At 39.8% G+C, this 248,713-nt stretch overlaps 7 protein-coding genes and 1 long non-coding RNA gene across 23 annotated transcripts; 3 read left to right on the forward strand and 5 right to left on the reverse strand.

Annotated features, from left to right (window-relative positions):
- The first annotated feature begins 316 nt into the window (after positions 1-316).
- TUBB6 (tubulin beta 6 class V) lies at positions 317-8,328 on the forward strand. The gene is made up of 4 exons (XM_068192717.1): positions 317-428; positions 1,037-1,145; positions 2,256-2,366; positions 6,720-8,328. Exons 1-4 carry the CDS (start codon positions 372-374, stop codon positions 7,781-7,783), a joined length of 1,341 nt encoding a protein of 446 aa, XP_068048818.1. The 5' UTR covers positions 317-371; the 3' UTR covers positions 7,784-8,328.
- Positions 8,329-13,437: 5,109 nt separating this feature from the next.
- AFG3L2 (AFG3 like matrix AAA peptidase subunit 2) lies at positions 13,438-37,058 on the reverse strand. Of its 2 annotated transcripts, none has more exons than XM_068192697.1 (17): positions 36,834-37,058; positions 31,654-31,753; positions 31,099-31,167; positions 30,529-30,644; positions 29,439-29,591; positions 27,213-27,287; positions 25,693-25,814; positions 23,075-23,348; positions 22,393-22,530; positions 20,504-20,657; positions 19,821-19,928; positions 19,574-19,699; positions 18,437-18,547; positions 17,849-17,964; positions 16,732-16,932; positions 14,943-15,137; positions 13,438-13,815 (listed from the first exon to the last, which is right to left on the reverse strand). In XM_068192697.1, exons 1-17 carry the CDS (start codon positions 36,957-36,959, stop codon positions 13,573-13,575), a joined length of 2,427 nt encoding a protein of 808 aa, XP_068048798.1. In that variant the 5' UTR covers positions 36,960-37,058; the 3' UTR covers positions 13,438-13,572. The 2 variants fall into 2 exon arrangements, with proteins under 2 accessions (XP_068048798.1, XP_068048806.1); XM_068192705.1 differs by lacking the exon at positions 36,834-37,058 and adding an exon at positions 32,763-32,840.
- Positions 37,059-39,791: 2,733 nt separating this feature from the next.
- On the forward strand, positions 39,792-50,761 carry PRELID3A (PRELI domain containing 3A). Of its 3 annotated transcripts, none has more exons than XR_010999937.1 (7): positions 39,802-39,949; positions 42,254-42,422; positions 42,725-42,814; positions 43,572-43,642; positions 43,737-43,839; positions 45,430-45,542; positions 49,109-50,761. XR_010999937.1 is itself a non-coding variant. In XM_068192886.1 (7 exons), the coding sequence occupies exons 1-6, from the start codon at positions 39,918-39,920 to the stop codon at positions 45,481-45,483; spliced, it is 519 nt and encodes a 172-aa protein (XP_068048987.1). In that variant the 5' UTR covers positions 39,802-39,917; the 3' UTR covers positions 45,484-45,518; positions 49,109-50,761. The 3 variants fall into 3 exon arrangements, 2 of the variants coding, with proteins under 2 accessions (XP_068048980.1, XP_068048987.1); XM_068192886.1 differs by having other exon boundaries at positions 45,430-45,518; XM_068192879.1 differs by lacking the exon at positions 45,430-45,542 and having other exon boundaries at positions 39,792-39,949.
- Positions 41,773-42,365, reverse strand: LOC137475528 (uncharacterized). The gene is made up of 2 exons (XR_010999938.1): positions 42,227-42,365; positions 41,773-42,040 (listed from the first exon to the last, which is right to left on the reverse strand). It is a non-coding gene; the product is annotated as an uncharacterized lncRNA (long non-coding RNA).
- Positions 50,762-53,299: 2,538 nt separating the features above from the next.
- Positions 53,300-181,820, reverse strand: SPIRE1 (spire type actin nucleation factor 1). Of its 8 annotated transcripts, none has more exons than XM_068192759.1 (18): positions 181,186-181,820; positions 169,252-169,286; positions 126,386-126,619; positions 103,494-103,619; positions 93,520-93,603; positions 91,857-92,021; positions 85,301-85,387; positions 84,799-84,928; positions 81,195-81,236; positions 74,101-74,264; positions 69,842-69,932; positions 69,007-69,104; positions 66,117-66,290; positions 62,671-62,808; positions 61,523-61,593; positions 60,754-60,781; positions 60,535-60,665; positions 53,300-59,732 (listed from the first exon to the last, which is right to left on the reverse strand). In XM_068192759.1, the coding sequence occupies exons 1-18, from the start codon at positions 181,490-181,492 to the stop codon at positions 59,480-59,482; spliced, it is 2,358 nt and encodes a 785-aa protein (XP_068048860.1). In that variant the 5' UTR covers positions 181,493-181,820; the 3' UTR covers positions 53,300-59,479. The 8 variants fall into 8 exon arrangements, with proteins under 8 accessions (XP_068048860.1, XP_068048843.1, XP_068048851.1 ...); XM_068192742.1 differs by having other exon boundaries at positions 68,962-69,104; XM_068192750.1 differs by lacking the exon at positions 81,195-81,236 and having other exon boundaries at positions 68,962-69,104; positions 181,186-181,819.
- Positions 181,821-183,993: 2,173 nt separating this feature from the next.
- On the reverse strand, positions 183,994-198,487 carry CEP76 (centrosomal protein 76). Of its 3 annotated transcripts, none has more exons than XM_068192804.1 (12): positions 198,328-198,487; positions 196,856-197,011; positions 196,451-196,532; positions 195,861-196,085; positions 195,165-195,350; positions 193,425-193,522; positions 192,203-192,331; positions 189,575-189,766; positions 187,438-187,604; positions 186,231-186,564; positions 184,800-185,017; positions 183,994-184,349 (listed from the first exon to the last, which is right to left on the reverse strand). In XM_068192804.1, the coding sequence occupies exons 1-12, from the start codon at positions 198,388-198,390 to the stop codon at positions 184,211-184,213; spliced, it is 1,989 nt and encodes a 662-aa protein (XP_068048905.1). In that variant the 5' UTR covers positions 198,391-198,487; the 3' UTR covers positions 183,994-184,210. The 3 variants fall into 3 exon arrangements, with proteins under 3 accessions (XP_068048905.1, XP_068048921.1, XP_068048913.1); XM_068192820.1 differs by lacking the exon at positions 198,328-198,487 and adding an exon at positions 198,095-198,221; XM_068192812.1 differs by lacking the exon at positions 189,575-189,766.
- Positions 198,481-205,711, forward strand: PSMG2 (proteasome assembly chaperone 2). Of its 2 annotated transcripts, none has more exons than XM_068192858.1 (7): positions 198,481-198,636; positions 200,239-200,410; positions 201,192-201,250; positions 202,092-202,210; positions 203,515-203,688; positions 204,882-205,002; positions 205,358-205,711. In XM_068192858.1, exons 1-7 carry the CDS (start codon positions 198,568-198,570, stop codon positions 205,448-205,450), a joined length of 807 nt encoding a protein of 268 aa, XP_068048959.1. In that variant the 5' UTR covers positions 198,481-198,567; the 3' UTR covers positions 205,451-205,711. The 2 variants fall into 2 exon arrangements, with proteins under 2 accessions (XP_068048959.1, XP_068048969.1); XM_068192868.1 differs by lacking the exon at positions 198,481-198,636 and adding an exon at positions 199,831-199,984.
- PTPN2 (protein tyrosine phosphatase non-receptor type 2) lies at positions 203,530-238,925 on the reverse strand. 3 transcript variants are annotated; one of them, XM_068192831.1, is made up of 10 exons: positions 238,704-238,914; positions 236,061-236,151; positions 228,513-228,613; positions 227,775-227,873; positions 226,495-226,632; positions 219,568-219,777; positions 218,069-218,227; positions 215,445-215,635; positions 213,832-213,933; positions 203,530-203,583 (listed from the first exon to the last, which is right to left on the reverse strand). In XM_068192831.1, the coding sequence occupies exons 1-10, from the start codon at positions 238,770-238,772 to the stop codon at positions 203,535-203,537; spliced, it is 1,209 nt and encodes a 402-aa protein (XP_068048932.1). In that variant the 5' UTR covers positions 238,773-238,914; the 3' UTR covers positions 203,530-203,534. The 3 variants fall into 3 exon arrangements, with proteins under 3 accessions (XP_068048932.1, XP_068048941.1, XP_068048950.1); XM_068192840.1 differs by lacking the exon at positions 203,530-203,583 and adding an exon at positions 208,945-209,307; XM_068192849.1 differs by lacking the exon at positions 203,530-203,583 and having other exon boundaries at positions 209,993-213,933; positions 238,704-238,925.
- Positions 238,926-248,713: the final 9,788 nt, after the last annotated feature.

A 248,713-nucleotide genomic window follows, 5' to 3' on the forward strand; every position in this document is an offset into this window, starting at 1 on the left:
GCAGGAGGACATGGAACAGGCGACAGAGACGGCGACGATGTCCGACCGCCACAGGGGGGTGAAGATGCCGCAGCCACGTTTGCTGAACTGCGTTTGGGGCGAGCAGCAGACCACGGACGGGAGCTGCCGCTGGTCCCCCAGGAGGACCCCCCAGGGACCCCCACTGCCGTCGGGGACAATGCGAGGGCTGGTGTCACACAGCGGGCGGCGTCGCGCCCCGGTGCCGAGGGCGGTGCCGGGCGGGGGCGGCCGCTGGGCGAGCGGCGGGGGGGTGCGGAGCCCATAAAGCACCGCCCGGTGGGACGGCGCCGCGCACAGCCGGGCTGGGCGGCGGGACAGCGGGAGCACGGCGGGGCGAGCGGGGTGCAGCCATGAGGGAGATCGTGCACATCCAGGCGGGACAGTGCGGAAACCAGATCGGGACCAAGGTGAGCCTGAAGGGGAGCCGCCGCCTGCCCGCCGCTTGCGGAGCCTCTGAGCGCCCGGAGGTCGCGCCCGGTGGTTCCCCGGGGCTGCCGGAACCCCCGGGGCTGCTGCACACCGGGGCTGGGCTTGGCTGGGCTGGGCTGTGCCGGCCGCCCCTGCTCCCTCTCCGTCGCCGGCCGCCCGTGCTTCGATGCCGCTGCCGAGCGGCGCCGGGCGCGCCCGGGCACCGCGCATCGCTCCGCTCCCCGTGACCATAAAAGGCCTTGGGAAGTACCGAAACCAAACGGGGACAGCTTTTTTAAAAGTGTTTTAAGAAGTATTTTTCTGTTTGAGTCGTGCAGGCTGCGGTCGAGAAGCGGGGGTGGGCGGCAGAGGCTGGGCGGCCCCTCCGGGCGCGGAGCCGCCGCAGCCCGTCGGGCGCGGAGCTGCGCGGGCGCCGCTCGTCCGTTGGGTTTGAATCCCGGTGCCCGCCCGGCTCCCGCTGCCGCGCGGGTTGGGAGGGGCGGCGGGCACGCCAGGAATCCGGCAGCTGCCACGGGACCGCCGCCGCCCCCGGCCCGGGCGCTGCGCAGAGAAGTTCCCATCCCACTTCTCGCTTTTCCTCCCTTAGTTTTGGGAAGTGATAAGTGATGAGCATGGCATTGACCCAGCCGGAGGCTATGTCGGTGACTCAGCGCTGCAGCTGGAAAGGATCAATGTCTACTATAATGAATCATCGTGTAAGTGTGGGACGGGGAGGGGTGCGGGACAGGGGACTCCGTGGGAAGGGGCACAGGAATCAGAAGACGACGGGCTCATAAAGCTATATTACACATCTGGCCACACTCCTCTCATGCCACCAGCCCCCCAGCTGTGCCCAGCTCAACAGAAAATATTATCTACTTCCTTACAAAGTATTAAGATGGCTGGGTGCTATCTCCCCAGACACAGAGAAGTGGCACAGGGGGCTGTCCTTAGGGTCTGGAGGTGGAGGTTTGTTTATTATTTAATATTACTGTAGGAGTTTGCTCTTCAAATGTGTGATTACGTCACCAAATGCATTTCTTCAATTACTCCAAATTAAACTGGTTGGCTATATGAGCCCGCATCAGTAGTACTCTCTCTTTAATTTTCATGAATGAGAGGGTTGGGCCACAGGTAATAGAAAACTGTTTCCTTGATGAGACGGCAAAAGGCATCCAACTCCTCAGAGTCCTCTGCTGTTGAAAGGTGCTAACAGTGTAAAATGGGGATCTGGAGTATTTTGCTCTGTGGATATGAACTTGCAAGTCTGAATGTTTCATCTTTTGTCCAGCTGGGATTAATTCATATTATTTACTGAGTTTTCTTGAACAAATTCAACTTGACACAGATTGTTTGTTTTGTGCTTTGTGGTAGATGTGCTGACTACTGTGTGCTGTTTGCCATGTACACCAAGTAGTTCTTTCAGTGGAGGAGAATCCTTCAAACATAAAAGCTTGTGGATAACTTGAACATAAGCACCTCACTCACCCTGATATTTACAGAAAAGATTACCTACTTTCTTAAAAAGAAGTAGTAAACCAATTTTTCTAATCAGAAACTCCCTAATATCTCTTGCTAATAAAGAGCTTACAAAATGTAAAATCTGTAGAGTCCAAATTATGTCAGGTCTGTTTTCGAAGCTGAATTGATTTATTCCTGTGGAGGTGGGTTTTTCACCACCATGACTTTCTGTATAGGAAGTACTTACATATGTATGAACTATATGTTAGACTAACAATATGAGATGTAATATATTTGTGTATTAAAAGCTGTAACCGTGTTAGCTTATTTCTGAACATTAAGGGCATGCTTACTTTGTGTTGTAGCCCACAAATTTGTACCAAGAGCAGTCTTACTGGACTTGGAGCCGGGAACCATGGATAGTGTGCGGTCTGGTCTTTTTGGTCAGCTCTTTCGGCCTGATAATTTCATCTTTGGTATGTGGATGTTTCTCTTTAAAAAACAGAGTTCTACAACAACTGTTTGATTACCAAGTGAATGGTCAAAGCATTCAGTCTCCCTGTTCCAAAGTGATCCTACTGAGAAATCCTTATAGCTAACAATGGAATTGCAATTATTATGCAAGCCAGTCAAAACATCCTGTTAAGTGAAAAAGTCATTCTTCTGTTGATCATTCCTTCGGTTAGCAAACTGCTGGAAGTCTCCTATAGAATTCAGAGAAAGTACATTTGCTTTCCATGTATATGGACTCCAGAGAAATCCTGAGGCCAATTCTTCACAACAAAATGCACAGAAATTCTGGAGAAAATGGAGGGGGGAGGGAAAACCTCAACCACAAACCAACCAGGCTACCCTTCACTTAAATTCACATTAAATGCTTGAGTATGGAATTGTTTTTAGTCTATGTAATTAAACTTCTTCCGTACATCCTTGCAATATGGTAACAGTGGAAGAAGATAATCTGTAATGTAGAAAACACATATGTAGCCAGTTACTGGGTTAGTTTCTAGCATAATGAGGAACAGTCTCAAAGTATGTGGGGACATTCTGGTTTTGCAGTGTTCTTTCAGAGGGTTGGTTTTTACTTTTACTGCTTTACTTTGGACTTCTGTAGTACTTTGCATCTAAGCTTAAAAATGCACATTACCCTTTCAGAGCATCCTTATAAAGTACTGAGGCATTATCAGTCACTTTGCACTAAAGGAGAAACAGCATGTGGAAGTTGAGTCACTTGCTGAAACTGGAAGTCTGAATGAAAGCTACCATGAGAACTTTCATGTCCTTTTGGTTTCCAAGTCTGCACTAGCCACAAACACATTTTCTCCTGACAAGGCATGCTTAGGTTGGAATTCAGTTTGGTACGCTGTGTTAACATAAAGAAGGAACAATGCCAGGGACAGACAGAGGAAAGATAAACATGATTTGGGTGGTATAAAACAAACTTAAATCTGGGTTGTTGGGTTGGAGAGGGGACTGAAAAAGTCATACAGAGTTCCTTTAAGTCTTTGACTTAAAACTTTTATGCTATCTATGTTGTTCTCCTGTAAACTCCATGGCAGTGATGTTAAGGGTCTCTTCCAAAGGAGCTGTAAGTTACAAGATGTAACTTGAGTAAGTTTAGGGAGAAAAGCCATAGACATAGGCAGCTTTATGAAGTCTGTTTCTGTGTTCAGGTTTTTCCTTTCATTCCCTTTCACCTGCACAAACCACACAAGCCCTCTAAAAGTGAATTCACCTGACCTATGGAAATACCTGAACTGGAGCTTTACAGTTTGGCGCAACACCAATAAAACCAGAGCAAAATCAATTCAGATTGTCTTCAACAATAGCCCAGTTTGCTGTACTCCCTTCCTGCCAAGATAACAATGAACCAACAGCATGTGATCGACTCGTATCTGTCAGAGGCCCCTGCCAGCATCAGGCACTGTCCTCCCAACCTGCTGAATAATGTAGAATGGCTGAGCGCTGAAGTAATGCTCTTCTGTGTCAAAAGCCAACAAAGCATTTTGTTTTCTCTTTTAACACTCTGGCCGGGGCCCACAAAGGATTTTGTGGCAGAAGTTGGCAGTCCCATACGTGCTGTAGCCCAGGCTGTATGAGCTTGTTCTGATGGGGATGTTTTCCACCTCTGCTTGTATAAACCTGCATGTGTCCACATCTCCACAGCAAGTAACCATGGACCATCTATCAGGATTTCATGCAGGTGTATTGAGCACATGGTCACACACTCCAGATACAGGAATTTTATATCAAACCAGCAAGAAATTTGAGATGGACACAAAAAAAAAAAAACTTATTCTTTAATGCCTGCATTGACAACGTAGTGATTTAAAAAGTGAAGAACTGCAGGTAGAACAATCTTGCTGTATGAGAGCAGTAGGCTTCCTGGCCTTCTGACTGCACACAATTGCCCACCAGGAGCTGCTGTGAACTCTGCTGTGTCTCCTCCTGTTAACCAGCTTTCATTTGTACATTTTTACATTTGTTGTTCTTTTCTTGTGTACACCCTTGCTAGATTTGCTACAGAGATACCACTCCAATTGAATTTGTATGAACTGATGGGGGCAACCACAAAATAGCTGTCTGGTGGTCAAAGGCAAGTTCTGCGGCAGGGCTGTTCACATCAGGCTCCTAAGTGTTAATGTGCAAGATACTGAGCTCTTTTACCAGGTTTATCTTCTATTTTGAGCAGTGGAGAGAGTAGAGGAGTGAAAGCAGATTGTAGGAAACAAGTGCCATTTTAGGGATTAGAAAATAAATTGACTGTTAGACAAATGGCTTCTCTGCATGTGCAGCTCAACCTGAACGTGTGTGATAACCCTACAATGTGTTGGAGAAAGAAATAGTGACAGAAGGACCTGGAGGTGCCAGGAGTGCAGCTAAGTTGTGGGATTGCTTCATGAAGGCTTCTTTAGATCCTGGCAAATGACAGATGCAGGATGCTGGAGATGGGCTTCCAGGATGGGCAAAAAATTTGCCTGGTCCTGAGTTTTGTGGGCACAGGCTCATTTTCCACCCAGAGAGTTTAGCCCTGGTGAAATTGGATCATTTCTGTGTTTGCATTAGATTTTCAGAGGTCAGGTAGGTAGGCACCTGGTAAGTGGAGGGCATCCGGTAGAGTTTCACAGGACCATGATAAGGATTTCCAGGTTCATGGCAGCCTTGTCAGGGTCATGGCACCTCCAGACTGTATTGTCATGGGGTAAGAAGGCTGGAGCTTCCAGGGCACGTTTATATGCTCTGTGTTGTGGTAGTCTTACAGTGCTGTAGAGCCAGTAATTTTGGAAATGTAAGATAACCAGGTGTAGAAGCAGGAAATCACCAGTGAGAATGCTGGAGACCCTAGGCACATGGCTGACTGGAGAATGGAGTGTAGTGTTGCCACAGGAGTAGTTGATAGTTATCCTGAAATCAGAATTTATGTCCATTAGGAGATAAATACCTTCTGCCTTTTGGAGTGATGTCTGCTTGTCTGTGTGCATCCTGATGTGCTTCCCTCTCTGTAATAGGGGATCTGCTCAAGCAGGGTGCAGGTGCTTACAAACATATTTAATTCTGGAAGGATATTACTTTGTGCTTTGCACAGCTGGACAGGAAGTGCTGAGCTCCCTAGGCTCAAAGAGAGAAAAATATAGCAACATACAGAACAATGCATAAAGTAACCACATACACCATGAGGAAACCAAGCATTTTTGCAGTGCAAAAAAGTACATAGGATTTCAGAAGTGTCCCAGCCAGCAGTTTCCCTGGTTCATATGTTTGGCACCAACATGGTGCTGTGGGAATTGAAATGAGAAATAGTAATAGGAAGGGAGGGGAAGGTCTTGGGGAACAGCACAGAATTTGCCAGCTCTATAATTAATTCTGAAACCATTGCTCTGTCTGAATACCACTCCCAGGAGTACCCTAAGTGGGTTCAGTGGCACAATGTATGTCTATAGTAGATGCTGTGAGGAGCAGAAGTACTAAAAAATTGATCGCTCAATTTAATCCTCCTCGTTATCTAACCAGTAACAAAACAGTGACAATAGCAAATGATCCACATTGTTTATCTTAATAAACTAAGTGGCACATAAAACAAGAAGGGGAGCCTTGGGAAGAAAAGAATGGACTCATCACTTTTCTGAAATATCAGTAATCCAATTTTCCAAGTAATTTTGCATATCCTGAAGAATAGTGAGTTGGTAAGGAAATCAGTGAAACCTAAAAGGCACTTAACTTCTAAGTTTTAGAAATAATGTCTCTGAAGCTTCTGTTGATCACTATTTTCATTCAGGCTAGGTAAACATGAATTTAAAAAGCTATTTTTCCTGCTATAACAAGTTAAATAGGATTTTGAAGCCCAGCTTTGTTCTTGAATGACAGTGTTTTCTCTTTGATTCACAAGAACAGTCCAAGAACCTCTCATTTTCATTGAGATACATGTATCTGTGATATAGCTTTGCATGCATCGTGGTCCTTACAGACAGAAAGCATTTAAATATCAAACAGTCATCTTGTGTTTACAGAATCATCAGGACTGGGAGTGTGAAAGTTTTCAAAACAAGGAGTTAAGGCCATCTTTGCATTTATGGAAGGTAAAATGACAAAAAAAAAAGAAAAAAAAAACTTAAAATCCACCCAAAGGCATTAATGAAAATTGCCAGAGACTATATAAAAAATTATGCTGATACTTTCAGAGATGTTTGTAGGCAAAACTGAAGAGCACAGTTATCTACCTGACAGATTTACAGCAGCTTTTGTTACAGATGTGAGTGCATTTAGCTTGCAAATACCAAACCTTGCCAATAATTTTGTGTATTTTCTTTCCCTGTTGTATCTTACTTTAGGACAAACTGGTGCAGGAAACAACTGGGCCAAAGGACACTATACAGAAGGGGCAGAGCTGGTTGACTCTGTGCTTGACGTAGTAAGAAAAGAGAGTGAACACTGCGATTGCTTGCAAGGATTTCAGCTCACTCACTCCCTGGGAGGAGGGACAGGGTCTGGCATGGGAACCCTACTCATCAGCAAGATCCGAGAGGAGTATCCGGACAGGATAATGAATACCTTTAGTGTCATGCCTTCTCCTAAGGTTTCTGACACAGTGGTGGAGCCGTACAACGCCACGCTTTCGGTCCACCAGCTGGTTGAAAACACCGATGAAACCTACTGCATCGACAATGAAGCTCTGTATGACATTTGCTTCCGCACCCTGAAGCTCACTACCCCCACCTACGGAGATTTAAACCACTTGGTCTCCGCCACCATGAGCGGGGTAACCACATCCCTGCGTTTTCCAGGCCAGCTCAATGCAGACCTCCGGAAGCTGGCAGTAAATATGGTCCCCTTCCCGCGCCTTCACTTTTTCATGCCAGGCTTTGCTCCTTTGACGGCGCGAGGCAGCCAACAATACCGAGCACTCACGGTCCCAGAGCTCACCCAGCAGATGTTTGATGCCAAAAACATGATGGCAGCCTGTGACCCGAGGCACGGCCGGTACTTGACGGTGGCCACCGTCTTCCGCGGCCCCATGTCCATGAAGGAGGTTGACGAGCAGATGTTGGCCATCCAGAACAAGAACAGCAGCTACTTCGTGGAGTGGATCCCAAACAATGTCAAGGTGGCAGTGTGTGACATACCTCCCCGTGGCCTCAAGATGGCCTCCACCTTCATTGGCAACAGCACTGCTATCCAGGAGCTCTTCAAAAGGATCTCGGAGCAGTTTTCTGCCATGTTCAGGAGAAAGGCCTTCCTCCACTGGTTCACAGGAGAGGGAATGGATGAAATGGAATTTACAGAAGCAGAAAGCAACATGAATGACCTGGTTTCAGAATATCAGCAATACCAGGAAGCAACAGCAAATGATGGAGAGGAAGCGTTTGAAGATGATGAAGAAGAGATCAATGAATAAAAGAATTAGGTGCGAGATTTTTCCAGGCCAAATTCTCAAATCTGGATTTCTGATAATTAGGCTTGTAAGTCCATACTTTAGTTTAAAAATAATAAAAAAGGGAGCATGAATTTCAGGTGTTAGAAGTGCTCTTCAGAGTCCATTTGGATCACTGAGGACATTCAGCATTTCTGGAAATTGGGCCATTTCTATTCATGAGACAAATGTAAGTTGTTCAGTTAAGACTTTGGCCTAAGAGTCTGAGTGGATCTAGTTTGGGATCTTTTTTCTTTAGGGCTGTCATCCCTAAAGCTGCAGAAGAGAATATGTAAAATAGGCATGAAAACCTACAAATTAGAGCCACACTATTTTCATCCAATTATGAGTAAGAAAATGTTGTGAGCTTGAAGTATTCTGTACCAAATGTACCATACTTAACTGCCAGAAACAAAATTTATTCATAATAAAAGAAAAAGTTTTTTAGATATTCTGTACAGTAACTGTTAACAGTGATATTTGATTCTAGTCCTCTAAAACTAAAATAAAAATTAATAGTACACTCTCAAGCAGAAGTGTTCTGGGCAGTCAATGCTACATAAATACCCAGTGAGCTGCAGGCTAGAGGCTGGATTTGTGTGATGTGACTTCATCTCTTGCTGCTGCTGAATAATCACAGATGATATCTGTGATATAGAGATGAATTTGATAGATGTATCTGATCTATAGATGAATCTGATAGATGTATCTGATATATAGATGAAATCCCTCCATTTGTGATGCGTTCATTATAAATCCCTGGGGTATAAAGGGATATCTTACCCTTTAATATCTTACTGGTAAGATATTAAATATCTTACTGGTTTTCCTGGCTATCACCAGCTGCTAATGCTATTCCTAACTCTATTTCACCCAGTCCATGTAGCTGAAATCCAGGTATTCCACAGATCATGGTGGGACAGGGGACATAGGCTATGTGCCAACAAATCTCACTACCTGGGTTTGTAAATTCACCACACCTACAGATTCTGTGCATGTCTTGCTACCAAGATAGATGGAAACAACTGGACAGGTAAAAGTTAAAGTACAAGAGCATTTATCCACTATACTCAAAACAGTTGGTAAAATGAAAGATGAACAACAGGTTTATCTGCCCCAACTGAAGCCAAGTAAGAAAGATCTCTGCCTAAGCCATCTGACAAAGTGACTGCTGGGCATTTGCCCTCCGTGCATGCTTTGTTTCTGCTCATATCAATTAAACAGCCCTTCTCCATTAGAGAGCCTCTACCAGAGAACACTGTCTACTTGGAGTCTCTTATTTAGATCAGTTCCTAGGCAACAAAACAAGCAAACAAAGGAGAAAACCTCTGGAAATCCAAACTTAAAATGTTTCAAGAACTCTTGCTTTTTCTTCTTGCTTACAGAAGCACTTCCCAAGCAAAACTGTTGCTCAATATTTAGAAAGGCACTTTACAAACATAGTGAAATTTCCAAAAGTCTGCTTCTCCTGACAAGATGATGCTTTGCTAGTTTGGGATTCAGGGAATGAGACAGTACTTTAGGAAGTACATAAACCAAGCAACTGTTAATCACATAACCTGAAGCTGTCTGCCCAATGCTATTCCACACAGAAATGGAACTAAACTAGCTTTAATCAGGTACAAGTTTTTCACAGAAAGTGATTTCAGAGGTTGAGACAGTTGCTGGAACTTGCCAGCCAGACTGGCTTTGGCACAGAGGCAGAGCTTGGGAGGGCCCAGCTGATTGTCTTTAGAAGGATCATAGAGGAGTCAGCAAATTCACAGGGCCATGTTCTTTGCTATGTCTAGTGATGCCTAAAGGATTTATGAATAGCCATAGAGCACCTTTAAATACGCATTTTATAAATGTGACATGTGGCTATGTATTAATTACAGCATGAGATAAAGTTATAACACAATATACATTGTGAAGAGAAGTTACTGTGCAGGACAGTACAAAGGAAAATCCATTGGGAGTAAAGCCATTAAACAAAGTGAAGTTGATTCTTTGTAAACGGTTGACTATTTGCTTTGAAAGGGAGAAGGATGCCTTACAGGCTCAGAGCCTGCCATCACACAGGTCTGGCATGGTCTTTCCAATAAAAGCACTAGCATAGTTTCTGCTGAATGAAATAGAATTAACCATCTTATTGTGTATGAAACTGCATTCTGTTATAACACAGATTTCATAACTAAGTCCAAGTCATAAATTCTGATATTTCTGTGAAAACAAAACAGAAAAAAAGTTAATACTTTAAAAATGCCAGAAATCTTGGCATTGCTAAATAATGGAGTTATTCACTTGGTGAACCAGCCTGTTCCTTATTGCATTTCATACACTTGATTCAAAATACAGAATGCAGACTCTGAGGCTGTGGAATTCAGGCCTCGCAATAATCCTGCTTTGACTCACCCATTCTTGCACATGTGTTTACTTGCAACTGTTTGATGTGAATTTCTAGAATGTGTGGAGGTGGAAGAGGAAAACTAATGCTCTCTTTAGAAAAAAGAGACTGGTTTTCCCTCTGATCCTAAGGGGAAAAAACCCCTCAGACCATAATGAACCCAGGATCCTGTAGTAGGAGGATCATCAGAGGACCAGCTTGTGCATAAGCAGTAACAGAGCCACGGGAAGCACAAACACTTCCTGTTTCTCTTCTGTCAACCAACTCTAATCACCTTCCTTTCCTGAGATACAACTGAAAATTGTTTTAGTAGCAAGTTTAGTGAGCAATTCCTTCAGTTGTACTTCCTTTCAAATAACTTCCCGCCTTTTCCTTGGAAGCTTCTCTCTTATTTTGCAATCTCCATGGTGAGTCCCACCTGGCTTTGTTACTCTTCTCAAAGTCCTCACCTGTCTGATTTTCATTTCCCCTTTAGTTTTTCAGCCTAGTCTCTGGCACCTTTTATTTCTCCCATCATATTTTTCTCTTTTTTAACTGCTTTGCACCTGGCCACAGAGCAGTATCTAGCAGAGGCTGCCAGGACAAGCCAGACCCCAGGAAGAAGTGCAGTTCCCACTGCTCAGACACAAACACGTGTCAACGCTAGGCTGGGGAGAAAAGATGGCAACCTACACCACTGACACCACTTGGAAACTGGGAGTGGGCGAGCTGTTGCCTGGGGAGAGGGTGTGGCATCAGGACAGAAATTGGAATCTAACTCCATAGGTCAGATCCTTTGCAAAGCCAGCAAGGAATGGGGCAGGCCCTCAGCTCACGGTCAGGAGAGTCCTTGCACATGTTGCCTTAACCAAACCACCTCAGGCTCTTGCTTTCTCTGCATCCCACAATTACTGCTCAGATTATGCTCTCCATTCCTTCTCTTGCACTTGTATCCCTCGGGGAAAATGTGGTCACCCCTTAGGAACAGAGTCAGCTTGGGAAAGAGGGTCTAGACCTGCTCCTTCTCCCAGCCTTGGGAGGAACAGGGAACTCAACAGCTCGCTTGGTGCTGCACAAGCCCCTGGTAGCTGAAGCAGCACTGCTCAGTGTGCTTGCAACAAAAATTAATCTGGCATTATTGGCAGCCACAGCACAGATTTAACTTGATTTTCCTGATTTACGTTCAACCATCTGACATCCTAAATTTGGAAGCTAAAGGAGGCTAACAATCCTCTTCAAAGAAGCAGGTTGGATAAACAGCTTTTTTTGTTTGTTTCTCTGTATCTTTGAATCCCAAATCCCAACACTGCCAAATTCTGCCATTTTTGGCACAAAATATTAAGACCTGCTAATGTAAGGCTAAGAAGCAAAACAGAGGCAGAGGTAAAGGAGAGGTAAGGCCATTTTCATACATCTATTGATTAAATGCTGCAACTGAACAGGAGTTGAATTTAGTAGTAGACACAAACAGGGAGTAAGAGAAACCATCTCCTGGAGATGATTTTTTTCAGTCTGGCAGTGCCATTGTGAAGAGTCAGGTTAAGGGTTTGGGGGTTGGGTGGTTGATTGCTGAGTTTTCTGTTGGGTTTTATTTAGCAAGGAATGAAGAAATGCAGAACTCTGACCTTTACTGAATAAGCACAGCTAGTCCTCAGCACTGGCTAAAACTGAGTATCCCAGACAAGAAGTCTAAGAAGTCTTCAGTTTAGAAGAAGCTAAACTGGAGGATGAGAAAAGAACAAACAAGGCATTAATGCATAATACATGTAAGGTACAACACTAGAGCATAAGCACAGAAATCAAGCACTGCTTTATCATGTGTGCAAGATTTGAGTTTTACAGAAGAATTTTGCTATTGCAATAAATCATTCTAAACTTCAATAATTAAGGAAATGAAGTTTAGTTTTTTTCAAGCTGCTGTCTTGTTTATCATTCATTCTTTAACAAAAGCAATAGGGATAAACAGAAGTGTTTAACAACTAAAAATGACCAGTAAATATGCCCAAAATAGCCATATTTGCTGTTTCCCTCATTCCACTGTAAAACCATGTAACATCACAGATGGAAGAAGTTCTGTCATGAAGAAAAAGAAAATCTAAAAGAATAATTTCCATAAATAATTAAAATACATTTAGAACCAAGGGTCTAAACTTTTAGATAAACTTTTTCCTTTGTCATCCCACTGGTTTTCAGTATGTTGTAACATACAGAAGGAATCAGTCACTAGTTATCCTTTTAACCTGCCCTCTGACTCATTACTCTTAAAGGATTTTTGGTCCAGCAGAGATCGGTTCATTTTCCTTCCCTCCCTTAACCACCACTCCACCCATGCTTCCCTGTCTTCTGCTGGGATGAGGAGAAAGGCCATGAATTTTTGAACAGCTGAATCCTCCAACTAATGAATCATTAGCAGGCAGCAGACAACGAGAAGCAGATTACTAAGACAACTGTATTCAACTAAGCAGGGAAAAATCCCCATAGCTTTTAATGAGCAAATGAGTATGAAACTCCGACAATCTGCTTTATCACCTTTGGTTTTGGTTGCTGCTTGTATTTGTGAACAGAATTTCCCCCTATATTAACAGATTGTTCTGAATTCTATACCCAGAAACCAGGAAAAAAAAAAAAAAAAAAAAGAAAGGGACAGCTTTGTTCAGAAAAGTACTGTTTTTATTGACTCAAATTGTATTTACACATCACATTCATATGTTCAATAGTTTACAGAACTCTGTAAAAAACTAACTGGTAAAACTGCAGGCGCCAAACAGTTTCAGACTTAATTTAAGACACTGAACCATGAGTACATTTTAAGATATTTAAGCAAGTGTTCAGTTTCACTGTCAATTTACATGGCAGTTCTTTGTAGACAAACTCTAAAATCAAAATGAGGCGAAGGTGAACGGGTCACATGAAAGAGAGATAGTTTTGCAAAGCTAGTACTTTGTACAACCAGACTTTCACATTTGACAATGCACTTTGTATGATTCTTTTTCTTTTTGGAAATAGGTCACATACAGGTATAGTTTAGATAAATAATCAAAAAACCCTTTGATTTTTGTAAGCTTACAGATGTTTGAAAAAAAACCCCAAAAAACAGTGCCACAAAATCTGTGCATGAATCTGAACTGTTCCAATGCTTGAGAGGCTCAGTTCTGGCGTTCCACTGCAGCTCAAATTCCTTGTATGCTTCTCCAGCTGGCAAACAAAAGATGATCACCTTTTACCAGGGAACTGATGATCTCACACACGTACATCAGAAGCAGAACATCTGTATCTTATCCCAAAAGATCACTCTTCCACCCATCCCTAATACAGTTTGGTTGAATAAATATTATTTGCTTTGAAGTACAAACTAGGTGAGTTTGTTTCTCTTCCAGAGTGCAAGTCACCATGGGCACACGCTTCACAGTTAAAATGGCATCCCTCCTCTGATCTGCCTAGCGACCTGTTCATCTGTTGTCTCCTCTTTTTCTTTTTCACGTTCTTTGTTCCAGTCTTTAAGGCCTTCTGGTAGTGAAGTGTCCTCATCCAAACTTCCTGTACCTTCCACAAATTCTTCATAAGTAGACTTTTCTGCAAACGGTCTTGGGCCAAGCAAGTCTAGCATGTCGCTTTTATCAAGCACTTCCTTCTCCAGAAGCCGCAGGGCAACCTGTAATAGCACAAGTTATGTCATACATATCAAATACCTAAGATGACTGCCCTATTTGGAAGAGTTTAAGGCAGTTTGTTAAGGCAGTTAGTTTGGCATCAATTCATTTTGATAGAAAAACCAGGTTGTTCAGAGTTCACCAGATACAAGATTCTTCTCCCCCTTGAGCATTTTTAGGGAGCACAAATACAATTTTATTTATAATCCTGCTTTTAAGATTAAGCAAAGTGCCCTCACTGTGGGTCACTGTTGCTTTTATTGTTGCTTCAGAACAGAAGCTTTTTGCTTCTGCCAAAAGGCTCCTGATGCAAGACAGTAAATGACAGATGAAAACAAGTGTTCCCTTCCAGTCAATGGGGATGGTTCAGTCAGGCTGCTGTTGCGTTACAAGCTTTTTTATAAATAAAATACCAAAGTGTGAACGCTGCACCAGGGTAGCTTGCAGCCTTGGGTCAGTGAGCTCATTGTTCAGCACAAACCACATTCAGTGATCTCTTTTGGGATGCTGACCTGCTACAACAGGATTTATGACGCACATACAAACTTGTCTCCTTGTCAGTAAGCCTACTGGATGCCTATCCTAGAAAATTACCCTGTTGCTGTATCAGGTTTTGTGGCATGAAGAAAGAGAATATGCACAAGCTGAATCTTGGCTGCAGTAAGGCAGATCACAAGTGGCCAAGGGAGAGGAATGGAAGAAGACAAAGATATTTTTATTAACGCTCAAAAGGAATTCAGAGAAAGGAAGTCATATGAACTTCCCTGCTTATAAGAGCTTCTTCAGCTCAAAAAATTGGGATCCTGGTATTTAATCTTTGGGTTTTTAAGTTTGCCTATCACATCTACTAAACCCTATGTTAGCAGTAAGATTCTTCCCCCCAACTTTGCAAATGAATATTGACCACATAAGCAGGGAGGGATGTTAAATCATGCTCGTGAGATGCTCAGAGGTGTTCCAACACAAAAAGAGGTTTCTCTTAAGTCTTGTGACACATTCTCAAGATTACATCAAAGGGGTTTTGAGCAAACTTCCTCATAAACTGTCTCTCTTTTAAATCTAATTCAGTTCAATTCAGATTTTGGCTTACCAGCTGGAACTTAGTGGCTAAAACCACTGTAATGCTCACCTTCTCCACTTCCGCTTTCTTCTCAGTCAGCAGATTTAATGTCCTTTCATAGGCAATGTTAATTAGTGACCGCACTTCTTCGTCTATCAACCTGGCAGTTGCCTCGCTGTAAGGTTTCTCCAAGACCATGTCTCCCTGACGAGGGAGATCAAAGGAAATCTGCCCCACTTTTTCATTCATACCAAACTGAACAATCTGAAGAAAAAAAAATCAAACAAAGGAGAGACAGCAAGAATTTAGGGTATGTTGATGTAAAATATGGCCAACAGAAAGGAAAGGAAGAAGTCCTTTTGCTATAATCTAATCTTTTCCTGTAACATCAACCTTTCCCTGAAAACTCTACTGAAGTAAACATACATGCATTGACTTTCACTTATTTCTTTTTACTAATTAAAGTGAAAGACACCAATAACAGCATTTTAAAGTGGGTACTAGTGGTATGCATAGTGCTTTGCTGTTTAAACTCTAAGATATTACAAAAAAAACACTTCAGCCTTCCTTAAGCAGTAGAACCCTTTACCAGAAATAGAAGTGTTTTGCCAATTCAAAATACTTCTAAAGTTTAGCATATTCTACTCACCCATAAAGATAAGCTGACTTAAGTACTAAAGTAGAGGGTCTTGAAGGTTTTTTCTATCAAGTCCAAAAATCATATGCTACCCCTCATCCCAAGACACTCCTCTACAAATGTGAAAACAATTCTTATCTTGCTTGACTCAGTACTGAATACTGACTTGTCCGGTTGCCAAATGTTGATGTTTTAAGTTGCATTTTGCTCCAGCAGAGGCAGAAGCCAGTTCAAACTGCTATTTATTTATTCACTCCATGGCTACTATCAATTTATAGTTACTAAAGCAGCACTTCTCAGTCTAGCAAGATGCACATAGGTATGACAGTGAATATTCAGAATTCAAAGAGATCTCGCCATTAGAACCAAGCATCTTGACCCGCTTTCTTAAGAGAAGTTTGATACTTTTTTTTTTTTGATTGACATGTACAAAAGTCTGTAAGTAGACTTATTTTATAAATTTAAAATTGAACAAGAGCCACTGAAGATCTCATAGAATTTACAGGATATCATTACACATTGCCTTCCAGAACCGAGGCAACAAGAAGCATGCCTGAGATCAGGAAGTAGGTGGGGGTTGGGGATAAGCGTACAGGGGAAGATAAGTGTACTCCAAAATGTCTCTTGCTCCTTGTGAGTGTCTTCTGAGATGACACCCTTTGTCCTGATGCAGGAAATGTAGTAACACACCTGTGTGTAACCCACAGCTACACTTAGGTGAGTCATTGCATTGATAAGATTTTAAGTTACTCATCTACATTAGTTAATAGGATACAAACACAAACCAATGTCTTAATTCACATAGCCTTAACAGACATCAAATAGTGCTTTCATACAAGGTTGTCTGGATTTCAAGTGTGAATCCAAATTGAATCTTCACACTGGGCAACTGTAAATCTAGGATGATATGATCAAATCTGAGCACTAAATTCCATTTTAAAATAAGTATAACAATTCCCACATGTAATTGAATCCAATGGGATCCAACTGCAACATGTATGTTCCTGTGGGCAGATGCAGGGCAGTAATTGAAGCCTAGTGCACAGACTGCTGTTGTGAGACTCAAATAAAATATCTGAGTCATCAGCATCTCTAAACAACACCACGACACTTATTCGTACAGTGTTTTCTGAAACAAAGTTTCTTAGGGATGCACCTGACGAAACTGCATCATAGCAAAATATGAGTTAAGTCAGAGAGAAATCTCACTGAAGCCCATACCTGAGCATATGCACTCTGGGTCACCTTCTTCAAGTCATCTTGGGCACCAGTTGTAATTCTTCCAAAGAAGATTTGCTCAGACACACGTCCTCCCAGAGTCATGCACATTCTGTCCAGTAGCTGCTCTTTGGTATAAAGATACTGTTCTTTGGGCAAATACTGAGCATAACCCAGTCCTTTACCACGTGGAATAATAGATACCTACAAACAAAAGTAACAGTGCTACAACTAACAGTGTTAAGAACCATAAAGCATTCTTCAGTTTGACTTACTTTTTAATACCACAACCTACACCATACTCACCCTTGAGGTTTAATTCAGACATTATTTCCGTTTACAGTTTTGCCCCCATTGTGTTTTATCCTTAAAAGCCCTAGCTAGCTCTAAACTGGGATAACAACTACTAGAATATCTGGAAAAGAAAGGTAAGACCACTGTCATATCTTCTCTAAAAACTGTATCAAAATTTTAAAAATACCATTTTAATTAAAATCCACAATTCCTCGAATGTTATGTATTGGGCATTATATACTCTGTAACAGAGCATTTTTCCACCTTTAGCATTCTGAACAGTTGAAGGAATTTCCACATTTACTAATGGCCTTTGTTCCAGCAGTAAACTGTACAATATTTTTAAGCCTGAGATGAGATTAAAAACACAACAATGCAAAACTATGAATGTTAAAGCAAGTTTGGGAGATTGGGGTGCTTTGTCTTCTATGTTCAACTTGTCACGCTGTGACCCCAAAAGAAAGCAAATTGAAACTGAAATTTAGCTTTCTATATTCCTGAAGTATACATGTGTAACCTGGTAAGAGCAATTTAAGCCACTGATCAGTACTGAAAGTCTCAGAGAAAAAGCAGCCATCAAGGCAGCAGACCCACGAAAAGATCAGGTCTCTCATTTTAAAGGGCATTTATACTACAAACTATGTAACAGTTAAGTCAGAAAACAGTTAAGAAAGTTACAAGACATGAACCAAAATGTACTCTAAAATTGACACACACTGCTTTTTAATATATTTTAGTATCTTCTTAACATTTGGGGGGGAACCAGAAAGAAAAAGATGTTGTCCATCCTAATGTTAAAATTAAAAGTTCAAATTAGCCTTCTTACCTTTAACAATGGGTCAGCATGTTCCAAAAACCACCCTGCAACTGCATGCCCTGCCTCGTGATATGCTACTGTCTTTTTCTCCTCTGGCTGGAGTACTTGAGTTTTCTTTTCCAAACCTTTGTAAAATAAATTTGATTAATAGTTTCAGACAACTTTCTCCTCTGAAATCCTTTACCTCATTTGCAAAGATGGTGAGCAATATTTAGAGGCCATACATGTGATCTATTGAAAAAACCTGCAAGTTTTAGAAATTCACATCTTCCAGGTTTCACTGTAACCTTTTACTTCCTTAGACTTTCCAGTTTCAATTGAAGTTCTTAGGAATATTCAAATATTTAAATAAAATATTTGAACTTTAAAAATCTTTTCTAGACTATTTCAGGGTAACAGCAGTTAAAAGCATCCATAAATCCAGTTTCTCCTCTTGCTGTTTTGAAGAAGAAATTAGAGATGTGTCCTGATGAAATTTCTCTTTGTACCCCTTCCTCTATTACAGAAGTCAGCAATATAGACAGGATACTTCTTTTCTAAATTTGAAAAAGACTGCCTATAATAATTTTTGAGAAACAATTGGTGCTATTCACCTACCTCCAATAACTCTTTCAATTGCTTGCTCAAAATGCTTTTGGTTTATAGCATCTGAGAGATGCCTTGCAGCAATTAAAGCAGCTTCATTACAAACATTAGCAATATCAGCACCTAAAAGAGAAGGCAAGAATTACTAATCCTTTTCAACACTTTTCTCTGAGTTTAGCATAAACATAGTCTTACCTATAACTAGTTTGCTATAAACTCTCACTGAGCTTGAAAATTAAAGGTAATGTGCTCTGAAATAGCTTAATTATTTAAGATGTATTTAAATACATGTATTATAGTTATAGGCTTTAGGATTTTTCTCATAGGTAGACAGCCAGCAAATAAAGTTTATTACCAGTGAAGTACTTGTTTGATACATCCCACCTTCCTTTTCTGTCTGCAACAGATTATACCTAAACTAGTATATATTTAGCTGCATGCATTTCCTACATGTGAATTCTGTTTAGCTCAGATATTGGCATATCTTTAGAAGATATCCTTTCACATTACTGATTTCATGCCATCCACTTTTTGTTAAAATTGTTTGCAGTGGTGCTACTGAGGTAACTTCAACATCATCACTGTAGCTGCCAGAAACATTGACAGTCAAATACCAGAAAACCAGTGAAGAATTCATAAGTGTTGAATTTGGAATAGATGTGAGAACTCTCATTACTGGCTTATAATTTAACTAATTTCAAATCTGTATTGACCAGTAGTTTAATTCTGCATTGTTTTTTGGTTTTTACATCCAGAAACAAAACCCCCTACAGAATATGCACAGAAACTCCACAAAACCCAGGTCTTCCCCAGAAGTGTTCAAGAATGAAACAAACAAAGGAAAGAACAAACAAGGGAAGAACACACACAAAAGTGATAGCAATCAGAAATCTCTGAATTGCTTGTCCTGAAGACAGAAAAAACTTCCTCTTCATGTCACCCTGACTGAAGCTGACAAAACTTGAGACCCTCAGAAATCTCCCACTTGCTCTAACAGGCAAAGAGAATTTCAGGCTGTGCCAGTAAATACAATGAAATCAAATGCCATCCAGAAGATCAGGTGCAAGAAACCCAGAATTAGTAGGGAAATCAAATATCTACGGCTTACATAGTAACTGGAGAATAACAGTGGCATTAGGAGTCACTTACCAGAAAACCCAGGTGTTAGTGATGCAAGCTTTCTTGCTAGGTTGTCTTTATTTAAGACTGTATCTAATTTCAGAGGTCTAAGGTGAACTTTGAAAATGGACGCTCTTCCTTTTATATCTGGGGGTCCTTTAAAATAGAAGACATATGGTTTTACTTTTCATACACATATATATTCAAACTGAGTGTGTGCAAGGAAGCTAAATATATAAATAGTTAGAGTGACTTCAGGCACCCAGGTAAAACTTACCAATGTAAATCTGCCTGTCAAAGCGTCCTGGTCTCATCAAAGCAGGGTCTAAAATATCTGGCCTGTTAGTACCTGCCAAAATGACTACATTTGTGGTTGTATTAAACCCTGTTAAAGAAAAGTGATAAAGAGAAAAGCTATGTAAATATAATTTCTGTGAAAAAAAAAACCACAAAAACAAATAAAAAGACCGCCCACTTTACAGGGTCATGTGAGAACTGACAGTTCAAACAAATTATCTTAAAGTTGAAAATATTTCTATTTATTGCTGCATTGTCCACTTTTCATAACAAGCAAGAAAATGGCCTTGGGCTCTGCTTTGTGAAGTACTGTATCAAATCCTGCTTTATCTTCAAAATACAATAATTGATTAACTGCTCAGGAAATCAGCATGGCTAGCTATATTTTTTTACAGACAGACTGGTCTCATTGTGAAGAATTTTTCTGCCTATTCAACTCTGACAAAGAATTAGGAGATACAGAATGAGGGTTCTTTTTCTCTGAATGAATTTTAGTAAAACATCAGGCTGCAGCAAAGTGAGTCACCATGACTTATTTTAGGAAACAAGGAAACAGAGAAAATTTGAATTTAAGCTAGAATCCAAATCTTAGCAGATCTGAACAAGCATATTCTTTCCAATATCCTTGTTATTATAACTTAGTATTAGGCATTAAATACTCACCATCCATTTCTACTAAAAGCTGATTGAGTGTGTTCTCTTGCTCACTTTGTCCTCCAAAGTTGCCCCTTCCTCTCTTCCTCCCTACTGCATCTATTTCATCAATGAAGAGAATGCACGGGGCATTTTTACGAGCCAGAGCAAATAAGTCTCTAACCTTAACAAAAGAACAGAGAATGTATCAGACTGGTTTGTAACTCTTTTGAGTTGGGGGATGGGCAGGGGTGGGAAGAGGCACATTAGTAACAGCATCCCTGTGTCTGGGTATAGTTCTGAACAAGCATTCATTCCAAAGCCATCAGCCAGCCCTCAGCATGGTAAGTTACTTAATTCCCCTCCAAATATTCATTTGGAAGTTAACTTCTAGAAGTCTGGAGAAAACATCTGGGACATGAGTAGATAGCTGAATTTTTTTAGACTTTCATATTTTAAGCAAAGTATTACATAACCACTGTGTTAGTTGCAGCACAATCTGACTTGAATTTTAGATGCAACATTGCAATGTTGCTCTGCTTACAAACCTATCAGAAGGGCCTCATTAAAACCAGTTCAGTGAGTTAACAGATCTACAACTGAGGAATCGAACTGGAGCAAACAGGAAATGAAAAATTAATGGAAGAATTTTGACCTGAGTGAGAATTAGAAGCAGCTCAGAACTTTACTACTCCATACATTAGTGATGCAATTACAGAACGTTTCTCTGATGACAAAAAATGTCCAGCATATGAAGAGATGCAAATTTTGGACAGTAGTCTGTACAACAGAAAGTCACCCCAATTTTTTTTTTTTTTAATTACAATGAAGGAACAAGATAAACACAAATCAGATGCTTGAAGTGAATTCTCTTTTCACTGGAATAAGCAGAAATCCAGAATCACACAACTATTTTTAGAGGATATGCATTGTGGAAACTAAAGATTTTCATACGCATATACACTAAAAAGTCACCAAGGAAATCAAGGCTGTGTAAGTAGTTTTAATTCTAGCACATTCAATTTACAAATGATCAATTTAGCATCACTAACAACTGCCTTATTTAATAAATTAATAGGAACTGAAAGTAAAACTCTCATGTTGTTTTCTATAGGCATCAGAAATTATCAGCTGTGTTGAAACCTCGATTCCCAGCCACAGTTATATCAACAGATTTCACTGGATAGTAAAAGTACTTTCATAGACCAGTACAGAAAAATTAAGTCACTGTGCTTTGGAGCATTTCACATATCTATTGACAAAAGAAGTCTGAGTATCAGTATTATTTTGGGTTACCTAATACTTTCCCAGACTTTAATTACCATAAAACACTATCAGTAACTTGTTTATACCACTTCACATGTTTTTAATGAGCTTTCTTAAGACAGTTAAGGCAGAAAAGTACAAAAAATATTAGACATATATTTGGTTATTTAAAACACCTGATCTCCAGAAATCAGTCATTGGACGCATATTTCAATCAGAAGCTTATCTGTGTGTCATAGACAACTCTTTACAACTAAAAGTGTCAAACTACAAAGAGAAAAAAGTTCTTCAAAGAAGCAGGATTTAGAGCAGGAGGAGGCATTCCCATAGCAGTAGTTCAATGAGCTACAGATTTCTGATCCAGATAGTAAATTTACTTCAGATGAGAGCTTAAAGAATGCTGTTATGTGTTCTCAAGCACCTGAAAAGAGGCACATCCTTAATGGGCTGAAACCAGCTAGTGAACTACCTTAGTAACTTTTACTAAAGCTACACTGATGGATTTTTGTGTTTAGATGTGCATCTGGCATCACTTGTAAGAAATCTGAATAGAAGAAAGAACTTCAGCTGTAATCAAACCATTTGTCTCCCAAACATGACAACATCCTTTCAACAGCCAATACTGAAAGAAAACAGCAAGGCCAAAGACTTACTCGAGCTGGACCCACACCAACAAACATCTCCAAGAACTCTGAGCCATTGACGGTGATAAATGGCACATTGGCTTCTCCAGCTGTAGCTTTAGCCAGAAGTGTTTTCCCAGTACCTGGAGGACCTGTCAGAATTGCCCCCTACAAGAGAAACAGGTATATTTTCCTCATGAAGAAAACATAATTAAGCCTATGAAATAACATGTCAATGATATTGAGTCCTCTGGCTTTTCTTTCACCACAGTCAAAATCATGCAAGGAAATAACTGAAGATTAATCCCTCCTTTAAAGGAGCAAAAGGAAAAACAAGTTAGATACAACACTACCATGCCGTCTTAAGAGTTGCAGGAACAGTGTTTTCTTTGACTGACATATTAAAAAAGAAAAAGGTATGTCATCAGCATGCCAACTGCCAGCACAGCCAAAAGGCAATTCTGTAATAACTACTTGCAAGATTGCTGTTATACCTATATGTGTATCACTTTTGGTCCATGTGAACAAATAATGTATTCCACAAGGCAAGTTTTCTGGCACCACAGTTACACTGCTGGCACTTAATGCTTACTTATTTTTTTTCTGATTGGAAGACAGAAGCTGGAAAGCATTGCATGCGTAAACAATCCTAGTACAGTTTAGTATACTGAGGACTACTAGAAGAACAAAGTCTAAGTCATCAATCCCCTACCTTTGGAATTTTTGCTCCCAGATCCTCATATTGTTTGGGATTTTTCAGGAAGTTCACAAACTCCATTATCTCTAATTTGGCCTCCTCACAGCCAGCTACATCTTTGAATTTAACATCTATTTCATCCTTAAGGACTTTGGCTGTAGTTTCGCCAACACTGAAAAGTCCACCCATTCCACGCCCTGCCCGACCTAAGCCTGCAGGACCTCTTCTTAATGTGTACAGCAATGAACCAATAATCAGAATTGTAGGCAGCAAACTGAGGAGAAATGATCTGTGGAGGAAAACAAACAAAAAAGGAGAAACCTATCACAAAAATCCATTACTGCAAATAAACATATAAGATGTTCCATCATAAGCAAATTATCATAAGCTAATGCTCTATTAACTTGTAATGTTTGTACTTCTGCAGGTTGTTCACACTGGGAAACACAAAATAAACTCGAGAACAAATTGTTATACTTATAGTTGCTTGTTTTTATACCAAGCAAATCAAGTAACATTGCTGAGTTTTGAAGAGGAAAAATTGCATTACCTAATAAACAGAAGTAGCTTGTTTTTCAAAGGTAAATTTACAGGACTAGTTATGTAAATGGTCATATTCTCAAAGTAAGTTGCATTAGGTAGCATATACAGTGTATCCTATTACTTCAAGTAGACATTTCTCTCCAAAACACACACTCTTCTTCCCTTAGGTCTTTCAGCTTTTTACATTTTTTTCCTCCTTTCAATGTTTCCATTTTCATTTTCAAGGATACAGATTTGCAGGGGGGAGGGGTGGTTTCTTGGGGTGGGGTTTTTGTTGCTGTTTTGTGCTTTTGGTTTTTTAAAATTATTATTCATTGTCCATTGTCCTCCAGCTTTCTAGCACAGCTCTGTAAAAGCCCAAAACCCTAACACAGTTCTCTTTATCATAGTATCTGAGCACTGTACAGATTTTTCTGTGAAAAGGAACAGCTTCAACGCACGGTACAAATTTTTCTGTGAAAAGGAACAGCTTCAACAAACAGGTCACAAGACGTTCCAGCCACACTCGGCAAAAAAAAAAAAAAAAAATGCAGAAAAGAAGGACAACCATAAAGCACAGGATTTCCAGGCTTTACAGATAACCCACATGCCTGGGATAAAGAGGAAAAAAAGGATTTTTCCCTCTACTGCAGTATTCAGCAGAGTCTGATCCAACAGGGAACAGCAGTACTTCGATTATATATAGCTGCTCTCTCCTGTTTTCTATGGCATTCCTGGGGCCGAGCAATATATATAAATATCTATATGAAGACCAGACACTGAGGAGGACAAGATCACAACTGTGGTCAGAAAGAGGGATTCAGGAAGTAAAGGTCTGTACAAGGCTGAAAAAGGCATAGGAACTGATCTACTTTTCCCAGTCTGTGGTGAGAAGCCTCAGGCCAACATACAGCCTTTTAACACAAGTGCTGCATTGCCCTGACCATCACTTTTCCCCAGGTTTGTTTAAATAAGGGCTCCACAGGTTAATTTAGGGACCTCAGCATGCTCCATTATAAAGAAACAGAGAAACGAGGCAGGCAGTGTGTGGAAGAGGGAAATGAAAACCTCTGTCTAAAGTTGCAGGATTACCCAGAGTTAAGACCACCATTCTTCTTGCTGCCACCAAGACCAACAGGCAGCAGCAGCTTGGTAACACACACTGCAGTAAAACCAAGACATTTTCCTCCATTCCCCCAAATCAAAACAAATACCCCCACGTACCAAGTATGTAAACACAAGAGAGGCAGTAAATGAGCCATTTTCATGAGCTACTACACCCAAAGTCGAACTTCCTGATGATAAAAAAACTGTTTGACAGACATCAGCAGGAGTAATTTCTAGACTGCTCACTTAGAACCAAAAATAAACTAGTCCTTGGGTTACAACATTACATTTGTCTTCTAAGCCATTTGGAAAAATACATCAGAGAAGCACTTTTACTGTCTTCTAAATAAGGTCAATAAAATTCAGCTACATAAGGCTAATACAAAGAACACAAATCTATTATCAGAGCCATTATTCCCTAATGGGAAGCAACAATGCTGTAAATCTAATATCAGTACAATTTTTCTTAACAATTAAGAGCATGATGCATCTTCCAGTTTCTGTTAACAGGCAGGTTAGTGTGATCTACTTAATCACCCATTTCTTGCTTTTTTCCAAGGCCCCAAAATTTGACTTATGCTTCGTTTTTGGCCAAAAATTGATGCCCGGAATATCTAAGCCAATATACTGTGGTTCTATGATATAATCTGTTTGTTCAGAAATCTACATGAGCATCATCTCTGGAGCCTTGCTGCTGTGCCCAGCTAACTCTTGCTCTAGTAAAAGTCACGGGGAGGAAGGGCTTAAATGAAGAAAGGAGTTACAGTATAACATTTATATAATAAGAAGCTATTTTTAGAGTAAGAGGATACGAATTTCTTCATAGACAAAGTACTGAACAGCTTCTCTTACACTTAACACTCAAAAATAAACCCGAGCTGATTGTTATTGTGATAATACCGCCACCTAGTGAAGCATAAGGTATGCATATTACAAATCGACTTCTCTACTGTAAACACAACCTTTTTTTTTTTTACCAGAGACTTTTTAAAGTAACTTCTTACCCATCACTCTCTGTTGAGTAGACTACAGGCAATCTGTTCTCCACTTCTATTCCCAGATCTTGCTGCACAGTCTCCAGATTGCGTTCAAAAGTGTCCACACTACCGATATTAAACCAGACGTACTGCGAGGAAAAAAGCAGAGATGACCAAGTGCCCTATCTTATTTCATCTTCACTACAAGCCAGCTTCTTCTAGTCTGGTAATTCCTTGTGCATGTGTTAGATTTGGACCATGTTTAAGTTGCCTTGTCAAGTGTTTAACTGGTATAAGAGGCACACAACAAATCTGAAGCTCCTAACCTGAATATACTTGTATCTATCACTGCTTCTGCAGAGATGATAAATCCCAATAGTTTTAGGGCACTTTAAACAGATGGAAATCCTGGCATTTTCTCCAGAAAAAAAAACAGAAGGGAGTAATAAACAGATCATTATAAGGGATCTATATAGTCAGAATAATACAGAGCACTGAACCTGGAAACACAGCAGTAATACAACTTACTGTTTCATTTGAAGGTCTCAACCCTTCTGATTAAGAAAGGTTTTTGCTTTTCTTAAGAAAAGCTTCTGCAGTTTATACTAGCTTTAAAGTCAGCTGTCACACAAAAAAAAAAAAAGAAGGCAAAAATTTATCACAGACCAGAAAGAAAAATCCAGCCATTACTTTCAAAATGCGTTGAGATCTTGTCAAGAAAATCTACCCTTTTGCACCATGACCTGCCTGACTTGTCCCTCCTGACTGTAACATTGAAAAAGAAAAAACAGAGCAGTTAACTGATTGGGAAACAAAGGCAACTGGTTGTATGTGGGCTAAAGAGTAGGTGTATAAATAAGCCACACTGAAACTCGCTGATTAAGTAATTGCTGCAGATTTCACTTTACCCAGGAGGTATGTGTCTTACTTTGTTTCAGAAACACAGTTAAGAAAAGCTCTACCACCTAAGAACAGGTAACCTGATAAAGCTTTTCTAATACTTCTTTGAATTTTCTATGGAAGTTTTATATATTTTTAATAGGTCTCTGCCACTGGGTATCATTCTTTGGAAAACTTTCACCTGCATCAAGCTATTCCTCACTGTGCTACTAGAAGACAACTCCCTGAAATAAAGTGTTTGGAAACAAACACTTATTTTTGTTTTCTCAAGTAACTGGCTAAAAGCAGTCTGGAACAGAAAAGATTGCTAAGTATGTGGACTTAAGTCTGGGATTTTCTTGAGCAGATGGAAAACAGCAGTTAAAAATACAGAACCTTCAGCAATTTCTTGCTCTTCCTGTTTAAGTTGTCTGTATTAAAGAGCATAGTACTGGAAAGGAACTACTTGTCATAGTTTAGAGGTATCTATGGCAAAACAACTGATACAGTAAAGTGAAAAACACATGATTTAGGATAACGTAACAAGAAAATATGTTTTTGATTAAGAAATTATTAATGATCCAGACCAAGTTTTTGTCTCAAACTTTACATAAAAAGACTGTTTTGCTGCTTCTAGTATCTCATGTACATGTATTAAAAGTATTTACCCATTCATGAGGAGACTTTCCAGGAACAAAGATGACTCTAACAAAGCGCTTGTTCACCACTTCAAGTCTGTCCACCTGTAGGAGGAGAAAAGAACAAAACCTGAGTGAAGAGTGTACAGTCATTGTGCTTCCACCACAGCTTCAGATAACAAATGTGAATCTTTCTGTTTTCCAGTTAGATGTACAATTAATCACGTACATCAGGACAGTTCCACAGTCTACAGTTTGCCATTAGGAATCATGTATGCAATAATGAAAAAAGGCACATCAGAATTTAGATTGAAAGACTGACATCATACCCTTTTCTGAAGGAAAAGCTCAATGCATGCCTCAGCAAAAATCAGTTACAGTAAAATAGTTAAATAGTTATTAATTGTCTCAGTGGTCAAACATCAAAAGCAGTAAGTTATATGATTCCAAACTCTTAGAGCAGCTTCCAAAACAAATCAAACTGAGCAAAATGAGGGAAATCTAAACTTTGTTCTTAAAACTGTTTTCCCTAATTATAAAGGGCATCCAGTGCTACAATATTAAATACAATAACATCAATTAGATAAAGAAGTATTTAGCTGAGGTAACAGATACCAGATAAACTTAGGAACTGTGCTATAGGTTAAGCAGATATATACCATTAAGATCTTTTTTACAGGTCTCCTCCAATGGTTAGTTTCTTGTATTTGACAGAGCCTTTTTACAAGTCAACTTAAATTTTTTCCATGTTTTCTCCCCCTTTCCATAAAATAACTGGTTTTGACATTTTTAAAGCATTTAAAACTAGCAATCTAGTTTTAGAAGTTGGGCCTAAACTGCACACAGGTTAGTAACACTGTTCTCTGAACTCACTAGATGTGGTCATTTCTGGTAGAATTGAAGACATGAGCTGAAAAGTCACTCTAGAACTAACCTGATTTCACACAACACTACCTGAACACCTTTGTTTTGAAAAGCACATGACTCCAGCAGTGCAGTCCAGTCTCCTCCCCACCACTAAGGCAGACAACAGCACTTGATAGCTACACATTTAGTCTGTCTGCATATCCACACTACATCTTACAAAGACACAAGAAACTTGCTTTTGTGCAACAGCCTACTTTCACAATGCTTTTCTGCAAGGAGGCTTCAGGCTTTGTTCACTGTAACAGCTAAACTAATATTTTTATAGAGTTAAGTGTCTTACTGCTTCAGAGATTTAATCAGTATGGGTTTTTTCCACATGATGTACAAAATCACCAATTTAGAACAGGACTGATTGTAAGACAGTCTAGGCAGAAGCATACAGAGGAGCTCTGCAGAGATCAGTTAGAAAAAAAGGTAAGAGACACCCTGTTCAGCAGCTTACCAAAGAAAGGTAATGGAAGGTTAATTTGTGTTAACAGAAAATCCCTCTAGGTCTGAAACCTAGAGGACAAACCAAACCAATGCTTCCCTAATCTATAGGGCAAAGCTACCAGCAGGGAGGAACAGAGCAAAGAATTAGTGGCTCCTGAAGTGGAAAAAGCCTGTGCAAGACACAATCTCCTGAACTTCAGGGCATCACCAACCTATTACTCCGAGTAGGGAAAGCTGCCAAGTTCTAATAGGATACTGATGATAAAATTGATTGCTCCAGTAGTGGCTCCAGGTAAGAAAAAATGAGAGGAGAAAACAAAGAGAGAAGGCTACTTTACAACACAGTCAGGCTGATGAAGGGATACCAATGTATTGTCCTTGAAAGGATTCTTCCATTCCCCACCCATCCCTTTCTGTTCTCACTGCTGCTTCTCAGACTCCCCAAGGAACTGATTTCAGGCACGAAACAAGCAGAAAACCTTTTATTTTCAGAGGGATGGGCTCATGCAAGTGATAAGGTTAGGAGTAAACTTCTTCCAAAGGCAGCTGGTATGTCTCTTTAAGCCATTATGTCAGCTTGCCTGACATAAAGCCATACCCAAAGAGAGTGTGGCCACACTGCCCCTTCATACCAGCACCCACATGAGATATCCAACCGAAGTTTTGTCCTGAGTTATTAATCCCTCTCCTCTCTTAAAATGACAAAAATCTTCACTCATCCATCCCAAACACCAGATCTAGGAACTGATTAAAATGAAAGCTACTTCCTTTCTCCCTCAAAAACTACACTGAGCCAATTCTCACTCTACAGACACACAAACACAAGCCTAACTGGGGAGGCAGAAATGAGCATCTTCAGCACTCTGATGTTTCACACTGATTCCCCTCCCCACTCACCAATCCTTTAGAAAGGTAGCTGTTGACAAAGTCTTTCCAGGTGATTTCTCTCCCAGGGACCCTGAAGAAGAAGTAGTACACAACCATTGTCCAGAAAAAAGAACTTCCCACTACATACATCCGAAACTCCCTGACATCCCATGGAATGTCACCCTAGGAAATGGAGAAGGAAAAAAATAATTTAGAGTCCGTAATAGAGTAAGTACATAGGAAACAGGTTCTGGTATTTCTTTGTAGTTTCTATTCCCTGCCCTCAAGGTTGCCACAGACAATGTTAAACAAAGGTCTGTTTTGTTGTATGAACACACTTCAGAATTTTCACATAGAACTGCGGAATTACAGCAATAGAAAATCTTTAAGTATTTTACAAACAGTAACTGAAAGTTTTGATCCATGAACTACTGATTTTAGAAAGAAAAAAAAAAAAAAATCACATGACCTTTCTGCCTCCATTCTAAAAATAATTATCCTTGGTCTCCAAGAGTGCATGGAAGACCAACAAAAAATAAAGGCAAAAACTAACAGAAGAAAAATAGCCAAGAACAAAAATAAGGAGGATGAAAAATGTGCACCAAAAACATTCTTTATATATATACAGGAATATTTTATACATTCCTGTACTGTCAGGTGCCATCATCTTTGTGTTACAGCTGGCAATAAATGGTAATAAATTTCAAAGGGAAACTCACATAAGTATTCCATCAAGGTCAGAACACGTAAGAGCAAACTACATTTAATGAGTATTGTGTGGTCAGAAAATTCTCCAAATTGCCACTGAAACAAAACACAAGGCCTTTAAAGGTCTGGGCTCCCCTCTAAGAATACTGACTACTAGCAACCACATTCACACAGCTTAAACTTCATTAATATTCCTGAACAGAAGTAGGTGCCTCTGGAGTTATGCACAAAATAGTTATTCATGAAAGGCACTGAGTGGGGAGCCACCTAGAGCCACTTGCCATGAAAGGTCTGGCACAGGAGGCTTGAGCAAGATTTGGGCAATCAGAATATGGCCTTAAAAAGCAAAATCATGCAAAGTTATTTAATGAAGACAAGATAGTGACATAAAGAAAGATTTTAAAGTCAAAACCTTCTGTAATCTGGCCCACCAGTTACTTTCTTCTTTCTTGCCTCCTTTTTTTCCACCACTCCCACCTCCTCCACTACTAGTTCCACTGGGTTGTCTGGAAGTAGCTTGCTTTGTTTCTAATAAAAAAAAAAAAAATTAAAACTTATGCTAATCTCACATTACCTTCTATTAATTATATTAAGGAGACGTTCTGAAAAATATACTAGTCTGCAATACTACAATAATTAGATGATGTGAAAAAAAACATTTTCCATAGAAAACCAGATATATAGTCCATTAAATGGGAGAGAGACAGTTATGACCAGAAGAGAAGTCTGTTAACTTATAATTGAGGGACAGAACTCCAACAGAAGCATAAAAATAAATACTATTCCAGAAAATGAAGATTATTTTGCTTTCATATCATGTGTAGAAAAACATCAGTTTGCACTTCTAAACTAATCTGGTACAAATATATCTTCCCCGAAAAATAAAGAAAAAACCTAAAACCCAAACTCACAATTGTTATGCCAAAATCTAATTTAATGATACACATTCCACAAAGAACTGAAGTGAAGCAGCTTTTTGTACCTTTTGTTTCTCCAGCTGTACCTTTAGTTCCATTCGATTTCTTCCCATTGGGAAAATACTTTTCAAATCCTATTGAGAAAGAGGAAAGGAGCTCACAATTGGTTTTTATTTTACAATTCTTTCATCACACTTCAGTCATCACAAGCTGAATATGTACACCAGCAAAGAAGCTAGGAACATACAGACTGTAAAATCAGCTTTGTTCTTGTCTTTTTGTTGAAAAGCTCTACCCGGTCTCCATAAATAAATCTACTGTGTTGACAAGAGAATGCCACATCTATTTAATAACCTGGAGTAAAGCAATATTTTAACCAGAGATAGAGAAACTTAGGTCAACAGAAAGCTCCACTGCACAGTGTGAAGTTGAGCAAACTACACTATTCTTTAATAGTTCCTAAAAATCCCATAAATCAAACGTTCCATCTCAAGATTACAGGCTGGTTAGTATAAGAACTGACTTCTCCACAAACAATAAAGCTAAATAGCACGTATGTGCAGTCCTCAGCAAGGTATATAAGTAGTCTGCTTCATTTCACAAATCAAAGTTACAGTCACCTTTGGGAGGTTGAGAGAAAAGCCTTCTGCAAGCAGCGATTACACTTGCCAAAACAGTGCTTCTATCAGCAGTAACGCCAGGGGTAACTTGGTCACAGAGCTGAAAGATGAAAAAGAAATATAAAGCAACAAGAACATGCCACAAAAATATTCAAGCTTACTAGTAGAGCCTTGCAGCTAGTCAGACACTGCTTCACAACTGGAACTGTACAACAGACCTTGTAGTAACTGCTGTGTGCCAGAAAGTAAGGCAACAATGAGAAAAGTTCACCAAATGAGTAATTTCTACAGCAAGGAGATTTCTATTCTCATTGTTAAGAACAGAGTTTCATCTTACACGCAAACAAAACATTCTTTATTAAAGGAGAAAAGTCAAGCAGAAAACACTACAAGCTATGAACATTAAATGCACATTGATTTCTATGGGACACGTTTCACCATACCAGCCGAATGACATTAAAGTGCAACATTAACTGTGACTATAAAAGCACTATCCACACAGTACTGAATCATGATTTGTCTGCAACCTTTTTTCAAACAGTTAAGAAGTTGTAGCTTCTGAACATGAGAGATCTGTGTGAATCCAAAAGAAAGGGATGTGGCAGACAACGCTTACGTCCAGCTAAGAAACTAAAACAGATGAGGAATCTCAGTTCAAAAAGTAGCTCTAAAGCCCTGTGTGGGTAAACATCCAGTTATAAAGCCACAACAAACCTAAGGCTATTGCTCCTTGTTCTAAGGCTGTTTACTGTTATTCATCCTTTAAGTGCAATGAGGGAAATTTAAATATTTAAACTCACTAATTCATAACAAAATTTTGCTACTACAGCTGAATATTTTAAAAAGTGTAAACTGCAATTTTATTCAAGAGAAATCATATCTGATTTCTTCAAGAAGGACATCTTTTAGAAAAAATCCCCTTCATAAGCTTTTCCAACACTTCTGAGAAATAAATTATTATCCATGCCAAGATTTCCCCACAGACTGACTTTCCTTTTGCTTCCACTCCCTCCGCCACATACAGGCACTCAGCTTCCTGTTCTTTTTGATTGGAAGCTATTGACCTTAATAGTCACAGAAAGAGTAAAATGCAAAAACCAAACACTAACTGAAAAGCAGTATGTCCTGAAAACATGACTCCCAAGTATCCTTGCAAGATAGCAAACATCCATCTGCGACTAACACCTCTAGGACTATTTCTGTGAAGGGAAGCTCAGTGCTACAGTCAAGGTAGAGCGGCTGTAAACAAAACCCATTTTTGCATATTAAATAAACTTTTGATTACTTGATTGCACACTACAACTTCCCTAGGCATGCTGCCATTCATTAACTGAATGCTGTAACTCTGCTGAAATCTTCTGTCTGGAGTTCCCCCTTCCATCCCTTATTAAATGATGAAATACATTAGACTTATTTCGAGCATCCCTGTAGTTCCATCTGCTGGAATCAAGAAGAATACCAAAATGTTCTCATTCCTTGCTTTTGCTGTAGACTGAGCTAAGAATTCTTGGGCTGCTTGATCAAGCCATTAGTTTTGTGCCACTGCATGTGTCTGAATAAAATCTGATACTGAAAATCCAAGAGGGTATTTCACTGATTATCAGTAGAATGTGCAGTGCAGATAGTCTGGAGAGAAGCTAGTGTAGAGAACAGCTACTAAGTCAAATACACTATGACTTCCAACATGAGTAATTCCATCTGTGCTCCTAGAAGAAGTTTTAGGACAAGTGGGATGCAGCCATGTGGGCAATACAATAAAAAGAGCTTGCCACAGATCATGTATAGTCCAAATACAGACAGGGAGTGAATGCCGCAGCAACTGACGAAACTCTAACAGCGGGGTTTCTTTCTTATGTCAGTGGTCCCCTACAACACACAAAAATTAGGGACTTAGTTCTTCTGCAAACTCAGATTACTTTTTATTTGCAAAGAGACTGGAATATTCTGAAAGCTTTACTCCAACTAAGACAAGACAACTGCTCATGTTTAAAAGAAAAGCTTAACTAAGCCAAATCAAATTGCCTGGCTCAGCTAGACTAGCAAAGATTTACTACAAAATTAAGTTATAGTTTAGGTGAAGGAGAGAGAAGGCTAAGCAGATAAAACTTTGGGGCAGACCTGAATAATGGCATTGCTTCCTGTCAGATTGTCTCTACAGATCCTAAATTCCATGAACACACACAGTCACCTGTCAAGTTAATATGCAGAGAGCTGAGTGCTTTGAAGCTGCATTGTGAGGAAAAGGAACAAGTGACTTCATGGCACGTTCAGAGTCACCTGACTGCCTTGAGAAGAGATGGCTGAGAGGGGACCTCATTATTGTTTTTAAGTATCTGAGGGGAGGGCGCCAGGAAGGTTGATCCAGGCTCTCCTCAGTGGTGCTGGGCAATAGGACAAGAGGCAACGGGCAGAAACTGATGCACAGGAAGCTCCACCTGAATAGGAGGAAGGACGTCTTTACTGCGTGGGTGACTAAGCACTGGAACAGGCTGCCCAGAGAAGCTGTAGAGTCTCCCTCACTGGAGATATTCAGGAACTCTCGAAAACATCAGCACAAAAACTGATCATCCTGATACAGGGCCTGTCCCCGGGGGTATCTGGCAAGGGGGATGCCACAGCAAGCTTAGCTGATATAAGCACACCCACTGCCTAAACAGAGAGAAAGCAAACAGCACATTTTGACTGGATGCTGCTTCGGGCTGTATACCAGGAAACTCTTGCCAAGTGTCTCCCAGTCAGAGGCAAAAAAAATCACCGCATGTAAAATAAAAAACAAAAACCCCCAAAAAACCAAAACAAAAACCTGATTTTTTTCTTTCAGGCAAACTTTGTGACACCATCCTAAAAATCAAGACTTTTTAAGATGTAAGGTCTAGATAAGCAAAACACACAAAGGTCAGTTTTAGAGTTAAAATAACCCATAAAATGTTACTAGTCCAGAGTGCCACATAAACCCAAGACCCCAAGCAGAACTACTTTAAAAGTTTACAAAACTAAGGCTACACAAAGCAGGAACAGAAAATCCATTTGTTTAGCTTTACAAATAGGATAGAGAATCCATTAATTCTAGAAAGCTGGAAGTTGACAGTTTTACCCATTATCAAGTTCCAAATCAAAGCAAAATTAAACCAAAAGTCTTAATTATCTAACAGCCACCAAAATATTACGTAAGAACATAATGGGAAGAGGGGACAACACACAACCAAAAGCTGGTAAAGAAATTTACCTTAATGCAAGTTACTTTCTAAATGGGCAAATAGTGATAGGACAAGGGGAATTGTTTTTAAATTAGAAGAACGGAGATTTGGATTAGAAATTAGGAAGAAATTATTTACTCCTAGAGGGTGGTGAGCCACTAGAACAGGTTGCTCAGAGAAGTTGTGGATGCCTGGAAGTATTCAGGGTCAGATGAGATGGTGCCCTGAGCAGCTTGGTCTGGTGGGAGGTGTCCCTGCTGATGGCAAAGGGGGGCTGTAACTGGATGATCTTAAAGATCCCTTCCAACCCAAGCCAAGGTTGGAATCATAAGGTTCTATGATTCCAAGCCACTCACTTTTTCTTAAAGAAGGATATTAATTAAAAAAAAAAAAAAGTAATGGCTTTTATGAAACAAAGATCCTCATTTTTTCTGCCTACACACACAGCCAAATGCTAGAATGAAGATAAAGTCCCTTCCTAAGATTGATTTCAAATAGGAACTCATTACATTTTGTTGAAAGAAACAAGAATTAGCCTCCTGAGACATCAGCAGCACTGCTGACAATGTTTTATTTATTGTTGAAATGATGTTTGGCACTGATCAAACAAAACCAAATTCACCATTAAAAACAAGCCACATATTCAAGCTGACAACAAAGCTACTAACATCCTTCTGTGTGTATTCCTCTGACAATCATCACTATCCTAGACATAACCTTCACAGCTACAAAGGTGTGGCTTTTCACCACTCTATGGTACAGGAAAACAAAGAAAAGCAAGTTGCCCATGAAAGAGAGAGAAATTAAGCATCTTCCTTCTCCCAAGCAGCCCCATAGGCTTGTCACTCCCCCACTGTGTTAGAGCTGTCAACAAGGGTAATACACATCTTGTAACAGCTGACAGTGAAGGCCATTTCACTAAGAATGAACACACAGACATCATGATTTATCAGTCAGTACCACAACTGTAGGTGCAGATTCATGGCACCATTGCACTGTGCAATCCTGGGATGCAAACAACCAGGCTCCTCTTTTCCAGAGCACTGACACCCAAAACAAACCGCTCAAGTCACTAAGCTTTAACATTTCAGTCTTCCACCCAACCACAAATCCACCTAACACAACTCATCACCCTAAGAAAGCAAGGGAAGAACTTTGGAATTAGGTGGGACAAAGCACCTGGGAAACCAGTGGGAACCTGGGAACCCTCCTCTATGAAGAGAAGCTGAGAAAGTTGGGGTTGCTCCACCTGGAGGAAAGGTGCATGCAGAGCTCACAGTTACCTTACAGTATCTGAAGTGTGTCTACAGAGAAGCCAGAGACTGATTCTGTATCAGGAACTGTAGTGATAGGACAAGGAGCAATGGGTACAAATTCAAGGAGGAGAAATTAAGTTAGATATTAGGAAGAAATTATTTACTGTGAGGGTGGTGAGACACTGAAAGATGTTGCCCAGAGAAGCTGCAGATGTAGTGTTCAAGGCCAGGCTGCATGGGGTTCTAAGCAACCTGGTGTAGTGGGAGGTGTCCCTGTCCATGGCACAGGAGTTGGGAAGAGAAAATCCTTAAGGTCCCTTCAACCTCCTAACATTCTAAGCTTCGATGAATACCGGCGAGATGCAGCACCCGCAGCAGCTCTGCGCTGTCGCCTCGTCTTCCTTCCGCAAGACAACTCTGCTGCGGCCGAGGGAGCCCGCAGGTTCTCCCGCACGGAGCCGGCTGCCACTTCCAGGCCGGGAGGCGCAGCACTGCAGCGCGCCCGCTCACCCATCCACGGGCCCTCGTTCGCCGCCGCCCGGAAGGGCCGGCACGGAGCAGGCCGGGGCTGCGTCCCCCGAACGGGGCGAGGACGAGCCGGGGAAGGCCGCGGGCAGCAGAGACGCGCCCGGCTCCGAGCAGCGGGGCGCCTCTCCCCGCCTCGGGGCCGCCCGCCACCGCCACCACGGCCCTCCCTCGACCCCCGGCCGCCGCGCTCGCTCCTCACCTGCGCCAGGCAGGGCCTTGCCCCCCCGAGCAGGCCCCTCCCGCAGAGCAGCTGCTGCAGCGGGGCGCCGGGCAGCCCCCGGCGGCAGCCGCCGCCCCGCGCCAGCAGCAGGTACCGGTGCGCCATGGCCGCCCGGAGCCGCCGTCACCACCGGCCCGCGCCGCCTGACGTCACCGCGCCGCCGCGTGCATCTCCTCTACGGCCGAAGGGCACCCCTGGCCCCGCCCCCTGGCAGAGGCCACGCCCCAGATGGTCACGCGCTCGCTCCTGACCACGCCCACTGCCGTCACCAGCGGGGCCCCGCCCTCACTGGGGCGGCCGCGTTTCGCAGAATCCCGGAACGCACCGGGTTGGAAAACACCTGCAGGATCGTCGTGTCTAGCCTGTGACCCAGCACCACCACGTCAACTAGACCATGGCATCGAGTGCCACGTCCGAGCTCTCCTTAAACACCTCCAGGCACTGTGACAACACCACCTCCCTGAGCAGCCCATTCCAATATTTAATCGCCCTTTCTGTGAGGAATTTCTTCCTAATGTCCAACTTGAACCTCCCCTGGCGCAGTTTGATGATACATGCTGTTGTCCTGCTTGCCCGGGAGAAGAGACCGACCCCCACCTGGCCAACACCTCCTTTCAGGCACTTGTAGAGAGCGATACGGTCACTCCTGAGCTGCGTCTCCTCCAGGCTAAACACCCTCAGCTCCCTCAGCTGCTCCTCACAGGACATGTGCTCCAGACCCTTCACCAGCTTCACTGCCCTGCTCTGGGCACCCTCCAGCACCTCAATGTCCTTCTGAACTGAGGGGCGCAGAACGGACCTCAGTATTTAAGGTGTGGCCCCACCAGTGCTGAATACAGGGGGGAAATCCCTGCCCTGGTCCTGCTGGCCACACTGTTTCTGATACAGGCCAGGGTACCACTGACCTTCTTGGCCACCTGGGCGCACTCTGGCTCACGTTCAGCTCTTGTTGACCAGCACCCCCAGGTCCTTTTCCACTGGGCCACTTTCTGGCCGCACTCTGACCGCAGCCTGTAATGCTGCATGGGGTTATTGTGGCCAAAGTGCAGGACCCAGCATTTGCTCTTGCTGAACCTCATGCCGTTGGTCCCAGCCCATCTTTCCAGCTTGTCCCAATCCCTTTGCTGACTCAAGGGTGCAGGTGAATCAGCGGGGCATGGCTCAGCCCAGCCCAGGCTAGACAGCATCACTGAGAAGGGTGGGTCTCCTTGCTGCCAGGGCTGGTTTAGCCTGCAGTAATGTTCTACAAAGCCTGGAGGCAGGAAATAAGGAAATCTGTCTCCCGTTTTTACCCCATTATGTAAGGCATTTCATAACAACGTGTTTGCTGTAGAATGAGCCCGTGCAAAGTCCTCTAGGTGAACGCAGGCATTTGGCGTTACCACTGTTAAGGAAACATCCCAGTCTGACCATTCACAAGACTCTCTGTCAGTCACATTCCCAAGGCCAGAGACTTTCACTGCTGGGACCACAGCCCCTTTCCAGCAAGCAGCTCCAGTGCACACACAGGGGCCCCACTTGACTCCTCTCACACAGTCAGGCCAAGTTTCCTTACTGGATCCACCCCACATTCCTTATGGCAGAATCTCAAATGTCTCATTCCATAAAGCAATTTATTCATGGTGCAGTAACACAGAAACAGCCCCAGCTCGTGCCTCTGAGAAGGGACCCCAACAAAGGAACCCCAGCTTTTATATCCCCACAGTCCAAGCCACATGCAAACCTCACTCTTACTCATGAGTCTTTGTCCCTGCTGTGTCTCCCAGTGTCTGTTCACCTGGCTGGCACCCCCAAAGGGTTGGCAGTTCACGGCCTCTTGTCTCAGGTTCCCACCAAGAGCTACATCTCAACCTGCAGCTTGCAAACCGAGCTACTGCCCCACATGCATGCCTCAACAATCACTTCACCCCTGGGCACAGCCCTGCACATGCTGTCCCTGGCTGTGTGTCACCCCCACGGCTGTTAGTAGGGTGTTTAATAAAAACTCCTGGTTTGATTAAACCAAAACGCTGGTAGCTCACAGAATCCCAAAATCACAAAATGGGAAAGGAAGGGACCACAGTGGGTGATCGGGTCCAACCTCCCTGTTCAATCAGGGTCATCCCAGAGCACGTGGCACAGAGCTGCATCCAGATGGTTCTTGAATATCTCCAAGTAAGAGAGAGTCCATAGCCTCTCTGGGCAATCTGTTCCAGTGCTCAGTCAACCACACAGTAAACCAGTTCTTCCTCATATTCAGTAGGACAGAGCTTCCTAAGCATCAGTTTCTGCCTGTTGCCTCTTGTCCTAATGCTTGGTACCACCGAGCAGAGCCTGGATCCATCCTCTGGGCACCCTCCGCTCTAAATATATTTACACAATGATGTGGTCCTCTCCCAACCGTCTCTTCTGGAGGCTAGGCCTAGGTCCCTCAGCCCTTCCTCCCTCGTGGCAGAGATGCTCCAACTCCATCATATTTGTAGCTCCCCACCAGACCTGCTCCGGGAGCTCCACGTCTCCTTTGGACTGAGGAGTTGGTGGTGAGGGTTTGTTTGTGAGGACCAGGGGGAACAGTCAGTCAGTGGTAATACAGAACTGCTTTCTCGGGGTGCGCCTTTCCAGCGCTAACTGTATCACGGGAGGTTTAGGTTGGATATCAGGAAAAGGTTCTTTATGCAGAGGCTGGTTGAGAACTGGAACAGGCCCCCAGGGAAACGGTCACAGCACCAAGCCTGACAGAGTTCGAGAAGCGTTTGGATAACGCTCTCGGGCACAGGGTTCCTGGGGCTGTCCTGTGCACGGCTACGAACTGGACTTGGATGATCCCTGGGAGTCGCTTCCAGCCCGGGACACAGCGACTCCGGGCCCGGCCGGCGCGCGCTCCTGCGCATGTGCGCTGCCCCGCCTCTTCCATGGGCGCGGGAGGGGCGGGGCGGTGACGCAGGCGCGTGACGCGCGCCGGCCCGGCGCGAGGCTGTCAGTCAGCCGGGCGCCGACCGGCACCGCGCGCCGACCGGCAGCGCGCGCCCTCCTTCCCGCCGTCCTTCTTCCCGCCGGGCTCTGAGGGACACACGGCGAGCGGCCATGAAGATCTGGAGCTCGGAGCACGTGTTCGGGTGAGCGGGCCGGGCGGGGAGGGCCGGAGGGCGCGGCGGGACCCCGGCGCTTCACGGAGCCGGGCCGTGCGGGGCGAGCCGGGTCTCGCTGGGGTGACGGCGGAAACGGGAATGCTGCGGGCACGGCCAGAGGAGGAGGAGGGAAGCCGGGAACGGGCCTCGGTGGTGCCGGTCCTGCATCGTCTCGAGCTGCTTCCTGCGCGGCCGGACCCCGCGCCTGGGCTTCTCCTGTCTCAGGAACAGCATTCCAGCAGGATGGAGTGGTAGAGCTGGCCCGACAGCCTGATGGCTTGATAAAGGGCTGGGGTTCAGGAAAAATAACTTTCACACTCTAAATAAAAATAAATCCCAAACTACTGGTGTAGCCTATGATATATTCCAAGAGGTGTGGACGGAGTGACGCTGTCCCTTAGCCTCAGGCGTGCCGCTGTGTGCCCGGCAGCCAGCTCCGAGTGTGCTTTCCATCAGTGCCTTTCTGCACGGAACGCGGTTCTGGCCACCCGGTTCCAGCTTCGCGAGAGGAAGCAACGGGGAAAAGTATGGGGAGCTGTGTGGCAAGCTGTCCCGGGGAGCTGGCGTGAGGGCTCCGCGGTGCCGGTGCAGCTCTGGGATGATTCCTCTGCTACAGGTGTTGCAAAAAGTCTCGAGGCCCGAAGAGCACCGGGGGTGATAGTTCTTAACACATTTACAAAATATCCCTGATGTGTTGCTCTGAATTTCTTTCATTTCCTCAACGCAACTGAATTCCTTGCGCTGATGCAGGTACTTGGTGCTCCACTTCAGCATTGGTCTGGTGTAAGTGAACTGTGGTTTCTAGCAGGAAATATCAGGCAGAGGCTGCTCGAGCATGACACAGCTCCCGAGTTTGAGATGAGTATTTGTCACCTAAGGAATGGAAAAGCTATTTTTATTTGACATTTTCTCATCAAGTTCTGTATTAGAACATCCCCATCTTATGGCGTAATGTGTGTGGGTGTAGGTAGTTCATTTGAATGGTTAATAAAATGTTGTGACTTATCAGATCTCTGACTCAATCCCTTAGGGACATTTAACAGAATTTTGTCATTTTCAGTTTGTGTATCTTCTGTTGATGGAGGTGTAAAGTCACCAAAGATGGAACAAGGAACGATCCAGCTCTCCTTCTGCTGCAGGAATTGAGGGCTTTTATTTCTCCTGCTTGCACCAGTAAAGCTTTCTGACACTTTTCTTGTTAGAAAAATAACTTATTTGTCCAACTTTCTATTTGTTCTTGTAGTGCTGTAGTGTCAGTGCCTTTCTGTACCAGTCTATTTTAAGACTAAAATAAAATCCATTTAGGGCCTCAAGTGCAACTCTTAAGTACAAGTTGGCATCCCTAAGCCTTCTTAGGTTAGATACCAATTGTTGAATTTTTAAACATACCTTTAAAGGCTATCATGTCAGGACAGTCAGTTATTCTGAATATAGAAATAATTAGGGACAGAATTCCTCTGTTGGATCAAGTCCATGGTTTCTGTAGCCTTCTCTGTTTCAGAAGGAAATATCTGAAGTACCTCAAGAGCTATGTGGACAGTCTGGACTTGAGTGACAGGACTGCTCCAATCCCAGGAATTTGAGGTTATCAAAATTTGTTTTGTAAAAACAGTTCTGAGAAGAGTATCCATAAGTGGAATTGATGCTACCAAATTGCTGGAGGCAGAGGTGTAGGTGCAAAAGTCAAGCTGTGAGGTCGTGGGGTTTCTAAAAATCTGTTTCTTTATTTTGAACTTCCCAATCATCCTTTTTTTAGTAGAATTTAATTTCTCTTTACCTTTTTTTTGGCTATAGGAAGGAGCAGAAGCTAGTGATGTCCTCTTTGGTTTATTTGGTATGCATAGAATTACAGAAAAATTTGTGGTGGAGTGGACTCCTGCAGGTCATGTAGTCTAGCCCTCTTCTCAAAGCAGGGCAAGCTTACATGTTAGGTGAGGTTTTCCTGCTGGAGTTCTGGAGTGAGCTGAGATTTCCACCATCTATGTGGGCACTACTTGGATTGTCACTTGTAACAGTGAGTGACTGTTGCCTCTTGCCTTCATTTTTCTTAGTCTTGCATTAATAGTTCCTTGCTTCAGTCTGGAGAAAAGAATTTCTTTTTACTTCTGTTTTTGTATCAGTACTCTCTTATTGCCTTTCCAAGCATAACTGTATTCCAAAGGGATTTCTGGGAGCTATGAAGCTGCACAGCCTGTACCACATGGCACAACCTATATCCTGATTTAGTATCATGTGATTACTTGCGATTCAGTACAAAATATTTACAAAAACTCTCACCTCTTCCTTTTGCAGGCATCCCTGGGATACCGTGATCAAAGCTGCTATGAGAAAGTACCCCAACCCCATGAATCCGTGTGTGGTAGGAGTAGATGTCCTCGACAGGAGCCTGGATAACCAGGGGAGGCTGCACAGTCACCGTCTTCTCAGCACGGAGTGGGGATTGCCCAGTATTGTCAAAGCGGTACATTTTTGCAGCCTTCTTTCTTTATTAAGGGTGTGATCCCTTTTATATCATCCTGTGAATTGGAGCTGACATCGAAGTAAAAGCTGAAATTTGTGTATGTCTGTAAATGCCTTCCAGGCTGGTCTGTGCCATGCTCTGTGGCTGATACATTCTAGACAATGAAATCTCGCCACTGATCACAATCCTCTGGTATCCATGAATTTGTATTTATTTGGGGTCACTGAGAACTTGGCATTTATGTGTTAAAAGGTTCTGTTTGTTTGTTGGATTTTGATGCTTAACCTTTTTTTCCCCCTCAGATATTAGGAACAAGTAGAACTCTGACTTACATAGAGGAACATTCTGTGGTAGATCCAGTGGAAAAGAAGATGGAGCTTTGCTCAACTAATGTAAGTGGTGGCTTAAGAAGTTTCTGATAATTAGTTCTGGAAGTTGGATATTTTGCTCTTAACGTTTAGATTAGAAATGTATCTGTGTCTTTCATTGGAGGCAACAATTTACATGTCTTAATCAGTGTCTTAGATGAATCTTTTTCCCTTCCCTTTTTCTTCTTCTCCAAATTTAAATACGTAATCATCAAACATTTGTGATTCTGCTTTTAATGTAAGATTAGTTCTTGGAATGCATGTAAAATAATTTGACTTTTAGATGAATGAGTTCTGTCATTTCCAACAAAAGTTTTAATGTGAAATGCCTTTTTTCATAGCATGTAAATGAAGTATTGTGCTATATTTTGGTATCCTGGTAACTTGTAACTCTCAGATTTAACGTGGGGTTGTCTGTAGGAGAGCCTTGTTTCTGTACAAGAGGCCTTGTCCTTCCTGAGTATTAATTTTCTGTCTAGTCCAGGTGGTGCTATGGGGGTCTGAAAGAGCCTCTCTTGATCGCTGGCCATAAATCAAACTTAACATTCAGAGAAAGCTGTTGTGCTCTGTCCTGTGAATGGGAACTTTGATATAATTAGATCAGGGATAGGAGAAGATGCATCACCCTTTATAGGTCTTTCTATTGACAGTGTTCTGGGTTTTATATTCTGTGTGCAGTATTTTGACACTAAATTGAGTGCTCTGCTATTGAGTAGTGCTGCTGATAAGAGAAAAATGAAAGGTGGGAAGTGAGGATTTCAGCTCTGTTTTTGTTCTTAAGATTACGCTCACAAACTTGGTGTCTGTTGATGAGAGACTGGTTTACACACCTCATCCAGAAAACCCAGAAAAGTAAGTAGGGAAATTTGTGTGCGTCTTTGTGTCTAGGAGACAATTTGTTAGTCCTTTTCAGCTTAGGTGTTAACCTTTCTTTATTCCCTTACAGGACTGTGCTAACCCAAGAAGCTATTATTACTGTTAAAGGCATTAGCTTGAGCAGTTATCTGGAAAGCTTGATGGCAAGCACAATATCTTCTAATGCCAGAAAGGTACATCTTTATTCTGTTTTCTCCCTCTCTTCCCCCACCCAATCACTCTTTTGAAATAGTAATTGTCAGTGATGTTTGTTGAATGTTATATTTAATTTCTCTAGATTTTGTGCACTGTTTCAATAGATTTTTTATAGAAGCTCAGCAACCTATTTCTAGGAGTTAGTGCTAGTAGAAAATGTAACTTCACTTTCAGCCTTTATAATGTGGATATAATATCAGTTAATACCAGCATATTTTCTATACTGCTTTTGTCAGTTGTTCCAGTTCATATCCATTATTGAGCTGTATCCTTGCCTTTGGCTAAAAGTAATTTAGTGTGAGCAGAAGCATATTCTTTGAGGAGATGAGACTGTGCTGGCTCACCTGGGTAGCACTGCACTGACTGCTCTGTACCATGCTTGCCTTTTCTATTTTGCCTGCAGCCGTGGAGCTGCTCTTCAGCACAAGCAGAACTATGCGAGTGCTTATTCTTGGGCACTTTGTCCTACAGTTTTTTGGGGAAGAAATGGAATTGCTAGAGAAGCATAGGCCTTACTGCTTAACAGCAGGATGATACCAAGCTGTTAGGAGTTTGAGATTGTGTTCTGCATTGGTGGAGGGGTTCAGCACAGGGGGAATCTGGCCCAGGTAACTCCTGCTATGCCATAAATCCTGTGCTTTGGCCACCCCTTCATCCTTGTGAGGGATGCTCCTTGACCAAGCCAGTGTGAGCCAACTTGGTAGGACCAACTAGATCAGAGAGGAGAAAGCCTCCTTTTCCACCCTTCTGTGTGCTTCTCCTAAGGTGAGAGGAAAACCTGTTAAAATCATGGGATGGGGAAGGAGTGATGGATTATTTCTAGACACTGAAGAGTACCTTTACCCAGCTGGGTGCTCTCTGTTTGTTTTAAATGGAAGGTATTTCAGTTAAATTACAGTTCTGCTCTGATCCATTTAGAAGTCTGTGTGGAGTGTATATTCTTGAAAGAGAGGAACAAACCCTGGCTCACAACCAAATTTCAGGCTGACCCAGAGGTAGCAAAGCATTGTCTTGTTGGCTGGTGTGCCAGATCAAGTTAGGCACACGTTAAAATGCTGGCAAAATTCCTCTTGAGGCATCAGTTAAATTTGCATGTCTCTTTTGAAATCAGAGAAACTGTAAATATTTCTTTGTACCTGTTGAGGTGTTGCCTGTGAGAGCGCTCAATTTCTTTTAAAGATTGTTCTGTTCTGCCATTTTCAAGGAAAGCACTGGCTTACAAGCTTCTTGCAAATCAGAAAGGTCTTCTTGTCTTATGTATTTCACTGGAAAGTCTCTACAGATTTTGAACTTGGCAGGAATTTGTAATTGCTGTTACCAGCCCTTTCCTTGCTAACCAGTACCTACTGTGCTACTACAAGCTCTTCTTACATGCTGTGCTGTGCCTCTGTGCTCTCAACACCCCTCTTAAACTTCATGACAGTTACTAAAAAATGTTTTGTTGTTCTGAAGAAATAGGAATTATTGAGACTGCTCTGAGGTAGCAGTGGCAGGTGATGCATTATTATTTTTAATGACAATGAAAAAATCATTTGCTGTTTGTTGTAAATCTTTTTGTGTTACTCTAGGGGTGGGATGCTATTGAGTGGATAATTCAAAATTCTGAAAGCGCTCTAAGCTAGCAGTTCTCCACACCTGCAGTTTGTACTACCTAGTGGTAATGCCAGCATTCTTCTTCTTGGTACAGCATTTCAGCTTTCTAGCGAATATCTGCATGGACTGTTGTCGCGTGGATTTCATAAACTACCTGCATGTCTGTTTTACACACCTTGCATACAGGAATGGCAGACCTGTTCCTTGCACTGCAGTTGTGGAGGGTGAGCGTAGCCCTGGTCCAGCCTGGATCCTTGAACCCGTGCTTGTGCCACTGGGCAGCCAACATGCTGCAGCCATGTCTTGTGCCACACAGTCTTGCTTATAGCTTGAAGGCTGCAGACAACTAGGGATGTGAAGGTGTCCCTCCACTGAGTGTTTGATCTGCTCCTAGTTTCTGTGATTTCAGTATATAAAGCTGGTGCCTAAAGAAATTAATAAAAATTGGCTAGTGAGTGGAATTGGATTTATAAAAATGAAACAGAGCTGTATTCTTAGGATATAAAATTGATTTCTTTAAACAGGTTGCCTAACAGGGGTAATGTTTTGTGTAGTGGAATTGTATTTGCTTTTCTTCTGCCTGAGGAATAATGTCGCCCTTCTGAGGAAATCTGTGCAAAGCTTGAAGCTGTCAGGATGCCAGACTGTTCCTGTTTTTCATTGGTCTTGTAGTTATATTCATTTTGGTAGTGACATGTCCCTGCAGTTATATAACTATGAACAAATCTGAGTTCAGCATTGAGAGAACTGAGTGTATGTGCCTCTCTGAGACCTCTCTGCAGATTGTTCTCCTTCCACTAGTCAGTGTAGCCTGTCCCTGTCATTCCTGTATTGGCTTCTGCTTCAGCCAATAAGATTTCTTAAAAAGAAAGAAATCCACGTTGCTGCTTCTCCTAGTCAAGAAAGTTGGGCTTTTTACGCTGCTTACTTTGAGATCTGTGTATGCCATGAGTGTTTGCTTTTACGTTCTCATTCCACTAAGCTTTTATGGCTGTTTTTCTGGAAAACATCAACTACAAAGGCTCAGCACTTATCAGTCATTAAGCTCTACCAACAAATCTTCATATGCAGCGCTTGTTCTGCCAGCCACGTCATGCTGCTGACACCTGCAATAATGAATAACACAACGTGCATGCCTGGGGATGAATGTGCTTGCTTAATGACTGACTGCAGAACTTGTTGTACAGTATGACACTTTATAGACAGTCCTCTGTCAGATTTTTTCTGATAACTGAGTAGTTTTCATGGCACTTGGAGGCTTTGGATCTGGTTGAGATTTCTAACTTAATTTCCTGTGCAGAATGTTCCTGAAGTCTTCCTTGCCAAAATCATGAGTTTATTCTTAGCTGCAAAATATGGCATAATGTAGGCAAGTCTAAGGAGATATACACAGACCTATGTGCTCTCAAAAACTGGAGGAAATATCTTGGTGTGCCAGTTGATTGTCATGGATTTTTAAAAATAATTTATCTCATCCACAAAGATATCAAGTAAAACACAATGATGTGATTATTTCAAGTCAGGGCCTGAAAAGAATCTGTGTTTTTCTACTGAGTGTTTTCTATGGCCAGGATGTTTGACCTTCTTACAAGTCATCTTTAAGCAATATAACAGATGTAACATCCAAGCTGTTGCTCTCTCAGTTCTGTGTACCTGTGTCACCTCAGAGAGGATATTTAGACTTGACTTTTAAAGGTCCAAATGCCTGCTTACTGAAAGATGATTCCCCCTCCCTGCCCCCCACTTTTTCCTTAATGAGCACTCATCTCAGTTAATTCATGGCTGGTTACAACTTGTTGCTGTGCAGTAGCTTGCCCGTGTGTGGGTGCTTTTATTTGTGCTTTGCTGGCATTCCCAGGTCTTGCACAGTCTGTGGAGAAGTTGGAAATTACTCCCTGCTGAAGAACAGTCACTTTGGTGCCCAAATGGAAGGAGCTCAGAAGTTAAATCATCCCTTCTAAGATCTTCTAACAGCAACCTATACTTAAAGTGGACAATTTCAATTGTGCTTTCTTGCATATTATTAATATCTTTTAAAGGCATGTCTTGAACTAATTAACTTAAACATCCTAGTTCTTGAGGTAATTTGGGGTGGAGCTTAATCTCCCTTTCTGAGTCTTGGCTAAAGCTGAACACTTTATTGTGATACCTGGATGACTTTTCTCAGTGCAGAAGTAGCAATTAGTGTTTATTCTGTGAGTCCTTGGAATATGGAAAACTGAAAGAGAAATCGAGTCGGCCCTTCACTGACCTTAGTGAGTCATCTCAACAGAGTCTTGAGATAACTGTGCTCCTATTCACAGTAAAACTTTTTTTCTTTTAATAGGTTACACTTTGCACTCTGGATGTGGGCTTATCATACTATTCCAGACTGATGTTTGTAGCCTGGCCAAAAATTCCTTGAAGTGTGTATGAGCTTTCTTCTGACATTCTTTTTTCCTTAGGTCTTCAAAGCTGCTTATGTGGATTCTTGTTCATGCTTAGTAGTCTATACAGGACAACAGCAGGTTCTGGACAGTGTGATGTTTCTGTGCACTTTATCACCTTTAATGAATACAACTAAATTAGCACATCACAGTTTGGAACAAAACTCTGTGTGCAGAGGAGGCCGTGCTTGTCCTTTCTGTCACTGTCTACAGAAGGCTTAAACACTGACAATGGCTGTCCTGAACATTTATGACTTTTCTGGCTCAACCTTTATCTCCAGAATTCTAAACTTGGCCAGAGCCATGTGGCTCCCACTTACTGCTCTCCATTGTTTGTATTTCTTATTCTTAGTAGAGTAATAGTGGTGAATATCTCTTGACTTCTCTCTTAGTGAAAAAAGGCCAGGTGTTCTCCTGGTCTGATGCCATCTGCTTGCTTTGACAAAAGCTGCTATTCTGAGCTTGCAGAGTTACAAAATCTTGACTTTTGTTTAGTTAAAGTCTTTATCTTTCTTGACTTCATTGTGCCGCTGGCTGCATCTTGTGGTCATTAGGGTGCAGCTGCTACAGAGTCTTCTTCAGGTAAAAGATTTTTGCCAGGCTTATTGCCCTGGATTCTCCAGCTCTTACTGAAGCACTGGCTGTCAGTTCTGAGCTTGAGACATTCCCATACCTTGATATAAAATGTGCAACTCTCAATTAGTCTGATTCAGCTGCTGAAAAGTTGCTGTGTACAAATGTAGAATTCAGTGTGAGTCTACTTCAGAACTCTTGATAGGTATCAGATCACTTAGCTGCTACTTTAAAGAGCACTGGAAGACTTTCACTGTCCTGGATCTTCTCAAAAACTCTCTGTATAACTTGGCTAATAAAGCTGAGAACAGTGCCTGGATTTTGCCATAATATTCTTTGGGTTGTGGGAGCAGCAAACAGCAGAAACAGCAATTCTCTTAGGTAAGGAAACTTGACTGCTGAATTAGGCCTTGTGCTACTGGGAGCTCACACCAGCATTGCATTTGCTTCTGGCTTAGGGGTGAAGCAAATGCCTTTGCAGTGAAGTTTCCATAAGAAGATGCTGAGAAATTATCAATATCATCTGGTATCAAACTATGCAGGGCATGGCATTGATTTTAAAACAAGTTTTATGTCTGACAGAGGAAGAACTATAGAAACATGAGCAGTGGTGGTGTGTCTGTTCTGATCCTAAATTCTGGTATTTTTCTGGCAGGGTCGGGATGCCCTGGAATGGGTGATCAGCAAACTAAACACAGAACTGGAAGAGCTGAAGTCCACGCGCGAGGGGATCAAACCAGCCATGGCAGCAGCGTCCACGGAAAAATAAAGCCAAAAATTTGGGTTCACCAAATAAAACCAAGTAACTGACAGAAAAGTCTTATTCTGCAGACTGCTCTGTAGAGCTCCCTCCCAAGGCTGATCTGCAGAAGTTTTGTCCATTTATAAGAATACCGGATCAGCGGAAGAGTAACCTCATCCATCGTCTCCACAGCAGCTCTTGTTGCCTACTGAAGTTTAAACTGACCTCCTGCAGATGCTCTTTTCATTTGAACAATTTTTGTTTAACACTGGAAACAAAACATTTAGCACATTCAAAACAGCCTAAATGTACCTTTTCAAACAAAGGTCGAGGGCATGTTATATTTACACCATCTCAAACTGAAAAGCTTGAAACAAACTTTTGCGTGGGATTAAGGTTTTTGTGCGTGAACTTCTGTTCTGTAAAGGGCTGATAGGTCCTAGAGCACTGAATTTTGTCTGGTTTGTAATCTGATAATGTCTTATGGCCAGTTAAAGGGAACTACATGAGTCAGAACATGATACTGCAGAATCTGATATTTATCTAGAGGATCATCTTGAAAGGCTACATCTTGTGTGGAACTTACTCTTCTTAGGTTGTTTAAATGTGCTGCCTGAACGTGACACACAGATACTTTACCTCTCAGATGTTTGTGTCCAAACAAAGATAAAGTTTCTATTGATATTAATAGGCTAAAATAGTTTTTCTGGTGGGGAGAAGGATATAATTTATTTTCTTATTTATTAATATGTCCTAGTTCCTCCCCTCCCTATGGGGACAGGGGTAGTGATTACTGGAAGGTGCTGGAAAATGCTGCTGGAATAAAGAGACTGTGCTGTTCCACTGGTCCTTGCTCTTCACATCACATCTTAACTGAGGGAGAAATTTATGCAATAACCAGAAGAATTGAAATGAGAAATGAGCAGAAAATTTTAAATCCAAATGATAAGGTTTCATAAAGAGAAACTTTTAATTTGCTGAATGGAGAAAACAAGAGTACAAGAACCACAAATGGATTCTCATTTCTAATTGCTTTCTGTTAACTACTGACTACCAGTGTAACCAAACCTTTTCAACTCTTTTCCACGTGGGTACAAAATGGTTTTAAAATCCTTTGAAATGCTTCTCATTATCTGGAAAAATACTCCAGTAACTGCAGAAACTTTCCTATTAAATATGCATAAATATATATTGGTAATGACTCTAGCCTTGTCTGATGTTTACAGAATTGTCATGTTTGGTCCAGATGTAGTATATGTTTCTCTGACAGAACCCTCTGTTAGGGCATTTAAACTTATTTTTTGGTGTGCATACAGTGAGACAAATGTTGCAAGGATGTTTACTTGTTCAAGTGGCAAGCATGTGCTCAGGAAGTTGTTAAAGAGCATGAGTAACTTCTGAAAAAATAGAAGACTAAAATGTTGGTCACTGTTTTGATCTGATAATTTTAAAGTGTTTGTAGCTTAAGGGAGTTTTCAGTATTCATATTCTGGTTAGTTTGAAAGTAAACTTTATTTGGGTGTAACTAAATTACATGATCCTAATGAATAAACCTACTTTTAAAAATATGTCTATTAGTTGAAAGCAATTAAATGAATAGCAGATATTTACATTGCTCTTTTTGTGTGGACCTAAAGCCCTTCCTATTTTGGAACAGAAACTTAGAGCTTAAAGCAGCCCATGTGTGGAAGATAAGATGGATGGCTTTGGTGCAGGTCAGTTGTTGTCCCCTTTTCAGGAGTGATGCCACTTCCTGAATGAGGAACAGAGAAGATGTTCTACCTCCTGGTCTTGTTCTGCTAGGCAGGGGAGTGCAGCTATGGCAGAGCTCTGCACAAAAAGAGGGAAAAGTTGGTGGCGTGTGTACATTTGAAAACCTGTGCTGCAGCATTTCCATACATGCCTGCTGGAGGGATGAAAACATGAGTGTCAGCAGGGGTAGGAAAGCCTTTGGAGAGGTTCATGTATTGCTTAGGTATGGGAGAAGAGTTGTCTAAAGCTGCTCCTTACATCAGAAATGAAATACTTAGTGTTGTCTTACGGCTGGCTGACTTGTGCATAGCACTTCCAGCCCTGGTTTCCACAAAAGTCACCACAGGCTCTCTGGAGCCCAACTCCTCTGCCGCACCCTCAGGTCAGCACCAATGACACATCAGGTTCCTGTATTACTTTCTTGGCACTTTGTTTCCTTCTTGCAGGAACTAATCCCTATCTGCTTCTGTTGCAGCATCTCCTTTCTGTTTCCTTTCTCCCTGGTTTTGGGCTGCTTTCACACCACCATTTCCTGCCGTGTGGCTAAATGCTTGGTTTTCCAATCTGCTGCTCCACTTGCCATGCATCAGCACCTTTCCTCCTTGTGCTCAGTCCTCAGTGCTTGTAACCGTGTTGATTAATAGGCAACAAGTGCCATCTTGAGTAAGAATTCTGCACTTTGAGAGCTGAAAGGGGAACTGAAGTTGGGTTTTGTGAGTTGTGAGAGGGAGGTTGTTTGCAGCAGTTGTTCAAGCTGCAGTTTGGTGTTTCTCAGCTGCTGGGTTGCAATTCAAGGGTGTGATGTAGGAAGGTGGTTGGATTTTAAGAATTTGGTGCCAGCACATCAGGTCTCCACGCTGGATAGAAGTGTGGCTGCTCTCCCCATCCCTACAGCTGTGTCACACACACCTGCTGTGGAGGGAAGGAGCTGGTTCCTCACTGCAGGGGAAGCAGTGAGAAAAGACAGCAGAAGTGGTTCCCAGAGCGTGGCAAACCTGGCACATTGGTTCTTGGCCCTGAAGGATTTTAAGATGTTGAAGATGCCACAACCCAAATAGACTGGCTTCTGGTTGATGTCTAGTTTTTGTGCTGGTGCAGGCTCATGTTAGCAACAAAAGTAATAATTTAAAACAGTGTAGTCAAATGATCTGGTGTGTAATTAATTTGGTTTGTTTAGACTAACCTTTCTTTTTCTTAATTTGGCCTTATGCCAGTGTGAGTCTTCCATGCTCCCCCATGCTTCTTATTTCTTTTCCTCCATCAGGTCAGCAGGCATGCTGGAGGAGGGTTATATTTGTTGGGACAAAAGGCAGTCCTAGTGAAAGCTCCCATATTCTTGAAAGTTTTGCTTAAAGTAAGCAAAAGCATTGAGCTGCAGCGGGTGGTGTCAGGAACTGCTGCAGAGCACAAACTGGGCACTGATGTACTGACAATGTGATAACCTAGCACTGAGTAAATGACCAGCCATGCTCCTCGATGAGAAACTTTTCATTCAAATCCTCAGGTGGAGCAGTGGTGGGTAAGGCAACACCATTCCTGCTGCTGCACCTCCCTAGACTTAGATCCATGAAGGCCAGGGCTGTAAAGTACCTATGTACCCTGCAGTGCTATCCAAAATAAATGCCATGTGCAGTTTAAAAAAACACTTCTGGGTGCGACTGTGGTAATATCTAATGCACTGCTGATTTTCTGAGAAAGCTGCAGAAATACAATTTCCATTGGTCTGTGCTGGGTAGGCAGCAGGATCCAGTACCAGTCTCCCTGGAGCTTGCTGTAAGCCACACACAGCTCAAAAGCTCTGCAGGGGTCCTCTGGGCCTGCACTGGTAACTGCATTTGGGACTCGCAGCTGCTTCATTTTGCATTAGAACAGGAAAGACTCATCAAAAATCACTAGCCTTGACTTGTAAATAAGACCTTATTTATCTAATAAACTTCCTTCTCACCCCACCAACACTACTTGCCACCTGTCAGAATCATGCAGGTTATGGGCTAAGACTTTAAATGGCAGCTCCAGGGAGCAGGTCATGCTTTCATTATGGATTTCTTCAGTGAGAAGGCATTTCTGTGAAACACAAGCCCTGTCCTTATAATTTTTCCACAACTGAGGTGACTGATTCTCGTTTTACTGGAATGCACCTGCAAGTGAAATGATCAGTAAGTGCTCCTAATGTGGGGCCCTGCTGGTACAATACCTTCTCTTTTACTTTACTGTAATTTTATTTCTGACCTTGCTAAAGCTCAGAGCTCTGCCTGGTCAAACAAATGTGGAACATGGCCTTGCCAGCTGTGCTCTGTAGGAAATGGTGCCCATGGTCTTTACAGTTCCCTTAAGAAAGTGAGATCAATGCAGTAATTTTAAAGAGCTTTTAATTAATAACGCATGAACAAGAAATTGCATTTCAGTACCACATAACATGGAAACAAGCAGAAGACAATTCTGTGGCCTTTTGCTGTTAGAGCTGATGCCCCTGGTGTCCCTGAAGATGCGCAGATGGTACATGCACAGTGACAGCACAGAAGCACGGGAAGCTCGAAGGGGGAGGGTTTGTGCTTTAGGCCCGTCCATCTCCAAAAAGTGCGCCTCCTCTTTGGGAATTTTTTTCCTTTATTAAAGAAGGGTGTGAGGGAGATGGAACCAGCTTTAACAGAAATACAGCTCGAAAGCCCTTCTCATTATCTTCATTTTGCTTTTGATTCACAGGTAGTGAAAGACCAGCCCTTCAATAGGAGCATGCCCTCCTTAAATGTCTCAGCTGAAGCTGGGCCTTGGGCTCCGTCTCTCCTGAAAGCTGGGCCCTGAGAGTGCTGCCTCTCTAGAGATCTGTGCCAGCTGAACTGGTGCTTATTTCCACCAAACTTTGGAAGCCCACCTCCTGCAGAACTTACATCAACTCATGCCCATGTCCTTTAATTCTAAATTTAGCAGATTTCTGAACTCAGATTTCTGAAATCCAGTTTAAAAAATCCCACACTGCACTGTCTGGCCCAGGGCCCATCTTGCAAAAGCCAAAGCATTGCTGCCTCCCATTTCTAAGTACTGGTGTCACTGGTTAGAGAAATGCAGAGAGGACCTGCAGCTTAGTGGAAACGCCTTCAGCTGCATCGGAGGGACCAAGAATATTTTTTTCATACTGAATGCTCTTATGGGTTGGTTTTTTTAAAAATCAAATATATCAATAATCTAACAGGTCCTTTTCAGCTGTGAGTTTACAGTAGCAGTCTGGCACCTTGAAAGATGATCTGCTTACAAGTGTATTTTTTAATTAGCTATAGTAATGCCTGTTCTGAAGGGTCTGTTCCAAAGGGTTGTTCCAAACATCTACAGAATGGGTTCTACAGAACCCATCTCGCTGCCCTCTGCAGACAGCAGCAGCTCCCGTTACCTCAGGACACAGTGCCTGCGCTACCTCTCATCTGACACTCAGTTCAGCCAGGCACTGCTGCTGCAAAATAGCCTGACCAGGGAACAAACTGGAACGTTACTGAATTGATTTATTGCAAATAAACAAACCAAGCTACTACTGTGTAAAATTTGATACCTGTTTAGCTCCATCTCCTGATTACACCCCATGACATTTGTTGAGTGCAGACCTACCACAGAAAAGTTAATTCACAAGTCTTTGCTTGTCAGAATATTGTCAAGTTTCACCTCTCTGGAATTTGTTTCACCTGGAAGTAGGGCTAATTGTTTTCAAGTACTGAACGCAGATGGAAACTTGCACTGCAGGATCCTTTCAGCTCTGACATTGAGCACTCAGCTCTTCAGCAGCAGCTCTCAAAATTCTTTAAACAGTTTGTAACCACTTAGAAGTGTCTTTTTGCAGCTGGGGACTGGGACACAGAGCAGCTCACAGCTTATGCCAGGGCAGCTGAGCAGCATGGGCAGCTCTCGGATTTTTCAATGTCAAGGTGAGGGAACAGGGAAGGCCCCAGGCTGCCTCTGCTCTGGGCTGCTGGAGCTCACAGGTGCCACTCAGCACAGGGGTTCTGTGCTCTGTGTATCACATCAGGCTGAGCTAATGCCCCTCTGTCATGGTTCTCCTACAAGGAAGTTCTGGGGAATAGTAATTTCAGGTACCCAAAAAATCTGAAACACAGTAGTAAAAATCAGACAGAAAGAACAAAAGAGGTTTCTATAGCTGGAATCAGTATTCATAAACATTCTCAGACTCGCCTTAAGATACACATATACAAAAGAAGAAATAAACCAGAGCAGCTCCAAGTTATCAACATGGCAACAGTATAAAATTTTCTAGTAACATGAACATAATCCATGTGCTGTAGCACCAGAGTCTAGAGTTGCAGCACCTTTCTCTCATGCCTGTGTGCTGTCACTGTTTCACAGATGAGACTGAGCTGTAAGACAGACATTCATTCCTAAGAGTTGTGCAGAGCTGCTGGATGAAAGTAAAGCAGGAAGGTAGCAATCAGGAGTTTAAAGCTGGAGGTTCTAAATAAGTTTTAACCTACAGAGCATGCAGCCAGTAATGAACCAGGGAAGCTGATGCTGAACTAGACTGGGGGAAAAGGGATGCTCAGGAGAGAAGAGAGAACAATGTAAGAATTGTGATAATAATGTTCTCTCTACTTCTGGTTTAAAAACTAAACCAAATCCATCAAAAACCTCTCCAAAAGAGTGTCAGAATTTCTCTCCCAATGATGAGGGAGGGATGGAGATTTCCCAAAGCCTGTGTGACATGCAGGACAAATGTGCTGCCTCCGGTACAGCCTGCCAGTGTTGGAAGAAGCAGCACACTGGTAACAGAGGGAGTTGTCTGCAGATGATGACAAGGAGCTAATCACATCACTGGGGTTACACAAGCAGTTTTTATTGCTGTTCTAAAGGTACTTTGACAGGTTTACATCCCTTCATGCAGCCCAGCCAGTGTTCAGCTGTTATGCAATCATTTTTGTTAATTCTTTGCCAAAAGAAACATCTGACTGATCTTAGAAAACTATAAAAGCAAGAAAAAGAGAGAGACAGAACCTTTAAATCAGCTTCCCCATGAATAATTAACACAGACAAGGGTTATAATGGAAAGGCATTTTATTTTTACCAGGTAACACCCCTCCCTGTATAAAGGAAGTAATTGGAGAAAGGGAAAAAAAAAACCCCAACAACCCCTCAAAACACTACTGTCACCATGAACACTTGAAAGGTCAGGTCTGAGAGCTGCAGCAAAAGCCTGCTCACATCTTCCATCACCGCCATGAGGCAGAGCTGGTTTTGCATTCCCCACAACCAGGTTCACATACAAAACAAGACCGATGGGCCAGAGGCATTTTTAGCACCTTGGGTCTCCTATGATATATTTTAACAGACCTTGGGCATACTAATAAAGCTAAAAAAAAACAAAATAAAATAATTTTAAAATTCGTGGAACGGAGTTCACCGTGCTAGTGCCGCATTGTTTTCAGCAGTAATTCACTCTAAGATGTGCAAACTGTATTAGGGGGCTGAAAGCGTTAACTCTAATAAAAGATAACAGCCAACACACATATAAATAAGACTCATTTCCTTTTTAAAACATCATGGGAAAATCAATTCCCATTGCATGATTGATGGAGACTTCCTAAATATTAATAAATATATTACAGATATTTACAAGCTTCTGATTTCCCCCTCTGATGCTGACATGAAGTTCAGCCCGTAACTAGGACATGCTGGGCAGCACCACGAGGTGCTGGGCCAATGGCTGCAGTGGATTTGGGATGCTGGTGCTGGCAGGGAGGAGATGGAAAGCTAAAAATAGCCCACTCTGCAGAGCCAGGCAACCAGCAAGCTGAGCTCCTCCAGGCTTCCCGCGACGGACCAACCCGTTGCTTCTCGGCTTGTGGAATGAAATGCCGGGATAATGCGGGGCGACTGTGCCAGGGAGGAAGGGATGGAGCGAAGGGGAGAGGCAGCCCTCCACACCGTGTCTTCTGGAGCCTGCCACAGCATGTGTCAGCAGCTTGGAGGCTTTTTGCCAGGGAAAAAGGGAGGTTATCCAGGCCCTGGCCCATGGCAGCTCTGTGTGGGCAACAGGGAGCCATCTGTACAGCCACTGCATTGTTTTTCAGTGTTTGTACCCTGCCCAGCACAGCAGAGCCTGCCCTGAGCCAAGGACTTGTGGGAATTCTGGGAAGGCACAGGCTGGATCACAAGTCTCTGCCACTGCCCCAGAGCCACCCCCGGACACTGCCAGAGTGGAGCAGGGCACAGGCATGAAAGACTTGTTTCCCTTCGCACGCTCAGGACTTACTTAGTCCTTCACCCTGCCTGCATCCCAAATTCCTCTCCAAGAGGAAGATAAATGTGCTGGATGCCCTGAACCTCGGTGGCTTGAGGACACCAGGGAAGCAGACTGTGAGCAGAGGACTGCAAAACTGTAACATGGCCGGGGCATCTCCATGAAAAAAATTGTGACAACAACAGGGCAGATGCAAAGTGAGATTTCCTGCATTTGTTTCTGTCTGGTTCCCCCGGTGCACTGTGCAGCAAACACACGGCCTGGTTTTGGCACAGAAATAAGAAAAAGTGCTGATGTGACTGAGATCAGGCGACCCTTCCAGCAAGAGCAGAACCTTTCCCACCAGCCAGCCTGTGCTGCTCCCTGCAATCCTACATCCCTATCCCATGCCAATACTCCAGGTGCCTTAACATGCAAGACACTTTTCCAGAGATACCATGAGGAGAGAGCTGTGACACCTGACCTTAAATGGGACAGCAAGGAGGGAGAGTTAGCACTGAGCCCTGCGTTTCCTGTTTGCACTGGTTCAGAAGAAAATAGAAAACATTTCAATAAGCCCTACATATGCAAAAATTCTCATTTTCTAAGGGGGCTTTTAAGAAAAAAATAAGGATGGCTGACTCCCTGGGAAGGTTTACAGAGGCTTTTGCATGTGCTTTTCAAATCAGCCTAAAAGAGACGATATGGATGGCTGCTCCAAAGACTGCCAAATGGGAGCCAAGCAGCCCTGGTGCCTCCCAGCCTGGGCACTGTGCCTTGCCAGGGCCAGAGGGGCAGTCTGTCTCTTGGGCTTTTTGGACAGAGGAAGCTGTTTTGTTTAATACACCTTTAAAATTATTTTATGGAAGTCCAGTCCCAGCTACTTTGGAGCAGTTCTGAGGTATCTCTCATTAACTCGAAGAATAGAAATGTTAATAAATAGATCTGAAACTTTTCTGCTATGTCATTCTATAATACACTGATATATAGATATTAAATATGACTCAGGGTATTAAAAATTTATGAAAAAAGTTACAGTAGTTGGTTTTCAAGTATTAATAACTTGGCTATGTTAGCTTGTTTTTAAATACCATAAAGATCTGGCCCCAAATTATTGACTAAACTCTGGCTATGACTGAATTTAAAAAAAAAAGTATTTTGAATATTAAAAAAAGTGCAAAAAAGCACGACATGTTAGTTAACGCTGTAAAATTGTTGGAACTTCTACACAATTAGTCTAGCATTCCCTTGTGAGTGAATTAAAAAGGGGGAAAGAATGAAAAAAAGATTAAAGAGAAAAAAGAGATTGCTCCCAATCTGAGAGAGCACTGTCCCAAATTTCAGCAGAACAGGAATTTTTACAGCCAAGTTACAAACCCCAAAAAAATGGGGTTACTAGTGGATATCCTGTCAGACAGAACTATAGCAGTATCTGTGTGCTCCATTATAATACAAATTTACACCTTACTCACTGCTTTCTCTGAGTAACCATGAGAACAATTTTACAGGTATTCAGTTAAAATTAGAAGCCTCCCTTATTTCCCATCCTCCCCACAAACTGTACAACTTTGTCTACTACTAAAATTCACTGCTACTAGTAGCCATTATCATACATTCAAGATAGAAAGTACTAAAACCTGCTCAGGAGTCACTCAGAAGGACACTAAGGCTTAAGAAGTACAGCAGCTCAGGGGTATGACCGACCGCAGGGGCAAAGAGCTTTGTCACCTGCTTTGCCCCAGGACACTGACATTGTAGAGTCCTGTGCTGAACCCTGATCTCAGAGCAACCAAAATGGGTCAAAGGAAGATGGATTTGACCGGAGCTGCTCACGCTGGGTGCCTGCTGTGCGACGCAGCCCTTGGCTGCCTCAACAAGGGCGTGAGCATTCCGAGGGTGGGAATGCAGCAGGACCTACTGTTTGCTAGTGTGCTAACGCTGACACTGTGCTCGATCTGGTTCTCCATCAGACACCTGATCTCAGCTCATCTCCTGAAAAATGATTCAAAGCATGGTTAAAAACAGATCGAAAGCGAGAAAAGGCTTTCTCATTTCAACGCACATGTACAAAAGAGGCAACAATTTCAAACTATCGATTTTCTCCCAGTGCGAGCAGCTGACCTGTCGTGTATCACCCTGCACAGATCCAAACACAGCGCTCTGTGTCTCTGGGAGCTGCTGGAGGAGGAAATCCTGTGATCGAATGCAAACCCAAGCCAGTCAAGTGGAACGAAGCAACGGGGTGACAATCTGGATCCAGTGACCTCGCTGATGGATGATGACTTCATGGAGATGAAGCAGAGCAGAAGGCACATGGTTCAGATCTCATTGATCGTCCTTTCTGAGGGGCAGTACTCCGAGGTTCCTGGTGAGGACATGTAGAAGGACTGTGTTTTCCTTTTTAACCTGGCTCTCTTGTTGGCCAGAGACAGGCTGCGCCGGCTTGAGTTGATGATTTCTGAGATGAACTTCTTGCAGTCCACACAAACCTCCATAGTGCTCCAGTCCTCCATTAATTCTTTGGGAAACTCTTCATGTGACTTATCCACAGACTTGGACCTTGAGGTCAACCTGAAAGGCAAAAGAGCAGGATCTGTCATGTTATTTGTCAGCTTGTAGGCCCCAGGAAAAATCCCATCAGAAAGGTCTGGATTTAAATTTTCTTTCGTCCTGTCCCAAATTACTCCAAACACTGAAGAGGACAGCTTCTGCCTGGATGGGCAAGATTGAGGGGTCACTGCCTGAGGGCGTGTGTAACATTTACATCCTGGCATAAACAACCTTACTAGTAACTAAAAATAACTGATGTCTTTGGCTAATCTACACAGCACCATAGCAATGGTGATCTATGCAGAGGGTTTATGCAGCAGATTCCCTCAAAAAGGAGCATGTCTTTTATATTTAATTTCTTGGATTAGCTTTGACAACCCTCTGTGTATAAGATATAAAACCAACAGATAACTTCATAATATTAAAGTGGAAAAATTATGAAAAGTGGAGTAAGAAAAACTAGGGGAAAAGAAAATAAATCTGTGCACTAGACATCATTGAATTCCCATTCAGTGGGTGACTTCAGTCTGTAAGATTTATCTCCTAGGAGTCCATTCACACTAGAAAAAGACATGTTAAGAATATTTTCACAGAGGTCCTACAGAAATATAGTTGTCCCAGACTCTCATTATTTTTTGACTGTAATGTGAAAAAGGTTTAAGACACTGTTAGGACACTGTTAGGCTTTAGGAAAGTTACTACAGGCATGAAAAATATGGCCAACTACAAAACAGGTGAGCAGCATCTTCATGATTGATAACCCAGCATGAAACATTTGGGGAACATCTGCAACAGACACAAGCGGGGCCGGGTTGTCTCTCACCTGCTCCGCAGGGAATGGTGGTGACTGGTAGAGGGTTTCTCTGGCCTCATGAAGCTTTCTCCCCTTTGCAAGGTTGAAGGTCCCAGGGAGAAGATGGGGAGGGTGGAGTATGGCTTAGATGGCAGCCGCATCTGTTGGCAACAGCACAAGGCACATGCGGCATCATTACAAAGACTGCAGCTTTTTAGAAGGGCTTGAAACATAAGTTTCCTTACTTACCTTTTTGCAACACTGTGAGCATACAGGCCTGTGTAAAAAAACAAGAGCATGAATCAGTCCATTGGGAAAAATTATGTTTAAATCAAGAATAAGAGATTTCAGGAGTTAGAAACCTGCCCCCCTCCATCCTCCCCTTAAATAAACTTTTTTTAATTTTAAAGCTTCTTCAACATAGTAACTTCAATCAGAATGAAGCCAGAAGCAAGGAGAAATGCAGAACAAGAATGGCACCTAAATTAAAAAACAGAGAAAAATAATAAAAACAAGCTGGCTTTGCTCTAAAGAAACCTATTCTGGTAAGTGAGACCAAAACTCAGTGATTACATAGATCTTCTGACTTATTGGCTCACTGTTAACTTGAAATTTATCATTTTGCCTGCAAATATTCCTTCTTGCATTTCCCCTGCCCCAATATTCAAAAAATAGCCCAAAAAGTAAATTGCCTTGAAATGTTTTCCCCAAACACAGAGGTTGTAGAAGGTTGTTGAGTGGGAAGCCTGACTAAATTCCATGTTGCTTTCTCATAAGCATAAAAAAAAGAACGTTTTTCTCACTTTTAGTCAAGAGTTTCAGTCCAAGGAAGCTCTTCAGTCACTTACAAATGAAATGTTTCTGCATACTTTTTTTTAACACAGACTGTTACAGAAATAAACACAACCAACAGTAAGGAGCAGAAATTTTTGAGTGTTTCTAATGTATAAATCAATCATTTTCCCTATGAAATTGTACTCATTTATTAACATTTACCTCTTAAAATTAAAATATTTACCTCTTGCAGAACTGACAAGTGTAAGACCAGGTAAAGAAAGAAAACCTTCTTGTTCGACAGCAAAAGCAGAGCTAGAGGAAGAAGAACAGAGGAATCCACAGTGTTAAGCAAAGTCCCACACAATGATGACTTCAGTGACCGGTTGCTGTTGGCAAGGTCACAGTGGCAGTGCTACATCCAGTTCTGGGGTCTGTACTTCTAAGATGATATTGAGAACAAGGTCCAGAATTGTATCTTCATATATTTAGAACTAAGCCTTTAATTGTTTTGCCTAAATTAAATACTTGCTCATTAACTAGATAACTTTGGTTAGAAATAAAAGCAAACAATTTTAATAGTGGGGTAAATTAATTAAATCCTCAACCTACTTTGAGATCTGATAAAAGCTCATTACTAAGCTTTATATATCATGACAACAGGTAACAGCTGAATCTAATGAATGACATTGTAAGATTCTTGATCCTCTGCCTTAAATGTATTAAACCCTTAAAATAAATCTGCACACTAGACACACTTAGGCCTGTAGATAAAATACACAGTGAAGTCAAAATAGGCTTTCTGGAGGTGTCCAAGAAGCACAAATTAAAAGTGGGAGAAAATTAAAAGTGGGAGAAAAGGATGCTCCTTCTACTGGGAAGTATCAATCTCCAATCTGCAGTTTGCAGAAAAATGCATTAGTTAAGGGGTCTCTAAAATTAAACCTCCTTCTGGTTGCATCATTTCTCTGAAGGCTTTAATTCCCTCTGTGCTAGATAGCAAGGGTTTATATATGAAGAACCTGTAGTTTTCTGTTGCTACCTGTAATTCTGTAATTGGGACAGAAAAGGTAACCAAACCTGCAGAAGGCATGGGGACAGAAATCACCTCAGTCAATGAAGTTCAAACCAGACACATACAGATGCACTCTGATAATTGTAAATGCTACTGCATTTTTATAAGCAATCTGAACAAACAAGGTGTTTCCATGAAATGTTTTGATGTTTCTGGACATCATTCAAGGAAGTTGACCCTTGTGTCACACATTTAGGGGGCTGTTTGGTAGATGACTCTTCTTTCTCTCCAATAGAGGGTAACAAATGTGTAAATGGGAGGCTTGTGCAACTGGCCTCCCTCAGCACCCTTCAGAGCCTCCCTAGACTCAGCCGTACCTTTCCTTTCTTAAGAGCAGTGTAGACATCTTTATATTGCTGGTACTTCTCCAGCTCCGCCTTCACAAGCACCTGACGGATGTGCATGACCTCCTCCACTGTCAGAGCCAGACATTCCACGGGGTAACAGAATTCCTCCTGGAAGCCAAAACCCCCATATTATTTCAGAGACAAATGGCTTCTTCCAGAGTTCAACCTTGACAACCAGCCACCTGGTTAGTAACTCCAGAAACAGGGGATTTCTCCCATCAAACTGGAATAGCACTGGCTCATTCATGGGCATCACATGAGTGCCAAACCATTGGAAGCTGCATAAATGTGATGTAAATGATGTTATGTTCAACCTTCACAACGATGACAGTTTTCTTCATCTTTCCTCCTCAAATCACTTGACCCTTCTCTCCATTTGTCTTTTATTGCAAACATTTGTTTCAAGCCAATCAACATTCAGATTTATAATTTGAAAGGGAAAATGTCATATGGTAGATGGCATTATTTTATGTATGCTGTTTGAAGTATACATCAAATAATTTCTCTGAGACTTTGTGATGCCCAGAGTGGCCAAGGAAAGTTGTTAGTAGCCCATTCTAGCAAAAATTTTTATTCAGTGGTACCACATCTTGGTGTTCACGTGATCAGAATCACACCAAGACTACAAAAAGTTATATCAGCTCAGGCAGAAAAGTTCTCCTTTCTGCCCCAGAAAGTAACACCAGCAATTTAAGCTTTACAGAATAATGTTCCAGTATCAAGCAGGTGAATTAGTTACCCAGTGTTGCATTATGAATGGTAGAGACTCAAATAAAGAATTAACAGCACAACTTTCCACTTAAAAATTTTTCCATCTGTTCTGTGTTGCAGCATTTAGGAGAATATTGAGTGCAGAACTCCTGAATTTGGTACCACGGAATAAAAAGCAACAAACCAATTTGTAATCCAGCCCAGTAGTTGATTATACATTTCCAAAAGAAAGACAGAAACCTCTGTGGGAACTCCCATTGCTTAATGCTTAGTGAACCTTTTCAGTCAGCCCAGAGGGGCTACTGTGCAGTAATGACAATGACAGGCAATGCTCTCTGAATAAACGAAGGAAATTTCTCCTGCATACACAAAGACGTGGCTGACAGTTTGGAGATCTCGTTTACAAATTGAAGTGATGAATCGGATTGGTACGGAAACGCTCCATTTCCATGTACTCAGAGTTCTGTCTTTCCATCAGATTAAAAAGAAAATCCTTCTACATTAAAGACCTGGCAAACATTAGCATTTAGGAACCACCACATTTTTAAAAACTGTTGTCTTACCTATCTAGAAAGGGAACACAAAGAAACTTCACTCTGTTTAGGGTACCCCACAAAAGACTAGAATTGAGTTAACTTTGTTGGATTTGCCACCTAAACCTTTGAGGTATGGAAAACTAGTTTTCTGGAAAAAAAAAAAACTACGTCAAAAGCAGCTGCAATTTGCTCTGAGGTGTAAAACTGCACAGCCAAAACAAAGTATCTTCTGTTCCTTATGAGCAACTTTACAGCTAACCAGCAGCTCTCAGCATTTCGTTCTGGGTTCTTCCCATAGCAACTGCCTTGCTATGGGGAAGGCACGGCTGAAGGCTGGGGCAGCACGACAGGAAGTGGGTGGGAAAGCGGGATGCACACAATGCCAGCAAAACCCCCCAAGTCTGCATCGTGGGAGACTGAGGGAAACTATCCGAGGTGAATGAGGCTGACTGAATGCTTGCAGTCAACCAGAGCTTTACGTCCTTTAGAAATACATTTCTTACTTGAAGCTCTTCCTTCCCCCTCATGAACGTCCATTCCTTTAATTTACAGAACGATGACGTTGGGGAATATTGCTCCTTTGAAGAAATTCTGCAGATCTGCTATAGGTGTAGAGCACGTACTAGGGGAATAGTGTGGGCCTGTTGTCGTCCCAATCGAAAATGAATACCAATAAAATAGAAATAGCCAGCAGGCAGCAGGGGAAACATAGAAAATATTCACATGCTTAAATGCTAATGTTTTAATTCCAGTGGTTACACAAGGACAACAAAATGTTAATGCAACATTAAATGAAAGATAAAGAATCCGTTTTCAGAAAACTGCTTGGGTTTTTTTTTTCCCTTTCCAGAATATAAATAAGTACACAAGAAAATATTTTTTTTCTACACTACCTCTAAGGCATTGAAATTAATTAAATTTTGCTAAGCACTAGCTAAACTTTATTGAACAATGATGCTTTCGAGTTACTGCTCAAACGTCCAAACCTGCACCCAAATTCGGCAGCTCCAAGTGAGAGTACTCTCTGCAATACTTGCGTATGACAGAACATGGTAAAGACAAAATGTGGTTTGAATGGTCTTCATTTTCCAGAATTACACTCAATACTTTTTTTTTTAGTATTAAACACAAGCCAATATGCTTATTTTTAAAGGGGAAAAATATTATTTGCAAATACTATTTGGAACTTGAAGTGTCTGTGATCCTCTTGGGGACTGGATTAACTCTGACTATGCAGTCATTTTATAAACACTATACCTTTAAAAGTGTATGTATAATTTTTTTATGCAAGTAGTAAGAACTGAATACCCATAATGTGCTTTGTAGGTCATTCTCAGTGTACACACACCTAATAGGTTCTTATGACTAACACATTTTTACTCTAATATATTCCTTCTTCTCATTAAAGGATGTCACTAGACATTCAAATGAGTTGCATTAGTAAATTGCAAAATGAATGAGCGCCAGAGTGGCCTCTAAATTCTGCAATTCACAATTAGTCAGGCACTCTAAGCTCTTGCTCCTTTTGCAGACTAAAAGTTTCTAAAAGGTCAGCTGTGTATCTCAACTATAAACTCTCCTGCAAGAGGTTTCACCCTTCCACTTATTGGTTGGGACAACAAAAAGAAGGGAAAATGAAATAATTAATGTTCAGTTAACATAGGGGTAAATTAATTACTTTTTATTTTCAGTGGATTTGCCGTCCCTGATAGATGGATATGAGCTATTCTGCAAGTTCTGATACATAAGTGTGCTGAGGACCAAAACAATAGATGGGTTTTCAAGTAAAGCAGGTTGCAAATGCCCTCCCATTCTACATAGTATACCCTGGGAGAAACATAAAACCTTATTCTTTTCAACATAGTCCAAGGATCACAATAATTTTGCTGGATTTTTGCTGCAGGATCTTCATGTGCTGTAATATTTAAGGTCTGTCCCACTGATAATCTGGTGATGTTGCATTTTTAGTTTGCTGTCCTTTCAGAACTGATTTCTTTTCCCCGTGAGGTGATTGAAGACACACGGATATCCTACACACATTGAAATCAAAGTCAATCAGGTGCAATGTCCCAGCCTAAGCTGTAATTCTTGCCACAGCTGAGGAAGTGCTCCCCTAGGAGGGAACATGCTGGTGAAGGTGATTTCCAAAGCCAGCAAAAAGAGGCAAACCTTTGCGGGTTTCCACCTGCTGGCAAAAGCTCTCTCACAGAGATAGTACATAGCCCCTGCCACCCCACACATGGCTGCTTCAACGGGATGAGAGCTGAGCAGAGAAGCTGTTTGCATAGTTGAAAAAAGTGGTCTGAAAGTCATCCTTGGAAATAAACTGGTTATCCTAGGAACCTGAACAATAGATAGGAAGCAGAGAAGCGAATGCTGTGTATAAATGAAACCATTAGCTTTGGTCCTCTGGGTCATGAAAAAAAATAATGATAATAAAAATAATAATTAAAAAAGCAAACAGACTGCAAAGGCCCCCACATGTAAATTTCAGGACACTGACTTGATCTCACTGATTATGCACCAAATCAGCTCACCACAGCAACCACCAGGGCTGACCCCCACAAAATCACTGAGCCACCCTGCCTTTCCATGTACCAGTGGCAGGGTGACATGTCAAAAGGACTGTTAGGCACTTTTCCAAGTTTGTTTCCCCTCCCCACCTACTCAGGCCTAACTACCTCTGTCTGATGAGATGCCAGTTCACAAAACCATCGTTAGTATGCAAGACATTCTTGCTAATCCTGCTAAGAGACTGTAGCAAACCCCTGCCTGGTTTCACTGGCATTGACAGCTATTTGCTGACAAGGCCTCTTTCACCTTGGAGAGAAACCAGGGTCACAGGAGCTGGTGATAAGAAATGAAACTCCATCAGTCCTGGAGGAAGGGATAAAGAAGTGTGAGGTCAAATAAAAAAATAAATAATACTCTGCACTTATTGAGAAGCATTCACTCTGGGAATGGAAATTTCACAGGTGCAACATCTGGTGCAGCCACTGGAAGAGGTTGGCATCCCTCTGGGAAGGAGAGAGCTGCAGAAAACCAAAGTGTGGAATTGGGCCAGTGCCAGCATACCAGAACACATCTCCCAGAATGAAAAACAAGAGTGTTGAGGGAGGTGTCTGTTACACCCTAGAGGGCACTATTGCCAAGTTAAAGAATTAGCTCTCAAGGCGTCAAATAAAATAGGTTCTTATTAACAGAACGTCATTTCACTACCAGTTTCCTTATTTTTCACTTCAAAGCCAAAACCAAGCTAGGTGACAGTTCTTTAGAGATAAAAAAAAAAAAAAAAAGACAGAACAAACAAAAAAATCCCCCTAAGCACAAAAGAAACTAGTAAAACCCTTCCCATCTGTTTCCAAATTAGCCTGACTTATCTAATAGCTTTTTCTCCCTTTTGCTTTAGTATTTTTCAAGGGGAATGGAATAATTGAATTAGTTTTTCTGCAATGGTTTTATTTTTAATGTATTTTTTCTAGGCATATGTCAATGAACAGACTGACAGAGGGAGAGTATGTATGTGGTCAAGAAGATCCTGGTAAGAACTTGGTTGACCTATTTAAAATAACAGCCTCATGTAAGATTTTAAGTTGCATGATCCTCTGAAATACACAAGATCACTCAGATACACTAAAAGTGTGATGGAGCAAATGTCTCAGTATAACACAGGATGCTTTCTCCCATCGTCCCTTTGATCTATTTGTCTGTGAATGACACTGGGCTTACCAGAAAATAAACTCTGGGTTTCCACATACAGTGAATGCAGCAGGAGGTGACAGTGCAACCCATTTTATGTGACAGTGACTTCAAACACATGCTGAAGGAGCTCTCCAGTATGGGTCTGCTGCAATACATCCTGCTTAAAGTTCACTTTGGCAGGAGATGTCCACTTGGGCCGTGCATTTATCAACATGTTACTACCTGACCTGCATCTGGAATGAGAAACTACATTCTACTTGGAAGGATGTCATAAAATCCAGCAGACCTCTGAAAAGGAAAAGCCCATTGTGGGAATATTTGGAGTTATTTTCCCTAGAACTGATCAGCTTAATCATCTAATGGTAAAAGCCCACTGTGGGACTATTTGGAGGTATTTTCCCTAGAACTGATCAGTTTCATCATCTAATAGGTTTGGAACCCAGCTGTCATCTCTTGGGCCAACAGAAATGCTCTTCAAAGCCCTTTAATACCACTGCACTACAAGACAGGGCAAGTGAATATTCCCTTCCTTTCGAAACTCGGATGTGTTTATTGATTTCTCTATTCACCAGCACCTCATGGGGCACACTTTGAAACCCTGCTGGTAGAAAAGAGACAAGGAACATACCCTGCATGAAATTACAATGCACTAATCAGTATGTCAGCATAAATGAACCAGGATTTCATACCCTTTGCTGTTTGTACTCTGCTGGAAAACAGTTCTCAATTAAAGCTAATTGATCAAATGCACTGTACTTTCTTTTCAAGCAGTAATACAGGTTTTTGCCTCAGTAACTTCAACAAAGCAACACAGATGAACCTTGATTTGGATTATTGAAAGAGCTTTCATATGTATAAACATTACCAGGCAAGTTCTTAAGGTGGGAAGAAAATAAATCATTCCATTCATCCAGTTTTTAGCTGCAATACTTCCAACAACTGAAAAAATTCCCCCAAATCCCAAAATAGATCCACTGCTTTGGAATTGTCTCTATTCAAGTGGAATATCAGTAAGGTGAAGTTCATCTGTTTTGGTAACATTCTGAAACAAAAATCAAGACACGTGGTTTACCCAGAGTCCTAATCATAGTGCAAATGTTTTCTGAGGCACCTGTACCTGGGATTTTGGATAAATATGTTAGAGAGACGAAGTTCAAATCTTGATTTCAAAACACCTTTAGTAGCCAAGAGCTGTTTGTGAATTGAGGAATTTTCTTTGAGTCATGTTCTAATCATACTGAAGCCAAGTTTTAATTTTCATTATACTCTTAGCATTCCTCTTTTTCTCTCTCCTACCACCCACTCCACTTACAAGTGACCTGGAGCTCTGTTTTGAAGGGGGTAGGAACTGTCTCACATTGGTTGGTGTTTCCTTTTCAATGGAGTGTCGTCTCTGAGGCGGCTGCCGTCTCTCGGGCTGCGGTGTAGACGATATGGGCAAGAACTTTGGAGGCACTAAGGATTCAATCAGTACAAAAAAATTAGTTCTTCTATGAGAGACTGTTGGATAACATTGCTCAGTACTTAATCCAGCCACTGATTTGCTAGAATTCCTACTACTCGTGGCTGAAGTTACATATCCATACTGAGGTGCTTCAGGATATTATTATTTCACCATCATACACAGAAAACACATGCACAGATTACACAGCTCATTACAAAACCTTCCCAATGAAACGGAAACACTTCAAACAAATAAAAAATATTGTTACACAGTAAAACCTGCAATAACTGTGCCCGGGAAAAAAAAAATCAGATTTTGCCCTTTTCCCAGTAAGTATTTTTGAGAAATACTGCTGATTGTTAAGTGTCTTTCAAACACAGCCAAAGTAGCAGAGATGGAGGAAACTTTTAAATTGGTCTTAGGTTAAAACATGCTTCCATAGCAAAAAATTATTTTATGAGATGAGCATAGCTAAGCTATCCTCTCCATTCACTTATGACTTCCTCTATAGTCCTACATAAACTTCAAGGATGAAACTTTCTGTTTCACAAAGATACCACCCCAAAGTGGAGGCTGATGCCTTCCAAATGATTATCACATTTGACCCACCCAGCAGGCCTCAGCTTTAGAAGTTTATTCCATTAACAACACTCAGCTTTAGCCTTCCATGTAAGTTTGAGACAAAGTTCATAGCACAGAAGACAACAGAGGTGAGTAAAAGCAGCCACTGGGCTCTCTCATAACTCACTCTTTCTGCTGCTGGTGCCTTCTTGAGAGGGGTCTTCCACTTGTGAAGGGGAGATGCTGCTGCTGCTTCCTGATTGGTGCACTGATTCCTCCTGTGTGGCAAGAGGGAAAGAAACAGAAATCCTCAGAGACTGTTTTTAGTTCTTCTATTGCTTTTTAGCACACAGAAAACACAAGCTATCAAAGATATTTTGGACCATTCAGTCACTCAAAGTTCTAGAAGTCTCGAGAAAAACATTGACTCTGCACAGTACTGAGCAAACAGAATTTTCAGGGCTCAGTTTTTTTAGAAAGTTAAATAAATCGTAGATAATTTGAATTCAGTGTGTTTAACTACTGCATGAAATAACAAGATCAGGAGAGAGGTGCATGAATCCACTGTAAACTGTTAATTTCCCTTGTTGTATTTAAAGACTTCTAGGGCTTTGCAGCTACAGCAGGCATATTAACACAGCTTTATATCTCACACTAACAAGGAATTAGCACTTAGATTTCTCTGGCCTCCAAAGGAATGAGCCACTCACACATGTGACTCAGGTGAAGAGAAATTAAACTGAAATTGACTGCACTGTTCCCTAATTCCCAATCCTGGTGTGTTTTTCCTTTCTTCTGTATTTAAAAGAAATCTCATTCACTGTATCTGCATGCTTCTCAACAGCCAAGGGCAACTCCTGTAAGATGAAGGTAAGTGAAATGGGCTTTGACTAAACACCCCTCAGCTATCTAAAGCTTTATGCCACCCAAATTATCAAATCCTTTGCTGTCACCTCAATCCTTCCTTCAGCCACCTGCTACCAGCAAAGAAACAGATCACCACAGAAGCCTCCCAAATGAAGAGTGCTGAAGGACTGAGCTTGAATGCTCTTTACCTCTAATGTGAATGCTTTCAACCAAAAAGACTTAACATCATTTAGGCTGTCAAGATTTACAGATCAAACAAGTGACCTGCCCTAAAATCCAGCAAGTGGCTAAGCTTCTCTCTCACAGATTTCCTTAGCTGAAAATCTCCACTGGCTGAAAGATTGCCTTCTTTGGTAACAGCAAGTCGGAAAGCACAGCTGGCAGGATCACCTCAATGAGCACCACGCATCACAGGACACAGGTCTCTACGAATTCCCATCAGGTGATCTGTCCTTTAGGCTTAGCCCAAGGGTAGGTGTTGTATTTGAGGAAACTGTTCCCATCTATTTGCCACAACACAGTACTCTGCAAGGGCTCTCAAACCAGCTCACACCCCAAAACATTATATTCACTTTAACATTTCAGTTGTAACCCCACAAAACACTTGTGATGGGAAGCTTGTAAGGAAGCTTGAGCAGCACATTGAGCTACATCAGCTGTTTTACTTGCAGAAACCAGTCCAGTTCAGCTACAGAGCTGGCTAAGACACTGCTGCATATTGCTGCATGGTTGCCTTAAAAGACCGATAAGGAACTTCCATGGCAATTGGATGCACTGTTCTTTAGAAGGGGTGCAAGAGTGTTTGCAAGTCTAGAGTAAAATATTTACTTTTTGGGAAAGAGAACAGCCCTATAAAAAGGGAACTACTCAACTTTTCACATTGTAGAAGTCAGATTGTTCTCTATGGATGACAAGTTTACCATTGTCAGAGAAGCTGACAATGAGCTAAGATGAAGCACTCAGTAAGCTCTTCTGCTGTTCTAAAGAATGAACTGTTGGAGCCAGTAGCTAAGTATAAAAAATATTAAGTATAAACCAAGACATGGAAAATGAAGCCAGGAGGAAATGAAATTGGACATAAAATCCTACTTAGACAACACATATCCCAGGTCAGTAATTTCAAATTACTACTTCTGTGCACAAACACGTGCACTGACAATGCTATATTTGCCCTACAATTTCTCAAAAATAGAGGGCATTCTTTTGAGAATGAAATCTTGTGTAGGAAGTCCTGATGAACCACTGCATGAATTCCTCCATATCTATAGAGCAACTGTTGACCGCTATAGACTATCTGACATTTTACATTTGAGGTTGGATCAACCCAACATCCAGGACTCTGCACTTCTCCGGAGTGCCAAACAATTAGAATTTTACAGTTACTGAAAAAGAGGCAGCTTAAAACATCTAAATATATTACAGACACAATTTTTGGCCAGATAGCTGTAGCTTCATTAGGAAGAGACAAATTTTTAATCTGTATCAAAAGTGACTATTAGATTGCTACTTAGCCACACAAAGCAAAATGGCACTTCCTGTTCCACGCCCCATGGAATCTGTGGTTTTAGTGGTGATGCAGAAAAAGCAAGGACAGAAAGAAGGAAGAATTTATATAATATTCCTCCTTGACAGAAAATGGGCATAGGGCTGTATCAGACCTTGCCTTTCACCTCTGCCTGGCTACACGGAGTATTAGGACATAGCCTGCATTGCAACACTGATGAAAGAACAAAGGGGACGCATGGGGAAGAAAATGCATCTGCATCACAGCTCATTTGTAGGTCCACAGCTCAGCAGTGCAGGTATTTCCAGCCTGTAATTTAGGGCACAACACAGTAATAATTTCACTCCCAGTGAGTAACTCCGAATAGGTTAAACCCAATTCAAACTGCAGACAAAGAGGTGGCCAAGTCATATACAGGCAATCAGAACAACACACGGACTCTTCTCTGTGTTACATACAAAGTAAAAGTCAGGGAAGAAATAAAACATTTGGACAGAGTGATCTCCACTCTTCAAATGTTCTACATCCTTCACCACCTTGAAAAACTTCACCCAATCTCCCTACAGTTTATTTTCACTACGTTAGCACTCTTCCTGAGCCTAACCAGTATTCTGCTGAGCATCTTTATCATCTCAGCCGCTTCACCAGCTATTTCTATTGACCCAAATTAGTCCAGCATCTGTTCTCTGTGACAGCTCAATGTGCTTGATTTATTTTCAATTTATCTTTTGCTGTATGTTCCAGAGCTTGTTCCATACCACTTTGCTTGCCTACACAGTATTCCCTAATCAATAGTCATGTTCAGATGTTTTATTTTTCCCTTCTACAAGAAGCATTTTACATTTTTCTTTACATAGTTTTCTTTTACTCACTTCTGCTCATTTTCCTGTGTGAAATAGCATGATGCTTCAGGATACACAGAGGTAGAGGCTGTAAGACCCAACTCTCACTGCGAGATCTTAGTATTCCTGAATCCTGCCCAGCTTCATTCATATTAACAAACCACATATAGCCTCTATTGTAATTTTAAAGACTGATGAGTGATCTCAGAATGCAAATCTCTTCTGTTTTCAGAACAGATGCATCAAATTATGCACCCACACAAGTCACCCACAGGATAACCCCAAAGAGGGCCAACCTTTCACAGATCAGAAAGTATGCAAAGAGATAAATTTCTCCCCACATATATTTCTTCCCAGCCTCCTATCTTTCAGCATAGATGCCTTTGTAACCACCCTGTCAGGAAACCCCTCCTTTCCCATTTACAAAAGAGAAAAAGAGTCAGGGAAGACTGCTTTCCCCAGGCTAAAATTATCCTCTGTGAATAAAGCCTGCCTGCATGTGCTTTCCAGATAGCTTAACTTTCAGAAAGGTCCAAACTCAATTAATAACACTACTGGTCCAGAAGACAAAGCTCATTCTTGAGAATGTAATGTTGGTACTTCCTGAGGGTCATATATAATGCAGCTTTGAAGCTAAAAAGCTTTCTAAGGTTTTCTCCTTCTAATGCTTTTAAAAATCTTTAACTTTTCATTTAGAGTAGATGAATTCAAAATTATTTCTCCATCTGAGTGGTATTTGCTTGTCCCTATCTGTGATACATTTTTGGGGTGTTCGTTCCCAATCTTATATAGCAAATTAATGCACTGACATTTGCACCAAACTGCAACCCCTGTGGCACAGCTGCTGCTCTTTATTTAACAGCTTTTATGGTGAGGCTAGCCCCACATCTGAGTCCTTTAGCAGCTACTTCATGAGTGCCAGAAGGGTGCTATGTACTTTCCTAAATTCCCAAAAGCATAATTTCTAAACACACACTGTGGACAGATATTGGGCATTTAGGAAAGTAAGTAAATGTGGGTTTAAGGCCAAAATTACCATTTAATCTTTCAAAAGAGTATTCTCCTTTTTGGGGTCTGCTCTAATATTTTTGAAGTTCTGTGGGCTGACAAAGCAGCCATGGAAAATTTGGATTGTAATTTGCACAGTCACTTCTCATCTGATCAGTTCAGCAAACTAAGAAGCAAGACTCAGTACTGACAAACCGAGAATCAAGTTGTGTCCTGATTTTTTACCTCTGAATCTGAGCTGTCAAGTTCAGCCAGTGTGGGAGCCTTAAGGAGCCTCTTGCGTTGCACTGTCACTTGTGTGGCCCCGTTCTGCTTTCCTTGTGGTGCCGGACTGCCGTTCACTACAGAGGCATCCACTAATTTTCTTCCTGCCTCTGGCGTCGGTACATCTACCAAAAGAAACAGAACAATTGGTGCTTGCACCTGAAATGTATTTTGCCTTCTCAAATCTTACTGTTAAGGCAATATACACAAAAGTAAAAAAAAATATTGCGATAGTTGTATCTGTGCAATTATTTTACTTTTAGTGATTCACTGCTCAGACAATCACAGGCAATGGCTTGCAGTACAGAAGCAGTATGAAAGAATGAAAGCAGTGCAAAAAGCAGCATTGCATAATGCTAAAACCCAACCTCACACCAACACCAATCAGCTTTAAAAAAATTGCCTGTGTTAAACCCGAAAATATTCTTCCTTCATCATATAGTCTGTAATTAACTATGTAACAAGGACCAGAAGAATGCACAACCATATCTGGGCAAGTGGGTTTCCAGTGAATCTGAAGACAACACCACACAGAAATTGGGAGGTTTAGCATGGAGTAAACCCAGTTTTTCCTGCAAGGACAGAATTGCACTTTACTCTGCAGGATACAGAGAAGGAATGAAAATTAGGTAAATAATGAGTGTTCATCAAACACATGCACAACTCTTAGGCTTGCTTGGCTGTTTGTATTAAGAACAGGTCTGTGAGGTCAGACCTTCATGGAACAGCAGAAACATGAGGCTCCAGCTCTATTTTCATCTACATAACTTTTACAAGGATGTAACTCCACTAAGTAAATTACTCAGGATTTCTGCCAGTGTGCAATGAAGATGCATCTTGGATAATGTAAGCTTTGGGTCTGCTGTGCTTAGCCTAGCTTAGCTTCAGACATTAAGATAATGACCTAGCCTTTGATATTTTAGAAGAGCTTAGAGTTTGGTCTGATAAATCAGTTTTATCCCTGTTAAAGTACAATGTACAGTATTCCAGTCTGAAGAAAATTATGTCGGAGGGACAAGGAAGAGAAGCTTTTAATCTCCCATCTGCATGTATGTCTAAGCAGCTGGTCTTTCTACAAATGTGTTTTTCTACTCATGTAATTATAGGACTCCTTCCTCAGCCTTGTAATAACAAGGTACCTCCAGGTATTATAAGGCTAGGGTAATGATGAGTAATTATTCCCATTTTTATACATGGTGAAAAGAGGCACAGAAGGTCAAGTGACTTGTACCTTAGGTTACTGGGAGGACTATGACAGGGAAATTATATCACCCAGATATTCACAGTGCCAACAATGCAAGTACTCACACATCATTTGGAGTTACTTACACAGTTGCCCAGGTATAAACAGACACAGCCACTCCTGCTACAACACCATTTGCATGGATAAAGCCATCCTTGTACCAGGTAAATCAAAGCTACACACTACACAAAGCACAGCTACATAGTAGGTCTCTTTAACAACATTCTCACCACAGCACCTATTGAAATAAACTAAGAAAAGGAATAAATTAAATCAATAGATATTTTAAAGAATTATCCAGGTTATTGCTAAATGCTGGAAACAGACCTAAAAAGGAGAGAGGGTGCATTATAGTTGCTATATAAATCATAAATTTAACTGGGAGTATAAGAAAAGGCAAATATTTGGGCTACTGAAGTCATGGTGACATTCCAGGCCTATGAATCCGTGTACTACAGTGTTATTACTGCTTTCAGGTCCTTCCTACAAAGAGCTGCAATCAAAGACTTAGACTCTCTAACCCTTACTTCCTATCTTCAAAGGCTTTGCTAATGGCTGTCCTGACTACCACAATGGCTTATAGGTCATGGGTTTTCTTCCTCCTAGATTTCTGTGGGTACAGCATGGGCGTCCCCCACATCAAATGCATTCCTGCTCTAACAGGAGCTCAACGCAATTCCAGAAAGGAACAGCAGGGAAACAAAACCCAAACCGCCTTCCCTCCCTACTGCCAGCGACACTTCTTGAGACCTCATAACTAGCTGGCATGTAGCTGATTGAAGAACTTCTGGGTTTCCCAAATGAGCAAGAAAAACCTTTGATTTGTCTTTGGATGGAACAAGGCGGTTTCTGAGCAGACCATCCAAGGAAACAACCCCAGCACCACCCACACAACAGCCAAAGGTGGTTCCCCTTTTCCCCTAAACCTCCTGGGTGGGGACTTCCCTCCCTGATGGTAGGGAGGGTGAAGAATGGCCTTGTAAGCACTGCTGGACTCACAGGGAGATAAATGCTGGGAAGGCAAACAGCACTGCTCTCCTGCCAAAAATAAGACACACAGTAAACTTGGGGAAAGGAAAAAGGGGGAGCACCACTAGACACCCCCTATGGCAGGTGATGGAACGTGTTTTCACATAAAATATTGTTTTCAGTTGGTTTTTGTTTGTTTGCTTACTTTTTTTTCCCCTCGCTTTTCTTTTTTTTAGGCCAAATTTCTTTAGGCCTCCGGAATGGAACTCTCTAGTCCATTTTGAAAGTAATTTATGTAGCCAATAATGACCTAGGAAGCTAAAACCAGCTGTTATTTAAAGTCAGGCATATATGAGTTGTTCATAGATATTGCTGAGTTATTTATATGTTGATTCAAGTCTTCCTGAAATATCAAAGAAATTTTAGGTGAATCAAGAAGACAATCCAACATAGTGCTTTGTTTTCAAGGTTTCTTCAGTAGGAAATGTGATTTATCACCATTCTTTCCTCTAGAGAAAATAAACCCAAAAAACCAGGGAGTTTTTGCAACTTGCAAGCACTAAAGAATAATAATTTAAAAAATATAAAATTAGAAAACAGTCCAATCTATAAAATTCATTTGATCAATCAAGTTCAATTTATCATTCTTGCACTTACAGTACTGGATTCATGTGAATAAATGGATTATCATAATTTAAGGAAAAGATCGTGACATTTGAGTTTCAACAAACAGATTACAAGTAAAAAGACTTGTTCTACAATTAAAACCAGAATCTGTTAGCAGACATAGACCAAAAAATGATTAGTTTGTTTTAGCTGTTTTAGTGATCTGTTCGGACAACAGAAACATTAAAGGGTGACAAATAATCATACACTGTCATAAACAAGATAAAATTATTTAGGATAAACAAGTCAGAAGCAACAAATAGACTAAATCTTATAAATATGAACATGAGAGAAGAAATCAATGGACAATTCTTAGAAACAAAACCTAGATTTATTTTAAAAAAAATGGATAGTAGTTTACAATCTCTGGGTGCATAAAACACTTAAAGGTTTTGAAGATTATTTCAATGATATTTAAAAATGCTTGTATGAGTAATATCCTGGGGTTAAGAATTTATTAGAGAGTCAGACAAGCTGGGGAAGTGTCATTTCTCTGTGTTTTCAGGCAGCAAGTACAATGAACAGTACCTGAAAATTGGATGATTGTGTTTGGTTTCTTTTGAGATTTTCTCTAAGCTTTCATTACAACAGGCAAATGAAAGAAGGCAAGGTGTTGATTTGATTACTTGATTGTTGTGTTGGGCTTCCCTGACCAGCCTTAGGAAGGGGGAGACAAAAAAAAAAAAAACACTGAAGGATAATATGAAATGTGCCTTTATTTACATGTAAGATTATGTCTCGTGAAACAAAGAATTAAGCAGACCACAAATTACATGCAAACCTCAGCAGTCATATAACCATATGCTGTCTGCTTCCTAAGCAGCTCTCCTCAGCCAAGAGTGATGACAGAAACCTGACTTTTTCTTCTCTACAGGAAATGTACTCCTTGGGATTATAATTTTTTACACTGAGTTTAAAAGAAGGCTAAAATGGATTTGCAGAATTATTACACGTTTGCTTTTTGCTGGCTATTATGTCAATAATATGTTGGGACATATTATATAATGAGTAAAAGTAACAGAGATGTGCTCATTTCAGTGGACTTCAGATGCTGAATTCAAACCTGAGAACTAACAGATCAGTCTTTTGCTGTGTTTGCATCCCATGTATCACTGTATTATGTAAACTAAAGAGTTTACAAAGACCTGGTGGAGCTCCTGCCTCCCACTGGTCTGAGACAGACATAATCTAAAAGTCATAATCCCCATGACATTTGGTGTTAAATGCTTCAGTTTCCTCTTCTCTCCTTGCACACCTCCCAGTTCCCCCCTTCTCCCAAAATGTACAAACTGTTTCTGAAATAACAACTTCAAAGCAACAATGCACACAGCTTTGAGGTAAGAACTCGAGTATTAAGATGGCAATGACTGATCTTTTGAGCTGCATTCAGCACTGCATTGAAATGAAGCTGCTTTTCAGCTATTTTTCTATTAGGGGAAGTGGGTAGTGACTGCCCTGGTCCCCAATTGTTATCTGAGTACCTCTCAGGTAACTCACTACAGGTGGCTACCACTTGCTCCTTCTATTCTACCAGAAGGAAAAAGGAGTGTAAAAGGAGACCCCAGGAGCCCCTCCTCTCCTCTTCAGGAGAACAGCAGGCAGATGTGTGGAGCTGGGCACTGTGACACACCAACTACACTGGCTTGGTGCCAGCAGAAGTATTCTCAGGATTCTGCATCCTCCCCATCGCAGCAAGTATGAATAATATAAAATTGCACACGTCCTTTAGCACTTAGCAGGAAACACTTCTCTTTTTCAGCTGGTTTGTGGGGTTTTTGTGACAGCAATTCCATCAAGCAGAGTGCAATGAAAGCAGTGAAAAAGCAAGTGTGTGCAAGCAATGGTGAAAGCACAGTACAGCCTCTCTGCCTCTAAAAGAATGGAAAAAGTAAAAGCACGCAAAGCAACAGCATCCAAAATTACTGCTTATCTGCTTACTATCAATATGCCAACCCATCTAATTAACTTGTACTGCTCATCTGGTGTCTCACATCTACCTAACTGGAATGTTTTAATCATCCTGAATTTACTTCTAAGGACACTTTATCAGATCACTCAGTCACACCATATGATGCTACTAGCTGAGAACCACATGACTTGCAAAAACAAAACCAATCACATTTGGGAGATGGATAAAGAAACCAGGAAGAGTTCTTCGGTGGTCAGTCAAAAAACAGCAAATCCAAGTACGGTACAGATTTTTAAAGCTACTTCTTCAAAATAAAAATATTATGGTTATGAATTAATGGATTACAAAATATTGTTTGGATTTAAACAAATGAGGATGACACAGAATTCTTAGAAATGAAAGCCAAAAGAAGAAGCAGACAGACATACACAGAAAGACAGATCTGAACATTTCCCTTTAGCTGGACACAGGCACATTCAGTTTTACCTTCTTAAAACTAGAACTTGCAGCATATCTGAAAGTAGCAATACTTTTTGAAAACATAAGTTTGACTGTATATGCTTCTATCTGAGGCCCTGGGGACCCTGCAGCTTTCAGTGAAGTCAAATATGATGCCATGTACATATGTAATCTGAATCCCAGCAGACAGCTGTAGTAGCTGCACCATACACCACGAGTGTAAGGTTTCACAAAAAGGCTTGAGCTGCATTAACAGCTTGTCACCACCTCTGACAGCAGAGCCTGTTCCTTCCTCCCTTCCACCCCTGCTTATCAGCTGCCCTCCTCAGCCAGCTCTCTGATCATCTGATCAGATAGTAGGCAGGTTTCAATCACTAAAAGAGCAGAAGAACAACCTGGTAAAAAATATTGTAAGTATTTGTTACTGGGTTACAGGAGTTAAAGACAGTCCTCTTGTGAATTAATGAGCAGGACTGACACAGAGAAGGGAGAGAATCACATGCTTAGAGGAGAGCCTGGGGAGGAAAGGGAGCAAATAAGAGTCCCTCCTCCCCTTTCAACAGTGGCAAGCTGTTTTCTTGGCTCAGTCAGAACAGGGAGCCACGTTCACAGATATGTCACTTGTGAACTGTGTTCCCATATTACATAAATGCTGTATTTTTTAGATTATAGTAATCAAAAAACTTCTACATGGTCTTCCTAGTTCACAATATGCCAGCATTTCAGTCAGATGATGCCTTTCTGTGGGGAAAATAACCAGATGAGGCTAAAGGATGCATGGAAAAACTGAAGATGTGAACTCTGCTGAAGTCCTAGATGAGATGTTTCTATCTGTAACTCAGAGGAAGAAGGGGAGGTGGTACAAAGAGCATGGATTTATTTGAAGAGTTTTTTGATAGTCACCTAGGGGAAATTAGATAAGAGCTAGCTATCTCTGCCAACAAACCTTTAAGGCTGATGTTGAATATTTCCAATATCAATGATGGAAATTTTGGGCCTGATCATCCTGGAAAGTTAATGTATAATGAGGAAGGAATGAATTATTTTCTGGCTACTGGGCTATCTGACATTGCAGTATCCAAAGGGCAACAGGTTCACACAGCTGCTGCATGTCCTAACTAATGGCTCACCAACTATATTAGATAGTTGATGAAGGGTCACCTTTTGGATCCTCTGTACCAGCTATTACCAGCAAACCTTATTTTTCTAACAAGTAAAGAAGGAAAGTTTAACCTTTTTGTTGGTGAATGTCTTTGATTTCATACCTCACAAAGCTTTCACCACAAAGACACTGGAGAACTGACAGCTTCTTTCTATATCAATATACATAGGTATATTTCATTTAATCTAGAAAGGTAGATGAGTTCAAAGCTAGTTTTAGGATCCTGGTGAGAAATGAAGCACTGCAAAAGATGGTCTAGTCAAAAAGTGAGTGCAAAGACACAGAAGTCAGATTTATAAATAAATAAATCAGATTTGAAGGTGATGCTGAACTCTGCAATCATATTAAGAATCTGGAATAGCTCTGGACCACCTTATTTTTTAAATTATTTAAGCAGAATTGCAGCACTCTGATGAATACACTCTGCATTTCAGGTGAAATGCAGATGTTTCCTGAACCTAGGCATCCTTTTGTGGCAAGGGAAATGTAAGTATTAATAACTAATTGATCTAATTTTTTTTATTTTCACTGACCATATCTTGGAAGAATCCCTTCAAGTTTCTTTCTTAGATGGGAATTCAACAAACAGATAGAACAAATTTCACAATAAGCACAACAACCGCAACAGGTGGTGCAGCACATTTTACCTGACAAGTCAAAACTGTAAGACATGCTAAGTGGCCGTATTGCTGTAAAAAAAGAAACAAACACAACAAAAAAAGAAAATGATTCAGCTCTTAGAAAAGCAGAGGGATAACGAAAACAAAATATTAACTCCTTTTGAGACATTTTGGACTCTCTTGCTTAAATCCAAAATGTGTCAGACATACTACTGCTTTACTGTATAAAGCTCAAAGCCTGAAAACTACAGTAGCATAAACAGGACTTGCAAACAGACCAATTATATTACTAGTAAATTAAGATTTTTGGAATTCAATAAATCAAATATCAAAACAAGAGACAAATATCTAAAAATTAATACTTTAAAATAAAATCACCATGAAAGAGGAACAGGAAAAGGGGAAAGAGAGAGAGAGAGGAGAGAGAAAGAGCTGGAAAAAAAATTGAAAGCACAAAGCCACATTTCACACAAGTTTCAGTGACCTGAAATAAAGATATTTCTAATTTTTTTAAGCATAATCTCCAATGATTATAATTAAACTAATAAAGAGAGACACCCAAGCTAAGCTTGTGCAGTAGAGCAATCCTCCTTGAAGAGGATGGAAAAAAACACCAAACAAATTCTGATTTGTGCTGATTCCTGCTCTTTTTAAAAACCTTAGGTGGACTTAGCCTTTAAAATGCATCCATAATATTATTCTTTTCTTCCTGGGCCTCTGATGATTTTATTATTAGATAGGAAAGTGGTCAGATGTTCTTCATTTCTGGAAAGACCTATTCATATTTCAAACTAAACAGTGTATTCAGGGAGCAGACCCTCAACATATTCTTCAACTGAAAACAAAATATCAGTGCGTTAATCCAGATATGCAGGCAAAGCCCAGTGACGAGAATGTGCAAAAATCCATCAAAATTGAAATCACCTTATGTGTCTTACTTGACAGATGAATAGCTTGCGAGCTGGCAGAAAGGGCCTGTCAGACACACATACCAATGCCCCAAAAGATGTTTATAAAAAGGTTGTACTGGGACAAGTTTTGCTCTTGAGAAGAATTTAAAGTGCTGCATGCAGTAGGTGGCTGACTCAGAGATAAATTTAGGAGTCAGGGAATTTTTTCTGCATTCATTAACTAGAAATTATGCATAGATAATAGCTACAGGAACGGCATCAAAATTTCTGTCCAAACTTAGCATAAAGGCACATACTTCTTAAAGCAGAAGGGTGTTTATCACCTGATGCTGAGACATTGATAAAACCTGCACATGAAACAAAGTTTTCTCCAAGCCCCATTAGCTCCACTTGCTTGAGTCACAAATCCACGCTTTTAATTAAAAGCACATGTACCTCAAGGCTCTGTTTGTCTCGATGGCTTACGCTGATGATTTTATGAGGTCATTTGAAAGCTCACTCCAACTCCTCTACTCAAACCTCTCCCTTTATGAGCACAGTTCAACTCCATTTCCAAAGAAGGTTTAGACTGAGACTGGCCAGGGTAGAGAAGATCTTACTTGTACTATGTGCTGTGTAGAGAGAGGGACAAAGCCTGTGGTTGCTGGGGAACACATGCCATAGGCACAGCCTTATCACAGAGGAGGAACTGCAAGAGTACAGCCCCCACTCATCCCAACAGCCAAGTGTAGTTGTGCTCTTGACTGTATAAACTGAGCAAAAAGGAGTAGCTCTGGGATATGTGAAACACACCTTATACTCCTGAATACATCACTGTAATGTGCTGGGCTTTTTTCTCCTTTTTAATAGCAACAAATAGTTCTGTCCAGATGGTGCAAGTGTCCCACATGGTGTTTCTACTTAGATTTATAATCCTTAAACCTCATTGCCTTACATGTGGTTACACTGAATTACATTCAGTGGTCATTTCAGCTGTATGGCAGATCTATTTGTGCCATACTGAACGCCACTAACGTTACTCTGTTCTGAAACTGCACAAGCACATTCTTTTTTACGAGGAACTTTAGGCATTACAATCATTCAAATTGTGAGAAAGAATGAAACCTCATATGTCAGCATAAGGAATACTATCTTAAAGGCCTTTGGTCTTTTTAGTTCTTCATGCCAGCAGCTAATATATACTTGGAAAAAAGCTTGCATGCATCCACTTTTACACTTTCATCAATGTGGCATTTAATCCAGTCTATTCACTGGACTTAAGAGGAATTGCCCCAGTTCCAAAACACAAAAATGTAATGCTTTAACAAAAAGGGAAGAATAAGTGGTAGATAGGTATCACTCATTGAAGGCAATGCCTTGAAATCAGTCCAGAAGTCCTAAGCAGTAGTGGTTCAAAATTTAACATCAATTTTAGAAACTGTTTACTAACTGGGTTGGATGCCATTTATATCAGTTAGAAATTGTAAAGATTTATTAGATCAGGTTTGCTGCCCCTGAGACAACATGGTAGTTCCCAGATGGACAACATTTAAAACACTGAAACTGAATATTTGTAAGAAAAGTAAGGAGTCATTCCACATTTCGGCAAGCATCCTACATTTGGAAAAAAGTCTAGGACTGTGAGAAATGTTAATTGATACAGCAAACATAAACTGAATCCAAACCAGAAACTGGAAGGCCCAAAAAAACAATATTCGAAGTATTGTTCTTTTACAAACACATGCAAGCATTCCCCAAACTCCATCAAGCACTTTGAAAACAATGCAACAAATCAAGACTGATGAAATTGTTTTTCTCCAGAAACAACGGGTTGTCACAACCCACTTGAATCTGGACCAGTGCCTTTGGGCACGTGTGGCAAGCACAAATATCTTTCAAAAAGCAGTGACAGAGAGTACGTATGTGGATTTTTGTACGTACGTACAGTTTTCAGCCACAAGATTGCACATTTGCTCTTTAAAAATTCAGCTACTTGAGTTTTTCTGATACAGATAAATACAGTACACTTAAAGCAACCTAAGTCACTATGTAGGCCTGTATTTGTCATGCTGTTGCCATCTGAACTACTGAACTAATGCAAATGGGTGACTGCTGCATCGCATTGTATTTGCACCATTTCATAGTGGTTTGCTGAAAATACACTGCAGAAATGAAATGCTTTGCAGTGCAAGTAGGAATTATTTTCCCATGAAAAGACCTACAAACACGTTTTCCATAACTTGGAAAAGGAAGCAAAGATTTAGATTCAAAATAAATGCAACAGATTCAGTAAACAAAATAAAAGCTGATTTTAAATTAAAATAAAGAAATTGATGATGCCAATAACAGGAAACAAGGAGAATAAATTAATTAAAAATCAACATGTAAAGAATACTTGCAGATAGTCAAGGTATACTGTATTAGAGACAAGCAATACCTGTTCCATTCTCAGCAAATCTAACATAAACTTTTATGTACAACGAGCAATATAATACCATTCCACTTATCTAATACACTAAAAACTTGAATGGAATCAAGCTGAACCATTCCATTTCATATTCTAAAATATAACTAAGCACAAAGATTGCACAGCCCTAGAAAAGCCTGTGGGCTATTTCTTTTTCTGAAGGAGTAATTTTATCTTTGGTGACATCTGGACAGATGTGGCTAAAATTGCTGCTTCCTATGTGTGTGGGAAGTTTTCTGTGGATGCTGCAGGTAAAACTTGGCCACGTGCTTACCCAGCCTGCTCCGCCTTATCTCATCAGGGGAGACTGGACGTAACTTCCTCTCTGCCTTGATCTCCTCCAGGATCCTCTCATGGAGGCTGCGCGGCCGTGGCGGGGTTGGTTTCAGTTTCCTTGCCGAGGCCTTGGGATACAGAGATAATCATATTTACATTAAAAAGTGCATCCTTGAAAGTAGATTTCACACTTTTTTTGAGAAAATGTGGAATGTCGTGATATGATTTTACATACACTCAATTTCAAACCTCAGCATAAATTGAAAGAGAGTTTTATGCATCGTGGTTTCCTAGAGATAAAGGGCTGCTGGCAAAAACAGCTGTTAATTGGTATGTGCAACACATTACACACTGTTCTTTTAAGGGATCCTGTTCTATGTACAGAAGACAATATTTTTGAAAGCCTTAGCAGAAAATATGATGTTTACATATTTGCTGGAACCGAACATGCTTTGAAAAGCCACTATTGTGTTAGGAATGAAGGCCACTGGATTACATACAGGATTTAATGGAGGTCGCGATCGGATGAAATCCAGGATTATTTCATGAGCGCTCTTTTTTAATCGAGGTGGGATGTCACCGTTGACCTGGAAAGGAGAAAGTGAAATATACATTGCTGTGTTTCACATTTGTAGTCATGCAGATGAGATCAACTGAAAACTCACAATAACCCTGAGAGAGCTGCAGCGTTCTGACACCTGCACCAGACATAAAACCCCACCAGTCCAGAGTGGAGCAACAATCCATATGCAGAGCACAGGCAAGCAAAAAAAGGTGCTTAGCAGCTTTTCAGTTTTGCTGATGGCTGCAAAATAACTCCAACTGCAGCAGCTTTAAGCAGCAATGTTTAGGATTTTGAAGTAATGAAATCAAATGTCAAGGATGCAATTGTGTCTATGGGAGAAGTACGTTTCCTCGCTGTAAATCACATATTTCTGTAGCAGAGGGGCTGGGTGAGGACTGTTTGCTTTTTTTGTTTGGTTTTCTCCAGAGACACTTAGACATTTAGATGTAAGACCATATACAAGACATCACGGGAAGAGTCATCAATTCACTGTATGTACAGGATTTAAAGAAGGCAATGGAAGTTTTCCTATCATATGAAGAAGGTATAAATTGTAAGCTGGGAATAAGTGTATGGATTTCCTTAAAAATAACCACCTGTCAGGTTCAGTCTTCACAGAGCACAGTGCCCAAACATGCTGTCAGGGACAAGAGATCAACCTATGTCACATATATCCTTCTGCTACCTCCTTTTCTTGCACAGTAGCTGGCTATCAGCCCTGTCCTCCAATTTGACAGAAATTTTCATGACACTGTATTGCTTAGACCATATTTCAGGCTTCTTTTTTAAGGGTCAGTTGCCTCATTTTATTTTTGTGGGACTGCATTCACACAAGCTCTGTAGCCAGAAAACCTATGTAAAGACACATCTGGTTTGCCAAATAACATGTCTTTCTGCTAACTAGAAGGACTGCTGCCATCACAAAAAGGGGTTTAAATGTCCATAAGGTCACCTGAATATGATCCCTAACAGAACTTCACCAATGCCATGCAGCTTCCATACAAGCTTTGCTCACCTCAGGCATGCCCTGTGTCCAGGCTGAGGCTGAGTGACAGCCTCCTTGAGAAGATTCATCCCTTTCCCTCTAAGAAATCAGACGCAGAGTCCCTCCTGAAGAGCATTTAATTGCTTTCCTGAGGACTCTTTCTGGAGATATCCTACCCCAGACACAGTCCAAACTCTTTTTGTTCCACCCTCCTAAGTTTCCTTAGAGTGAATTTCATGTTGCTCAGCAAAGAATTCCTAGCTGCTAAACCCTGCAAAATGCATCATCTTCTTAAAAATAGTGCAGAAAAATTAAAATGGAAAAGGTTTATACTAAACCATGATTTGACATTTCCTGATGAGGAGAATACTATTTTAAGGAGTGTGATTGATTTCTTCTGTTCAAAGACTGAGCAGTTTTTTGAGGCCAGCATGCCCTGGAAGATGGTTAATGAAATGAGAAGTCTTTCTTCCCTGAGCTGCTGTTCATCAGATGTCAAAGTTGATAGCTGAAGATGAGAATTATTACCATCAGAACAGCCGTTTTGTAAACCGATAATCTTTGCTGGAGCCTTGGGGAACGACCCTCTGCGTGACAATACTCAATAAATAATACATGGCTCTGAGCCTTTCACCTCAGGGCACTCTAGGCCCTGACTTAATGCCACCAGGGTATAATTAGTATCAGTATTACCATCTGATTGGAAAAAGAGAAATGTAGGATTTGCTTAAGTGATTTTCCACAGGATACATGGGGAGCTGGTGGCCAAGCAAGTGGATGTTTTGCAGCCAACAAGCCAAGAGCAGGAGCATCAATGGCAGAACCCACCTTTTCGTACTTGGTGCCCAAACAAGATACTGACATGAAAGATACTGCAGGGAAACTTTTATCCTCTCTGTTCAGACTAGATTTATTTATTTATTTACTTAAACTAACTCTCTCTGTAGTGAGCAACTTCAAATGCATCCTTTATGTTTACTTAATTAAAATTCATGGCTCTTGATTAAAGTCTCAGTCAGAGACATTGCACAGATGCAGCCATGATACCCAGGCTGCAGGGGAAAAAAAACACCAAGGAAAAAGTTTGGGGTTTTTTTTTTCCTCTCCACATAACAGGCTGGCCCCAACTACAAACCTGTATTTGAATAAATACCTCAAAACATGATAAAGCTACCCTAAATCTTCATGTGTGTTAAACAGCTTTTGTACAGTAGTGTGCATTAAAACAGACAGTGTGAAGAAAGCTTAACCAATTATTATAAAAATCCAACATAAATGTAGAGATCTAAACAGCTAATGAGCAGAAAAATTAGCATGTCATCATCTACCAACAACCTGTTACCATCACATTTTAATATATAAATATGGATTTGCAATTTAAAAAATAATGGCAAATGGTACTTGGTTACCTTTGGCTGAAGCCCAAAGTTTTAAAAATGGTGATCCTAAACAAGAAGTACATTGCTGATAACTTTCACAAAAAATAACATCACCTATCATTGACAGTCAAATATCATAACCATTTATTTGCTCAGCTATAAAAGGTGTCAGCAATAAGTAGGAGAGTGCTATCTTTAAATAATAGTCAATGGGAAACTGATATGATTTTGTACTATCTAGAAATTTTCATGTGAAAGGAAATTGCATGGACACTGAAACAGACAGAGGGGACACACTACATCATTTCCAGAACAGCTCACGATGAAATTCATTGGTGAATTAAATTATTATAAGTAGATATCTATTTATCATCTTGCATTATGCAGACAGTATAGTGCTTTAGGGGTATTTAAGTTAACACAGTTGTTACACAGTATTTTGACACCCCACAGCAAGCTCAAGCAGCAATGTCCAAGAACGAAGTGCTCTGGTATTTCCCATCACGAGGCACTGTACTCACACTTCCGTTCCTGCGCATCTATTGCAGAAACAAGTTTATGATACCACACGGTAACCACAGAGTCCCTCCTCTGAATACCCCTAAAGCACGGTTAAGCACTGTAAAGCTCCCTGCTCTACCTAGGATGACTCCTATACTTCTATAGAAACATTATGATGAAGGTGTAAAATGAAAAGTACAGCTCCCCTGCTGAAAGCAGCTCACCGCAACCGAGTCAGACTTGTGTATAAGGGAACAACAAACTCTACTATGTCCAGCTGGATAAAGTGGTCAAAGTCCTTTGCACAGCAAAGCTCACATTCTCTATGTCCTGCTTGAAGCATATGAAATCATGCTTATGAAAATACTGTCCATGCACAGCTGTTACTGCAAGTAACCTAAGTACTCTAAGATGATAAATACTTCAAAGAAGTAAATTTAAAAAAAACCCAACAACCAAAAGCAAAAAAAAAAAACCCACGCCACAGGATTCTCAGCTTGGACATTCAAATTACTGGATATTTTTGATAATAATGGCTTCAACCTGTATGTTTAAATTTCCCTTCTGCAACATGGCCAAGCCAATACCACTGCATGACGGGTACTTGTGAAGAGCTTGAATATGATGACAAGAGTGCTGTTACCTACAGAGAGTGTAACTGTTACAGAACATAATGCTGAGTTTGGATAGGGCATAAAAGTACCTGTCAGGCATGTATTGAGTAGGTAACACAAGAGATATCAGTTACTGTTCAATAAGCACTGCTCAAGAAATACAGGGAATGGTGCATATCTTGGAGGGAAGTGGAGATGGGCAGAAAGCAGAGCAAATTGTGTAGCACTCTGAAATTAAAAACGGTAGCTCAACACATACAAATAAGAAAGAAAAATTAAACCTAAAAGTGTAATTTAATTCTTACATTTCTTCATTTCCAAGTGTTGATTTTACCAATGACCACAGCTTTTAGCTTTTGTGGGAGTGGGTGCTCCATAGATGAGGAAAGCTATTAAATCTCTCTAAGGTAGATACTTAAAGTGTATAAGATTCCAGAATGAAAGCTATTTTGCTCCCACAACAATTGCAGCAATGAGGAGTCTTGCCTCAGGATAGAAAGATGACAAATCTGAAATTATTTTCAGATGTACTGAAATAGAAATGCCAACGTCACCGAAACAAATGAAACCAGTTATTTACCAAAAGCCAAGAATTTGACATTTTAGATCTTCAAAACATTTTGAATATTTGCACTATAACAATGGGTGAGAACAGGAAGCTCCAGTTACTGCTGTCTGTTAGCACAACAGTCTGAAACACTAAAATATGGCCTAACAGGAACATCTGTTCCTTCCTTAATTTCTATGCAGAACACTGAGCAGTCAGCGACAGATCAAGCTACTCTTTTAAACATAGCATCACATAAAAGGAACAGTAAAGATTTCATGCTGCATTTCATTTATTTAAATAAATTACGTATTATGTTGGAAATTTACTTAACCTCTTGGTATCCTTAGTAGGATACGTGTCCTCACAAGCTACCAAGTCTAAAACTACCACCCATAAATTTAAAGCAAATATTACTTAAAATACCAATTTTTCTGAACATCCATTTTGAATGATAGAAAGAAACATAATCCATCTTTCCTAGACTGCCTTAAAATTCAGATTTGGGATCCTTTTCTCCTCTTCTCAAGAACAACAAGGGTTTCCACTGATGGGAATCCATACAATGAGCTTCAACATGTGATAGCTAGTTAGAAGATGCATCTATGCAATCCAGCTAAACTTGTAATTCTGTGTGAATCCTTCAGGTTCCACACGTTCCATGTCAAGCTGCACTCTTATTGCTGAACATGCTTTGCACAATCTTCAAGCAGACCCTGCAGCAGAATCCAAGTTACTGAGTTTAAGGTTTCCAGTAAGAAAGAAGTGATTTTTCTAACACAGTGTCATCAGCAGTTGTCAGACTAAGCCAGCAATTGCATCACAGACAGCCTTACAGGTACTGCACCTGCAGCTGATTGCAATCATATTTATTCCCAGAGTTCACTTTGGATAATCTATCTAGAAGACAAGATAGCAGGCCAAAAATAGATGCTTCCAGGGATTTTGTACAGAGTCAGAGTCTGGATAAGCAGAGCAGCAGCTGTGCCCCCAAGATGTACTACATAATGAAGGAAATCTCTTCTGAAGAAGCAGGAGCTTGCTTAGCAGCAGCTGAATTAAAAGCTAGTCTGACAAAAGCAAAATTAGATGACCCAGGGGTTCCCATTCAAACAAAACTACTGTTCTGATTGCGTACAGTAATCGAGGTCCTGAGGGGACTGGTCCTCTTTTGCATAGGGTAGTAGGAACACTCAGACAGTTCTCTGAATTGTTAGGGAAAGAGAGATAACATCATTACCTGCGTATGTATTTTACCCTATTGATTTAACATTTAAGCAACATCTGCAGCAGAAAATAAATACAACTGGATAGTCTAAATCCAGATCTCAATTAGGAAAGTATTTTCAGCTCAAACATAAAAAGCATTTATACCACACACTTTCTGCCTCTCTCATCTGTCTCCCTCACCCCCCATCTTCCCCTCTGATTTTTTTTTTTTTGGTGGAATCACAGCTCTGTCACTGTGTGAAGATTTGTCAGGAAAGTAAATACATCTGAATACGGAATATTCTAAGACAATGCTTCCATTGTAACTAATGAAAGGTGAAGATAAGCAAGTGTAAGGTATAAATATTGATGTTGACCAAATACATGCCCCTGACAAAGGGATTTACAATTTCTTACGAGGGATAATACACCCTTTAGATCAGTTGCTAGGCGATCAGGAAAAAAATCTTAATATTGAAAAAAAAATATAACCCGAAAGTACGGAAAGAACAGGGAGACATGAGTAAATTAGTTCTGATAAAAAGAGTGCCTCCAGTCAATTTTACAAGCACCTTTATGAGGATCTAGGGGGAGGAGACCCACGAACATTCTCTAGCTTGCTGTGGCATATCATCTTGATTTGAAAGCAACAAGAAAACATGCTGAAAATAACTGAGCTCAACTTCTATGAACGGAAGATTTAATATTTTTTTTTACATAGACTATTCCTTGAAAATTCATAACAGATCATGGCAGTGTAAGTTTTCAAACACTGTGATCCAGGCAGTTTTCAACCACTGTAGGTTTTCCTTTCCCATCACAGTATCATTCATGGTAGCACTTTATATTCTGGAACTCCAAAAACTATGTTGTAGCTCAAGATAAATGTACTGCCAATAAGAAAAGTCTAAAACAATCTCTCGTTGGAAAGCATGACACGACTTCTGAGATGACTCTAAAAGTTACCACAAACCCAACACAAGTAATTTGTTCAAGCTTATGATAGGTAGGCATGTCTTTCAAAATTTTAAATGCCTCCCACATGGAAAACAAAGTACACTACATATGTTGGTTTCATGTTCTCTACCTCAATGCACTGCACAAATTTATGATGCCATATAAACCCCATGAACATTAGTTTGTATAAGAAATAATAATTTCAAGATTCTCAGAAGAAAAAAAAAAGACAAAAATAAGATAAAAAAAGGAAAATAACATTTCAGGTTTGAAAAACTCTGGTAATTCTCTTGACTTACCATGACCTTCCTTAAGGTATAGCGCTTGGATCTGATATCATCCATCAGCATCTCATAGGGTGTGAGCTGATATTCTATGGGCAGTGGGTTGTACTGACGCTCTTGAACTTTCTTAAGTTTAACACCATTCCGTAAATCTCTCATCACTTGCACCCAAAAACGGGCCTGAAGACAAAAGAGATAGAAATTTTACTTCATACCTTACCCTTGAATACCACCTCACATTAAACAAAAGTTTCCTTCCAGGACACCACCAAATATTTACAGCTGTACTATTTTTTTTTTAATCACATCAACCAAATCCCATTTTATTTTACACAAGCTTATTTTTAACACTTGTGAACATAACAAAACTGTTGCAACTCAGCAGGACTGCTGGGTCTCACCTCAAATATGGAAAGAGGATTCAAAATTCTCATACCTTACATCTAAATTCCCGCTTCAAGTATACTGCAAGCACAAAATCAAAGTTTTTAGACTCATAGCTAATACAATCTGAATTAAAACAGTGACTGAATCTGAAACTTTGTTACCCAGGACTCCCCTGTAAAATTTTCTCAAAAGGTGTTCTTCAAATATAAATTTTGGAATGGACTCCCAAGTCCTAAGATCTTGCAATAGAAAAACTCAACTTCTTTTGCTCTGCCTGTAAGAGCACCACACACTAACACCTCCCTTTCATTTTCTGTGAAGCAGAATGGCTGGGGAGAAGAAAGAACAGGTGGTGAATTGAAGATTGGAAGTTAAAATCAAGTACTTTTTAAGAACCTCGTAATATTCCTCTATGAACCGGCAAGAACGGTAGCTAGAAAATAAAGTTACTTCCTGCTTAAGAGTTGCCCTGCTGCCTTTTTCTTTCATCACTGGAGAAATTCAGAGCTGGTGTCTCTGTCTACTGCCTGACTGCCCCTCTGAAGGGCAGTCAGCATGGTACCTGTCTAAATGTCCAGTCTGCAAACTGCAAAAGCTTCTCCATGAAAACAGCCTAAGGAAAAACATATTGCTTGGATACTCGTACAGTTTTATCTGTCTGCCAAGGGAAGTTGAGGCTTCATTTAGTTCTAACTTGTAGTGGGTTACTATTAATACATATACTTAAAAAAACAGAGACTGATTTGAACACAGTATCATAGAATGGTTTGGGTAGAAAATACCTTAAAGCTCCTCTAGTTCCAACCCTCCTGCACTGGGCAGGGACACTTTTTACTAGGTTGCTGAAACCTGTTCCTGTACCTCACCACCCCCATTGTAAAGAATTTTTCCTAATATCTAATCTAAACCTCTTTCACTTTAAAGCCATTCCATTTTCTCCTGTCACTAAATATCCTTATTAAAAAACCCTCTCCAGCTCTCTCGGAGGCTTCCTTTAGGTACTGGAAGGCTGCTCGAAGGTCTCCCTGGAGCCTTCTCTTCTCTGGGCCAAACAATCCCAGCTCTCTCAGCCTGTTTCCATAGGAGAGGTGCTTCAGCCCTCTGAGCATTTTGGCCTCCTCTGGACTTAGTCCAACGGGTCCACAGCCTTCTTATGTTGGGAGCTACAGAGATGGAGACTGTTTCAGGTGGGGTCTCATGAGGGCAGAGGTAATAATGCCTTAGTTAAGCTTTATAAAGAAAAATAAACTACCAATAGTGATGCTGAATCACTATTCCACTGTTGTCTTACCCAGTCAGCATTTTTCAGTTCATCAAGATCCGTGCTGGATTCATCACTTGCCTCTTTGTCCATTTCCTGAATCTTCTTCAGGTTCTGCCAATGAAAAGGAAATGAGTGAATAAATGAACAGTGACATTAACTCTCAAGTAAAATTGAAGCTTAATTTTTACTCTCTTGTATTGTTTGGGTATTCTACTGAATGTTTGATGCCTTGAATAGCAATACTGTAAAAGTAACTTGAAAGAATATTTGAATATATTTCTCCTCCTTGGAAAGTTAACCTTAAATGCTGGGAACAAATGTTACATTTTGAGTATGAAAGTACTTCAGATAATAACATGCTGGAGGAAAAACTACACATTAAAATGTTTATATCCCTAAATTTTTATATGCACAGAGACAAAAACCTTAACCACCTATCAGGTCTGTTAAGCTACAACACAAAAAATATTACCAGCTTGATAGGGATCCATTCATACCAAAATTAATGCTTGTTGAATTCAGGGCAGCTCATTTTTGTCAAAGGAGAAATAAACTATGAGAAACATTGAATACTGGCAGAATTGCATATCTATATTATAATTAATTAGTCTGTATAACATGGGTATAGATTCTAAAATATCCATAATAAAATCATGTGAGGAAGAGAAACAGATCTTTCAAAGATGAAAACTGCTACTTATTAACAAAATCAGATCATGCAAATATGGAAAAGATGGAATGCAAAGGGGCAAAAAAAAAGCTTTCATGCCAACAAGAATATGAAAGACAATTAAAAGTTACAGTAGACCAAATAACAGGCAAGCTTGAACACAGAAGGCTGTGGCTTTACACAAATTTCCTCATACATATCAACACCTGTATATTCAAAAGGCTTTTTTTTGTTTTCTTCTGTACTGAAATGTTTTGGAATCAGCAGTACAAGCCATTTCTCAGTAATCCACTTTGTTTTCTACGAAATCTTTAACAATGTTTAATTTGATCTATTTTCTAATTACTCACTAATATATCTGAAATGGATATTTAAGTCCTCTGCTAGCAACTTTTTTTATTTTTATGAGACATAAATGACAGGTCAGAGATCTGACAGATCTATCTACCAAAGTATTTATATCTTTAAATACACTTAAGCTCTTTTAATGGAATTGAACAATTATACACTTAAGCTCTTTTAATGGAATTGAACAATCACTCTCAATTCAGCTTCTGAGCTTTCCAGAAAAAATAAAAATAAGCATACTTTTAAAATGCCAACATTTCAGTGTAAGAAATGGAAGCACTGGAAGAGTGCTCAAATTGCACATCCAACAGTGCAAGCATCTACCAAACCTGGCTGCAGAGATAGGACATGTGAGTCAGCTACCACAGAGGTTTTGGAAAGACACCAGATGGGTTCTTTATTGTCTTATTTATGTAAGTAACACAATTGCTTTAGTATCAAAGAAGAACTACTACCATTGCCCTATCAAAATAAAATACATAATTTACAAGGAGACTCCAAAAAAGCATAAATCACCCACACTAACAAAAGCAGATACATCATGGGACAATGTGGGAACATTTTAGCATGACTTGCAGCATCACAACAGGATACCCAACTGGGAAAAAATGTCTTCATGGAAACTTCTGTTGGTCCTGGCACTGTGGTCAGTCTGACACTTACGGGTAATTGCCCTTTCCAAGGGAAAAACAGAAATATGGAAAGAACGGGTAACATAAAGATCTTGCTTATGTGTATTCTGCTATCTAGGATTCTTCTTTTCTGAATCATACAGTGGAAGTAATAATTTCAAATGCAGTACCTATGAACTGTAAATTACTTTCTTTCTTGCAATCTGCTAACATCTACTGGCAAACTGCAAAATAAAACATCTGATATTTTTTCCTTTATCTCTTTGTAATCAAAAGGATAACTTCAGTAAATGGGCTCACAACTGTCAGATCTGCTCCTCCTTCCCATACTATTTAACAGGAAGCTAAACTTTATTTTTTTTTTTAAATAATGTGTTCCAGCTGCTTAAACAATGCTTCAGCTATTCAGCAAGACTGGTGACAATCACCCATCTCAGCAACTGTGTTCCCTACCACACAGTTTATGGGGCTGGTTTATGCCCAAAGGCTGGTGCTTTTGACTGACATAAATATTTCATGAAGCTAGAAGAGATTACAACCTGTTTTTCTCAACAGCAGAAAATAAGGGGGGAAAAAACCCACCCTGAGCAGCTGAAAGACCTTCCAAATAAGGCAACCATCTAATTAGTTTCTCTGGAACATAGCTAGAGGGGCAGTTCCTACCCAAGAAAGCACAAGTGTAAGTGATGCACCAGAGAGCTGCAGGAGCAAAACCTGCCAGCCAAGAGATGAAGTGTCTCCAAGTGCAGTTTATGATACAAATGAGCTGGTACAAGCACAGGCTACTGCCAAAGTTGGGCTTCTTTTACTCCCCATCCCTGTGCTCAGTGTTTGGCTGCAGCCCTGGAAACACAGACACCCACTTTGTAGGGATAGTTCATTCCCTTCCCTGGCACCTGGCTCTGGCCCTTAAATGCAGCTCACCATGCAATCAGTGGAGAAGAGTAGAAGATAAAGGAATTTCCATCATTATAGAACTAGCAAAGCTTTGGAAGAAAGCAGCAAGCGCTCTGTGCTTGCAGGAAGTGTTTAGGAAGGCTTCTTTAGCTCTTCTACACTGTCAGGCACTGCTTGGGAAGGAATAAATTCACTGTGACAAATGATTATATTTAAACTTGTAGACTAAATGGAACATTAGGGTTTCCCTCCAGCATCCTCAGCCAGCATCAGTGGGTTTCTGCCTCTGTTTCAACCGTAAATAATAGAAACCAACACATTTAAAATATAATAGACCCTCTGTCAGAATTCAGCTGTGTTCCAAAACCTGCAAGTAACCTCAGCTGCTGCTGCTGTAGCCACTTGCACTTACCCTTGGGACAATGGCTTAAGAAAAGCTATTACAGTACAATAAATACATGGCCTAAATGCATTTCCATTCCAGAAAGCAGAAATGTTTTAAAAGGGTTTTTCTAAAGGATCCCAGAACCTCAGACCCAATTCACCTATTACAGCCTGGGCATTCGTTCAGGCAATAAAGGTTGGATGTGTAGGAAATTACTGTTTCAAGAGCTTTCACCTTTTTTAAAAACCTTTACAGCATTTGGCCATTTTTTTAGAAGACTGCATTTTGTGGCAAAAGCTAGTAATAAAAATATCAAATGTCTTCAAATCTCTTGCTGTACTATTAAAAGCAGGCAGCTGATTTGCTGCTGCTGTGTGGCCCACATTTGAGATGTGCTCCTCTGTGCTCAGTGACAGATGGGAATTTATGTAAGACTCTTGTCAGCACAGTGTCAAAGACTCCCTTCCATAAAATGCTTTCTAAAAACACAGTGCTTTAATGAATGTGGTATTCTAGGGAATCCAGACCTGGACTTGACTTTCACCAACTGCAGAGCACAGTCTACTGCAGCTCCCAGTTCATACTCTAAATTAGGAATCATTTGTTCACTGATGAAATTGATTTTTACACTGCTATCTGTAAAACTAGTAAAACATTCTTGCACATCTAGGGTCAATTTAAAAATACATAACATTCACATATGGGAGAAACTCCTTTTATATACCTTCAGCTATTCAACATGGGTTTAAATTCCAAGGGCTTAGGTAGTAGCATTGCCCTAGGTCTTTGAAAAAACCCAAACCCTATTTAATTCAAACTGGGAATATGATCAGTTAAATCAGTCCCTGAAAACCTTGAGCTGATAGCAGACAAAGTTCTTCATGTACAGAGGTATGGGCTGATGCACTTTGCTCAGCTCTGGAGAGGGCAATAGTCACCATGCTGCTCAACATCTGTGTAAGGAGAGGCAAAAAACCCAAACCAAAGACATGTATCACTGATTGAGTGACAGTGGCTGCATCACTCAAGAAAATAAAATCAAACCCTCCCCTGCCAAACACAAACCAGCAGTATTTTCCTTTATTAAAGGTCCTAAATTGAAGGATCAAACTAATCAGAATGGAGCCACAAGCTTGATGAAAACACAGCTGCAAAGGTGGAGTCACTGGAGACTTGGAAGTGTAGGCAAAAGTGAAGTTATGAGCTGAAAAGTTTGGGAATTAATTTATTTCTACAGCTGTGCTCTCTGAAAATCCAAGCAGCAGAGTATTTGACAACTTTTACAGTCACAAGACTTTTGAGCGTAACTTGGCTAATGACTCTATTTCCAAAATAAGTTAGCCATTAACATTGTTTAGGTACCTATTAACTACCTCCATTATCATATTTTGTACAAATAATACAGCAGTATAGCCACCTGACCTTTTTCATTAGCTCTTTTGCACCTGAATCTTTGTATGGCATGAAACTAGGAATAAAAGAGATGAACAACTTCATTTCATGTGTGTACTTAAATAGAATTTGTATGTTTGCATGTCATACAGATTGGATTGAAATATATTCAGGCAGACTGAAAGAATTGTTTTTACATCAGAAAGGACAGAAATGCAAGGCAACATGTTTAAAAGAACAGTACAAAGGTGACAGACTGGGAGCTTTCTCTATTTTCTACCGAAAGCCTAATTACAAGGCACACTGTGGATAATGAAATTATGGATGAGTCTTTGATGAGCATGGATTTTCACTGCAGTTAGAGATGTAGGCAATTATATAAATATACAAAGTCTTAATTAGTTTTGGAAGGAACACTAATTTTGATGCTCTAGGGTATACATCAATGTCTAAAACTTTTTGAGGTTTAAGTCAAACCTACTGCAACAGATCTGCCTACTGGACACTCATCTCCTATGCTGGCCAGCATCACATGGTGTTTTTAGCACCTCCTGTGTCAGCTGAGGAGTTTATCACCCACAGGTCTACATCCCACATGCCAGTATCACCTTTATAGGTACGACCCACAGAGTCACAAAGTGTTTGAGAGCGGAAGAGCTCTCTGGAAGTCAGCTGGTCCAAGCCCCCTGCTAAAGCAGGGCCACCCAGAGCCAATTGTCCAGCATCATGTTCAAGCAGCTTTTGAATATCTCCAAGGACAGAGAATCCACAGCCTCCCCAGAAAATCTTTGACACCCTCACAGTAAAAAACAGTATTTCTGGCTGCTTAGAGGAATCTCCTGAGTTTCAGTTTGTGTCCGCTACCTCCGGTCCTGTCACTGAGCACCACTGAAAAGCGCCTGATGCTGTTGTCTTCACACCCTTCCCTCAGGTATTGAGAGACATTGATGAGCCTTCTCATTTCCAGACTGAACAGCCCTGGGTCTTTCTGCCTTTCCTCACAGGAGAGCTGTTTCAGTCCTTCATCATCTTCCTGGCCCTTCCCTGGACTCTCTCCATGGTGTCAATGTCTCTCCTGCTCTGGGGAGCCCAGAGCTGGACCCAGCACTCCAGCTGTGGCCTCACGAGTGCTGAGCAGAGGGGGAGGATCACCTCCCTCAACCTGCTGGCAACATTCCTCCGAATGCAGCCTGGGACACCACTGGCCTTCTTTGTAGCAAGGGCACTTTGCTGGTTTGCTCAGCCATGAAGTGCATGTGGAACATTAACTCCAGGAGAAGGCAAGACTGGGCAGTAACAGGGAGCCAGAGGAGGACTAGGGCAGATATCCCTTCAAAAAAGCATGTTCACAATGTGGATACAGCCCTGCTGAATCCCCTGTCTGATCCAGAGCACCAATTTTGCATTCCTTTGCTTGCATAGTCTCTCCTGTCTCTCTCAGTCACACTTGATGCCATTTCTGAGCGATGTGTGTGACCTTTTCAGATACTTCACAGCAGGAACAGTTGCTTTATCCTATGGACATCACTTATTTGTGCCTACAGTTCTGTCTATGGCCAGGTGTCACAAAAGGTTATGTCAATGACTTTTGGATGATCCTGAAAAAGATGTATCTTTTCTTTTACATGGGTCAATTTTTAGCAGATATTCAAATTACCTTGCCCCCTGCCATACATTTGTGCATTTCCTTCATCTTGTGGACGATTTTCCCCCCAAAACAATGGCAGGGGGGGAAAGAGAAAGAGAAAGAAAGAGAGAGAGAGAGAATCCCTTTCTGTGGGATTTTCGTACTGTAATTTTGAAAGCTCACTTCTTGACATGAAAAACAAGCTGTACTCTACCTTTGTTATCAGCTGTAAAAGCTTAAACAGCAGGTCACAAGTACTAGGAGGTCTTGGCCCATCAGAAAACCACTCCTGGATACCAGCAGATGGTACCCAGGGTGAGTCTGCAGGAAGGGCAGCTTTCACAGACCCTGAGCAGCATGCAGGTGCTGCCAGCAAGCTGGAAAACACCCCTGTAAACTTGCTAAAAAAACTTCACCTTGCAAAAAGAAAACTTTTAGTTGTTTACTTTCTTAAACTATTGCAACAGTGCTATCACATCTTTCTCAACTCTGCCCATCCTGAGCATCCACTACATTAAACATTTCACACTTTTCAAGAATGGGAGCAACATCTCCCTGTCTGCCAGTCAGCTTTGCTGCTGACCTTTCATACACAGGGAATTAGACTGGAAATAATCATATGGCATCAAGTATGTGACAAAGTGCCTTAAACCTTCTATTTGACATCCATTGAGATGATACGAACAGCTCACTCATCGCTTCATCATCTCAGATTAATACACTCCCCCAGAATCATGCCAGTCCAACCCTTTGTGAATCTATGCTCTATTTGTTATATGACAGATGATGACTGGGGAACACGTGACTCCTCAGGATATAAATTAGTATTAAAACATATTACAACCTATAAACCTACCCCTCCTACCTACCAATCTATCCCTCTTGAAATCCTGGATTTTCAAAGTTCTGCTAAGTTTTTATAGAGCCAAATTGAAAACAGCATCACAGCAATATTATTTTTCCTGACTCTTTCACAGTTTATTTCTCATCTAAACCTCTTCTAGGGTGCAGCATAATATAGGTCAGATTTAGTTCACTCCAAGCAAGTGAATTTTTACTGATAAAAATTCTCCCTCTTTCACTACAGTGAAGCTGACCAAAGCATTTACTGACCAAAGAATATGAACCTCATATACCTGGGAAACAGATACCCAGATGCCACTCAGTGGCCCTAGAAGGAATCCAATTAATTTCAAAGTAATTTTTATCCACAGGAAAGTTACTTTGAATAATTCCAGAGGATTCTTTCCCTTTTTTGGTGTTTTTAATTTCATTTTGATCTCACATCCACAACAGCATCTAGGTCTGAGGGAATCTAAAGGATGATCTCCAAATTAGGCTGTTATTTTTTGAAACAAACTAACAATTTAAAATTCCTGGCATTGTTAGCATCAAACCCACAATATTATACAGTATATTTTTTTTTTAATTGGAACTGATGTGTGTAACTTGGTTCTTTTCCCCCAGTTCTATGCCAATGAAATCACCACAAATCCATGACGACAAAATTTCCTTATTGAAGTATTCAGTGTTTATCTCCTTTATACCCATTACTTATATGACAACAACAACAGGAAAAGAAAAAAGGAATTCACTAGAAGAGTATTTAACTGTACTCCTCATGACTTAAGATTCTGCTGTGTATTTGCAAGACAGAAGAGCATGTAAACAATAGCACAGCTTTTACTGGCACAAACCTAATGTGATCATATGATCCCTGCTTGCCTCAAGTATAAACTATAAAGGTCATTTTAAAATGGTGCAACAAGATTTATAGCATTGCACCTCATATTTTCTTCATACCAATTTTTTATTTTGTACACCGTATTATTTTCAAAATAAAATATCTTCCAAATCTATAGTTAGATAAAAGCTATGACCAAGGACCAAGCACATAATAAACCCAAAGTATTCAGATTCCAAAAGCTGCTTCCAAGATAATTTTCTCGGTAATTGAAATTACCTAATCATGCCTGCTCAGGGACTGATCCAGAGTAAAATGAAATCAAAAGGTCAAAATCCTGGCCCTGGTTAGGTGCAGCAATAAAAGTCTTACTGATTCAGTAGGGCCAAAATTCCATCCACAAGGATTACTTCCTTTGACCTAAATGTGCTTTGAATCAATGCCTAATAGTCTGTGAGAGGCAAATGGCTTCTTTCATTTGGGATTAACTCATAGTATTCTTTATGGGGTGATCAGATGTTGTTGGGGTTTTATGCCCAATGATAAAATGTGATTAAGTAATTTACAAATTCAAAATGCCTTTCCACTTTTAAAAATATTTTTAAAATATTATTGTTAAGACATGATTTTACATGGCTACAGGCCACAATGTTTTATTTTGACATTGACAACAAAGATGCCTTATTACTGCTCACTGTGGCCAAGGTGTTTGAGAACTATTGGAAACAATTCCTCTCTGAGCAGAAAGAAGAACTCTGAAGGGTGTTATCTTTGGGCCTCAACATGGGCTTTGCAATAGCTGTTGAGTGAGGTGTTTCCAGCACAGGTCCCTCAGTCAATATAGCCAGTAGTTAAAAGCCAAGATGTGAAATCAATGATGTCAAGGTTTGGGAGACAGCTTTAGCATGGAGATCTTGTATCCTGGCTGCTTCCTGTATCAGGGACATTGGATGCAGATGTGCCATAACACAGGCACTTCAGAAAACAAGTGGCTCTTTAGCCATGCTGACACTGCTAAAATTATCCTTGTATGACATTGCTTTAGTTTAAAAATTGCTTTCCGTTTGAATAGGACTGGAGAAGAAGTGGAGATGAAATGTGACCTGTGCAGCAGAAAAACATCTCAGAAGGATTCACCCTCCTGGATGATGCATCTCACTCAGGAAGGAAAGAGCAGCAGCCCCTTATGTCTCTGACTAGTTTGCATCTTCCACCACCAGTGTGCTAAAAGCTCTCTTGTACTCATCTGAGGCTCATCTGACCCTTTAATGAGCTGATTCAGCCCATTAACCTGATAAGGAGTAACTCCTTTACTTTTTGTTTTGCTTGATATTTACTGCATTTGCTCCCTAGAACCAGAAGAAGGAAAACAGTGGGAGTACATGTGCGTGGGTGGAACAGATCTGCCTTTTTCAGCAGCAAAATTTTTAGGTCAGCCTGTAAAATCTTATCCTGCTTTTCAAAGGTACTGTAGATCTTGACTTACAAAAGAAAAGAAAATCCTTGAGGGATTTATTAAGAAAAAAAAATTATGAAAGCGTTGCTACTGGGTAGGTTTGCTTTGGTGAAGAAACCAGCTTTGAGAAATGAGTTTCCCTTCCTGCCCTTCCCCTCACCCACCAGTTTTCCAATGTTACCAGCACCCAGACTGTTTTAATACAATTGTTCACAGGGCCACTCTGCAGGCCAGATCACTGAAACTATTTGCAGTATCAACCTTAAAATCACTCCTCAGCCAGACCTGTTAATTGCAATGTTTCACAGGATGGCCTTTCAGCCAACAATAACAGCCAAACAAGCAGTGAACATAAGCATTGTGACCTGAAGGGGAAAATTTTTCTATTTTTAAAGTTGGCTCTGCTGTGAAACCAATGTGACAGACAACAAACCAATCATACAGCAGAAGGTAAGAGAAGCTGCTGACTGGGGACAAAACACAAACAAGAAGAATCTCAGATAATTCTCAGCAAAAAGAATCCCCTCATGGGAAGGAGCTGAGGAAGAACAGGCAAAGCTCTGACACTTCATAACATCCCAAAAACACCAGAGAAGATTTTAGACTCAAATATATTGCATACACGCATACAGGAATGGGTACATGTATGCAATGTATTACCCTCCAAGAAAATACTCTGCTTTACTCCCAAATAGACTAATCACAATTAATAACAAATTCTGAAGGATGGAAATGGTTACAGGCCAAAATTTAAAAAAAAACCCTCTGCTGAAGGAGTGTACTCCCTGAAAACTACAGATACCTCCTCAAGCATCTGACATTCCCTATTGTCTGGGTACAGAAGTGATTTTGTAAGCCAAATTCACACGGTGATGAGCTCAAAAGCAAATAACATTCTCAGACCGCTTACCTCTTTTGCACTTTTAATTTTGGCCAGGAAAGTGTAGAGCTCCATTGTTTCGGCAAACAGAGCCCGACACACTGCTTGGTAGTGGTTGGGCGCCTCCGATCGGGTTGGCAGGTGGGCAGCACACAGCTAGGGAGAAAAACAACAGGATCAAAACAATGCCCCGTTGCTTTCATTAATGCTACAGAGCATGAGATAACATTAAAGTGAATGCAACCAAACATCAAGGGCACAAGCATCCATGAGACATTTCAGTATAGTCAGGAATTGGGGTCTATTTTATATACCTTCTGTTCCTATGTTTTATGAGAAGAGTACTATAGGAATGGTAAAGGTACTGGTAGACCATGTTCTGGAAAACCAAGACACTGTTTTTTCATAACAAAAAAGAAAAAAAGGGGGCGGACAATATAATTCAACGTAATTGTCATAATTGTGAAAACAAGCCATCTTGCAGTAACAAATTTTGGGAAAACATACTTAATTCAAACTGGCCTTACCAGTAAGCGTTAAGTATGCCTATGAACGTGGAAGAGAACTGTATCCCTACCAGTTTATGAAAGGATGGAAGGTGAAGCAAGGAAAAAAGTACAGTGTAATCATCAAGCTGAAACTCCGATCAGATTTATTTCAAGCAGCACAAAGATTTTAAAAATCAGCAAGAGCTATGGAAGCACAGGCTTATTTATTGCTTTACCTCAGACATTCATGAACATTTCCAAACACAGGCATAGCTAATGCAAGGGAACCCTGCAGGTGTTTCCATATACACTAAACTTGCAAAACTCTGAAAACCTATTCAAATCACTAAGAATTATTCACAATTACTGATGAACAGTCAGTCCAGCATTGCTTTTAGAGTAAAACATGTAGCTCCCGTTTGCAACAAGAGAAGATTCACTGAAACCATTTCATTTACATGTCAAACTGAGAACCTGAGTGGTTTGAGTGACGTCCAGCTTCATGAACATATCATGTTCATGGAAATATTGGCTGAAAACAGACAGAATAAAATAACATCTGTAATTTGTTTCCTAAACACTTTTAAATTTAAAAAAATCACAAAGCTGAAACTTGAGTATGGCTGGCTGTATACTGGTGTATATGTAAAAAAAAAGTCTTAATCAAGGTCATTAAATTCGTTTTTTTAATGAGATTATATAGTAACTATTATATATAAATATATATATAGCTACATTCAGATCTCCAGAACTAAAGCTTGAGACAAAAGCCTCTTTAGCAGAAGAGCCCTTAATTAGCCTAGTGGCATACTTGTCTAAATCTCTCCTGTTATTACAGTGAATGCTGTGGTTACAAGGGGCACGATGCATGTAAAGCTCAGGCTGCTTTTCCATATTGCTTTCCATTTGATTTAAATCCATGCTGCCACTAAAAGGTGTGGTCCTGTGGCCTCCAGCTATAGGAATCCACGGATACCCTTATGCTGGCACAGGAGTTCATGCCCTAACTCAGAGATGATTACTCACCCAGACAAAAATTATCAATGTGAAGGAAGTGGAGCAGGAGACAATTACTCTTCATGGCAGGGACACACTCACAGAACTGAAGGCAAAACGGAGCAAGGAGAACGTGCTGCCAGGGTGGGAAAAGGGAGGAAGGGCTGAGCAATTGTGTTTGGGTACAGTCAGATTTAGACTGCCTCAATCCCATTGACAAGTTGCTCTCTGAGGCCATAGGCCCCTTGCTATCTTTTATTTCTTCTCATTAGAATAACAATACAGAGCCCAGTGGTCAGATTTGGTCAACTCCTTTGATAAACCTTTACAGGCACAATTTGGACTCCTGCAATATCCTCTTCTGATTATGTACCCCTATGTATTTATCTCCTTTTAGTTGTAAAAAAGAATGTACATACAGAAAGTTTATATATATATATGTGTGTGTGTGTGTGTGTGTGTGTATATATTTATTCCTTTCAAATATTATTCTTCCACGTAGGAAATTCAAGGCAGCTATGTTCATGAAATTGCCCTTGATCCCTACACTTCGCTTTTTATGTTTTTTTACAGTGGATGGCCAAAATTTTCTTACACTCTTCAAATTTATTTCTGGATAATCACAAATACATAGTTGACATATGTCTCCCCTTTTCTCCCCACTCCAACTCCCTCCTTTTTTTCCTTTTTTCCTTCCTTTTTTTTAATTTTCTTTTTTTCCTTTTTCCCTTTTTAACAAATCAGATCATCTCCTTGGCAGATAAAGGGAGAAAAACCAAAACAGATGCACGCCTAATGTGTGCAATAGTGATAACACATATCAAAAAGATAGAAATCTACTAAGCATTTCCCTTAATGAAAATACTAGAACATTAGACCAGTTCTGAGTATGGTTGTGCACTTTTTCTCAATAATGAATCATGTCCATACTTGCCTTATTATTTTTCATTTTCTAGTTATTAATTATAGTACAGAAAAAAGGGTTTCTAAAATACACTACTTACAAAAATAAAAATAATAGCAACAGCGATTTTGAAAGAGGTCATAAAATGTTATAAGTCTTCATAGCTGAGAATACATTTTTATTATTATACAGACTGCACACATGTTTTTAAGAATCCTTTTTTTCTTTATTCAGAGGCATGTAAGTTAGGAACATTTTGCATCAAACGTTGAGAAAGTTAATGAAATGCAGTGGTGACAAGTTCAAGCAGGGAATGCTTGTAATATTGATTCCATTAGTGAACACAAAGTAAAGCAAAAAAAAAAAAAAAAAAAGCCTGCTGCTGATCTGAAGTTACAAAAGCAATCACATAAAACCTGACCATTTGCTTTGCAAAGGTTAGGCTGCAGGTATTAAAAGAGGGCCAGCAGCTTCTACTAACTTTCATGTTCTGAGAAATCAGTCTCTGAGTGATCTTACATTATGTGAAGACACATTACATAATAAAACTCCTTGTGGTAATATTAAGTCAAACGACTCAACATGATGTTTTTGGATTAGGGAAGGTAAGCCTGAAGAAAAAGGAAAATGTAAATAGGACAGGCTGATTTTTTACCCCTCTTCATTGTAATATATTGTACTTGCACATTGGTTCAGAATGCCTGACAAGCTGTAACTTCTGCATGAAAAAATACTACAAAATCTAAGCAGGCAAGGCAAATCAAGCATGAAATGTCACTTCTAGCCTGAGTTCAGGATATTTATCCACTTAAAAAAACTTAAATGTTTAAGTTTATGGTAGTAGTGTTTGAAAGGCTATGTTACTGTAATACACAACAAAAATCCCAGTCAGTATGTTTTAATAACGGAGATATGAAAGGAAAGGTACCTAATAAAAATCCTCCTCTTACTGTGTCATAGTGGTAGTACTGTAAGAAGGATTAAGATCATATATGCAGTCTTTTCCAGTCATTTTGAGGGTGTATGCTTATTCTGACACTTGCCTTTTCATCCCTCATGATACAACTTAAAACTACCCTAAGGGGAAGGAACTCAAACAGTGCCCAGAGCTTAATACAAGGCCTGTTTGTTCTGCTTCCAAGAAGTCTCAAAAAGTATGGTTCAAAACAGATTATGTGGTCTTTGCAAACTGGTGAAATAATAAAAATATTATCAACTACTAAAACATTAACTAGCTCAGTCTGTAAATATTTCCATTTGCAATCATTATGAAGAGCTGGGATTTCTGAATATTTTTTTTTTCCTAACTGAGCCTATCCGAAACCCCAGCTTGACCCAAAGCATTCAATTTTTGCTTAGATCACTAAGAAGATTAGAGGCTGTTTCCATCCACATTCAGGGTTCACAGGAAAAAAAGGCATTATGTAAATATCATAGCCTTGCCAGCTCCTCCAACTTCATCCTCAGTTGACTAAGAAACAGGGTGCACCAAGCCAAAGCGGTGCTAACAGGAATCACAATTTAACCATCTGAAGAGATCAAACAGCATTTCGTGCATTTGTTTGAATATATTCCAGCAAGGCCTCCATAAAGTTACAAGAAATACAACTGACTCTCCCACTAAAATGCAGCTAAGTTTTGCAAAACCTTTTGGCTAGATATATACTGGAAGCTTCATCAAAACACCTGGGCTGCTGGAATTAAGATTTCAGAAGACAAAGAGTGTTTCCACTTGTAATTATCTTGGGGAATGCACCACAAAGAAGAAAAAGATTTCTTTTTCCCATGGGCCACAAAGACAGGCCATTGATATTATGCAAAACATATTACCAGCCTGCAAATGCCAGGCTTGTTAAGCATTTTGAAAGCCCTGGAGTATTAACAAAGACTTAAAAGATGCACTTTTTCTTAAGCAAAAAGAAGTTATTTTAACCAACAGATCACTGAACATGCAAGTGTACTAGGTATTTGCCTCATCCTTTCCAGTATGGTACTGCAACATGTTCACAAAATAAAACTCAGCTTGAGATGCCTTTTCAAGTCAAGGCTATTTTTTGAAATATTTTATCTCCATGAAAATAAACTACAGTTTATGATTTGGCTTTTGTTTTCATATATATCCTTCTTAATATGAATATGAACTTCAAGAAGCCACATACCTTACCAGAGAAATCTTACCAGGACAGTACCTGCATATATGTAAAATTCAACCAAGCATTTTGCTCTGCTTTATTATCCAGAATAATGTTGAGGGATGGGCTGTTGACAGGAATAAGTGTTTTGCCATGAGTTTGTAAGATGTTTCTGCCTGCTAGGACCACCCCTGTGCACAGTACCCACAACTTAGGCACAGTACAAGTTTTGAGGTAGCTTTCATGACACCTGGAGCCATTTCACCTGCTTCCCAGCACTTCAGAGCTGCTCTCTCAAACATCCCAGGCAGCCATGTGCCCCTGGCTCTGCTGCTTGTAACTGCAGTGGGCCAAGGACTGCCTGGTCCCTCTGATAAGGATTCTAGGGGAACACTACTGAGGAAACACTGCAGTAGGATAAAAGGGATGGGAGTTGAGTTAGCTATTAATCCACAAAATAAATTAAGAGAAAATATAGAAAGTATTCACAGAAAGTTACTCTTCACCTGCAAAAATGTGGTAACTTTTTAATTGATATTTTAAATCATCTTTTGCAAGTGCCACGGAATGTCCGATTGCTTGTGAGCTCCTAGTCCATTTGGCACACCTCAAGGGAAAGGTAGGTTTTCTGGAAATTGAAGCAAATTGCTAGTATCAAGAACATCTACCTGAGTATTTAAGTGTTCTCCACCACTCTGGTAAGGCCTTCTCTTGTGCTGGTATTTGTTGTTTTGATCATTGCTTTGGGGTGGACAAGGCAAGTACTACACAGTTCCCTGCTTTCACAATTTCCAAATTTAATGTTTTGAGTGATCCTCCCCATAAAATCCTTTAGTAAATACAGTCTTTCTTTACTGATTTTCCTTTCTAGTATGAACCTGCAAATGCAGCAGCAGAGCTACTGCATTTAGCAATAACAGGTATAATTTGAAGAAATAGTGGCCTTCGTTGGTTCTCTCTTTCAAGACTGTGTAAAGGACACAACAAGGTAGCTGCTGAAATTAAAGCCAAATCTGCAAATGGAAATTGGGTGATGCAAGGATTGAAAACACTGCTTTGCATAGGATCCTGATCCTTAAAGAAATGTCCACTTGTCTGTATCAGATAATCGTCATTGCCATCGCTAACTACCCTCTGCTTTGCAAAGCATAAGGATTAAAGGCTTTGAGCAAATTATTTATATATATGCTGAAATGTCAAACAGGAATGGACTCACAAATGTTTACATATGCCTTCCTGAGTCAAAACTTAAGTCAGCCTGCAAGTAAAATTGAAAGACACTCGTCATGAGGGTAGACTGTGCTGGGAAATGCTGCTGTGAGGTTTTGGATGCTGCTGCTGTTTTCGAAACACAAAGCAAAACACACAGCTTCAAAATGTTGAGGATGAAACTGGTTCATAGTTAAGGACTCCCTTCCACTATTTTTTCCTGAACAGAATATCTGTCCCGACACTGTTTCCTTCAGGTACCAATTGCATTGAGGTGCTGAGCACCATGACTCATTTTCTTTCTTAAGATCTTAACACTACACAGCTATTTGATGAGTCTTAACTACTTTTCCATGCTATTAGACTGAATTTAAGCAGTGATGAGAATCTTGATAAAACTGCAGCAGACAGCATCTACAAGACTAACACCTCACTGAACTGTCTCACCTATAAACTTGAACCTTACCCAACAACAGACAATTAAAGGTGAAGATAATTTGTAATCTGTTACATTTATATGATACTATCTTTAGGTAAATGAGTCTTACAAATATTTAACATAATTACAAACATTTTTGAAAGTACTTAAAACTTACACTGGTGTCAGGAAGAGAAAAGCAAACTCTACTATACGTTACTGACTACATCTCAATTTTTAAGCCAAATCCTGTATTTTTCATGCTCAGTGAACCCTATTCTCACTCTTTATTAGGTTTCTAAGAATGACTATCAAAATAGACTTTAAATGAAAGTCAACCTATGTTTTTTTTGAGACAATTATTATTTCCACTGGACATTTTGATATTAAGTTTTCAATGACTGACTAATTTTCTGTGCTAGTGCAGACTTCTTGACAAAGTTGCATTTGTATAAATTCTCATTTCTACTTGAAAGCTACGAGGATATTTTTACCCCTGAAATACAGCCCCCTGCATACAGCTGTTTCTGGACTATGTGTTAGGTGTATTGTTACACTGTCTTTACACAGTGGACTAACAACATCCTGCTTCTCAAAGAGACTTGTCTCAAAAGAGCCAATTAAGTGAAAACCAATTCTGCATTCTCTCTTAGTTTCAGGGAAACTGTGCTCTGTTGTTTCTTAGCAGAATAATGGAGGAATTAATAATATAAATATGCAGTAATCTGAATTTGCTAGCTCTCGTTCTTTGACTATTCAGTGGAACATCAATGGGATTATTCATGGGCAAGGGAGAAAACCTACCATTTCTATTTTTCCCTTTTTTTAACATGAAATGTCAATCTCTGCAACACTTAGCAAAACCACTAGGTAGCCTGCCAGCAGCAACTGCTTTCTAAAGCTCCCTGCTTCACAGGCAGACAACAGCTTATTGCAACTCTCATCTGTACCACTCACACATCTGCATTTCACGCTGGAGGAGCAGAGTGAAGGATGAGACGGAGGCATCTGGGTAAGAAAACCAGCTTCAAAAGCAGAGTAGAGGCGTAGATGGGAAAACATGATAAAACTGGATAATTAAAGGAGAAGGGGAGTGGCTGTGCATATTCACATGGCTACTTGTAGTTATTTAGCTAACAGCCCATTAAGCTGTGGAACCACCCTTCACATTATTAAATAACTTAGACCTGAACAACTGCTAGCAAAGAGCTGCACCCTTATAATGCCATTTGGTATGTTTGTCTGCCATGTTACTCAGGCCCCTCTGAGGGTTGAAGGGTGCCTTCTACCACTACTGAATTACTGCTTCTGTTCAGGAGAAGAGAGGAGAGTTAGTTTTGTACCAGGATGCTTGGCATATGCAGCAGAGAATGAGGGCAGGATGGAAGCCCTTCTTTCTTCCCCTCTCCCCAAGACCTCACACAAGCAGATAAAGCAGTGATTACACCCAGGCTGCTGCTTGGAAAAAGAAAAAAAAACAAAAAATAAAACAAAAGAAGCGTATCTAAGGAAAAACAGTAGAATAGTGAAGTTTGTAAAACAGTTTAAATGAGAAAGCAATTTTATCAAAAGGTACAATAAAATGTTGGGAAATGACCCGTAAATCAGAAACCACATCACAGTGACACACGTAGAAAAGGAAAGGGAGAATACTGCAGAGGAGAGGCTATATCTCTGTTTTTGAATAATGCCCATCAGTCTCGTCACTACACAGTTCAGATGTTTGTGTACATTCTGAGAGACAATATATCAATGTAAGGCAGTTTATTCATGAGCCACTTAAAATCCAATTAAAATATATCAACTAAAATAAAAACATGCACTTTCCTTGGCAGCAATTTACAGTTCACATACAAAGCTTTAAAGTGTATGTGTGTGTGGGAAGCTTGTTTGTTTTTATGTAAAGTGCTGAAACTTCTCTCAGTAGGCATAATAATAATAATAATAATAATTTGCTTTCATGTTTTGTCCTGAAGCATGACTTTTTTATTCTTATCCAAAAAACAGCTTTCCAGCCACATAACCAAATAGACAGCATTACTAAGCATAACAAGCTTTTAAACTTCACTCCCAATGAAAAAATCAAGTCACTTCTAACCAGTCTCATTTTGCTTTCATTAGACCTCAGTGTATGGAAAGCTTTTCTACTCGTTCATGTATGCCTACTCCTTATTTGTACTACCTTTGTCAGGGAAACCAGGTCTTGGAACCCTGATTGCATGAAAAAGGCTTACAGAAAAATTCTTTCTCTTCTTCTTCCAGGCAAGTATGCTTAACACTTTTCTCTTAAAATTTATAGCCACTGAATCTACATTTTAATTGTCTTATCAAGCATTTCAGTTACATAAATGTTAAATATGCCACTCTAAGATAGGTATGAACAAAATTATTTAACCCACAATTTATTGATTAAATTGATTAAGTAATTTTGATTCAAATATATATCCTTGCTTATTCAAAGAGAATCGATACCAAATAAATCAGAACTTTAAATGTGTTTAAAAGTGTTATTTTCTCCTCAGTTCCCTCTGTTTGTAGTGGTGGTGCCCTTTTTTGTCCTTTTCCTTACACACACTTCATTCCTGGAAATTGTCTCCAGCATGGTAATTACTAGAAATTGAACTACCTGGAGCCAATGGCCTTGAAATACTCCCAGAACACAGGTGGGATTAACCACCTGTAGGGACTGCAGATGGTGTTTATACTGCCCAGAATGCTCAGAGGCTTGAGGGAAAGACAACTCTGCTGCTTCACTTTGCCTCCACACGCTTCTTGCCATTGGCAGTAACAGCAGTCAAAGCACCTCTCTGTCAAGGATTCAAAGCCAGTTCATGTACCCCAAACTGTGCTGAGTCTGCACTGTGGGGACTGTAGTTGTGCTGCTGGGGCTCTGTCAGAGCCTTGAAGTCCATGCCCACACACATTCATTCTCCCTTATGATATTAGGAATTACAAATTTTATTTTTGTCAGTGCAGCTGAGGTTAATGCAAAGACCAGTGGGAATCTTTTTTGATATGGGAAACAAAAAAATTCTGGATCAAAGCCATCACTGACCAAATCACATATGATGCTACAGCATATTCTTCCCTGCTGTGTTGGTCCATTTGCACTTCTCTCTGCTCAAAAGATCTTGGTCTCCATATGAACATTTAGGATGGACAGCTGTAGTGAATTATTGAGCATCTTGCAGTAATTTATAGTTTTCTTGAAATCTTAGGTCCTGAACTCATAGGAATATATATGAAATATAACCTTTATTATTTCTAACTAAAATTGTGATTATTCTAGTATCTTTTAAAGACTGATCTCTTGCTGCAATCCTAAAATATATTCGTTTCCTCACATCATGACTTCTTGGAGGAGAAAGCAATGAGTCTCTGCTTCCAAAAGAGATGAACACAGACCCCAACACAAGATGGGAACCCAAAGATGGAGAGCAAGAGAGATTGTCTCTTGCTAATAAACTGAACACAAGAACATTTCTTCCTCTTCCTTAGGGCTTGGCTGTTCTTTCTAACAGCTATCTTGTTTATTTCAAAATATGCTACTTGTAAAAGTAGGCCAACCCATGCACCTGGGCCAATCTCTGACTGCAAAACCAAAAGCACAGTTTGTTTTATTTTCAAATAAACTTCCCTGTACTTTCAAATGCTGACCATTCTTTTGGAAATGAATTTACTTGCACACTCAGAAAAAGATGCATTGGAAAACATATACTTAGTTTAAAGTATTTGAAGAATCTTTCCAACCTTTATTACCTTGCTTTTAATTAGCATAAAATAATTTTGCACTTTAGGTTATTTCAACCATATCAGATAAGTCTTACCATTCTTATCTGAGAAGGACCTTGTAGAAACAGGTATGTTCCTCACTAAAAGGGATGTGGCCCTCAACAGAGAATAATTCAGGGAACAAAAAACAAACAGCAAAAAACCCCAAAAATTAAAAAAAACCTCACACGCCACAACCCAGCTACCAGCCACCTCTTCATCAAAATCTTATTATCTGAAGGGAAAAAGAGAAAATGGAGGTAGGCAAACCATTTTTCTAGTTCTCCAGTCAAGTGCTGCATGACTGCTTTGTTTTCAAACACAGCCCTTGAAATAATTGAACAATTTTGTGCCAAGTACTCTAAGGACCTACACCATAGGTAATTATTTACCTGTTCTCAGTTACACATCATGAAAGATATATCTCTACAAGTCAGGCAGGAACTCCCAGCTCAGTTCTTCAACTTCAAAGCTACCTTTAAAACCCCTGGCACTTGCAGAGGCATCTACTACATGTCCATTGAAATTGATGCTTTTACATGATAAGTCTATCAATGTCTTCTAAAGCAGAAATATAAAGGGAAATATATCTCTGGAAGGTAATTAATACTCTAGTGACCTCAATCCACAGAGAGTAAGGTTATCAAAGGGGTGATCATGGTAGAGCAGTCTCCTGCATGTACTCAAAGACCAATTGTTACTCTTGGACAACTCTTTTCTATACTAACATTTTTCATAATAAAACCACTTTTGAAGGCTGGAATTCAGAGCAGTTATATTTCTAGAAACCAGGACTTCAGAGCAAAGTACAGTAACTAGAAATGCAAGTATATACATCTATTTCAAATATTGCTACCTTCAGAAAGATGAAAGGCAGTTTAACATCAATTTCATACTGAGCTTTATAGCAATGGACAAAGGGACATAACTATGACATTGGCAAAGTGCCTCAACTGGAGTTAGTCAACAGCTCTGAACCAAATTTCATATGTACCATCACATCTACCAAAAGACTGGTGTAAAACTGATGAGTGTTAAAGCTCACAGATGGTTCTGTCAGCAAAGATAACTTAAAACATCACTTTCTTGTCAAAAAGCCCAAAACTGTTTCTAAAGGACTTTTTGCCAGTATCCTGAAGTACACCTCAGTGTCCCACAAGAAAGACGGCTTCAAGAGGAACCTGGGGGAGGCAGGGAAGGCAAGGGGGATCAGTCCCCTCAAACTCTGCACAACACCAACAAGGAGCTGCCAAGAAACCACTCTGCTTGCAGCACCTTCATTAAAAGGCCTAGATAGCTGCCAAATTACCTTCAAAGAGAGGTTATCTTTATCTGCCAGAGTGGTAAAGAAAATTAATAATCCTTTTATTGTGGTAGGCATGCAAGACAAAAGAGGCTGGTGGGGGGTGTCTAGTTATCTTGCTGGTTATCTGCCCTCAGCTGCTCGCTGCCCTGCACCCAGGCACAAGCAATACCTGCCCAGAGATTACAAACCTCCTGAGTTTCACCTTCACAGCAGCAAGTGTCCTGAACACAACAGAAAAGCCTGTCCTGCTTTACCTGCTTGCTTGACCATAGAGCCAGGCTGAGGGCAGGTGGGTGCCATCCATCCCCAGGCCACCAGGAGAGCACCTGGAAGGAGCAGGCATGTTCCCTCTCTCCCTCTCCAAGGTAGGAAAGCAAGCCCAACTCGTAGCGTTCTGAGGTAAGTTTTTTTGGGTTTTTTTTGAAGTAAGGACAGATTTCAGCACTTCTGCTGAAGGTGACACCATGAGGCCAAGTGTCTCTAGCAACCAGACTTCACTGGAAAGTCCCCAGCAAAGTGCCTTGGCTCCAAACACAGTAGGCACCATTACCAGGGCAAGAAATTGCAATAAGCACCCTCCTTTGCTCACCAGCACACTCAAATGTGAAAAGGACTGACATCACCCTTTTAAAAGGAGCACAGTGGTTACTTTCAAAGTAAAGCTGACCACATGTTGACCTCCAGTTACACTGCCCCAGATGAAAAATCAGGACAACTGTTTGAGACACCAAATGACATCACTTTAATTAATGAAACCTGTCTATCAACATAATTCACTTAAACACTTGTCACGTTCAAAGCGGCTTTAAATTTACTTTGAAGGGATTTATGTGAACTGTCCCCAGCTTTCTTCATCAAGCTAAGGTACAAGAATCCCTTCACTTTCTATATGGGTTTATAAGAAATTAAACACAAGGGCAAACACAAGGACAAAATTAACTCACTGAGTATTTTTATTTCCAAACGTGTGTTGCCTAGAAAACATATTCCTTATGTTTTTTACTTCTGGGCCATTAAAAATAGTTCTAAGTGTGACATGCTGCTTCTGCCCAGATATGAAAGACTTAATAAATCTTGCTAATACTGGTCTGAACTTCAGTTTTTTCACTTGTTTTTTTAATATCACATGCTACCACAGAAGATTTTTAAAAAACAAACCCTATAACTCACTTTCTTCACTTAACACTATCATGTTTTTAAACACCACCTTACAATCTTTCTTTTTCAAAAGCTGGATTGAGGGTAGTGATATCTTACACTAACTTATGTAAGTATATGTGACTGTATAAAATACATAAATGGGGGCTTGTTGCATACAGTATGATATAATGGACTGGTAGATGTGAATTGATTAGAAGAGACTAGTTTATAAAGACATTTGGCTTCATGAGAATTTGCTGATTTAAAGCAAGTGTTGGTCTTAATGCTCACATCAAGAAATCTTGGCATGCCAAAAAGAAAATACAATACAATTCCTCAATAGGACCTTCTTGTCCCAACTCCAAGCCTGCTTTGTCCTAAGAGAAGGCGAAAAACCCCAAACCTAGCCAACTTGCTCCAAAAACCCCAACCATACAGCTCTCTTTTGGCTTAAATCACCCAAAGTATCATGTTCTTCCCTGCCAATATGAGTGCAATAACTACAAAAGGAATGCCTGTTTTTTCTAGTGCTTGAAATCAAGTTTCTAGCCTCTTTCTCGGAGATCTATAGATAAATAACAACAAAACAAAGGGTTTTGTTCTCTCTTCAGTGCAGAGGCAATAAAATGCCTGTTTTCCATTCACCCAAGCTTCCGAGAAGAATCTTCCTAGTGCCTTCTTTACAGCCTTTACACAAAGCCAGCCGAGAGCAGCGTGTGAAGCTCTGCCACTGCGTGCAGCTGCCTGCCCTTAGCACAATCCCTGAGCTCTCTGTCCTTGTCAATCCCCCAGCTAAATATTCCTCCTGAGAGGGTCTAGTATGAGTCTCCAAACAACAACTACTCATGGTTGCTACTAAGTGCTGCCAGTTTGCTTTGCCTCCTCTCATAAAATCCCCAAATTGCCATGCCTTTCTATAACAACCAGGCTGCCCTACACCTTCCCCTTCAGTAAAAGCTCTGCCAAGCCTAGTAGATTCAAGGAACTTATCTCCTGGGACCACTTGATTCACTTGCACAGATTAGTGTGAGTTATCTGAAAGGCTGCTCGGTTAAAACATTCAAATCATTCTCCACAATTCCGCATACCCGACCCACGTATGAAGAAGCTTTGGAATGCATGGCCCAAAGTTTGCAGTGAGGCAAACCTGAAAATACATGAGAAGTGCCCTGAAGCCATCACCCAGAGGAATACTGCTTTTCCCATTGTGTTATTTCATTAAAAATATTTACAAATCTATCACTTAAAAACACACTCAGGGCCATGCGTCCTGCAGACAAGAATCTTTTGAAAGCTACCTCTCAGGAGAGCTTCAGTTACAATGCTATTTAGGGATGTTGGAAGTGAATGTTTTAAACAAAAACCTACTGTAAAAAACCTTTTACTAAGCAATGCAAAACATGCCCTGTCTTCAGACTAGTCTTTGGGATAAATACGATATCCTGCCTTTTAGATGTGGATCTTCAGGGGTCAACACAGTCTAGCAGACACTGTTTATTTCTTCGTATCAAATGGCCTTATCTCACTTAAATATTTTTCTAAAATACAGCATGCAACAGTACACTAAGCAAAAGGGAGCAGAAAATAGTATAATAGGAGCACAGTAGTCAAGAGAATACTAAAAACAATCACACAGATAAAAGAGAGCGATTATTATTTTTGACAATTAATGGTACTTTTAAATAAATTCTGTGACCTTTCCTCCAAATGTTTAATTTCTTTTTATACTGTTACTGGCACTGAAATAAATGTGCCAAAAGAAATTTTGCCTCAAGCCCAAGGCTCCCTCTTGAATAATTCAAAAGCAAGAAGATCACAGTGGCTTAATTAAAGGGCCCTCCCTCAGTTTCTTTATTTTTCCCATGTTGCTGTTACAGGACAATATGCCTCTGTAAGGAGTTAAGTAATTTTGCAGCATCTATGCTGCTTCTATTTTCTTTCGCAATGCAATTACACCATTATAAGTGACTCTGGACTAGCAATATTGACAACTGAAATGCCCATAGTTTTTTACATAATTGCTATCAGCAAGATAGTTTTCTTAGCATACTCATATTCAGTGATTTATTTCCTGGCAAGATCTAAAAAAGGCAAAACTTCCACAGCCACTTTTCCTCTTAACTTCTCTCCTGAATAGGCTGATGGATTGTGAGGCTCTAACACCTCAGAGAAGTTAGGGACTCCACAATTTATAGAGGACAAGCACCTGTAGACTCTGCTATTGGACTTTTTCTTTCAGCCTGGAAGGTGTGACATATTTTACCCCAGCTAAATCAGTCAGACTAATTAAGAAGTTCTCCCCCATCCCACAAATCCCGCTTCTCTCATGCCTGTAGAGCACTAGAGCTACAAGAACACCCACAGTGCCTATTTCAAATGAGCTGCAGATGGACAACTTAAAAACTGCAGAAATAAGTTCATCTGCTGTTTTGAACATGGTCAGTGAGCACAGTGACTGGGAAACTGCAGCATGTAATACTACATGAGAAAACTGCCCATCGGTTTTGCGTGTCACCATTAGTTTACCTGTCTACTGAAACATGTATCCCACACATAATGGATGTAATACAGGGGGTCCTGGGAAGCTACACTGGAAATTCCTCATGGGTTATCCTCTGTTGGATGCTGGCATTACACGGAATGCAAATCAAACACTTGCACCTTACAGGCATGATAGAAGACGTCATGAGAGCTTGTGTAAGAATGGCCTTCACTTTTAAAGTATCTGAAGGAGCCTGCAGAGATAAAAAGCTACCAGCAACACCACAAACATCCAAGTCTGCCAAGCCTACATGGGCAGAAAGGATTCTGACAAGATGAATCTTTGCCAAATCCTAACATAAGACAAGCTGCTGTCCTGGCTAATTTTTCTGAGCAGATCTACTGCCTTTACCAGGCTGACAGCGAATCTGAAAAACCCATCATGGCCTTCTGTGCACTTATCAGTTTTAACACCTGGAGAAGAGAGGAGGTTAAGAGTCGGAGAGGAAGACTCAGGCAGATCCCTCCAGCTTTGGCCAGGTCAGGCAGCACTGACTAACAGGCAGCTGAGTGCTGCAGTTAATCTGTAGGGCAGAGAAGATATGAGTCCTTTTTGTAATAGTGGCCCTGCTCTTTTCCTGCTTTGTTATGGGTCTCTACAGCTTTACTGTGTTAATTGACCATTACCCTGATTTCCAGTCATTACTTAGAATTTCAAATTAATCTGATCAAGCAGAACATATCTTGTGAAAGTAAACACTCATTGATCTACTTTAGTCTCCAGTATATATTTTAGGCAGCGCAGGCCCACTCAGATTCTTTGATACTTCAGATGCATTATTTCTTACAGAATGCTTTGCACATTTTTGAACTTGTATCTTTTATGGGATAACTGGAGCTCTGTCATGACAAATTCTGCCTTTTATGCATTATGGGCCACCATTCTTGCCACCAAAGAATCCTTCCACCTGCACTAAAATATGGACCTTTATTTTACCCGTGTATAAATGATTTATATAAAGTACAGCATAAAAGGCTCAGAGGAAAAAAAGTCCCTGCCCTACTGTGCCTCTTTTAGATGCATAATGGCCACACACAAATTTCAGGTGTATTCTAACCTTCTGATACATAAAAATAATCTGAACACCCCATCTGTGTTTCCTGTTTTTGTTGGACAACTCCTTGGATTCCTCTGACTATTTTATACCTTAGACAGGTTATACCAGTATAATTATGTGAATTATGGGTACAGGGGTTTTTAACCAGTGTAGATGTGCTACTGTGAGCCATAAATCATTGCAGGAAAGGTCATTTGGTTTTGTCTCCCAGCTTGGAGTAAGACACTCCCATCTATCTAAGCCCATACTGATGGAAGGAATGTTTCCAAGAATAATTAAAGCAAGGAAGACAAAAAGTTCTTTTTAAATTGAAAGACTAAGGTCTTGAGGGACAACTTCCTTGCAAGTAGACCAGGTAGAAGCCCTTCATATCAAAGCCCTATTATTATTGTTAAATACTTTTATTTTAATATCAGCAACATGGAGATATTGCTCATATCTTACAAACACTCAAACATGCAGAGAGACACTCCTGCTTAATTTTGCACAGTCTATCTTCAGCTCAGCTCTGTGGGCCTGCACAGTACAGGAGTTTCCAACACTGGCTCCAACCATGACTCAGCCAGGAATGCTGTTTACTCTGCACCTGCACAACTGTTTGTGGCACAAAATAGATGAAGGAACTGAATAAAGAAAAAAGGCAAACAAATAAGCTTTTAGGATGCTGTGGCAACACGTAGGTGACAAAGGTCCCAGCAAAGGTGACAACACAGACATGAGAAACACACTGTGTTTCCTATGAGGAACGTTTGAAGGAGCTGGGGTTGTGTAGCCTGGAGAAGAGGAGGCTTAGAGGTGACCTTATTGCTCTCTACAACTTCCTGAAGGGAGGTTGTAGACAGGTGGGGGTCGGTCTCTTCCACCGGGCAGCAACTGACAGAACAAGGGGACACAGTCTTGAGCTATGTCAGGGAAGGCATAGGTTGGATATTAGGAAGAAATTTTTCACCGAAAGAATAATAAAGTACTGGAATTGTCTTCCCAGGGAGGTGGTATTATCACCATCTCTGGACATGTTTAAAAAAAGACTGGACACGGCACTTGGTGCTATAGTCTAGTTGAGGTGTTAGGGCATAGGTTGGACTTGATGATCTTAGAAGTCTCTTCCAACCTCTTTATTCTGTGATTCTCTGATTCTGTTTTGAATGAATAACCATGATGCACAAGGCTTGCTTGGACAAGAGAAAAGCAGCAGGTTTACTGCATTTCTAAGACAACTCCAAGTTCTCTCAAAGCATGGTGAAAGAATAAGGAAAGGCCTGTAGATGGGTCCCATTCAGCCAAGATTCCTTTGCTAGTCCAATCTCAGTGATTGTTTTGTAGGAGTCCCAAAGGGAATGCTTGAGCACATGCTCACCTCTTGCGCATAGGAGATGAGCCCTGGTCCTTGTGACTTCACTGCTGAACTCAGAGCTCCCACTTCTGTCAATGCAGCAGGGAGAAAGGGTGGCCAGGACATGTGCTGACACAAGCTGTCTACCTGCTCAGAGCAGCACCATGAAACTCCACCTTCAGAGGCCCACACTGCCCAGGGGCATCCACCTGATGGTGTCCTGTCATTGCAGTATGATATGGGGCTGTGTTTACAAAGTCACTTTGGGAGATTTGGGGGTTTCTTTCTAGCTGACAGTCCCCAAAGAGTTAAACTGCAAAAAAGGAACAGCCAAAGGAGAAGCCTTCCTCAGAACTTAAGAGGTACAAAAACTAGAAGGCTGCACTTTCAGAGACCCAAACAGATGGGACGGGAGGTTTCCCAGTATTACAAAAGGGGTCTCAGACAGCAGGTCTATGTAACTGAAGATCCTCAAGTGGAATATGATAAATTTTTGTTCAAGCCAGCAAGTACTATGAGAAAAAAAGTGAACTGAGGACTTCCAACCCACTGTAATTTCAATGTCTCTCCATGCACATTAGACAAAAAATAATGTTTTTCTAAAATGAGATCCACCAAGATAAAGACTAGCACATAAACATGTGAGTACAGGATTCAAGAGAAAGGATTCAATTGTTGTCTTTTTTGAGCATTTTCACAAATGGCCAACGTTGCTGCGTTCCTTTTTAATATAAAATGAATTGGCAACTTCTGGGACTTTCTTTACCATCTCAGTAAGTTTGCAAATTTTCACCAGCTTCACACAGAGTTACAGCATACACTTCAAATTGCTTGTTTGGAAAAGAAGCATAAATACTGTTTTGAAGGCTCATACAAAAATGCTTAAGCCAGCCCAGCCTTAAACTGAATTACACTCACAGAAAGCTGCACCTTACTAAGCTTGGACTAGACAAAATTATGGGCTTTTGAATTCCAGTAACATGAACTCTTTAACTGTCTGTCATAAACAAATACTCTGACTTGTTTTTAACTGCATTTTCTGGTTTCTCTCATATTATACTTATATGGGGTCACAGCATCTATATGATAATAGTCCTCAGACTCAGAAGGGAGTTTCCAAAATACTTAGATCTAAATGTAGATCTTCTTATCCTGCCTATAATTACATTGAGACAGGACATACTTTTCTTTTCCCCTATAATCCTACACATGCCATAGATGGTAGACCTGTACTGCTATCACAGTACTCAAAATAAAACAGAGGCAGATCAATATCACCACAGTAAATTTCAGTTCCTTCCAGCTGAAAGGAGTCAGCCATATCCTTGAACTACCAAGACGTATGAGTCACCTAGACATACAAGTTTCTCATCTCATGACCATGCCAATGATTAAAAAAACTGAAATAGGAGAGGAGGAGTGTTTGAACTTCACGGAAACAATTTATTCTTCCTCTTTGCAAGGCACAAACATCATTTTCTACCAATAAAAATATTGCAAACTGCATCCTTGTTTACATTTCTTATAGCAAGATAACACGATACTGACCATGCTCTCTGAAAAAAAAAATCATGCAAATTAAGTCAGCATGGAGATTTTCTATGTATGAGTTTTGTTTACTATGGGACCTGGGCCACTCATTCACCTTTGTGAAGCAGCACTTGCATGACAGTTAATTTTTGGTCAGAATTAACAAACACTATTACTGAACTTCTTAAAAGCAATTAGGTAAGACCTGGGACCCGAAACCATTGAGCACCAGAGGCCATCCACCTGTATTTGTGTTCTAGACAAGAAGGTGTGGCTTAGCTACAGATAAGGTTCTTGTTAAAAGCTGAATTAACTTTTGGGATGAAAGGTGAACATAAGAAAGATACTGGTTCAGGAAGGGCCTCCTTTCTGTACTTTCTACAAGACCTGCAGAAAAAGGTAGCAAGGCAGTGACAAAGGTTAGTGTCGTGACTTGCACACCTGACAACACTCTACAACACCTCTGCTATGCAGAAGGGCTGAGGTAAAGTCTAGTACTGGCAGTAGCAATTTGGCTACAATGACATCCAAATCTGGAAGAAATTATAGGCTAGGATGGCAGTTCAGCCCAGCAAATACCAGCACAGAATAAAACCTGCTATCAAAGCCTTAAGAGGTTACCTTTACATCCAGAATTAGAAAGGGGTGTTGACCTAGAATGAAGTATAATACTGTAACTGGGTTTAGGGTTGGGGCTCAAGACAACAGATATTGATAAATTGCAGCTTAGAAAGTGCCTCCGGGTTAACATGAAAAATGTTGTTGGTTTAAACCATCTGACTGCAGAGATCTGTGGGATAAGGAGTGTGATAATGTTAAGATTAGGAGTGGAATTAGGGTTTGAGCATACTCTGGAAGAGGTTGATAAACTGCATCATCTTGTCTCAGTATCAGGGAGGGCCTCGTGCTGTGATAAAGGTGCCACATGACAGGACTTCCCACACCCTTAGCAAGCCCAACGCTGCCCAGCATGCCAGGCCTTCCCTGTCTATTCTCCAAGGGGGATGTGTGCTGTCAGCCTGCTGGGTTCCCGATCCCTGGGGATTACTGTGCCTTGTGTGCACGCAGAGCCAACCTGGCACTCCCCACATGCAGAGATTTCCTGAACCACAGAGCACGGTGTGTACACACAGTGGATGGGGTGGGGAGAGGGACTCAAACAAGGAAAGCATCTGTCTGAAAATGTCCAGTCTTTGCTGTCTCCGTTTCCCCCTTCATTTGCAGCAGGGCTGGCAAATCAGAAATATATCAAAGACTAAAAGCTTCTGGCAACCAATGTCTCCTCTCTTCACAGATGCATTTTTAAAAACAGTAGGTCAAGTCTGGCCAGCAGGTTGGTCCTGCCAAGCAAATCAGAAGCTAAATCAGCCAAATATACCAAGAAGCAGCACAAAAGCTTGTCTGTGTCTTCCCCACTGGCTTTGCCAATGATAATCTTGGCAGTACTATTTAGCACTTACCCTTTTCCCAGTTCTTGGGAATCAGTGTTTGCCATATTACTCAGCATTTTCCAGGCTAGGGGGAGGGTGCAGGATTGACCTTGCTTACTTCACATTACACAAAAACCTGACACATATCTTAACTACCTCTGTGTTTTAATCACAAAATATGCTCACCCAAGTTAGTGATTAATGGTGAAAAGTTTCATTTTACTGGCCAGACAAAGACAGTTTTTGGAGGAGGAACCATACAATCATTTCTCAAGGACAAAATAATTTCCAGAGGGGAGACTACATATTTAAAATCCTTAAAAATCAGTATTAGTAGCACACAGGCCATCTCTACCATTTTCCAAGCTTGTGATGTAGAGAATGCAGGGGAGGCAAGAACAACAGTTCTCAATTCAACGAGCAAACTTGCTTCAGCATTCACTACAAACTGTGGAGGAAAAAGCTTCACAGTGAGTCTTGCCAAGAGGATCTTAAAATAATTGAACCACATGGTCACAAGACCACACACTACTGTTCTGAAACAGTCACTGGGTAAATAAGGGTGTAGCCTCTGTAGTTTACCACTACTGGGGGAGGGGGGGAAAGAAGAGAAAGCCACATGCAGAATATGGTCTTACCCCTAAAATGGTATTAAGTCAAGAAAAAAAGATCTTGCAAATCTGCACTCATGACAAAAATACGGCAGAACAATGCTGCCATTCTAGTCCTCTCAATGCAGGAACAACACTGAGTAGGGAATAAAGGTAATTTTCAGAGATAAGCCTGCAGCACATAATTTAGGCAAAAATAACAACAGAAATAAAAGAATTCCAAGGGATGGAGGAGTAAAAGTTAGGATGATATATAAATGACAGCTGACCTTCAGTTTACTAAGATGAAGTCACAGAAGCAGTACATGTCCAGGATGATATAAGATTATTAACAAAATATGATGAAGAAATAAAATGAAAGATGCTGACTTTAAAACATAGAAACAAGCAGATACCTCAGACTAGCAGAGATATTAACAAAGCCAAATGAAGAGGATGCCATTCCATGCCCTTAACCTTTGAAACCTGTTGAATTTTCTTATTGCTTTTGATTTCAGGGATGTCTACATCAGTGTACCTAAAGGAGTTCAGCAAAGTTTTCCAAATTTATCTTTCATTGTTTGCAGAAATCAAGCAAAGAACTTCCAAAATAATCACTTCCACAAAGCCACTGTCTTCAGCTCTGTGTACACAAAGGTCTTGTCTGCCTCTGCACTAAGTGAAACTTTCACTTAACAATCTAACTTCAGCTGTCACCAATTCACAGCATTTTGCCAAACTGGGGGAAAAGGAGGAATGTATCCCATCAATCTTCTACATTTCCTCTAGACTGTCTGGAGCAGCTTGCACGGGGGCTTAGCAGGGTGCAACTGGCCCCCTCTGGGGTAGGAGTCAGGGAGAGGCAGAGGGAGGAGAGAGCAAAGCACCTGCATGCAGCAACTCAGCACGGCTGGCAGGGACAGGGGCTTGAAGGGCAGAGCACTTCAGCCAGCCAGGCCCTCCCCATCCCAGGGAGCAAAAGCACATTTCATTCATTTCTCCCTCTGGCCTCTGCTTCTCTGAGGGAGGGAGGAAAAACAAAGGCACTAAGCACTTAGCATTACTTCTGACTCAAGGAGGATGCAAAAGAATCTTAAAGTTACTTCCTCTCCAGTCTCCTAATAGTTTCTCTCTTCTGTTAACCCAGCAGAACTGAAGGGTTTTAGTGGGGTCTTTTTCCTGTGTCAGTGTGTTCTGATGGGCTATTTGGGACATTCCTATGGTCTCAGCTTCCACCATGACACTTAATATACGCGGTGCACTTAGCTCCTGCTCCTTAGATATGACTTGTATTTGTGAAGAATCACTATAAATGGCTCAGTCCTCTGGTACAAGTGAGCATAATGTTTTCCAACCTGTTTTTATATTAGATTTTTTATGAGTTAAACCAATTACACTGGTTTTTTTCAGCCACGCTTATTAATACCTCTCTCTGTAATAAGAGCTCACTAGGCTCTAAACCATGCACAGATTACTCTTTAGAAAACAGAAGGTAATACTTTTAAACGATTATTCACAGTTGTCCAGATAACATTAAAGAACTTGTCACAATTAAAAATCATAAGCTATATTTCTGAATTTCACAACTCAGGTCAAGAACTGCAACCATAATGATCACCACTGAAATACTGTGTCCTGACTCACTCCTATCATACAAATAAGCTACTTGTACAAAAGCACTGCTGTGCTTCAGGAGGGGAGGGTGGCAAGCAAAGGAACTGATAAGAAATAATTGCACTAATAACCTGCTAATGAAAAGGCGAATTAATTGAAATGCACCATGAAGTATCCAAGAGTAAATGAAGTAATTCAACAGATGTTTACACTGGAAGGCTGACTATCCAGTGCAGGGATTAAATCAGATTGTGATATTAATGGCACATCCAATGCTAAAGTTGATAATGGATTTTCTGTTGCCTACTGTCAAACTTGAAATAATACTGCATGCCATTTTCACAAGCAAACCTGATAAAAGGATCAGGGAAATCAGAAAATGACACAGCCAGTAACACACAGAATAATGACATAGAAAACAGTTTTCTCACTGACAGAACAATAAACTGCACACTACTGTACCTTCATGACATCTCTATAGGAGTGAATGGCCTCAACTTCCTCTTTGTCATCATCGTCATCCTCCACTCCTTCATCCAGAGCATCATATCCTTCATCCCTACTCCCATCTGTTTCTGTGGCATTAGTCATGTAGTCAATAAGCTGCTCCAGTGGAGGACTTAATTCCCTCTCCTCATTTTCCTTCAAACCATAGTCCAGGGCTTTATATATAATAATCCCTAGTGATTCAATAACCTGTAAAAAACAAAAAAGAAATATATATTAATGCTATTTACATGAATTAATAGGTCAAGTGAGGAACTTTTCTGGTGTTTGTATAACAAACCCGGCAACTGAGAGGGCAATAAACATCAAAATCAAAATGATCCGCTAATACCCATAGTAGCACTTGAGTAAGCACTTAAATAATACAGCATAGAACAATCAAGAGCAGCTCATACCACATACCTACAGCTTTCTTATTTCAATATTTGAAATAAAAATTCATCATTTAAAAACAAGGCAGGACCTTTTAACGTTATTTTCCCTTTTCCCTTCTGATACTGCAAACCTCAAAGTAAAATTACTCTACCTTGTAAGACTATCTTGCACACACACGATCTTTTTTTGTGGGGCAGGTAGGAAGAAATTTAAAGAAAGAATAAACTAACATGAGATGCCTTCTTCCTCCCACAGCTTAATGACACTTGGAAACTTCCCTTCAGTTTATGTCTCTTCATTGACCTGAGAGGTGTCTGGACACAGCGGTGGATGTCCAGTATTACTCACTGAGCACTGGGACAGCAGCCCACAAGAACTCCTTTGCCTGGTGCACAGCTGTGCTGTGGAGGCACACAGGCCGCTGAAACTACCAACAACTGTATGCCATAGCGATGAGGTCGTACCTCAATTTTTCATTTACTTGAGGCTTCTTATTTGTGCCCTGTCAAGAGCAAAGCATACCAATGACCTCTTACTCATTGAGTAAGGTGAGCTAGGAGAAGACTGTCGTGAACGTCCCACAATGATAAATGCACATTTTCTCTCTTGACATTAATTATTTTCCTTATGAGCAATATCGAAGCCTCTGGAATTTTAAAGATGTAAATAGATGGCATTTCAAACTGAGGAGTTTGAAAATAGATATTAATACAGAGGGAAGGGAAAATGGGATTGCAATAGTAAACCACAAGAAGTAATGTCATTGCTGGGAGATCCTTGTCTGACAGCGGAAGTAGGACTGGAGTTATTGCATGTAATCTCTGATCTTCCTTGGGTGTTGGGATAGATAGCATGTCACACAAATCAGCAGACTCCAGTGTAGGAGTAGTTGGCACAGCAGCAACTTTAATAACAGGAGCATTTCTAAATATACCAAACCTTGTCATCAAATGACATTTTTTCTAATATGCCTTTCGGTACGATCCTGGTTGACACACTTTTTACTCCAGAGTTTTGAAATTCTTTTTGAGGAAATAGGACAACACAAAGAGATTATTAAAGCATTACATTTTACTCTATCTGCTTACTTACTTCAGCACAACAAAGTATTTTTGGTCTGAGAGGCTGGAGGTTAGCAAAACTTAAAATCCTTTCCCATTAGTTTATCTAGACAGATGATTTAATGATTGCTGTAGTCTGACAGCTTTGCATTTATGTACTTCATTCTTCTGTTGGGATTACCTTGCAGTGCAAATTCACTTTGCAGACAGTGGCTAATAAACAAAAACAAATTTAAAACCCAATACATAAAACACTTTATATTATAATTTATTTCCAATAATTTTGGTAACTTGGTTGAATATAAAAATTTTGCACATGCTATTCCCTTGAAATGTGTTTATATATATTTATTAAAAAATGCAGTTAGGGAAAGTGATTAGGCAAATTAGAAGAAGAAAAACCTGTATTTTTTTTCCGTTCAAAGAACAGCTTCTGTCTTGGGAAGTGCTATTGAGGCAGGAAAGTCAGGGAAGCATCACTGCTTTCTTGCTCAGCTCTCCTACCCTTCTCCTGACTTCTGCCATAACTCACTTTGGAGACAGGACACTGCACCATACAGACCTTAAAAACAGCTCTAAAAGGTTACACTTATATTTGTAGTATATCTTTCTAACTTCTTAAGGAGGCTATTTTGTAGTAACTGTCTTCTAAAACTTGTATTGTTAAAAATATAATCTGAAAATATGGAATCACACTAAGTAAAATATATTAATTCCAGTGGTAGATGTGTTTCCTGTAACTCAGGTTATGAGTACAATCCCAACATACACCGCTTCAGCAACTGAAAGGGAACAAAGAATACCAGTTTGAAGGAAACTGCAATGAAAATGAAGTATAACTGAATAACCACTTTGATACTTCCAGCACCTGGAATAAATACTTCTAAATTTAATAAAAAGTACATTTGAAAGGGCTTAGCATGCATGAAGACTAAAATGTCCAGATCAGATGCAAAGAAAATTATGTCTTGTGCCATGCAGTGATGGCTGCTGAACACAGCTTCTGGATTTTGCTACCAAAACTTCAAAAAAATAGAAGAGGGGGTGGATAAAGAAAGTACACGCTCTCTGCCTTCTTCAGTTTGGGAAGAGGATTAAGGCATTCAAAAGCACCGTGGCTAAAACTGGATGACAGCTGCTGCTTTCTTTGATGTATCAGCAGCAGGGCTTCTGCAGCTCAGTAATATGGTCTGTGCGTTTTTATGTGCTATGAACAGATTTCATAATGCATGCAAAGCTGACACAAGCCGAAAGCCTGTAACAGCACCAAATCAGAGCTGTAATTCAGTCTCTCAGCTCCTTATTTAGGACACATGATCAAAACCCTATTTACTCATTGTCTGTATCACAGATTCTTCTTCCTAAAAGACAAAGCAGCAAACAACTTAACTAAGTAACTTTGCTTTGACTTGCATTGAAGCAGAAATGTTCGGCGCTTTCAGGAGTATCAGTTTACCAAGGATCCCGTAAACCACACAATTGCCATGTGACTATCAAGCAAAAGTCACAGAATTGTCAATGCTTCTTCCCATGGATAAAACTACTAATGCAACTTCCTAAAAGTAAAACTTTTAGGTCTATATAACTAGAAGCAAAATATACAAGTCAACTGATTGGTGCTTCAGCATATGAGTGCTGTCACTTTACCTGTAATACAAATCAAATACAAACAAAGAAAAGAAAAGCTTTTCACAGTTCACTGGATGAATTGATAAATAAGAGGGGTTTTTGAGTTGGATAATCAGGGATTATCACTTGTAAATTTTTTTTTTAAAGCATCAATTATTTACAGTCACACATTCTAAACTATACTGTTGGACAATTTAGCAGAAAATAAAAACCTCTGGCACCTAGCAAGTGACAAGTACCGATATAGTTTTCAATTATATGTGAAAACAGAAATATATTAAGAAAAACAAGGGTAAAAATGGACCTAGCAAAGCTTTTTTAAAACACAAAGTTGCACATTTACACCTCAAAACAACTGCATAACACTGAAATAAGTGTCATCACTAACAGTAAATAATGCTGCTCATCTCAGGTAAAAAAAAAAAAAATAAAGACGTACACCTTGAATTTTAGAACATTTTTGTTCCTGATTGATTTAAATTTCAGCAAAGACCTGATCTCTGGAAACCAATCAGTGGATGAATAAATTTTAAAAATAAACAAGAAAGCCTGCATTATTAAGCTTTACACCATCTCATCAAGTTCTTTTGAAAGTCATGGCTTCAGACCAAAAAAAACCCCAACACACAAGCATTTCCCACAGACTGAACTTGTACTTTGTTGTGCTGAAATCATTAGTGAAAAGGCAATTTTGTCCCACCTTGAGCATTCCTGCAGTTTCTACACCAGTCTGGACTCACACAGTGTTTTTCTAATAGACTGTGATGAAGTGACTGGAACACTTTGACTTTAAAAACAATGTAAAAACAATATCCACAAACACTCCTTTTACACACATGGCAAAAACAAAACCCAAATTATTTAGATTCCTTTAATGCACAAACACTGCCCATATTTCCATTCCATATACCTTACTCCAACACCTTAAGGAATACCTCTTGCACAGGGATTCATTGGTGTTTTAGGTTTTTCATATGGCCCAAATTATGCTCTTCCAATGAACTCTGCCAATTTAATGTTCTTGAGTTCTTCAAATATACAGCCTTTGTACAGGAACCAAAGAGGTTTGATACTTGCAAAAGTGCAATTATTGCAAGTACTTCTCTTTGAGGAAAAGCCTTTTTTCCCCTCAACATACACATCTCCCTGATTCTTGCTGAAGCTAGATGAGACCAGGCAGAATCCACATCTCACAATGGGGCACTGTCTGAGCTTTAATCCCCCTCCTAGGCCTGCCTCAATTTTTAAATAAACAAAGCCTAAGGATAGGCTTGTACTTAACAGCAGCAAAGGATTGTTTTTCAGCTCAAATGCCTGTCCCTCCCTAATTTTCTCCCTTCGTTCAAAAGCCACTCAGGTTTTGCCTCCCTAAACATGGATTAAAGATGCTGTAAAGCTCCAGTCCTAAGGTGAGTTAACTAACTTTGAATTTTCCCACAGGGACCTCAGATATGGCCACCAGCCACAACAATATTTGCATTACTACTGCACTTTTATGAATTCCAATTGTTTTTTATTTAAAATGTGCAGTACAATAATTATTTTTAAGTGCTTCCATATTTTACCCAGATGTCCAACACACTTAATGAAGGAGAATCATTCTGCCTCATGGTAAGAGTGCTGAGAGTTCAGGGCTGGCACTTCTTAGGGCAGAGCTCCTCTCCACCACCAACTCTGCTATCACCCATCGTATTAGGCAGCAGCTAGTCAATCTGTAAAAAACTAACCTGCCCTAATGCTGACTTTAAATTACTCTGCCAGGAGCGCCACATGATGCTTCTGACACCATAACATGCGGTATAAACATAGACACAGACACCCTTGAAGTCAAGAGTTAGGTATCTTAAATTTTCTATGACATATTAGAAGACACACACAAGTTTTTGTGTTCAATTTCTGTAATATGGTCCAAAGCACTGGCATGTAAAAATGTTATGCAAAATCAACTTGCTAGCTAGAGGACAGAGGGCGAAAGTTTTTGCTCTGGCTCCCATTTCCATTTGTAACAAAGTAATTTGTTGTTTCTTCAGCATTCAATACTGGGACTGAAAAAGACCAGGCTTTTTGGAAAAGTGAACAAATAAAAGGGTTAGGATAACCCCATGCACAATTTTTGGGTTATTTAGCTCATCTTGAGGTGGCCTACATAACTCTCAGGAGCACCTCGTGGAAAAGCGTGTCTGACTAGGATGCTATGAGAGCTGTGCCACTGTCACTGCACACCGCGGGTACATTAATGTAGTTTTCACCAGAGCATTCCCAAGTGGAAACGGGGTAGCATTACCCAAGTTTTAATGGTAGGGGACACTGCTAAATTTAAATGTGACCTTCAATAAATTAGAGCAACGTGCAACCGACTGGCAAATGAGAACAGTGAAAAAACTTCCAAGTGCTTCCAGGAAAGCAGCAAGGATTTGGTCTACTTCCAAAGAATCAAATGAATCATTCATTTCCAAAGACTATAGATAATTTACAGAATTATTTAACTACTGGGTGATGCTGGTTTGCTACTGAAACATTATATTGCTTTCTGCAATACAATGAGCCTTGCCTTTTAAGTCAAAGCAGTAATGAAAGCAAAGAAAAAGAAAACCAGAGTATGTCAGGTCTAACTGAAAATAAATATTAGATAAAATTAAATAAATCCTTTTAATGATAATCAGTCGGTTTAGATACATTCAGAGCTTGGAAAATTTCTCTACCATATTCAGAGATCTTTTTCAAAATGGTTTTTTATCCCAAGTCTGAATGCACTAAGTGGGCAGACAGACCTACTTACTGAATTCTTTGTACTATTCAGGTGTGTGTTAAAGAGATTCAGTGCAAGAGCTTTGGATCAAAGACACAGAACAAGCCTAAAACATACAAAGGGGATACTAGGGGGTTTTTTTTGTTTGTTTGGTTTATTCCCCTCAAAGTGAATATGTGAAAACTGAAGCAGTTAAATGTTGTTGAACACAGTTGCCTCTAGGAGTGTAGCACTAATGTAACTCTAAATTTATTAATGATCAAGTATAATACAACTCTTCCACTTATTCAAAGGTTCTGATAATTACAAACGTGGTTTTTAGTTGTTAAAGTCGCACTATAGATATTATCTCAGCAGAACTATAATTTATTAGCATAAATCAAAGCAGAATTTTTTCTATTGTATCAGTCTCAATTTATATTTTATCTGCAGTGTTTCACTTTAAACACTGAAACAAACTTCCAATTTTCTTCTAGCTTTTGTTCAGATATTATAATCCCCAAGATAACGACAAATCATTACTCTGTTACAACAGACTTTATTCAACCTGAAGGAATTTCACCATAGTGACAGTCCATACCCAGAGAAAAAATAAAATTAAGCTCTCTAATTTAAATGTGGAGACTCTAGCAATGGCTGAAGCTTCAGTAAAAGAATTAGATGCAATATTTAAGTAACCTAGGTGGTGAAAGTCATTTGAAAGTTCTGAAATACTCCTCTGTTCATATCAGGCTTCACAAATACGGGTCATTTTATCCTGATGCCATTTAAATAAGGAGAATATGTTTTTTTTATCCTAAGTTAAAGACAGAAAACCCAATCATGTCACAAACTTCTGTTCTAGTTCTGTTGTCTTTTTTTTTCATTTTATTTGATAAAACATAGCTAAACATATACATATTGTTTTTTATAGAAATAGAAAGCAATTAGGTGAACACCCCAGGTGAGGAAACAGAAGGGGCAAAGACTTCAGCTGACTTCCAAAAACATAACCAGGCCCCAGAAATGCCAGTGGGTTCAAATTGTGTAAGAGACGGAAATTGCCATTTATCACATCAGCCTTTTGAATAAAGCTTTATCTAGATTACATGAGAGTACCAGATTAACTGCAGCAAAAGATTTTGCAGTGAGGGAGAGAAGTAAGCAGCTCAAGGAAAACTGGTACAAAGGAGAGTGAGACTAGTTCAGTAGCTCTGATGCTGAGAATTCGTGTACAACTGGTTTAAGTTTGGCTGACTTTGCACACCTGCCTATGGTCTGTCAGACAAGATATAGAAGATAGATAATAAAGAGCTTACCAGAACTTTGATTCAGTTGAATTTACAGTAGTCATAAAGCAATGCAAAATCAATGCCACTTTTATTCAAAACATCTACACAGTTCAACTACTCTATTCAAAGAGTCAGTTTGCATGATTTTTTCAGCCTTCCCTGTGGCTTTTATGTCAACCATTACAGCTGCCTGCAATAGGCTTGGCCCTCATTTAATTAATCCAAAAATTAAAGTGAGTAAACACCTGCTGCAATACAAACCATTTGTTCTCCTCTGAATTAAGAATTTTCTCACACTATTTTCACCAAACAAAATACCAGTACAATGAAAGCTATTCTTTTAAATACAAATTCTTGATTAGTTAAAGTTTTACATTTCCATGTAAATGTAGAAGCTTTCCAGCAGCAGCTCACACAGACTCTATAAAAATTAGGCTGGCTTCACCATATTTGTCAGAGCTATGCCTGCATTTCAAGTGTTTCACAGCTGATGAACTTCACAGAGACAGATGAAGCACCTGAACAAGTTTACAGAGAGTGGGGAACATGACAACTCTTCTCGTTTGGCTTTAGCTTTCCTCCAATCCATCTTCCTCCATTGCTGAAAAAATATGTCTTTCTGCCTCCTAATAGACTTCTCTTGTCGGTCAAAAATTATGTCAAGAAAGAAGCCCAAATGACAAGAAAGGAGCCCAAAAGACTCAGCAGGTCCTTTTCAAAGTGATGTGCCACAAAAGAAGGCTGGTATGTGCTGCTCCTTTCTAGTGACTGCAGTATTCATTAACCCCACACAAAGCAGTCGCTAGAAACGAGCAGCACATACCCGCTTGTCTTGGAGGTACCGCATATGCATGGCAAGTCACAACCCACAGGAAGGTTGTCCTTTCCATCCATGCCAAAGGAGAAACTTCAAAGATGTTTATGGGATGTTGCATTTATCACATAGCCACCTAAGACAAACCATGCACAGCTACCTCCACTGTCTTGTGGAAGGTCACTCAGCCATACCCAGGCTTCTTTCCTAAAGAAGCTGATGGGAATTCACACATACAGCCTGTGAGACTCTTACTGAGAGTTTTTTTGCTAGTCATAAATGTAAGGAAACATCATCCTGACATAAGAATATGCCTTGATTACGAAGCATGTGAATTTTCACATAGACTATCATGATAGTCCAAGGAATTACTAATGGGCCAGACACATTAATTATTTAGGTCACGTATGATCTCTGAGTACGTCATGCAAAATATTACTGCAGGCTGACAAAGCCTCTGCAAATCTCCTGATTTTATGAATATTCTCCCAGGCCCTCTTCCCCATAAAAAGCAACACTGGACACAGGCATTTGGATCTCTCAAATATTCATCCAAAACTGAATGTCTAAGTGAACATAAAATATTTGAGTAACATGTGAAGAGAGCTACTGCAAAATTACCTTGAAATTCTCATAATGGCCTTATTGGAAAAACTGGTATTTGCTAAAATAGTTCAAAAAAAGCACAAGTAGGCATTGATGACAAATTATCTACCTATAAAAAGACATTAGTTTGACATTATTTTTTTCAGGTCTAAAATTCATACAATCATAGCATGGAAGGCTGACTTATCCTACACCAAAAAGCAATAGAATGTGTGGCTGAAACTCAGCAAAAAGCTCAGCACCTGCTCTTAGGGCCACAAAACCCCAGAGAATCTGTTTATGAAATGTCACTCACAGATTTCTATTTCTATTTCCTTCTGAACAATGAAATCACCACAGAAGAAATACATATTAAGACACACCTCTATCAGAGATAACAGCTACTGATACATAAAGCATACAGTTTAAATTATCAGGCATGAAGTACCTTAGCACAAGATATTCCAGCACCTGCCAGCTGTCGAAGTCATCAAAGTGCTGAACGGTGACAGTTTATTATCCTTAATGGAACAGCCATATTCCTGGATTACAAATTGCTGAGCACTGTTTTACTGCTCTCTGCCAGTAATGACAATATCTATGTATTCCAGTACAGTGATGATAACATAGATTTGCCTCCAGTCACAGGTCAAAAGTGTTATGCTCTTTTAAAAAAAATTTATATGGATTTTATGCTTAGATTTGGAAAAAAAAACCTGAACCAACAACAACAACAAAACCAACCTTCAAAAACTATAACAAAACCAAAACATTCCTGACTCTGGATGTTTGCAGAAACCTCCATCACAGCCAAATTTTCTACAATGCTCAGCACCTTTGAATAGAATACGGATATTATCCAGATAACTTCTTTAGCTGCTTAGGTGGCAGCCAAGTTACTAGATATCCAACGATTGGTGGAGAGGGATTAATTCCAACATTTCCATCTATGTAATACACTCAGGTACTTAGGAACAAAACCACACACCAAAACAAGCTATATGCATATCATCTAAATAGATTAACTACCTCAAAAAACTATAATAACATTATCTGCTCCATTCAGTGCATTTTACACTGCCTGGGAAACTTGAGAGTCTCATAAATTTAGGCCTAAAAGAGGCAGTCCTGATTTTCTCCCATGCTGAGACCTTGTTAATGGATGTGCTAAAGTTCCTGTATAAGCCACTCTCCTGTGCTCAGCCCGAGGAAAAGAGAGGCAGGTAAAGATGTGTATCCAAAGTTACATGGTAACAAGGGGCAGGGAGAACACCAGGACAGAGTGACCTGTCACATCCATAGGAGCTCTAATGCAGTCCTACACAATTCACCCCTGGATCAAGGATTCACAACAAGCTCCCCAAAGCTTCCTCAATGACTTGTAAAGAACAAGGTGTGCAGGGATTATAAATCCCTTTTGGCCTCTTATGCTTTGGAAACTAAACTAATGCTGCAATATTACTCTGTCTTTCTAACCACATTATTACCCTTTAAATGACAAAAAGAGATCCTACCCAGAAAAAGTAAGTCAAGGAATTATATTCATATTGTGGTGAGTTTCCTGATTTTTTGAAAATTCCTGATTTTTTGAAAATTTTGGGGTAAAATATAAACTAAAATTAAGGGTTTATAATGCCCAGGTAAGTGTTGTCACAGCACCTTGAAGTCAGAATACAATTGCCCCTGCAATTTTCTTGACACAAAAGTGATAAAGACTTCAAATCCTATATTTACTCCCATCTTTACACCCCCAACCTCCCCAGCAAAATAAGCTGCACTGCCCTTCCTAAGTACATGGAAAAGCACAGGCATAACCTCTTCTGGAGTACTGGGGCTAGTTTCAAATATAGGAACTGTATGAGGCTGAAGGTCGGTCCGGGGGGGGTTTTCCTCATCACTCTTCCCTGTGAAACCTCCCACTGGTCATTTCCTCTCTCCTATAATAATTTTGCTACCTGCTATATGAGGATATTAGCCCATTTTCAAAGCTTTGGATAAGAAGCGCTGTGCAAGTCTAAATTGTATTTCTGCATGACATGCACACAGACTTAAACACAGCTGGAAGTGCTTCTAATCATCCAGTTTTCCATATGACTTTTGTTCCCAATAAACTAGAGGAAGGAAAAATTAAGAAAAGTACATGCCTGAGGCTAATGGTTAAGCTTATCAGCTGGATGCAATGCAGCACATAAAGCTGCTATTATTTGAGAATATAAAGCAAGATGTAAGAATGGTTTATTTAAATGTAAGTAGCAGAGGTAGCCAGAGAAAACAGTTACTAAGGTTAGAATATCAGATTGTTCTAAACTTCACAGGAAATAAATTCTGACAGCATCATCCCTTTGTCTTGTTATACCAATGTAATTATACCTACCAGGCTGCACTCTAGAGAATTAATGTCTTGAAGCTTAAGAAATGGGGAAAAAAGCAAAGTTGTAATGATTTTTGACACTGTGGCTTTAAATTTTGCTCCTTAATTTAATTAAGTATCCCTAATTATTTTTAATATCCTTTAAGACTTTAACATTTACCATCTCTACCACATACCCTTTTGGGAATACCTTTTCAACAGTTCATATTACAGTTCAAACAGAAATTGTCTGGCAATTCCTACATCGATAAAAATGAAAAAATGGTTGTTTTTTCAGGTAGTTCTCTAACAAGTGGAAAATTTTTCCTAGAGGGAATAAAAAAAATGTAGTTAATTAAAACCAAAATGAAACAAAAACATTCCCAACAACAACAAGAAAACAACAAAAAAACCAAAACACCACAAAAAACCCAACTACCAAACAACAATGTAACAGTCAGAAGGTCCATTAAAGATAGAACATTGAATTCTGCTGGACTTTCATAGGAACCCCAGTTTTGGAATAGCAAAACCATTCCTGCTGAGCCAAGAAAGAAGTTACTTAAAAATAATGTCCTTAGATTGGAGAGATATCAATTTGATTCCAAAATAAGAGAGAATATTTTTCCCTTGTTCTCTTATTTAGTTGGCTCCAAAAAGTTTAAGAAATTAAAAATAAAAGAAAAATATCACCGAATTACAAACACATGCCTAATTTCTATGACTAAATGAGCACAGTCATCAATACTCTTGAAGGAGTTAAAGGCCTTCAATTAAATCAGTTTGAAAGAGCATCTACTCGACTACCTCCAGAGACTCAAACATTCAGTATTTCAAGTGCCACTGAACAATTTATATCTGTGAATTCTGAAGAAGAGAGTGACAGCAAAATCTGGTTTTCTTTTCTTTTCATTCAGCCCTTTGCAGGGATTATTTGCACCAAACAGGCAGAGACACGTAAATGTGATGTTACACAAAGGCAACAGCTCCCAAGGGAGAGGAGCCTTTGCTGAGGATCAGCACCAGGAGACAAACTGCAATGGCACAATTTCAGAAAATGCTGTTGTAAGGAACACCTATTTCTTGCCAAACCAGAGGAGGGGGTGGATGTCATCCTCCCTGCCCCGTGTACCCCTGCTAACATCACAGGGCTGGTGCTGCAGTGTGGTCTGACAGCTCAGAAAACTGATCTAGCTGGGAAAAATCACATTTCCCTCAGCAGCTTAGGGAAAAAAAGCTCAACCAAAAAGCCCAACAAACCCAAACCCCCACTCTCTGTGCTTGTACAGATGCATCCTGTGCTACCAAACATCAGTGCTGGCTTTAGGGCAAAAGAAAGCACAGCACAGCAGAAACCTCAGATCTATTCCTACCCATGAAAGAAATAAATGTCTGCTTTAACTGCAAGAGCTGCAATTAGCCTTAACAAGGAGTGACTGCATGATTGTTTGCCATAACAATTTAATGTATTTTGATAAAATGCTTGGTGTAATGCAATCCTTCCTCTAACAATTTTTCTGTGTTTTTCCAATGTTTGTAGTCTTCCCTAATCTCCATTTTAACCCATGAACAATAGTTTTTTACCAAATACTTGTTATGATAGGTATAGCTAGGATAGGTATAGCTAGGATGGGTATGTTGAGCTACCTAGGAAAAAGTAGGAGGGTTTGCTTTGTATAGTTAAGATTAAAAACAAAAAAGGGAAATTAAAAGTTGAAACATTTGGTTCTTTTTAAAATATGATATTAAGATGAATCATGTCACCTAATAGCTAAACACAATAAAATAAAAATGTCTAACTCAAATAATAATATTTTAAAATAAGATTTTAACGTTAAAGAGATTTCAAAGTGGAGTAAAACACTCCAAGTACAATCTTCTTTAGATTTTTCTTTGAACTGAATTAAATAAAAACCCTTAAAATCAAGTTTCTAAGGATTTTTCCATTACACTTAAAGGTGTTTTTATGGAGTAATATGCGGCATTCCAGCAAAGCCCAGGTGCAAAGGAACAAGCAGACTACAAAGATAACCTTCCCTGCTCACTGCCCTTATCTAATTAAGCCAATAAAAGCATTCTACCAGAAGAAATTAAGCTTTTCTCTGTCCTAGAAAGCTCTCTATTTTTAGATGGGAATGAATAATGTTTATAATAATTTTAAACACATCCCCCAGCTAAAACACCATGAACTGACCAACCAGTGGGACTGTGTATCTGACCTAGAAACTTGCACCAAATTTTTTTTTCCCTTATGCATAAGGTACACCTCAAACTGTGCATTACTGCTCACTAGAAAGCATGGCCTCAGGGAGAAACTTCCTCCAGTGAGCAGAGACTGCTGCTCTTATGGGAACACTACATGAAATTTGTGTTAGGCAGAATTGCCAGCAGCCATCACAGATACAGAGAGCAACAATTCTGAAGGAATTTTTTACTGAAGGCAAGCCTTAATATTCTTAGAGCATATGTGATATTTGCCCACATCTCTCTAGTCATTTGACTGCAGCTAATTTTTCTGGACTGATTTACAGATGCTTCCTCCAAACATACCTCATCCTGCTATGAAATTTCCAGTTAAATCTCTACTGGAATATTTTATTCTTTTCCAAAGTGTTTTTTTTTTTTTTTAAAGATGGTTGAATGTTACTATTAAGCTGTTCACAACAGATCACTTGTCACTGTTTTCTAAGGAACAGCAGCCATTAAACCTAGGAAAGGAAACTTATGATGACTACCAGACCTACCAGGTGTGCTACCAATTTACCAATTTTGCAATATTTGCTCATTTTTACGTGTCTTGCTCAGTCACATTTTTGGGCTACAGCATTAAAAAATATAGTGGATCTATTAAAAAAAAAAATCTTTCTCTTCTGTAACTCAGTAACTAAGAAGTAACTGCATACAAATTGTGACTGCATAGAAACCACCCTGTTCCTGCATTCATCATTCATCTTATGATGAATGTGCTACCAAGCCAAATGATACTTTCAGGCTTACTGTAGGTTGCTAAAGTGAGGAAGCACATGCTTAGATAAAGCAGCCCCAGTTGCTAGTGGGTAATGCAGCACTTCATTTTTCAAGCAAAATGGGCTTTTGTTAACCTTAATAAAACAGATTTTTGACTGACCTTCTCCCTTGGGACTCTCACCTTAATGTTTACACTGAATGATCAGAACAGACCTTTTGAAATTAACCTCCCCATCATCCCTCCCTGAGCTTCTGGCTTTCAGCATGGGGTGCTGTGCAGAATGGGGATCCTTTTGGATGAAGCTAAAACATTAGATGAAATCCAAAAGCTCACCTAAGGTACTCATTTTGCTGATGGCACTCTCAGCCTGAGGCTCTCAGAAGAGAGCTCAGCTGAAATAAAACAACTGGGATATGTATTCCATGGACATGGGGTCCTTGACACAAACTTTGCTGCTCTACAGACTTGTAAAATGCTATTTGTTGATGCAAAAGACCGAGTTGAGACTGAGATGTCATAAATACCCTGAATGTAAGACTAAAAAACACCTGAAAAGTTGTAAAATAACTGTTGTAAAATAACTGAAAACTATTAAGCCGGTACAGAAAGAATAACAGCAGCCATTTTCTTGGGCCAAATTCTCTAACAAAAAAGCTGTGGTTTTACTTGGGCAGCTCAGATACACTTAGATTTTTTTTCTTGCTGCTACAATATTGTGAAACTGCAAGTAATTACCGTCAGTGTAGAATTCCCAGGGGAATGTAATAACCACCTTAATGTATATTTTAGATCCAAAATATAATTTGGAGCTTTGGATATTAAAATGTGAAATAATACACCTATACTGCAGTTCAAACTTACACCTGCTACCCACTTTTCTTTACCCTTTGTGAAAAAAATCCTATGTAGATTAGGCCATGGATACGTTAATGTAAGTTAAATAAAAGAAACTAAAACCTAATGGGTAGTCGAACACTCATGACAAGTGTTGTGGGTTTTTTAAAATAAATACCAGTATATATACACATTGCTCAGCACTCTATTTGTCTTTTAGGACATTTATGTTTCTCACTTCAAGTCCAATTTAAATGGGACTTTAGATAATGAAATATGGATGAAAAAAAGCTGTAGTTAAATGCTCAACATTTACAACATCCTGTGAATAAGGTACTAAAATTTTAATCTCCCAAGTCATACCATCCCTATATAACATTCTTTTCACCTGTGTAGTACCCAGCTTGCCAAGCAGGGATGTCCTCTCTGCTTACTCCCTGTCTGCTGGGCAGGGACTGTGAGATGGGAGAGAAACAGGAGAATAGATTCACTGTGACTTGGACATTTCTACAACCAGAAGGTGCTTACATCTTCTAGTACCTCAAAAGAGGGATTTGGGAAGGCCAGAGAGATTCTGGATTCTCTGAACTCACCAAATCTATTCCATCTTTCCACCCCAAGGATAAATTACTTAACACTTTGTAACTGGCAACTGAGAGAACGGCAACTTCTCAAGGAAAGCTAAACAAGGACTGCAGTTAAATTCTCAAAGTTTTTCCTTTGTCCTCTGCAAAATGAAACCACGATACTCACAGCCTTATAAAGGCAGGAAAGGAGGCATATGGAAAGAGCTATTAAGACAAAGTGACATGCTTGATTAAAACACATTAGTTATTAAATGATATAATATGATCTGATATATGATAGTGAGGCAAAAATATTCAAACAATAATAAGGACTTGCTTCATGACAACAAATACCAGATTAATCCGGACATGAGATAGTATTTTTCAATGTCATCTCACAGTGTTTGATCACTCTGCTTTTCAAAAATACTCTGCTTTATACCACAGATGTTGCAATAGGTTAAAATCCCATAGAGACAAAACGCCCACATTTTTACCTGTATGACCCTCACCTGAAATAACCTGCATGCTATAGGAAATGTGTCATCTCAAAAAACCTGCACATGTGGTAACGAGTAAGGGAGCTTTGGAGGGATCAGAATCAGGGGTGGGAAAGGGGAGGGGAACTGCAAAGAAACAGGATGCTTAAGATGCTTAAGACTAGCTTACACCTCATATAACCACTCACACCTATGTGAAACTGCACTGTTGAGTCTCTGTGGGAAAAGAAAGGATCAAAAAACCAAGTGACAACTGATAACTTTTGTGAAATGCACCTGAAAATACAGCTATTAATTGTGATACATGGTTCCTAAAACAAATGGCATTGGGAACATAAGTGGATGTAGTACCTTAAGCCATCTTATCACACAGATCTTTACCAAGGAGACCCCTCTCAAATGAGCATTTATTCCAAAGGGGAGATAACTTGTGAGCAGATCAGCATTTGTCCAGCATCACCTTGAACAGTTTGCCAGGCCGAATCTGCATTACAAGATACTATAAAGGCTTCTAATGAGGACAACTCACAAAGCAGCATTGATGTACAAATCTACATTACAAGTAGTTATTGTCCATATTTCACAATGCCCAGCCTGTGAGATGCAATCTCAGGTGGGCTACACCTGTTCTGCAGAGCTTAGGGCTGTCAAGGTCAGATATCTCGAGCTGGTTGTAACTTGAACTCTGGCAGAGTTCAGATAAATGCAGTTAAAGAGAAGAGAAAGCTTCAGTGTCTCCCAAGTATCCTATTCCAACAAAGAGCAAAGGGAAACAGAAAGAAAGTTTGTGTTGGCTACACAGGCTGGTCTCTGTCTTTTTTCCTTCCCTCTTGGGTCCTCACAGGCATTGTTAGATGTCTAATTTTAGTTTCAGATAGCAGATGTCTTTTTCATAGCTACTCCCAGAAAAAATAAATAAAAAAGGGGGCTTCTGAAAATTTTAAGGGCAGAAAATTTTGAAAGTCTGTTGAATCTCTTGCTGTTGCTGTTAATTATAGACACTGAACAGATTTAATTAGAACCAACCAAACAGAAAAACATATGTAATCTATGCCTTTGGCATAGTGTGAACCAGGCAAGGGGCAATGAAGCAACCCCCATGCCAGAACACTTTAATTAATTTTATTTTAAAAAGCATACACAGCTCAAGATTCAGCAAGGGTATTTCTAGTAACTGATATAATTCATTGTTATGAAGGCTAAGTTTTCAGACAGCAGAATGCCTTGTCATGACACATGAAAATCTTGCTATACAAGCAGAAGAGATTTCCTATTGTGATGGAAGGGGTAACACTGATTTTGCCATTTCCCAACTGTCACATGCATGAGATCATAGGTTTTATTTTGGCAAAGCAAGAAGTAAGAAAGGATGGTTTGGGTGCTAACAAAAATGACCTCTGTCAAAGCATTACTATAAAGACACCTGTAAAATTGCAAGCTTCAACCCTAAAAAAAGGTTGAAGCCCTAATCCAATATGAGGCTGCTGCTTTCCACATGGACTGGTTTATCGTTAGCAGTCTCCCTGATATTTCTACCCAAAAACACTTCAGAAGTGTATGGCCTGTCTTTCATTTACGCCTGTGCTTTCCAACACATTCTTCACCCTGTTTCATTCCCTAAAGGGAAAAACAAAAATGTATTGTGTTAGGCAACTTTTTGCTGGTAAAACTTCAGTCTTCACTGATTGGAAAACTGGCTTAAAACACATCTAGGTGTCCATGGCTTTGGTCTCAGAAATGACTTATCTTAGCTTTAATAAAATCTTCTACCATCTAGTCACAGTAGACCTTTATAAGTATCCACAAGACCCACTGCACATACTTAGTACAGTTAATCCCTAAATTTTATACCCCTCTTTTCCAATAAGCCTCAGTTTCACTTAGGTCAGAACGACAGAGGCACTGAACCCCCAGAGCTGAAATGAAAGAAAACAGTGAAAGCTGCATGCTCAGAACTTCAAGTGCTGTATAGTGTTAAGTACTCTGAGAATTGGGTTCTAGGTATTCAAAATGGGACACCTAAAATTAGATTATCTGTACAATAAAATGAAAGCATATTATGAAAATACATTTGTAAAACCTTTTTAAATTACAGTAATTAATATAATGGCAAAGCCCATGACAGAGCCAGCCCTTCTTTGAAATTTGATTTGAATGCTGCAATTATAACATAGGATGACTCTGTAAAAAATTCTGGGGAAAACCTGCAGGATGATGCAAACACTGAAAGGAACCAAACTGCTCTTGCAAAGCCGTCACCGTCAATTATGGGCATTCTCAGTTTGTGAACTTCTGAATGTACATCCTTAATAAGCTTTTCCTTTCTCAAACATGTGTGTGTGAAGAAATACTAGCACACTAAGATATTCCTCAAAAATTATAATATATGAGTGCATAGCCCACCTCACTGATGTTTTTACTGTGCCCACACAGTGTGCACGTGTGTGAGAGCACATGCACACAGGCACACACAAGTCTACACAACAACCTACAGCACTAAACCACTTTCCTGTCTATCCCCTCCTATGGCTTTGAAGCTAAGCTGCTTATTTTAAGAGTTGAACCTATTCTATTTACTCTGGAAGCTTATTACAAGAAGCAATTTAACAGCATAACTGTTAGGAGAATAATTGCTTTAACAAACAAACCCAGACATTAAATAGGTTTGTCTTTTTCTGAAGACCATAAGATGTTCAACCTTCCATCTAGTGCCTGGGTATTTCACAAAGTAGAGACCAAAGGTGTACTTCAGTAGTTTTATTTCTTTGGGAGAAGCTACTGTGCAGGAGACAGGCAGCCTTTGTGATAACGCTGTCTGAGCCCATTTAAGGCTTTGAACACAGGAGCCCCATTTGGAGCCGCACCCAGGATGCCACAGGAGGCCAGCACAGCACAGGGCGTGGGCATGGCACTAAGTACTCCTTCCACAAAGGACAACTGGCATTTGTCCCCTTCATGTGGCCTCTCAGTCATGCAGCAGTGAGCTGCAGGCACCATGCTTCAGTCCTCCTCACCAAGACCATTAACCAGAGCAGCCGAAGGAGCAGTCAAGTGGAAGGGGTTGGGAGCCCCAACAGTACAAGGTATCAGATGTTAACCATCGCCACTTGTTAGCACCTTGCTTTAAATTAAAACTAATTAATTTAAAGAAATTATGCAAGCTTTTCTTGACTACCAACTGCTAGTACCACCTACAAATTTCAAGCATTAGGTCAGTTGCACAGAGCTTGTGAAAATCAGCTTAAGTTTTTTTAATGCTTAATTAGAGTAAGTCCTCTTTACAAGTGTTTTACAGTGTCATTACGCAAATTGTAAGTTCAACCATAGTTTGAACATAAATAAGTTCCATTTATGAAAAGTGACTTGCAAAGGTATTACATGAAATTAATTGGGAAAAATAATCACCTCGACACAGTAATTACATTTTAGAAATGAAACCCTTAGCCAATTCATAGGTCTCTAGAATTAGGGAGCTCATAGCTAATATATCTAATATACTGCTGTTCTTGGTGTTTCTTTTTTTGCTTGGGTTTTTAAAAGGAACAGTCATAAGGTCTGTAAAAATATGAACCTTTAAAATTCTATTGCTCTTTCAAGTTAATGATATCATACAGGGAACAAAGGAGCAATTATTTCTAAGCACTTAAGAGAAGTATTTTTTTTAAAATCAGCTGTTAGTAAGATCATGGATGCACATGACCTTTGATACCTCTCTGTAGATATATGAGGAGAAAGATATGCATTTCAGTCAATAGGAGCATTAGTAGCAAGATGAAATTATGTTTGTTACAGCAGAATGGCTAATTTTTTTGCACATGCTTTTACTGTGTACCTATTCAGGTCAAAATGTTCTGCAGTAATCCATTTCAACATGATTTCCAATACTTTTGCCAGCAATTGCTAGGAAAAAAAGTCAGGGATGATTTGGTATGTCCTTTTCCATTCAGAGCTGTTTAAAATATTTAAAATACTACAGAATTTTGTACAATTAGAGTGCACGATAGTAGGAGAAAGTAATTTTGTGTGTATATATATATATATATGCAAATATTCTGCCTGATAAAAAATAATATCACTTGAACATTAATGTTATGAGTATACAGAACCGACAGCACCAAAGAGGATTTCTTGGAGGCTTTCAATGAGACAGTTTGTTAGTAAACACACTGAGCACAGGAATTTTGCTCTGTGCCTGCAAGGGCAGAAAGGTCAAGAATACAAAGCTCCATTTTTACAATCAGGAAGAAAGAAAGTTAAAGAAAGCATCACAAAAGGATTTTTCGCCCTCCTTGCTTTCAAAAAAATAAAGGATCAGAGAAAAGCTTCATTAATTTTTAACCAGCACCAAGGACTTTTTGTTCATGTGAAGAAGAATTTTTGGTATCTTAAGTACCACTACTATTATGCCTCTATACTAAAAACCAGGAGATCCCAAGAACATCTTGAACATTATCAGTTTAAAGAATTCAAAACAAAGGATGAACACAATACTAGAATAACTGCCAGCAAAATGAATTATAAAGAGCTTTCATTTTTAAAAGCACACAGACCTTCCTGTAGAATTTGTTCCTTTCAAACATTCTGCTTTCACAACATGACATACCGTTTCCATGAGCATTAATTCAAAACTTTTGATTTATCTCAGATGTCTCCACTTCTCAGAGCTCATTTAAACAAAACCTTGACAAAGCAACCCAAGAAAGTCTACAGGAAAAAAAATTACATGCCTGCTTACAACAGTTAATCAGATAATATGGGACAGCCTATTATACTGAACAGTTCAAAAGCTTAAAACACCTCCTCATTCTGATTTCACTTTTAATCATTAAAATACCCTGTATCTGTATCATAATAAGGTTCTTATGTCTCCGTAAGGCCATATTTCAAAGCAGTTTTTTCCTTAGACAGGGTTTGGCTGTGAATAGGCTGTTTCTGCTCAACTTCACAAAGTTCTTAGGTGTTCCTTTCTGATGGTTCTCTCACATCCTCTACTCTAATTAGCCCTTCAGGGTTATTTGACAATCCCTTAAAACACAATTTATTGAAAAGCATGTTTAAAAAAATCATAAAAACCCAAGAATTAAAAAGACAAGGAAAATAATGCCTGGATGAGACTGTCCTTGTTTCCTTTATTTTATATGGTTGGGTACCAGAGCACTTGCCATTAGAAGACAGGCAGATGGGCCTGGCCTTCTTCAAGGTTGGAAGAGAGGAAATGTTGCTGTGGGAGTGAAGCACAGCCTGCAAAGTAGTCATGGAGAAGACAGAGCCTTCATTGCACTGCACAGTGTGGGAACAAAAGACCATGAAAATAAAGAGGAACAGGAAAAGTTCAGATTAGATATAATAAAAATAAAAATTTAAAACAAACAAACCCCCCCCCAAAAAAACCAAACCAAACCAAACCAAACCAAAACAAAAAAAAAAAAAAAAAAAAAAAAAAAAAAAAAAAAAAAAAAAAAACAAAAAAAACAAACAACCAAAAAACACCTGGAGGACAACGAAGCCCTGGAACTGGCTATCTGGAGATGTTATGGAACCACTGTCCTTGGAGGTTTTTAAAACCCAACTAGACAAAATCCTTGAGTAACTTAGTCTCCACTGAAAGCTGAACAGAGGCCCCTTCCAACCTAATGGCTCTGTTAGGAAATTTTTAAGCAAACATTTCTCTTTAAATTTTCATGTTGTAGTTGCAAAGGAAGCGGCAGTTTGCATAAAGCAGTCATACTGATGGCCACAACCTCAACAGCAGCAGATACAGAAATAAGGAATTTCCTTTTTCTAGAATTACAGTTATTAATTGTCACACATTTATGATTAAAAGAAAATAAAGACTGTCACTTAAAACCCAAGTCTTAGAGGCTTTATTTATGTGACAGTATGTATTAGGTTTTATCTTTTAAGATGGTATCTTGCCATGGACACAAGTTCATGCACATGTATGTAGTATTATTATCTCTTTTATGGCATAGATGCTATTGTTATGCGTTATTTTAATGAAAATATAAAAGTCATTACATACTTATGTATGGATATTTTGGAATAAAGCTGTTTATGGGATTCGTGTTTAGTCTGGCTAACAGAGAATAAAGAATTCTCCTGGCAAGCTGATTTAAAATTTACACATGACAATTCATAATTTATGAATTGATAATTTATACAGTCTTAAAAGTACATTTTTTATCAAATCATGCGAAAATAATCACCTATAAGAAGCCTCCCTCTTTTTTTTTAATAATGAATATAAGAAGCTAATCCCTGTATATTTTTCTGCTAGTATTTCAGTTGTCCAGATGACAGCAATGTACTATGCAGACACTGTGCTAAATTATAATTTGGTCTTTGGAAAGACCGAACATAACAAAGAACGAAAAGTCAATAAAAATCTGTAAGATCCAGAACCCACTCCTGCCACAGTAACTCTTTTTGTCCCATGTGATTCAGCTGCTTGCTGGGCACTACCAAACACAAATGCATCCTTCTTGATCCCAAAGGGAGAAGACCGACTTGAAAACATTCAACTTCAGTGGAAGATGGGATGGCACTGTTATCATATTTGAAGGACAGCAACTAGAAATAAACTAGCTATAAAGAGAAACACAGCTAGGAAGTCTCTGGTATATTCTGAATTCCTGACTTTAACAAAAAGATTAGAATTTACTAATTTGGTAATGTTTTCTTCATCTGAACTATTAAAATACTTTAATTGACTAACAGAAGTGCTGCTGTTTGACAGAGCTGACTTTCTGAAATACATAAATTCATGTTGTAAAATCCAGGTCACCCTCTCTTCTCAGTAATTAAGGAATGCATTAGATGTTCCCACCAGAACACCCAGACTGTACCAGCATCACAAAAATACTATTTGTTAAAAGTAGAAATCATGCCAGTATATTCTGACTTCACCAGATGAAGATTGAGTTTCTGGATATGACCCAGATGTGGTTAATAAAAAACCCCTTGATTTCTGTGCCCTCAAGAAGATGAGGCTTCATCACAAACACATTATTTTGCTGTTCTTTATGCCAATTTTTGTAGCATAAAACAGCTACCTCTTCTCCCTTTTTTCCCCTAAAATATTATGTTTACTTATTATATATGGTATATTTTAGTTGCAGCAGATGAATATATGTTCTAGGCATTCCTTGGGATTTTAACAAAACTTGCATTGAAAACTTTTTAGCGTAAATCTAAAGACAAACCCTTAAAATCCACTGATAGTGGTTTAAGACAAATGATGAGGACTGTAGCACAGCAGGTAGAAAATTATCTGGTCATATTTCTACTAAAACCTGTTCTGTCTTGAGACATGTTTGTAATTGCACTTGAAATATTAGCTACTAGTTTTTATGATTTCAGCAAAAGACTCATGCAATTTAGTCTGTTCCTTACAATTACAATTCCTGAGTTGTGCAAAAAAGTTTAGGGATTTTTGCTTGTTCATTTTAACATGGAGATTTTTTTAGCCTTTAAATTCCAGTAAATAAAAATCAAAACTCAAACCTAGGAATCCTAAAAGGCTTGGGGCTTTAGGGAAGAAATTAAAGAATTCAAACTCAAGAATTTCTGAGGGGGAAAATTTTTTTTTTCTAAAGCCTGACCCAATTTTAAATGCTTTTATTTTATACTACTGCTTTGCTTCATTTCATATTTATTATTCCCATAGTAATCATTATGTAACTTCTACTTTAACAACTGCAGATTTTCTAGGGAGGCTTAGGATACACAGCTTCTATATGCATTTTACAGCAGAATTATAAGTGCAAGGGAGGAAAATAACAAAGAAGTAAAAAGCCAAACTCACACTATCCCACTATCAACTTTCTCACTCCTAGAAACATTAAGCCATCAAATCCTACCCAAAATGAGCAGATTTAGTAGCCATTACCACTATAATACTTTCCCAGTAATTAACTAAGCAAGGTCAAAACATTCAATAGTACAAAAACCAGGCTTGCTGCACCCTGTGTTCTAATGACATGCAGTAAATTCACAAACTTTCAAGCAATTTACCTGATGTAGCATACAAAATAAAAGCAGAAATAGAAAGAGAAATACACTATTCTTCCGAAAGCATTAATCATTCCAGTTTTTACATTAAACCTCTCCTAAACTTAATCTTAGTTTTTCGCTTTGTTTCCTCAGACAGAGACCAGCTAGCTCTTTATTGCATCCAAAGGATTTCAAGAACTAGAAAATATTATCAACAGGAGAGAATATTTACAGCTGAGATGGTTGATCTATTGCATTATGTTTACCCAAAGGCATGAAAGGCACCACCTAGAAAGCAAAAGATAAGGATTCACATTCCTTATTACTGCTCTTTTTTTTAAACTATGAGCATTAATCTTCTTCCTTGGTAGGAAGAGCAAGAACAAAGAGGCAGCACAGGAATAAACAAGCAAGTAGACAGGAATAAACAAGTAAATCAACTACTTTTCTATGAAGAAACCATCTAGTGGGTGAAAGATGATGGCAAAAATTACATGGACCTTTTTCCTGCTTTTATGTAGAATGGAGAATTATACAAGATTTTTAAAACATGTTTATGATTCTGTGCTTAGTAGAGCTTCCGGCAGTTATAATGACCAAAGTCTCCACACTGAGTGTGCAAGATGTCATGAGACCTAAGAAATAGAATGTTTCTATTGTTCTGAGGAGACAGCAATATTCTAAAAAATATTTCTGCCAGTCCTCCTAAAAGGCAGACAAAATTTCTTTATAGCAGGCCATAATTCTCTTAAAAGTTTATTTATCATGCAGAATTTCAGGTAAGACATGCAGTATGGTGAAATTTCCCAATTTCACATTCTGCTGCTAACAGAAGAAAAAGAAGTTTCATGCTTGGTGTGACAATTTTTGACTTATATGCCATTAGTTTTGGGCATGTCTGTCAGCTCGGGCAGGCTGAAACAGAGAGTCAGGTACTCCCTGTGGTGACAAGTTCTTTTGTGTTTTCTGTTGGAAACTATGGCAATCATACTCTTTTAGCATGACAGAACTGCTGCTCAAACACTGAAACACACTGCAAGACACTCGTTGAACCAAGAGTTAGTTATATTCTAGACTGAGATTTCAAGCATTTATATACAGCTAAGGTGGTCCTTTTATATTACATATTACTATACATACACACATACATACACACTCTGTATAGATGGTAGCATCAGATACATAGATTTTAATTTTCTAAAATGTATGTATAATTGAGGCTTTTCTAAGTAAAAAGAACCTCCTTTCTGGAAAAACTGCATGCTCAAATCCAAAGCATTGCAATCTCTGCTTCACTGCCTTGAAGGCAGCCCAAATACATCAGTCAGCTCAGGAGGAAGAATGTCAGCTACAACTCATTGGCTGGGGAACTTCTGCCCACTCCACATCAATTAGGAAATTATTCAGTTATGGTGAAGAGATGTACCCCTTGTAAAATAGCTGCTGAAAAAATATCTGTATGTCAATTCATACCCTTCCCAATCTCCCTGGTTCACAGCTTCAGTCAGTGTATAATCTGTAGATACTTTGGTCCAAAAAAATTTTTTATGTAATAAATTGATATATTAGGTTCTTGTTTTTAATGAAATTTCTGTATTTGCAACATAGCAGCATCTAGTCATAGGAGCCAGAATGGCACAGAAATGTGAAAAAGCTGGCATCAGATGATTATGGGATGCTCACTTTGTAGGATTTCTTAAACATAAACAGTTGACTAAGTAACAGATTCTTAATTTTTCACATTCATTCAATAAGATTCTTTTATTCATAGAGCAGCCATAGCTCAGACAGACACTGCCATTTTCTTTGCTGGGCTTTTCTGAAATACTGTCTTAGTAATTTAGAAAAGGAAGATTTCTGATGTGCTCTGTTCCCTTACCACTTTAACAACAGTATCATAACATAAGCTATCTGACAAATATTTCTAACTGAAGAGCTCCACAGATACGTGAAGTATGTGTCCATTCCTCTTTGGGGTGCAATGAAAATGGGCAAAGAATTTCTTTGTTCTGTAGGGTCCAAAGTCAACTCTGGTATTAAAGTACACCTAGTTTTAACTAAAACATAAACACTATGGAAGTTAAAAAACAGGTTTCTTGAAAACAGCTCTCAGTTTAGATGCTGCAAGAGGAGAAAGGACATAGGATTGACTTTGTTATGCATCCTTGGAAAGGTCAGGCTTTTACTGTTCCTCTTTAAAGCAAGTGAAGCTCCCGCTTTACATGCAATATCTTTGAGAGAGAAGGGACACAAAATGTATTAGCTTGCTTTAAAACTGTGTTTACAGCAGTGTGTGGTAGTAACACTGCTAATGAAAGCAAGTGGAGGGCACTTGGAGTATCACAGGAGATCTAGTATTTATTGTATTGTTTTCTGTTGGCCTGAAAGTTTAAGCCTGCTCATTTCTGACTCATAAAGTAAGAAGACTTATTTAAAGTAAGTCATAATTTCTCTCCTCAGAAGTTACAGTAAAAATATTTCTTTCTAAATATAATTTGCTATGAAACAATTGAGATGCTTGACTTTCCACACAGGAATTTCTCTCAATCACAAATAAGTCTTTGACCTTCAAGCAAACAGGCACAATGATCCCAGTAACAATCTAAATTTATACTTTGACTAGCTCACAATGGCCACATAAATCACACATCAAGGGTGGGAAGATCAACAAAATGGATAGGCCACAGACACCCAATTGGCTGGTTGGTGGCTCTTCTGTGGATATTGTCTCTTTCATCATGGCATCTTCACTGGCCTGGGAGGGGATGCAGATGTAAAATACTGAAACAAACCTGGAATTAATTTCTCAGGCATTGGGGCATGCTGATTCCTGCCAGTAGTAGGGTATGGTAATCACTGGGACAAACAAAGAACAACTCCTCAATATTTAAACTGATACCCCACTATGACACTCAAAGATGAGGCAGTAGAGGTATGCGTTTTCCAGATCATTCATAGGTTTACCTAAAAAACTTCTGTATTCTGTGTAAACCTGTACTCACATGATGTGTTGGCAGCCACTGCTACAGGGAGAGAAAAAAAGTGCATGCATATCCACCTCCAAAGTTCAGCATTTGTGTGTGTCTGTATTTTCTGTACTGGTTTTTCATGCTGTGATCAGGGAAAGGAAACACGCTTCCCTGTTCCTGAATGAGTAAAGGAACTCATGTGAGGAAGCATTTAAGGGCAGCCACCTCCGCAAGAGGAGGCGAGTCAGGAGCAGAGGGTGACCACAACAGAGGCAGGGGCAGTGCCCTCACTGACCAGGGATGAAGGCACAGATCCTCAAACAGGAAAAGCAGAGCAGGTCTGGTCAGAGAAACCAGGGTCAGCCGCAGTCCATGATGACCGAAGTCATCCCACAGTGACAAGGCAGGTCTGAGGCTTGGCCAGGAAGGCAAGCCAGTGGGTCAGGTCCAGCGAGGGATGTGGCTGGGCACAGGACAAGCTGCAGCACAGTTCAAGAGACAAAATGCAAAGGCTCGGCTTAAATGTTCCTCCTAGCAAGAAGGTGGAATGCCTGCAACAAGGCTTCTTCACAGCTCTGACATGGCTGTTTCCACAGCCACCTGATCCAAGGCTACTATACCACAGCAGAACCAGCTTTGGCATGGGAAACCCATCCCTATACCAGAGGCGTGTGCAGAGCATCCTGGCACAGGGCACTGTGCTTTGGTACCAGGAAATACTGAAACATGGGGCAAAAAGTGTGAATTATTCTATTAAACATCTGTGGCAACTATATACTACTGAAAAATCAGATGTCTGAAGTCAAGAAAAAGAACAATCTAGTGCTCAGACATAACCTAGGATATATAAGACATAACTGAAATATATATGGACCTGGAAAGTTCACTTGTGAGAAAGCTGCATCAGATTCTTAATTGAGTTTTTCTGACCTATGAGAGAAAATAGTCATGTTCTTCAGGAAAAGAGAAACTTCATCCTACAGAATAAAGATTTGGCAATTTGCTCACTACACTTGTTTCACAGCTGTCGCTGAGACTACTCACAAGCCCACGTTGCTCTTTTTTTGTTCTGTTCATTTTTTAATTAAATGAAGTCTATTGTATTTGGGAATATCCTGGAAAATGTTTGCGATCAAGTCATTAATGGGTTTGTGGGAGCAAACAATGGCCTTTTTAATCCAATATTGTTTATGAAACTAACACCAGTTAGGTCCATCAACAGTAACAAATAAACAAGACCTTCCTTTAAAAGAAATGACACCAACTATTGCAGAAAATACTGAAAATGAACATGCATGTGATTTTCACACCCACAAACCAGTTTGGTTATCATGTGACTGTGATTCCTGCACTGGCAGACTCATTTTGGGTGGTACAATCCTCCCCAGTGCACACAGGAAGGCTTCAGCAGCAGGATCCTCCTCCTATTTGTTCTTTGTAAGGACCTCTGGCTCTCTTGAGAGACACTAACATGGTTTAAGCCAACATGATGGCTCATTCCTCCTAGCCACCTGACCATCCTACACGCCCAGTGACACTCTGTGAGTCAGCTGGCAGTCTGTGAGGCCAGGGCAACAATTCCACCTCCTCCCTGAAACCTCCCGGTGCTGTCTCTGACACCTCATCTCCCTGCGTGAGGTCAGCGTGGGTGTTCCAAGCTATTTAAATATTTTAGGACTCCCATGTGTTAGACTCCCTTTCTCTCCTCTCTGAACCTGGAAAACAACCAAACTTTCTTTCCATCAAACACTTGAAGAGGCACAGTTAAAATAACCCTGACACAGAGCTTTTAAGGAGCAATAAAAAGGATTGATTTACACACGGGGATTTAGTCTTTTTTACATAAATCATTTCATTATGACAAATGAGCAAACAAACCACCAGTGTTTGAAACAGCATATGTTTAAGCTGGTTTAACAAAATGAGCAGCTAAGAAAACATTACTAATATCTGGGAAATACTTGCTTATCCTGAAGCCTTCTTATTTTAAAACTGAATTATTTGTATAGGCATATATATGAGCAAAATGTTTATAGCACATTACTTGTTGGGCAGCTGCATAAGAAACATTAAATAATCTCAGGTATATAAAATCTGCACAAATAATCCCTGTCAAAGATCTATCTAATTTGAGACATCCAGGTGGGAAGAAAAAAAAGGATGTATACAACAAAGGGAAAAAGATCCAGGATATACAAAGAGCTCTTAGTTTATGTAGAAACTGTCCAGGCTCATATGTTCAGAAAACATTTCATTGCTGGCTTCACTGCAGGTAAACAGTGATACAATCTAAATCAGAAAATGAAATCTATCCAGCTGCCTAATAACAATGACAGCCTAACCATCTTTTTAAGATCATTTAATAACATTTTAAAATGGCTACATTATGGTAACATGTGTTGGGTATTTTAAACATTACAATCCATAAGACTCATTAAGTAACAACAAACTTTATGTAAGTAACATTAGGTTCAGTGAACTGAAGTTTCTTCTAAAACTGGTGATCAGTCACAAGGTTCTATGACTCTTGAAATCATCATTTCACTTAAAGAGGAATTGTTTCATCCCACCCCAGATATTTACATATTCAAAATGAGCACATATCTGCTTACCATACCTACTTAACAAAAAGCTACCAAGCCTCACTTCATTTTCTACTTGTGCAACCCACAGTAATTCCTGATGTTGTTCTACATGCCTGCAAAGTAAGCAATGCCATACTGCTCCTCACAGGATACACCGATGTGTCTGCTCTGCTTTCTTTTGTGTGCTATTTCACCATGACAAAAATAAATATAAATAAATACATACAAAGACTCCTATGTGTTTTTGCTTGCTGTGCATAATAAAATATGATCTTTGTATCCAGAAAATAATAATAATAATGCAAAGTTTAAATAAGATCTCTCATTGTCTCTAGCTTCAACAGTACTCCAAGATGGAGCTCATGCCTTTGTCTCTTATGTTGTGCTGCCACATTAATGCTCTACTCTGAGCACTAACCTCCATGCCCTCAGTATTTCCCAACATGCAATTCAAAACAAGTGGTGGTAGATTAAAGACAAGACAGAAAGAATGTACTCATACCCATGAATTACATTTTCAAGTAAATACAGCTACCACTAAGAAGTTATTTTTCTATGTTTGGGTGGGTGGCTGTCTGCCTATGTGTTCTCCACAGGAGGGTGGTGAAAGAGGAGCAGATTTCCTGAAGAGGTTGTGGGATGTCCAACCCTGAAATGCAGCTAGGCAAGGTCCATATCAACCACATTTAACTTGAAGTTGGTATTGTTTTCAGCATGTTAGCCATCTACCCCAGATGACCAGAGGTCATTTCAAACGTCCCTTCTAAATATATTATTCTGTGATTCCATAACATTGTAACTTTGGCTGATTTCAAGCCCTGACTCACAAACAATACACAGGCATTAAAATGTAGAGGCCTTCATGGATGCAAGGACCCAGAGCCCTGCACAGCCCCTGGCAAACACCACTGCTGCCAGAGTCGTCAGCAATGCCACAGTTAATGAAGCTGCAGAGCTCCTGGTGCTCCTGGTGCCCAGGCTGAAGAAGTCAGTGCTGGATACCTTCCCAACATCAACTCTAATGCAGCTAAGGCTCATGAAATAAATGGCAATCAGCAATGCCAACATGACCACAGCTAATAGAATTTGTCTTGGCACAACACACTAGCCATGTGAAAAAGATTTGAGTAAGGATGGGCAACCCCCATAGTTACTCACTCCACAGTGGAAACAAAAAATCTCAGAGATAATATGAAGGGCTCAGACCCATGAATGTTAAAAGACAATTCTTCACATTCGGAGCAAGTTATAAAACTCATTAATTTTATGCATCCACAAGAAAAACACATATTGTCTGTATAGGAACAGTTGTCATAGGATCTTCAATGTCTTTTCATAAATAATATTGTGATTAACAGGAAAACCAACTTAATTGAAAGAAACACTAGTGAATATTGCCAAAGGTACAAATTCAGTAAGATTCAGTTGCATCGTTCAGTCTCATGATACAAGAATCAGATTGTTTAGCATCTTATGACCTAGGAGTATTCTCTGCAGGCTGGAAAAGGACAATGCCTGTTTTTCTTGACCCTAGAAATTCTGCAAGACATTCTTAAGTCAGCCACTGTAATGGAAGAAGCCGTGGAAATCAGAGACTTTTTGCAGTAGTTACATCTCTAAAATGGACTGCGGCAGCATGAGTTACTCCTCCACTTCAGTGTCAAGAGGACGCAGTGCCCACAGTCCAGGACACAGCCCTCCAGTCCTGGAGGTCAGAGGCCAAGGACAAGGGATAGGCCCAAGGAGGTAAGGGAGATACAGCACCTGTAAGAGTCAGCTGTACACTCAGAACCCTGACTCTCTGCAGCTGTAGGTGCCGTCAGAAGGTGCAGTGGCAGCACTTGCGAGGCTTAGGGCAACCAGAATTTAGCAGGATTTGCGGCTGAGGACAACTATTTGCTGTATCTACTAATATCTGATTCTTTTGCTCAGAATTTTTTAGCTCAGGACCTCATAAGATCTGCAGATGAAATCCTGCACTACAATGCTCAGCACTCCTGCCATTTGCAGCCCCTGGGGCCACGGCAGAACTGGGTTAAGACAGAGACAACAAAGGAATTGGCCTGGAACACAAACAGGGCCAACATGGTTTAAATAGCCACCCATCACCTTTACAAGGAAGGATTCTGCAGATGTGGGCTTTGATTCCTCTGTTTGTGGGATTTGAATCCACTGACAACTCTACATTTAGTTACTGGAACTCTCTGGAGCAGCAGAGATACTCCATGTGTGGGTGGATGACAAGAAGAATGCTTTGAGGAGACTGTTCTCTGGAGGCAGATTGCAGCAATTTAAAAGAAATTTAAAAAAAAAAACAAAACAAAACAAAAAAGGGCAGACTGGAATCGTCATTCATGGAGGAGCTAAAGAGATCTGGCACTAAGAGGTGACAAGCAAAGTAATTAGAAAATAATTATTTTAAGGGAGAAAGGGATGTAAAAGAGTAGAAGTGAGTCATGATGATTTCAACAGAATGAATCATAAAAAAGTAATATATAGTTCCTGTTTTACTGGGTGACTGAGAGGGACGGGCATGCTCCTAACAAGACATTAGCAAGACCTTAACTAGATCTTTGCTCCTGCAGCCATTAAACAGGGGGAAAGCACAGCAACCAACATTTTTCTATCTTCTATTCAGAAAGCTTTTTGAAAACTTGCTTTCACAGTCACTTTATAAAACCTGTAATAGGCCATGTCAAACAAAAACCCCAGTGTCACACAGATTCAATTAGTGGTAAACAACCACACAACAAAAATACAAATGCAATTGTCTGTTAATCCATGTTCAAATTTTCATGCCAGGAAATGCAAGGCACTGTATATGTGTATCTGCTACAGTGTCCACTGTCTGCTAAAATCCATTTATCTAGATATTCACACAGACATAAGATTAAAGAAACAAGATCTCCATACATATACAATCCATTTTTTCCAAAAACAAAAGGTCAAGCCACTGACAGGAAAGTGCATGGAATCTTATTAGTCTGACACTTTGTGTTTCCATATGACATTTCAAATGCTAGAACAATTCAAAAATGCTATTATACACTATCTATTCACAGTGAGGTTCCGGCTAGATTTAATGATCATATCTTTGTTCGTTATACAAGTGCAAGAAAAAAATGATACCAGTCCTCTGAAGCAGATTTTGTGAAATGAAATTCTGTTTTTAGGACCCAGAGCTTGCTCACTTCTAACAGAATTTTTTGTCCAAGTTCTTTGTCCTACTACTTACTATTATAGTAATACCACACAGCAAAGCCAAATATTATTTAATCCCCATTTAAATGACAATAGGCCTAATTTGTTTCACTACCATTCCAAATGCTGCAGTAAAGAAGTTTCCTTATTTTGTATTAGTTCTTCATGCTTCTATCCTTTATTACTGGAATAATTTCCCTTTATTCACACTTAAATATCACTTCTAATTCAAATTCCCCACATTTGCTTTTTTCCTTCTATGAAACTGTTCATTTTCCAAACATTCTATATGTCTTTTAAAATGCTTTTTCTGACTGAAATGTATACAAGAAATCTAGTTGTAAGCTTGTCTTCCGTGTAGGAACAAAGCTCAGTTTATCTATTTCCAGAAAGGGAACAATAGAAAGTAAAGTCTGATTTTATACTAGGATGGCAACATCTACATGTATAAACCTGAAAGATAAGAAATTTATTTTTAAAGAGAATGGGCTATTACTTCTATAGAATTTTAAAGTATTTAAGAAGTTGATACAAGAAATAAAGAATAGACTAGCCTGAAAGTAAATTCCTAGTTATCTTGATGAAATGTCTCTCCAGGGAATTAGTAATTTCTTGGCAGGTTAAGTAATGAGCTTGTTATTTTGGGTAGTTTTTTAAATCTGAAGGAAGATCTTGGGGTTTGTGATTAAGGCTTAACAATCTAGATTCTATGCTGGCTCCACCATGTAGTCCAAATGTCACACCAGACAATCCGCCTGATGTCATCAAACTTAAATTTTCTTTCTCTAAAATGACAATGTTTATTTTCTCCCAGCAAAACATTCATCTAGTCTGCTTTAGTGTCTATATACATAAGTCCCTGGAGCAACGCATAGAACCAAAAGTTCATCATGCACTTGTTTACTCCTGGTCTGAGTTTTAAACTGTGAAGTCTGCTACTACATCTGCGTATATAACAAGCATAACAAGATGTAGAAATCATCTGAAGGATCTGAGAGCTGTAGGCAGGCAGCACTCCAGGAAGCTAGGAGTGCAGGAATAAGAGATCTTAACTTTTAAACAAACATTTTCCTTCTGTAAGAGAATTAAGTACTTTAAATTGAAAAATAATTTTGCTATAATGTCTCTAAATAAGTGGCAAAACTCTCCCCATCACAATGGGATGTTTTTCTTCCTTTGTCTCAACCCTTATATATATATATATATATATATATATATATATATATATATATAAAAAACAACCCTTACCTATGTTTTTCAGATTAACTTTTTATTTCTCATTCAACAATAAGTCCAAAACATGAAAAACAAATAGCATTCCAGCACATTTTTCCCAGTGCCAGTGGTTTAAATGTTACAGGTATAGCCATGCAGCTGACTCTCCATAAACACGCAGTGTTACTGTTCAAATGCCCTTTATGCTGTGCAATGGAAGCACCAGACTCTGCATAAAGAAAGCCAGGTTCAGGTTCAGCACTGGTTCTCTATCAGATCAAAATGACAGCTCACAAAATTTTGAAACTAGTAGAATTTTGAAGAAAAATTCACTATAACAAAATATCTGTGTATTAAATAAAATCAAAAGTCCTTGAGTATAATCAGTTGGTCAATGAAAGCTAAAACTATTATGATAAAGTAATGCTGGATGTTATTATTCTGGCCAATAAAGTTCATTAAGGACATTATTTCTGTTACTGTACAGACAGATAAAAAAAGAAAGAAGAAAAGGGAAAATAACTATTTTTCTACATGCCTTACTAGTTGTAGATTTAAAGCAAACACCAACACCAAGCAACACAAAATTATAAAGAACAGCTCTTTGGAAAATTACAAGGCAAAAAGGTGGTCAAGGACCAGAGACCAGAATTACTTGACTGTTTTCATGCAGTTTCAACCGTATTTATTTTCTCCATGCCCAGTGACATGAAACATTTCAGGAAGACTTAGGAATTGCATGGAGCTTTCACTCTGAGAATATAGGTGAAACACTCAAATATTCAAGGACAGGCAACATGCTCAGAAAAACAAGGTCATTTAAGATTCTAGAAAGTACATTCAAAAGATAGTGTTGATTCACAATCACCAAATAGTGAAGGAGTTTGAGATATGTAGTCGAAGGATACATGCATGCTTTTCTCATCTATGTTCCCTGAACCACTTGCAAGAGCTTCCCTTCAAAGCAAACAACGCATGGCACATCTTCCTAACAAACAGACCAGATGGAGCAACTTGTTTACTATGCAGTGAGTGTTTGCTTCAGATCTACAACAGCAGAAAGAAGACAGCCTGAATGTGTAGGCCACAGGTGAAGCAAAATGCAACATATGGCAATCCCAAAGCCACAACGCAAAAACTTTGAAGAAATTATTCCTATCATTGCTAAGAAAGGAGTAGGTGGCAGGCATTTTGCATTAGCCAAGACAGCCCAATACAAAAACCACAAAGCCTGAATTACCATCTTGGCAACAGAGAAGAGAGGGCTGCTTTTAGCAGACAGCAATTAAGGATTTGGCAAGCATCTGGAGGAAAGGAAAGGGTGCAAGTCGAAGATAATGCCAGTATCATGGGTCCAGATAACAGAGGAAGATAAAGACACAATGAGAAATACACAGCAGAAAAATAATGAATTCAGATAGCAGTAAATCATCCACTAGGACCAACAGAAGAAACAAGCAGAAGAGCAGAGATCTGTGAAAGCACACATTTGGAGCAGAGAGTCATCTCAGCAACACTGACAATCATCACATATGCTGCAGAGGCAGTAACACACACCTGCAAAAGCAGATGATTAACTTTTTGATTAAGGAGAAACAGAAATAAAGGAAGTTAATGAATTAATTATAAAAGATTTTGGAAGAAAGCAAGAGAGGAACACTTGGAAGTAAAGGTACAATACAGGTGAGAAACGGTGACAGGAGACTTGGACAAAGATGTTTCAGGGACTAATAGGTGGAAGAGAAACATTTGTCAAGTTAACAGAGTACCTCTATTTTCTTAAATGAAGCAGGAGTAAATCTACTAAGTGTGAACAGCTTGCCTTGTCCTAGTTAATTATTTAACCTTTACTGAGGGTGAAGTACTAAAAGCATTACAGGTGCTTCATAATTGCCACTGGTTAATAGAAGAAAGGGACATGATGAAATACACACTTAGAATTTAGTCTAATTTTATATGTGTGTTTAATTTACCCTCTGCATTTCCTCTTGGTAAATACAAGTGTTTTGCTTCACCTGCTACAGCTCACAGCAACACTAAAGGCTAATCCAACAGTTCAGCATGGAACATCTTTCTTTCCTTCATGCTATTAAGAAGAAATCTTGGAGCTTGCTTTGTCTTCCCATGATTGACATTACAGACATGTAACTGGCAGACAAAATCAAACAGCTTAAGATGAAAATGTTCACACTGGTAGGTCATGGGGAGCACAGAAACTTACCAGTTGCTATAAAGTTCACTTGGGAACAAAAGCTCAAATGAATTGCACTGTGTCGAGTCAAACAAAAGAAAGCACAAAACTAACAAAACCCCCTTTTGCCTCAGTGAGCCCCAAGACCAACTCAGGATCCTCTCTGCCAAAGAAAGCATGCAGTGCTGCACACTCTCACGACTCGACTGCAAATCTTGCTTTGTTCAATGCCTCAACTTCTCAGGTCAAGGGATTTAGATAAAAAGCTGTATGATAAATGTTCGTGTGAAGAAGAACATTTAGTCACAGAAGTGCAAAGAAAAAAATATAGTTATTTGGATATGTATTAACTAAAACGTAGAAACTAATTTAAAAAACCCCATGTTATTTTCAACAGATTGTTTTCTGCTGATCTCGCTGCGTGCAAGAATAAGCCTTATGGTATTTGAGTCCTGGAAGACAGTGTAACAGTGAATTTCTGAAGCAACCATGACCTATCCTGTTATTGACCTACTGAAAATGCATATCTTACTAAAATTCCAATTACGCTTTACTCTTAATAACCCTTCCCTAAGCTTTTCCCTAAGTAATCTTTAGAAATCCTGTGATGGACATCACATTTCTCCTCCCTTCTCTGGCAATAAATGCAGCTTCTTCATGTCCACAAGCACAGGATAGCAGTTCTTCTTGCTTCCAGCAGAGAGACAAAATAACAGAAGGCAGCAAGAGAGATTGAAGACCAAATAAAGATTAACAGCACTGTCTATTTGTTCATTAAAAATTCCCTGTGTTCATCTGCATTAGGTCAGCTAAAGCTGCATTTTAAAAAAAGCCTTTCATAAGGATTTGATATTTTCCCAAGTATAAACATAGCAGGTTGGAGCACTCTGAATTCACCTTGTTCATAAACAACTATTTTTCTCACTTTAAATCTCTTCACATTTTGAAAACAAACTTACTGATACTGTCTTTCAATCCTTACCTCATGTTCCTAATGGCTGAATTTAAAACAACATTTGCTTTTAAATTGGGAAACTGGTGCCTGGTAACTGAACTGCTGAAGTGAAATAAAGTGTTTAGCTCCCTTGAGTTCCTGTCTTCTTTGACCACTGACCAAATTCAAAACTGATTAACAAGCAGCTAGGCTACCTTAGCTATGTTAAAATTAGGCATGCCTAAAATTAGGCATGCATGTTATTGTTGAAATAATGCTGCTTAGATTTTCAAGGAACTTTATGTTAGAGAGCCTCTAAACCCAGTCATACAGAAATGTAAAAATATTAGGCATCAGTTAGAAACACACAGACACAAAAGGTCTGTTTGAACAACTTTCTATCTTAAGATGATTTAATAATCCAGAAAGACTGTAACATTTTACAAAAGCAAAAAAATCTAATGTTCTTCATTAACACTGTGAATATCTACTTCAGTCAAAAGAAGTTACTCGTGTCCTACAACATCAAATGTAAAATATGGAAGCAAAAAATGCAGCACAAAATGAATGCAATATTATATTAAGGTACTTAACCAGCCCACTAAAGTGCTCCTTGTTCATCTGAAAAAACAAAAAAAGAAAATGCACTAAAGTCTCATTTTCCTTGGCTTTCCAAAAATCAAATACCAAACTGAATCTATTCAGTACTCCAAAATTCATCACTGCAAGTAAGCACTGTATGGACTGAAGTGGTGCAAGGAAAGAAGAGCTGTAAACAACAGGAAATCTTCAGAGACTGAACTGCTTTGTTTGCTTTTCATCTGTCATTTAACATACATTTTATGTATTTTATTCTCATCACCTGTGTATGTCCTGCACTTCTTATATTGCGGATGTTGAATTTCTGAGTAAATAGAGACATTCAGGAATAGGGGTTGAGTTAGAGTTTGTCCCCTACAGATCCAAAAGCTAATGGTATCAGGTCAAACTTATCACTGAAACTGAACTTACTGAACTCCAGGGTGTATTTTACCTCAGTTTCAGCACTGCCCTAGGCAAAGTCCTTCAAGCAATAACAAAGAACTCCCACCATGCAACCACACAGTTATCCTCTTTTATTCATCCACAGAATGCATAGTCCTTATGTTATTGTGCTCTGACTATTAACTTTTTGGAAATTAGCAAAGAGGTAGGAAAACACAGCATCTCTAACAGAAAATTAATAAGTAGCAGAGTTCATAGAAAAATGTCATATAATCTCAGGAGGCTTCAAGAGATTTAGCAGAAAAAAAAGATATGAGACACAGCATTATTATTTCATACTGATACTCTAAATTTGTATTTTATTATACAGAACAACAAAGAAGGACAACACAAAGGGCTGTTAAATTGTTGGTATGCAAACATCTAAAGCTTATTTTTTTCTTCCAGTTTGAATGAGCAATCAAATTAGTCCCTTGGTCTGAACAGACAGCCAAACATGTCCACCAGCACTGGCTTACTCAAAAAATAGCACTTTAAAGCTAATTGATATGATAACTATCAATGAGTACATATGATTGCTGCCATAGGTATGCGAGCATGCTTCTGATTAGATGAGTATCTTCTCAAGCACAATTTAATAGAATTTATATAGAAAACATTCTGCAAAAACTAAAGAGCTGTAAAAATTATGTTACTCTTCCAAAACTCTGAGCCCTCTTTCAGATTCATGTAATCTATAGTTGCAGACTTTTCCATCTCATCCCATGAAAAAAAGGGAATTCTGTAGTTACCAAAAGCCAAAAAAAAAAACCACAGGAAAAAACCCCCAAAACCAAGAAAACCCCCAAAACATCAAATAAACATCAACACTACTTAACTTTATGTTCTATTATTTGTGGTTTTTGCAGGCAAAATGTTCCCTGGAAGGGCCCAAGTTACTGCAAGACCTAGTTTTCCACCAGCCATTATCTGAAATTGTCAGAAGACCAAAGGTTGAAACTGCCTGTGGATTCTTCCCCAGTTGATTGAAAGGTTTATCAGTGGTATCACTGGAATGGAGATTTCATCATAAATCCTGTGTGACTTCAGGGCGTGTAGATTAATAAAGGCACATCATATACTGCAAAATTACAAAGCCTTTACAAGGAACAGCCAAATTCTCTTCGAGAGCTCTGGACAGATGGCAGGATTTGACTATCACTAAATCAGCTTAGTCAAATACATTATTAGTTCTCCAACCCAATATTTGCTGTGTATTCCCAATGAATGAAAAATGCAATGTGTCAAGCTTATAACACGTAAACATCAGAAATACATTTTTCTCCAAGATCAATCTCCTCCTGATGTGCTAGAAACTTATACAAATTACAAAATAACAAAACTCCTCTTGCAAAAGCAGCTCATTACAAAACACTAAAGATCAAAACCTAAACTCTACTTCTTTGTGCAATTGCTATTTAATTGTCTGTTAAGCTGCTTCTTTGCCACTATGGAGTATTTCAGGAAAATCTGAAGGTCAGACTGACTGCCAGAGAACCCCCACATCAGTGAACAAGCATAATGGACTTTCAGGTATCTAAAATAACAGGTCCCTCAAAGGCTAGAGTGCAGCTTCTCTGCGAGATAATTCCATCAGCAAGGGATGAGTGCTTCACTTATCAAAACTGCCACACAATGCTCAAGCACATATTAATGCTTGAGAGAAAAGACGCATGATTCTGCTTTGGTTTCTGGAAGGCAATTCAGAGCTCTTGTTAATTTTCCTCTTAAAAGCACAAGGAATCAAAAGCTTTCATAGAATTACCAGATTTGTAACCAAGCATTCACAGAGAAATTTATTTTTTCAGTACATAACAAAAACTTATTTTGATGGAAGTCACACGCATTCATATTTTACTAAAAGAAATAATTCTCAAACATTTTTGCCTTTCCTCTGTGCAGTGACATTTCTCCTCCCTTGTCACCATAAGGTTAATGCTCAGGAAGGAGAACAAAGTGACTATTACTGTACACGACAAGGATTGTTTGCTGCAGCAATTACTCTTCAATCAGAATGTTACTTTTGTTTACACTCAACAAAGATAAAAATATGAACCCTAGATATTGCCATATGCTAAATACACATTTTACACTGCTTGAATTATGAGCAGGCAACACACTTTAATACAGGTGTGGCATGGCTTTTAATGTAAAATTATGACACCTCTTTTGAAATCCTAACATTCTGTGCTATTAAATACCTGTTCTCATTTTCATCTGCATGAGAGAGGTAGTTAATTTTATTTGCATCAATACACTGAACTAACAGGTATATTCTCATTTGTACGACAGTGAAAGCTGTATTCTTATAAGCTGCATATTTATTCTCCTGAATTATTATCTAAAATACAGTCAATGCTTCAAGTTTCCAATGAAAAGGTTAAAAAAAATTAGGTCCATAGATGAGTACTGTGATTTTCAATGTATGTTAAGATTTTTAATAGTGATACCAGGAGCTCATGAATAGAATTTGCATAGACAGCGCACAGTCCCCCCAAAACATTTCTACAATTGATTCCTTCTGTGATTTGACTTGGACTGAATGGTGTTGAGTAATTTATTCACCATTGTTTAGGACAGGCTATTTAATTCACTTCTGGCTCTTAAACAGCGTGAGAGGTTGCGTGTGTCTCTGTGTTAGCGCACGTCCTGGTTAACTGCATTAATCCCACACAACAGGCCTGTGCTCACTTAGGTGGGTAATTTCAAATAGATGGCAATTAAACCCTCCTACATATGAATCACTTTGCATTCACAGAATACTTTCTATGTGAGCACTAAATATTTACAAATGAGGCTGGCATATTTTATATAATTTCACCACCTCGACTGAGATGACTAAGGAACGCTATCATTATGTACAGAACAGAGTTATAGGTAGGTGCAGATTAAACAAGGTCACCTTATTCCTTACTCCCATCTTCCTATTATGGCTATGGCACTTGGACTCTGAACTTAACACACCACTCATAATGCGGGCTTGAAATAAAAGGTGTCCCAATTCTGGATACTTTACATATTTTGTAAAAAAAAAAAAGTTATGATTGTTATTCGTTAAGATTTTAAGACGTTTCCCACATATCCTAGTATGTTCATTTAGGCCACACTCTCTTCCACAGGAATCAAAAAGATGAGATGAGCTGTCTCTGCTGAATTCCTAGTTCTGAAAAACACAAACATCATCAACTTCAAGTCTAATGCTGCAACCCCAAAGGAATTTTGAAGGAGGAAGAAAGTTACTGACTCCTTCACAGCCTCCTTCAAAATGACAAAGATAAAGAAAAGAGTTAATATGGTAATGGTCACAGTGCTGCTTATTAGAGACATTCTAAAGTGAAATCTCTGTCTCATGGGAAGCTCCAATCTGCTTTTCAACTATCAACAAATACACTTTTAGAAGATCAAAATTAGAAAACTCTTTTCCCATGGAAGATGAAATATAGCATATTGAACTGACTCTCCCTAGGCATTTTCATTTGAAGCAACAGCACTACTACTTTCCCAAAATGAAGTACTTTATGTTTTGTTAAAAACATTTTAAGAGTGCTTTATTTTCTGTATTTTTAGTGTTAGGGCCTTTGATTACTTTCCTTTTAAAAAACACAATACAAAATTGCAAACATATTTACTATGCAAAGCATATGACACACTAGATTATAATTTGTAAATAAGGCACTAGATTTGTGAACTGAGATTTTGCAAATCCTGAAACAAATGCAGGATGCATTTGTTTAAACCAAACCACACAAAGCAATAAAGCATGCCTACTTCCAATTTCTGTACTTCCATCTGTTATGAATTACTCCTTACACTGTATCCTGCAAAAAGAATATTTCTAGTTTATTATTATTAATAAAACTTGAAATAAACCTGAATAGCCTTAGCATTTTACAATCTGTTGTTGAATTAGCTGGTCTTTCATTTTGTCTTTATAGCCAGCCATCATCCTGCACAGTTTATCTACGAATAAACCGCTTGGTAACAGTACTTTGTCACCTTCACATATATTATTGATGAGAAAGCTGACAAGCTGCCAATTAAGATGCTCCACCGCTTGTCCCATCTCCAGGTTCATCCTGAGGTACGGATGGAACAGTTGCAGTGAAAACTCAGTTTTACATTTCAAAGAAAGTTCAAAAGCAGTGAGAAAAGGCTGCCCTGTAAAGGACACAGAAATTGTATTTATTGCTGGAAAAGTTTATTTGATTAGACTGCATTTTTTACTCTGTATGATAATAAAAATTAGACTGTGAGTCCACATCTTGTTCAATTAGATGTTCTACTTAGTTTTGCATTCAGTCCTGGATTAAATCTAAGAATCTGACATATAAAAAAATTACAACACGAATCACAGTTTAGTAACAAATATACAGATTTAAATAACGGTCAAGATATAAATCAAGCAGATTTAAGTGGATTTGTGTTTCTATTGTTAGCCCAGCAAGACATACAACAATATTTCTTGGACCCCAAAACATTGCCAAGTGATAAATTAAAGGGCATAACAAAAGTATATGAAATCAGGCTGCTTTTAAATGAACAAGCAACCCTGAGATCACTTGTATTCTCTGCTTCCACCCAAATTCTCAGGTTGTGAAAAATCACCAAGCCATTCCATAAACACTAAGTATTTATTCCATGACCGATTAGTCCTTTCTAAAGTAAGTATAACAGAATAATTCATCCAACAGAAATTACCTACATTAAATATTCTTTAAAATACACATATGTTTTTAAGAGATTAATATCAAATGAGATTACACTGGCTGCATCACAAATCTTTAATCTTGGTTTTGAAAAACCACACAGCCTTTTTTTCCTGTATTTTTGAACATGAGACTAAATATCCCATGTTAAAACACACTTCTCAGCTGCCAGTGAAAGTCATAAATAAACACTACAACTTTGCAATGATAACTCCACACTGTAAGAAAACTACATCTATACTATAAGTGAGAAAGAGCTGAGCTAAATCACCACTAAGAGAGAATACAAAATACTTCTCTTACCTCCATTTCTGTGCAGTGTAAACGGCCTGATTTATCTGTAAGAGAAAAAAAAAAAGTTTTCAGGTAAAGAGACGATGGAAGAACAAAACTAAAAAGTTGAATCACTTCTCTTTTTTTGAGTAATTGCCAAATATTCCTTGTCTTACCTGAATCACACATTTCAATAATGTTTTTATTATATATGCATCTTGGTATTAACAACAAGAAGGCCCTACCCTTTTTATTTGGATCCTTTACAATACTGGCTTTTAAAAAGATGTGTCTTTAATGTCTAGCTTCATTATTTAAATCATATGATTGATGTTTAGCCATGGAGGGAATATGAAAACATGTTGGCTTAAATTAAGCAGTAGCAAATAGTTATTTCAAAAGAATAAGCAGCATTAATTCATAAACTAGGGAAAAGCCACTGTTTCATCTGATACTTCTGGGATTTCAAAGAGTTCAACAGAAATATGAAGTTCAAGTAAATTAAAGTTAAAACATTACTATACTATTTTTGTAAGACCCACTTGTCAATTTTTGCTTTTCCTCTGAGTTCAGAAACATCACTTTGGAATTGTATAATAAAGAAAAATTAAGTTTCTGAACTGTTTCATTAAACTGAAATCTCAGTTTTCTGAAACACAAAACAGTTTTATACCAAAGTGGCTTGACAGCTTAGCAAAAAGAAGACTGAATTTTCACAGTGCATTAGGAAAGCATCATGTCACTAAAAGCAGCAAGTTTATCATTTTGTATTAATAATCCTTATCAAAGTAGGGTCAAGGAATCCTGACAGGATGATTTCCTGCTGGAAAAAAATTATTCAAGGAATTTGATTGCTCCACAGAAATCTATCCATTTGAAAGGGGATCTACTCAAAACTTTAATTTCAAAACACATGGGTATAAAATTTTACATTTTTTGTTTTTAGTTTTTCAGCTTCATTGCATTCACACTGCTGGTTTAGAATTTGCAGCTTTGGACCCAATAGCATAGAACCTACAAAATGCATGGCATAATTCTGAGATCTTGTGTACTCAAAAACTAGAACAAGATGCATTTTCTTGACTGTGCATGCGTATTCTAAGAGCACATGTTCAGGTGATGATTAGGAAGGATTTACTGCAGTAGTTTGGAAAAGCCTGTGATTTGTACCCATAACTGGAAGGACTATTTTATCAGACTGGCTGACAAGCCCAAGGAAGCTCAACCAACTGGCTGGCACAAGGCTTGCACAGAGGAGTGGTCCCACTGACTTCATATGACAAATGTGAACAGCATGCAAAACACTCAGCTCTGGGAAGAGTCACCTGCACAGAAAAACCTAATTTTTCATACTGAACTGGTCACCTTCCCTTTGAAACTAAAGGTTAAACACATCCTGAATTAATAGGGAACACCCACCTAACAGAGGGAAAGTTGTTTACTTTCCTTTTGAACTGTTGCCAAAGCAAGCTAACGCTTAGCACTGGTGTCTGACTTCAAAACCAAGAGCAAAGAGTGACCTGAAAAGGCTTTTGCATCACATATTATCTTTTCAAAAGGACTGGTACCTCCACATAATAATTTTTTTGTGTGTAAAATGGTAGCATTCACATGATTGTTAGAAACTATAAACAGGGGAAATTTGCTGAGAATGTTTTTTAACTGCTAGGATTATTAGCAGATTTATTAATATTAGGGGCTACTTTTGTGAAGTCATATGACAGGTGACCAAAACAATGTATCTTTATGATACAAGATGATACAAGATTAATTCAGAGAAATGTAGTCAAGACAGGGGAAGAAAAAAAGCACATGCTGTCTTTAAAAAGACATTACTTTTTAAAAAAATTATTACTTCATTTAAAAGTACTAATTTTAAACCTATAGCAATGCAGTGCATACACTAGGCCACCAATGTTTGCAATCACTGATAGCTTAAAATATTCAGACTTGCATGTCCTACTGTCTAAGGGAACAGGAGCCAAGCTGTCCACTAGATCCTCTGAGTAGCACCAAGCACTCATTGCTGCACCTCACAGCAGAGCTGAGATCATATGAACATCCTTTTAGCAGAAGTCCCAGACAAGTCCTGAAGCACAGGAAAAAAATAAATCACCCTGGGCCAAAACAAGAATGATACAATTTTAATTTCTGAAAGTAACAGCAAGAAGCTCATCTTGCAGCTCCTTTGATAAACTTCCATGAAAGCTGTTCCTCAAGGAAAAGCACTCAAACTCTGGAGTGATTTTTTTTTTTTTTTTTTTTACAATTAAACTCAACTATCTATTCCTATTTACACCACTATTTAAACCCCAATAGTACTGTCATGAGTGCACGTGCTGGGGCAGGAAGGGGGAATAACAAGTCTTTCATGCACCCAGACAGTATCCTAGCTGGTGCAAGTGACTGACAACATTTTAATATTCACTGCATTGTGGGAATTATTAACCATTCCATATGCCTCTGTACCATGAGACCGGCTACACACTTAGCAGATTTCCCAAAGCTGTTCACAGTCACTTGTGGACTCTCTCCATTGGGAATTTACTACATTTCTGAAAAGATCATTAACAATACTGTTGATGCATGCCCATGCATCTATCAAGACTGAAATGAATTTGCTTTTATATGGCCCCTGCAAGCCAATTTATTTATACTGGCTTTATCTATAGTGGCTGGGAATAGAAATTTCTTCTCTCTTCAGCTGACATGACTGAAAAGCAGTAACTCATAAATGTAGCCTAAGGGTCACACTCCCTTCATTAGCACTGGAGAAAAAAAATTCCCCATAAGTCATAGAACAGTCTCTGTCTGCAAGCAGGATGAAGTGCTTTTCTGGTAAACAGGTGAAGCCTTAAAAAACTATTTCAGCTGTTGATTCTTAACATAAATGCAGACTTTTCCAGACTTCAGAACCATTCAACTACATATTCATCTGTGCAGCATTTTTACCACTCTTACTGCCAAAAAATATTCAACAGTAATTTTCCATTACAGTTTTCAAAAAAAAGCTAATGCATTCTTTACTAGTAAACAGCACAACTTTAACTGTCAACTGCAGTTTATAAACAAACTACAGTTTGGAAACTTCGATCATTTTTCACTCTCAGTTTGTTGAAATGCAAATACTGAATTGTTTTTGAAAGAAGGAAGGTGACTTATATTGGAGGTTTCCTGTATTTCTAAAAACAGTCTTCAGAGGGACATATTGACAGGAAAAAAAATTCAAAATAAACTGCAAGCCGTCACATTCATTTTCTATTCTTCAAAATTTCTATTTGAAAAGTATTCTTCTGTCAAATCCTGAGCAAGAGGAGTCATGACAAACTTTCCTCAAGTACTAGGGAAGACTATCTCATCCCTTCAGGCAGGAGCTCCCTGTACTCCTACCAATGGTAAGAAGCACACATTTAAGACCGAGTTTTAAAAGCAACACAGATAACTCAGTATGCTAGAATGGACTGACCCAGGGACAGCATGTGGGATGTGGGATGACCCAGGACAGCATGTGGGATGTGCCAACCCATCTGCACTCCTCTATTTGAAGAAAAATCAAGCTACTGAGTTGACTTTAGTGATGTGACACCACAATCACACAGCCACCAATTTGGCTATAATCAGCTGGTCTAAGAGCCCTGCAGCTCAGAGCATCTCCCTAGCCTTCCTCTAGTGTCTCAGACTCCTCTGCTCACATCCACAGGCAGTTCCTTCAAGACAGCTTCTTCCAGAATTGAAAGGATAAGCACTGATTTTTCTGGCAACACTGTGCCTGATGCACATATGGGCAACAAACTCATTTTGTATTAAAGATTACTATTATAATTAAATGTCACAGCCTACTTCTGCAGGTTTGGAGTGAAATCAAGCTGGTATTGCTAAAACAACAGAACTTAAGTTGCCCTCAGGAATGACAGATACTGCCTGTATGTACTGGAGGACAGTGGAAGAAGAGGATGAAGAAAGAACATAAGGGCTAGCCTAGGGAAAGGGAGCAAGGAAGAACATGAGTGTCAGTAACTCAAGTTCCTTGAGCTGAACAGTCTTTACTCATGCCCCCCAAATTAACAATAAACTGAATTTGTATTTGCTTTCTAGCTTTTACATCTTCAAGAGGCACCATAGCTACAATAGTGAGCTTTTCTTTGCCCTTAAGAGAATGAAGATTCCTCAAGTAAGAAAATAAAAAGAAGTTCAGACTCATGTTTAAACATCCAGAAAACTGAGTTTTGGTAACTTTGGAATTACCAAAAACTGGAGATTTGGTAACTAATCTGAAACTGGTCAGATTAGTTACCAAAAATGACAAGTTCATCAATACAAGAGTCAAGATGAACACAAATAAAAGGAATGGGAATGAAAGAAGAAAGCAAAGGCAAATGTGCCACAGAAGGAAAAAAGATAAACATGCAAAGAATGGGATTTGTAATTAAATGAAGGGAGAAGAAAACATCGATGTAGAAGAAGTGAGCCAGGTTGAGGACAGACATTGAAAGCTTGTAAGATAAAAAGAAACAGGAAGAAAAAGTGAAAATATAAAGACAAATATAGGCAAAGGATATCTTAGGAGTAAGATGCATCAGGATGCAGGAAAGAAGGTCAAAAAGAGCGAGAACATGAGGAAGTAGAAGGAAGCAGACTGGGTTAGAAGAGGTAGAGACCCCCTCAAAGCAGGAAGCACAGAGACCCAAGTTCTTAAGAAAAATACTTAGGCTTTGAGGACCAACAAATCCTTCCTTTAAACTGTAATTAGAAGATAATAAGAAATGGGATGACGTTTTAGAGCTTGTGGCTTTTTGGATATGACTCCTGATTTCTGTATCAGACTACAGCTGATGACTTAGTAATTACATGCCTCATTTTTCTGTTTAGGAAAAGAAAGAGAAAACTAAAAATTTTAGGAGAATACAAGGAAAATTATTAGAGATGTTTCTAGATCAATGGCAATCAGGACTTTCCTTACCTGTGCCAAACTTTTTTCATGCCTTCTTTTTTCTCCATTCAACACTTCATGGAAGTTACTCCTAATTTTGAACAGTCATAAGCACTTTTTGTCTATTGCACAAAGTAAAGGTAATGACTAAGAGGTCTTCTGTTTTAATACCCTGCTAAATTTTGAAAACAAAATATTTTAAATTGCAAATTAACAAATCCATGCTACCTTAGTGCTACCTCCTAAGACACAATTACATGGTCGTTGTCTTGTCTCCTTTCTATTCTGCCTAAGGCTGTGATCAGCATATGAAGTTTTCCTTGGGATCACATCAATTTTTGTTACTCTAAGATAAATACTTTGGCAGTTCTGCATCTCCAAGTAGTGCTGAACTCCAGTCATAGCTGTGAATCTCTTCTGTAGATGCTTAAATAAATACAGATACTGCACTCATCTTCCTCTGGCCTGTACAGGTATCAACTCTTCCCCAAAAAAAGTGTGAATTCACAGAGTTCACGGGTCTTGATTTTTATTTTTTAAAATTTCTGTTACTCTGATCATATTCTATTTTTTCTCGGAGCTACCCAATTGCCTGCTCATTCAATAAGTATGTGTGCTCCTGGCAGACCTGTGACTCCATTCAAGTCATCAGCAGTTTCTCCCATTATTTTTGATGGATCCAGAGCTTCAAGCAGGTTTTCTAAACTGATAACTCAGCACTACTGGATCTGTTAAAAACTGTCACCAGCTGTTAATAAACTCTCTCAAGTAAATGAAAAAGGAGTTCTCTTAATTCTTCTCTACCTCAGCTATATCTTTGCACTATACAAAACGACTCATCTCCTTTTGTTCCTCTTAAAGTGCACAGCAATAAAATACAGTAATGCAACCATAGTTGCGTGTGTCATGCAAGCTGTTTTAAAGTTTTATCAGGAATAAAACAATATTGTCTCCTTATTGGATCTGATGCTGTAATGTGATAAACTAATTCAGAAACAAAGAGTAAACACTCCTCAGTTTCCTTTTAACAGTTATTATGAAAAAGCTTCTCCACTTTCATGAAAATATGTTCATTGCCAACTTGGATGCAGGATGTTACATATCATTAATCCTCTTGTTACCTGCAACATTCCTACTGCACACTTGGCAATCACATTCAGGCTTGGGTAAGACTGATCCACAGCTCTGCTGCCAGGCGGGGTTGTTACACTGCCTGGTTGTTTGTAACTCTGATCCTGTCCTGCTCTGAATCATCCTGTTCAATGCTCTCTCTCCCCTTCTCTCTTCCCCTTTGTCACATCATACACTGCTACGGTCTTCATTTTCAAAGCTCTGCTTGTGCTCCCCCAGTCCCACCCCTCATCTCTCACTGGGCACTGTGGGGTAAACTATCACCTCCAGCCAACCCTGAAGCTGGACTCCATTATCCATTACCTTTTCTGCACCCCCCCCCCCCCCAAAAAAGCATCTTTGTTCTTTCTCCAGCAATGCCCCACGGGGACATGATATTAACTCTCCACAGCAACATGGCAGATGTCTCATTTTTCATTCTTCTCTTCAACTGCCATTAACAATGAGAACTAAAATTCCATTTTCCTATCTAAAGCAACATTTCTTATGCATTAGAGAAGAAAATCTCTGTTAAATCTAATCTTTCACTTTAAGTCATTATTAATGCCAGGGGCCCACCCTTCCTCCAAGTTCTTCTTTCTAAGTTCAAATGTCAATGTTTTCCTTAGGAATAAATGCAGTTTTCAAACAACACCAAAACAGAGTTCATTCGTTCACAGGATACTTACCATCTTCAGTAATTCTCCATACAAATATTGGCAACTAAGGTCACTTACCCCTGTTGGCAATTTCCTTCCATTTCTTTTATGCAGCCATTTGAAATATGCACCATTTTTTTAATCAAATACATTATTTTGTTATGCTGAGATCTTTTCTTTGCTTATTTTGTCCTCCCCTACAAGAACTGCCGACAATAGGACGCCCAGCATCTGCTGATATTCACGGAGAGCCCACTTAACCCCCAGTGCACGGGATGCATATATATATACGCCATGACTGGAAGCCTTCCAGTTCATGCTTACGTGCTGGGAACCACACTGATGACAGAAAGCCTGCATAAATAAGGCCAAAGATTTCTCTCCCACAGATCAGTAAAACAAGAAGAGATAAAAGCAGCAATCCACCAAGACTCCTCTCTGCTGTCTAGTACTAATTTCTTCCTACTTGACATTCAATATTAAAATACCTCTATAGCCATGTATCTTAAAACTCTTGCACAAGAAAGTGAGACTCAATACATCAGACCTTACTATTCTTAAATGCAGATGTTTCTGAATATCCTTGAATTAGATTTGAATTCCGAACACAATTATGTCTTCATCCTAAAGGTACTATTTATTTTAGCACTATTCATAGCAACACCTCTTTCAAAACTTCAACATCAAGAAAGGCTACTCCCACCCATCATCTTTAAAAAAGGTCAACAAAATTAGAAAAAAAATGGTAGTACGTTCATTTTCCACTAAAAATCATGCATATTTTTTTCAGTAATCCACCAAGGACTGACAGATAAGAACATCTTCATGCACACAATTTGCATTTATTCATCCTGTTTCTCTATTCTTGCCTTCCAAAACCTAAGCACACAAGGATGTAAGAGGGACATGGAAGTCATTAAAACTGCCAAGACAACATAAACTATTCTTCTCCAGCATGTCTCACCCTGAGCCCTCCAAGTCCCATGAAAGCCACCATGCAGTCAACTTTTCTGTGATCTTTTTGATTCAAAGCCAGAATACTCCATGCATTATGCCCTCCTGCTGAACACCTGGCAGATTTCCAAGAGAAAAATCTGCATGGTACTCACTTCTAGTAAGACCAGCAGTAATTTCCTTGTGTGCTTTCTCTCCTAGGGCTGGAGGATGAGGCAAAAGGGCCACTGACACTACCCACAGTTCAGGGTCTCAGGAGGGAGATGAAGACCAAGGAGCACCACATTCATACCAGCCCTGAATAGCCAACAGCTGGAAGTGAGCCCAACTCGGTGTTCATAATATCCTTCTTTGCCCCTTTCCAAGATCCTCATGGCTGTTCACACTCTTCAGGAGCTCAGTGTAATGCCCAAAGTCGGTGGCCACCTCTGCTAAACCAGTGATCTGGCACTTACAAAACATGCAGAGAAAACTCTCATTTTACTAAACCGACTCACCCCCAAAACTGTTCAGTTTCCCACCTCTGAGAAGGAGGTGGCACAGCCTCTGTGCTGAAATGCAAGAGCTCCTTATCCAGCTTGCAGCAATGACACAACCCCAGTGAAACAGCCTCCTCCACACCCTACAGTATCCTGGTGCCCCTAGATCCTGGGCATGATGTCGACTGCCAGCTCTTGTGCTTGTTTTCTGCTCCGCTATCTATCATTTCATTATTGCTTCAACTTTATAAAAACATGTGTAAATGCTGTTCTGCAAGAAGAGAGCTTGGAGAATAAACCACATGTTTATCCCAAATGTTTTAGCTCATTCAGAAGTTTTTTTTTATTGCATCTCGCACTTTACTGGATGCACTGTTAGCTCTTTTCATATAAATTGCAAGTAACAAAGACTGCTAAAGCACCCATTACTTAAAATAAATTCCACACTTTATCTCAAATTTCACCATGGGTATTTCGAAGCAATCCACACTTCTGTGGTACTTAGATGTCACTAAGACAACCACTGTGAGCTTTACATTTATTTTGCATATTCATGCAAAATCTTCTTTATTTTTTACTTTGGTTCTGGAAAAATAAAAAGGTTCACACTGCTCTGTAAAAATATGCCTTCATGCGCATCTCTAGAGCAAACTCCATGACACAACTGCGTTTGCTCCTGACGTTGCTCGAGCCCCACTGACAGGCGTGACTGATCACATCGTTTACCACAATCCTGGACAAAGCCCGAATGTTCACTACCCAAAGACACCATTCTTCAGGGATTCCTTTATTTGCCCACACAGGATTCTGTTGTTTACTAAAATAGAAACTAACAGCTAATATTTTTTCCTGTGAATTATCTAAACCTATGCACCAACCTACACCTATACATTTTTTTTATGTATTACTAGAACAAAGCAGCTTTACAACTCAGAGCATGAACCCACAGAACCCCTATTGCTCTAACAAACCTCCTGACACAGGCATTTAAATCTAAATTGTCTGAAATAAAAGGCAGGAATCCTTCCTGATCCTCCTCTTGTCAGGGATTCAGGTGATATCAATGGTGACATGAAAATGAAAACTGGGCAGCATTTTCATCCTTCATCTTTTTACTTCTTTTTAACCAAAATCTTGTATTTTTTTAAGATAATGAAATATTAATAGATCACACAGATGAAACTGGAAAGATTTGAAAATCAGTTTCTGGTTTTATTTAAGGATGGGATTCAACTCCAAGGGCATTTTTCTGCCCCACTATCAGCGAAACTCATCTCATTCCTATCTCAAGGACATTTTTCTTCAATTTCTATGCATTGTTACTTGGAATTTCAAGTATTGAGCATGAACTGGCAAACTGTTTCACAAGAAACTGCTTTGGAAAAATACCATCAGTTTCTTCATAATCTGTACTTCTTCTAAGAGAACTTTAATTTCGTATCTTGAAAGTAAAATTACTGTGACCATACAGCTTCAGGGTCTGTTACACTGTACTGCTCTCCAGGCCACAGAGCCAGGGCACTGGTTCTTCCTAAGCTTTCACTGGTGTGAAGAGAATACAGGAGCCTACAAACACACACCTATTCCAGAGGCTCAAGCTGTAACTGGCTGAGGAAGCACATTAATCATCACCCAAAGAGAATGCAGCAAGCAATAAGGAAAAGAATAAGGATAGTTCAAAAGATACCAACGACAAGCAAGCCTTCTGTCAGACCTTCAATATTCAGTATAGTGAACTCCCAACATTCAATGTATCACATATATAACAATTGCCAGTGAAAACCTGCTCCAGATTTCACAAATCAAAGAACACACAAAATCCCTTGTGAAAGCTTGGAGGCTGAGCGGCCTCTGTTTCCAAAGTCCATTCAAAGTTAGGTAGATGAGGAAGGCCAGGGACAGGGAGATGACCCCAGGAGGAATTCTGCCTCTTTTCAAGCCCAGGCACCTACCAGCCTGCAGCTGATGGAAAAGCGAGTTCACCGAGGATGCTTTAGGAATGGACAGCTGGCAGAAAAATCCCTGCCTCTCCTTTCCTATTATACACACTGGAGGGGGTACTCTCCCTGGGACAGCTCCTGCCTCCTGCTTTCCTGGGAGGTCTTCAAAGACTGCTTATCTTTGTTTAGGTACATATACACACTCTCTTAAGAGTCTCAAGGTATAAGGACACACATGTGGTGTTATACAAAATAATACATACACTAATAAGGTGGAAAAAAGAAAAATAGGGCTGGAATATTTAAAAAACCCTCATCTATTCAAAAATTTAGATGTGGTATCAACATACACAGGTTAGCACATGTTGACTAAAACATTTTCACAGTAAAGCTTTAATGTAAAATAAACATGCTGGATATCAGTGAGGGGCCTGAACTTTATATCCAAGTATATTCAACACCCTCCTACAGCCAGTAATGATAAGAGCAAAGCTAAGTAATGGTAAGAGGAAATAGGGTAAGTCCACCAATAGCAAGAAAAAAGCCACAAAAGAAATACATAGTAAACTAATGTATTTCCTGCAATAGGAAAAGAGAAAAGAAAAAGTCTTGATGTCATCTCAAAAGACTGCAAGCAAAAGCAGCACACGACATGCAACACAAAACTCTTCAATACACTTGCGACATGCAGATGCCTTGGTCAGGAGAGCATTTTCCTGGAATTTCTGGGTGTTGGTCTGGCATTTAATTAACGTTAATTAACAAAGACCTATTTTTTTAAAACAATTTTAAAAGCACACCAGATCATATTTAAATGAAAGTCATTATTAGAATCATTATAATTGCAGAACTAAATTATGTCCTTTCTTCCGCTAAATATATTTTGATATTTGCATGTACCACTAGCTCCAAACTGGATTACTGCATGTCTCTGCCAAAAGACTTTTCAGGCACTGTATCAAAAGGCTTCATTAAATTGTAACACCAGGCATAATATTCGTGCTCTAAATGCTGAGGGCTCCATTAATCCCATTTTGTGAATTTTCCACTGCCTTCTGATTCACACAACTTTAAAATGCTGAAACCTCTGTCTCCTCGGAAAATTCTGTGACGTTAAACGTGGACTAAGCTGATACCAGGGAATACCATCATGTGTTGGCCACATCCTTCTGCTGCCCATCTTTGATTTCTTTTCAGAAATTGATCTTTACTTGCAACAAAAAAATACTGCTTTCCACATTTAAAATCAGAAGCTTTGAAAGGCTGAGAAACAGACATGCGCCCTCAATTTCCTTTCCAATGCAAAATACGCTTTTCTGGGCATTTTAACGAAACAGATGGTAGGTGCTAAGCCCCTGTACACGGCTTTCTCACTCACTTAGTGTCAGCACACAGCTAAATGGATATATTTCTAATAGGTGCCTTTTGATGCCAAACTGTTCGGGAGCCCCTGCGGGATGCACACGGCCCGGCCGGAGGAGCCCAAAGAGCAGGGAGCCCGCAAGAGCGGCGCTCCCGGTGTGCGGATGACACGGGATTGATTACGCACCAGGAGAGACGACGCAATTATAAAACACTGGACCCGCATTCGCCTGCCCGTGCCCGCACGCAGGCGACCGCATCCCAGGAGAGGGGTTCTACCTTTCCACGCACGACACCGAGATGCCGCAGGGACGCACACACACAGGCACACACATACATGCACGCAGACCCCCCACATCCCCGGCAGGACCGAGGAGCCAAGCGCTCGCCCACCGCGACCCTCGGGCGGGAAGGACCGTCACGTCCCGGACAAAGGCTGATGGAGACGGGCAGCCGCCCGCGCCCGACCCCGGGCTGCTGCCGCCGGAGGCTGCGCGGGGTCGGCGGCGGCGGCGGCCCCCCGGCCTTACCTGCGGCGGGCGGGGGCGGCCGGTCGGGCTCGTCCTGCTCCAGGGTGACGGCGCCGTCCCGCCAGACGCGGAGGTGCGCGGCCGCCGCCCCCAGCCTGGCGGCGGGGGTCTCTCCGCGGCGGGCGCGGGCGCGCAGCGAGGCGCAGCACTGGTAACACACGGCCCACGCCTGCTCCTCGTTGATGGGCTGGTTGTAGAGCCGGAGGATCTCCTCCAGCGACAGCGCCTCCGGCTGCCCGCCGGACCCGCCGCCGCCGTCCTCCTCCTCCTCGGCGGCCGGGCGGGAGGCGCCGGGCTGGGGCTCCATGCCCTGCGTCCGCCGCGGTGCTCCTCGCTCAGTGACCGGCCCCGCCGCCGCGGCAGCGGCTGCTGATGCTGCTGCTTGCGCTGATGCTGCTGCTTGCGCTGATGCTGCTGCCGCCCGGTCCCGCCGTGCTCATCCTCTCCGCCCCGCTAGTACCACCAGGCCGCCGGACGGACAGCCCGGCCCGCGCGGCAGGCAGCAGGAGCCAGGAAACAGGCAGGAGTCAGGAGGAAGGCAGGCACAGGATCGGCGCCCGGTCCGCCCGCTGCCGCCGCCGCAGGGGGAGCGACAGCTCATAGCAACGCAATGGCGTCCTCGTCCTCGCCCGCCCCCGCCGCGCGGCGCCGCCCGCCGCCGCAGCGCCCCCTGCCGGCACGGCCGCCATGGCGGGCGCGGGGAGGATTCACTCGGGGCTGCCACGGCAACCGGCGCCTGCATCGCCGGCCGAGCCGCTCGGCTTCCAGCTCTGCCGGAGACACCGACAGACGCGGTGCACTCGGCCCACAGCCCTCGGGCCGCGGTTTCTGCGCCGGGTGTTGGTAACCAGCACCCCCAGAAACAAGCAACTCCCGGCGGGACGTGGGATGGCACGCCCTGCACCCCCAAGTGTTAAACACTTGACACCAACCCGCGCCATCGCGGCTACAGCGAAACATATTAGCAGGGCCCCGCTTTCATAGCGGGAGAGCGAGTGCCTTTGAATTACAGGGTCTGCCCTCCCAAAGCAAACCCTTCCTCCGGGAAAGCTCCATCCTCGGCAGCAGCAAGGCTGGAAACGTCCAGGGTACACAGAGAGGCTAGCAGAGTTAAACCAGCCCAGTCGGGAAAGGGAACAACAAGGGAATCGTCTTCCAAGCCGCTGGGAACTGACGTCCCTGCCCCTGAACACACCTGAGCACCAGAAGGGCACAGCCCTTCACGCCAGATTCGCCCAGGCAAACGAGCACTTTCGCGCAGAAAAGCTGCAGCTCACCCCGAACACTCGGTGTTTCTCTCTTTAGTGTTGTACCTCTCAGATGTGAGAGGAAACCAAAAATCTCCCGCTCGCACCTGATCCACCCGGAGCCGCGAGGGTGTGGGGGACAGCGCCGGGAGCGCCCCCTGCCGCACAGGAGCGGTGCTGCACCTGGACAAGGTCCCCGCCACCGGCTTCGACCAGCCAGCTCCTCTCTTGCCATTCCTCTTCCAGCTCCTCTCTCCCCTTTCACTTCCAGCTGCTCTGAGCGCCGCTGCTTTTTTCCTCTTTCCTCTTGTGTTACATACAGTGGTGCATACAAGATGCAAGTGGTACTTAAATAATGCTGTTGAATTTGGCGATATTCACCATGCAATATGATCCAGCCTTTCAGGCTACATTTAGATACAAGGAAATCCGGGGAGAAATTGTACTTGTGAAGCTTTTATCGGCATCCTATATGCTGTATAACAGGCAAACGAATGCATTTTGATCTTTCAGATATAAAAAGAAAGATAACACAAAACCAGACTCGTAAAGTTAGCAGCAGGGCCAGTAAGTAAACAGTGTACTATTAGAGTCCTAAATTTAAAAAACCTCAGTGCTGCCATAGGAAGTGTCTAACACCACTTGAAATAAAAAGATAAAAATGGTGCCACACTGCCACGCTGCTGATTAAATGTACATGCCAAATGCCAACATTCACTCTTGCTGTATGTGTTTTAAGATTCTCTAGTATCAGGCAATTTTTTTGGTCCAGCACCAGCAGAAAGAGTTGTCTCCTTCTTACTAGGACAACCAAAGGAGCTGGTTAGGGTTAGGGTTATCACTGACCCAGAATGGCTTCTACAGAAGAAACCAAACAGTTTCAGATTTTCCAGCTGCAAGAAGAGATTCCTGGAGTCCACATGGGGAAAAACCTGAGAAGTATGGTACGGAAAATTCAGTAAGCCCAACAGCTTGCCATTTTGCAAAGCATAAAGACTTAAAGATATTCAGCATAATCATCACCCACAGGTTTAAGACAGACAAAATCACAGATGGCTAATTAAGTACAGATCTGAGCATCAGAATTAGACAAAATCATGAATGGCTGTCAAGCAAAATGGCCTGGCTACAACTTCTACCCCAGAAACTTCTTAAGCTAACAAGAGGCAAAAGGCATCAGGTTTAACTACTTTATCTTACCCATCATAGCTATTCACATTTTCAGGTATTCATGTCTTAATGTGTATTTTTGAAATTAATCCATATATTACTAAATTCACAGATTAACAAGTTTACCTTTATCCAACTGTTCTCAGAAGCTGAATGTAGAAGTTACTGTTAGATCCACAAGAGGCAGAAATAAATTTTGTTGTCTCAAGGATACATGCCTAAACACCAGTATTTCTGGATCTCAGTCATTCACAAAGTACACCCTGTAGACTACAGGGAAAGGTGAGGTAGAAAAGAGTCTCTTACCCTGTAGAGGTAAAGCAGACCTAAACAAACTCTTAAACTGATTCAGAAGATATTTTTTGACACATTTTAGTAACTTGACTCACACTTCTATAAATATAAAAAGTAACTTTTATTACAAAGAATAAATTTTCTTTATAAATACAATCATTACTGTGTACACAATCCCCTTCAATACACACACTGTGGTGTTCAAAATCAGTGGCATTTATATAAAATACTATATTCATTTTTAATTGAATAATTTTACACCCACATATATTATTTTGAAGGGCTAAAAAGGTATGAACAATCTGGGATCTTTTTCAAAGGACAGAGCGGTATTTACAAGCAAACATGATCCAAACAGCACACGCAGATTCAGGGTATGCAAACACTCGTACACGAACTGCAAGTCGCACTTGGTCTCCCCTACAACAGATTATTTCTTCACAAAAAGGAGACCTGTATGACAAAAAGAAACACAGGGGTAACAGACAATCCTAAGATATTGTTTAAGCTTTTAATTACATAGTGCATTTTTTTTTAAGTGTGACTAGCATTTAAGTAAAAATGAATATCTTAAGTCTGTCATTACAAATAATAATATTGTTCTGTAGTGCAAGGGCTGTTGCCTTGGAGGAAAATGACATGACCACAAGTACAAAGAAATGAAATTAACTCCTTGTTCTTCAATTTAATACACAAGAAATCTACCACCACTGAATCACCAATGTAACCTAAAAGCTCTATACCTCATGATCCATTACACACACCACACCACTCTTCCTCCAGTTCTAACCTAAGGAAATTAATTTTCTTTAAAATTCATTATTAAAAAATGAGTTGCAATTAGCAATTAAGGATTACTATTTCGTTTGAACATATACCTGTATCTTTACCCTTAAGACTTACCGAAGACACGTGGCAAATGCTCTCCTGGCATTTCTGTGCACAAAATGGATGGGAAACCCTTTGAAGGTGTGACCATCGGGTACTGCTCTCCTTACAGCATCCTGAAACTCTTCATTTCCTGCAGAAAGACCTGTTGTGCGTTCGAGCTCATAGGCTGCTAATGCTGGTGACAACAGATAGGAGAGCTGGTCATCCCAAACAGTCGAAAGGCCAAGATCCTGGGAAGCAAGTCACAGAACGATGACAACTGTGCAGAAGGTACATCAGGATATGCCTAAACTCACCTACTGTACAGATTCAAATAAATCCAAGAATCTTTATATTGGCAGTTAATGGCAGTGCACTCACAAAGCAGTGAGATTCGTGTATTGACTCATACACCAACTGGGAGAAGCAAACATCATTACCAGAAGCAAGTGACACCACAAGTATCAAACATTTATCAAGGAATGAAATTAAACTATTAGACTAAAACAAAAGGCCGTCAGAGTTGAAACCAGACGTTTCAGCTACAGTAACTCTGCACAAAATATAAGAAGATATGCATAAATACACAGCAAAAATATGGAAAATACCAATTAAGAGTCACCTGACATTTTTTCAAATGTCTCATGGAAAACCCTTTCTGAAAAAATGATGCACAACAGCTCCCTGAAACACAAAGGCACCTTCTTTCTACCATCTATCTTCCCACCATGCACATGAACCTTCCTCCCAGCATCCCAAATGCAAAGAAGGAGAAAAATCTTCTATGTATGTATTCAACACTGCATGAGACTCATACTCTGAGAATTACTTTGCCACCCTAAAGGCTGAGCATCATGTGGGGAAATAAAACAGAATCAATCAAAAAACCTCATTAAAAACAGACATAAGCTAACAGGGACTTAAAATACCACTGTCTTCATGTTCAGCACAGGAAGTACAATTTCTGGCACATTATCCCTGGTAAAAATCCTGATAAAGGACAAAACTAACTTCTAAATATTTCTCCGATTTTGTAAAGCAGTAAGAGTAAGATCACGAAAGCTGAAAGCCTGCTTTTACCTAGGACCCAGAAACATTTGTGCTGGATTGGCAAAGCCCACTAACATCCAGATTTCATCTTCCTGGTGTTTTTAGAGACCCCCTCATGGGTGGTCTGCGGGTGCAAGTAACCTGAAAGTCACAGACCTAGAACAAGGGGCAAAGGCAGGGTGGGGGGAAAAGCCCACATATGAGGCTGTGAACCACCACTGCAAATAATAGTCTAAAACAGCTCATTAGAGTCTTCCCAAACATTTTTTTCAGTTGTTTCACCTTTCCCATATCACATTTCTGCAAAAGCTGATGGAAAACACATTGCAAACTAACAAATTGCTATCTAAAACAAGTATATAATTAACACAAGAACTTCTATTACCATGACATGTCACTGCCAATCTTTCTCACCTTTCTGTGTTCAGAGACCAGTATCCTCAGCTGCACTTCTATCTCGTTGCTTGCTACAGCAGCATCTATTGTAGAAGCACACAGAGGAGGAGAAGGGGGAACTGAAGACGTTGCTCCAGGAGCACATACAGATTTTATTGCTTCTCCACTCATGGGTTTCCATTTGGATTCATCATGCAGGTCAAACATACACACCTCCACAGCATCAGAGGGCTGACAATTTCCAAGGAACTTTTCATGGTTGAAGATACAACCTATTGTGCGATATGGATACAGAGGCTTGGGTTGTTCAGCTAGGGGAGGGTCATCAGGGTTGATAGGTCTGTGGATATACCTAGCCAAAAAGATTCAATTTTTTATTAATACAACTTCTTTCAAGGCAAGGTAAAAATATTTAGATGGGACAGATATAATCATTTTTCCTTTAAAAATACAAGCCAAGTTTGTCATCAACTTTTCCCCCAAAATGGCATTAATTTGTTTACAGAAATGTAATTGTACACGCTTTGGAGGCATAATATACAATCAAATAATACATCATTTTTAGTCTTTAAATCTAGAAAAATAAGCTGTTTAAAGAAGCAGTTAAATTTTGCAACTATAAGAACATGCTCATACAGTTTCCCTGCTGTTGATTACCTTTAGATAAATACACTTGCAAATGCTAATCACAGGATACACAAACAGTGACAAAAGAGAATCGCTTGTTTTGAACACCGGAAAGAACATGTTCCAGAAGCTTTAGTACACCAAGCAACTACATGCGCCCTTCTCAAATTACTCAAGACAAGAGAAAATCTCAAGAGAATTTAGAGAGATTTCTTCGGGGGGAAAAAAAGTAATGCAACACTGATTTCACTGATGAAATCGAGCAAAAAATACGGGTTCCTAAACAATCATGTCAGATTTCATCGCCTTTACAAATGATGCCAGCAGTAACATCGAGGGCAATCAGCTGCCATAAGACACAAGACAATTACCATACAGTATTAAAGACACCGATATATTACAAACTGATGAAATACTTCCCCTCACACTGAATCAGTTATTTTCCAAGCAAAAGCAGTAGATGGAAAAAAGAATCAAAGACAAACATCACCTGGATTATATGACAGGGTATGAAGATTAAAAAAAACCACAAGAGCAGAAGTATCCTACACAAACCTCAAGATACACTGTTCTGTTTTCTTTTATTCTTTTTACTCACCTATGTCCTGTTAAGCTCTCCCAAAAAGTAATTGTTCCATCAGATCCACAAGTCATTACCCAAGTATGAGGGACTCCTTTTGCTTTTGTTCCAACACACACAAAGGCTTCCAATCCAAACCCAAGAAGTAGACTGCACAGAAGATTAGCATGGTCTTCACAGTCACCCTAGACATTAAATATTAATATATGTTATTAATAATAATAAAACCCTAAAGAAAGAAAACAGTGCTATTTCTTAAACCACCATTTAACAAGTTATGTTACTCTCCTATTTATCTAAAGTATGTATCAAAAGACAGGATTTTACCATTTAAACTAGACAAGTTTTAGTTTTCTGTAATAGAATAAATGAGTTAAAAATGCATGTGGTAATGATAGACTGTTGATATTGTTTGTTGAAGTATAGTGTATGATTAACACTGGGAAACATTTCTTATGTTTATAGAGAAACATTCAAGAAACCCTAAACCAGAATCTATTGACCATGACAACAAAAACAATGTTCTAATTAAATGTAAACATATATATAAGGCAAACACCTGAGGCAAGAATACAAATCATGCAGTATTTTCACATAGTCAGAAATTTTTTCACTTAATAAAATGTAATTCTACTGGTATTTCACTTTCTTGAATGTGCTGTCAATCTTCAGTAACTAGACAAAGATAAAACAAGGTCCTCCACAGATCTAACTGTAAAACAGCTGGGAATCATGTGCAGTTTTTTTTTTTTTCCTTCAGTCAGAAAAACATTTATCTCATAAACACATTACTACCACTGATAATTCACAGAAAACAATTTCCAAATGCAATGTCTAATATCCTTTGTCTCTTGAGTTCTTTACAAATGTTAGCTGCAAAGTAAGAACAAAAATTGCTCAAACAATGAAGGCTTCATAACACAAAGTACAGCATTCAGAAGCAGAACAGTAAGGCTCTTTAGACAAATAACTATTCAGAACGCTGCAAATGTAAAATTCAGAGTTCTTGGATGTATCAAAACAACACAATCTTGCCCTACCACAGCATAAAAGGGAAATATACAGAAAGGTAGGTTTAAATAAGTTTGTAGTGAACCTGTGTTATTTTAATAATACTATACCACTTTCCACAAGAAAAATAATGATCCAGCTGGTGTCTCGGGGGCTAAATTCAGTTATTTTCCATACAGCTTTTCATTTTTGCCTTGAAAATGAAGGCCACACCTTTCTCTGTGCCTCCAAACACCGTGGTCCTTAAAGTCCCTATTGCCATCTCCATCTGAAAGCCAGTGGGCAGCCAGAGCTGCCTTTATGCAGCATCTATGCATCATCTGATATTCAGAGACAACAGCCAATGCCTGTTCTATGTGGTCTTGGAGGCAGATCTAAAATCTGGGATACAGCTCGTGCTGCCCTGAACACATCTTTTAAATGCAAACATAGCAGTGATGTTATTTTTGAAGGCAGAAGTATCTCCATGGCAATGAAAAGCACTGACCACTCCAAAGAGGTATCAGAAGTGATCACTGTTACTTCTGCTCATAAAAGAGAAGAGCTATAAACCAGAACCAGTTACAATTTGTTTTGCTTATTACAGTCATATGATATGAATGTCAGACCACCAAGAACTAAGCTGAAACTTCTAGTGGAAAATACCTATCTTGCAAAAATGGAACATAAAAACCATCAGTGTATTTCAGCCCATCTGTTGAAAAAAAACACCAAAACCCCAAGAAAAAACAAAAACCAACAAAAAAACCCCCATCAAATCAGCAGAAGAGACAAGAGACTAAAGAGACTTTTTCTACTCTTCCTGGATTAGTCCAGAATTTTAACTAGTGTCCTGCACAGTAGCAAGGATTCATTGGATGACAATAAGTGTTCTTAGAAATGCAACAGAAGAGAAGCAATTTCAGTGTCAAAGACACGCATTGACAAATGGACCCCAAGTACAGTAGTGAAGGAAGTCTGCTCCAAAGCCTTCTTGCCTACTACTTAGCACCTGTTTCTCTTTAAAAACACCTCAAGCACGCCTGTAACTGAACCTTCCAAATCTGACTTTAATGCATGTATTTGCAGCCTGTTTTAATTTCCTGACTTCGGTTAGAGCAGGCCACCTAGCCCGCAGTGGCACACAAGGGGCACTGTCACGCACCTTGCTCCTGCTCAAGAAGGCGAGGAGGGTGCACCACTGCTCCTGCTTGCCGCCGCCGCCGCCGATGACCGGGGCTCTCTCGTAGCCCAGGACGCTGACGAAGCGCGCTGCCTGCCTGGCCGTGTCCAGCAGCCGCCCGGCACGCAGAGGTCTCACGTAGGAACACACCGGCCGGTTCACCCCGTTTTCATCCTGAACATGACAAACGCGGTTATTTGCCAGCCGCGCAAGCGTCCCAAAATGTTCATCTTAGCGTAGGCTTTTTTCCTCTGGGATGTATCCTCCCTGGAATAAGTACCGCTCGGAAACAGTAAGACACGAAAATACCCCCAGAATTAGGACACAAAACCATTAAGATCACCAATTTAGAGACATCACAGATTTCAGTCTGGCTCTGTCACTCACAGGGCATTCTGGACTAAATATCTGAACACCAGGAACAGCACAGGCTGCAATTAATTTTCTCAAATGGGTGAGGAACTGTTTATGCTCTACCTACTATCAATTTCCACATTATCATCAAGTATTAAAACAAGCCACAACAAATCTCACACACCAAATTCCACAACGACCCCAAAAAAACCCTCCCCAGAAAACATTAAATATTCAGTAACTGATTCTAGGGTTTAAAAGGTGTCTATTTGCTTCTAACTTTGAATATCCCTTTTTGTAACAGCAAACAATAAAAATTGCTCAAAATGAAGTAACTACATCTATTAAGCAACTAGATCTAGCAACTAGACCTAAACTAAGCAATAATACTAAGAATTCCTAAGTTCTTGTAAAAATGAAAAAAATAAGACTTTAAAAAATCTGTTTTCTTACATGCTGCAGGCAAATAGTATGATTATCATCTATTAAATCTATTTCAGGGAACATAGAGGTCTTCTGTTCCTCACTGGGCTAAATTGGTACTTTTATGCTCACACATGTTTTAAAAGGGATCAAAGCTTTTTGAATCTCTGCAGCTTCAGGAGATTATGGTCTCATATTTTTACTGTAGTCACAAATTGTCCTCATTAAGGTTTTATCATGCTTTCCCAGCAAGCTGGTGGAAAAAAAACAGCATTTATTTGAGGCTGACTGGAATCCTGTTGAAAACTATTTCACAGCTCAAAAGCAATTTTAAAAAAACCCACAGGCAGGATTTATTTTTAAATTTTGTCTCATATATATAATGCCTGTTTCTGCATTACTCATCTGAAACTTCACAGTAACTAAATTATCAAACTAATCTAATAAACTCATTTCTGTTCCCAGAAAGTTTTACTAAGATTTGCTATGGCCAATGGGAAACTCAAGATAAGCCCCACATAGGTCCTAATCTAGCAGGGGCCAAGTTCCTATCCTATTTAATTATAGACTTGTTTCTCTTTATACCCTGCCCTGAAACCCTTAAGCCTTTGTATTGGGTCTATTTGGAAGGGAGTTTGTTTTCTCCACAGCAGCCCTCACAGTGCTGTGTTTTAGGTTTTGACCAAAACAGTGCTGTGAACACACCAGTGTTTTAGCTGCTGCTGAGCAGGGCTTGTCTAGGATCATTCTGCCACCACACAGGTGTAGGTTCAGGGTTGACACAAAACTGGAAGAGGACACAGCCAGGACAGCTGACCTGATCTGACCAAAGAGATATTCTATGCCATACAGTGTTATGCTCAGCAATAAAAACAGTGAGGGTGGGGAACAGACTTTTTCTAAACTTGGCCCTGCTTGGAGACTACCAGGGCATCTGTCTGCTCTGGGAGGAGGGGAGTGACTGTCTTTGCATCACTGCTTTCCCTTCCTTCCTTCCTTCCTTGCATGCTTTCTGTTATTAAACCACCTTTATCCCAACCCATGAACTTTTCCTCACTTTTGCAGTTTTTATTCTTGCCCCCATCCCGCTGATGAGGAGTGAAAGACTGACGGAGTGGGGGCTCAGCTGCTGGCTGGGATTTGGAAGTTCCCATCACTCCTGCGCACTCAGGGCACAGCCAGAAGGGACGCTGTTGCCTCACCAAAGAGGAGGCACAGATGGCTTCAGGACACCGCTTTGAGATAAGAAGTTACTGTGGTAGGAAAATTGCTACTATGCAAGGGAAATTCATAGCATGAAAAATGCAAGGATCATACCATTCCTTTTACTGAGGAACAGTTACTGAGGAGTAACTGATAAAGTAATTTATCAGACTCAAGTAATTTTGACTGTAGCCGTCCTGTGACATAAACCAGAGAGATTGCATTGCAGACAACAGAGTTCAAATATTTTGAGGATCTGTTCTAATACAGGAAGTCAATTTTTTTAACTGTTTTATCTGGTACAAAACTTATCTGAAATAGTTTGTACAGATCACCTAAGTCTCTGCCATTTGTGAGTATTCAAGGACAAGACTGAGCAGGCTTTTTCACTTGGTACATCAGAGGCAGTCACAGCAATCCTCCTGTCTGCATCATTCTCTCAAGCTTCAATAGATAAACAGAAATTCAGTCCTTACAAATTTAATTTTTTGGCATGATAAAGCACATTTAGCCCTGACTTGAACATAACCACATCATAAATCTACAGAGATTCCACATACACATAAAATTCAAAATAAAATAAAAAGATAACTTAAAGAAAGGATCGGTCTATTTGTAAAATTTACAAACCTGTGCAAAGATCTTTACCAGCCTTGCATTGTGGGTAGGCCTGATCTGCAGGTATTCTCTCCACCACTGCTTAGCATACACAAGAAATAAACGTTCTTTTTCTGCTGTTTTCTGACGTTCCAAAGTGAACTGTAAGTAGGAAAAACAAAACCAATCCTACACATACTAATTCCAAACAGGAGGAAAAAAACCCATGAATGATGCCTTAAGTTTTAGCTTTCCTATTTTCCAGATTCTGTACAGCATTAGTATATAATGGTGAACTTCATATAAAGTGTTAGCAAGTTCTCTTCCGGTTTAGTTGGACAAAACAATCCTTTTCCAGCCTGAGAGCCAAGGTCATCATTGCAGCTTCAGGCCCAAGAAGTATAAACAACAGTAAACTGAGGAAAGCAATCCGAGAAGATGGGACTTCATCACGTGAAGCTGGAATTGGACAATCGATCCCAACATGTAAATGGACCAGAACTTACAAAAGTGTGAGAACTCGTGACCCAGTATCCATCCTGGGTGTAGCCACGGCTGGGCTCTTGTACTGCCCAAGGTGTATCCTTTGAAGGCCTTTTAATAAATACCTACTTTATTCCTTTTAACACTGTCTAGCCTTTGTTCTAGGCAGCCTCTCAAAGCATCATAACCAGTAAGTACATTAACACCACATCCTGGCATATGTAAAATAAAGCTTTTTTTAAGTGTGCCGTGTGAATTGAATGGAAATCCAATTAAGAAAAACTTCAAGCTGTATTTCTTGTTTGTAGGTTCATATATCAGGCTTGACTGAAGTACTGTTCATTTTAAGTAATGCATTTCTGCACAGAAGGACTGCTTGGATTTTAATGTGCAGAAAAGTATCTGCGTGCACCTTCAGGCCAACATTTACTGGCTTTCCAAGCAGAATAGCTAACTTGAATTTACTGTTTCACATGGGAAAGAGCAAGAAAACATATATGCTACTTGAAGAAAATTAGATATATTGCATCCTTCTTTTTTCTTCAGAGGTTTTGACACAAAGTAATTAGAAAAATCTATGACAGTAATATTTTGAGTTATGTTCAGTATAGACAAAATAGTTTCAAAAAGGTAATTATATTTAAATTCAATAGAAAAAAAAAAGTATTATTAAACATTCAAAAACTCCACAGTCCTCAACATCTACAATTCTATACTGAGCTTCCCCCACCACCAACAAAAGAATAAGTTAGCCCGCCCCAAAATTACTTACTTGAGTACTAGTTATTTCTGAAGAAAGTGTCTTATTAAGCTGGGGATACATTTCCAGTCTAATGCTTAAAACACCAACAGAAACCTTTGATTCTGTACCTTTGAAAGAAAATAAATTTTCATCAGTTCTCTCATATTCATTTTGCTTAGATTATTTCAGCCAGGCAGGGGCAAACCATTACAATATGTACGTTAGCCTTATATAATCACAAAAAGTAACTAAACTTCTTTCAACATAGGCAAAGTAGGAATTTTTATTGAAATTTCAAACTCAAATGAGGCTGTAAGAAAGCATAATATACAAAAGCACAGGTGTCTACACCCAAGAAAATTATCCAAGGCCCTATTTGCAGCCAGTACTGGGACATATGAGATTAATTCTAGAACGGTATTCTAGAAATGTCTAGAATAGGCATCTAAAATAAAGTCAGAGAATCACACACTGTAAATGTGCCTATTTCTACTGATTACACAAGTAGCTTCAATTTAAATAGGTAGAAATAAGTGAAGCTCATCTTCCCCCAGGACACAGTTCATTATGAAGGACTATGGCTGCATACAAAGAGATTTATCAACTTAGAAAAAACTCCCCAAAACAACAAACAAACAAACAACAATCCCCCTGGACTTAATGTTGTTGCCTAATGCTGAAAATTTTAAATTACATAAACAACAATAAGCATTACAAGACAGATTACAGATGGGTTCATAAGCAATACAAGCAATTGAAACCTCAGATAATAGTTTATCTGTTTATCTGAGATGGCAACATCCTTTGATGTTCTTGATGCATTTTGTACAATAGCAGGATTTTGAAGAGGAGAAAAAGCACTGGGTTTATTGGATTGATACTTTATTACTTGGAAAAAAGCTAATGAGAATTAAATTTAACTTGCTCCATAACCCATCAGAGAATTAAACCCAAATTTTTTGTTATGCATTTCCAAGTCATTATAGAATATTATTTCAAGTCATTATAGAATATTAAAATCAGAATGGCCTGGGTTGGATGGGATCTTAGAGATCACCTATTTCCAATCCCCCTGCCATGGGCAGGGACACCTTCCAAAAAATCACGTTGCTCAGAGTTCCATCCAAGCTGACCTTGAACATTTCTCAGGATGTGGCATCCACAGCTTCTCTGGGCAACTTGTTCCAGTGCCTCACCACCCTAGTCTTTATTCACTAAATCATATCCTAAAAACTTGGGTTGGAAGTCCTGAGAAGAGGACTGGGGACAAGTGACACACAAAAATACACACGTGTACTAACTGCTAAGCACCTAAACCAAGCCATTCAGAAAACACTTCCAGCTACTGGGATAAATGGGAACAAAGCAGAGATCCCTTTCTCCAGCAATTGTTAGTTTGCTATGAAAGGCACACAAGCTGGACTTTACTCCCCAGTGCACTGACCAGATATATTCCTGGAGATGAACTACTGGATTTCTGGTTGCTTGGTTTGATTCTGGTAACTTAACCAGATTTTGCAGATATTCAATAGTGGGAATTCCCAGACACAAGGACCATTATTACATGGGATCTGGAATACTCATTTTTAGCAGCTTGGTAACAGAAAAATCCGACCATTAAGTCTTCTAGGCATTTTCTAAGGATACTTTACAGTTACATCTGAATTGAAGAAAAAAAATTAACTAGATCAAAAAAACTGCTTAAGCTTGTAAGCAAGCTCAGTACCCAATATTTTAAGTCATCATAACATGCTTATTTTCCATCCTTACCTACACCCAGGAGTTCCACAGCAACATTTGTTATGCCGTTCTCTGCAGCCAAGACAGACCTCCACTCCAAGAAATAGGATGCTACCAGTGTGGTCTCACCGGATGTGTCGGTTTTGATCAGAACCATATGCACTGGGTCACATATAGATAACATAGTGGTTGCATCCACCATCTTGCTTCCATCACCTGCCATTATTAAACCAAAATAAGACAACAAGAATATTATCATCCCAAATTCTCCTCAGAATTTTAAAACAGTATGTAACAAAATGCAATGTCTGTAATAAGTATAAAGAAAGATCCTGAGTCTAGAACTGTAAGCAATGGTCTCATCTCTAAAACCATACTCCTTTTAGGACAGAGCTACAGAGAGATTACAGAGAGGATAAAATGATTTCTGTAGTTGAGTACTGCAGTGCAACTAGTTCAGATACACAAAAAACAAAAACGGAATGAACATTTAAGAATTTATAAAACTGGTCAATTTCAAGTTATTTTAGAGTGAAAAAGAAGGAAAATAGTAACAGCAGAGAAAGATCTACAAGGGGCATAACCCAATACAGTAATCAGCTTCCTCAGGAAAACATGACAGAAAACAGGAAAGAAATCCACTATAATATCAAACATATTTCACAATAACTCTCAGGTCAGAAAAACTCCCAACAGCATCAGCTTTAAACCCACAATATTCCTTACCTAGGCTATCCTTGTGTATTTCAAGTAGAAAACCATCCTGAAAATCTGGCTCACAGGCACAGGGTACAGGTTTGGAACGGAAGCGCTGGTTTCGAAAATGTAAACACAGAGTGAAGGTAGAACAGATCTGGCCAGGCAGAGGCTCTGGTTCCTGAAGATGTTCCAGAAAAGCTTTTCCACCCAAAACCTGAAGGTAAAGATACCTCCGTGTTGGGTCAATGTTAGCTGTAAAGCGTAGCAATAAAAATGAAGAGACTACAAACAGATCTTAGAAAGCTTAATTTGTTAAATATCAGCCAACTAACATGAGACTAGCAGAAAAATAAACTTCTTTGAAACATGCTTAGGAGAAAGTGATTTTAAAATATATGGAAGTTATCTTAGTGTAAAGCAAATTAAATAATAATAAATCATATTAATATAACACTGATTGCTGCTGCTTATATGAGTTTACTCCCTGTGGATAAGCAGAGGAAACATCCACCTTTATGCCAGTTCATACTAGATTACTAATTCAGAGTGCAAAAATCATAGACTTCAAATTTGTTTCAAAACAATGATCCAAACATTTAAATAAACAAGAAACATACTTTTTTTCAAAACTAGTGGGTCTCTGTCAACAAAATGTGTTGATGGTTTTGGAGCCGAAGTCCTCTCTGTTTCATTCACATCCTGGAATTACAATTGAGACGTTTTAAGGACTCAAGGGATGCAACAGTGCTCTTACCACAGCCTTCTAAAAATTAAAGGATCCTCCATTTCATCTGAATGCCATTCCTTAGGTATGCTCCCTTCTAAAACTGAACAAATATTTTCAGTGCAGTATTATCACTAAACCAATTTCAGCATATGCATTAATCTTCTCTGCTCCTATAATGTCTTAAATCAGTAAGGTCATTACAAACCTCCAGAAGCAGCACAGTTTCACTTTGTCAAAACACCACGTCAGTAAGAGGAATAAGCAGAAGTACTTCCCCTCTTAAAAAGGTACTCACAGTTACAAATTTAATTTCCTTCATAACATCATCAATGATTCCCCGCTGTCTTAGGGCTCTTATCAGATCTTCTGTGGACACCTGCTGATGCTCAGGTGCCAGCTCTTCTCGTATAGTCTCAGCAAGAACTTCTCGTATCCTCCCATGGACATCCATCTGAAAGAAAATTCATTATGTGTTACAAACAGCAGCCTTCTGTACGGCAGCAGGCACAACTTACCAATTTAGTCTGTAAGGCTAATGGTGTTTTCCCAAGAACACAGAAATAACTACATCAGAATATTGATCCTTGCAGAACTAATCAAATCAGCCACTATCTCGCAAAAGCAACTCTCCCAGTAAAAAAAATTACAAGCATACAAAACCTAGGTGTTTTCACTGCTCTTTGACAGCAACTCATCTTGAACTTCCCTCCTTACAAAAAGGTCTGCAAATCCATCAATTACAAAATGGTCACTGTTCCAATTTCTCATCTCCCTCAAAATTCAAGCTTAACATAATACTTCCTTATTTTTAAGGGGAAAAAATACGCTTTTGTATAGGTAAGGCACAAAAGTAGTAGATCTCCCTTGCAAGCTTTCCTTATGCTCAAAGGGAAGTCTGAGGATGTCTGCCCATCATCTGAGCTGTGAAAGCAGATGGATTTATAGAGCTGACTCTCACACTGGGAAGGATGTTAAAGACACAGTCACCGGGACTTGAAACAGAATCACAAATGACCTTGCTGGAAAACAGCTTAAAGATCATGTCATTCGAAACCCCCGGCCATGGGCAGGGGCATCTTCCACTAGATCCGGTCACTCAGAACCCCACCTAGCCTGGCCTTGAACACTTCCAGGGATGGGGCATCCCCAACTTGTCTGGGCAACCTGTTCCAGTCCCTCAGCACCCATCACAGAGAAAAATTCTTCTTAATATCTAATCTAAACCTGCTGTCTTTCAATTTGAATCCATCTCCCCTTGTGCTGTCACTGCACGCTCTGGTAGAAGTCTGTCTCCTTTCCTGCCGGCTCCCTGCAGGTACTGGAAGGCTGCTATGAAGTCTCCACTGAGCCTTGTCTTCTCCAGGCTGCACAATCCCAGTTCTCTCAGCCTTTCCTCGAAGCAGAGCCGCTGCCTCCCTCTAATCATCTTTCTGGCCTCCTCTGGACTCGCTCCAAGATCCCCGTTCCCCTGCCTGACAGGCAGGAATATTCACCAGTGCACTATCAAGCGATATAGGAGTTACAGCCTCCTTACTTATTTTCCGGCCAGTTCAAGACCCTCGCTCAAAAAGCAACAAGAAAGCGACCAAGCGGCGCCTGGAAACCACCCGCAGCCACCCAAGTTGGGAAAACAAAGCGGGGCGCCGGAGCGCGCGGCCCGCCACCGCCTCAGCGGGCGCTGCCGCCACCCGCGGCCGGGTGACGCCGGCGCGGAGGGCAGCACAGCTCCCTGAGGGCCAGGGGAAGTCTCTCCGGCGCCGGTCCCACCTTGAGCAGCTGCTGGTGGATGATCTGCTTCAGCTCCGAGGCTTTCTCCGGCGGCAGCGACATGGCGGAGCCGCCAGGGAGCGAGCCCCAACCGCCTCGCAGCCGGCTCGGGCAGCGCCGCCACCGCCCCCTGGCGGCGGCACTTGGGTGCGGCGTCCGCCCTGCTTCCTTCCCTCCTCCTTTCCCTCCTGCCTTCCTTCCTTTCTTCGCTGCCTGCTTTCTCATCCCTTCTCGGCCGGCATGTTCATTCCGTGCGACCGCGGCGGGGGCTCCGCCGCCCCCGACTTTAAAGGCTTCACGCTGCTCATGGTGAGTCACGCTCCTGTTTCCCCTTTCCCCCGCCCTCGCTGGGTTTGAGGGGTCGCTGCCCGCGGTCCCTGTGCTGAGGGCTCCGCTCCGTTCCTGTGGGACGGGACACGGGGGGTGCTGGTGTCTCTCCCTGCCCTGCCCGAGGGTTGTCCCTGGGTACTTGGCTACGGGATAAACGGAGAAGGCTCAGGGCAGGCGGTGTGTGTGGAATCTGTGGGGGGTTCTGCCGGGGAAAGGAGGGTTTGGAGGGCTCTGCCTGCATCAGAGCTTAGCGCGGTCTTCTCCGTTTCTGTCAACTTCTCCCTCCTCAGAACCCCGGGTTTGCCCCTGTCAAGACGATCCGTGCCGAGCTGCAACAGCTATATTTTAATTTAGAGCAATAGCTATATGCTATTTCGGAGCTATAGCTATATGCTGTTGCTCTAAAAATTAATGCACCCTATGTGCTTTTCCTGTATTTGCAGCACCCGTGGGTTGTCACTGCATTAAAAGCTTGGGATTTTTTTTTTTATTCAGATGCGATATATAAATGTCCCCAGTGTTAAAAAAAAACCAAAAAAATCATTCTGCTACATTTAAATCTTGGGTTAGGATTGTTTTAGGAAGTGTTTTTATTGCCTTCACACATGGTGTGACATCAGTGTCGGGTCACGGCCCGAGGTGACGATGCCGGTGTGGGACGAGAGCTGCAGCGCAGGCTGCGGAGGGGCACACGCCGTCATTTCTGCCCTTGCTGGGTTAGCTGCAGGGAGCGCCATGGCTTCCCAGGCAGGGCTGCAGAGCCCGGCATGGCTGCGCAGGAAGTCATTCCCGGTCAGCTGCCAAGCAGCAGGAAACGCATCACTGCCGAGCTCCTCGCCTGCGGCGGCGGGGGCTGCCTACCAGCCCGGACGCGGGGACACTTCGGCGCTGCGCTGACACTTCTTTCACCTTCTGTCAGCCTCAAATCCGGTCTCTTTTCCCAGTGGGCAGCAGCAGCAGCAATTCTTAGATTCGATTATAAATTAAAAGAAAGCAACGGAACGTTTTATGGTTGTCTTCCTGTAATAGTTTCTTTGGGAGGACACAGACTCTTGACTTTCTTTTTCTGTCCCATCATATTAAGTCAGTATCTGCCCCGATTGATGATAGCCCGCAGCAATTCCTATGAAATTAAGTGCACCCTTATAATTTTCATCCTTAAAAAATATGTAAAACAACCTACTCTTGTCTATGAGTCAGTCTGAGATTTAGAGGCTTAATATGTAATACTAGAGCTGCCTTTTGGCATCATGTGAGCTTTGCCAGTCTCACATCAGTCGCTTGAGTGGCTTTTACCTACTCTCAATCCAAAAATGTGGGGAAGGAGGTAAGTTTCCAAGCTGTTCTTTCAGTTTACAATGAGACAGGGTTACTCACAAAAGTGGCCAGGATGTTTTTTGTCAGACAGAGACCAAATCCTGTATTTACCAATTCTTCTGGTAGGAAATAGTCACCTTTGCCAGAGGATGAGCAGTCACTTTTAGAAATCACGTTTGACCAGATTTTAAGCTTTCACTATTTGAAGAGCACCTTACGCCATCCATGAAGCACACTGTAATTCGGTGCATTCTGTTACTTCAGCCAGCAGTGTCCGTGGGGAATGTCGGTCAGTTGGCAATAGATCTGGTGATTTCCACACTTGACATGACTAAAGTTGGTTACTTCTACACCGATTGCCTGGTGCCAATGGTTGGAAATAACCCATATGCAACAGCAGAGGAAAACTCAGTGGAGCTGAGTATAAATGCTGAAGGTGGGTATTGAATGCTGAAAGCATTTGCAAGGGGCATAAGATGCAATAGCATCACATTTACTTTTTTGTTGTTGTTAAATTTTGCTGATGTGCTTCAATTAAGGACAGTAATAACAGCTGCAGAAACCTACAGATAGGAATGTATTCACACTTCAAAAAGGAAACTGTTCATGTTGTTATTTTGGAAAACCAAATTGACATTTAGAACCAGTAAGAAATGTTTAATTTGAGCCATACTGCAGTGCAGCCAAAACTCTCTGTGGTGTTAATCCAAATCAATATCAAGTGTGCACATACTTAGAATAAATTATTGGAATACAAGGTGAATTTCTGATTTATAAGGATACTTATCCACTCTTCTTCTTTCCTACATACCTCTGCCTTTTTCCCTGTGTAATGTTTCTCCCACTCCCTCTACAAATTCTTAATTTCTTTCCTTACATTGATCATTGTATCTCTTTTTTTACCCTCTTAAATCATAGAAATCTCAGAATAATATGGCAGTCTTTGCAAAGATGCATACATTATCTGAATCATTACAGGAGGCAAACCCTCATACACGTTTCATAATTCAGTCCTTAAATTTAGTACAACTGAAAGTACAATGCACATAAATATGTGTTTTTAACACAGTGGATGTTGTCAGGCTTTCTCATATGAAATTATAGCTGAAAGGTTTACTTACTATCCTAAAGTTTGTAAGTGGAGTAATTCTTGATATATTTAAACCCAGATCTCTTTCTCAGTTTCTGCTTAATAAGACAACGATTTGTTCTTGTAGTGTACTCCTTACCTTCAAAGAAACTTGTCGTTCTGCAAATCAGATCACCTTTTATAAAGGTATGTGTGTTCATTGATTGTTTTTACTTCACTATTTGGTTTGAATAGGTCTGCTGGCAAATACTAAGTGGCCTGGCAGAAGTATTTTTCTACGTCATGCTGTAACATCTGCAGTTGGTAAAGTTCTACTGATTTCTGCATTCGCTGAGGCTTTTTGCATCATCAGTTTCAGCATTTTGTTTCTCCAAGCCCCACAACAGCTGCCTGTGTTGGTAGATTTTAGTGTAAATATCTCCTTAGTTATTAAGAGTCATGAAAATACAAAATGATCTGGGTTTTGTTTATTTTTTTTCCTTTACATTTATAATTTTTCTGTGTTCTTTGTAATAGCTTTATTCTTTTTTGTGTTACGCCAATTTAATTATTTCATAGTATTCTGTATTCATTTAAACAACGTTCATTTGGTAAAAATGAGGAATTTAGTATTACTCATTTTTGAGTAATAGTGCCATGGGCAGTGGCTGTAATTTAAAATTAGCAGAATGCCATCACAGAAAAGAAAATTGTGGTGCAGTATTTTAGCAGTTCAAAGTGTGGAAGAATACTGTGTGATCCTGCCATCCCATCTTGCTCTAAAGCTTTTTCCTTTGCTATTAATGGCACACAAAACAGGTGGTACCGTTGTTCTTGACATGGTCTTAATGATAATTCTTGTAATTCTACGTGTAGTTTTGCTTAAGTAAGCAACCAGGGCAGTTCTCTGCTTTCTAATATATCTGGGGCTGAAGACTAAGTGGATATGAAGAATAATGTACGTCGCCGCTAAACATTATATGTAACACCTAGTATTGTTAAGGACACATTAAATTTTTCACTTTTTTGTCTGTGCCTTTGCATGAAGAACAAGTATAGGCCATTCTGTGAAACCCTGCTTTCTTGGGTGAAGAGCAGCAAATGTGCCAGGGTTGTCCTTCTGTCCAGCAGCCATGCGTACCAGCGTGATGATGAGCAGCTTTTGGGGTATGTTTGTGTCCTTAAAAGACCTAACTGATGTTTCTGGGTTTTTCTGACTGACATATTTCCCTCTATTTCCATGTCCTCAGTACTTTTGGCAGGTGCTTTTGCTTGCATGTGTGCATTGGTTATAAAATGCTTAGTTTACTTTTAAAACATGATGTATTACAGGGTAAGTCACTGAATTTTCTGGGTTACTACTGTCAGAAGTACTGATCAAATGAAAAGCTGTAAGCAAATTGCTCTTAGTGTGCATTGCCTCAGTTTTAACTTCCTGTGGCTGCAGGCAATGTCAGGGATTAACTGCTGACATACAGGCCACAGGTTAGATTTTTAATAGTTGATGGCAGTAATGGTTTGTTTCTGACCTCTTTGTCATCATTCTACATTTGAAAGGTTTTCTTTTTGATACAGTAAGTTGTCTTTTTTTTTTTTTTAATAGGAAGTTATTTGTTGGGAGGCAACTGCAAGGATGCAATTGTAGTATTTTTTTACTATATATTACCCATCCAAAAACCAGGCATTTCTTGATGATTGAGGGCATCCTAATTGGTGATTTAATGAGAAATAAATAAAATCAGGACTTCTACAAATAAGACCAGCATTTCTGCAGTTGTTATCCTCAGGCATAAATGTATAGGGCCTCAAAGGAGGCTTAGATCTATGCATGTCTCAGATATAGCGGTAGATCCATACAATTGCAGGATGGCCAGCTAACATGGAATGAAATGAGAGGGACTGATGGTTATTTGATGAGGTCTAACTCATAAGTTGTGATTTAAACCCTCCCAGCTCTCTCAGCACCACAGAACAAGTCCCTTATAGCAGATTTACTAAAGAGTGAGGGTAGTGCATTCAGAAAATACTTTTAACTTGACTAAAGTCTGAATGTATTAGTAGTGTGATCTTACTAAAAATACTGTATCATGGTGAAGTCCAAGTTTACCTTAACAGATTTTGAATTAATCACCTCTTATCTGAAGGAAGAAAAAGCACATTTTATTTGTAAATTATTTTAGCAACCATAAGCAGTTTCCCTATTTAGGTGCTTATGTATTTGGCACTTGCCAGTTATTTGAGCCCCTGAAAGGGTACTTAAATTATATTTGTGGCATAAAGTTGAATAGTTTGTACACTTTTGAGGCCACAGACTTACTTTCTAACTTTGATCTGAAGAGGGAGAGAATGTCAGAGCATTTCTTCCCTGCAGGTGTGAGGTCCTCAGTGCTGGCACCTTCTGTCTGCCACAAGTGATAACTGGGGCAGTGTCCTTCCTTGGCAGACTGAATGCATCCTTGACTTGTTTCTAGGACACCACTGCGCTACCTGCTCACACCTGATCTGGAGAAAGCAGTTGGAGGCCACATGAAGGAGCTAAACTGGAAAGAAATGGAAAAAGTAGCAGCTTATCCTGGCATAAATAATACAGACAAAGTTCTGCATATACCTGGAGGTGGAATCACAAAACTATTGTTTACTGAGAGGTGAGTTGTCTAAAGATAAGCACAGAAATTTCTCAGAAGTCTTGTTTTTAGTCCTTGGGTAGAATTATCTTATAAACTGCTATGTTATAGGGAAAGAAAAGTTCTTCTGTTTACAGAATAGGGCTTTACAGGAATAGAATTTCTTTCAGGTCAGGCCCATAATTAAGAGGAAGAGAAGTAGAGAGTTCTGGATCATAAAGTTAGAATAAGATAAAAATATAAGGGAATAGGCTAAAGGAAAATAATAAAGTCTTTACAGTTATGATCACAATCAATCTGTTATCTGATATTATCCAAACCACAATTTGTAAATAGTAGAATTCCTGTACCTGTGCTACTTTAACTAAAACTGTTTCCTGAGGCAAATGGTTCCAACGTCAGTTATACAAAAAACCCGAAAAATCCGCAAACAATTCTGAGCGTTATGAATGAGTTAAGATTTCAGGCCCAGAAAAAAAATGAGATGGGGGCATTTTGTTAAAAGGTGTGTCCATCAGAAGTTGTGCTGAAAGCTGAGTTTTTTCATTTTAGAAACTCATACTTACTTATAGCACAACTGTGTGTTTCTGCAAAAGATGCGTTGTGTTCGGTGGAAAACTGACTTTTATTTTTTAATTACTACTTTTGACACCTGACCGCACTGTTGCATTCAACAGCAGCAAAGTTACTAATACCATGCTTACATTTATACTGACTTCAGAATGGAAACAATATACAATTGCAAATGAAAAAACCTGCCAGGACTTGAGGTAAAAAAATTAAAAATAACCATCTTAATATCTAAATAAAAAATAAGAATATTCCAAGTGAAGTAGTGATATGCAGCCTGCAAAACTGCTGGTTTCAAATACAGAGAAAAATAAGGAGAGATTGTATCAAAGGATGTGTATAGGCACCTCACCAGCACAAAAATGTAAACTAAGTATGTAAAAGGCCTGAATACTTTTGCAAGATGTAGGATTTGTGCCTTGCAAAGTAAAGAACAAATTCAAGACTAAGCAAAAAACACGAAGTGTGAAAATGCTATCTAGGAAATCTGGAGGAAAAAGAATATATATATATACACATACATTTTTCCTTTTTGGTTTTGGTTTTTCACAAGATACATGCATATTGTTGCTGCTCTTAAAACATAAATATAATTATTCTGGATCTAAAAACTAAATAAAAATGCATGGTCATTTTTGTTGCAGCTGTTCAGAGGGAATCCAAATGGCAGTTCTTCTGAAATTTTGCTCAGAAGGAGACAACATCCCTGATGCATTTGTTCTTGTTAACTATCTTAATGAATGGCTGCAGCTAATTAAAAGTGAAGTAAGTACTGTTTCATCTAAAGTTCTGGCTGTCATATTTTATATCCATTATTTTCATTTTTCTTCAGTCCAGATGGGTTCATTTTGGCTCTTGGTCATCAAGAATACGCCAAATAAAATACATATTTGTATTAAAATCTCACTGGAAGTTTCCTCACCTGAAAAAACAAATCTGAACACCAGTTATTTTGTTTGACAGATGTGGGCAAAAATTGTATAAAGCTTTGAGTTGTCTCTTCCAGTGCCCTTCTCTAAAGCAACAAACCGTGACACTGACATTTGTACTGCTGCCCATTATTTTAATACCCAGTTACATCATTACTACTTAATACTTAAATATTCTGGGTTTGTTGCAGAGCAACAATTCCACAGATCCTTCTTCACAGTGGAAGATACCGAGTTCTTGGCGCCTGCTTTTTGGCAACGGTCTCCCACCTGCCCTCTTCTGATCAGCTCTGAACTTGCTGTGAGTCACGTGTGGAGTCACAGATGTCCCTTGAAGTGGTGATTACACAGTAATTGCCAAGGAGCAGCAGCTTGCTTTGGTGTCTACATAAATGCTTTATTTAAGAAAAATTCCTTCTGCTTATGTGGGTAGCTAAAGAAATTAAGGTAACTATCACAAACTCACCAAAGAAATATGTTTTGTACAGTTGTTTATTGAGTAACTTTAATTGGAAGTTTTTTCTAATAAAATATTTTTTAAGAAACTCTTTTCCCTGGTTAATTGTTACTGCCATGGACAAGGTTAAGGTGCTTCTTTTTAATGCAGCTGAGAACTGAAAGTGATGTGTAGGCATGGATTTTCTTGGAAGATAAAACCCTCCACTTCCACATCAACTGTGGATCTTAACTTTTTTTTCCAAGACTTCCTGGTGAGGTAAGTGAAGGTCAGAAGTGATCTGGTTTTGCCTTCTTTTCCCAGTGCTGTTGTGGTAGCTTCAACAGGGGAGACTGCAAACAGTGTAACAGCCTGTTCTGTCTTTTCTGTCTATATAGAGTCGTAAACGGTGTGGGTTGGAAGGGATCCTGATCCAAGAGATCCTCTAGTTCCAACCCCACTGCTGTAGGCAGGGACACCCTCCACTAGACCAGGTTGCTTAGAGCCCCAGCCAACCTGGTCTTAAACACTTCCAAGGATGAGGCATCTACAACTTCTCTGGGCAACTTTAGCTTGTGCCTCACCATGCTGAAAGTAAAAAATGTCTTCCTAATACCCAACCTAAACCTGCTCTTAGATTGAAGCCATTTCCCTTTATCCCTTCACTTACATGCCCTTCTAAAAAGGCCATCTCTCTTGTTCCTCTGGGAACTGGGAGGCCACAATTAGGTTACCCCTAAGCCTCTCTTTTCCAGGCTTCCATTCCATTTCCAGATGCTGAAACTAAAGCTTTCTAGGTCAATGAGCCTTCTTAGACTAAACATTAATACAGTGCCCTGAAATATGAAGGAATCAGGAAACCTTGTCTGATATCAGGCAGTCTTGTATCTGTGTATTTTACAGGCTTAGTCTGAGAGAGCAGCTGTGTGATGGATGGTTCACGTGTTAGATGTTTGTCATGGTACCTGTTGAACTATAGTATTTAGCTATGTGTTCAGTTTTGACCTTTTTGGAAGTGCTTGGTCACATCAGCTGATTTAAAAACAGTTTTAAATCATAGATGCAAGATGGTCAGTTCTAGAGTTGAAAAGTGAGAATTAACCTAAATATATACTTAGGAGCTCCCACAGGTATCCAGACAGGTAAGGTGATGAGTCAAAATGCAGATGCAGTCAGGCAATGTAGACAAAAGGCCAAGTGTAGCACAAGGCAAGTCTGATAAGCCTAAAGCTAGTTGGAAAAATAACCATATTCAAAGTGAGCCAAGTGACTACGAGGTGTATATAGAGGAGGAGAGAAAATGAAGTCTTGAGGGACTGAAGGACCAGACAGAAGCAATGAAAGGGGTGTTATTTGCTTCACAGTATTTTTCTTAAGTGAACCAAAGATGTTCACTACCTCCTCAAGAGGCACAGCCGAGCAAAAAGGAGAACAATGAGAGTACTTTCTGAAAGACAAAATCCTCAGGGCTTTCCTGTTCCCTGTGAAGAAGGTAGAGGGCAGTCGGATGCTTGTGGGAGGAACAAGGACACGGCTTCTCCAAAGCCGGCAGTTCGCTGCCCTTGGCCCAGTGCCACTCCTGCCTCCAATGCCCAGGACAGGCAAACACAGCCCCTGCATGCACCAAAACCTTCCTGCAGGACAAAGGCTGCGCCTTTGCCCTGCTCTTCAGATGACCAGCAAAAATAAAAACACCTCTGCAACACCGCCCTTGAGCATGGAGAAAAGAAATGGCAGTCAGTAAATCACAGCTTCTTCATTTGGAAAGAAATGCCTTTCACAAGTATAAAATACACTTTCTCGACAGTAGTCAAGAATTGGGATCTGTGTAGAAATAACCAAACAAGTATAGAGGTCAGAAAGCAAGACTTCTCCTGTCACAAGACAGCATTCAACAAACACAACAAAGCCCTGGTTTTGGAACTACTCGATCTCTTTGCCGATTCATCAACTTGGCTGACATCAGCTTTATTCCAGCATCTCAGTAGCTGAAAACCATTTAAAAACTAAGGGCAATCAGCATTTTTATTAGGATATTCAGCTGTTTATGCCCCACAAGATAAACTAGTTGCATGTGATAGCAGAAGGTAGAATAAGGCAGCACATTCACACTTCCAGTGCATGCTTACTCACAACTCCAAGAGAGGGAGAATAATGAAAACCTAAACCACAGCTAAAGGTAAAAGGCATGAACTGCTAAAAGCCTTATCCAAAGATGTCCCAAGTGGTATAAACAGGCCCTGTTCCTGTAATCAACAATAGCAGGGTTTGTTGCAGTGGTTTTGGCAGAGCTTAATCTCTTACTATAAACACTACTGGTTTCACAGCTGCACCAACTTGAAAATGAAAACTGAATCAACATTGTTTTTTTCCTCCAGCATAGACTCAGAACAATGGTAATCATGTAAAGAAAAAAAAAATCTGGACAAACCAGACTGGAAATTTAGACTATTTCAGGATGATAGTGTCAAGTGTGTTGTTAGCTCAAGTAATAGCACTAAGTACTCCCCTGCTTCAGCTTCCCCTTCAAGTTCAACACAACTCTGAACATCACTGCTTTCATGAACAGGCCTCAAGACAAGGTTCTGGTAAGATTTCAGGCTGCTGCCATGTAAAACCCCACCACATGCCTCTTTAGACAGTGAGAGTAAATACAATGTTTTGTGAGTTAATGTTTATCTGAAACCATCCGAGAACAAGTGCAGAATTGAGATCCAGCTCTGTTACAGAAGGCACAAAGCTGGAAACCCTGCTGACCTCGTTGGAAGAACTCCTTTAAGCAGCACTCTGGCTTACCCATTTCCAATCTATGTAAAGGACAACAATGACAGAAGGTAGGAGATGTGAAAGAAAATACCGTACATAGAACACACTGTGATGGCACAATCCAAAACCTGTTTAATTACAGACACCATTGACTTTTGTGCACTTCGTTTTTGTTCCTCAGCTCCCATTAACTACACAGGACTGTGGGTCAAGAGAGGTCAGGTTCAACCTTTCTTCCCTTTAAAGCATCACCAACAGAAAACTTTCCCGCCACAAAGTTACTCTGAACATTTTGTGCATATTTTATAGCAAACATAAAAAGAATTACCAAACCAACTCGTCAGATTATTAAAATAATATTCTTAGTGGTGTATTACAAAAAAAATGTACAAGAATTCCTCCTAAATCAAACTACAATACTTAGCATTAATGAAAATACCTGCATAAAGCACACCCTAATAATTTTGCCATTTTCCAGTTAAGACAGGTATCAGGAAACCTTAAGGCAAAACCCCTTATTCCACAACACACACTCTTAACAGGTTCTCCCTAACATAACGCGCACACAACAGCACATCAATTTAAAAAAATATTTAATGCTGCCAAAAAGTATAAAAATACAATAAGAATGGCAGTACAAAACAAAATACTTCCTAATTTATTTCTTTTACATCTTTCTACATTAATACAGGCATTATAAAAACACAAGATGGCAAATTATATCGTTTTGCAAAGTAGCACATGCTGCTGGTGGTCTTCATCCCCTCGGTGCAGTTTACGCTGTAAACAGATAACTGAGGTCTTCTTGGTACTTAACAGACCTCACTTTTTGTTCCCGAAGAGGGGGGGTCATGTCTCGCTTTGCATGTCAATAATTAGCAGTTTATAGCTGCAGAATATTCACAAGTCTCGAAGGCTTAGGTGTCAGTCAGTCTCGGCCTGCGACATACAACCAAAAGAAAGTCACCGATTCAGTACAGAGTACGGGGATAAAAAACAACCAAAAAAAAAAAAAAAAAAAGCTAAGAACGCTCAGCGGGTTTGCAGCTCATTGTCAACACCAAACAGCTTCTCATGTGTTCCCTGGAGCAACTACTGCCTCTGCCTCTGAGCAAATACTCTTGGAAAGCTTTTCCAGAAGGTGTTTCCATGTTACAGTATAAGGCACATCCTTGCTGGAGAGTTTCAAGTGACAGGTCTCAGTCCAGCAAACCACTTCCTCACACATGTAACCACAAGCACTGCAGAAGTCTCCTTAGGCCTGAGAGGGACTATGGCAGGCTGCATCTCAAAACACATCACCTCTCACAGCTTTGGAGGCCAATCCTGCTACAGCGGCTCGAAAGTAACTGTTTCTAAGCAAAGATTTCCTGTAGTGAGAAAGACACCCCAGCACTGGACATTTTGTTTTTAGGCAAGGGAAGGCTCCACTCGGAGAGTCTACAGAAAGAGACCTTGGTGTTCACAGCACCACACCCCCGAACTACTACAGGTAAAATGAGTCTGAGTTCTGCAAGCACTATACTGATTGATAAAGCAGCTTTCCTCCACCAGTTATGACACATTGAAAGAGGGCTTCCAAGTTTTTATCCTTCCAATTTAAATAAAGACTCAGACAGAGATGCAATTTTGAACACGTTTATTTTTTGTACATAAAAATGAAAGACTGACTTAAAACTTGGGGGCAAACAAAAAGGCCCAGGAAGACTACTGTGTGTCACATCACCTTTGCAAATACCATCCTCTGGCTTAAGCCACTCGGCCCTGCAGAAGACTTCCTCTTTTGTGATTGTTAATTTAGTTTCTCGTGCAGTCCTCAAGTGTCTCAGGTTTTACTATAATGCCAAACAGCAAACTAAATAATTTGGTTTACATTCATTAAACATAAAGCTAACCAGGCTTTTTCATCGCCTGCATGATCCAGTCACACATACATGCATACACATTTACGCCTCTTCCCTTTTCAGAGGGACATAAACTGATGTCAGTAAACCATATTACTCGAGGTTTAACAGAATAAGCCACATTTCACTGGCAACATCTCACTTGCATAACAAATCCAGAGGTTTTTTCCAAATTGCTATTTCACACTGAATTAAATTATTTTACTTAATACATTTCAAAGAAAATACAGACGTACCGTAACTAAGTGGACTGTCCCTGCATCAAGAACACAAATAGGAAACCTAGAGGATTAATTCCAATCTTGCAAACCCCTTGCAGTGGAGGTCCAAATGTTTGCTAGGTATTTCTTTATGAAAACGTGCATGATTTGTACACAAGTGTTCATCTGAGAGCCAAACGTTTAATCAGAGATGCCCACTATGCATCAAATATTTTGACTGCTGCATTTCCAGAGAAGAGGGAAAACTAACACCAACCAAACCAAAACCAAATTTGAATTGAGCTCAGTGACATTTTAGAAGTAGCATGGGACAGGCAGCAGTTTGCCAGAAATCGTGGAGGGGGAGAGGAGAGGGGTCAGAAGGCATGTCCTTCAATTTCACCCTTTAAGCATTTCCTATGATAGAGATGACTGGGATTGACAGTTTTTCCTTTTGGCCCATATTTGTTCCTATTTAACATCCAAGCTGTGCAAAAATGCTGCAAATTTAAATCCTCCAGAATAACAAAGTATCACAAGGGCTTAGTGTGCAGCAAGGAAAACAATCCTCCAGATTTTGGGTTTTAAGGATTAGTGATGGACCAGAAAGAAGATTTTTATCCAAATTATTTCCTGGAATGTAAAAAGAAATCAATAATTTGATTTTCCTTACTATTCTCAGACTATCATGAACAATTCACTGTTCAAAATAGTTTTGTCCAAGGCTTGTACTGGTTCATCCTCCTTAAATTATTAACATTTAAGACTCCCAAGGTACTTGCAATCACAGAACCAAACTTTTACAGAACAACTGCTGAATGTGCAAGTCCTGCTTTATTGCATCAAGAAGGTAACAGAGTATGAGGTGATCTGAATTGGCTGCCCCCTGCCCTACCCTGAACTGAGGAATGCTTACTCAGGATCAAGAAAATGGAAAAGGCTGAATTTAGAAGATGGAATCAGGAAAAAAAAAAATCAAGTGACAACTTGACAAGCTGCAGTTAGAGCTCAGTGCCTGTAGGATACTGGTAGCCCAGGAAATCCTCCTTATGCCAAAAGGAGGGCAATAAATAACAGTGTGGTATCAGTCCAAGTTTTGCCTGCACTTTTTCCTTAGCTGCTTTTAAGTATCTAGAATAAAATCTGGAATATTTCTGTTACAAAAGCATTTAAATTACATTCCATGTATTTTTCCATAACCAAAATATCTTTATAAGGCACATACATTTACACCTACTATCAATTACAGCTGATACTGAAAAACCTATCCTCAATTTAAAGGAGAAAAAAATATTTTGAGAGTCTTCTTGCTGGCTAAAAGTTACTGTGGTTGTAAAAATTGTGAAATGTCTTAAAATACATGAGCTGCCTGCCTGTGCTATGTCCCAGCAGTCATTTTGCTATTCACAGCTGGTCAGCAACGCCATGGAACAAACTGTCTTATTCTACTGACGCACAAATTCCCAAATCCAGTACTCCATGAAACTACACTTGTTTTCCTCATCTGGACCCTTCAGCATTTGTTTACTATACAAACAGCGTAGTCCAGAATAGTATTAGCTATTGCGAAATGAGAATTTTAAAGAGTAAACTGTACTTAGCTTCATGTAGTAAGTGTCAGAGTAATTGGGACCCATGCCTTGTACGTGACTACCAAGCTTGGACATACTGGAAAACTTTGAAGTCAATTCCTTTGAATAAGGAGCAAATAATCATCCAGCTCTTTGAGTATTTTTCAGCAGTAAATCCAAGAAGTGCTTTACAAAATGGGGGAGGGGAGTGGAAGAAAACCCTCAAGACCCCACACCTGACAGAAAAACAACCAAGCTTAGAAAACAGAAGGAGAAAACATAACTTCTCTGAAGTTACCCAACAAGACAATGCTTGAATAAATAAAATTCCCATTTCAAAGTACAATCCAATCCTACAAATTACTAGATCCTAGCTTGAACAACAAGCTACACTCAGCTATATACCATCTCTGTATTCAAAGGTAATTTAAAGGGCAGAAAGTGGTTTGTGTTGAATTGCTATTTAGAAAGTGTTACTATTCAAGTAATGGAAAGGGAGTGCTCCATTTTAAAGGGGCTGTAGCACAGATACTCCCAAAATGTTAGTCTTTAAGTGTTTTACTAGCATGTCTAATACAGTGCTGGGGAACCTGAAAAGCAGTTCTAGACTTCGTGAAGCTACTGAAGTGGCTCATACAGCTGAAAACACTGGGTATGGCAGAACACTACCAACATTTCTTTTCTATTAGAGCCACCCTTGGAAGTTCAACTACCGTTTCCTTTGATGTGTTTTCTACAACTATTACTGATTAATTAATTTTATTCTTTCTAGCAATTAAAATCTATACACAAACAAAATATTATGTTTACATTTAATGGAATGTCAGAACTTGAACAATGTTGGCCTTCAAATAGTAGCTGAAGTCTGAATACATTAATCAACAGTACGACTTTCAGTGGGGGCTATGTTCTCAAAAGCCTTAAAAAAAAACCAAGTCTTAAATAATGAAAACCACAAAAAAATAAATAAGGAATGCAAATTAACAGAGTAGAAATTGGCAAGTGCTTCATCAGACCCCTAGCTGCTCATTTCAAACTGGAGAGTCAAATATGGGGAATGGCTGCACTATTCTTTTCATGCACAAATTATTATTACATTTAGTTTCAAAATGAAAATCTTTTGGTCAGAAATTTGTACAAACTGAGCTTTTAAAAGTACAGTGAACTACAAAAAGATTAAATATGCAATTATAAAATATATTTATCCTAGGTCATAAGAATATAAAAGGTTTATGTTCATGTCACTAGTACATTACACATTACACATATTTAAGGATAACTTCTTTGCATTAATAATGTAAATGATACAACACTGTTTATTGCTTATGTCAGGCATGTAAATTTAAATCCAGACAGCCTTCAGTAGCTAAACCTCCACGGTTCAGCATTTGTTCAAGATCTAGTAGAACACCATGCTAAAAAGTGTATAAACAGTTGCAGCAAGTTTGGACCTGCTCATATTAAACAAAAACCATCAATTCTGTGGGGGGCAGCGGTTCATTTTTCTAAGTACCTGCAGTGGAAAGTCCTGAGATGTCGACATGAGATCAAGTTTACATCACTTCTCTATTGTATGTAACAGTCTGTACCCATTCCAGGAATAAGGAGTTTATGCTTAAAGTCACACCCCTACTCATTACCTTCCAGCAAAATCAGCTATTGGAGCAGTCACACTTACTGTTCACTTACAAGGAATGTTCTTGAAAATACATTTTCCAGCAAAAATAAGCAACTAAAATCAGTGTACCAAACCCAATCTTAGTGAGAATAGGTTTCCAGTATAACCACCTTTTTCTTTTTCTTTCAGTCTCATTTAGCTTCTGCTTCATCTGCTGCAGCTTCTGTGCTGTGTTTGCTCTTCTATCCTCCCGCAGTCGTTTTCGGACAGAACTTAAAAAGAAAAAAAGGTGAATCTTACACTGAAGAACAGGAAAAAAGGCTATTATAATATTAAAACAAACCTCTTTCCTACACTCCCAATAGTTAACCCACCAGTAGCATATGGCAGCAGCATATAAAATCCAAACCAAACAATCTTTTATTATGTTTAAGCCACCTTGATGTAGAGAGTTTCAGATAGCGAAGCCCACGAATAAGTAAATGACAGATGTAAAGATGTACACGGTACTTCATCTATGAGTTTGACAGAGAACAGAATTAGTTAAATTATCTGAGCTGAGTCTTTCACCCCTGTCTGTGCCCCATTTGGTGGCTGAGATGTTTTGTGTGGAGGCTGCCTTTATATGTAGTGCCAGGTACCACATGCAAGTGTCACAGTATTTACACAGGTGCCTCCACTGCAGAGTTCACACCAGCCTCAATGACACACTGACTCCAAACCCTAAACCCTACTCACGGCTGCATGCAGGTTTAATGGTATTCATCTCAGCATGCAAACCAGATCTTGATAAAGGACACACAATAAACCCAAGTTCTATGTGTTACATTAGTAGGACAACTTTGTAATTCATGTCTCCAAAAGTGCCCTCAAAATCTCAAAGACAGCATAATAATTCTGACACAAAAACCAATTTTGATTGACTTCTAACACATACCCCCATAGCCTCACTCCTTCTTGTGAAGGGCTCCTTCAAACAACTACAGAATTGCTGTCATTCTCTCTCAAAACACACATGAAGACACAGAAACTCATTGGGGCATTTGGTGAGCCAGCAGTTATTCTGCAATTCCAGCCTATCTACACTGAACTGCTGTGTCTCATCTCAGGCTGCTGCCCTTTGGGACACACCCTGCCTCCTGTGCACCACATGGCTCAGCTTGGCACAGCCCTGGCCCAATTTCTGGATCTCCAGCTATGGATCAACATTTGACAATCCACATGGGGGAAGGCCCAAGTGACACTGTGCCTCCCAGCTGAGGCATCAACACTCCTGAGAGAAAGGCAAATTCACCTGACACAGCTAAGCCACAGCAAACTACACACAACAGGTAGATTTAACATGAACAGAGGGTAATACATGGCTCCAATGATACAATTTCAACCATGACACAAAAAGTGGTATGTGATAAAACCTTTGTGTTTCTGAATAAGTTAGCATTGTATTTAAAAATCAGTACGAAATTATGCTGGACAATTTTAGGACCTCATTCACACTTCACAGTGGAGTTCACTGACAATCTGTTAAGGAAAGTGTGAGATAGAGCTGCTTCAGTTAGAGACACTTGCTTTTCTTCTCTTGATTTCTGAACAGTAAAACCAAATCACAAGGAATCATTGAGGTGGCAGTTTTAAAACTCCTTGAATAAGACTGTCAAATACCACCTGTTCTCCCTTGCTACTGCAGAAAGAGCTTGATGTTTTTACAATAAGAAAAGCAGCCTAAAATTCAGCCTTTTGAGAGAGTCTATCTGCCTTTTAAAAGTTTCTTTATCGTGCCTACTTTTCAATGTTCCCATCTGTGATATCTTGAACCTTAGTGGACAGGTCAGTGCTTTTTTTCTCCATCTGATCATTGTTCTCCAGGCCTATGCTGTTCCCATTGTACTTCTCTGTGGTTATTTTCGTTGGGTGTGGAGGAGACTGCTCGGAACTTGGCGCTTGGTCCTCCTTAGAGAGCTCCTTCCACCGTTTCTGAAAACAAGGAGAACACATTTCAAACATTCCCCTAATATTAAAGGGCCCCCTTGCCAGTATGTCTTCCAAAAGAACAGTCACAGAAGTAGATTAAAGGAACTACTAGATCAAGAAAAAATTGCTAGATGAAGAAATAAAGTTAGGTCAAAATGTGTCTTCAACAACCATCAATGATCCTTTTTTCTATTTTTCCAGGATGGTGCCTCTGCAAAGGCATGAGGCCTCTACCTTCACAGTTTGTACTGTCCACGGCAGCTTCACAATTAGGAAGCATTGTGCCTTATAAAATCCTGCACTGTCCAACACTTGCCATCTCCCTCTACTTTATACAGGCCTGTGCTGTGCTCTTACCTTCTATGGCTTCAAAATACAACAGGACCTTGTATACAAGAACTGCCTAAGAAGAGAGAACTGGGAAAATTTAACAAAGAGTTAGCTATGCCAGAGTCATGGCCTACTATTTCACTTAGTGGCCCATTAGCCCAGAGATCTACTGCATCATAAAACAGTTATTCACCTTGCTTTGAGAAGTAATCTGAAATAAGATGGAAGAAAAAAAGAAATTGGAAGTAAACCTGTTTTGCTAGATCTCTGTCCTAATGAAAAATAGTCTGAAGGACTTGCTACAAGAAGATTTTATGCAGAAAAGAACCCTAGAAAGTGCACAGGAAGGAAAAGAATCAGCCCTAAAAAACAATCACTTTCTTTATCACACAAATCAGCCAGTGCCTATAGAGACATAGAATATCTTTTAGGAAAAAATCAGTTAGTTTTAAAAGTCTGTGATAAGGTAGATGAACTGAAAATTTAATCTTCGCAAAACAAGTAATAGAGTCCTGTCCATGGAATGATTTCAAGACTGCTCGTCTAAACTAAATATCAAAGTCAGAGAGTGATATAAAAAACAGCTACTTATAAATGGACTGCTGGCAAAATGAGTTTTAACAATGAACTGACTCCTCTACTAAAAGTGAAAGTTGTGCTTGCACAGTTTACTGCTTTCCAAAATCCAAGGAGACACCAGAGATTAACATCTGGCTAATGTTAAATAATAGAGGCATTCAATAATTTCAGGCCTTCTCCATCACTATCAGAGAGAAGTGAATACCTCTCACACTGTGAAGAGTCAACCATTCCTCATGGAATAAAATAACCTCCTGAACTTGAAAGAGAAATATGCTTTTTTGAGCACTGCCAATTAATTTTCTGCACATAATGCCAAGGCCTAAAGAGAGAAGCATCAGGACAAATGCCTTGCACTGCAGGAAAACTGATTTAAGATCATCTGAACAATCGTAACAAGAAAAAGAGAACAAATGAGAAGAGTGCCTTCCTAGGCATTCTCTTACTATGAATAAATAACACACTTGAACGTGTCAAGCAGTATTCTGAGTTGACAATGCTCCCTTGTATCCAGAAGTAAGACATCCTGTGATCTACATGGCTAAGTGTTGGAACCGGAGCTGCTCACTTTGGAGCATGGCTTTTAAAAAAAGCAAAGCAGAAAACTATTACTAGACACAATACTTCATACCACCAGAAACAGCTTCCACAAAATGAAGAGACTAAACTGCTGTTAACATTAGGATGAATCATGAAGTCTTCTACACATATAGCACAGGAGTCAGACCAGCAGCACACTATCTAGGTGTTGATTAGCAGTTGTGTAAAATTATTTCTTTATTTACACAGCAAGTCAAGAAACGTTTCTTAAGGGAAGAATCAGACCACTACCAATACCACAAAGAAAGGAAATGTATTTTAGCTTATCTGCTCTATTTGTGATTTCAAGAAATCAACAAAATAAAAGAGCCCTAGCATATGAAAGCAGAATTAAATGTATTTCTAAGCCTCTCCTCCCAGTTCTCCCTCCCACCTAGGCCCAGCCACTTAACACAACTGTTATGTCTGCAAGCCGCACTCATAAAACAGTGAGATTTGGTAATTTCTTTGCACCCAAATTTGGCTAGATCGTACTAACTGTAAAACAAATTTTAAAGGCTATGAAGAAACAAGGCAACTTTACCAATAAATATTATCTGTAGCATAAGGCAACTTATCTGCTAGGAAAATAGCAAAGATCAAGAAATTCTAAAAAATATACTTGCTATCTTCAAAGTGATAGTGGGCATTACTTTCTCTTTTTATTACTGAAAACTTCAATTGACCCTTTTTTTTTTGTTTAAACATTTGGACAGACAAATAATTTTCATATTTTATCTAAGAGGGGACATATATACACAGTTAAAAGTTTAGTTTGATAGAAGTGATAGAAGGCACTGAAGAGATACCCTTTGATATGTCCTAGGCATCTACTGAAAAAGGCTAATTATTAAAATCCCACAAAATTACATGTTTTAAAATAATCTGGAGCTTATTTTTAACTACTGTTGCAATCTGCTGTTCAAATACATGGAGCAAAACATTTACCTGTATAGTTGAATCCCCCATTATAAATTTTGCTCCTTCTATTACAGCCATATATGAAAATCTTAGTTGATCAGGAGTCTGAATAAGTCCCATTCGATATTTTCTCATATCCAGTAATACCTTCTTAATATCTACAGAAAATGGGTCTTTTTTCTCCATCTGTAAAGCAAGTTACATTGAAAGTGTCAATAGTATATAAAAAATAATTACAATAAAAAATTAGTCATAAAATTCAATCTAAAAATTAATTTCTCCATATTTTGCTTCTATTAGTTATATGGAAGATCAACATCTCAAATTATTTCTAATTTGTTTTTGAAAGAAAAATGCAAATCATCTAATGAAATCTTACTACAAACAAATCAGGAATCACATAATAAACAAATAAATTAGTACCCTTTAATATTAACGCCTAAAATTAAGACATACAGATATGCTCAATTTTATTTAGGCTTGTATTTGGACTTTGAAAGAGAACTATAAGAATCATAGCTGTAAAGTAATATTTCCTGCTGCTTCTGAATAGAACAGCAATTCAGACTGACTATGGAAGAAGTTTCCTTATTTAAAGCAGAACCCTGAACCCAACAATGCACACACTTGTCCCCACATTACATTCACAGGGTGTTTCTGAAGTACATTTCCATCAAAATATGCCCCTATGCTTTTCGTTAAAAAAAAAAAAAATAAAGAAAAGTAAGTTAAGAGGAACTAACCAAACCAGAAAATGTGTCTCGTGTAATTCAATTGAAATTCTTTTTCAGTTAAACCTGTGCTGTCCTTTTTACTATTACCAAGCACAAAGAGAAAACTCTGTGCCTGGACTTTCAAGTCCAACAAAAATTTTGATTTATTTAAAATATTATTTAACATTCAAGGTTCACTCATGTCATGAACAATTACAGATGATGCAGTTCACTATAAGCAAACAATCTATACATCCATGTAGCACTGGAACTGGCTGCCAAGCCCCACTACCCAGAGGGTTGCACAGCAGGGGAAATTCTGCACCACCCTCCAATACACACTACAGGAGAATTAGGGGCATGCCTGAGTTCTCATCCTAGTTCAGACAACAACAATTTTCTGCATGCTTAAGAAAAGGGCTCTGGAGAAAAAGACTTACAGATTCAATCATCTCAATATATATTCACAAGCTTTTTTCATATGGAAAAAACAACCAATCCTCAACCTTTTCTAAGCAGATCTTACGTAAAAGGAAAAGAATGTTTACAATTTACTTTCCAGGAAGCTTTGAGAATATGCAATTGTCCTGGGGTACTTCAAGAGGAATTTGTAAATGCATTTCAAGAGCTGTGTTTTTGCCCTCAAAATATGTGAAAGAAAAAAAAAAAAGCATGATGCCTTAATTTAAGTTTCCACTGGAATGTCATTAACTTCAATGTTTTTAATGCCTTCTGACCAAAAAGCCCATACTGGGAAGGTTGGCGGGGTGTCAGGACAAGGGAAGGGGTGACAGAGAAAATACAAACACTTACCAGAACAAGACAAGTATCTACTAATGAAAATGTGCCGGAACGTCCTATTCCCGCACTGCAGTGAACTACTGCAGGTCCGTGTTCGGGACTCAGTGAACCAGATTCTCTGACTTTAAACAGGAAGTTCAGGAATGAAGCTGGGGATTCAGGAACTCCAAAGTCTGGCCATGTAGTATAATGAAAGTGAGAGATCATCCTGGACTCACCACTCTAGAAGTGAAAACAAATAAACACTAGAACTAGAAAGCATTCCTCTTTGGCTCAGTTAGCACAAATTTCCCCAATCTCAATCAACAGCTCTTTTCTATTTTAAACCTCTCATTAAGACAAACAACCCAGTAACTTGCTTCAAGCTGGATGACAACCAACAGTGCACGCTGAAGCAGTTTTATCTGAGTTGGTAATTTTCTCCTTTGCAATTATTACCACACGTGGGTTTTTTTTTCTTCTTCTCAAATTTCCAATATTATGTTTGGTTTGCTTTACTACTTACTCCCAAATGTCTTTCTTTGTCTACCAATAATGCAGTTCAATGTCTGACAGCAGTTATTAGATAGCTAGAATTAACATGACTGAAAAAACCCATGTCAGCATTGTACACACTCTGCATTCTTGCTTCAAGCAAGTTTTAATGCCAAGAGGTATTACATCTTTATACTAAACACATTACGGAGAGGAGCAGGAAGCGTTCTTTCCTGGAAAAGGCTATAAAACCCATACAGCAGGATGTCTAGCAAGACTTCTGCTGGACATCTTCTATCTTTTTTAAGTAAAAAAGGAGGATTCCAAAATCATACAGCTGCTTTAGAAGCACTCTTTTAGAGTTACTCTCCTAACACAACCAACTAACTGCAAGTACTGAAATAACAGCAAGAGTATGTATATGAAATGCAGATCACATTTTTATAGGACTCACTTCAGACCTGCTGTTAAATGCTACTCCTTGCCATGGTGATTCTGATTTTAGCTCAGGAATTTTATAAATGTTCAGTTATTTTTTTATAATTCATTAATTCAGTTATTTAATTTTTAATTAATTCAGTTATTATTTATTATTTCAGTTATTTAATTTTCCACATAGACTGACACCTACATAAACCTTGGCAAAGTCTGAACACAAAAGGATTTAAAATCGATGTATTTCAGAAAATATATTCTTCTTCAGCAACAGTAAAATATAGCCATGAGATAAAAGAAATTCTACTGTTCTTCATCTGCTCAGTCTGTTTCTACTTCTTATGAGAGACAACTTACAAAATTCCATTGTGAAATTAAAAGAATCCATTTCATGGTTTCTGCAGTAACAAAAACCCAACTTGTCTTTTGCATTCAATGCTCAATACTGCAAGACAGCCAATACTTTTCTGAGAAAGCAGTCGATATTAACATGAGTCCAGTCACTCTCAGATGCACAGTTATCTTCCAGAAATATTTTGTCTTTTGGCTAGGTGCTCAACAAGGACAACAAAGTGTGATCTACGATATTGAGAAAATGAATTTACGTTAAGATTTCATAGGTGGAAAAAGGAGTATCAGGCTCAAAACTGTGTAAATATACTGGGACTTCCCTTTGTCTGGAGCAAAGCAGTGAACAGTTTGCATTTGCTCTCCTATTGCTCTTCTTGTTTTTCAAGTAGCAAGTTAAGTGACAAATGAACTGAATGACCTGTTTGTTTAAAAATCATGGAGGAGACATTTTTCATAAGAAATGTGGAAGTAACACTTGAGCACTTTCTCTATTTCTAAGAAAAACTAAGAAAAGTCATCACTTTAGAAACAAAATTAAGAAAACTGGAGAGGTGAACTAAATGCACATGCTAAGTAAAGGCTGAAGTTTTTTCTTGTTAATCTAGATGGTGTCTGTAGGTAGTAATTGATACTCCCTACTTCAACATTCTGAAAGAGCAATCCAGATAAAATAATCCTTTACACATCAAGAAGGCAAAAATGCCTTTTTCTGTCACCTCAAAAAAGGTGACCTGTGGGGTTTATTTGTGTGGGCTTTTGTCTGGTGGGGGGGTTCTTTTGTGTGGGTTTTCTACCCCAATCCCATCCATAACAATCATAGACATCTTCTTCCCAAAGAAAAAGAACAAAGTGTGGCTAAGAGTCACCCTACTTATATACTAATCTGAAATAATTATTTCTAAAAGAGAGATGAAACAGTGCTGTTGTACATGTCACTCTGCTCTAACCCACAAAATTACATTTTTCTTTCCTTTCTTGTATGAAGGCTTCATCCATCCCATGCTTTTCAATCCCTTCAGCTCATTATAGAAATACCTAGTCTCTTCATCTCTCTACAAGAGTCCCACTGCGAGGCACTGGAACCAGCTGGTCATCTTTGAACTCACAGTCTCTAATCCTACAGCCAAATCCCATTTGAGTATTTCAAACCTCCCACACTGCTCTCTTAAACAGAATGGCTCTTTCAAGTGGTGCTGGCAGTCAAGCTGCACAGCTGAAACACTGCCTTTGTGAGGATCTGTACCACCCTCTCTTAAACAACTCCCAGTCACTGAGCCATGCAGCACTTACATGAAGTGACGTGGGACTGTTACGAGAAGAGGTCTGGCTTTTTGATTCACAACTGTTGATGGACAAAAATTCAAATTTAAATAACAACTAATTGAATTTGAAGTGTTACCAGGAAACTAGCTAATCTTTTAAAATAAAACCCCCTGGACTTCAAGACTCAGGTAGCACTATAGAATTTTATATGTAATATACAAGGGATATAACATAGAAGTATTATATATTTCTGCAGGGTAGCAGAAAACCAGCTAGTTCTGTAGTAACCACAATGTAATTTTCAAAGATGTATTCCCTAAAACTAGCTACCAAACAAAAAAAAAAAATCCTTGAATGACCACGGGACAACACTTAAATGACTATTTTGACCATTTTGTTTTTAAATTACTCAAACTGTGGAAGTTTTACAAACTTTTATTTTCTATAAATAACCAAGATAGCTAAACCTGATGAACTCGCAAAGCAGACATCACACTGCACAGCTCTGCACTGACTGCTGGAAACATCAACAGTATAATCAAAGGACGATCAAAGCACAAGCTCCAAGTTACAGAGATCCACATGAGGACTTGAGCAGAAAAGGAATATCCCATCAGATTAACTTCCAGCAAAACAAGCCTTGCCATAACCTTTTAACAGCAACTATTCAATCAAGCAAAACAAAAAGGAGCAAAAATCTTAAGAGCAACTTCAGGTTGTTCAGTCACCTGAGAGTTTGAACTTGAATAAAACACTACCAAAATGCTCAAATGTTAAGTTAGTGCCTTCAGGGTCAAGTAAAACTGGAGAAGACAAAAAAAAAAAAAAAAAGCTGGTCTGTTAAGTTTCACACAGTCCATATAAAAGCCATAATCAAAGTGCTACAGAAATGGTCAAATATATGGAGACATAACGCACCTACAACCCTACAGTGCTTCCGTATTTAATGAACACACCTCAGGTTCATTAACAACTAAATGTGATCATATAAAAATGAAAAGGCATGCTATAATGGCAATATACTACAAGCTGAAATTCAAAATAATAAATCAACGTCTACCAGAGCCTCCTCTATTTGCTCAATCATGATGGCCAAAATGTTTTCCAAAATTTAAATTAAGATGTCCCTGAGGATAAGGGGGCCAAATAATCATCAGAAACATTCTGGTTCATCCATAGGATCAGCTAGTGAGGGCCACTAAGCAGTCTCACATTACCTTAATCTGACAGTCACAGCCACACAGAAGCTTGGTACTAAGTTGAGAATCCATTTTACTAATGGGTTTTTCCAAGTATTTGCTATTTGTGGAGGACTCAAGATTCCACTTGAGATTTATTAATGGTCCTTACCCTAAAGTATCACACCACCAGTGTCACATCAAATTTAGTTCATTTCTCCTTGTCCTTTCTCCACCAACAATATTTTCTTCGCAAACCTCTCCTTCTACTGCTGTATTCTTACTTCCAGAAACCCAGTCTGAGATACATTCGAAAAGGTTCCTTCTGCAATTTCAACTTCCACTGCTCTGCTTCCTCATCCAAGCAATGCCTGGTTTCCCTGAAGATCTGATGCTCATTTGCCCTTGCATAGCTTGTCGGAATTCCTCTGTACCTGTGTAGTAGTTTTGCTTATAAGCATTTATTATGTGTCACACTGTATCTTTCTCAGGATATCTGGGTTGCCACACCAGAAATTCCTGAAAACAAAGGTTTCTTTCTCTAAAGACCAATACATAGAGATGTGACATTAAGGAATAAAAAAGCTAAAAGCAACAATTAAGAATAATATAAAAATACATATTCAACACAAAGTGGAGTCTTTCCCAAGTTAGATGTCAAGATCTAACAATTCTCCTGCAACATTTTGCAATGGTTATTTTATAGATTTAACAGGCCCTCATACACCTTGCTATCACTTCTCCAATAAGCTGGGAGACTTTGCTTCAAATCATAGCCATTCAACAGCTTCACACATATATGATTACAAAATTTTAAACATGAGCACAGTATCTTCCTTCTCCTTTTATTTTCCAAGAGGCACTGGTTGGTGGAAGTCTTCACATTAAGCCTCTATTATAAAGGGACAGTTCTGATACCTGAGCCATTAAAGTAGAAAGCAGCACTAAACTTTCAGAAAAGCTGACAATTGACATCACAAACCCATGGAGGATACAAAATGAACCACTGTTGAAAAGTAGCTGCAAATACCTGTATTCTAAAATTTAGATTGGGTCAGGCAAAAAAAAAAAAAAAAAAAAGAAATTCTAAAATGATCACCAGCAAAACAAAGAACATTAGGCATCTTTTCAAAACTTTTTGAAAGATACCAACAAACACCATTTTCTCTCCATTTTCTCTGTGCTAGCCACAACAACATTTTTTTTCCTAGAACAGACGTAAAAGAAAAAAATCAGACCAACAAATATCCTAATATAATCCTGAAAAATAACAGCCCCAAATCCTACCTGTATTTCTAAATAATCTTTAACATAAGCAACAACAAAATCAACTAACCAAATACTCAGAGGTTGTTTCATTGGTAATAGCATAAACACTTTACTCTTCATATACCTGTATTTTGTTTATGTCTTAAAGAGATTTGCTGCAGTAAGACAAACTAAATTGAGCTCAGAATGCTTGCATTATAAAGACAACCTTGGTTCTCTCTGTTTTCAAGGAAATACTACATTTTAAGTATTCTTGGCATTCAGAGTATATTTTGTTCATGAGTCATCCTATATTCCAGGCATTGAGTGGCTAAATGTCTTATGCTCTGCCTCCACCAAAGGCCCCTGCAGAATAACTTACATAAACACAGTTAAGCTCACATTTCAAGTTACTGCAAATACTCAGTTCCCACAAGTTTTATGGTATAATTATCAAATTCTTACAAAAGGCTGCATATAACACTGACAGTGTTAAGACTAGAAACTACGCAGCTTTTTTTGCCCGAGTAACCAAGTATGTTCTGCTTCTTCTACAAAAATTATGCATTGAAGTTAATATTCATGGAGCCTTACCAGAGTGCTAGAGATATAAAATAAAAATTAATTACAGAAAGATTGGTATTTGTGAAACTGATTTATATGACTGTCCTGGGTTTGCCATCTTAAACCAGGACAATGACACACAAGAAACTCTGTACAGCAGTGACAGGCCTGCACTGCTGGTCCAAAACAAACCCAGAAATTTAAGTGCTCAATAGATCCAACTCAAAAGTCTACTACAGTATATATTATACATACAGTGCTGTTCCTTAATGTAATTCTGCATTTTCCAGTTAATGTTATGTTCAAACACAAACATGTAAAGAAAATGGCATCTTTTGAAAATAGGAAATTTAAAAGTAAGGGCCAACATCAGCCAAACAATTCCATGAAGAAGCCTTTTTTGGTAGTGAGGAAAACTTGCCTCAGCTTTCCAAAAGGCAGAGTTGCTCTTTTTCAGGCACTAGCTAGCCAACATTACTCATCTTTGTTTTGCCTTTGCTGTCAATAAACAAACTACTCAAGAGAAATTCTTCAGGTCAGCAAGACAAATATTTCATCAAGCTCTTCTAACATGGAGAAGACCAAGCAAAAACATGCCAAGTTTTATCATGTTAATCGCATGAGGGAAGTAACGAATTAAGCAGAACATCTTCAAGCTTTCCTTTCCCAAGTTCTCTGACTAAGATGACCTTGAAAACTTGCCATACTAGTACTTTCAATTAAAATAAGGCAAGATTTATAGGGAGAGAGAGTATCTTACAAGACATAGCTGGAACAAACAGACAAGCTTTTCAATCCTGTCTTCCACTCTGCAACAGAAGCAGTAAATTCCAACCCAAGCTCAGGCCAGGAACAATTTTTTTGAGCTTAACTTGGTTAAATTGCCAAAGTGCTTTATTTTTTAAAAGAAAAGGATGGTTGGTCCTGTGGAGCAAAAGTGGAGGTAAGCAAGAGGAGATAAAGTTACCTACCTACAGGTGGTAATCACTCCTCCCTCCAAAAACTTAAGACAGCTGGACTAAATTACATAGAAAACTCAAGTTCTAGTACAAAATCAGTAATTACTCAGTCAGGTACCTGATATTCAAAGGAAATCAGAATTTTCCACTCTTGTGTTCTTCCCTTAATTCTTACAGCTCCTCTTAGAATCACCACTACCATCATTTAGAATTCAGCATGTTAAGGTACTGCCAAATGGAAAATACAAGTTTACAAATGCCAAAGATGTTATCTCTCCTAATGTATAGACTGAGGTCTAAATCACTTCATTATTTCCACACAAACATCTTCAACATTCTCAGAAGCAAAGTGCATTAAAATTTCCAGTGTAAAAGCTCACTCAAACCAGAAGTGACATCATGCTAAGTTGTTCACATGATACACTTAATCCCAGGAATAGGAGCTGTACCGACTGAGAAAAGCTTACATTGATATTTTCTAATTGCAGTAGATGGACTGTGTAATAGGATTTGATGTCTTCAGACACTAGTCTCACACGGAAACCTGTTTCACTGAATGTCATAACTTCCTCTTCTTTTGTTGGCCAGTATTGTGCACACTTCACCTAATGGATTTTTTTAAAGAGAAGGGAAAAGAAAAAAAGAAAAACCTTGTTAAATATCTTAGTATCTTAGGCTTTGCATGTGCAGATTCAGAGTCCACATTGTTCAATACAGTAGACTCAAGTACCTGCTCCCACTTTGAGGAATTCCTGAAGTCCATAATGTTTACAGACAAGTTACTACAACTGTTTTAGTGGCTATTATGCATTCCAGTTTTACATGTTTATGCTTTCTTCCATCACATGGCTAACAAGCTCTGAGATACATCTTAAGCCTTCCCTCTCCTTCCTCTAGTTCTCTACAGCGAACTGAGATCTCTGCTCAGCTGTTTCAGCATTTCCCCCTTTGTTTCTGACTTGCACACCTGCACATTTACAGAACTCATCTACCACACCCAGTTCTACCCAGGCTTGCTGAATACTGGAAGGTTCTAGTGAAACAAAAGAATGAACTAACAAACCAATGCAAAACTATTCTTTGTCTTGTATTCCTCTTGCTCTGCACTCAAACTTTCTGTAGGAAAATTTTTGCACAAGAAAATAGGTGACTTTTTAACAGACCAGTCAATTTTTTTTTTCATAAATCCGCATTGAATAAAAAACATAAACCTCAAATGACATGCACTTATAGCAAAAATCCGCAATGCCTTTAGGCACTGTAGCAGAGAACTACATCATAACAGAAAATTTGTGTATTCTGCACATATGCCACTGGTTCTAAACAATCAAAAATAACTAGATCAATTCAACAGTTCTTGGGCAGCAGTCTGCCTTCATTGTTACAGCTAACATCTCTATATAACAGATACACTACTCCATTGCATTTAGAAGAATTCATCTAAAGATACTTTTTTCCCACCTTCCATTTTGTTCTGGGAACATCGTACACTGCCTCTACTCCTCATCAGTTCTATCTGTACATGGTTTCTCAGAATGTTACTTTCACCATTCTGGATGTACTTTTGTTAGATGCTATTTTCACCAAACTGAACTGTATGTCTTAGCTCCCTTGCTTCACTGCTACATTAACTACACGTTATACTGCACACCACTCTGTTAGTTCTTCTAACGTAACAATCAAACATTGCTCAACTGTATTAAAATTGTGGGGCTTTTTTTACAACTTTAGGCCTAATGTCACTTACCGATTCTTTTTCAACAATCCTGTTCAACATGACAACTGCTTTGGTTTGTTGTTGCCATACCATTAGCCAAAAATGACAACATGTATTGGGTAGTGGACCCTGTGTAGTAAAAAATACAAAAACAGGCATGAGAATGTATAGGCAAAGCAGTGTTTGAGCACAGTTAATAGTTCACTGCAGGAAACAGGAAAGAGCCTTCCCCTTAAATTTAAACAAATTATTAACAGAATTATAGAAATGGCAGGCAAGAAAGTAGCCACACTGCACAGATCATTCCAGGACTTAAAAAGTCTGGGTTTTTTTAAAGAAAAAAACAAACAAACAAACAAAACCAAACAACAAAACAGAACTCGGAAGGGATATTTTGGTTTAAGCATCACTACTACTGTGCTGTTAGAAAAAAAGCTACTGCAGGCATGCTCAGAAGATACAAGATGGCTTTAGCGGTAGAAGTATTGCTGTAACATATTTCCAAAAGAACTGAAGAAAAGAGCAATAAGTATTTGAGAAGCTTCATATGCAGTAAATTACTCATACTTCAATATCCTATTTAGCTTTTCTTAAACCATAAAATAATCTGTTTGCAACTACGTCACAATGAGATATTGTAATTCATGCAATAATGAGGTACTTGCAATTCATGGAGACAAAAAACAATCCAAATACAAATTACAACTGTACAAATCCCCCTCCCTATATTCTCAATCCCTGTAATAACCCAGTAATTGTACTGCTTACCTGTGTTAAAATATAGTATCTCTGGGCTTCTTCTATGACCACTAGGCTGGCATTGATATAGTCATTCTCGGTGTTCTGGAGTTTTACACGACTGTGATCATCTAAAATTCAAAGAAAATTAAGAATTAATGATGCATCCATCTCGATGAATGCTCTCTAACAGGCAAGTTTAGGTCTAGTCCACAAGCAACTAGAACTAAATTATGCTGTATGACCCAAACATCAAACTACAAATAAGTGAAACTAATTTCTCACATAACTTTGATAACTATCCCCATTCCACCAGAGTAATTTTGGGCAGTTATTAACAGAAGCTGCTCAGAAGACTGGATTACCTATTTTTCTTTTAAAAAAAAACCCAAGCAAACAAAACATCTCTCCCACACAAGCCCAAAGGTCCTCACAATCATCCCTCAACAGGTGCATTTCCTTAATACAACAGCACCACAACTCACACCAGACAACACTGTCCTATCACACCAGATCACTCCACGGCATTATTTTCTAAGTTCAAAATTCGAAGATTTTTGGTGAACTGAAATTTCCAAGGTTGGTAGAATCATAAAGTTAAGTTCACACAGCTAAAAAAAACCCAGTAAAATCTACTTGCAGTAATTCAAGCCAGGCTTGAATTTGATCAATTTCATTTTCCCTGTAAGCCATTGTCTAATATCATACAACATAAAAATACTAAAAAGGCACATGCAAAACCAAAAATAGTCAACAAATCATCCAATTAAATGAAGCCTAATCTAACAACATGGTTTCATCTCAAAATTACACAAGCAAGACTGACGATTCCCCTTTTTATGGCAGAGGCAAGCAAAGGACTGTTTAAAACTGCATAATAAAAAGTCATTGTGGTTGTTTCTAGAACCTTCTAGTATCTGAATTATGAGTCTTTAGGTGGTTTATGAACATCTAGGAGACATTTAGGTAATCAGACTTGTTCACAGTAATTAATCCTTCAGCCATTTTTTGGTCACTGTATTAAATAAACAGTACTTTCAGTTTAAAATTTGTATACAACTGCATGCCAGAAAGTGAGATTCAACTGACTGTAAACCTCCTGAAGCTCAACACCTAGCAGAATAAGAAGAGTAAATTAAAAATAGCAAACTAAAATTAATTTAAGAAACTTCAACATATCTCAGGAAGAGATGGAAGAGATTCCATAAGGAAACTGACAGCAGAGGGAATTACGTTGCAATACCAGTTTCTAAAACTAAATTCACCTAGTCTAACCCACAAAACTCAATTAGGGCCCAGACTGCTGTTAAAATGCCAGCCCACCCATCCTTGTACCAAAAGGCTCACTTGATTTAGACAAACACTTTGGAAAACACAGAGAGACATGAGCAACTACCGAGTATCAAATTCAGCACAACTACAACAGATGAACTCACAGCCAGCCTGTGCAGCACAAGGCTCATCTCAGAAATCCATAAATATAAACCTGGACAGGCAAAAAGCGGATAGCAATCAGAAAAGAGTTACTGAATTAGACTCTTGTTCTACAGACTGCTTGTATGATTTAGTATGAATACTTTCCATGTGTTTGGAAACCTGGGAAAAGAACATTTACTAGGTCTTGATCTGCCTTTACATTCTCCCTCATCTATCTGCTACTGGCAACTGCCGAAGATGATCTTGTTGGATTCAAGTAAAGAAATCAACAGTAAAGTAGAACTGTTTTGCTGCTGCTGAAGCACTCAAATTTGGGGTTGTTGCCCCATCTCCCTTAGCTCCTAGCTTTTATACACAGTCATATACTAACATGCAGAGAATAGAAAAATGCTGAAATGTTATTTTTTATCTAAAAGCATGAGATATATACTGGGTTAGTCTGTTTTCAGTAGCATTCCGGTTGTAAGGCAACACCATCTTAACTTTCAGGAGTTTTAAATGATTTACGATACCTTTGTGTGAAGAAAAAAAATATTATCAAAGCCAAGACACAGCAAAATTAAGACACATGTGCATTTTAAAGTAAAATAGATATCTTTGTATTATTTTGCCAGGATAGGAAAGCATTACTTTTTCCTTTCATGTATCACTTTATCTGAAATGTTTCTACTGGAAAGAAACCAAGACCTCTGTAAATATTACATGTCATTTGCCAACAGGAAAAACTTAAGATCTTGTTATAGTAAATCACACATACCCGTACCAGTGTTCTCGGAAAGGTGACGCAAGCAAGCACTGTTAACAGTTTAATCACCCAGCGGCAGCTGCTGTACTGCTGCCAGGGGCAAATAATGCAGCCTCTAAGGAGGTTTCCTACTTTCATCCTTACATTCTAAGATTCATTTTTTCTCTTCTTATAAATTTTGCTTTGTAAACATGACAAATAAAGTTCTGCAAGTTGTTTTTTTTGAAGTCCCTTTAATAACTAATTCTATGCACAGATAACCTCCCTTTCCCTCCCCAATTAAAACAGAGGAGATCCTGCAAGTACTCTGGCAGACAGTCCACAGGACAAAAAAAAAAACAAAAAAAAACACTAGAATATATTGATTTCTCTTCTTTCAAGGGATGAGGTTCTTAAAGGACACAATGACCTAGAAACCTCATTCAAACCCTGGCTTGCTCTTCTGAATTAAATGAAGCAAGCCAACTTTTGACAGCGAGTTATCTGTAATGTATTTCCCGTATGTATATAATTTCCAGTTACAAAGTACTTAGATTTATATGAATGATAAACCTATCTTTAAGATAAGATTTAGCTTATGCATTGCCATGCCCACAGCAGCTAAAATACAGTACTGCTTTTCTGAAGTGCTAATTCCCCTATTTCAAACTATGCAGTCTGAAAAGGAAGTGGAAACCTTAAAATTATTTTCATTCTGGCTCCTGCACTGAGAAAAAACACTCCCAGAATGACCCTGTTTGAGATAAGCAAACTCTGATTACCCATTTCCAGTGGAACCCTGTCCCACTGACAATACTTCCCATGCATCAAATAAGGCCTAAACTTCACAACACTCAATCTGCTAACCTCCTGCTTAACAGAAAATGACAGATCCAGTTAAAATCAAGATACAAAATGTTTGGCATTTTACATCACGCAGCTCTTGCAGTTGGTTAATGAAAGGTTTTCATTATAAAGCAACTGTTTCTAGAACACTGTATAACTTCAAAATTATCTTTTATCCAAGAGATGTCTCTGGTCCTCCAAATATAGAGCTATTAACAATAGAGGAAGGCGAAATGCTACTTAGAGGATTAAAGAAAGTCATAAATAAAACATGCAGCTGCAAGCCATCTCAGTGACCGTGCCTAACCTTTCCCACCTACCAACAAATCCCTTCCATTTCACTAATCTAAATCTAGTCTATCTGAACTGCTAAATTATTCAAATTGCAATATTCTGTCACTAGACTTACAGTCTCGAGTTTCAGAGGTAGCCTAAGGCAAAGGAAAGGCAAAATGACTTTTCCTCAGTACCCTGTCACTGGTTGTACACAAGGAATGCCATCATATCAGCCATGGCCTAGCTCACCACTGAAATGTATTCATATTGAAATACACGTGTCACTACCACATAGTATGCTTACAATCGTAAGCAGGATTATGGGAAAAATTCTTAAGGCACATTAAAGTTTAGATCAGCATGTGCTATAAAATTCCCCTCTTCCCCAACTCCAAAGGAAGAAGTATCTCCAAACTCAACAGCATCATGAGTTTATTTTACAATGTTTCACGTGGTAAGATGTTTTAGAGAATCATTAGATAATGCCATAAAAATCACCAATGTCAGCTTCTAATATGGACAAGAAATGCAGCAGGCTTATTCCGGGCTGAACATCTCCCTGTTCTCAGCACATTCACTTGAAGCACAGGACAGAAAGGGAACAAACATTCCTGCAATGATAATTAATTAGCACCATGTGTAAAATCATTCAAATCAGCTCCAAATTCGCTGTAAAGCACAATTCTCTTTGTGTTCCTCTCCTGTACTCTATGCCAACTGTAAGCCTGTGGTTGAAAGATCTGACACAAAATCTACTCAAGGCCATAGGAAGAAAACAAAAGAAATCACTACCTTGCAAGATCTTCCAGAAGCAACATGATCTATCAGCAAAAATGCTCTGATGACCCAGGTTCTTCAGCAACACACCGTATTAACAAAGGAAGGCTGAAGAGAAAATTGTGTAAACCCCCATCTACCCTTCAAAAGCAAAAGGCAAAAAAATCCTGCCAATTCTGTTGAGGGGATTTCCTTCTTGCCTGTAAATCTGGGAACTCGACTCTAAAGGTGTTTACAGTCAATCTGAGACACTAGACTCCTCTGATAACAACTAAGGATAGGATTTAGAAGGAAAGTTAATTACAGAAATCTTTGGAGATTCATTAAAATTATTAATAAAGAATAACAACCTCACAAGTTACTTTCCTCTGTTAAAAACGTTTTCTGAGAAATGGTTTCATCTGTCCGGAAATGACTGGCTGTCAAACCAAACCTATTTCAGATTAACTTCCTGTTTCAGTACTATGAAGCCAAAATATTCCTCTGCCTATTTTAGACTAATACCAAACTATTAGACTGCTATTTTTTTTTCAGCTAGACAGTAAATCTTGAGGGCTTTTGCCAAACCAACCTTATCTATGCTATAGATCTTTAGCCAACAAAAATGGACACTAATAAAAATACTTATGAAACGGGAAATACTGTGAAGCTCAACCGTAATGGGCAGAGATGCTTAGCCTTTCCCAGCAAACAAATATATTTTTATCTAGAAATGTATGTAACAGACACAAGTTTGTTTCAGTGTACTTGTCCCAGGTATCACAGCTGAAATGGAGCAAACCAACCCAAAATATTTTTCCTGGACTCGTAACTGACATATTTCCCGTAAAATTGAACAACCTTTGCACTTCCTCATGCAGACACACCACCTCAGATTTCACAGTGGCTTGGCTGCTACGACAGTTAACTAACAATTTTCTCATTGCTTTTGAAGAAATAAAACTCTTTTCTTTAAATTATGTCTTCCAGTATGATTAAGTAGCTAGATCTTAAAAGCCCAACAGCTGGCTCTGAAGGCCTTTGACTATCTGAGAATATTAGTATCACCCGTTTTTCACCTAAACACTGTTAAAAAGCAGCAAAATTTGCAAAGTGAAGGACTGAGACGTCAAGATTGTGTGAGACTGAATTGTCTCGCATTTCTGCAACACCATGTCCTTCCATACATGAACCACAATTAGATGCGTTCACCAAAGTGACCAAACCATGCAGCTTTTATCCTAGCTGCTTTGAAATTTAGGCACCACTACCTTGAAATCTTATTCATCATACACTTCCCTTCCAGGCTTCTTTCTGCTCCCGACTCTCATCCTTCTTACTGAAGCAACTGAGCCATATTTAAAAATACAGAAGTAAAATTCAGGAGGAATTAGCTAGTTCAAATACAGTGTTTTGCTCCGTTCTCCTGATAAAGCTTTGTTCCTAGTGCCCAGTTCTGCCAAGCTATCTAGATAGACCAATTCAAACAATCCTTCTTTCATAAATGCTAGAAACTGACACATTCTTCATAAAATTCATCATCTTATTCAGTTCATTCATCATGTAATAATCTATGTCAGAGTGTAACAGAAAAGCTCTAGCCTTTTCCTAAGCCCAAGCACTACTTCAATACTAGATTTTATCTGTCTCTCTGCTTTTGCACTGGGTCCAAGAATTAATACAATCATTCATTTTTTTTCTACTAGCTAAACATGCACTTCAGAAGCAGGTTTTGCCATGACTAAAGCAAAGGCATTTGATGCTCTTCACTACTGTAAAAGGCATGCCATGATTAAGGAAAATATTGAGCTCCACATAACTGCAGGAGATGAATACAAATCACATCCAAAAGGTATTACTGGAGGCATTATTAGATACTACTTAAATAATGCTATGTATTTTTATTTCTTTTAGAAACACTTTTTAAAAAGAAAAAAAGCACAAAGAGTTTGAAAGTAAATTTTCACTCTCTTTATATAAATTACATTCATGTATGGGAGAAACAGTAGATAAATGCATGGATACAACATCTGACATGGAAACTGTATAGGATGTTAGACCCAGGACTAGAACCTAAGACTTCTGGGTTCAAATCTAATTTCCTGCCATCTCATCTTACAACCCCCATTGCAACTTAGGTATGAAACAAATTAAATAAAACATCTCTTTCAGCACTGGTAAGATGCTAATGCTGTGCTTCAACAGGACAACAAAGCTGGGACACCCGAGTGCCTCTGCACAGACCAACACGTGTCCACCAGAGGCCTGGCTCCACTTCCTGAGCCTATGGTGAAAGTCAGTCAGCCTTGCCTCACCTGAGGTATCTTCCTCAGTACTGGACACTCCTCCAGTGGAATGCCACACAGACACAGCAAGGAGGCCGTGCACTGAATTCCTAAGTTCAGTTTCATCAGCATGCAGCACAGGGGTTCAGCACCACGCCAGACTGGACCCATTTGGTACGAATTCACTGTGCCAGCGGAGCATCCTGGCAGCAGCTTAAGGAGCAGCGCTGCATCTGACCAGTGTGACTCAATCCAAGACCCTTTCTGTGCCATTTTGAGAAGTGCTATACACATGCTGTCACCACAACTTTCAACTGGAAACAAGGAGCTCAGCACTTCTCCAAATCTTAGAATAGGTATTCAGATCAGGCTCTCAAACGAAAAGCCCCAGTATACCAGCAACCCTCCAAAAACTCTACATCCAGTAACAAGGTGGTTTTTAGGACCCTTCAGTATTCTGGGAAACTTCATAAGGAATACATAAACATGTTATCTGTCCCAAATTTAATATACCGCAAAAAAATTAAAGCTATATAATTTTTTCCCCTATCTTCAGCTCACATATCTTTTTGCAATAATTTTGGCTTACAATTTCTGAAGTAAAAGGCTGATGAAAAGAAGCCCACAGCATCTCTGCAGCAGAGAAGCTGGTCTAAATTTTTTTTTTTTCACATGAGACATAAGATCATTATGCCAAAAAGACCATTTTATTGCAATTAGTAGAAGTATGAAGCACTCCATAGCTTATTTACTATATGGGCAAAACCAACAAAATCTCAAGCATTTTTTAAAGCAACAGTAGAAATTGAGTGGCATTTATCCACACCACCTTAAAAATGTGCAGAATCACTCAGTCCAAAGAGAAAACATTTCTTTAAGTCAATCTGTACTAACTTAACCTCTATACTCGTTTTTTTACAACACATAAAGCACTATTAAACAAATAATTTCCCTATTAGAAAAATACCTCTAAAACATTACTCTGCAGCTCACAAAAATTTACCTATACACTAATATCCTGTGATTTGCAACCATCTCTCATTCACCATTCAGCACAATGAGCTTAACATGCAGACTCTTCTCCCTCCATTTGTGTATGTGTTACCAAAAATCTCACATTTATCACAGGATACATGCCTACAGAAAAAAACAAAATGCAAAATTTGCAATGACCATGATTTATCACCTCCAGTGTCAATAGGGTAAGAGAAGGTCTAGTAAGTTTACTGCAATGATTGCAGAAAAGATACTCACATGGACTAACATCTCTGTATCTGTTTCGATTTCTGTTTTCTGGATATTTTGCAACTCTGTGTGGGTAGTCACTGGATTTATGTCGGATTTCCTTAAAAAGACAAAATAAATAATTGACTTATAGCCAGCAACCTGATTAAGATGAATGTTCTACACATACTATTAATTATGCAACATTACTAATAGCTAACATTTTTAAAACCAAGTTTTACCGCCCCTAGTTTCATTTTCACTCAGAAGACATATTTCATTCATGGCCAAACTGCTACCATATAGATCTTCCTACATTTGGCTAAAACTACCAAACGTAAGCACCATTTGACAAGCAACTGATGGATCAAGATCAAAGAGTAAAAAACCCCTAATCCCAGATATTTATTATGCTTACAGTTTACCTCAGAGCTGCACATTATCTCCCGAAGCAGTAAGGGACTCAGATGCTACAGCAGTATTCTGCTGACTCCTTTAAAGCGATTGGCAGCGTAAAACCCCACAAATGTAAGTGAACCAGTTAATGATTTTATGGCTACTATTAAGGGCCATAGGATTATTCTTGGTGGTTTGATGGCTCATCCCATACAACTGTAGTTAAACGTGAACCAATATGAAGAATACTAGTCACAAATATCAATGTGAATCAAAGCCTGGTCTCCCCATTTACATTTACACAAACCTTCTGAAAATCTGTGAGATATTCAGACTCACATACTATTTTAAGGATCCTACTGTTCACACATTCTGAATGTTCTGCTTTATTGATTTCTTCCCTGAGTGCACGTTTTCTACAACTTCACTAAGATACACAGAATTACCTTATGTAGAAAACTGAAAACAGCCTTCAGTATATTCTACTCTGTATTTATATCCCTGTACTGATGCCATCTCAGCAGAAATGTTGCTCAGTACAGAATTAACAATATTTTACTTTTAATTCTCCTTCTGTTTTTAGATTATGTTGTTACATTTGATCATTATGTTCCAAAGGGCATTTAAATTTCTTATTACAACTGAGCATTCTTTCGTCTTCTCAATGTTCCCACTATCTTTGTCTCCAAACTTCCTAAATAGCCCCGTCTATTCCCAAACAATGAACGCAGCCAGAAAGGGCATCAGCGGAAACATAACGTATAAAAGAAAGCTCAAATTTCTAGCATTGGTTGCGTGACCTTTCTTTAAAATGTACTGCCAATCTGCAAAGAACATAAATCACAATGTGGAGCAGCAACTGTCAAGCACCAATAGTCCACAGATTTGTATAAAAACCTCTTGATCGATTAGGTTTTCTATTTTGATACAGCACACTGGAACTGCTCGTTTACATGGCTGACAAGCTTTGGGAGCTTGCTCATGGAACGAATGGCTCTGGCAGGCATTCACACCCAAGTTTCCATGAAAGGTAAATTTTGTATTACTCAGTAACAGGATGCAACCTATTTTGTTTCTTAAAGCACCTGCACCTGCACAGAAACACACCCGTGCTTTGGTAAAGAAACATTAAAATAGCGAGAACACTTCTACAGTGATGGTGTGAGAGGGTAGGTTTGCTAAAAAGAATTAAACTTAAAGAAATGTAATGACTAATTTAGAAATCAGTTTTCCCACATAACATCCAGCCATCACACAGAATCACAGCACATCCTGACCTGGAAGGGACCCACAAAGACCATCAAGTCCCACTCCTGACTCTGCACAGAATAACCCAAATGACCACACCATGTGCCTGAAAGCATTGTCCAAACCCTTCCTGAACTCTGGCAGGCTTGGTGCTAGATCCTACTTATTTGTAATACAGACATATCCAAAAGTGCAACAGCTGAAATACTGCACTAGAGATACTGTATTTGAATCACATATAAATCAAATAAATTACTAATTTAACAGAAAAAAAGCATAATTCAAAGTCAGTAAAGAAAACTTTGGGGTTTGTTTCTCTTTTCTCATTTGTGAAATAGTGCTATAAAATACTGTGGGCTTAAATAGCTGCTCTAGTGACACCAGCTGATACATAATGCCTGTTTTATGGAACTAACTGTTCTTGGAAGTTCTTAATCTCGTAAAAAAAAAAAAAAAAAAAGGCAAATACTGCATTTTATTAAGTAGCACACGCGCAGAACCCCCGCAGCGGATGCCGAGCTGGCCAAGGCTGCGGGAACGGGCGCTGAGGAGGGAGCACGGGTGCCTGAGGAGCCGCACGAACCATCGGGGGGGAGGGGCACGCAAGCCTCAGCCGAACCCGTACTATCGGGCACAGCCTGCCGCAAGCCCGCAAGCCGCGGGAGTCCCACGGCGGCTGTCCCGGCTGTCCCGGCTGGGACCGGGCCCCGCTCCGTTGAGCCCCGGGGGCAGCGCGGACCAAGAGCCGCCGCCGAGGCCGCGCACGCGCCTCGCCCCGCGCCTGCGCGCCACCGCCCCTCTCCCGGTCCGCCCCGAGTGCGCATGCCTAGCGCTTGCCCACGGCGCCGCCGCTCGCACCTGAGGGCGAGAGTCGTGTCGGCCCAGCGACTTCCGCTCTCCCCGCCGCTGAGGCGGCGGCGGAGCCGCACGCCAGGCACGGCCGCTGCCGGCCCGCGAGTCTCTCTCCCCCCTGCCCTTCCTCCCTCCCTGGTGCTCTCCGGCTAGAGCCGACCACGCCGCTCGGCTCACCAGATAACGCGCCTGCCAGTCGTTCGCGGCGTCGATCTCCTGGAACTCCTGCTCGATGGCGGCGGACATGATGATGGCGGCGGCCGCCAGGGCGCGCGAGCCTGTCCGCAGGAGGCCGAGCGGCGAGCCCGCAACAGCTCGCGCGCAGCCCCCCGCCTCACGGGAGCGGCGGGCGCGCACATACGCTCGCGACCGGGCGTCCCGCAGCCGACGGCGGGCGCATGCGCGGCCGTCGCCCCGCCCACGGAGGGCCGTGGAGATCACGCCTCCCCGGGCCGCGGAGGCGGGAAGCACCTGGGGTGACGTCACTGCCCCGGCGGGGGGCGGGGCCGCGCTCAGGTGTCGCGGGGGCTCGGCCGGGCCGGGAGCTTCGGTCGCCAAACGGCCACCGAGGTTTTGTTGTCACAAAAATCACGGACTCAGTTCGGTTGGAAAAGATCTCCAAGATCGAGTCCAGCCTGTGGCCGAACATCACCGCGTCAACCAGACCACGGCACTAAGTGCCACATCCTTCTTTAAACACCTCCAGGCACTGTGACTCCACCTCCTCCCTGGGCAGTCCGTCCCAGTGTTTAATCGCCCTTTCTGTGAAGAATTTCTTCCTAACGCCCAACCTGAACCTCCCCTGGCGTAGCCTGAGGCCATGTCCTCTTGTCCTGTCACTGCTTGCCCGGGAGAAGAGACCGACCCCCACCTGGCCAACACCTCCTTTCAGGCATTTGTTGAAAGCGATACGGTCACTCCTGAGCTGCGTCTCCTCCAGGCTAAACACCCTCAGCTCCCTCAGCTGCTCCTCACAGGACATGTGCTCCAGACCCTTCACCAGCTTCACTGCCCTGCTCTGGGCACCCTCCAGCACCTCAATGTCCTTCTGAACTGAGGGGCGCAGAACGGACCTCAGTATTCGAGGTGCAGCCTCACCAAAGTGCGTGCAGGGGGACAATCACTGCCCTGGTCCTGCTGGACACACTACTGCTGGTACAAGCCAGGATGCCATTGGCCTTCTTGGCCACCTTCACGCTCTGCTGGCTCTCGTTCAGCTGCTGTTGACCACTGGTCCTTTTCCACTGGGCCACTTTGCAGCCACTCCGCCCTCAGCCTGTAGGGCTGCATCGCTGTGCCAGTGTCACTGAGCGGACACGGGCCCTGCAGTGTGCATGGGCTCTTCCAGGGGCCGGCGTGTCCCCAGCCCGGCTCAGCGTCGCACCCCCGGCGATGTGCCCCGCCGGCAGCCGCTGGTTCCGAAAAGCAGAAGTGCGGAGACACGGACGTGTCGGACGGACAAATCACGGCGGGGCTCGCCGTCCCGAAAGCAGAAACGCCGTGTCCCGCAGCGATTGCCTCACTGGGAGGGACAGAAAATCCCTTAAGGGGCGGCTCGGGCAGACGCTGGGCAAAGCCAAGGGTCAGGCCAGGTCAGAGAGGGCTGCGCTGCGCGGGCTGCTGGGGGACACCAGCCTGGGGCCCCCGGGCTGGCGGGAGCCTCGTGGCTCAGGACAGGTGGCTGGGTAACGTCCGGCACCTTAAAAATGTGTGAATTAGTGCCACAAAGGGGAACTATGTGCCATCAGTGTGTGTGTCTGAAGGGAGAGTGCCAAGAGTCAGGTTCTTCTCGGTGGTGCCAAGCAATAGGACAAGAGGCCAAGGCAGAAACTGATGCACAAGAAGTTCCACCTGCATATGAAGAACAACTTCTTTATTGTGCGGGTGCCCGCCCACTGGAACAGATTACCCAGAGAGGTTGCGGAGTTTCCCTCACTGGAGACATTCAAGAACCGTTTGGACGTAATTCTGAGCAATAACTTGTAAACCAGGGTTTTCTGAAGAAATTGCTCTTGTCCAGATTTGGATTGCTTTATTTTTACTGCAAATATGCTAAAAATGCAGCACCAGTTCTCTGGCTTTTAGAATCTGAGCCCAGGATAGGCCCAAGATTACATTTCTAATGGTCTGTGAGGGAGAACTGTATATACAACATAAACCAAGTACACTTATTAGAAAACTTTATTCTGCCAGTAGTAACCTCCCATTCTGTATTAGCTTTGCAGCCAAGCCCAGATGAACTATTACACAAAGTCTTATGCCCTTGGGACCAAGTGTGACATGCAAAGAGGGACAATATAGTTGCTGGAGAGTCTAGTATATTGTAGTGTTTTCTGTTTTAGTATAAACACCAGCAAGCAATGTTTTTAAATTAAAATCACTGATAATTTGAGAAGCCCATTGCTGTGGTGACAAAGCAGTCACCCCAAAGTAATTGGTATCTGCAGCACTTTTGATTTCAAAATTGACTTTGGTGCCCATGAAGACCAATTGAGTTAATTTTAAATGCTTTTGTCCAGTGACCTTGGCTGAACAATTATTTTAGTACCAGTCTGGAACAGGCTAAGTGTTTGTTCCTCTGTGTGTACTTTTTTGGGTCATTCACTGGAACTACTTAAGCACCATTTATTGGAAATGATCTGGTTTGTGCTGCTTTTCTGAGAACCATTTTAGATATTGGTAGATGAAGAACAAATTCTTCCCTGAGGTAGTTTTATTCACAAATACACTCCACATCAATTTTAATTGTTAAGGAAGAGAGCTGTAATGTGCTTAAGCTTGCCACAATGTGAAAGGAGGAGAACATATAATTCCTGATTTAAGTCTTATAGCCCAAGGCCTAAAGGAGAAGAGGATCCTCCCTTCCTCAATGAACTGGATAGGACTTGAAACCCAGAAGGGCTGGCCACTCTTCTGGCATCTGGAAGGGAGTAGGAGAAGCTGAATGAAAAGGTCCAGTGGTCAGGATAAAACAGGTTTCTTTTTTTTTGTGTGCATTTACAGTGCACTCATATTTCAGACTTTTGGAAGCTGTATTCCTTGCTCAAGTGAATGTTAAAATTCTCATTACTGAAAGTGGATGTTGGTGCAAATACTTTTCCTCAACTATATCATTGCTTTCCTTCCCCTGCCCAAAATTGTATTCTAGCATACAACAAGAAGGGGAGGGGAAAGAAAGAAAACACTCAAACCCTTGAAAATGTATGTAGCAAAATGCAAATCCTTGAAGCAGCAACAAAAGCAGAAGTGCAAGGGCCTCCTCCTTCAGCTGAGGAGGTCTTTTACATCAGTCAGAAATCCACAAGAGTGGGATCCTAGCGTCCAGTGTGTGATAAAAACCAGCTCTGTAGTAAAGGTGATGGGACTGTGGAAGAGAAGGGCAATACAGCTGTGCCCAAACTGTACAATTGCCCTAACTGCTTTCTGGAGTTCTGTGTAGAAGAAATTCACAGCCAAGGAAGAAAGGAAATATTAAGAACTATTAAGAAAGTCTGTTTCACAGTCTAGAGATTTGTGCCAGTCTGCATGGCACGGGACTCCTAGGGTGAAGCTGAAATAATTGTGGAGTATGAAAAGAAAAGGGTAACTGGCAGAAGTGCTGTCACGAGTGAATGGACACACCAGCTGGCAGAAAAGACAGCCAGCCAGGATGTCTGAGGGATAGAACAACTTTAGGCTCTGCTGTGGCTTTGTGAAACAGCCCTTCCAGCAACCTAAGCTGGGATGTGCAGTCAGCCACAAAGCCTAATGCCTATGAGTCAATGCAGGGGGTGTTGGATATAGCTACGGGAAGAAGAAAAGAGCCAGTTGCCAAGAGAAAGATGACTCTGAGTTATTATTTTTCTCGCTTATAGAGAGGATCTTGCTTGCTGGGGATGTTTTGTGTACGTTACTTGACTTTCTATCTCTTTCCTTTTCACCCCTAGCTACAGAGACATTTACTGAAATCATCATTTGCAAGTGAGAAACTCTTAATTCAGTGAGTGTGGCTTAGTGTCATTCCATGGTCCTTGCTAGAAATGGTGTCTATAGTAACTGCTTATAGCTGACATAGTTTTTATATTTGAAAGTTTGTTTGAAGATCATGGATTTATTAGACTTTAAAATTGCCTCCCAGACTGAATAGGGCTGTTCCTTGCTTAGACCATTTCTAATCTCACAGTTATTATTTCAAAGAATTACTTTATATGATGGCTTAATGGTTAACGAGCAGTTCTGAAACAGTTCTGGAGTAGTTCTTCATGCTGACCAGTGAGACTTTCCCTCAAGTTATTTTACAATTGTGAAGTCATAGTATCATGATCTTGTTACTTGTTTTTAGCACAGATTATGTATTTTAGTCATTTCCATGCTTGATTATATGTATCTTCATCTATATTCAAGCTTATCTTCCAAATTACAAAATTAAGGTAATTTTCTGAATTATTGCAGGAAAGATTGTGATGCACCAGACCACTGTTGTTTGCTAGGAGAAATTCTGGTAAGAAAATACTAATTTAGCAGAAGAAGACTTTCTCCTGAGGAGTAACAGTAAATGTTTCTATTATAAATTTGTATTCTCAGTTTTATGTTCCGGTTTTCCTTCGGTTTTCCTTTGGATTTCCCAGCATCAGAACAAAGCAATTGTGATTATTTTCATTGGTCTAACAATCTCTGAATTGTTTTTGATTTTTTTTTTGGCCCCAATTGTTCAAAATAAGAGTCTTCAGATTGTAATCCATATTTGTAATTTATGCTTCTGCATTAGACAACCTGATGTGCCAATAACAGTAACGGATTTTCTTGTACTACTCGCTGTAATAGGGATTTAAAATATCTTATTGTTACCAACTTCATAGATACTAAAATTTACCATGTGGTGGTGAGCCTTTAGCATTTATTACAACAATTACTTCTGTCTTTCCTGTGATAGCAGAGGTAGGTCTGTACAGGATTTGTGATATCTTTGCCTGTTTTTAAGTTGACGTTAATATATCGAATTTCATACAATTTCCCGTAGAAGCTTGTCCTCTTGAGATAATGAGCAGCCCTGTAGGAGCCACATTCTCTGAGTCACTGTTTTGATGGCAGAGTTCCATGAGTGTGTGGCTCGTTTTGCCTGCTGAGATGTCCTTCGGTATGTTATAGAGAACAAGGTGTTCACACTTGTGTCACTGTGGAAACTTGGGCACTGGATCTTCTAAGAGCCATGGAGCACTACAGCAAAATTTGCATTGCTGCACTTACTTGGCAAGGCAGGACTGCAATAATCAATGCACCTTTCTTTTTACCTCCAAAGTAAATCAAAAAGCAAGGAGGAAAATAGATGTTGCCTGTAGGTGGCAAAGAGCCATAAAGAAATTGTTAATTTTTCAGGCAGTATGATTTCCTAACAAAAACAAATTAGTAGTGCATGTAAAATTTAGCTTTCCTTTTTTAATTTGATAATGTCTCTTATACAAATGTCTTTGAAATTAATCTACTAAAGTAAGGAGTCTTAAAAATCAGTTTTGCATAACCAGTATAATAGAGCTTTTGAATGTATGCTATGTTTCCTTTGGTCCAGACATTTCAAACCTCTAATTCATACCCTTGTGGCATACAAATGGGCTATAACTGCTAAGCCAATTTGTTTGTTTTCTCAAAGAAAAGAAAAACTGAATGTAATGTACTCAATGAAGGATCCATAACACACATTTTCCAATTGGAATGTTGTCAAGGTCTTTAACATCTTATTTTAGCCAGTGGAACAGTTCCAGCAGTTCAAGTCTTGACATGACTACTTACTGGAATTAACAACCTAGGGAGAAAAGTGCCCTTGTGCAGAACGTGTCCAGTATCAAAATGGGTATATGAAACTCTCTGGATCTTTTACATATGCATTTTAAATTTTTTTTTCTCCTACTCTCTCACTGCGTACAAAGAGACATCACTAAAAGACACTATTTTCTTTTTAAAAACTGTATGGTACCCCTCCTCAAGCAGACCTCTGCAAGTTTAGTGGCAGACTCTCTAACACAGATTTGCAGTAAGGAAAAAATGTTACAAAGAGATAAAGAAACAAAGTATGTTATAAAGATTGGATTCGTCAAGAAATATCCCACATGGTCACTTCAACATCTCAAGTAGCTTCTAGCTCCCATTCTCTTAAAATAATTTTGGAAGCTCTATTCACTTGAAATTAATTTTCATTGTCCAAGATGGCTGCTTTCTTCATACCAGCACCCTCTGAAGCACTGAGCAGGAAAGGTAAGGTGCAGAATAAAAACAAAGATGCTTGGGGCTTTTTATTTGTTTTGTGCTCATCAAAGACCACCTCAGTTTTCCCTTTTGTTTTTCTTACTTAAGAAAGAACATTTAATTGAATCTGGTGACTAGATTCCTGAAAATTATACTGTGGGGAGGGGATTAAGAGATAAAACTGCAATAAGCCTATATCGGCATTCCCTAAGTTGTTACATTAACATGTATGTCATAATCAAAACAGTCTGGATTTCCCATTGTTTCTCAACACATTGGTAATACCTTATGGATACTGTTATCAGAAGTTATAAATGCACAATCTAATTTCTAGATTCAGAATATATTTTGGCTGGTAAATGTCATACGAGGAACAATATGCCAGCAGCAATGGCGAATGAGAAGTAGGATGTATTATTTGTGAAACTCTGTCACATGCACAGTCTTTGTCCTGGGGTTCTCTCTGGGGAATATCACAAATCACATGAGGACAGTATTTCTTTGTCTTAGAAAAAGTGTTAAGGATAATTCTCACCTAATTTCCAGAGTTTCAGCAACCTTGGAAAGCGGGATGAGGCAGACAACTGAAGGAGGTGACTGCATCAGTCATTACAGCTAATTCTGCTCTCAAATATGCATCAACAGTGTGCAGTATTACTATTGAATTTACACAATTCTGTCACAGCAAGTGGAATAAATCCTGAATATCTTTGGACAGGAGGTTCCAATGAAACAATGCAAGGATTACATTTCTAAAACATAAATATATATGCTTTTCAGGGTGACATTAAAACTTTCCCTTCTCTTTCTTTTACCTCTCACTTTCCTGAGAGAGGAAAAAGTGGGGATGCTTTGTTCACACAGAGGAGTGAGTCATTAATAGGTTTGATAATTAATCTGATTAATGAAATCTATGCTGCAAGTTATAGCCCTCTGCTTACTCTAACTGGAAACTTATATGAACAGCCTTTTATACAATTGTTTTTCTAATGGGAATTTCATAGATGTATATCTTTAAATCTACCATTCTAACACAATGTGATAGAAATTAAATTAGCGAAAATTATCAAGTGCTGAATTATATTTTTATTGATCATTTAAAAATATTTCTATAAGAAGTAGGGCAGATACTTTTAATCATCATGCAGATAACCACATGATTAACTCTTGGAAGTTTACTTCTTTTATCAGAATATAGCATTATTAGGGGAAAAATTGAAATAATATTTTTGCTTTCACTAATCTGTGCAAGTCAGCAGATGGTGGTTAAGTAGTCTCTGTACACTGTTCAGTGTTTCATTTGTATGCTTATACTTTGTGCATGATACTTGTGTATATAAATATCATCTGCTGCTGGTGTCCTCCCACAGAGCGCTTCAATGTACTGGGCATTTTCTTTGTATTTCAGATATCTCAAGGGCAGGGGCTGAGAAGAGATACTCAGCACTTAGGGATGGCACATAAGCCACTCACCAATGATACATACATCTGAATATATCTGAAATAGTTGTGTTTCAGCTTGTTCAAAAGCGTAATGGTGGGGGAAATACTGAAAAAGCTGCGTGGGTAAAAATTACGTCTTTTAGGCATACACTTTTTCCTCCACAATGTAGCAATGGGTTACCTTGGACAGAAAGCAGTTGCTGGTAACTGATGTCACTTACTTGACCTTGGTTGAAAGGAGCATCGCCTGTACAGCAGTTGCTAGTACGCCTCCACAATAGAGCTGTGTGGGAATGTTCAAAGCGCCACTAATCCTATGGCTTGATGTGAACATTTCTTAAAATACTCAAGTATTTTTTTCAGCACGTTCGTATGGTGGCTGCTCTCTCAGATTTGGGCTGTGTTTGCTTTGGCATGCACCTTGAGTTTTCAGTTTAAATTTCTGTCACAATACAAAAATCTCTTATTCCTGTAAGGCAAACTTACCATGCTAATTTGTACAAGACTGTAGAAAAGAGACTTAACAACATGCAGACTTGATTCTTCTCTTGCAACAGTGAAACTTCAAGATTTAGAAATAATTTAATTAAAAATATGTTAACATAAACTATGACCACACAGTTTGCACAATAACATTTAGAAATGATATAAATTCTTTTCTGCTTCAAATGATTCCCTTGAATAATCTGTCCTCATAGCAGTTCCTGTTGGGAAGCTCTCCTTCTTATGATTCTGAGCTAACAGCATTGCTGAGTTAAGACATAAGATGAATAAAGTGGCTGGTGGTTAGTATGAAGTCACAGCACCTTTTCTCTTTAAAGGGAGTGCACCCTCACATCTGACAGTAAGGCAGCAGTTTCCAGTGAGTGAGAAATTAGCTTTTGTAGTCATGCGTCTTCCAGAAATTCAAGTATGCTTCCCCTGGAATTTTGTCTGGGATTTTATTACATGTTCTTAATCCAGATGTTTCAAGTGCTTTGGAAACAATGAACTATTATTATTGTCAGAATAAATTAATCACATTTCCTTTTAGAAATGTCAGAGGGAGGAGGAGTGCTTAGCACATCTTTAGGGAGCCTTTTGGTGTTCTCTCTACTGGAGTCTGAAACCTCCCTAGACAAATATGTTTAGCTTCTCCTAATGGTGGTCAAAGCAGAAATTTACTCTAGCACTGTCAGTTTAAAATTTGTTAATATATATTATTTGGACTATATCCCCAGACTGTTCCTTAGTCAAATTTACTCTGTCTTGTTATGCCTCATGATTATATATAAGCTGTATCTAGCATATGACATCCCTAAATATGTGATTCCATATCTATAACGTATGGGGAGATCTGCAAGGTCTCCCCATACACCTTGCAGAAATTTAACTTGAAATCTGAGATAGAAAGATGGGGTCTATTCTCCATAAGAAGAGACTGAAGTATCATCTAACAGTTTGAAAATGTTGGCTATGCCCTTTCAGAAATATTCCTTGAAGTCTGAAGCTGACTGTAGGTACTGACACTTGCCCTAGCTGAGATTCCTATTACCCCCAGAGCACATAATAGCTCCTTATTTCTTATCCATCTTCTGTTAGATCCACAAAAATGGCTCCAAGAATTATTATTTTGCTGGATTACAAAAGTATAAGGCTGGTTTTGCGATGGACCCTGAGTTTGTTAAGCTGCTGTTCTTGTAGATGCAAAGATATGTTAATGTTCTGTACAGCTGCTTAAGTATTTTTTTTTAGAATGGGTAATCCTGTTGTGTTTGGGGAATATGTGGTTTTCCTAAAACGCTGATTTCAAAAGCTCTTTAGCCTATTATAGCTAAATAGCATTTTAATGAAGTATGTTTGTTACACTTACCAACAACAAATGTATCAATCATGTAATGAGTAATAATCAAGTTACTTCCATAGTAAATACTTTACTGTGTTGTTATCATCCTTCAAACTGCATTGTACCAGCTCTGCTGCACTATAAATTCAGACAAACATTTGGATATTATACCCTAATATAAATATTTATTCTTTTTCCAAATGGAAAATAAATTCTTGACAAATATTATTACTGAAGTTTCCATTTTAAATGTAGAGTTTTTATTTTATTTGAATGGAAAGCAGCAGGGCCAGCTGCAGGAATAGGCAATGTAGGCAGGTTGCCTATGGATGCCGCTGTTTAGGGTGGCACAAGGATCCCAATAAAGAGCAGTCAAGTTCTGCTCTTTCCTCTGCCAAGGCCTTTCTCCTGTGGAAGACCATGCATTTGAGCTGTTCATATCATGTGAGCAACTGGTATCTACCTTCTGACAGTAAACTGCCTCAGCCTCGGTAATTTATACTTTTAAACTGTAAGGATATATGTGTTACATTGTATGCGTGTGTGTTTTATACTCACTGTAAGAGTGAGTACGCATCAGCAGCAGTAGCAAACCTGACTTTCTGAGCCAATCCTATTTCTGCCCCTTCCTTTGCCAGAGCAGCTGAGCCCTGGAAGTAGTGGAGGAGGTGTAAATGATGAGATGTTTGCTGCTTAAGAG

Source organism: Anomalospiza imberbis, chromosome 1 (assembly GCF_031753505.1).
Source record: "Anomalospiza imberbis isolate Cuckoo-Finch-1a 21T00152 chromosome 1, ASM3175350v1, whole genome shotgun sequence".
NCBI classification, from domain to species: Eukaryota; Metazoa; Chordata; class Aves; order Passeriformes; family Viduidae; genus Anomalospiza; species Anomalospiza imberbis.

What these genes read in the sequence shown, in the direction of transcription:
- AFG3L2 (XM_068192697.1), bottom strand. Translation starts at nt 36,959, where the DNA reads ATGGCGCACCGGTACCTGCTGCTGGCGCGGGGCGGCGGCTGCCGCCGG. An exon ending in GCTTTTAGTAGAAATGGATG is followed by an intron (nt 19,929 to 20,503) that starts GTGAGTATTTAA and finishes TTTCTTTAACAG; the next exon opens with GGTTTAATACAACCACAAAT. An exon ending in AATTGAAAGAGTTATTGGAG is followed by an intron (nt 17,965 to 18,436) that starts GTAGGTGAATAG and finishes TATTTTACAAAG; the next exon opens with GTTTGGAAAAGAAAACTCAA.
- SPIRE1 (XM_068192742.1), bottom strand. Translation starts at nt 181,492, where the DNA reads ATGGAGCCCCAGCCCGGCGCCTCCCGCCCGGCCGCCGAGGAGGAGGAG. An exon ending in GCCGCCCCCGCCCGCCGCAG is followed by an intron (nt 169,287 to 181,185) that starts GTAAGGCCGGGG and finishes TTTCTCTTACAG; the next exon opens with ATAAATCAGGCCGTTTACAC. An exon ending in GCTCACAGTGTTGCAAAAAG is followed by an intron (nt 60,666 to 60,753) that starts GTAAGTAAGGAA and finishes TGTTGCCAACAG; the next exon opens with ATGCGGCTGCCATCTAAGCC.
- CEP76 (XM_068192804.1), bottom strand. Translation starts at nt 198,390, where the DNA reads ATGTCGCTGCCGCCGGAGAAAGCCTCGGAGCTGAAGCAGATCATCCAC. An exon ending in TCCACCAGCAGCTGCTCAAG is followed by an intron (nt 197,012 to 198,327) that starts GTGGGACCGGCG and finishes ATTTTCTTTCAG; the next exon opens with ATGGATGTCCATGGGAGGAT. An exon ending in CCTTCTTGAGCAGGAGCAAG is followed by an intron (nt 187,605 to 189,574) that starts GTGCGTGACAGT and finishes TTTAATGTCTAG; the next exon opens with GGTGACTGTGAAGACCATGC.
- PSMG2 (XM_068192858.1), top strand. Translation starts at nt 198,568, where the DNA reads ATGTTCATTCCGTGCGACCGCGGCGGGGGCTCCGCCGCCCCCGACTTT. An exon ending in TCAGATCACCTTTTATAAAG is followed by an intron (nt 201,251 to 202,091) that starts GTATGTGTGTTC and finishes CTTTGCATGAAG; the next exon opens with AACAAGTATAGGCCATTCTG. An exon ending in GATGATGAGCAGCTTTTGGG is followed by an intron (nt 202,211 to 203,514) that starts GTATGTTTGTGT and finishes ACTTGTTTCTAG; the next exon opens with GACACCACTGCGCTACCTGC.
- PRELID3A (XM_068192879.1), top strand. Translation starts at nt 39,918, where the DNA reads ATGAAGATCTGGAGCTCGGAGCACGTGTTCGG. An exon ending in AGCTCGGAGCACGTGTTCGG is followed by an intron (nt 39,950 to 42,253) that starts GTGAGCGGGCCG and finishes TTCCTTTTGCAG; the next exon opens with GCATCCCTGGGATACCGTGA. An exon ending in CATCCAGAAAACCCAGAAAA is followed by an intron (nt 43,643 to 43,736) that starts GTAAGTAGGGAA and finishes ATTCCCTTACAG; the next exon opens with GACTGTGCTAACCCAAGAAG.
- PTPN2 (XM_068192849.1), bottom strand. Translation starts at nt 238,772, where the DNA reads ATGTCCGCCGCCATCGAGCAGGAGTTCCAGGAGATCGACGCCGCGAAC. An exon ending in ACTGGCAGGCGCGTTATCTG is followed by an intron (nt 236,152 to 238,703) that starts GTGAGCCGAGCG and finishes TGTCTTTTTAAG; the next exon opens with GAAATCCGACATAAATCCAG. An exon ending in TGGGGGATTCAACTATACAG is followed by an intron (nt 215,636 to 218,068) that starts GTAAATGTTTTG and finishes CCTTGTTTTCAG; the next exon opens with AAACGGTGGAAGGAGCTCTC.
- TUBB6 (XM_068192717.1), top strand. Translation starts at nt 372, where the DNA reads ATGAGGGAGATCGTGCACATCCAGGCGGGACAGTGCGGAAACCAGATC. An exon ending in GAAACCAGATCGGGACCAAG is followed by an intron (nt 429 to 1,036) that starts GTGAGCCTGAAG and finishes TTCCTCCCTTAG; the next exon opens with TTTTGGGAAGTGATAAGTGA. An exon ending in CTACTATAATGAATCATCGT is followed by an intron (nt 1,146 to 2,255) that starts GTAAGTGTGGGA and finishes TTTGTGTTGTAG; the next exon opens with CCCACAAATTTGTACCAAGA.